General features: G+C 45.0%; 1 protein-coding gene across 8 annotated transcripts; it reads left to right on the forward strand.

Annotated features, from left to right (window-relative positions):
- The first annotated feature begins 17,022 nt into the window (after positions 1-17,022).
- Positions 17,023-225,585, forward strand: LOC145344245 (monocarboxylate transporter 2-like). 8 transcript variants are annotated; one of them, XM_080191268.1, is made up of 6 exons: positions 17,023-17,290; positions 112,280-112,368; positions 140,436-140,676; positions 186,500-186,643; positions 187,199-188,035; positions 211,843-225,585. In XM_080191268.1, exons 3-6 carry the CDS (start codon positions 140,463-140,465, stop codon positions 212,106-212,108), a joined length of 1,461 nt encoding a protein of 486 aa, XP_080047394.1. In that variant the 5' UTR covers positions 17,023-17,290; positions 112,280-112,368; positions 140,436-140,462; the 3' UTR covers positions 212,109-225,585. The 8 variants fall into 8 exon arrangements, with proteins under 8 accessions (XP_080047394.1, XP_080047399.1, XP_080047393.1 ...); XM_080191267.1 differs by lacking the exon at positions 17,023-17,290 and adding an exon at positions 85,223-85,337; XM_080191273.1 differs by lacking the exon at positions 112,280-112,368.
- Positions 225,586-288,358: the final 62,773 nt, after the last annotated feature.

Consider the following 288,358-nt stretch of genomic DNA (forward strand, 5'->3'; position numbering starts at 1 on the left):
TTTGCCATTAAACAAAGGATGAATGTCCCACGAACCCGTGTAACAGTGCTAGTATAATCAAGAGACTGATAGACAGGCACTTGGGGAACATTAAGCACCATTACGGCTAACAGTGTCAAATAGCTACAATATAAGTCAAGCACATGCTTTGCTAATTGCACAACTGGATACAAAGAGTTCTAGTCAATGTTTTAGGAGATATTTTTGGGGAGCTTTATGCAGATACAAGGGTGAATTTAGCAGTGAAGAGTCCACTTTATGCAATGAGTCATCAGGGTCCATATATGGCTGCGTTTTTGGCTGAGAACCTGAATTCAACTGTAACTTAAAACAAAAATTTGCAGCTTTCTAGGACAAGGCCTGTTGCTAAGTATATTAGCAGTGGCTCTCAATGTTACCACCGGCCAGAATTGTCCCATCCCACCCACCACTGGAATTCTAATGGGCAGGTTGCAGAGAATGTGAAATGCCATTGACGATGGGGCGGGAATTTCCGGCTTTTAGACCAGCATGGCTGGAGAATTCCGCCTTTTGTCCCTGGATCTTTCCAGGTGTCCGCCAGAGACTTTTAAAAAAATGTTTTAAAGTTTATTTATTAGTGTCACAAGCAGTCTTGCATTAACACTGCAATGAAGTTACTGTGGAAAAACCCATAGCCGCCACACTCGGGTCCCCGGAACTGCAAAGCAGCAATGCTAGCCACTGTAGGGAGTGTAGGGAGCCTGTTCCCTACACCCATGACCTAGCTGGTCTCCTTATGGGGATAGGCATTTCATACTCACACAAATTCCGTGGCTTTCGACCAGCTTTTTGGGGCGTCGTATTTAAGTTGAAAAGCTTTTATCCATTCAACATAAGCCTGTATAGAACATAATGCAATTGTTGTGTTGCAATGTTGCAAATTACATCTATAGAATACAATTGCTAAGTCAAGAGGGATACATTATCCTACAATGTTAGATTGACGCCTAAAATCTGTTATCAATTATTTTGATGCGAGTAGAATTCAGATTTTTCTTCTCGCTGAAGTTTTAAACTTTTAAAGTTTGTTCATTAGATTCACAAGTAAGCTTTCATTACACTCCAGTGAAGTTTCTGTGAAAATCCCTGTGGTACCACACTCTGGCGCCTGTTTGGTGACACTGAGGGAGAACTTAGCATGGCTGATTCACCTCACCAGCACATCTTTTGGACTATGGGAGGAAATCGAAGTAAACCCACACAGACAGGGGTAGAGAATGTGCCGGCTCTGCACAGACTGTACCCTAAGTCGGGAATCGAACCTGGGTCCCTGGTGCTGTGAGAGGCAGCAGTGCTAACCACTGTGCCACTGTGCTGCCCATGTTTGCATGACCCTGCATTTGGCTTTCCACAAAAGCATAAGGCAGGTGACTGATATTTACCCGGACGGGTAATTATTCCACCTTGTCAGTCAGGGTGAGTGAGCCCTCAGGTTTGTGACGCTGGCAACATAAACTGCATGCATGTGGCAAACAAAGGCGCACCCTCCCCAGGTGCTTTCATCGACAGAGTTTCTGTTCCATTAATGTGGAACTGAAGTGCCACCCACAGGTGAGATTCCTTTTCCGGATCCCTGGGCAGCTGTCTGTCTACCCTCCCTTCGCTCTACACGCCTCGAAGCAGGCTTGTGCAGCTGACTGTAAGGATCATGGGATATTCATTTTAAACAATGGCCAATGACACCCATGTGGAACACAACCAATAAATCCCAGGAGAGATACAGTGAATGTCACCTTACAGCAAACAGATGAGCCGTTAAGATGAGGTGCACAGTTTTGGAGGTCTCTTCCACACACATCAGCCAGAGTAGCAAGAGTGCATGCTGTTTGATGTGCCCTATTTAATTCTGCCAATTAGCCAGATCAGAACCTGTGGGAGATTAAAGACATGAACAATCAAAGGAGATTTTAACTGATCATGATGCACATGATCATATTTCACTCGCTGCTGACATCAGTCAAATGTGTGTGACATATGGCTGTCTGATATTTAGTTTTGTCACCAGTCATCCGGGAGACCCCTATCTCTTTCTCTTAAGGCCAGGCACATTGAAACATTACTGGTATTCCCGCCTGTAGTTGCCAACATGGAGATGGCTGTAGGGTAATGGCCATGAAAGTGCATTTCCTACTCACCTCTTCTACCCTGCCCTGATTTGGCACAGATATGGCACTACAATTCTGCTGCTCATCTCCTGAGCAATCTCCAATCACACCTTCCACAGTATTTACAGCCCCCAGCATCACCTCCAGGAAGGTGTCACTAAAGCAAGGCACAGCTCTTGAACATCTGGACTCCATTCTGTCCATTCATTCTGGTTCTGTTCACAACTCCAGAATCCATTGAGCTCCATGTTCAGAATGTCACTTTGAAGGATAGAATCATACAATCCTACAGGAGGCCATTTGGCTCATTGAGCCTGCACCAAAAACAAAGAACAAAGAACAACCCAGCACGGGAAACAGGCCCTTCGGCCCAACGAGCCCGCGCCGCCACATCCTCCCACACCTACCCAGGCTCTATCCCCATGAATTTGCCTTGTTAATCCCCCTAACACTGCCCTGACACGAAGGGAAAATTTAGCATGGTCCATCAACCTAACATGCACATCTTTGGACACTAAAGGACAACTTAACTAATGTATTTTTACAATGTAATGTAATTACCTAATGTAATTTTACAAGGATGTTGCCTGGATTGGGTGGCATGCCTTATGAGGGTAGGTTGAGGGAGCTAGGTCCCTGGAGAGACGAAGGTTGAGAGGTGACCTGATAGAGGTTTATAAGGTGTTGAGAGGTATAGATAGGGTGGATTCTCGGACGCTATTACCCAGGGCTGAAATGGTCACTACGAGAGGACACAGGTTTAAGGTGCTGGGGAGCAGATACAGAGGAGATGTCGGAGTAAGTTTTTCACTCAGAGGGTGATGAGTGAGTGGAATCGGCTGCCTTCGGTAGTGGTAGAGGTGAACTCGCTGGGGTCTTTTAAGAGACTTCTGGATGAATGCATGGGATTTAACGGGATTGAGAGTTACATATAGGCCTGGTAGGTAGGGATATGATCGGCACAACTTGTGGGCTGAAGGGTCTGTTTGTGCTGTAGTGTTCTATGTTCTACACATTTTGGGACACTAAGGAGAAATTTAACATGGCCAATCAACCTAACCTGCACGTCCTTGGCGTGTGGGAGGAAACTGGAGTGTCTAGAGGAAACCCATGCAGACACGGGGAGTACATGCAAACTACATGGGATTGTGGTCAGTGCAGACTCGATTGGGCTGAACAGCTTCCTTCTGCACTGTCGGATTCTATGATTCTGTGATACACACAGATAGTCACCCAGGGCTAGAATTGAACTTGGACCTCTGGCACTGTGAGGCAGCAGTGCTAACCGCTGTGCCATCGTGCCACTCTTAAATCCTGGGGTTGAAATTGACACATGTGGGCCATCACCACAGCCGCTTGAGCTGCAGGAATCCAAATATAATGCAGTGTTGCACTGGTTGAGTTGAAAGGACGCTGGCACACGAGTTGCAATTGCTTCTGCGTTTCCTGCACGCAACTGGACCTACCCTGCAGCTCTTAGAAATTTAAAATGCAAACCTGTATGTACAGCTGGACATTAAAACCCAAGCACGTGCCAGGACCTTTCCTGTGAATACCCTTATTCTTGTATTCATTCACATGGCAACAAAATATATTAAACGAGAATAATACTCTTATCGAAACATAGAGAACTTTTAATGAGAGTAAATGTAATCCAGCTTGAGGATGTAAAACAGCTGAAAACATGAATGGGGCCACATCAGAGTACGAATGCATTAAAGGAGCAAATTGAATTCAAACCTTTTTTTGATCCTTAACTTTAAATTTAGACGCACAGCTGGCGATAAGGGGATTAATACAGAAAGATTAGTATATTCCAAACAGCCTTTGTTGCCTTTGAGTTTTTTTTTCACGGGGCTCTGATATATCTCACCTCTAAAACAGAATGATAAAACCTTAATTACACCGAAAAAATGGATTTACATTGTAAGAACAGGATTTCCACATCAGTCAGACCAACAAACACTCTGCGATAACAATAAGCTGTCGCTAATACTTTTGCAGGAACGAATTCCTTTCTTCGAGCGGCTTTTTCATACCAACTGAAACAGGGCATAACTCGTAGAATTGATCAATCCTCTCCATCTGTCTTCCCCATTGGAGTTCTGGGGACAGTCCCGCTTTGAAAGAATGATGCCGTACGCCTTTGTTAAGACAAAAAAGTTTCTTTCCTGTAGAATTTACATTACGCATAGCAAAGTAAAGGCAATGCAGGTCTTCTGTCCATGGAGGATAGCCCTGGCATGATGGTACAGTGGTTAGCACTGCTGCCTCACAGAGCCAGTGACCTGGGTTCAATCTGCGGCTTGAGTCACTGTCTGTGTGGAGTCTGCACGTTCTCCCCGAGTCTGCATGAGTTTTCTCCGGTGCTCCAGTTTCCCCTCACGCTCCATAGATATGCAGGTTAGGTTGATTGGCCATGCTAAATTGACCCTAGTGTCAGGTGGCTAGCAGGGTAAATATGTAGGGTTACGGGAATAAGGCCTGAGTGGGATTGTGATCGGTGCAGACTCGATGGGCCGAATGGTCTCCTCCTGCACAGTAGGGATTCTATGATTCTATGAAAGTCGAATGTAACTGATTGGTGTACCAAATTGACCCTACACTATTCTCCCCTGAATCTGGTTACAATAGGGGCACCATTCGCGTACACACGGGGCAAGGTAGGTGTAGGAAAATGCTTTGTTAAGATGGCAGCACGGGCTCGTTGGGCCGAAGGGCCTGTTTTCCGTGCTGGGTTGTTCTTTGTCCTTTGTAATAAAGAAGATGGTAAACAAATCAGGAGATAGCTATTGATTGTGGCCAGTGGAGAGTCTAATTTCGTAGGTGAGATAACTCTCTGTTGGTGTGCATCTGTAACAATGCTATATAATCAGTTAATCATAGAATCCCTACACTGCAGAAAGAGGCCATTTGACCCATCGAATGCACCAGCAACAATCCTACCCATCCCTGTAAACCCATGTATTTACCCTGCTAGCCCCCCTGACACTAAGAGGCGATTGACCACACCCAATCAACCTAAACCGTGTATCTTTGGAGTGTGGGAGGAAACCGGAGCACCTGGAGGAAGCCCACACAGACACAGGAAGAATGTACAAATTTCACACAAACAGTGACCCAAGGATCGAACGGAACCCGGTCCCTAGTGCTGTGATGCAGCAGTGCTAACCACTGTGCCACTGTGCTGCCCCATGTTAAAGAGGTGTTAAAGATGAGAGTGATAGAAACTAGAGAAAAAATACAGCTCAGAAACAGGCCTTTTGGCCCTTCTTATCTGTGCAGAACCATTTTTTGCCTAGTCCCACTGACCTGAACTTGGACCATATCCCTCCACACCCCTCTCATCCATGGACCTGTCCAAGTTTTTCTTAAATGTTAAACCACATTTCCCACTTTATCCGGCAGCTCATTCCACACTCCCACCACTCTCTGCATGAAGAAGCTCCCCCCCGCCTTAATATTCCCTTTAAACTTTTCTCCTTTCACCCTTAACCCATGCCCTCTGTTTTTTTCCTCCCCTAGCCTCAGTGGAAAAAGCCTGCTTGCATTCACTCTAACTATACCCAGTGATGTAATACTCTCCACTTGACTGGACGAGTGCAGCTTCATTAACATTCAAGAAGCTCAAAACCATCCAAGACAAAGTGGCTCCCTTAATCGGCACCCATCCATCTGCTTACACATTTGTGCAAGTGTTTCTAATGTATCAGTGTGAACTTGATGGGCCAAGTGGCCTTTTCTGCACTGTATTATTCTATGATCCTAAGATTCTATGATCATCCTTGTAGCTACCTTATTTAAGGCTTGATTAAGCGCAGAGGACGCCTTTCGGCCCATTTCTTCACATCCCCCCTAAACTTCCTGCCACCTTGAACCTATGTCCCCTCGTCACTGACCCTCAACTAAGGGGAATAGCTGCTCCTTATCTACCGCTGAACAGTCTAGATCTTATTGAGCAGTGTGTTTTATTGTTTAATGCACTGCTAGATTAGGTTAGATGCATTGACTCCAACAGGCGCCAGAGTGTGGCGACTAGGGGAAATTTCACAGTAACTTCATTGCAGTGTTAATGTAAGCCTTACTTGTGACTAATAAATAAACTTTAACTTAGATTGTCAAGAACACAATCAATACTAAAATCCTTGCAACATTACAAGAGGAGTACTTCTTTGAAAAATCTCACAGTTCTTCAAATTACCTCCCATTTCCATATTGTACCACTGCGTAATTGCTTGTCAAATATTCTGTTTTACTAGTTTTTTTTATGCAAATGAAACCGTATGACAGTTGATTACAAGTCAAAGTCCCAAAGTATTACACTTTAAGGGATTGGCAATTTGCATTCAATCTTTAATTTCTAGGGACTTAAAATACAGTCGGTGCATTTTGGAATTAATTTTTGAATGCTGGAAGGTTAGAGTGAGCAGACTGATTAGTTGCTTTACATGGGGGAATCACAAAGCAGTTTATTAAAAGAATCATCACATTCAACCAATATGAGGCGGAACCAGCATTAATCCCTTAACCTACACCATCTAAACAAATTATCGGGTCAAGCTATTTCATTACACTTGTTACACACACTTGATAATTAATTCACTGGCAAGTGAGATGGCCCAAGTGCGTGAAAGATATTATATAAATACAAGCTTTTTCTTCTCGTTCCACCAAAATCTTTACTCCAACTATTCCAAGTGGAGGGCTCACGTATGTAACAATGAACCATCTCCGGTAGGAAATATTGATAAATAATTAATAATACTCCAAACAAAAGTGGAGAATATTATTGCATGCGGATTTCTTCAGGTTCTGGTAAGCCTGTGTTTTTAGTCTCGTTTTTTGCTAGGCAGTGGCCTAATTTCCAAATGCCATTACCATACATATCCCCATCATAGAATCCTCCAGTGCAGAAGGAGGCCATTCGGCCCATCGAGCCTGCAATCCCACCCAGGCCCCATCCCTGCAACCCTGTCCATAATCATACACATTTACCCTGCTTCCCCTGATATTAAGGGACAGCTAAGCACAGCCAATTAATCTAACTTGCACATTTTGGGATGCCAAGGAAAAATTTAGCATGGTCAATCCACCTGTGGAAGGAGACTGGAGCACCAGGAGGAAATTCTATCAATGTAAGACATTTATTCCTTAATTAAGGGCACAGGGTATTCCTTATGTTAATATCAGTGGGAGTTCACTCCACTTCATAGAACCCCTACAGTGCATGGCCCATCAAGTCTGCCCCTACTCACCGACAAAGCATCTTACCCAGGCCCACCCTCCCTGCCCCATTCCAGTAAGCCCACATATTTGCCCCACTAATCACCCCAACGTACACATCTTAGAACATAGAACATAGAACATTACAGCGCAGAACAGGCCCTTCGGCCCACGATGTTGCGCCGACCAAATAAAAAGCAATGACCCTCTAACCTAAACCAATCCCTTTCCATCCATAAACTTATCCACGGATCTCTTAAATGCCCCCAAACTAGGTGCATTTACAACTGCAGCAGGCAGGGCATTCCAATCCCTCACCACCCTCTGGGACACTAAGGGGTAATTTGGCATGGCCAATCCACCTAACCTGTAATTTTTCTATAGTTCTAACTTACACATCTTTGGACTGTGGGAGGAAACAGGTGCACCCAGAGGAAACCCACACAGACTTCGCAAAAACCCAGCTTGCAGGTGCAGCAGGTGGTCAGGAAGGCGAATGGGATGCTGGCCTTCATCGCGAGGGGGATTGAATATAAAAGTAGGGAGGTCTTGCTGCGGCTGTATAGGGCATTGGTGAGGCCGCAGCTGGAGTACTGTGTGCAGTTTTGGGCGCCGTACTTACGCAAGGATATTTTAGCCTTGGAGGGAGTGCAGAGGAGGTTTACTAGGCTGATGCTGGAGTTGAGGGGGTTGAGCTATGAGGAGTGGCTGAATAGATTAGGCTTGTACTCGTTAGAGTTTAGAAGAATGAGGGGAGATCTCATTGAGATGTATAAGATGATGAATGGGATGGATAGGATAGAGATGGAGAGACTCTTCCCGCTCAGAAAGGATAGTAGGACGAGGGGGCATAGCCTCAAGATAAAGGGGGGGGGTGGTTTAGAACAGAGTTGAGGAGGAACTTCTTCACTCAAAGGGTGGTGAATCCCTGGAATTCTCTGCCCGTTGAGGTGGTGGAGGCTGCCTCGCTAAATATTTTTAAGACGCGGGTTGATAGGTTTTTGATAAGCAAGGGGATTAAGGGTTATGGGGAGAGGGCCGGAATGTGGAACTGAGCCACGACAGATCAGCCATGATCTTATTGAATGGCGGGGCAGGCTCGAAGGGCTAGTTGACCTACTCCTGCTCCTATTTCTTATGTTCTTATGTTCTTATGAGAAGGTACAAACTGCACACAGATAGTCACCCAAGGTGGGAATTGAACATGTGTCCCTGGAGCTGTGAGGCAGCAGTGCTAACCAGTGTGCCACCATGCCACCCCTTATTGACTTCTATTCTGCTTCATATGTAAAGTCTGATCATGGAAGGGATTCAGCATCCAAGGAATCGTAGTCCAGCATGATTTAGCACCCACATGAGTGGTCAACCCTCAACTGCCCTCTGAAATGTCTGAGCAAGCCACTCAGTTCATGGACAATTCGAGATGGACAACAAATGCTGGCCATCTAGCGATGCCCATGTTCCATGGATGAGAAAGAAAGTATGAGATGCCATGAGATTTCAAAGATACAAGACTTTCAATAAGATAGATTGTTGGACGTGCAGTTTCCCAGTCTTTTGTACCATGTCACAAGCCGTGTTAGGAGAGCAGTACGATAGTGCATTCATTGTCCCTGTTTGAAGTTAGGCACCAAGACTTTCTGGAACTTTCACGGCCAAGTTTTCCCATGGTGGATATGGTGATCCATCTAAACCCCCATTGAATTTGGCAGGATCAGAAGTTTCTGACAGCATGAAGGACCGGAAATTCCTGCCCAGAGACTGGTATGTAATATGCAAGTTGAAAGCACCCATCACCCTCTGGCATAGACACTTCTTCAAATCCATTCACTCACATCACACTGTCAGGACTGAAACATGCTTACTTTCTCTCGCTCTTGATCTTTACAATTACCCACGTGTTGGGTGAGACTTGTGTTGAGAGCAGCCGGGTTGCACTTGTTGCGTGTTTAGAATGAACCTAACTGTCTTATTTATTTATTTGTGTCACAAGTAGGCTTGCATTAACACTGCAATGAAGTTACTGTGAAAATCCCCTAGTCGCCACACTCCAGTGCCTGTTTGGGTACACGGAGGTAGAGTTTATGGCTAATCCACCTAACCAGCTCTTTCGGATTGTGGGAGGAAACTGGAGCACCTGAAGGAAACCCACGCAGACATGGGGAGAACATGCAGACTTTGCACAGGCAGTGACCCAAGCTGGGAATCGAACTCGGGTCCCTGGCGCTGTGAGGCAGCGATGCAAACCACTGTGCCACTGTGCTACCCATGCAGTAGGGTTCAGTGTCGAAGAATACTTCTAATAATATTATGTCCCTTCTTCAAAATAAGCAGCGCACCATATCAATGTTTGTGATGGGATGTAAACAGGACAATTTATATGAATAAAAACAAGTGTCCAATTCATCGCAACCCGAGCATATTGCTTTGAGTGTATGTGTTACCAATCTGTCCCTATTTGGTCTCTGCGGAGAAATACAGCAGTGCCACAACATTCTATCAAGTTTCAATATTTTGAAATCCCAGTACCCAAATGTTTCTTCCATTATCAATAATTCATGGTTGTATTTGTGTCTGAATTGCTGTGATGGTACAATATCACAATCAAATCCACAAGCTCCTGTGTTGTACAGGAAGGCAGTATGTCTCGAGGTGTTATATTCTGCCATGTTACTGCGTGTTAAAAATAATTTACAATTGTAAAAATCATGCCACAAATTATGGAAGGGAATTCAAGAGTCATATTTTAAAAAGGAATACATTAATTTGGTTGAATGGTTGTGCTCTCAGTGTTTACTATTTAAAGCCTTCAGTTTCTGTTTTAATTGTGCGTAATACCACTGTTTCCAAGCTTATCTGTGAAGCGTAGGGTGGAATGCTTCCATCCTGCCCACGATGGGTTTGGTGGACGGCAGGAGCAGAGAAGCTGGAGGGAGTCAAAAAGTTGGAAATCCGCTGGTGTAAAATCATCTTGCTGTTCTTCCAATGGCAAGTCCACAGAATCCTCACAGTGCTAAAGGAGGCAATTAGGCCCATCAAGCCTGCACCAACAACAATCTCACCCGAGCCCTATCCCCATGTATTTATCCTGTTAACCTCCCTGACACTAATCTCAGTTCACTGGTAAATTTCTACTAAAGTTGGCTTATAGATTGCCTGCAGTGCAGAAGAGGCCATTCAGCCCATCGAGTCCGCAATGATTCTCTGACAGAGTCTTTTACGCAGGCCCTCTCCCCCTGTCCTATCCCTGTAACCCCATGCATTTACCATGGGTCACCAAGGGGCAATTTGTCATGACCAATTCACCTAACCTGCACATCTTTTTACTGTGGGAGGAAACAAGAGCACCTGGAGGAAACCCACATAGGCACAGGAGGAACATGCAGACTGGGCACAGACAGTGACCCAAGGCCGGAATTGAACCCGGGTCCCTGGGGCAGCAGTGCTAACCACTGTGCCACCGTGCCGCCCCTGCATAGCAGGTTGGTCTGGAATCTGTGTGGAGTTTGCACATTCTCCCCGTGTCTGCATGGGTTTCCTCTGGGTGCACAAGTTTCTTCCCACAATCTAAAGATGTGTGGGTTAGGTAGATGCTAAATTGGCCCTTAGTGCCTGGGGGACTAGCTAGTGTAAATGCATGGAGTTATGGGGATAAGGTCTTGATGGGTTTGTGGTCAGTGTAGAATCAATGGGCCAAATGGCCTCCTTCTGCACTGTCGAGTCCTATGATTCTAAAATAAAAACACAAAAAAATGTAAAGTTTCAGCTGGTCTGACAGCATCTGTGGAGAGAGAATAGAGCTGATGTTTTGAGACTGGATGACCCTTTGCCAGAGCACAAGAGTTTATCTTGAAGCTGCTATCCTTTCTCCTCTGGGTTGTTGACGTCATGCATGGTCTGGTGAAGACAGATGGACTGGAGAGAGTGACATGGGTGTGCTGACTGGTGTTTAAAGATGGTGACAGAACCTTTGAACCCACCCATGGGTGAATGTATCAGCCATTGGCCCACCAGGTGACACGGAGGGGAAAGGGAGGCGATGGCCTAGAGGTATTGATGGAAGATTATTAACCCAGAAATTCAGCTTATGTTCGGGGGACCCAGGTTCGCATCCCACCTTGGCAGATGGTGGAATTTGAATTCAATAAGAAAGAAAACCTGGAATTAATAATTTACTGATGACCATGAAACCATTGTCAATTGTTGAAAAAAACTCATCTGGTTCACTAATGTCCTTCAGGGAAGGAAATCTGCCAGCCTTAACTGGTCTGGCCTATATGTGACTCCAGACCCACAGCACTGTGATTGACTTTCAACTGCCCTTGGGTAACTAAGGATGGGCAATAAATGCTGGCCAACCAATGAAGACTAAGTCCCACAAATGAATAAATAAAATATAGGAAGGAGTCAAATGTTTGTTGAAGAAATGGACTTGATCAGACAATTAACTGATTACATCTGTTCTTATATTCCTAAATTCCTTCTACTGATAGATTGAGTCCAACAACATAGAGCTAGCTTCCATTCACTAAAACTCTTACCACGATGACCCTCATGGATTTGTTTCAATGTTACCTACACTTGCTCCAGAATCTGTGCTTGGAAGGCTTTTTTATGACCCTAGCTTGGCCTCAGGACATTCACACGTAACCATTCTGTTTTTTGCCAGGTCTTCATTCCTTTTAGAAACAACATTTTGTTACCTTACTTAAACATCTGTGGTTGGCTCGCTAAAGGTTGCATGTTTTGTCTCTGATAATGGAAAATACAACATTTTTGCTTCCAATTGAGACGCCCAATGCTTTAAGTTGAATTGTGGAACAACATTGATTGATGGCGGTATCCCTCTTATCATCTGTTTGATACAGATCCCTATAAATTCTAGTTTAGTTTAAATGATGACAAAATGCATCCAAAAATTCAGCAAGGTATACACCATTAAAGATACGATTGGTGTAGAAACAGATTTTGGACTTGATAGATATTGAAATTATATATGTGTTTCTGGTTGTATGGGGCAGAAAGTGAGATGAATGAGGAAAACAGCAAGTTCGCAAATCTCTCTGCTCCCTGTTGATTTGGAGCAGCACGGAAAATTATTGAGCTGTTTTCTGAAGCTGCCTCATCATGTTAGATTTTGCAAACGGTGGAGGGAATGACACAGAGAACTGTGCAGTGCCTACTTGCTTGGAACCATTGGCTGTGCCATCAGCTGCCTCTCGCAAGCTTATAACTGGAGAAGGGGAACCTTTGTGAGAAGGCTGGATCCAAATCAAACTTGCCTTGCTATACTCTGAGACGGTGGGTGGGATTTTAAGGCCTCGCTCGACCCAAGATTGGAAAATCCCACCCAAGGTTAACGGACATTTCCATTGTCCGACCCTTGCCTGCCCCGATTCCATGGCAAGTGGGGCACTACAATTCCGACGGGTGTGTTGGCTCTTGAGAAAGCAGCTAAGGGACATGCCAACAACAGGACAACACTATTTCTAAGGTAACCATCTGTCTTCATCTTTTCCCAGTTCGCATGTGTCTGAGGCAAAATTATCCAGGACACGTCCTCCGCTGGAATGTTTGTTATTTGTAGGCCTTTTGCCTTGTATTAATGTGTCACATAGTGCCTTGCAGGAAGTGAAGAAGGTACATACAAACCAACATACCAATTAAAAATAGAAGCAGGCCATTCAGGCATTGAGATTTGGTGGGCCCAGAAACTTGGGCCCAGGAGGGTGTTGGGAAGACATAAATCCAGCAGGGGACACAATATAAAGCACAGTTATCTCCTTCCACATAAGTGCATCTTTATTTAATAATGTCAGAACAAATACTTTCTGTGCCCCTCCTTACCACTGGCGTTGCTAAAAGAGGCAGGGTTGGTGGCACAGAATCATAGTCTGGAATTTTACCATTATGCCCACCAGGGGAATCGGAGCAAGCAAGGGGTGGACCATGGGACGGTCTGTTGGCCTCAGGTGGGGTTTTATGGCTTCACGATGAACGAGGCTGTAAATACCCGCCTCATAGAATCGGCACAGTGTTGAAGTGGGCCATTCGGCCCATTGAGTCTGCACCAAATCCTATGGAGCATCTTACCCAAGCCCATCCACTGCCCTGTTCTCATAATCCCGTGCATTTATCTCCCTAACCTACACATCTTGAAACACTAATGGGCAATTTAGCATTGTCAATTCACCTAGCCTGCACATCTTTGGACTGTGGGGGGAAACCAGAGCACCCAGAGGAAACCCATGCAGATTTATAAGAGCTTAAGACATAGGAGCAGAATTAGGCCACTCAGCCCTTCCAGCCTGCCCTACCATTCAATCATGGCTGACTTTTTTCTCATCCCCATTCTCCTGCCTTTTTCTCATAATCCCTCACCCCCTTATTAATCAAGAACCTATCTATCTCTGTCTCAAAGACACTCAATAGACTCGGAGAAAATATACAAACTCCAAACAGACAATGACCTGAGCCTGGAATTGAACCCAGGTCCCTCATATTGTGAGAAAGAACTGCCAACCACTGTGCCACCTCACCACCTGTGGTGTGTGTGGGACAGCAGTTAGGTTGCTAAAGTTTTAAGCCCATGATCCTCCTCCATTGGTTGGAATTTGTTTAGCGTAGCCAACAGCCAAAGTGATGGAGGTTAGGCATAACAGCTTCGTTCTAATGGCACAGAATGAGGCCATTTGACCCATCAACCCTGTTTTCCTGCCAGTGGGTCTTCCCCATCCAAACTTACAGATAACATGATGGCTTATTTCTGTTATTCATTGATACAGATATTAATCATAGAATCATAGAACCCTACAGTGCAGAAAGAGGCCATTTGGCCCATCAAGTCTGCACTGACCACAATCCTAACCAGGCCCTACCCCCATATCCATGCATATTTTACCTGCTAATCCCTCTAACCTACGCATCTCAGGACACTAGCGGGCAATGTTAGCATGGCCAATCAACCTATCCCGTGCATCTTTGGACTGTGGGAGGAAACCGGAGCACCCGGAGGAAACCCATGCAGATGTGGGGAGAATGTGCAGCCTCCACATTTACAGTGATCCAAAGTTGGAATTGAACCCGGGTCCCTGTCGCTGTGAGACATCAGTGCTAACCATTGTGCTACCATGCCGCCCATATTAATGTTTCAGTGACTGGGGGGGTCATCTGAATAATAATGAAATGGGAATCCTTTCTTCGCACAGACACCTCAGGGTTGGCTGGAGGGATTCCCATCTACAACACCTTGTGTACAAATGAATCATACCAGCATCTGAATTTTAGTTGATGCCTCCTTTGTGTAGAAGGAACAAGAAAAGGTGTCACCTTACACAGTGTATACCTTTCTTGATGCAAATGTAAATTGTCAACTACCTGATGTAATAGCATAGGCAAACCCAGTTTACTGACAGTGCCTATCTCAAATGAGCAGGTACCAATTGTTGGGATGTACGTCAGCTGCAACTGAGAGTTAAGATGAAGGACATAACTTAAACAAATACCTCATTTTAAATTGGGCACTATTGGCACAGCTTCATTTAACCTTTCAATTGCCTAATAGAAAATAAAACAAGGCTGATTATCCATGAAATCCCAAGAGAATCTGTGTCTCTCTGCCTAATATTTCTTTGCCTTTTTCATTAGGAAAGCTTATTTTAGAGATGCCACTAGTTATTTCTCAGTAATTGGGCAATTCCTGGAAGATTCATCTTTATGTTTTTTGTCCTGAAGAGAATACTTGTTTAATTGACCTGGAAACATGTAAGACCACAAAGGTGTAGAAGTAAGACATTTGGCCCAACAAGTCTGTTCTGTCATTCAGTCAGATCATGACTGATTTGATATAATTCTCAACTCCACTTTCCCACCTTATGACCCTTGATTCCCCAGCTGATTAAAAATCTGTCTATGTCAGCCTTTATATGAAGATGCCGGCATTGGACTGGGATAAACACAGCAAGGAGTCTCACAACACCAGGTTAAAGTCCAACATGTTTATTTGGTAACACCACTAGCTCTCGGAGCGCTGCTCCTTCGTCAGGTGAGTGGGGAGTTGTGATCACAAACAGTGTCTATAAGGGAACACACTCAGTTTACAGAATACTGATTAGAATGCAAGTCTTTACAGCTAGTCAAGTCTCCAAGAAGATCCTGCATATCGACACAGGCATTGTCTGCACCTTTACGACTTGACGAGCTGCAAAGGCTCACATTCTAATCAGTATTCTGTAAACTGAGTGTGTGCCTTTACATGTGATCAAAACTCCCCACTCACCTGATGAAAGAGGAGCGCTCTGAAAGTTAGTGAAGTTTATTACCAAATAAGCCTGTTGCACTTTAACCTGGTGTTGTGAGACTTCTTACTGTATCTCAGCCTTTGACATACTTATCTTTCTACAGCCCCCTGCAGTAAAGAATTCCATTATCCTCCCAAATGAGAAATACCTTCTTGCCTCTGTCTTAAATGGGTAACTCCTTACTTTGAGATTAGACCACAGACAAGGGGAAACAACCTCTCAGCATCTGCCCTGTCAAGTCCCTTGAGAATCCCAGGCGGCATGGTGGCACAGTGGTTAGCACTGCTGTGTCACAGCGCCAGGGATGCCAGGTTCAATTCCAGCCTATCAGTCGCTGTCTGTGTGGAGTTTGCATATTCTCTGTGTGGGCTTACTCCAATTCCCTCCCACAGTCCAAAGATGTGCGGATTAGGTGCATTGCCATGTTAAATTGACCCTTAGTGTCGGGGGGATTGATAGGATGAATACATAAGGATTCAGATGGGGATAGGGTGGGATTGTTGTCAGTGCAAGCTTGACGAGCCGAATGTCCCCTTTCTGCACTGTAGGGATTCTATTGCTCTAAAAGCAAATGACTGCGGATGCTGGAATCTGAAACCAAAAGAGAAAATGCTGGAAAATCTCAGCAGGTCTGGCAACATCTGTAAGAACGGAAAAGAGCTGACATTTCGAGTCCAGATGACCCTGTGTCAAAGCTTAGTCTAGTGACAATACCATTATGCCACTGTCTCCCCTAAGAAAGTGTTGTGTTAATCAGCAAGTTGACTGCCCACTTCACTTGCCAAACTTACGTCTGACTGCAAAGGCAGATCACACTGTTAATTGGTTTAGGTCCAACTTGGAAGCATTTTCTGTTGGATACCCTTACTCGCACTGAAATATGAGCCGATCGTCTTGGCTCCTTATACCCCAGACATATTTGGAAACTTCACAAAGATTGTGGGTATGGGGAATATTAAGTGAAAGGAAGAAAGTGTCCAAATGCCCACTGACATTTTTCACTGCGTGCTGGTTCCACTAAGAAGATTAAATAAGCATTTAGAGTTCACGAACCACTGATCTGCTGAAATAAATAGAAAGCACGGTGAAACTAGCCACGCATGAAGTCTAGAAATAGCACAAGCTCATGGTGTTTGATCTTCAGATGACACTTAAAGAGAAAACCATACAGCATTGCAAACAGCTCAGCATTTCCCTAACCTTTGAAAATGTAATCATTGCAGTGATATTTTTCCACCACAGATGGAGCTAATGAGGATAACTGCCTTCTTCTGTACTTCGGTGACTTTTATTGATAATTGCTTCAGCTGCCATGACACCATGGGATGGGAATCATGTCAAACCCTGGTACGATTTCCAACAACCCTTCACACGTTCTTGAATTAACAATGGGACTTGCGGCCAAGCAGGACAGTCCGAAACCCTGCCTTGCCTTTCACAGTGACTGCTGTTGAACATAGCCATGTGGAGTTTTTCCTCCATGCCCCACTTCCACTTGGAAAATGTGGTTTTCTCTGAAGCTTTACAGGCAGCCAGAGCCAGCTGAGAAACGGGAAAACTCGCCGCGAGCATTCTAGGACAGGAATTACTGCTTAATTCAAGCTAGGATTCTGCTGCACCCGGGGTGACTTAGAAGACAAGGTAAACTTTTTTAATGTTGTCTTTAGTCACACTTGATTTAACTATATCCATCTTTTTTATTTTTGCAAGCTTCAAGTGCAGTTTCTGGCGCTAAAATTGCATTCTTCATTCTTCACAGCCTCGCAGAGCTGTGATTACAGAGTAGATTTAGTCCTTGCAATGTGGTTGACATCAGCAGATACCATCTGAATGTCATTTTGAAGTGCTGTGAACACAGTGTTACGCTGAACAGCTTTTAGTTGGCTTGAGTGAAAGTAGATCACCCAAAACATTCGAAGAAGGGAAAAGGTACGTGAAGGTTCAGTTTGTCCCTTACTTGCAAATAGACAATGAAGATTGTTTTCACAATACTTTTCACAGCAGGGAGTGGGGGAAGTTTTTAAGCTTAAAACGTATTGATTAGTGTCGCAAGTAAGCTTATGTTAACACTGCAATGACGTTACTGTGAAAATCCCCTAGTTGCCACAATCCATCGCCTGTTCGGGTACACTGAAGGAGAATTTAGCATAGCCGGTGCACCTAACTAGCATGTCTTTTGGACCATGGGAAGTTTTCCCCGTGTCTGCTTGGGTTTTCTCCAGGTGCTCCGATTTCTTCCCACAGTCCAAAGATGTTCAGATTGGGTGGATCAGCAATGCTAAATTGCCGCTTACTGTCAGGGGGACTAGCTAAGATAAATGTATGGGGATAGGGCCTGGGTGAGATTGTGGTGGGTGCAGACTTGATGGGCCAAATGGCCTCCTTCTGCAGTTTAGGATTCTGGGGGATTCTATGAAACTGGGGTACGCAGAGCAAACCCACGGGGAGAACATGCAGACTCCACACAGATGGTTCCACAAGCCTGGAATCGAAACTGAGTCTCTGGCATTGTGAGGCAGCAATGCTAACCACTGTGCCACCCTTCTGGAATATTGTACAATAAAACTGGCATCTCAGTGATCTGCTGTAAAATAATTCTCATGGCAATACGAGCTAATGGTGCGGGGATCAGTGGGAAGACATAGCAAAATGTTGAGGAGGCTTTGGGAAAAGTAATGGAGAAAAAAAAGGAGCTTGTAGTTGTGTAGCGCTTTTTAGATCCTTATAATGATCTAAGCACTCCACAGGCTATTAAGTACTTCTGAAGTGTTGTCATTTGTTGTAAGGAAATGTGGCAACCAACGTATGTATAACAAAGGTCAGGAAAAGTAATGAGATAGCGGTGACATAATATGTTTATAAGGACAATGGGTTGTTATGACAACCATTTGATCTTCATTGGATAGCATCATGGGATCTTTTAAGTTCACCTGAGAGGAAAGGTGATGCCCTGATTTTAACCCAAATGATGCCCTCAAGTCTATAAGGTTGAGTTATCAACCCACAGCTATGTGACTTAGGAGCCAAGGCTAAAAGATGGGGAGGTGGTAGCACAGCGGAATTATCTCTGGACTAGCAATCCAAAGACCCAGGGTGATGCTCTGGGGACCCAAGTTCAAATCTCGCCAGGGCAGATGGTGAAATTTGTATTCAATTAAAAAATATCAGGAATTATAAGTCTAATGATGACTGTGAAACTATTGTTAATTATTGTAAAAACCCATCTGGTTTACCAATGCCCTTTAGGGAAGGAAATCTGCTGTCCTTATCCGGTCTGGCCTATACGTGACTGCAGATCCACAGCAATGCGGTTGACTCTCAAATGTCCTCTGAAATGGAGATCAGCTAAAATCATAGAATCTCTACAATGTAGAAGGAGGCCATTTGGCCCATCAAGCCTGCACCGACAATGATCCCACCCAGGCCCTATCCCTGTAACCCAATATATTTATCCTTCTGATCCCCCTGACACGAAAGAGCAATTGAACATGGCCAATCCACATAACTCGGACATTTTTGGACGGTGGGAGGAAACAGGAGCATCCGGAGGAAACCCACACAGGGAGAACGTGCAAACTCCACACAGTGAACCAAGCCAGGAATCAAACCTGGGCCCCTGGCGCTGTAAGGCAGCAGTGCTAACCACTGTGCCATCGTGCCACCCTTAGGAATGGGCAATAAATGTTAGCCCAGCCAGTGATGCCCGCGAATAAAAAAGTCAGACAGAATGGCGACCCAGTCAGACTGCATTGTAAGTGAGGAGGATAAGTATTAGGCTATCCTCTTATTTAGTAGTGATTTTGTGTTAAAACTTTTCATGGTTTTGGAAGCTACAAAAATATAGTTTTGGATCACTTGACAGGTTTACCTGAAGTTTTCTTAGTGAGTTTTTTTTTGCAATTCATAACTCTAACTGTGAATGTAGAGTGACAATACTTTTATCTGTATTTTATCTGTATTTCATTTGAAATTTTCTATTCATATATTCTGAGATTAATCTCCTATTATGCCAGCCTAAGGAGAAGTAGAACAATTAAAATTGGTTCCTGCACACGCCAATGTTGAAATTTCTTCTTAGTAATGCGCTAACACAGTTACATTAAATTACTTGGTGCACAATGCTAACAGAACCTAGAAAAAGAGTACAGGTTGCTGCTCTACTTCCATTGCTGCCATGTGGTCTTTTGCATTTATCCGAAGGTGCAGGAGGGTCATTGATTTAACATTTCACCCAAAAGACAGCGCCTCTGACAGTGCAGCACTCCCTCAATTCTGATTAGCTCGATTTTTTTTAACAGAAATGACAGCAAAACTGTCAGCATTGGTTTTAATTACATTCACGAAACTGACAGCCATGCTGCTAGCTGCAGTCGCACAAAATAACACAGAAGTTGTTGTCAATGATTCTATGCTTCCCTGTAGAGAAAGCTGTTGAAGTCACCTCAGGCTGCAGTCAAGTAGAAATCATTGAACCGTTGAAATTTTGCCTTTTCACATTATTAGTCTTGCTTTTAAAAAAAAATGAAAAAGTTATTACACATTGAATGAGCTTTAACTCATTTTTTTTATGGCTTGCCAACTTCATAATTACTGCTGGAAATCTCTCCAGCCCTATGAGGCAAATTTAATATTTGTGAAATATCTCCATCATGGTAAAAAAAAATCATGCAGCATTTTCATAATAATTTAAGCAGTTTTGTTTGAGACATTTGAGTTTTTTCCTCAATCCCATGTGTGTATGCACACTCTTTAATGTTGGTTAGGGTGTAAAATTAGCACTCATTCAATACCATGAATTTCTTGGGTACAGTTAGGTTAAAGAGTCACCCAGTCGAAGCATACATTTACTTTGTAATACAAACTTCCTGAACTTAGATATACAATACAATTATGAAATCAAGATATTGTAACTTACATTTGATCTTTTAAATTAATTTGAATTTAATAGGAGGCTTTGTTTTTAATTTCATTAAATTTAATTAAAAGTGCAAGATCCAGAGCATTTTACTTCCTGGTTTGCTGTCTGTGAGAATCCTGCAATGTGATTGTCTGGTCAGCTTGAAGACATTACAGTTTCAATGGGCAGGATTTCAGGACCTTGCTTGGGTGAGGCTTGTAAAATCCCGTCCAACGCTGATAGAGCATTCTGTTCCGCGAGCCTTGCCCACACTGATTCCAGGGCAAGTGAGGTGGTAAAATTCTGGCTTACGTGCCTGCAGAAGCACCCCCTACTCCATGTAACTTGGTGACAGATTTAAACTGTCATTGGAAAAGGGAAGATTTACTCCATGGAGATCTATAGAGCTTTGAGGGTGGACTTCAACAAAATCGGGGAAATTATATATTGAAGTGGAATAACTTCCTAACTCAAACTTTTAGCTTATCTCCTCATATCCTCTCTTTAAAAGACATTGCTCTTGATAATTGTCTTAATCATATGGGTAGACAGCCATTAAGATGTGGAGCAAATGACCAAGAAGCATGTTGGAAGCAGATTCCATAGCAACTTTGGAAAGGCATTTGGTCGGGTACTAGAAGAGGCCAAGTTTGCAGGTTTATTGAAAGGCAGAATATGGCATTAAAACGGACATCATGTTCAAAGTCTTGTCATAGACCCAGTAGGCTGAATGGCTTCCCATTGTACTGTAAATTTATGTGACTGTAAGCTGTGTAAGACTCTTAAGCAGGGGTCTCATTGCCCCCTAAAGTCTGCACCCCAAATAAGTATCAATGGCATGAAATAGCTTTAGATACAATTTCCATTTTACGTGGAAAACCTATATGAATGCACTATGCAATAGTTTACTTGCGCTCAGCAAGACCTGTGTACCCGAGCTTGTTATGCTTCCCTGCCTGAGCAGCAATGTCCTTGCGGCTTGTGAATTTATATCCCTTTCTGACCCTGGTTCCTTGACATATAACTTCATATCTTGAAACATGTCATCTGATTGGGTTTCAGTGTTATAATGATCCCACCATGGCTATGCAGAACCAAGTTGGAATTTCCTGCTGTCAGAGTGTGTGTGTGTTTGTGTGTGCATGTATGTGTGTGCATGTGTGTGTGTCTGTGTGCATGCATGTGTGTGTGTGTGCATGTGTTCGCATATGTGTGTGTATGTGTGTGTGTGTGTGTGTGCCTGTTTTTGCACAAGTGTGTGTATGCTTATGCGTGTGCATGCATGTATATGCAAGTGCATGCATGTATGTTTGTGCGTTCAGTTGAAATGTTATCATGACTAAGAAGTCCAATATGAACCCCAGTAATGACATCTTTGGTCAGAATTCTTCTCCCTCTATCCTGATATCCTCCTCACTCCATCTTCCTACCAGCCTCTGAACACAATGACACCCGTGAGTTTAATCCATTCTTCCATCCCTTTGGTAATATTCATCATATTATAAAATAAATAATATTATACTATGATAATATTTGATAACGCTTGTGTACCTAGCCTAACAAGTTGTGCAGGGATAAATAAAATCTGCTATCCAGGTGAAGAATGATCGAACCCTCAGTATTCTCTGTGCAAAATTATAATGCAATATTCCCCTTTCTATCATCTGCCACATGTGCCGGGAACCCTTGGACACTATGACTGTGCAAGGGACCTCCCAGATCTCCAGAGAACCTGCAGATTGGTGTTGCGGTTTCAGTTATATCGTATAAGCAAACAAACATATCCCCTTTCCAAGCACACTGAGATAAGTCCACAGCGACCCAGGTGATCTCATCCACCCGTGGTACAGAACTAGGGCATTGGATACATCGTGACACAGGTCCCTGATCCTTCTACAATGATGTTTTCAACTCTGAAAGGATGATTAGACTTCTTGGCTAGGATTCTCCAAAGTGGATCCTCAGTCCCCAACTTGCGTAGAAACAGGAGTAGCTCCCGTCGATTTTTTTTAGTCTGATTTTTAGATTGAATCTCTGACATTCTGTGCAGCGTGATTACCTCTGAAAATCAGTGGACAGGGTCTATTTCCATCCAAGAGGCTGGCAGCATTGCGGTTAGCGGGGCACTGCGCATACAGCAATCTGTCATTGCGGAGAACGGAGCATGCGCAGTGGCCCAAATTACCAACCTCTCGATCGCTGGCCACCCCTGGTTGCTTTCCGTTGCTGGCCTTCTGACTGCCCACCATTCCCGCCCCCCCCCCCCCCCCCCCCCCAACGCCCCCCACCCCCCCCACCACCACCCGTTGATTATTGGCCTCCCAGACCTCTCTAGGCCAGCCCCAATGTCCCCCAAACCCCACCCATCACCAGCCCCGAAGTCCCTGACCATTGGCCAGGCCTGATCTCCTTGATCCACTGCACGGACAGCCCCGATTTCCCCCAAAACCGCCCCAACGCCACCCCACCTCTTGGCAGCCCTAACACCAGCCGCCAACCCCACCCACCGCCCCTAACAGCCCCGTCCACAGCGCCAAGCCACCCCCCGCCATCTCCTCCTGGATGGCCAGCCCCAATCGCTGTCCTCCCTCCCCCTGCCAGCAATCCCAGTGCACAGTGGCAGTGAGACCCTCACCCCCCCAACTCCCATGCCACTGATCACCCTCAATAGGCCCGGCTTCAAGAGGCCCCACCCACTCTGTCCCTGCCCTTTGGCGCTGCCCGATGCCCAATGGGCAGTGCCAAGGTGTCCCTTGGGCACTGTGAGTTTGCCCCTTAGGCAGTGCCAGGCCCTTATCCCCAACCGTCTGTGGGGCCCTCAGTGGTCTCTCTTCCCTCCAGCGGGGTCGGGCTGCCCGTTCCCCGTTAGTGGGGAGCAGATGTAAACCCCACTGGAGTGAACCCTGGCGGGGCTGGCTGTTGGGCGAGTGAGGGGGTGGAAGGGAAGACTCCAATGGCCCCAGAGATTTCAGTCCCAGGCCCACTAATGACATGATTAAAATATTGAAATCAGCTCCATGCCGATTTCCTGATTACTCCAAAAATCTTGATCCTGGGATTACACGGAAGCCCGATAAATGTCCTCCGCTGATGTCTCCTGACAGCACAGCAGGCTGGGAGAATCATAACCAACCTCCCCACCTTCCCTTCCTTTAGGACAAGATAACGTGAAACAAATTCCAGCCTGCCCATGCTATTGTTCCCTAGATAGCGCACACATGATTCACTAAATAAATCTGAACAAGTCTTCTGCTTTTACAGACATCAGTGGTCATTTGGAAGTTGACATGACCCTAAGATGTTTATCAGGAACACAAGAGGTTAACCTCCCTTCCGCAGTCCTCTGCAGGTTCTCACTGGCCATCAGCCAAGAACCAGACCTTGTGCAAATATCATTCTCAAAAGTCTCCACAGAGGCATTTTTATCCTTGCTTATAATTTCATTCATACAGTGGTCGTAATTTGATCTTTCTCTTATTCATTCCGTTCCACACCATTTACTTCGTTTAATATTTTCCTTCAGCTTTTTCTCACAGTTTTTACTGATTCTTCCAAAATTGCCAAATGTGCTATTTAATCCTGATGTCCTGATGTTAAATATAGTTGCTGCATCATTAATCGAACTACATCGTACCCACCATGAGACTGAGATTTTACATTCCCTGAATGCCCCTACAGACCAGTACATTCATTCTCATCTATCGCAATGCTGTTTCAATCCCAAAATTGCCTCAAAACCTGATGCAATTTCCATTCCTCATGGGGAGGTGGTGACGATGTGATCCTGTCACCTGATTACTCATCCAGAAACTCCGAGTAACGCTCCGGGGAACCTGGGTTTCAATCCCACCATGACGGACCGTGAATTTTGAATCCCATAAAGTCTGGAATTAAGGCCGGAATTCTCCAGACTCGCATGCGGCACCGCCGCTGCCAGCGAGAACAGAAAATTTAGCGCCAAGCCATATCTGCGTTCACAACACCGGTCCAGAGAATCCCAGCCATGGCAAGGTCAGAGAATTGCGGCCCATAAAAGATGACCATGAGACCATTGTCGTAGAAACCCATCTGGTTTCTTTAAGGCAGAGATAGATAGATTCTTGGTTAATAAGGGGTTACGGAGAAAAGGCAGGAAAATGGGAGTGAGGAAAATATCAGCCACGATTGAATGGCGGAGCAGACCCGATGGGCCGAGTGGCCTAATTCTGCTCCCATGTCTTATAGTCTTATGGTTCACTAATGTCCTCAAGGGAAGGAAATCTGCCATCTTGATCTGGTCTGGCCTACATGTGACTCCAGACCACAGCAATGTGGTTGTCTTTGAAGAGGCCATGCCACTCAGTTCAAGGGCAATTAGGGATGGGCACTAAATGCAGGCCAGCCAGCGATGGCCACATCCCATGAATAAAAAGCATGCCAACATTTTTATGCTCATAGCATAGGGGTAGTTCCTCAAGCCTCGTAGACTGTCAATTAGGATTTCCCTTCCCCTTCTCCCTTCCCCTTTACCTCCCACATGAGACATAACCTTTGCTCAAATGACCAGGAGTTGGGAGTTTCAAATCTGACTTGCCTTCCTCACCACTGTCTTCAATGCTTGTTGCGTTGGCTTGTCCCTTCACTGGTTTTTCTCGTCTTCCCTTTGCTGGCTTAATCTGCAAGGCTCCATTTGCCAGCGGCTTAGGGACTGCCCCCTGAGGACTAGTGAGTCTCAGACTGGTGGAACCAGGGTCACCACATGGGGAGTCACTGCAGCCGAATATCCTACACCATAGAGCCATCAAACCCATACTGTGCAGGAGGAGGCCAGTGGGACCATCAAGTATGCACTGACTCTCTGAAAGAGCATGCCACCCACGTGCTTCCCTTCCACCCTATGCCTGTAACCCCAGGCATTTAGCTTGGCCAATCCATCTAACTTGACGCCATTGGACCATGGGAGGAAACTGGAGCACCCAGAGGAAACCCACGTGGACACGGAGAGAATGTGCAAACTCCACAGAGACAGTGACCCAAGCTGAGAATCGAACCCGGGTCTCTGGCACTGTGATGCCATGTGGCAGGATCGCCGGAGTTAATTATTCCAGGAGAGTGAGCAGAGTACAAATGTTCAAGCAGCAGCAAAGCTGGTGAACAAACTACCTTGTTGAAAGTCCTTATAAAAGTAAAGTAAAATTTGTTTTAGTCACAAGTAGGCTTACATTAACATTGCAATGAAGTTACTGTGAAAATTCCCCTCGTCGCCACACCCCAGTACCTGTTCGGGTCAATGCGCCTAACCAGCACGTCTTTCGGACTGTGGGCAGAAACAAGAGTACCCAGCGGGAACCCACTCAGACATGGGGAGAATGTGCAAACTCCACGTAGACAGTTACCAAACTGGGAATTGAACCTGGGACAGTTACCAAACTGGGAATCAAACCTGGGTCCCTGGCGCTGTGCGGCAGCAGCGCTAACCACTGTCACTGACTTGCTGTCAGTGATTCAGGGAACTCACAACATCTACAACTCAGTCACCCATGCACCATTCCTGCTGTGAAAAAGAACCCTTATATTAGCTAAAGATGTTGTCTCCCCCCCTCCCCTCCACCTTTTGTAAACAAAAGCAGAACGAAGACTATGCCACGTGCGGCAGTTGACGTTCGAACTGGGATTTGAACAAAGAAAATACCTGAATCTCTCCCTTTAGATTCTTTGTTGTTTTGAACTCTTGCGATGTTTTTTCCCACAACTTCCTCCAATTTCAGAACGATTTGCTCAGTGTTTAACATTCTGCTCTCAGTTGTTTCAAAGCTCTCGTTTCACCATCACCCTCCCCCACAGCCCACTCCCCTCCCCCACTGAGTCTCTTTTATTAAAATGAAGACAACCAACAAACCAGTTTAACCTGTTTTCTTCTGAATAAAGAAAGGCTTTTAAAACTTGTAGCAAACTCCAGCTATTTCGGATCTAGAACTCCAGTGGTTCTCCAAAAAAGTACCCTAAGTTTTGTTTAAAAACCTACTTCCAAGTCACACCCTCGAGCATCGAAACCATCTTGTCTCTCCTCTCAGAACTCGTGCCCAGATTATGTCTGGCATGCATATTTAAATACCCTTGAATCACGATCCTGGCTAAAAGCAAATTATTGCGGTTGCAGGAATCTGAAAAATGCTGGAAAATCTCAGCAGGTCTGGCAGCATCTGTCAGGAGAGAAAAGAGCTAAAGTTTCGAGTCTAGACGATATAGTATACAGCGAAAAGTATTGTTTCTTGGGCACCATACAGTCAAAGCATACCGTTCATAAAGAAGGAAAGGAGTGCAGAATGTAGTGTTACAGTCATTACTAGGGTGTAGGAAAAAATTCAACTTTATGCAAAGTAGGTCCATTCAAAAGTCTGACAGCAGCAGGGAAGAAACTGTTTTTGAATCGGTTGATACATGACCTCAGACTTTTGTATCTTTTCCAGAAGAAAATGGAAGAGAGAATCTCCAGGGAGTGCCGTGTCCTTAATTATGCTGGCTGCTTTGCCAAGGCAGTGGGAAGTGTAGGCAGAGTCAATGAAAGGGAGGCTGCTTTGTGTGATGGATTGGGCTATATTCGTGGACTTTTTGTAGTTTCTTGCTGTTTTGAACAGAGCAGGAGCCATTCCAAGCTGTGATACAACCAGAAAGAATGCTTTCTATGGCGCATCTGTAAAAGTTGGTGAGAGTCATAGCTGACATGCCAAATTTCCTTTGTCCTCTGAGAAAGTAGAGGTGCTGGTGGGCTTTGTTAACTATAATGTCAGCATGGGGGGACCAGGACAGATTGTTGGTGATCTGGACACCTAAAAACATGATGAACGAAGAACAAAGAACAGTACAGCACAGGAAACAGGCCCTTTGGCCCTCCAAGCCAGTGCTGCTCATTGGGCCGATTAGACCATTCATTTGTATCCCTCCATTCCCAGTCTGCTCATGTGACAATCCAGCTAAGTCTTAAATGATCCCAGCGTATCTGCCTCCATCACCTTACGTGGCAGTGCATTCCAGGCCCCCATCACCCTCTGTGTAGGAAACGTCCCTCTGATATCTGAGTTATACCTCGCCTCTCTCACCTTGAGCCTGTGACACCTTGTGATTGTCACCTCTGACCTGGGAAAGAGCTTCCCACTGTTCACCCTATCTATACCCTTCATAATTTTGTACGCCTCTATTAGGTCTCCCCTCATTCTCCGTCTTTCCAGGGAAAACAACCCTAGTTTACCCAATCTCTCCTCATAGCTAAGACCCTCCATACCAGGTAACATCCTGGTAAACCTCCTCTGCGCTCTTTCCAAAGCCTCCACGTCTATGATGCTCCCGACCATTTCTACTTCGCCCCCCATTGATGTAGACAGGGGCATGTTCTCACTTTGCTTCCAGAAGTTGATGACAATCTCCTTTGTTTTGTTGACATTAAGGGAGAGATTATTTTTGCCGTCCCAGTTCACCAGCTTCTATATTTCATTTCGATGCTTCGTCTCATCATTGTTTGAGATCCGACCCACTACGGTGGTGTTGTCAGCAAACTTGAAAATCGAATTGGAGGTGAAGTTGGCCACACAGTCACACGTGTATAGTAGGGAGCTGAGAACACAGCCTTGTGGAACACCGGTGTTGCAAATGATCGTGGAGGAGGTGTTGTTGCCTGTCCTTATTGATTGTGGCCTGTGAAGTTCAGGATCCAGTCACAGAGGGAGGAGTCGAGGCCCAGGCCACAGAGTTTGAAGATGTGTTTCATAGGAATAATGGTGTTGAAGGCTAAGCTGTAGTCAATAAATAGGAGTCTGACTTATGTATCTTTGTTACCTTGGTGTTCCAGGGTTAAGTGCAGGGGCAGGGAGATGGCGTCTGCTATGGACCTGCTATGGCACTAGGTGAACTGTAGTGGATCCAGGTAGTCCGGGAGGCTGGAAGTGATTTGTACCATGACTAGTCTTTCGAAGCATTTCATAATGATGGATGTCAGAGCCAACGGATGATAGTCATTAAGGCACAGACAAAAATATATATCCAAAAAAGTCGGCATTTTTAAGATGGAGATTACATCACTTCACAGCCACTTCTGATCCCTTTTATCAGCACACACACAAAGATCATACTGAGGAGCTGGAATAAGGGAATGCCAAGTGCCATGCCTGCAATAATCACAATGTTGTTTTGAAGTTTTTTTTTGTGCTGGAATGATGGTCAGCTTCTTGAAGCAGATAGGGACCTCAGATTGTTGTAAAAAGAGGTTGAAGATGTCTGCAAATACCCCCGCCAGCCAATCCACGCAGGATCTGAATGCTTGTCTGGGTACCCCATCCGGTAAGAAGTCTCACAGCACCAGGTTAAAGTCCAACATGTTTAATTTGGTAGTAAACACCACTAGTTACCCCATCCGGGCCAGTCACTTTCTGTGGGTTGACCATTTGCTATGGCCAATCCACTGAACCTACACATCTTTGGAGACTAAGGGGCAAATTCACATGGCTAATCACCTAACCTGCACACCTTCGGACTGCGGGAGGAAACCTGCGTAGATATGGGGAGAATGTGCAAACTCCACACAGACCTGAACCCAATGCCAGAATGGAACCTGGGTCCCTGGCACTGTGAGGCAGCAGTGCTAACCACTGTGCCACCCTAAACAAACTTTGCCCAAAATAAGAAAAAGAAGTTTTGTTTTAGTCATTGGACATGGGAGTCAGTTGCAAGGCCAGCATTTATTGCCCATCCCTACTTGCCCTTGATCTCTGTGGCTTGCTAGGCCATTTCAGAGGGCAATTAAGAGTCAACCACATTGAAGCCACACATAAATCCAGGTTAGGATGACAGATTTCCTTCTCTAAAAGACATCAGTGAACCAGATGGTTTGAGTTTGAAGATACTCATTAGACTATTAATTCCAGCGATTTTCTATCAAATTCAAATTTCACCATCTGCCACAGTGAGATTCGAACCCTAGTCCCCAGAGCATTACCTGGGTCTCTGGATTACTAGTCCTGTGACAATACCATTATGCTACCCTCTCCTCCCAAACAGAAGTGTGATTAGTGTTTTGCCTTTACAGCTCATAGAATCTCAGACAGCCATCTCTGAGCCATCTTCAAGATACAGGACATTAGTTCACATTTCTCCATGCCTCTTCTTTTATCTGGGAGAGACGTAATAGAACAATCAAACCCTGACACTAATTGTTCCCCAGGGATCCACAATGTCACTTTACATTACATTAAATTGACAAAGGCACACTCAGTAATCACATTTAGACATTCAAATTCACATGCACCCTACAAATGTGAACTAGATTGAGTTATGAACTCAGAGGGCCAAAGAACAGGTTAAAGCCTACACAGACATTGTTATCAGGAGGTTCCTTTGCATTCTCCTTTGCATGGAGAACTCAAAATAGAACCAAGATAAAGAAATAACATTGGAGCCTTTGATTCCCTTTTCCTTCAGCAGCTTTTAGTGTTTTATGCACAGCAATACTGATTCACCGCCCCCCCCAAATCCACCAACACCACATCCCTCCGCCCCCTCCCACCACCACACCCCTGCCCTCCCTCACCCACCCCCATCCCCACCCTACCACCCCCTCCACTTCCCTTCCTGGGCTTCCCTATCCTGTCTGACTGCCAAAGCTGTGTATCCTGCCTCATGGGCATCTCAGGCAGGCAGCGACACTCTTCATCCTTACCGTTGGGGTGTTCTGGGCATTTGTATTGCTCTGGGTATTTGCATTCAAGACAGCCCCAGTTAACAAAAGGACTCTCCGGAGACCGAGTTAATCACCTTCCCCTTTCCAGCTCAAGTCTTTTGCTGCCCCAACTTATTAACCCCTTCAGATATTTGGGGACACAGTGTCGTAGTGTTATTGTCACTGGATTAATAATCCAGAGACCCCAGGGTATTCCCATTATGGAAAATGGAATCTGAATTCAATAAAAATCAGGAATTAAGAACATAAGAACATAAGAAATAGGAGCAGGAGTAGGCCATCTAGCCCTTCGAGCCTGCCCCGCCATTCAATAAGATCATGGCTGATCTGTCGTGGCTCAGTTCCACATTCCCGCCCTCTCCCCATAACCCTTAATCCCCTCTCTTATCAAAAACCCATTAACCCGCTTCTTAAAAATATTTAGCGAGGCAGCCTCCACCACTTCAACGGGCAGAGAATTCCAGAGATTCACCACCCTTTGAGTGAAGCAATTCTTCCTCAACTCCGTTCTAAACCGCCCCCCCCCTTTATCTTGAGGCTGTGCCCCCTAGTCCTACTGTCCTTTCTGAGCGGGAAGAGTCTCTCCACCTCTATCCTATCCATCCCATTCATCATCTTATACGTCTCAATGAGATCTCCCCTCATTCTTCTAAACTCTAACGAGTACAAGCCTAGTTTATTCAGCCTCTCCTCATAGGTCAACCCCCTCAACTCCGGCATCAGCTTAGTAAACCTCCTCTGCACTCCCTCCAAGGCCAAAATATCCTTGCGTAAAAGTGTAAGAATGACCTTGAAGCCATTGTCCATTGTAGGGCGGCACAGTGGTTAGCACTGCTGCCTCACAGCGCCAGGGATCACTTCCGGCCTTGGGTCACTGTGTGGAGTTCGTATGTTCTCCCCATGTCTGGGTGCTTTGGTCTCCTCCCATAGACCAAAGACGTTAGGTGGGTAGGCCATGTTAAATTGCTCCTTAGTGTCCAAAGATATGTAGGTTAGAGGGATGTGTAAATGTGTGGGTAGGCCTGAGTGAGATGCTCGATAGAGAGTCAGTGCAGAGTCAATGGGCCGAATTACCTCTTTCTGCACTGTAGTGATTCTATGTTTCTGTACACATGCAAGACCAATTACTCACTAACACCCACATACAATAACTCATTCCTGGGTGAGCAAATTCTTCTGTATGTTGTCCTTACATTGACTAAGTCACATTTCACACTTCCCGGGGTGCAGCCTTGTGTTCTTGCGGGCTGTGGGTTTAGATCCTTTTTGGCACTGGTTCATTCACTTATAAGGTAATACCTTGAATCAGGGCACCCAATTGAGTGTGATATCAGTCCCACCATGGATATGCGGTGGCACAGTGGTTAGGATTGCTGCCTCACAGTGCCAGGGATCCGGGTTCAATTCCTGGCTTAGATCACCGTGTGGAGTTTGCACATTTTCCCTGTGTCTGTATGGTTTTCCTCTGTGTGTTCCGGTTTTGTCCCATAGTTCAAAGATGTGCATGTTAGGTGGATTGGCCATGCTAAATTGCACCTTGGTGTCAGGAGGACTAATTAGGGTAAATGCATGGGAATAGGGCCTGGGTGGGCCTGTGATCAGTGCAGACTGAATGGCCTCCTTCTACACTATAAGATTCTATGCAAGACTATGTGGTCATTTCCTACTCTCAGCAGGCAAGATGCCTCCAGAGATATATCAATAATGTAGTCTATATGGAGATTAGCAAGGCTTTTGCATGTCCCCCATGGTAGACTGGTCAAAAGAGTAAGGGCCTATGGATTGCAAGGCAAAGTGGCACATTGGATCCAAAATTGGCTGAGACGTGAAGCAGAGGGTGATGGCAAATGGATTTTCTGTGGCTAGAGTTCTGTTCCCAGTAGGGTTCTGCAGGGCTTAGTGCTAGAGCTCTTGCTACTTGTGATGTACATTAATGACTTTGTCTCAAATGTAGGGGTTATCATCAAGAAGTTCATAGAAAATTGGTAGGGTGATTAATCGTGAGAAGGATAGCCGTAGACTGCAGGGAGATGTCAATGGACTGGTCAGGTGGGTAGAGCAATGGCAAATGGAATTAAACCCGGAGAAGTGTGACGTGATGCACTTGGAGAGGGCTGACAAGGCAGAGGATTACACTCTTAATGGTAGGACCCTGGAAAATATTGAAGATCAGAGGTACCTTGGATTGCATATCCATAGATCGCTGAAGATGACGGGAGAGGTAGATAAGGTGATTAAGAAAGCATAGGGGATTCTTGCCTTTATTACCTGAGGCATAGCATACAAGAATAGAGAGCCCATGCTGGGACTGTGTAAGACGTTGGTTCAGCAACAACTGGAGTACTGTGTGCATTTCTGGTCACCACATTGTGGGAAGGATGTGATTGCACTGGAGAGGGTGTGAAGGAGATGTTGCCTGAGCAGGAGGAACCAAGCTATAAGGAAAGATTGTGGTGAGGGTGGGAGGGGGTGGAGAGCAGGCTTCTGATGCGACTGGCTCAGTCAGAGGTCCCACATCCCTGAAGCCTCAACAGTGCCACCAGGAATCATAGAAATCCTACAGTGCCAAAGGAGGCCTTTCAGCCCATCAAGTCTGCACTGACATCAATCCCATCCCAGGCCCTCTCTCCACAACTGCACACATGTGGCCCGCCAATCCCTCTAGCCTACACATCCCAGGAAACTATGGGCAATTTAGAATGACAAATCTACCTAATCTGCATACCTTCGGACAGTGGGAGGAAACCGGAGCACCCGGAGGAAACCCACGCTGACACGGGAATAGCGTGCAACCTCCATACAGTTACCCAAGCCAGGAATTGAACCCAGGTCTCTGGAGCTGTGAGGCAGCACTGCTAAAGACTGTGCCACCCTTGCCACCCATGGTCACTGCTTGGCAGGCAGGAGACTTTGACAGATGCAAGCCTTGTATATTTAATTCTTTTTTAAACTCAGTGGAGAGGGAGGTGGTTTGAAGTGTTTGTTTTACCAGCACAGAGCCCCTCCATGGGCCAATCTGCATTTGGCTCCAGCTTACGGCTCACCTCACCTGGCAGACTCTGCACACCATGGGGTGTATTCCTGCCATTGATGAAATACTGACAATGCCATAAAATGCCTCCCAAATTGCCCTTGAATTGCGGCTAATTAGTTATCTTTCCATTGGTGTGGGCAGTTTCTCCGTGTCCAGTCCCGGGTAACATACCCGACCCAACTCCATGCAACTTTACTGCCTTCCCTGCTTCCCGGTCTGCCTCACAGAGGCTGTTAAAATCCTGACCACGGTGTCAGCTGTGGCTCGGTGATCGAGCATTTTCTCTGAGGTCAGAAAGTTGTGGGTTCACGTCCCAACCCAGAGGCTTGGGTATAAAATATGGGCTAGTAATTGAGTGCAGTACTGAGGGAGTGCAGTGCCATCCTTCAGATGAGATATTAAAATGAGGCCTCATATTCCCGCTTAGGTAAACCACACCATGGTGGAAAATACCAGAGAAAAGCAGGAAAGGTATCTTGGCCAATATTTATTCCTCATTACGTGCCTCATGTCACTAAAAGTGGGTGATCTCAGTGTTGCCTCATTACTGTTTGAGCGACATGTTCATAGAATTCCTACAGTGCAGAAGGAGGCCATTTGGCCCATTGCGTCTGCACCAACCACAATCCCACCTAGGCCCTATTCCCCTAACCCCTCATATTTACCCTAATAATCCCCCTGACATTAGGTTTAATTTAGCAAAGCCAATCAATTTAACGCGCACATCGTTGGAAACCGGAGCATCTGGAGGAAACCCATGCAGACATGGGGAGAACATTCAAACTCCACATAGACAGTGACCCAAGGCCAGAATTCAACTCGATTCCCTAGCGCTGTGAGGCAGCAGCGCTAACCACTGGGCCACTGTGCCGCCCACAATTGCTGTGCACAATTTGAATGCTGCAATAACCACGTTACAACAATAAATACTCTTTAATGATACCTCACCAGCTGTATGGCCTGAAGCTGTGAAAATGCACTGTACAAATACAGGTCCTTCTTCCTTTTTGCTTGGGCCAATGTTCAAAAATGAACAGAAATGCCTTTTCTATATCTGACATTTAAAGGTTGAGGTTCCAAGTGCATGCGTGGAGGTTGTGGAGATTGTCATATTGAAACACAAACAACATACGCTCGTGAGTCACTTTGATATCACAGCAATATAATGAAGGCTGACATTGTGGGTGATGCATTCTAATATTACGGAAATGCTTCTGTTGTGACTGGCTCACTGGGCAACACAGTATAGACCGCACGTTCCCTTATTTGGCTTTCTGGAGTGGTGCGCTGGGTCTATTCCGATATTATATATAACTGTACACCACCATCAAGGTCAACATGCTCGAAACAATGACATACTTTGTGTAGAAGAGTGACAGATTGCAAATACTTTGAAATTAATTAAGCTGGGGGTTAAATGAGCTCCATGAGACCCGTAACTATATCTTTACAAAATGTATGAATAGAACTCCAATTTGAATAATGGTAATAATAACGTTTTCCTTTCAGGTTGGTTGTATTCAAAATGTTCTTTGTTTGCCATAGGCATATAAATCATAGAAACTCTACAGTGCAGAAGGAGGCCATTTGGCCCTTCGGATCTGCACCGACCACAATCCCACCCAGACCCTATCCCCATAGCCCCATTTATTTATCCTACTAGTCCCCCTGATGCTAAGGGTCAATTTAGTATGGCCAATCAACCTAACCCGCACATCTTTGGACTGTGGGAGGGAACCAGAGCGCCCGGAGGAAACCCACGCAGACACAGGGAGAATGTGCAAACAGGCAGTGATCCAAACCAGAAATCGCAGCCAGGTCGCTGGCGCTGTGAGGCAGCAGTGCTGACCATTGTGCCACCGTGACACCCTGACATGGCGTCAATCCTGCAAATATTAAAGGTTAATTGTCCCTGAGTGCCTCTTGTAGTACATGATTTTGCCCAATGAGACAGGGAAATGGAGCAGTCTGAGGATTGAAGGTAATTTGTCCTTAGATCCCATGGTAATAACTCAAAACTGCAGGGACTAATCCAAAGCCCTGAGTTTCAAAGGATGAGAGGGGACCTGATCAAGGTGTGAAAAATTCTAAAAGGGATTGATAGAGTAAAAGTAGACCAAATGTTTCACTTTATGGGGCAATCTCGAACAAGATGTCATAGCTATAGGTTGAGAGGCAATAGATTTTGAATTGAGATGGGGAGGAACTACTTCTCACAGAGGGTGGTGAATTTGTGAAACTTGCTGCCCCGTAGCACGGTGGAGTCTGAATCATTAAATGTTAACAAGGAGGAGATAGATATATTCCTGACTTAAAAAACGGATTAAAGGGATATAGGGAACAGGTGGGGATGTGGATCTGAGACCAGGGAGAGGTCAACTGAGATTTGATTGAATGGCAGAGCAGGCTCAAAGGGCTTCTAAATGAGAAAATGGTTAGGAAATCAGAAACACAAAAGGACTTGGGAGTCCTTGTTCAAGATTCTCTTAAGGTTAACGTGTAGGTTCGATCAGCAGTTAGGAAGGCAAATGCAATGTTAGCGTTCATGTTAATAGGTCTAGAATACAAGAGCAGGGATGTACTTCTGAGGCTGTATAAGTCTCTGGTCAGACCCCATTTGGAGCATTGTGAACAGTTTTCAGCCCCATATCTAAGAAAGGATGTGCTGGCCTTGGAAAGGTTCCAGAGGAGGTTCACCAGAATGATCCCTGGAATGAAGAGCTTGTTGTATAAGGAAGGGCTGATGACTCTGGGTCTGTACTCATTGGAGTTTAGAAGGATGAGGGGGGAACTTATTGAAACTTACAGGACACTGCGAGGCCTGGGTAGAGTAGAGATGGAGACGGTGTTTCCACCAGTAGGACAAACTAGAACCAGAGGGCACAGTCTCAGGCTAAAGGGACAATCCTTTAAAACAGAGATGAGGAGGAATTTCTTCAGCCAGAGAGTGGTGAATCTGTGGAACTCTTTGCGCAGAAGGCTGTGGAGGCCAGGCTACTGAGTGTCTTTAAGAAAGAGAAAGGTAGGTTCTTGATTAATAAGAGGATGAGGGGTTATGAGGAAACAGCAGGAAAATGGGGATGAGAAAAATATCAGCCATGATTGAATGGCGGAGCAGATTCGATGGGCTGAGTGGCCTAATTCTGCTCCAGTGTCTTATGATCTTGTGGTCTTACGGCTGATTTTGCCTATTTCCATTCCTAATTCCCATGTTCCTATGTTCCCAACACAGCACCCGGAGTTTAAATATTTCAGCTCACAATGGAAGCAAGGTCTAAAAGAGGGGGAAGAGGAGTGTGGGAAGACGGAGGGGAGAGAGTTCATTGTGGAGGAGGGAGAAGTATGAGGGTGGGCCAGTGGTGGGCCACAGTTGTTCTGTAAAGCTAAGAAGAGCATGCCTATACCCCCTAATTGCACACAAAAACCCAGCATTTTCTCATGACAGTGGTTAGGCTATTTTTTTTATTCATTCAGGGAATGTGGGCCTCGCTGGCTGGGCTGGCATTTATTCCCCATCCCCAATTATTCTTGAACTTATGGTTTGCCAGGCCATTTCAGAGGACGGTTAAGAGTCAACCACAATGCTGTGGATCTGGATTCACGTGTACGTCAGACCAGAACAGGCTGGCAGATTTCCTTTCCTGAAGGACATCAGTGAACCAGATGGGATTTTATGACAATGGTTTCATAATTGTCATTAGACTTTTAATTCCAGATTTTATATTGAATTCAGATTTCACTGACAGGCCATGATGGGATTTGAACCTGCACTCAAATAGTTAGATAGGTTCTTGATTAATAAGGGGTTTAGGCGTTATGGGGAAAAGGCAGGAGTATGGGAGTGAGAAAAGTATCAGCCATGATTGAGTGGTGAAGCAGACTCAGTGGGCCGAGTGGCCTAATTCTGCTCCTATGTCTTGTGGTTTTTTGGTCTTACAGGTCCCCAGAAAATTACCCTGAGTCTCTGGGTAACTAATTTAGTGATAATTCCACTATGCCACCACCTCCCACTTGCCCAGATATGCTAGTTGGAGCTTGTACAACATTAGACCTGACAACACAGCAATTCCTTTTTTATGGTGCCATTAACATAGTAAAATCAACACAGGTAAGCAAATTTAGGAGTTCAGATGCCAAATGAGTGCAGGTGCTGCGAGATCTGGCTGAAAAGAAAGATCCCAATCAATGCCGCATTTGCTTGAATTTCCATGCAGATTGGACTTGGCTCTCTATATTACTGAACTGACTATTGTTCCACCCATTTTAGGCCCATAATCCCATTGTGTTTGTGCAGAGATAACTTTCCATTACTATCTTCCCAATGTCATCCCAAAGGTTTCAGCTGATGTATCTGCCATGCTTCCGTAAGATGTCCACGGTGAGCAAACCACTGCCGAAATTTTACCACCTAGCCCACCCCAGAGTTGGGTCCAGTGAGGCTCACAGAACAGCATTCTCCATTAGCATTAGGCAGGATGCTATGAGCCTCAGGCAGGCGAGATTATAAAATACTGGCACACAAGTATGCAGAGGATTTTTCATACATTCCTCCTGACTGCTTAGGTATCTGTCAACCTCAGTCAACCAATTCATGATAAACCTCATCAAAGCACATTTAGAATCAAAGAATCTCTACAGAGCAGCAGGGGGACTTTCAGTCAATCAAACCCGCATCAACAACAATCCTACCCAGGCCCTATTCCCAGAAACCAGCATACATACCCTGCTAATCCCCCTGACACTAAGGGGCAATTCAGCATCACTAACCAAGCTAAGCTGCAAATCTTTGGACACTAAGGGGCAATTTAGCATGGCCAATCCACCTCACCTGCACATCTTTGGACAGTAGAAGGACCCAGAGGAAACCCATGCAGACACGAGGAGAACATGCAAACTCCGCACAGTCACCTGAGGCAGGAATCAAACCGGGTTCCTGGCGCTGCAAGGCAACAGTGCTAACCACTATGCTACACATTATCCACACATTCAAGTGACACATTCTCCCATTTTTGTAGATTGATTGTAAGTTCAATTTTATCAAGCTTTGACCTCCAGTGATGGAAGGTTTGTTATAAAGACATTGGTTAAAATACAGAATGGCTACATCATGAAAAGTTAGTACAATTTCACAATGAAATGATTCACAGTCTGATCTATACATAGATTTTTATGTAGGTTTTGCATTGACAGTTCATAGTTTATTATAGTGACTCGATGTGGAAGTTGTTGGAGTAAAATGATATGTACAAGTCTTTGTGGTTAAGGGTAATCATAGAGTTGTAACAAAAAATATGATTCATTGACTTTGTTGTTTCCAGGATGATTATAGAGTTGTAAGAGGCAAAAAATGATTCATTTGTTTTATTTGTTTCTCGTCCATCTAGTTCATCTTCTGTTTCCACACGATATTTTCCATCTCTCGCTCAAAATCATGAAAGTCTGGTTATAAGTTTCGCCAAGGGTTGCTTGTGATTTTCTGCAGGATGTTTGCAATAACGATTCTCACATAATCCCTGCAGTGCAGAGGGAGACCATTTGGCCCATTTTGTCTGTGTCCACTCGATGACAGAGAGTGGAATTCCCCAGCTGCGCTCCCAAAACCAAAAAATCCCGCTTGAGGTCAATGGATCTTTCCATAGTCAGCCCCTCGCCTGTTGCAATTCCCATGGCAGACAGGGCAGGAAAATTTGCCCCAGAGTGCCTTACCCAGGCTTCTCCCCCACCCTATCCCCATAACCCCACTCATTCATCATGGCTAACCCATCTAACCTACATTTACTGGGACAGCAAGGGGCAATTTAGCACGACCAATCTACCTAACCCACACATCTTTGGAGTGTGGGAGGAAACCAGAGCACCCAGAGAAAACCCTTGCAGTCACGGGGAGAACATGCAAACTCCACGCAGTCACACAAGGCTGGAATTGAACCCAGTTCTCTGGCACTGTGAGGCAGCAATGTTAACCACTGTGCCACCGTGCCACCCCTTTCTGCTTTTCCTTCCTTCACATTGCATAGAAAACACTGCTACTCAACAGCTTCCATTCATATAACAGCAGTTGCATGTTGGAAAACATCAAATGTTAAATTGCTATGCGTATGTTTGTAGTCACTTCACTTCCAGTGCAAAAGAGTGGTCGATGGGAATGCAAATTAAAGACCATCCAGGACAAAGCAATCTGCCTCATTGGCACCCCATCCAAAACCTGAAACATTTACACCCTGCATCACCGATGCACAGTGACTGCACTGTGCACCATCTACAAAATGGATCACAGCAAGGATCCTTAGATAACACTTTCCAAACTCATTACCTCCCACCTAGAGGAGCAAAGGCACAAGGCAAGTGGGAACACCACCACCTGCAAATTCCATTCCAAGCCAAACTCCATCCTAACTGGGACTATATTGGCATTCCTTCACTGTCACTGGGTCAAATGCTAGAAATCCCTAACAGCACTGAGGGTGTACCTACAGCAGGTAGTAAAGTTGACTTCTTTATTAAACACAAGTAGGCTTATATTAACACTGCAATGAAGTTACTTGGAAGAGTCAATTACTAGGGGGCACAGGTTTAAGGGGCAAGGTTTAAAAGAGATGTACGAGGCAAGTCTTTTTTACACAGAAGGTAGTCAGTGCCTGGAACTCATTGCCGGAGGAGGTAGTGGAAGCAGATATGATAGTGACATTTAAGGGGCGCCTTAACAATTACATGTATAGGATGAGAATAGAGGGAAACGGTACCCGGAAGAGTAGGGGGTTTTAGTTCAGACGGGCAGCCTGGTCAGTGCAGGCTTGGGGGGCTGAAGGGGTGTTCCTATGCTGTAATTTTCTTTGTTCTTTGTACTATGAAAATCCCCTACTCACCACCTTTCTGCACCTCTTCGGGTACACTGAGGGAGAATTTAGCATAGCCAATGCACCTAACCAGCACATCTTACAGACTGTGGGAGGCAACCGGAACAACCAGAGGAAACCCATGCAGACACCGCACAGACAGTGACCCAAGCTGGGAATCGAAGCCAGACTCCTGGCACTGTGAGGCAGTACTGCTAACCACTGTGCTACCGTAGACTGCAGCCATTCAAGAAGGCGGCTCACCATCACCTACTCAAGGGCATTTGGGGATGGGCAGCAAATATTGATCCAGCCGGTGACACCCACATCCCATTAGAGAATTAAAAAGATAATCGGACATGGAGACCAGCAGGCCCAGTTTGCTGGATTTTCTGGTCATCTAACTAAATCAGCTTTTCCCAAAAGTTTTCCACGGAATCCTGGGTTCCAAAGGGCACTCCCAGGGTTCAGCCGTGAATTTTTATAAAGCTGCCCTGCCGTCCTGTCCGAATGGAGGCAGTTTTCACATGGCATTGGCTACTGAAGGATACTCTAGTCAACCTATCAGCAGCCAATGCACTCAGAAGGTAATCTCTGATTGGATGAACTAGAAACAGTGGCAAAGTCAGTATACAAAGTCCCAGGCAAAGGGGAGAGTGAAGGCAACTGGACGGCACTGTGGGTGGCAGAGCAAGATGGGCTGCAGCGACAGAGGGCAGGAGGGAAATGTCCATGGAGGGCAGGAGGGGTAACAAGCATGGTGCAATGGAGAGAAAGGTGAATGTGTATGTGTGTGTGCAAGAGAGAGAGAGAGATGTGAGAGTGAATGTATGCACGTGTGTGAGAGAGAAAGAGAGGTGAGAGTGTGTGTGTGGTCTGTTTGTGTGTGTGTATGAGAGAGAGAGATGAGTGTGTGTGTGTGAGAGAGAGAGAGAGAGGTGGGAGTGTGAGAGAGAGAGATGGGAGTATGAGAGTTTGTGTGTGTGTGTGAGAGAGAGAGAGAGGTGGGAGTGTGAGAATGTGTGAGAGAGCGAGAGAGAGGTAGAAGTCTGAAAGTGTATTTGTGAGTGAGTGAGTGTGTGTGTGTGTGTGTGTGTGTATGTGTGTGAGAGAGAGAGATGGGATTGTGAGTGTATGTGTGGGGCCTGGTTAGAGTGGATAGTCAGAAGCTTTTTCCCAGGGTGGAAGAGTCAATTATTAGGGGCATGGTTTAAGGTGCGAGGGGCAAGGTTTAAAAAAGATGTACGAGGCAAGTTTTTTACACAGAGGGTGGTGGGTGCCTGGAACTCACTGCCGGGGGAGGTAGTGGAACGAGATATAACAATGACTTTTAAGAGGTGTCTGGACAAATACATGAATTGGATGGGAACAGAGGGATATGGTTCCTGGAAGGATAGTAGGTTTTAGTTCAGTTGGGCAGCATGGTTGGTGCAGGCTTGGCAGGCCGAAGGGCCTGTTCCTTGTAATTTTCTTTGATCTTGATTGTGAGCGTGCATATGAGAGAGAGGGGGAGTGTGTGTGTGTGTGAGTGAGAGAGAGAGAGAGCAGGATGATTGTGAGTGTGCGTGTGTGAGAAAGAACAGGACATTTGTGAACATATGCATGTGTGTGTGTGTGTGAGAGAGAGTGAGTGGGACGATTGTGAGTGTGTTTGTGTGAGAGAGTGGGTGACTGTGAGTGTATGTGAGACGGAGCAGGGTGATTGTGTGTGTGTGTGTGTGAGAGAGAGAGAGAGCGGAGCGATTGTGAGTGTGTGTGAGAGACAGCGAGGGGATTGTCAGTGTGTCTGTGTGTATGTGAGAGAGAGAGGCACAGTGGGGGAGGTGGTTTGTTGAGTGTGTTTGTGTGTGTTTGAGAGAGAGCAGAAGGACTATGAGTGTGTAAGTTTTTGTGTGAGGGAGAGAGATAAGAGTGTGTGTGTGTGTGAGAGAGAGAGAGAGTGGGGTGGGAGGGGTGGAATCGTGAATGTGTTTGTGTGTGAGAGAGTGAGCATGACTGAAATGTGAGTCCTGTTCTCCAGCAGTATTCCAAACATCGATCAAATTATTGAGCAAAAGGAACAGCATCACTCCTCCCAATAAAAATAACACAAGGGTAAGACTGGAGGGTATTTGTTGAATGAGATAAAATTTTATTCATAATCAATGTGTAATGAAAATATTTTTACAAATCTGAATGTTTTTTCCCTATATTTCAAAAACAATCCACTTTTTGTGGTTCAACTCTTCAATATAGTAAGTGTTTCTCAGTACCTTTCCATCAGTACCTTAGAGAGGTCAACAAGGTTCTGTGGCTGAAAAAGTTTGAGGAACCCTGAACTAAATGATAGCAACATTTTCGTACACTGTCCTCCACAGTTAAGTTCCTGTCCCATGCAAATCCGTGTTGAGAAAGCGTCTCTGAAAATGTAACTCAATTCCCCTTAGGCCATGGCCTGAAAGAATTACTCAATTGGTCGGGTGTTACCACATGGTGATGTCAGTCAGTCAGAAATTTCTCCACCCAGAGGGTGGTGAATGTGTGGCATTCACTACCACAGAAAGTAAGTGAGACCAAAATGTGTGATTTCAAGGGGAAATTAGATGTAGCTCTGGGGATTAAAGGAATCAAGGGATATGGGGGGAAATCAAGATTTTTTTTTTCTTTTTTATTCATTTGTGGCACATGGGCATTGCTGGCTGGCCAGCATTTATTGCCCATCCCTAGGTGCCCTTGAACTGGGTAGCTCGCTGAGCCATTTCAGGGGGCAGTTGAGAGTCAACCACATTGCTGTGGCTCTGGAGTCACTTGTCGGCCAGACCAGGTAAGGACAACAGACTTCCTTCCCTAAAGGACATTAATGAACCAGATGGGGTTTTTCCAACAATCAAAATTGTTTTATGATCATCAGCAGATTCTAAATTCCAGATGTTTTTCATTGAATTCAGATTCTACCATCTGCCAAAGCAGGATTTGAACTTGGGATCCCCAGCACATTCGCTGAGTTTCTGGATTAATAATCCAGTGATAATACCACTAGGCCATCGCCTCCTCTAAATTGAAATTAAATATTGAGTTGGATGATCAGCCATGATCATGATGAATGACGGAGCAGGCTCGAAGGGCCATATGGGTGACTTCTATTTCTATGTCATGATTTAGTTGATAGCATTCTTGTCTGAGTCAACATGTTATGTACAGCTCAAATCCCATTCCAGTGTCTGCAGCACAAAAGCTATCTGCCACTTCAGTGCAACACTGAGGGAGCGCTACACAGCTGCGATGCCATCTTTCACAGGAGGCTCTTTCTTCTCCCTTTGGTAAATGCAAAAGATGCTATGGCATTCTTTGAAGGAGTTCTGTCTGCTGCCCTGGACAAAACATGCCCCTCAACCAATATCACTAAAACAGGTTCTCTAATCATTATTGTGCTGCTCTTTTTGGGAGCTTGAACGTGCAAGTTGGATTTTGCAATATCTATATTGACCAGTGACCACATTTCATGAAGTGCCTCTTTGATAGTGAAGTGCCTTGGGATTTGATTTGATTTGATTTGACATATTATTGTCACATGTATTAGTATACAGTGAAAAGTATTGTTTCTTGCGCGCTTTACAGACTAAGCATAACGTTCATTGAGAAGGAAAGGAGAGAGTGCAGTCATAGCTAGGGTGTAGAGGAAGATCAACTTAATGTGAGGTAGGTCCATTCAAAAGTCTGATGGCAGCAGGGAAGAAGCTGTTCTTCAGTTGTTCGAGAGTCGGTTAGTACCTGTCCTTAAACTTCTGTATGCTTTTCCCGATGGAAGAAGGTGGAACTTCTGTATGCTTTTCCCGATGGAAGAAGGTGGAAGAGAATATGTCTGGGTTCCTTAACTATGCTGGCTGCTTTTCCGAGGCAGCGGGAAGTGTAATCGGAGTCAATGGGTGGGAGGTTGGTTTGAGTGATGGACTGGGTTTCGTTCACGATGTTTGAGATCATGAAAAGTACGGTGTTAATGCAAATCTTTCTAACCAGTATTTGTCAAAAGATTAAAGTCCTCAGAGGTGACCAGTTTGCCTCACAAATTACATGCAAATTAGTGAACGTGAACGTCACTGAAAAGAGAAACAGGTTGCTGAAGCTTTTCATCCTGCACTCATCAGGACAAACACAAGAATGCCAAATTTCGAATGATTGCAGCAATTGATATTACAGATGTTGATTGTTTGACAAGTACCTCACCAAGGGAATTGAATTGCTACCTGAAAATGAAGAATGTGCAGGGCTCGAGGGAGGAGGCAAGGGGTGGCACTAGGTGAATTGCTCATTCAGAGTGCAAGCATAGATATGATGGATCGAATAGCCTCCTAGATTATTCTGTGATCCCTGGACTTGGCAATGAATGTTAAAAGACTGATGACATTAAGCTCAACAAAGACGCAGATGATTTTAAAATCTGTTGAAGGGATATATTGTGAAAAAAGTATAGCTATTTATTAATTTATGGGATAGAGCTATCACTGGCTAGACTAGCATTTATTGCCCATCCCTTATTGCCCTTGAGATGGTGAGCTGCCATCTTGAATCATTAATAATAATATAGGCTGACAAAAGAAAATTAAATGTATTAAAACAAAAGGGTGTGAATTTGGGCAGCACAGTGGTTAGTACTGCTGCCTCACAGTGCCTGGGACCAGGGTTCGATTCTGGCCTCGGGTCACTGTCTGTGTGGAGTTTGCACTTTCTCCCTGTGTTTGCGTGTGTTTCCTCCAGGTGCTGCGGTTTCCTCCCACAGTCCAAAGGCGGGCCATGGTAAATTCTCCCTTAGTTCCAAAGGTGTGTAGGCAAGGTGGATTAGTCACGGTAAATGTATAGGGTTACAGGGATAGATTGGAGGAGAGGGGCTTGAAAAATGACAGTGCAGACTCGATGGGCCAAATAGCCTCTTTCTGCACTGCAGGGATTCTATGGTTCTATGGTATTAACAAAGGAATGAAAGGATGTGTCTGTGACTGTTCACTGAGAGTTCCCAGTTATGTGAAACTATTTTAACCCGAGCTCATCATCTCAAGGGCATTTGATTAGAAGCTAAACCAAATACTCCTCTTCCGTAGACTTTTGCCGTGAAACTAATTGGGATAAGAAGGCTGGTTCTAAACTTCCTTGCTCTCAGTATGGAAAGGTGCCTGGGGGCTCACTTATTATTAAGGTTGGCAGACCCTCTCCCCTTCCTCCCCTTCACCACAAAGCATAAGTTGCCACCTTTTTGTGTCAGTGACATCTTCCAATAAAGTTAATCCGGGAAATCAGGAGAACTCCAAGGGAATCCAAATTCACAAGGGAAAATCGTGCAATCCTTATCATAGAATTATAGAACCCTACAATGCAGAAAGAGGCCCTTTGGTCCATCAAGTCTGCACCGAACACAATCCCACCCAGGCCCTACCCCCATATATTATACCCACTAATCCCTCTAACCTACACATCCCTGGACACTAAGGGGCAATTTCTTAGCATGGCCAATCAACCTAACCCTCACATCTTTGGACTGTGGGAGGAAACTGGAGCACCCGGAGGAAACGCACGCAGACACAAGGAGAATGTGCAAACTCCACACAGACAGCAACCTAAGCCGGGAATCAAACCCAGGACCCTGGAGCTGTGAAGCAGCAGTGCTAACCACTGTGCTACTGTGCCGCCCTAATGGCACAGCCAGTGACCTCCCATCCATGAGTTTCAATGTGTGAGATCGTCAACTTACCTGGAAGTCTCCGGGGCAGCGAACCTCGTGGGGAACCAGCGCAGAGCGGGAGGATATAAATGAGCAACAAGGCTTGAGAGCTAGAAGATCTGCCGGGGTGGATGGCTGGAAAATTCGGGCTGAGGTAATTAGAGAGGGCACAGAGTTAAAAAGATGTTGCCAACAGGACTGGATAATTGCAGCTGTGAGGAGAGATTGGATAGGCTGGCATCATTGCCCTTGGAACAGAAGAGGCTGAGGGGAGATTTGATTGTGATGTACATAACTGTGAGAAGCCTGGATAGAGTGGATGGGACTGGTCTATTTACTTCGACAGAGAGAGGTCAGTGACAAGGTGGCATAGATTCAAAGTGATTGGTAGAAGGATTTGAAGGAGGTGGGGAAAATGTTTTTCACTGAGAGAGTTGTGCGTTTTTGAAACTCACTATCTGAGAGTCTAGCAGGGTCAGGAACACTCAAATTATTTCAGAACTGTCTACAGTAACTTGCAAATAATAGGGCAAGCAATTCTTTTTAAAATGACAAGTAGGATATTACCTTTGTACATTGTGATTTGTCACACTCATGTAACCTCAGGCGTCATTTCATATAAATCAAGGTTTGAGACCACGATAACACCCAAGACTTAAAGAGGGAATCCCTAATTGGCCTTGCAGTCAGACTTGTGGAATGCAAGTTCCCGTGGTGATAGCCGATTGCCTAACCAGGTGGAGTTCATATACCAAATCCCTGAGCAGGTCCATTATTCAAGCGTCCCAAACGGGACTCCTGTGCATGTACCACAGTGTTTATATAGAAACAGAGAAGGCAGGAGCAGAAGGAGGCCCCTTGAGACTGCTCCGCTTTTTTATTTGATTTGATTTATTGTTGTCAGATGTATTTATAAACAGGGGCAAGCATTGTTTCTTGTGCGCTATGTAGACAGAGCATACCGTTCATAGAGAAGGAAAGGAGAGAGTTCAGGATATAGTGTTACAGTCATAGCTAGGGTGTCGAGAAAGATCAACTTAATGGGAGGTAGGTCCATTCCAAAGTCTGACGGCAGCAGAGAAGAAGCTGTTCTTCAGTCAGTTGGTACGTGACCTCAGACTTTTGTATCTTTTTCCTGAAGGAAGAAGGTGGAAACGAGAATGTCCAGGGAGTGTGGGGTCCTTAATTACGTGGTTGCTTTGCTGAGGCAGTGGGAAGTGTAGACAGAGTCAATGGATGGGAAGCTGGTTTGAGTGTTGGATTGGGCCACATACGTGACCTTCTATAATTTCTTGTAGTCTTGGGCAGAGCAGGAGCCATACCAAGCTGTGATACAAACAGAAAGAATGCTTTCTATATGCATCTGTAGAAGTTGGTGAAAGTCATAGCTGACATGCCAAATTTCCTTAGTTTCTGAGAAAGTAGAGGCATTGGTGGGCTTTCTCAACTATAGTGTCGGCATGGGGAGACTAGGACAGGTTGTTGGTTATGTGGACACCTAAAAACTTGAAGCTCTCAACCCTTTCTATTTTGTCCCTAGTCAATCACTCTTCACACATCAGTCCTGCCATACCTAGAAGGTCAGCCTTTTAACTTTTAACCTTTTAACACCACATGAAACTCCAGCCATACTGGACACCAACTGTGTTGAAGTAGCTGTAAAATGGAAAACTAGTGCAAAATGCACCATTTGGAACCTAGTTGACATTCTGTTAGTGATGGGTGAAGATTGCATAGCTTCGATTTATCTTTCGGTTACTTCTCTTTTCCTGGCTCTGAAGCCACTTCTTGTTTTTGAAGTTTTGATGGTCCAGGAACATGTGATATAAAGAACAAAGAAAAGTACAGCACAGGAACAGGCCCTTCGCCCCTCCAAGCCTGCGCCAATCATGATGCCTGCCTAAACGAAAACCGTATGCACTTACGGAGTCCATATCCTTCCAGTCCCATCCTGTTCATGTATTTGTCTAGTTGCATCTTAAATGCCGCTATTGTATCTGCTCCCACCGCCTTCCCAGGCAGCACACTCCAGACATACAGTGTGTAAAAAACTTGCCTCGCACATCTCCTCTAAACTTTTCCCCACGCACCTTAAACCTATGTCCCTTAGTACTTGACTTTTCTACCCTAGGAGAGAGCATCTGATTATCCACTCTGTCCATTCATAATTTTGTTAACCTCCATCAGTTCACCCCCTGTCGTTCCAGAGAGAACAATCTATGTTTATCCAACCTCTCCTCATACCTAATACCCTCCAGATCAGGCAACATCCCGGTAAATCTCTTCTGTATCCCCTCCAAAGCATCCACATCCTTCTGGTAGTGAATCCTCATGTATATATCCTCATATGTGCATGTATTGTAGGTTGGAGTTTGGGATGTGGACTGCCCCTTTAGAAGTGTGTGTCAGGTGACCCCTGGGCAATTAACTCCTTAAGAAGTCTCACAAGACCAGGTTAAAGTCCAACAGGTTTATTTGGTAGCACAAGCTTTTGGAGTCTCGCTCCTTCTTCAGATGAGTGAGGAGCTGTGTTCACAAATGGGGTATATATAGTCACAAACTCAATTTACAAGATATTGGTTGGAATGTGAGTCTTTACAGGTAATCAAGTCTTAAAGGTACAGATAATGTGAGTGGAGAGAGAGTTAAGCACAAGTTAAAGGGATGTATATTGTTTTCAGCCAGGGCAGTTTGTGAGATTTTGCAAGTCCAGGCAAGTCATGGGGGTTACAAATAGTGTGACGTGAACCCAAGATCCCAGTTGAGGCTACCATCAATTAGCTCCCCCCCAGCGTGGGACCCTGTTGGGCAGTCTTGGACCTGACTGTGAATGAGTGCACACCTTCAATAAACAGCTCCCAGTGTTCAACTTGTCAAGCCTACCTTGTGATTCTTTAATCTATAGGGGTGTACATTATAAAAAAAACTTTTTGCATTAACACTTGCTATGGAAATACAAGATGCTGTCATTTAACAACATTGAGGAGGTGTCTCCTGTGGACAGGAAATGGCACTCGCGGTATAATCAGGAGTAATTGTAACATTCGTCACAGGGCAATCTCGCTGCAATGAAGAAAGTAAAAGTGGTGATTAGAACTAAAATAAAATCCAACCGTGGAGAAAAATGGAAAAAGTCCCATTATAGTTGCATTTCCTGAGGAACTGACATGCTCTGTACTGTGCGATTATGCTTGTGATTCATTGTGGCGTTTTGCATGCCTTGTGCAAATATCAATCATATGGTCCAACACAGCATATTATGTAAAATGTCTTTCAGTTTCCAAGGCTGCTGAGACTCGCCATCAGGATGTCTTGAGGCACAGTTTAGACCACAACGATGGTTTGCATTTGAACAGCCATTTAAAATTTAAAGTTTATTTATTGGTCACAAACATTAACGCTGCAATTAAGTTTCTCTGAAAATCCCCTAGTCGCCACACTCCGGCGCCGGTTCGTGCGCACTGAGGGAGAATTTAGCATGGCCAATGCACATAACCAGCTCATCTTCGGACTGTGGGAGGAAACCGGAGCACCTGGAGGAGACCCTGGCAGACATGGGGAGAATGTGCAGATTCTGGGAATCAAACCCAGGTCCCAGGCGCTGTGAGGCAGCAATGCTAACCACTGTGCTATGGTGCCAACCATTTGCTACACCACATGCAGCACAATGATTAGATTAGTCTTTCATCCCCACAATGTAGACACAGTTCCTATTTTCTACTCTCAATTTTTGTTTAGGATTTTTTTCTCACAGTGACCTAGAATAGGTTGAGTGTCTCAGATGAGAACTTGAAGGGCTTCGTGCGGTTCTGGAACTGGTGGGTCCAGGGCCACGGGCTTATCCCAATGTCTCCTTGATGGTCAGTGTTCACCTCCCTGCGCTGTTGGACAGTTCAATTCACCTAAAGTTTATGATTTGTGTCACGAGTAGGCTTACATTAACACTGCAATGAAGTTACTGTGAAAACCCTCTCGTCACCACACTCTGGCGCCTATTTGGATACACTGAGGGTGAATTTATCATAACCAATGCACTGAACCAGCACGTCTTACGGACTGTGGGAGGAAACCGGAGCACCCGGAGGAAACCCACGCAGACACAGGTAGAATGTGCAAGAAGACAGTGGCCCAAGTCGAGAATCGACCCCAGATCCCTGACGCCGTGAGGCAGTAGTGCTAATCACTGTGTGGTCCTCCCAGCCATTACTGTCACTCAGAGAGAGAGAGAGGGAGGAAAATGTCAACCCATCACGCTGGACTGAATGCAAATCCAGATCACGTAGGTGAAGGAATAGTTGTCCATGAAGTCTTTCCTTAAATTTACTTAGTAAAACACAATTTGCAAGTTGAGGATAGCATATGTACACTTTTTACACAAAGCACGTGCTGAATAGTTTGCCAAGTATGAAATGTACATTATATTGCAATGTTCCAAATAAACGTACAAACAAAATTGTTCAGTAGCAAATGGCTTTCTATGAATAACATTCCCAAATATAACAAATTTTGTGTTTGGAAATGCAGTTAGCAGCATTGAAACCAGTATCATTCGTTGCCAGGTTTGACTACAGTGACCATAGTTCAGATATAAACCATTGCTGGTGAAATCATAGAATCCTAACAGTGTAGGAGGAGGCCATTCAACCCATTGAATCTGCACTGACTTTCAGACAGAGAATCTTACGCAGGCCCTCTTCCCCCTTCCCTATCCTTGTAACCCCAAACATTTACCATGGCCGTTCCATCTAACCTGGGACACTAAGGGGCAATTTTGCATGACCAATCCACCAAAATCAAGTAATCCAAGCAATATTTTACCCAGTCAAAGAAAGAGCAAATTTATTAACCATTGAACCTGAGAGAAGAAATAATAAAAATGCAACACAAATGTCCAAAATAAGGGAGGTTGGAGTGCAATAAAAAATATTTAAAACGATATGCAACTCAGTGTCCTTTGATTGTCCTTGAAGTATAGATTTTTAAACAATGGACTGATTTTGATTTGTTGATTTTGTGACTGCGGTCAGATGTAGATTTTTCAATTATTATGAAATCTCCGTTCACTGGTAGATTTTTAGTAAAGTCGGCTTATAGAATCCCTACAGTGCAGAAGCGGCCATTCAGCCCATTGTGCCTGCACTGAGTCTCTGACAGAGTGTCTTACGCAGCCCTCTCCCCCTGCCCTATCCATGGAACTCCAAATATTTACCATGGCCAATCCATCTAACTTACACATCTTGGGACACCAAGGAGCAATTTGGCATGGCCAATCCACCTCATCTTTGGAGTATTGGAGAAAACCAGAGCACCCAGAGGAAACCCAAGCTGACACAAGGAGAACATGTAAACTCCACACAGACAATCACCCAAGACCGGAATTGAACCCAGCTCCCTGGAACTGTGAGGCAGCAGTGCTTCTGAACCAACTCTTGCTCCAAAGGACAGAGAACCTAGCTTTTAGCCTATACTCCTTGCTGAAAACTTTCTCGCAATCTCTCCGCTGTGCTTGCAAGCTGGCCCGTTATACTTCACCCATTGTGTATTTTCAAGAGGTTTTGGGTGGATCTGTCTCTGGCAGCCATTGTTTCAATATCCAGCATGTTTCCTCTTTTGACAGTGATAAATTTTGTTAGATCTCTCAAATATCTCCTTCTCTTTGCACTCCCTGAGGGTAACTTGTTTGTTACTCACCTTTACCTTGGAGGGTGGTCTTGCATTTTTAGATAATTTTCTCTGTCTCGTTTCAAATTGCTACAGTTCCAATCAGTTGAAAGATTGAAGTTTCTAAACTTACAGGGGCACAGCTGATATATTTTAGAGGATAGGCTTGCAGACCATGAAGGTATAAACAAACAAGAGCTTTATTGGATAGATGTTTACTCTACAGGCTGTTAGGATAGACTGCCTCTTTGTCTATGCAAACAGCCAATGATGTCATCAGGATGCAACATCATTGGTTCCTTAAAGTATTCTTGTTCCAATTCGGATCAATGTGGATGCACAACAACTTGCCTCCCTCTTTACATCAAAGATTCCTGCAATGAAACACAGGATAGTTTTCTCTCTATTTGGTTTTCCATACGATGCATTCAGTTCTTACTTTTTATAGTTCTTGCTTTGAACTTTCTTGGCTGTTTCTTTCTCCAACAAGCAGATTTGATGTGCTCCTTTATGCTACAATTTCTATACTTTACACCTACACTTATGTCAGTATGGGTTTCTTCTGGGTGTTCTGGTTTTCTCCAATATTCCAAAGATGAGGTGGATTGGCAATTTGCTGCTGCATGCCCTGTTTTTGCATATAGGTGACAAGTTTGATCCTATCTCTGTGTTCAGATGTTAGCCAGCATTTTATGGATTCTAATGTCCAAACTAAATTGCTAAGCTTCCTTGGTTGCCAATTTCATGGAGATTGCAACTAATAAAGCCCTCTTTAGATTAGCTTGCTTTCTATTACAATCATTTTTTGATAGCTTCGCTTTTTAACCCACACACCAGCCTGTCTCTCATGGTGTCATTCAAGGCATCCCTAAATTCATAGTATTCAGCTAATTTCTTCATCATGGCTATGAACTGTGTGTTTGATGTGACACTTATGGATCTCATGGGGATGACCAAACATTTAGGTGAGAAGTGGCCCTGCAATATTCCCACTATCTCATCATAGCATTATAGGTTTTCGAGCTCGGCTTTTCCAGCTGTACTAGACTTCTCAGGTGATTGAAAATCCCTTCCCCCACCCCTTCCCCAGTTAAGAACATAAGAAATAGGAGCAGGAGTAGGCCAACTAGCCCTTCGAGCCTGCCCCGCCATTCAATAAGATCATGGCTGATCTGTCATGGCTCAGTTCCTCCCACCCTCTCCCCATAACCCTTAATCCCCTCTCTTATCAAAAACCCATCAACCCGCGTCTTAAAAATATTTAGTGAGGTAGCCTCCACCACTTCAACGGGCAGAGAATTCCAGAGATTCACCACCCTTTGAGTGAAGAAGTTCCTCCTCAACTCCGTTCTAAACCGCCCCCCCTTTATCTTGAGGCTGTGCCCCCTAGTCCTACTCCGGAAAGCTAGAAACAATATCTTCTGCAAAATAGTAAAATCTTTTAGTATACGAGCACCACTGTTCTTATCATACCGTCCCACAGCATCAAAAATGCCTGCCATTTTTACTATGGAGAGAGCTTGCATAAGCATGAAGTGCCACAAAAGTTTTTAGCACTACCTCACTACTTTTTTTCAAACAAAGAGCACCTGAACTTAGCCAGTTTCCTCCCAAGCTTAATGTTGCAGGGTACTTGATATTACTCACAGTGCTGCCCTTACTGTTCTAGATCTTTCCAGATAGAACACATTGCAAGCTTCTTTTCCCACATTGCTTCTCTGAAATCCTCATTTAAATTTTGGTTCTTTTGATAGCTGCTCCCTTCATCTGGCACCTCTCCATCACTAGCATAGTTGCAGCGATTTTTAACAAAACTTTGTAAGTCTTTTTGGACACGTGCAGCGTGGACCAAGTTTTTTTCCTCGTTCCATCAGATTACTACAACTTTTTTTCCAGTGTTTGCAGTGTGGATCAACCACTTCATCGCCAGTTTTCTTTGTGGCGTTTTTAAAGGATAGGTCTACAGACCATGAAGGTACAATCTGGTAAGAGCTTTATTAGAAAGGTGTTTACAGTACTGGCTGTTTTGATAGACGGCCTGTTTGCCTGCCCAAAATGGCCGATGCATGATTAGTCCCTTAAAGTATCCTTGTTTCAACTAGATACAGCATGAATACACTACAAAAGTCTCATCTTACAAAATACAATGACCGTACGAATGCCAGTTCTTCCCATCTAAATCTATTTTATTATGTACCTAACTATTGCTGACAGGAAAGATAGAAACATAGAAAATAGCTGTAGGAGTGGGCCATTTGGCCCTTTGAGACTACTCCGCCATTCATTTTGATCATGGCCGATCATCGAGTTCAATATCCTGATCCTCCCCTTTCACCCCCATACCCCTTGATCCCTTTAGCACAAAGAGCTATATCTAATTCCTTCTTGAAATCCACAATGTTTTGGCCTCAACTACTTTCTGTGGTAGTAAATTATACACAGTTTCTCCTCACTTCAATTCTTAAATGGTTACTCCTTACCCTTAAACCATGACCCCTAGATCTGGACTCCTCCACCATTGGGAACAGAATCTACCCCGTCTAGCTGGTCCTTTAGTATTTTATAAGTTTCAGTGAGATCCCCTCTCACTTTTCTGAGCTCCAAGGAAGGTGGGTCATGATTAATACATTTTTCTAACACACAGTCAAGCTTTTGTGTTTGCTGGACTTGAATAGCAAACATACTTCCAAAAATGTTGTGTTACAAACCCTGCTGATTTGGGATCCTTGAGCTACTTTCATTTAATTATTCATGTGTTCACAGGTTTTAATGGACAAAAGATTAAGATTATGAGGGGCATGGACAGAATGAAGGCTCAAAAGCTTTTTCCCAGGGTGGAAGAGTCAATGCGAGGTGATGCATTTTGGAAGAACTAACGTGAGGTGATGCATTTTGGAAGAACTAATGTAGGGGGGAGCTATACAATAAATGGCAGGTCCACCAAGAGTATAGAAACACAGAGGGACCTAGGGGGTGCAAGTCCACAAATCCCTGAAGGTGGCAGCACAGGTGGAGAAAGTGGTGAAGAAGGCATATGGTATGCTTGCCTTTATAGGACGGGGTATAGAGTATAAAAGCTGGAGTCTGATGTTGCAGCTGTATAGAACGCTGGTTAGACCACATTTGGAATACTGCGTCCAGTTCTGGTCGCCGCACTACCAGAAGGACGTGGAGGCTTTAGAGAGAGTGCAGAGGAGGCTTACCAGGATGTTGCCTGGTATGGAGGGTCTTAACTATGAGGAGAGATTGGGTAGGCTGGGGTTGTTCTCCCTGGAAAGACGGAGAATGAGGGGAGACCAAATAGAGGTGTACAAAATTATGAAGGGTATAGATCGGGTTAACAGTGGGAAGCTTTTTTCCAGGTCGGAGGTTACGATCACGAGGGGTCACAGGTTCAAGGTGAGACGGGCGAGGTATAACTCCGATATCAGAGGGATGTTTTTTACGCAGAGGGTGGTGGGGGCCTAGAATGCGCTGCCAAGTAGGGTGGTGGAGGCAGACACGCTGGCATTGTTTAAGACTTACCTGGATAGTCACATGGGCATCCTGGGAATGGAGGGATACAAACGAATGGTCTAGTTGGACCAATGCACGGCACAGGCTTGGAGGGCCGAAGGGCCTGTTTCCTGTGCTGTACTGTTCTTTGTTCTTTGTTCTATTACTAGGGGGCATAGGTTTAAGGTGTGAGGGGCAAGGTTTAAAGGAGTTGCAGGAGACAAGATTTTTACACAGAGGGTGGTGGATGCCTGGATCTGGCTGCTGGGGAAGGTAGTGGAAGCAGATACGATAATGACTTTTAAGGGGCATCTTGACAAATATGTGAATAGGATGGGACTGGAGGGATATGGTCCCGGAAGGGTCGAGGGATTGGTGCAGCTTGGAGGGCCGAAGGGCCTGTTTCTGTGCTGTAATTTTCTTTGTTCTTTGTATAAACCAGTCACTGAAATTTAAATTGTTTTCCTCTTTCAAGTTCACACAATGGTTCTTTTTGTCTTTACCTTGCCTTGGGAATTGACTGGGGGAATAATCTGGGTCACAGATGTTTCTCGGGATGCCATTATTTGGGACAGGATTGAAGCACAGGACAGGATTGCCATTCTGGATTCATTGCTTCTCTCCCAGGTACATCAGTCTCACTGTGAGATACAAAGGTTCACATTCCCAAGTGCCAAACACTTAAACAGATCAAAATGTTTGGGTGGAATTTTACGACCTTGTATCCGTAAAATCCCCTCCCCCCGCCGAGGTTAATGGACCTTTGCATGGTCTGCCCCTCACCCACTCCGATTTTCGAACAGGCAGGCTGGTAAAATTCCAGTCTTTGTGTCTACTCCATCAATTCATGACCGCTACACTGTGAGTTAAGGCCCTTACAACCGTCATAGAAAGGATCATAGAAACCCTACAGTGCAGAAAGAGGCCCTTTGGCCCATCGAGTCTGCACCGAACACAATCCCACCCAGGCCCTATCCCAATATCCCTACACATTTACCCACTAATCCCTCTAACCTATCTCAGGAATCTAAGGGGCAGTTTTTTAGCATAGCCAATCAACTGAATCCGCACATCTTTGGACTGTGGGAGGAAACTGGAGCACCTGGAGGAAACCCACGCAGACACAACGAGAATGTGCAGGGTCTACATAGACAGTGACCCAAGCCAGGAATCGAACGCAGGTCCTTGGAGCTGTGAAGCAGCTGTGCTAACCACTGTGCTGTCGTGCCGCGCAAACATGGGGTCTGTTTGAATCTAGCGCTAAGTTGATGTGACTTACTGAGTTTGGGATTTCCTCTTGTGTAAATCACACCTCAACTCCTTCCTGCACATTAGATCTGCTGGAAATGGAGACAAGAAGTCTGGTCCCGAGTCTCATCCATTGTTTATAAAGGTCTATGGATTTGGCCCTTGCAGTTTACCCAGAGTCAATACAGATGCCCTGACAATTGCCCACAGTGGTATCTTGCACCTTCTTCCCAATAAATCGATCTGCTTCCCCCCACCACCTCCCCACTTGACCTTTAACAGCCAAGTCACTCAAGTTTGTTGTCAGGCAGAAATCAGAACAGGTCAGATGACCCCTTCATTTTCCCCCCCCGCCCCATTTTATCCTGCATTAAAATCCCAATGCATAACAATCTTCTCAACTTCATATTTGTAACACACACCCATAACTATACAATGAGCTATCACGTTTATGTATTTGTTTGACAGGGCCCCCAGCCACGTCCATCCCATTTGGTTTACTTATGCCCTGAATCTTTCACCTCTCTGTCAGAATTACGACTGGGCGTCACCTTTCACCCCTCATTTTAAGCCATGACTATAGCACTACATTCTGCACCCTCTCCTTTCCTCCTCTATGTACGATATGTTTTGTGAGCTATATCGTATTATGTTGATCTTCCTCTACACCCTAGCTATGACTGTAACATTACATTCTGCACCCTCTCCTTTCCTTCTCTATGTACAGTATGCTTTGTCTGTAAGGCGTGCAAGAAACAACACTTTGCACTGTGCACTAATACACCATAGAATCCCTACATTGCAGAAGGCGGCCATTGGGCCCATTGTGTTTGCACCGACTACAATCCCATCCAGGTCCTATTCCCGTAACCCCTTATTTACCCTGCTAATCCTTTTGAGTAAGAGGCAATTTAACATGGCCAATCAACCTAACCCACACATCTTTGGACTGTGGGAGGAAACCGGAGTACCCGGAGGAAACCCCTGTGGACACGGGGAGAACATGCAAACCCCACACAGACAGTGACTGAGGCTGGAATTGAATCCATGTCCCTCTCATCAAATCAAATCAAAGCCATTTCTACCATCTCCAGTACAATGCCGCAATCAAATCCATCTCCCTGTTCCCCCCCTTCCCCTTTCGGCATTCTTCTGAGGAATCTTTCTCTTCAAAACACCCTGGGTCAACTCTTGAATCTCTCCCTACACCTACCCTCTCCCCCCACCTCTTCCTAAACCATTCTTTTATGTAAGTGCAGTTGAATGTTTCAGTTCCTGTCTTCTTGCTGTCCAAGGTTCCGGATATTTCTTCAAGGTGAAATAGCGATTTCTTGGCTTGCCTTTCAACTTCAATATTTAACATATTGGGCAGGATTTTACAGCCAATGGGACCTTCTCATTCTTCGTTCCTCGCCCACTCCAATTCATAGAACATAGAACACTACAGCACAAACAGGCCCTTTGGCCCACAAGTTGCGCCGATCATATCCCTACCTACCAGGCCTATCTATAACCCTCAATCCCATTAAATCCCATGTACAAATTCCCTTGGCGGATAGGCCGGTAAAATCCTGGCCACTATGTTTGTTGCTCCTGTTGGATCTCCTCTACAGTGGGGAGCCCAAACACAGACCGAGTGACCACCCCAAGCGAAACCCTGACTTGGCTTGCCATTTTAATCCTCCATCCCACCCTGACTAGGATCCCTTTGTCTTTGACCCCTTGTGCTGTTCCAATGAAGGTCAACAGAATCGTGAGGAACAGCACGTCATGTTCCATCGGTCAACTTTCTGATCCCAACATTGAGGTCAACAATTTCAGATTATGACCTCTGTGGTATTTTCTGAGACAGTGAGTGTTGGTATTGATTCTAGTCTTGCTACTAACTGCATTTCTAAGCCCATTATTTGCTGCTATACTTGTCCCATTTCCACCTCCTTTTGTCTACCGTTGTCACTCCTCTCTTTCCATCCTCAATCACAGTCCCAGGGGAAGATTCCCCCCCCACCTTCTTCCCCAGCCTCCATTCTCACTTCGAACCTGTTTACATCTTCAACTTCTGATGAAAGGCCACCGAACTCAAAAGTTAACCCTGTTTCTCTCTTCCCAGAGGCTGCTAGACCTGCCGAGTATATTCAACCTCATTCCAGATTTTCAACATGCTTGATACTTTGCTTTCATTAGGCTATTCACTTTGGCCAGGATGGTGGGGTTACTCACCATCTGACACCGTAGAAAAGTTACAGAGCAGAAAGAGGCCATTCAGCCTGTCATGGATGTGCCGGTTAGAAAATAAAGGAACAAAGCAGCCCATTTTAATCCCATTTTCCAGCGCCTGGTAGATTTGCAGCACTTCAGATATAGATCCAGGCATCTTTTAAATGAGTTGAGTGTCTAGCCACCAATTTAGGCAGTGAATTCCAGATGCCCACCACCCTTTGGGTGAAAAAGTTTTCCCTCATGTCCCATCTAAACCTTCTACCAATCACTTTAAATCTCCTGTTAATTGACTCCTCCACAAGGGGGAAACAAGTTTTCCCTATCTATCCTCATTCGGCCCCTCATAATGCAGCAGGCGACGGTGCAGAGGGACCTGGGGGTCCTTGTGCATGAGTCGCAAAAACCCAGCCTGCAGGTGCAGCAGGTGGTCAGGAAGGCGAATGGGATGCTGGCCTTCATAGCGAGGGGGATTGAATATAAAAGTAGGGAGGTCTTGCTGCAGCTGTATAGGGCATTGGTGAGGCCGCAGCTGGAGTACTGTGTGCAGTTTTGGTCGCCGTACTTATGCAAGGATATTTTGGCCTTGGAGGGAGTGCAGAGGAGGTTTACTAGGCTGATGCCAGAGTTGAGGGGGTTGAGCTATGAGGAGAGGCTGAATAAACTGGGCTTGTACTCGTTAGAGTTTAGAAGAGTGAGGGGAGATCTCATTGAGACGTATAAGATGATGAATGGGATGGATAGGATAGAGGTGGAGAGGCTCTTCCCGCTCAGAAAGGACAGTAGGACTAGGGGGCACAGCCTCAAGATAAAGGGGGGGGCGGTTTAGAACGGAGTTGAGGAGGAACTTCTTCACTCAAAGGGTGGTGAATCTCTGGAATTCTCTGCCCGTTGAAGTGGTGGAGGCTGCCTCACTAAATATTTTTAAGACGCGGGTTGATGGGTTTTTGATAAGCGAGGGGATTAAGGGTTATGGGGAGAGGGCGGGAAAGTGGAACTGAGCCATGACAGATCAGCCATGATCTTATTGAATGGCGGGGCAAGCTCGAAGTGCTGGATGGCCTACTCCTGCTCCTATTTCCTATTTCTTATTTCTTATAATCTTATATACCCCAATTAGGTCACCCCCAAGCACCCATGTTCTCAGAAGAACAAACCCCAGCCTATTCAATCTCTCCTAGAGTAGAATCCTACAGTGCAGAAGAAGGCCATTCTGCCCATCGAGCCTGCACCAACCACAATCCCTATCCCCATGACCCCATTTACCCTAGCTAGACTCCCTGACACGACGGGGTAATTTAGCACGGCCAGTCCACCTAGCCCGCACATCTTTGGACTGTGGAGGAAACTGGATCACCCGGAGGAAACCCCATGCAGACATGGGGGTAGGGGGGAATTGCACACAGACAATGACCCAAGCCAGGAATGGAACCTGGGTCCTTGGCGCTGCGAGGCAGCAATGCTTAACCACAGTGCCACCACGCTGCCCTCATCGCTGTAATTTTCAAGCCCTGGCCACGTTCTTGTGAATCTCTTTTGCACTCTTGCCAAACTTCTTCCTGTCAGGTGATGACCAGAACTGTACACAAAATTCCCAATGTGGCCCAACCAATATTTTATACAGTTCCATCATTACATCTCTATTATTGTACTCAGTGCTATACCTAATAAAGAAAAGCAATCCACAAGCTTGCTTGATTGCCTTTTAAAACCTGCCCTGCCACCTTCAGTTCCCTGCTGTCTCGGCCTAATCGGTGGCCATTTTGTACTCGAATGAGCCTCAATTGGCTACAGGCCATCATTTCCACCCCTCACTCAGGAGAAGATCCCACCCAGGGTGAGAAGTAGGTCCAGCGGCCATTGGACCTTAAGTAGAGGGGGGGTAAGGTTGCCCAAATTGAGAAGGGGGCTTCTTGATGAAAGTGTCTCTCACTTCTGCTTCCCACCCAAAACGTAGGCCTGATCATTTTTAGGCTTCCCCTACACCTGGAATATTCTCCCTAAAGATTGAGGTTGGGTGGGAAATGCGTTTAAGTGGCCAATAATTGAGACAAGACAGGAACATAGGAATTAGGAATGGTAGTCGCCAATTCAGCCCTTCGAGCCTGCTCTGCCATTTAACATGATCATGGCTGACTTAATCATGGTCTGAACTCTACTTTCCTGCCTGCTCCCCATCACCCTTTATCCCGCTTTTCATCTGAAACATATCCATCTCTTTCTTGAACCTGTTGGTTGATTCTGTCCACACTGCACTCTGGAATAATGAGTTCCACAGATTCTGAGAGAAGTAGTTTCTCCTCATCTCAGTGTTGAACCAGGAATCATAGAATCCTATAGTGCAGCAGGAGGCCATTCAGCCCATTGAATCTGCACCAACTACCAAGTTATCCAGGCCCAATCCCCACAATCTCATGCAATTATCCTAGCTAGTCCCTCTGACACTAAGGGGCAATTTAGCGTGGCCAATCCACCTAACCCACACACCTTTGGGCTTTTACCCCCTCTCAATCTATATCTATGACTTCTTGTTCGAGACTGTCCCACAAGGGGGGCATCTGTTCAACCCTCCCGTTATCATTCCCCTTTAGCATTTTATATACCTCGATCAGGCCCTCCCCCTCTCATTTTTCTGAACTCCAGCGAGTACAGGCCCAAGCTATTCAACTGCTCCTCATACGCCAGTCCTTTCATTCCTGGACTCAGTCTGGAGAACCTCCTCTGAACTGACAAGGACAGGAAACCTGGCTGAGATTTATCCCACCCAGCATAAAGTCATTGAGAAACGGGGCAGCGCGGTGGCACAGCGGTTAGCACTGCTGCCTCACAGCACCAGGGACCTGAGTTCAATTCCGGCCTCTGGTCACCGGCTGCGTGGGGTTTGCATGTTCTCCGTGTCTGCGTGGGTTTCCTCCGGATGCTCCGGTTTCCTCCCACAGTCCGAAGATGTGCAGGTTAGATTGATTGGCCATGATATATTGCCCCTTATGTGAGGGCGACTAGCGAGGGTAAGTACCTGGGGTTACGGGGATAGGACCAGGAGGGGTTTTGTCGATGTAGTCTCGATGAGCCAAATGGCTTCCATCTGCGCTATAGCGATTCTATGAATGTAGAGCATGGAGCTTATTCTGCCCCCATCTGCCTACACCACCACTTGCCAGCGGGGAAAGCGGGGAGGAGAGACTATGAGATTAAAGCCAGTGTAACATTTATTCCACTACTGGGTTTACCGAGAGCTCCAAGAAGCAACAGTGACAACAAGAATGTGTAAACCACCCTGAGTTCTTGTTTGGAAGCAAAGGACAAAATAATTTGAGCGATGTGGAAATTGCATCATTGTATCATCTGCGACCCGCAGCAATTTTAAAAGCAACAAAAGAAGCTGAAAAAGCTGGGTTTGTTTTCATTCTAGAAGTAGCAGTATGAGGAATTTTTTTGCTTCCCATGTGAGCTCATTTACATAAAATCAAGAAGCGGTTTCATTGCACAGGGAATGACTTCTCAATTTGAGTCGAATCCCGGCTAATTATACAACATGAAGGAAGTCGTTCCAGTAAGTACCCCATTTCACTTTCTCTGGGAAAAGGTCGAAGGAGCGCGTTGTACAGGGAGAGTAAGAAAAGGCAATTAACGAGGAAGAGTCTTTCAGGCTCATCCCTCGAGGAACTATCATCTGGCTCCGTGCTCTCGTTGTCTTCCTCCCCTTGCACACAAAGGGCACGAAGAGGTGAAGAGAAGTGTCTCTCGATTTGCAATGCCCTGGGAGTGACAAAGCTTTTCTGCTGGAGCAGAGGTGGACCTGAGTCTGCCCATGGCCTGAAAACCCTGGGAACCTTTCCCAGGCTCTGTGCTTCATTTTCTTATTGTTATCAGCCACGGTTATCTGCCGTCACGGGCTGGGCCGGCAGGCAGGTGTTTGTTCTTTCACAGCTTTTAAATCGCTCCCCTGTACCTCACCTCCAGTCACCCCCAACTCCGAGCATCATAACAACCCATCCACTCACTCGCCATCAGCAGGCCCAAAGTGTAGCTACGTTGCTCACCTACTTTTACTGCATGAGCTAAATCCTATTGTGGGCCTAGGGATCCAGGAAGTACTGGGCAGGATTTTCCGGCTGCATTCTCCCCAAGGTCAGAAAATCCCGCCCAAGGTCAATGGACCTTTGCATGGTCTGTGTCCAGCCTGCTATGATTCCCAAGGCGGGCGGAACAGGAATATTCCGCCCACTGTACCCCAGGGTTTCGACAGAAGCAGTATAATTTGAGTGTACTCATACAATAGAATCCCTACAGTGCAGAAGGAGGCCATTCAGCCCATTGAGTCTGCACCAACCATAATTCCTATCCCCATAACCCATCCATTTACCCTAGCTAGTCCCCCTGATACTAAGGGGCAATTTAGCATAGCCAATCCACCTAACCCGCACGTCTTTGGACTATGGGAGGAAACCAGAGCACCTGAAGGAAACCCATACTGACACGGGTAGAATGTGCAAACTCCACACAGACAGCGACCCAAACCGAGAATCGAACCCGGCTCCCTGGCACTGTGAAGCAGCAGTGGTAACCACTGTGCCTCCATGCCATCCTGTTGTATTGTTCTTGTCCAGTGTTGGAAGAGAGAGAGGGATGGATGGACAGAGGGACAGACATGGCGCGGGAGATGTGGGGGTTGGTAGTGATAGTAAAACTGTCCTATTAATAACACCCTTAAGCCACAATCTGATGTATCATCAGATTCAAACACCCAGTCTATAAAACAGAGGTTCTTTATTCCATTGGTATCAAATCTTTATAAACATTAATGAAGAAGCTTAACATTAGAGGAACAAACTCTTTAAAATGGATATTCATGGCCAATAGTCTAAACCAATCAGGAGACCATTGAGATTGTAATTCCAGATCTTTAACTAGCCAAGTAGAAGAGTCCATTGATGAAGCTCCTACTTCGAACTTCCCACGGCCACATGACCCAGGTGACCTTGTCTCCCAGAAATGAAGGAGATCCCCCTCTCTTGTGGCCTCTCAGACTCAGAGGTGCTGTCCAGGCAGCCAGCTCAGATCTCCAGGAGCTGCCTGCCCACTCTATTGCCACGTTCCAGTCTACCAACCACCATCAGAGGCATCTGATCAGGATTGTGGTTAGTAGACTATGATGGGCCAAATGGCCTCCTTCTGCACTGTAGGGATTCTATGATCGGCCCTATTTGTGGCCTTAGTCCCTCAGTTCAGGAACTCACCAGACCCGAGCTCCAGCTCCTCACTGGAGTCGCACTCTTTCTCTCTTTGTCGCTCTTTCTCTCTCCAACGAGCCTTGTGATCCCTCCTTCTTCTCCAGCCCCTGCTCCCTGTAGAATGTTGTATATTCAGTAGGCCTTTCATGAAGAGGTTCCTGGCCTTGTAAGGTTGAACATTAATTCTTAATGATAACACGTAACTATGTCTACATATATATAATCCAAGCTATTAGCTAACTCCATGCTTGCTTCTACACAGGTCTCTGTCCAGCCCACAACTCTCCCTACTCCCAGATCATGTGGCTCTTTGCTTCACACTGTGGGCTAAAGCCCCGCCCCAGCTCTTTACAGTCCTCGGTCAGGCTCCGCCTCCCAGCTTGCCGTGAACTTTTAGTCTTGTCCCATGAGCCACCCAGCTCCCCTGATGTCCTTCCAGGTCAGCAGACTCTGTTGGCAGGGACCTAGTGTCCTACAATGAATGCCCCACAGTGAACGGGGAACCATTTCTGGGCCTGTTCCAAAGTCAGAAGCTGGGAAACCGAGGGCACGCCCACCTCCTCCACTACACGGGTAATAATATTTCCTACAGCTCCATTCACCTTGCCTGTGAGGATAGGACTGGCTTTTGGAATGCATGTTCCCACTAGTGAGCCTTGCCAGAAACATGTACCAAGACATGATGGCACTGCATGTAATGCGGGACTCGACTCATCAGGTGATTCAGGCTAATATCTCAACAGCTTTTCAAATTACTTCACCATATTGTCCCAGCATTCAAAATTACATCTATTCCATTACATCCAGTGATGGATGCTTAATTAATCATTTTAAATCAATAGATTATTGCTCGTGAAGGACATTAAGGGGTAATCAAGGGGAATGGATGGAGTTAGGATAGCGAACAGCCAGGATCTCATAGAACATAGAACATAGAACATTACAGCGCAGAACAGGCCCTTCGGCCCACGATGTTGCGCCGACCAGTTAAAAAACAATGACCCTCTAACCTAAACCAAACCCTTACCATCCATAAACCTATCCACGGATCTCTTAAACGACCCCAAACTAGGCGCATTTACAACTGCAGCAGGCAGGGCATTCCAATCCCTCACCACCCTCTGGGTAAAGAACCTACTCCTGACATCTGTCCTCATTGATGGTTGGAACTCACTTGAGGGGCTGAATGGCTCCTGTTATCCTATTTTCTGATTCCTCCTGTATAAATGTAGTTCAGTTAATTGTACAGATTTAGCCCCATACTTCTTCAATCTAATGATTTATACTTTTAAGTTTTCTCTGTTGAATTCATGTGTTTGTATTTGATAGCATTGTCTCGATGTTACTAATATGCTATCCCTATCATAGAATCTACAACAAGGAGACAGGCCCAAGCTGGTTTATGCTGACTAAAAAACCCATCTAAGCTAACCCAATTTGCCTGCATTTAGCCCATGTCCCTCTAAACTTTTCCTATCCGTGTATCTGTCCAAATGTTGTCATGCATTAATCAGCATGCATTTTTTGCTTCAGTTTAATTTTTCTTTTATTTTACACAAATGTCATTCTATCAACATGCTTGTGCTTTAATTCCACCTGTCTTTGTTTAAAAAATTTGATTTGTTTTATTATTATCTCAGTTATTTGCACTCATACAATACAAAAACAGATAAGAGAATGGAACGAGGTTCAGGACCACCGCAATATAATAATTTAGAGATATGGGTGAATCAGAATCTAATGAATGTGTCTTCCGAGGGGAGGTTGACTGCTGCAGCGTGATCCGTCTTACCAGAAACTAGACCACAACTGGGAAAAAGCATGTAGAGTTGAGTTAGACTTGAAGGCGGAAGTTCTAATGCAGTCATCTGCACTTCTAATGAGAAAGAACAAGGCAAGCAATCTACGCTGTCTGCCATCTCATCAGGAAGAAGTCTCACAACACCAGGTTAAAGTCCAACAGGTTTATTTGGTAGCAAAAGCCACTAGCTTTTGGGGACCTGACCCTTCGTCAGGTGAGTGGAGAGATCTGATCACAAACAGGGGATGTAAAGACACACACTCAGTTTACAGAATACTGATTAGAATGCGAGTTTTTACAGCTAATCAAGTCTTAAAGGTGCAAGATGTGAGTGGAGATAGCATTAAGCATAGGTTAAAGAGATGCATATTGTCTCCAGACAGGACACTAAGTGAGATTTTGCAAGCCCAGGCAAGTCATGGGAGTTACAAATAGTGTGACATGAACCCAAGATCCCGGCTGAGACCGTCCTCATGTGTGCGGAACTTGGCTATCAGTTTCTGCTCAGTGACCCTGCGCTGTCATGTGTCGTGAAGGCCGCCTTGGAGAATGCTTACCCGAAGGTCAGAGGCCGAATGCCCATGACCGCTGATGTGTTCGCCAACAGGAAGAGAACAGTCTTGTCTGGTGATTGTCGAGCGGTGTTCATTCATCCGTTGTCGTAGCGCCTGCATGGTCTCCCCAATGTACCATGCGTCGGGACATCCTTTCCTGCAGTGTATCAGGTAGAAATCATACATCTGTCTACCATCTCATCAAGCAGACGACAGTAGAAAGAACCCTAGTTCTTTCTCCTGTCATCTGTTTGATGAGATGGCAGACAGCACAGATTACTTGCCTAGGGCTACTGTTTCCTTCAGAGTTCAAAGTGGGACTAACAATAAGATCCAAAAGCTGTATAAGTACAAATTTTATTCTGATTTGGTTTATTATTGTCTCATGTATTAATATACAGTGAAAAGTATTGTTTCTTGCGCTCTATACAGACAGAGCATACCGTACATAGAGAAGGAAAGGAGAAGGCGTAGAACGTAGGGTTACAGTCATAGTGAGGGTGGAATATTTTCAGAGGGAACATTGTAAGAGAGTAGAATTTTAAAAGCATAGAACAAGAGCAAAAGATAGAATAAGAGGGTATGTTGGGGACAGCTCGCAAGAAGTCGCCACGCTCCTGTGCCAAAACATCAGTGATAAGTCCAAATCAGTCTGTGCCAGAGAGAGACGGCTAGAGTTAAAATTAGATCAGGTTCTATAATGAGGTTTGCTGGAATAAATCTTATAATTTTCATGAAACACTAATGGGAAATCTAAATTGTCTGCATGCCCTATCTAATTAAGTTTGTTCAACAGAGAAACCTTTTGGTCTCAAGGAATGTGAGGGTAAATTTGAACGCATGAGTTCACTTCACCTTCTGGGAGTGAGTAAGCGTCGGACCTTGTGTTTCTCTCCAATGATTAGTTTATTTAAATAGTTGTTCTGTGGGGATGCCCCGGCAGATTTTGAAGACTTGCTGCAGGATGTTTGAGGCAGTTGCAGAATCAAGCAGCATTAATTGACTGAGTTTTGAAATAGCGGCAATGAAGGACGTCTTGTTGAAGTTGTACAAGACACTGGTAAGGCCCCACTTGGAATGCTGTGTACAGTTCTGGTTACCCCTGTTATAGAAAGGATATTATTAAACTGGAAAGAGTGCAGAAGAGATTTACTAGGATGCTATCGGGACTTGATCGTTTGAGTTATAAGGATATACTGGATAGACTGGGACTTCTTTCTCTGGAGCAAAAGAGGCTGGAGGTGACCTTATAAAATAATGAAGGGCACAGACAAGGTTGGTCGTCAATATCTTTTCCCAAAGGTAGGAGAGTCTGAAATTAGAGGGCATAGGTTTAAGATGAGAGGGGAAGAGATACAAAAGGGTCCAGAGGGGCAAGTTTTTCACACAGAGGGTGGTAAGTGAGTGGAGATTTTCACAGTAACTTGATTGCAGTGTTGGTGTAAGCCTATATGTGACGCTAATAAATAAACTTTAAAAATAAACTTTAAAGGAGCGTCTGGAATGAGCTGCCAGTGGAAGGAGATTCAATTTTGTCTTTTAGACAGTTACACAGCTAAGATATGGGGGGATATGGGCCAAACACGGACAATTGGGAATAGCTTAGTGGTAAAAAATGGGTGGCATGGACAGGTTGGGCCAAAGAGCCTGTTTCCATGCTATAAACCTCTATGACTCTATGACTTTATGAAGGGGATCATTCAGTGAAATGTAAATTTCCATTTTCTGAAGAGAATCTCTGGCAGAACAAATGAGGGTGAGACAGTGGAGTTATCAAGCCTGGTTTTGAGGGGTACCACAATGCCAACTCCCTGCGCTGCAAGAGTATCTTAAGGCAAAGGATAGCACACGCTTGAGGCACTTGTGTGGCAAGAAGTCGGTCCGAATTGTTCAGTCCTATGCAGCATGCACGTATCTAAGGGAGGATATTATGGCCTTGCGGAGGGTCCTGAGGAGGTTCATGAGACTGATCCCAGGAATGAAAGAATATATGAGGAGCGTTTGAGGACTCTGGATCTGTACTTGATGAAGTTTAGATAAGGGGGAGGGGGGAACCTCACTGAAACTTACAAAATATTGAAAGGCCTGGATAGAGTGGACGTGGGGAAGTGGTTTCCATTAGTTGGAGAGGCTAGGATCCCAGGGCACAGCCTCAGAATAAAGGGACAACCCCTTTGAACAGAGATAAGGAGGAATTTCTTCAGCTAGAGGGTGATGAATCGAAGGAATTCATTGCCACAGAAGGCTGTGGAGGCTAGGTCATTGCGTATATTTAAGACAGATATGGATAGGTTCTTGATTGGTAAGGGGACCAAATATCACAGGGAAAAGGCAGGAGAATGGGGTTGAGAAACTTATCAGCCATGATTGAATGGCAGACCCAAATGGTTTAATTCTGCTCCTATATCTTATGGTCTTATCTCCCACATAATATGGAAGATCTCCCACATAATAATTTTTCTGTGCTCAGATGGAGTTAAGTCATTAGTCAGACCAGGGAACAAGTGTGAAGCAATAGAGGAGACAGTGATTTTGATTTATTTATCAGTCTCTTTTTTGGGGGAGAGGAGGTTGGGGGGGGAGGTGGGGGCTGAGGGAGGCGGGTCAGATGTATCTCTGGTGGGGGGTGAGGGGGAAGCCCTATCGCTCTCTGGTGGGGCGGAGAGAGGGTGAGGGAGGCCAGATGAATCTCTGGTTGGGTTGGGGGGGGAGGGGAGTGCAGGGGGCAGTGGGGACAAGGACGGGGGGACTGCTGGCCACTCTGTGGGCAATCGGTGGGGGGAAGAAGTCGCAATCTGTCTGGGTGGCAGGGAGGGTGGTTAAGAGGGACAGTTATGATGTGGGGAAATGTCTATGGGGGCCATTGCTCCTGTTTTTTGCCCCTGAGCTGATTTATCCACTTTGTCGGCCAGTGAGACAGTGATACAACCAGAAAGAATGCTTTCTATGGTGCATTTGTAAAAGTTGGAGAGAGTCGTAGCAGACATGCCAAATTTCCTTAGTCTTCTGAGAAAGTGAAGACATTGGTGGGCTTTCTTAACTATAGTGTAGGCATGGGACAACGAGGACAGGTTGTTGGTGATCTGGATATCTAGAAACTTGAAGCTCTCAATCACTTCCACTTCGTCCCCATTGATGTAAACAGGGGCATGTTCTCTACTACGCTTCCTGATGACTAGCTCCCTCATTTTGTTGACGCTGGAGAGAGAGATGATTGTTGCTGCACCAGTTCGCCAGATTCTCTATCTCTTTCCTGTACTTTTTCTCATCACCAGAAGAATCCGTACGCAGAAAAGGAGAATTAGAGATCAAAGACAAAAGAAACCCAATTGAAAAAACGTGTGCAGATTCAAAAGTCAAATCTACTTCACTTTTGCATTCATTTCCAAAACTTGCACTGTCAGCTGGAAGGCAATTGCAGAATGAAACATTTCATTATGAAAATCTTTAGCAAATTGCATTCCTGAATTAATGATGTGCAACATAGCTTGAAGTTTAAACTACTTGCTGCTGGGTACAGAATATCCTGAAGCGAAAGAGGCAGAAATTAAACTTGGTGAAAACAGTTTCTTATGGATTTTATTTTAGATTGGTAAATATGACCAAATTGAAGTCTAGATGTGAAAGTGCATTTTGGTGATCGAATGACTACAATTTGAATTTTATTTTTGAACGAAATCCAATTTTTCTCCACATTCCCAAAACTGGACTATTTTCCACTGGTAAAAGGTATCTGTCGTCACTGAGATCAGGTATCTCCATTTTAAATCGGAGACAGATATCAGATTTCCTCCCCCGCACCATTTTCACCTAGTGGTGTCATGTTTAGGGAGCCCATTAACAGTACAAAAGGTTTGAGAGCTTGTGAATAAAATGGAAAGCCTACTGAGGAAGCAGAAGCATGGGCGTCATGGTGGCACAGTGGTCGGCACTGCTGCTTCACAGCACCAGGGACCTTGATTCAATTCCAGGAGAGGTCACTGTCTGTGCGGAGTCTGCACATTGTTCCCGTGTTTACATGGGTTTCCTCCGGGTGCTCTGGTTTCCTCCCACAGTCTGAAAGAAGTGCTGGTTAGGTGCATTGGCCATGCTATATTCTCCCTCAGTGTACCTGAACAGGTGCCAGAATGTGGCAACTAGGGGATTTTCACAGTAACTTAATTGCAGTTTTAATGTAAGCCTATGTATGACACTAATAAATAAACTTCAGACATTCTGAAAGGTAAAATGTTTGTACACCTCCAAATGTCATTATTAGATATTGTATTTTAATGTAGATGTAGCTGCATTTTTAATGCAGTGATTCATCAAAGGGATCTGTCCCGGGAAAGTACGTTAACCCTTACATTGACCAGTGTTATGTAATTACAGACATGCATTACAGTCCTTTTCAAAGGGAGAAAGTCCCATAATATATTTAAAAGTGTAAGAGAAAATGTCCTCCCTTGTCATGTTTTTGTGCCCCAATTTAATTGCACTGACACACCTGGCTTTGTTTAAAAAAAACTGCTTCTAAATGTACAAAAGTAGTCTGCGCCTGTTGCCCCTACATTGATTACTTTGAACAGGAAATGGATAGATCTCTCAGTGGGGCTGGAAACATTTGTTATGATAGCTATACCACTATGACTGCTTGGCTGAGTTTCAAAAGTATCAAAAACTTCAGGTAGTTTTATTGATGCAAGAACCATTGAAACATTTACCAGGCAATATTAACATAATATGGCTTCATTTTGGTTTCTCATTTGTTTACAAACTTGATCAGCCCTTAAAGGATTACAACCTTTTTTTAACCCTTAAACATTTTGGGTCCAGGGTCAACAATAGTGAGTTTGAATTCAGAGTTTTTTTGGATTGTTATAGACTTAATGGTATTTCAATAATCTAAAACAATTCCACTTGCTATTGCAAGACTCCTGAGAACTCCACATGGTACATATTGGTTGAGTAGCTATGGTAGCTACCTGGGGGAGGGGCATTGAAGTGGCATGTGGAACGTGGGGGTAGCATGGGATGCCTCAGGATCATAGAGTGGCATGGGGACAAGGTGGCATGGGGTAATCTGGCGGTTGCAGGAGGGATGAAGGGTAGGTTTAGGAGGTCTTGAAATGATATTGTGACCTTGGTTCATGTGTTGGAGAATTATTAGTATCACAAGTATGCTTACCTTAACACTGCAATGAAATTACTGTGACAATCCCCTAGTCGCCACACTCCGGTGCCTGTTTAGGTACACTGAAGAATTTAGCATGGTCAATGCACCAAACCAACATGTCTTTCGGAGTGTGGGAGGAATCTGGAGCACCCGGAAGAAACTCACACAGGCACAAGGAGAACATGCAGACTCTGCACAGACAGTGACCCGAGCCGGGAATCGAACCCAGGTCCCTGGCGCTGTGAGGCAGCAGTGCTAATGACTGTGCTACCTTGTTGCTCGATACACAAATTTTCAAAATGCAGTCCTTCCAGGGAAGCCCCCTATTGAAAACATAAAGTTGAAAAGTGAGCACTGCACCACTGTCATCATGTGGAGAAGAGAGATTGAACAGTTCAGGCCTACACTCTCCGGAATTTAGAAGAATGAGGGGAGATCAAATTGAGGTAATCAAAGATAAAAGGTATGGATAAAGTAGATGTGGAGCAGATGCTTCCATTAGTGGGGCATTCTAGGACGAGAGGTCATAGTCTTAGGATAAGAGGTAGCAAATTTAAAACAGTTGAGGAGAAACTACTTCTCCCAAAGGGTTGTGAATTTGCGGAATTCACTACTCCAAAGCACGGTTGATGCTGGGACAGTGAATAAATTTAAGGAGGAGTTAGACAGATTTTTAATTGGTAATGTGTTGAAAGATGATGGGGAGAAGGCAGGAAAATGGGGATGAGGAGCAAATAAGCCATGAACGAATAACAGAGTGGATTCAATGGGCCAAATGGCCTAATTCTACTCCTATATCTTATGAACTTATGTCACAGGAACATTTTGAGTGTAAGTAACAGAGTTCATTGGGGAAATCAAATGCGATCCAAGGGTTCCAGCTTTTGCTTCAAGTATAGAACATTAGAGCATGTTTTTTGATGGGAGGCTATAATATCATTTTCATCCAGTACTTGTGACTGAAGGAGCATATTTGTGCATCATTTCACTATAGTTTCACCTCTATAATTACCAATTAGCATCATAGACTCAAATTATCATGTGACACATTCTCAGGAATTTTGCAATGTTCACACCTATGTCAGTTTGCAATGGGGAATGTGAGATGCAGCAAATGTGGGATAATGATGTCAATTATATTGAAAGTCTCACTTAATTATCACATTGTTGTGACGGTGAGAATAAACAGCTCTTCACCTTCTCCAGACAGCTATCTTTCTTTGAGGCCAGTGTTTCGTCAGACAGCGGGGCATTGCCGACAACCCGAGCACCTGATTTTCCAGGCGTTCAAATTAATCAGTTGGGAGGGATCAGTCAAATGGGATCTCTTTGGAATCAAAACCTGAACAGGACACGCCTATTGATGGATGCAGGCGGCCAAGCAAATTTTGTGTAAACGATGGTAATCAGAGAGTTCTGCAGGATTCCAGGCCACTGCTGCCAAACAACCAACTCACGAATGGACCCAGGAGGGATGAGTCTGTCACTGAGGCCTGAGGTTCTTCATGTCGGTAAGGGGAGGAAATCTGCTGTCTTTACCTGGTCTGGCCGACGAGTGACTCCAGACTCTGTTGAAGAGTCAGTGCAGATCCGATGGGCCGAACGGCCTCCTTCTGCACTGCAAGGATTTTTCTGCTGTGGAAAGACAAATGAAAAAGAAAAGTTCTGTTGCAAAGCTAAATTTTGATGGCTAGGGCAATTTCAAGTCGGATAAGTAACAGAAAGGTTATCAATGACTTGCACTGACAAAGTGAGTGGGTTTAGTTCATTAAACCCAACAAAACTTGTGCACAATGGGAATCCTTAGGTGACCAAGGCTTAGGTACTCCAAATTTGAGTAAATGTGTTCTCTGACCGGGAGGATAATCTGCAATTTATATTGGGAAAGCAGAAACTATAAGGTGGGTGTTGAATTCTTTATAACTTTCTTAATAGATTATCATGTAATTTATTTCACTGTCGGTGGCAGCTTGCTCTGCGCAAATTTGCTGCCATGTTTCCAAAATTACAACAATAAAGAAAGTGAATGGAATGTTGGCATTTATAGCTAAAGGAATAGAATATAAAAGTAAGGAAGTATTGTTGCAACTATACAAGGCATTGGGAGGCCATACCTGGAGTATTGTGCACAGTTTTGGTCCCCTCAATTGAGGAAAGATGTAGTGGTATTGGAGGCAGTTCAGAGGAGGTTCAGTGGATTGATTCTAGAGATGAGGAGTTCGTCGTATGAAGAGAGATTGAACAATTTAGGCGTGCACTCTCTGGAATTTAGAAGAACGAGGGGAGATCAAACTGAGGTATACAAGATGATAAAAGGTATGGATAAAGTAAACACAGAGTGGATGCTTCTGCTTGAGGGGAATTCTAGGATGAGAGGTCATAGTTTTAGGCTAAGGGGTAGCAAATTTAAAGCAGAGTTGAAGAGAAATGACTTTTCCCAAAGGGTTGTGAACCTGTGGAATTCGCTACCCCAAAGTGCGGTGGATGCTGGGACAGTGAGTAAATTTAAGGAGGAGTTAGACAGGTTTTTGATTGGTAATGGGTTGAAGGGTTATGGGGAGAAGGCAGGAAAATAGCGATCAGGAGCATATCGGCCATGATCGAATGGCAGAGCAGACTCAATGAGCCAAATGGCCGACTCTGCTCCTAAATCTTATGAACTTATGAACAGTGTTTGTGCTTCACAAGTACATGGACTGCAAAATGCCTCAATTCATGAACAATAGTATATGAACGCAAGTTTTTTATTTTCCTTTCTTTGTCGAGATGAAACATTTAGCTTTCTTTTCCAAACTTAAAAGATTTATACACATGTATAGGGGCAGCATGGTGGCACAATGGTTAGCACTGCTGCCTCACAGCGCCAGGCACCTGGGTTCAATTCCTGGCGTGGGTCACTGTCTGTGTGGAGTTTGCACATTCTCCCCATGTCTGCCTGGGTTTCCTCTGGGTGCTCAGGTTCCTACCATGGCCCAAATATATGCAGGTTAGCAATATTGACCATGTTAAACAGTCCCTTAGTGTCCCAAGATGCATAGGTTAGATGAACTAATGAGGTTAATATGTGGGGTTACGGGGATGGGGCCTTGGTGGGATACTCTGTCAGAGAGTTGGTGCAGACTTGATGGGCTGAGTGGATTCCTTCTGCACTGTAGTGAAGCTCTGATATGAGAGAAGATGATATTTGCAGCGTGACAGAGATGAGCTAGACTTAAGACTTTTATGCAGTTGGGTGGGGTGGATATTTGCGTAATGTAGCTTGCAAACAGCAACATGTACTTGGAGGGCATTTATAATAGGTTGAAGATAAAGAAGTTAAAAAATGAACGAGTTCTTTTGAAGTTCATAACCCACGTTGGATTGTTAACTGACCATGTAATGAAGTTTATTCTCAGAACTGCGTCTCAAAGTGAAACTATTTAACCAATTTATATTTTGACTTTGGACAAATTATGAAGCAAATGGACTTAAATTAAATAGAATTTCACTCCAAGATACACATTCTAATCCAGTCAGTGGGAGTCTGAGCAGAATATAATTGATTAATACGTTTTTCTATTTAATCTTGAGACACAATAATCAAGACGGAATTCGAAGTGCATAAGTCAAACCTATACCAAGAAATTAAGCACTGATCTGTAGACCCTGTACTCAAGCAGTGAAAATAGATTACTTCCACAGTTGATTGATTATCTTCAATTATTCATTATTTATTAATCCATATTTATATAGATTATACTGATTAAGGGTAGGTGACCCTTATTTGCTGAGTCATGCTGACAATTCATAAATTTAGCTGGACCCAATACTTAAATTGTTATGAAAATAGCCACAGACTTCTTTGCATTTATAAGAGGGTTGCTGGAAACGTGTAACAAACAATTTGCATTTAGCCTGGAGTAAGATTTTCTTAAGATAAACTCGTAACTTTGTTGTGTTTTAAATCCTGGATATAAAGCACCATAGATTGCAGTGTGGTGGCATAGTGGTTATCACTGCTCCCTCGCAATGTCAGGGACCCGAGTTCAATTCCAGCCTTGGCTCATTGTCTGTACAGATTTGCATGCTCTGCCCATGTCTGCACGGGTTTCCTCCAGGTGTCCTGGTTTCCTCCCACAGTCCAAAGATGTGCAGGTTAGGTTAAGGTAAGTTTATTTATTAGTCGCAAGTAGGCTTGCAATTAACACTGCAATTAATTCACTGTGAAAATCCCCTAGTCACCACTTCCAGGGCTTGTTCGGGTACATTGAGGGAGATTTTAGCATGGCCAATTCACCTAACCTGCATATCTTCGGACTGTGGGAGGAAACCGGTGTACCCGGAGGAGGCCCACGCAGACACGGAGAGAATGTGCAAACCATAAGATGATCAGAGGATTAGCTAGGGTGCATAGTGAGAGCCATTTTCTTCGGCTGGAGATGACCAGCATGAGGGGACATACATAGCTTTAAATTGAGCGGTGATAGATATAGGACAGATGTCGGAGGTAGGTTCTTTACTCAGAGGGTAGTAAGGGCGTGCACTCGCCAACATTAAGGACAATTAAATGGACATTAGATAAACATATGGATGATATTGGAATAATGCAGGTTAGATGGGCTTTAGATTGGTTTCACAGGTCGGCGCAACACTGGGGGTCAAAAGGCCAGTACTGCACTGTAATGCTCTATGTTCAATTGACTTTAATGTCAGGAAGGTCAGCAGGGTAAATATGTGGGGTTATGGGAATAGGGCCTGGATGGGATTGTAGTCAGAGCAGACTTGATGGGCCAAATGGCCTTCTTCTGCACTACAGGGATTCTATGATTCTAGACGAACAGCTGAAGTGGTGATTGAACATGTGCATGTTAAATATTTGTGAATTAAGACAATGTGAAGTTGCGTCAAAAACTCAACGGCCTGAATGTTATCATCCCACCCACCTCGGGAATCGGAGCAGGCGAGGGGCGGGCCCTGGAAAGGTCCAAAGAACCTCAAGCGGGATTTTACGGTTTTGGGATGAGCGAGGCTGTAGAATCCTACCCAAAACATCAAATTCTTTGTCCTAAATGAAGGCGACATAATAGCATTGAATAATGGAAATTTTGAGAGCAGAATAATGATTTTCAACTGTACAATCTCTTCTATGTGTTGGCCAGGGACTGGCACCTGAGTTGCTAATGCATTCCTGACTTGCTAAAATTTTAATCAACTCTTATGATTAATATTCCAGAAATAACTGGTCCATCTCAATCGGCAGGGATCAATGTCTGGTGTATTCATTGTGTGAAGTGTGTTTAGTGGAACAATCAATCATGCCAACATGGTGACAGCAGGACAATTTGTCCATAAAACTGGCTACAAAGGTGTATTTTGTAAGCAGATGTGTACAGAGGACAATAAGAAGTGAAGATATCTCTTTCAATGTATCTTGTTCATTTTTGTAGCAAAGACCAATCTGAGAAAAAGACAAGTCAACATAAGTAGTCTAATCCTTGCTGTCCTTACTTTGAACTTTCTAATTAGGGTCTTTATTATTACTTTTTCTCTGGAGCGTAGGAGGCTGAGGGGTGATCTTATAGCGGTCTATAAAATAATGAGGGGTGCAAATAGGCTAGATAGTCAATATCTTTTTCCAAGGGTAGGGGCATCTAAAACTAGAGGGCATAGGTTTAAGGTGAGAGGGGAGAGATACAAAAGTGTTCAGAGAGGCAATTTTTTTCACACAGAGGGCGGCGAATATCTGGAACAAGCTGCCAGAGGTAGTAGTAGAGGCGGGTACAATTTTATTTTTTAAAAACATTTAGTTATATGGGTACGATGGCTTAGAGGAATATGGGCCAAATGCGGACAATTGGGACTAGCTTAAGGGTTTTAAAAAATAAAGGGTGGCATGGACAAGTTGGGCTGAAGAGCCTGTTTCCGTGCTGTAAACCGCTACGACTCTATGACTTACATCCAGCTATATAAAAACATGATACTTTTTGCTTTTATTATATGAAACCAGATTTTACTCTTTTTGAAGGACTAACTATCTTCTCTTCACTTTCTTTTTTTAATATTTTTTGCTCTGAATTGCCTTGAATAGGGCAGTATGATAGCACTGCTGCCTCGCAATGCCCTGGGTTAAATTCCAGTCTTGAGTAACTATCTGTGTGGAGTTTGTACATTTTTCCTGTATCTGCATGGGTTTTCTCCAGGTGCTCCAGCTTCCTCCCACAGTCCAAAGGTGTGCATGTTAGGTAGTTTGGCCATGCTGAATTGCCCCTTAGTGTCCCAAGATTAGCCATGGTGAACGTGTGGGGTTATGAGGATAGTCATGATGTAGAGATGCCGGCATTGGACTGGGGTAAACGCAGTAAGAAGTCTCACAACACCAGGTTAAAGTCCAACCAATTTATTTGATAGTAAACCCACAAGCTTTCACAAGCTTGTGGGTTTATTACCAAATAAACTGGTTGGACTTTCAGCCGAAAGCTTGTGGGTTTACTATCAAATAAACTGGTTGGACTTTAACCTGGTGTTGTGAGACTTCTTACTGTGTTATGAGGATAGGGCAGAGGAGAAGATGTGGATAAAATAGTCTGTCAGGGAGTCAGTGCAGACTCAGAGGGCCGAATGGCCTCCTTCTGCACTGTAGGGATTGTATACTGCCTTATCTCATATTCATAGCTAAGTGACCAAAATGTAATAACGTTACTTCACATTTCTTTGATTTTCTCAGTGAACTCTTCATTTGAATATTTTCTCTGTTGTAATGTCGGGGTGTGAATTTTACCTAAGTGCACTCCCTAACTGAGAAAGTAGATTAATAATATGTGAGGTGCAAATGAAGGAAATGTACTTACATTAGAATGGGCAAAAGTCTTATTCCAGATGCACAAGTGGATTTAGTTTAGTTTTGACATTTTTATGGAATCACTTTTTCATTTGAGCCACTTGCAAAATGTACAATTTAATTCAGGCGGGAGGAAATGAACGGATAGAAGAGAATGGCAGATTGTAAAGATGGTGACAATTTGGCTTTTGAAGGATAGATTATAGACAGCAGTCCTTCGCAGTGTCAGGAGGCTATACTTCTTTATTTTTGAAAATATGACTTTTCAACTTTCAACTGACTAGAAATCTTGCAAGTGAAATGACTGAGAACAAACAGCTTAAAATGCAAGAACACCTTCCACAGCGAAGGTGAAAAAGCAACCAAGACAACCTCAGCAGAATATGAAGAGAGACATTTCCTATAATTTGGAGACCCATCGAAACTCGTCACCACCCCAGGAAGATATATTAAAATACGAAGTGCTTGATGAGTACGTCACAGGCATACTCACTCAAAACCCCTTAGAAATACACAATGGGTGAAATATAATGAGCCAAGCTGCAGTCACTGCAGAGAGATTGCAAGAAGGTTTTCAGCGGAGGAACCAGGGTGAAAGCTGAGCTCTCGAACTCTCTCTCTTTCTTTCTCGGATTAAGGGTTCAGATGCCAAGCTTATTAGAAATAAGTGAACTGAGATCTCATAATAATTGCAACATTGTCTACACATGCTTGCATTCATAAAGTCAGCTAATCCAAATTGGGCACAACATTTAAAAATCTACGCCTCAATCAAAGTCCTTACAATCAAAGCACACGTAAATGCATATTGTTTTAACATTTTTTTATGGACTTTAATTTCACTTACCTCTGATATCTATGTGTGTGTGTATGTGTGTGTGTTGGGGGGGAGGTGGAAAGGAGGGTTGTGGGTGGGGAGTTGGTGGATCAGAATGACTGCGGAAGGTCAAAGGCTTGGCACTGTACTTTTATTGAGCAGCATGGTGGCTCACTAGTTAACACTACTGCCTCACAGTGCCAGGGAACCGGGTTCAATTCTCAGCTTGGGTCACTGTCTGTGTGGAGTCTGCATGTTCTCCCTGTGTCTGCGTGGGTTTCCTCTGCGTGCTCTGGTCCCACAATCCAACTAATGTGCTGATTAGGTGCATTGGCCAAGCTAAATTCTCCCTCAGTGTTCCCGAACAGGCAACGGAGTGTGCAGCTCGGGGATTTTCACAGTAACTTCATTGCCATGTTAATGTAAGCCTACTTATGACACTAATAAATAAAACTAAATATTATTTTTCCACTGTGCTTAATACATTTGCCCTTTCTTTTACTCAAGAAAACTTTTATAGAATTCGACAGTGCAAAAAGAGGGCATTCGGCCCATCGAGTCTACACTAACCACAATCCCACCCAGGCCCTCTCCCCATATCCCTACATATTTTACCCACTAATCCCTCTAACCTATGCATCCCAGAACACTAAGGGGCAATTTAGAATAGCCAATCAACCTAGCCTGCACGTCTTTGTTTGATTGGCTCCGCTTATCAAGTCTGCACCCACCACAATCCCACCCAGGCCCCATTCCCGTAACCCTACATATTTCCCCTGCTAATTCCATGACACAGGGGTGATATTAGCATGGATATTAGAATTTAGCATGGCCAATCAACCTAACTTGTACATCTTTGGGCTTGTGAGAAAGACTTTGTTGTGATAAACCAAGTAGGTTCACTAGCTCTTATCTGGTCATAACACCGGAGAGAAAGTATAAGACCTTCTGCATGAAAAATGATCCAGGTGAATCGACATGGCTTTGTACTTTCCCGGATCATGCAATTATACTGGGGTTGTTGACGAATCATACCAGTTAATCTTTCTCAGTTAGTTTATGGAAAACCCAGACCTGATGTGAAGAAGGCCTGGTGATGGTGAACTTTGGGGATCATGCAGCTGAGATTGGTTGACCCCATGAGCGAAACAAAGAACAAAGAAAATTACAGCATAGGAGAAGGCCCTTCGGCCCTCCAAGCCTGCACCAACCATGCTGCCTGACTTAACTAAAACCCTCTATGCTTCTGGGGACCATACCCCTCTATTCCCATCTTATTCATATCCTTCTCAAGACATCCCTTAAAAGCCACTACTGTATCTGCTTCCACTACCTCCCCCAGCGACAAGCTCCAGGCACCCACCACTCTCTAAAAAATCTGCCTCGTATAGCTCTTTTGAAACTTGCCTCTCGCATCTTAAACCTGTGCCCCCTAGTAATTGACTCTTCCACCCTGGGAAAAAGCTTCTGACTATCCACTCTGTCCATGCCTCTCATAATCTTGTAGGTTTCTATCAAGTCTCCCCTCATCCTCCGTCACTCCAGTGAGAACAAACTAAGTTTCTCCAACCTCTCCTCATAGCTAATGCCCTCCATACCAGGCAACATCCTGGTAAATCTTTTCTGTATCCTCTCCAAAACCTTCACATCCTTCTGGTAGTGTGGTGAACGGAATTGAACACTAAGTTTGAAGTGCGGCCTCATTAAGGTTCTATAAAGCGTCAACATGATTTGCCAATTTTTTAACTTAATACCCCGGCCGATGAAAGCAGAGCATGCCTTATGCCTTCTTGACTATCTTCTCCACCTGCATTGCCACTTTCAGTGACCTGTATACCTGTACACCCAGATGCCTTTACCTATCAATACTGTATATTTCCTATCTGTATTAGACCTTCCAAAATGCATTACCTCACATTTATCTGGATTAAACTTCAACTGCCATCTCTCTGGCGAAGTCTCCGACTGACCTATATCCTGCTGTATCCTCTGATGGTCCTCGTCGCTATCTGCAAATCCACCAACCTTTATATCGTCCGCAAACTTACTAATCAATCCAGTTACATTTTCCTCCAAATCATTTATATTTATTACAAACAGCAAAGGTCCCAGCACTGGTCCCTGAGGAGCAGCACCACTTGTGACAGCCCTCCATTCAGAAATGCACCCTTCCACTGCTACCCTCTGTCTTCTTTGACTGAGCCAGTTTTGTACCCATCTTGCCAGCTCACCTCTGATACCATGCAACTTCACCTTCTGCACCAGTCTGCCATGAAGTCACCTTCTGCGCAGATGGGAAACATACAGTGCAGAAGGAGACCATTCAGCCCATCAAATCTGCACCGACCACAATCCCATCCAGGCCCTATCCTCATAACCCAATTTATCCACCCTGCTAGACCCCTGACACTACTATGGCCAATCAAACTAACCCGCACGTCTTTGAACTGTGTGAGGAATCCAGAGTGCCTGGAGGAAACCCACACAGACACGGGGAGAACATACAAACTCCAGACAGTCAGTGAGCCAAGGCCGGATTTGAATCCGAGTCCCTGGCATTGTGAGGCAACAGTGCTAACCAGTGTACCACCGTACTGCTCACAAAGCTGATTCTGGTTGGATTTGAACTGCCATGACGTGGAGGTGCCAGGAACACAGGTAGTGTCAGGAGGATTAGCAGGGTGGATAAATGGCGTTATAGGGATAGGGCCTGGTGGGATTGTGGTCGGTGCAGATTCGATGGGCCAAGTGGCCTCCTTCTGCACTGTTGGGTTTCTATGATTATATGAAACTCATGCAGACATGGGGAGAACATGCAAACTCCACACAGCCAGTGATTCAAGGGCAGAATTGGTGCTGTGAGGCAGCAGTGCCATCATTGTTCATACTTGATTTAAATGATGCCCTTTCTACCTGGTCAAGTAGATGTAAAATTTGGGACACAGGTAGATGTAAAACGTGGGACATGGTGGACAGAGTACCCTTCATCGTCCAGTACTTTCCCGGAGCGGAGAAGCTATGACATCTTCTCCGGAGCTTTCAACATATCATTGATGAAGAAGATCATCTCACCAGGGCCATCCCCAAACCCCCACTTCTTGACTTCAAACAATCATACAACCTCAAACAGACCATTGTCCGCAGCAAACTACCCAGCCTTCAGGAGAACAGTAACCACAACATCACACAACCCTGCCACAGCAACCTCTGCAAGACATGACAGATCATCGAGATGGATACTATCATTTCACGTGAGAACACCATCCACCAGGTACACGGTAAATACTCTTGCAACTCGGCCAACGTTGTCTACCTGATACGTTGCAGGAAAGGGTGTCCTGAGGCATGGTACGTTGAGACCATGCACATGCTACGACAATGGATGAATGAACACCGCTCGACAATCACCAGGCAAGACTGTTTTCTTCCTGTTGGGGAACATTTCAGTGGTCACGGGCATTCGGCCTCTGATCTTCGGGTAAGCGTTCTCCAAGGCAGCCTTCATGACACACGACAGCGCAGAGTCGCTGAGCAGAGACTGATAGCCAAGTTCCCCACACATGAGGACAGTCTCAACCGGGATCTTGGGTTCATGTCGCACTATCTGTAACCCTCATAACAACTTGCCTGGGCTTGCAAAATCTCACTAACTGTCCTGTCTGGAAACAATAAACATCTCTTTAGCCTGTGCTTAACGCTCTCTCCACTCACATTGTCTGTACCTTTAAGACTTGATTACCTGTAAAGACTCGCATTCCAATCATTATTTTGTAAATTGAGTTTGTGTCTTTATATTCCCCGTTTGTGAATAGAACTCCCATCATCTGATGAAGGGGCAGCACTTCAAAAGCTAGTGGATTTGCTACCAAATAAACCGGTTGGACTTTAACCTGGTGTTGTGAGACTTCTTACTGGATTTGAACCCACAGCCTTTGAATGTTTCCTCTGGGTGTTCTGGTTTCCTCCCAAAGATGTGCAGGTTAAGTGGATTGGCCATGCTAAATTGCCCAAAGATGTGTTGCTAAATTGCCCAAAGATGTGTTGTTTAGGTGGTTTAGTCATGGTAAATGTGTGACGTTATGGACATAGGGTGGAGTTTAGAGCCTCAGTGGAATGCTCTTTCAAGAGTCAGTGCAAACTTAATGGCCTCTTTCTGCACCATAGGGATTTTATGGAGCTGTGCCATTTCACTGCTCCTGCAGTGCTCAAAGTGACGGTGTTTTACATGCTTAAATCCTCTAGTGAGGTTTGAAACAATGACCATCAGGGTCAGAAACTTGCAGACTGAAGATATAACTATTAATTTGGCTTGGGTTTAGGATTGGAATGATAAGAAATAGGAATATGTGTCGGCAATTTGGCTCACCAAGCCTGTTCCACCAAACAGTAAGATCATGTCTGATCTAACTGTGGCCTCAACACCAATTTTCCACTTGTTCTCTGTAACCCTTAACTCCCCCATCGGTCAACAGTCTGTCTAACTCAGCCCTGAATTTATTCAATGACCCAGTCTCCACTTCTCGCTGTGAAAAAGAAGTCTAAAGAACAATAACCCTCTGAGAGAAGATTCTTCCTCACCAGTGTCTTAAATCATAGAACCATGGAATCTACAGTGCAGAAGAAGACCATTCAGCCCATTGAGTCTACACTGACCACAATTCCACCCAGGCCCTATCCCCATTTGCCCTAGCTAGTCCCTCTGACACTAAGAGGCAATTGAGAATGGTCAATCCACCTAACCCACACATCTTTGGACTGTGGGAAGAAATCGGAGCAACCGGAGGAAGCCCATGAAGGCATGGGGAAAATATGCAAACTCCGCACAGACACTGACCCAAGCCGAGAATTGAACCCGGGTCCCTGGCATTGTGAGGCAGCTGCGCTAACCACTGTGCCACCGTGTCACCCATGTGCCACCGTGCTGCCCAATGGGAGATCCCTTTCTCTATTTCTAAGTTCCCCCGCAAGAGACAACGTCCTCTCAGCATCCAGCCTTCAGAATCTTCACTTTCAGTAAGATTGCCATTCATTCTTCAGGGGGTGAAGGACCTCAGTTATGTCATTGGGGAGAAGTGGGGAGGGGGTTAGTGGGAGGTTGGAGAAAAGCAAAGATTGTTCTTGGAGCAGAGATATTTAAGGGGAGTTGTTCAACGTGATCTTGGCATTAGAATGAATAAATAAAGTTGGTAACCAGAGGACCCAAATTAAGATGGTTGGTAAAAGAACCAGTATGGAGCTGAATTTTGAAATCCATTGCCTGAAAGGCTGATAATGAAAAAAGATTCAATTGTTATTTTCAAAAGGGAATTGTATATATACCAGAAAATGAAAATTGTTGCAGAGTTAAGGGTAAGGTGCAAGGAAGGGGAGCTAATTGAATAGCTCTTTCCAAGATACTGTAGTTAAGAAAGCCCACCAACACCTCTACTTTCTTAGGAGACAGGGGAAATTTGACATGTCAGCCATGGCTTTCACCAATTTTTACAGATGCACCATAGAAAGCATTCTTTCTGGTTGTATCGCAGCTTGGTATGGCTCCTGCTCTGCCCAAGACCACAAGAAACTACAAAAGGTTGTGAATGCAGCCCAATCCATCATGCAAACCAGCCTCCCATCCATTGACTTCCTGCTGCCTCAGTAAAGCAGCGAGCATAATGAAGCACTCCAGGCACCCTTGAATTCTCTCTTCCACCTTTTTCCGAGATACAAAAGTTAGAGGTCACATACCAGCCAACTCAAGAACAGCTTCTTCTCTGCTGCTGTCAGACTTTTGAATGGACCTACCTCGCATTAAGTTGATCTTTCTCTACACTCCAGCTATGACTGTAACACTACATTCTGCACTCTCTCGTTTCCTTCTCTATAAATGGTATACTTTGTATAGTGCACAAGAAACAATACTTTTCACTGTATGTTAATACATGTGACAATAATAAATAAAACCAAAATCAAAAGATGTGTGTGTTAAGTTGATTGGCCATGCTCAATTGTCCCTTAGTGTCGGGGGACTAGTGGGGTAAATACGTAAGGTTATGGGGATAGGACTGGGGTGGGATTGTTGTTGTGCAGGCTCCATGGGCTGAATGGCCTCTTTCTGTACTGTAAGGACTCTATAATGAGGTATCTCAAGGAAATAACAAGACTCTAAGCAAAGACAACCTCATCTATTTAAGCACACACATGCACATACAAACGAATCTCTCTTGTATTGAGTGAATGTTTCTCACTGAGGCTTTTCTTTTTGCACAGAGCTGCTTTGTTTGAGCGGGGAGGATGATGTTTGCGTGCTCTGTGGCACTCTTACACTTAAAAAAAATTACATTGGATCCCAGAGAAGGGAGGAGTTGGGGGAATGATGAGGGAGGGAGACACCAGTGAGGGGAAAAAAAAGTGCCGGGTTGTGGAGACAGCCATCATCATCATCCCGGTGTTTCTCTCAGGGGATCTGATCAAATCAGTCAGGATAGAGGAGAGAGGGACGGCGGCGCAACACAACCCATCATCGACCTTACGCGGCGCAGGTAAGAGCTAGGAATACCGAGCAGGTTTGGATAGCACCTGGCCGGAGTGGGAGGAGGGGGCGGAGAGAAGGTGATAATATAGCTAAAGCTATATATCTCTGGATATTCTCTTGTAGGTCACACGGTGTGCTGGATGTAAGTTTCACACACACACCCCCATCCCCTCTCCTTGTAATATCAGTGAAAGTCAAAGGGACAGCGTGAATCCATAGAGATGGACGCTGTGTGTGTGGCTCTGTGATAGATCTATTTTAGATATCCGGGCGTTTAGGAATTAGGCATTAACCCCATTTGTCAGAAATACAGTTCGGTCCAGGTTTAAACAAAGGGATCCTTACTGGAAATTAGACGGATTCAGTTTTAAAGTCTGCTTGACATTTGTTTCATTGGTTGTGAAGGAGTTTATGCATTGAAAGGAGAGTGGAGAGGGGAAACCTCCTTTGTCGTGTAATAAATTGGAATATGCTACAATTCTGGGATACATTGGGACATGCCACTACTCGGATATAGCTCAACATACTACAATTCTGGCATATGTCTGAACATGCAGCAATACACTGTATTACATCTGAACACAGTACAATACTGTGATACATCAGAACATGGAACAATTCTGGGATACATCTGAACACAGTATAATACTGTGATACATCAGAACATGGAACAATTCTGGGATACATCTGAACACAGTACAATACTGTGATACATTTGAACGTGGCACAATTCTGTGATAGATTTCACCACGTTACACTTCCTCCCAGCCGGTGTGTGTGTATGTTTGAGAATGAATGGACGGGGGGTGGAGTCTCACTGTACACAAGTGTGTCTTGTTGTCGCTGGTTTCAACCAGCTCCAGCGTCAGAGTGGGAAGGGCTGGAGCTTAGAGATCTGGTTGGTGGGTTCTGGGTGAGATCATGTGGCTCTATCGCCCTGTGGGTTGCTGCTGTTTCCTTCTGCCAACTCCCAGTCACAAAGCTACTCAAGGATGCTTTGCTGTTTTCTCATGGAGGGGTGGGGTGGAGGTGGGGGTGCTTACATTGCTTTAGACAGTACACTTCAAACTGTTGTGCAATCCAATTCGAGCAGTTAGCAGTGTTTTAAAACCAAACACAGATCTCCAATAATTAGGATAACTTGCATGTATGTAAGTTTTAAAGTTTATTTATTAGTGTCACATTAACACTGCAGTGAAGTTTGGGCAGCACGGTGACACAGTGATTAGTACTGCTGCCTCACAGCTCCAGGGACCCGGGTTTGATTCCCAGCTTGGGTCACTATTTGTGTGGAGTTTGTATGTTCTCTGCGTGTCTGTGTGGGTTTCCTCCAGGTACTCCAGTTTACCCCCACAGTCTGAAAGATGTGCTGGTTAGGTGCATTGACCCGAACAGTCGTTGGAGTGTGGCGACTAGGGGAATTTCACAGTAACTTCATTGCAGTGTTAATATAAGACTTACTTGTGACTACTAAATAAACTCTAAAAAAAACTTTAAGTTACTATGAAAACCCATAGTCACTACACTCCAGTGCCTGTTCAGGTACACTGAGGGAGAATTTAGCAATGGCCAATGCACCTAACTGCATGTTTTTTGGATTGTGGGAGGAAACTGGAGCAGCTGGATGAAACCCACGGAAACACAGGGGGAATGTACAGACTCCGCACAGTTCCCCAAGCTGGGAATCAAATCGGTGTCTGTGGCACTGTGAGGCAGCAGTGCTAACCATTGTGCCTCCTATATTTTATTCATAATTGAATTGCGCGTGACTTTAATCCCACCTTTGAATGTGAATTCCACCCATTATATTCTCTCTCTCTCACCCAGCTGCATAATGTATGATGGCTTTGTTGTACTTTCCACATCTCTCTCTATTCCCCTTCCACCCTGGAGTAGGTATTTCAGTTTAACACCATTTTGGCATTTGTCGGATGCTGGAATCCCACATAGGAGTCGATTTTTGATTTGTTTACGGGTTTCAGAAAGTGTTTGCAAGCTTATTCTGTCAAAAAACAAAATCATTTCCCAAACAACTCTGGTCCACGTAAGTCACCTCAATTTATTATCAGTAGTGAACCAAAAACTTGCCTGTATTTGACTTTCTCCGATCTCATTGATCTGCACTTATCCAATGTAAACTTTTCAGTTCATTAAGTAAGAACATAAGAACATAAGAAATAGGAGCAGGAGTAGGCCATCTAGCCCTTCGAGCCTGCCCCGCCATTCAATAAGATCATGGCTGATCTGTCGTGGCTCAGTTCCACATTCCCGCCCTCTCCCCATAACCCTTAATCCCCTCTCTTATCAAAAACCCATCAACCCGCGTCTTAAAAATATTTAGCGAGGTAGCCTCCACCACTTCAACGGGCAGAGAATTCCAGAGATTCACCACCCTTTGAGTGAAGAAGTTCCTCCTCAACTCCGTTCTAAACCGCCCCCTCTTTATCTTGAGGCTGTGCCCCCTAGTCCTACTATCCTTTCTGAGCGGGAAGAGTCTCTCCACCTCTATCCTATCCCTTCCATTCATCATCTTATACGTCTCAATGAGATCTCCCCTCATTCTTCTAAACTCTAACGAGTACAAGCCTATAAAAGGGTTGTCTGTATTAAAACAGTTTTTAAAATCAGGGCAGTTGGAAAGATACATTGTGAAGATGTGGAGATGCTGGGATTGGACTGGGGTGAGCACAGTAAAAAGTCTCACAACACCAGGTTAAAGTCCAACAGATTTATTTGGTAGCACAAGCCACAAGCTTTTGGAGCACTGCCCCTTCATCAGGTGAGTGGAAGGTGTGTTCACAAACAGGGCATATGAGGACACAAATTCAATTTACAAGATAATGGATGAAATGCGAGTCTTTACAGGTAATCAAGGCTTAAAGGTACTGACAGTGTGAGTGGAGAGAGAGGGTTAAGCGCAGGCTGGGCTTGCAAAATCTCAGTGGCTGGAGACAATACACATCTCTTTAACCTGTGCTTGAACCTCTCTCCGCTCATATTGTCTGTACCTTGAAGACTTGATTACCTGTAAAGACTCGCATTCCAACCATTATCTTGTGAATTGAGTTTGTGTCTGTATATGCCTTGTTTGTGAATACATCTCCCACTCACCTGATGAAGGTGTGGTGTTCCGAAAGCTTGTGGCTTGTGCTACCAAATAAACCTGTTGGACTTCAACCTGGTGTTGTGAGACTCCTAACTCCATTGTAAACACAGCTCTGTAATCTGAGTTACATTTAGCAATGGTGTTGCAGAGCGATCTCAGAATTCTTTAATTTGGTTTAGGAATATTTGTCATCAGCAACTACACAACTAACAAAAGATACAGCTGTTTAGAACACTAACATTTATTTATTAGTGTCACAAGTAGGCTTACATTAACACTGGAATGAAATTACTGTGAAAATCCCCTACTCACCACACTCCGGCACCTGTTCGGGTACACTGAGGGACAATTTAGCATGGCCAGTGCACCTAATCAGACTGTGGGAGGAAACCAGAGCACCTGGGGAAAACACAGTCAGACAAATGGAGAACGTGCAAAATCTGCACAGACAGTCACCCAGTTACATCCAGTTCCCTGGTGCTGTGAGACAGCAGTGCTAACCATGTTAGAAGAATACAGTTCTCAGAGGTTTGTGGGGCTGAATGAGGTTACTGAGACAGGAAGGGGGTAGACAGATTTGAATAGGAGAATGAGAATATTATAATCAAAATGCCAGTGTTTATGCTGCAGCCAGGTCTCTTCCTTCCCCTGCCAGCTCACCCCATCAACATATCCATCTATTTATTTCTTCTTAATACATAATGGGATTGCCCTTGATTTCTTCCATGTTATTTGCCTCAACTACTCACTGTGCCAGTGACATCCTCATTCTAACCACTCTCTAAATAAAGAGGTTTTCCTGAATTCCTGATTCTATAAATTATTGACTTTTTTATTTGTACCCTCTCGCTCTTACCTCACCATCTTTTTCAAGACTAATCAACCATGCTCTTTCATATCCTTAAAGAGCTCTTTCCAGCCATCTCCCAACAATCTACTTGCAGGAGAACAGAGCCCCCTACTCATGATCATAAGATCATAAGACGTAGGAGCAGAAGAAGACAATTCAGCCCATTGATTCTGCCCTGTGATTCAATGAGATGATGACTAATCTGATATCACAATCCTCAACTTGGCTTTCCCACCTAATCCCCATTAACCCTTGATTCCCTTACTGATTAAAAATTATCTATCTCAGTCTTGAACATATTAATGACCCAGCCTCTACAGCCTTCTGCGGTAAAGAATTCCACAGATTCTGTCCCCTCAGAGAGAAGAAATTCCTCCTCATCTCTGTCTTAAATGGGCAACTCTGAGATTATATCCTCTGGTCCTAGACTCTCCACAAGAGGAAACATCCTCTCAGCATCTACCAATTCAAGTCCCATGAGAATCCAACATGTTTCATTAAGGTCACCTTTCATTTTCCTAAACGCCAATGAGTACAGATTCAACCTACTCAACCTCTCGTATCTGGGATCAACCCAGCGAATCTTTGCTGGACTCTCTCCAATGCCAGGATATTTTTCCTTAGATAAGGAGATTAAAATTGTTGACAGTATTCCAGGGTGTGGTCTATCTAGTGTCTTGTATAGTTTTAGCAAGACTTCCCTATTTTTATACTCCATTCCCTTTGAAATAAAGGCAAACATTCAATATTCCCTCCCAATGATCTGTGGAAGTTGCATGCTAGCTTTTTGTGATTTATACACAAGGATCCCCAAATCCCTTCTTGCTACAGCTTTCTGCAGTGTTTCTACATTTAAATGATATTCAGCTCCTTTATTCTTCCTGCCAAAGTGCATAATTTCACATTTGCGCACATTATTTTCCATCAGTCAAGTTTTTGCCAACTCACTTAACCTGACTATATCCCTCTGTCATCCTCACCACTTGCCTTTCCACCCATTTTTGTGTCATCTGTAGAGTTGGCAATAGTATATTCACTTTCCTTATCCAAAACATATATTGTAAATAATTGTGACCGCAGCACTGATTCCTGTGGGATTCCACTAATTACAGTTTGTCATCTTTAAAATGTCCCGCATATTCCGGTTCTGTCTTCCAGCAGTTAGTCAATCCTCTATCCATGCTAATCTCCAACACCATGGGCTCTCATCTTATTAAGTAGCCTTTTTGCAGTACCTTTTGAAATGTTTTGTGGAAATCCAAGCATATTACATTTGCTGGCTCCCCTTTATCTATCCTACTCATTACCACTTCAAACAATTCTAATAAATTTGACAGGCATGATTTCCCCTTTGGACTGTGCTTGATTACATTATGCATTTCTAAATGCTCTGCTATTACATCCTTTATGCTGTAACACTTTCCCAATGATAGACGTTAAGCTAACTGGCCTATTGTTTTGTCTCTCTCCCTTTTTGAATAAGGGTGTTACATTGGCGGTTTCTAATCCTCTGTGACTTATCCAGAATTTAAGGATTCTTGGAAGATTACTACCATTGCATTCACTACCTCTGTAACTACTTCCTTTAGCATCTTAGGATGCAACCCATCAGGCCCAGGACATTTATCTCCCAAGATTGATATAATCTCTCAGTTCTAGTATTATTCATGTAAATCTCTTTGGCACGTTCTACAGTGCTTCTGTATCCTGTTTATAATATGGTGACCAGAACTGTCCACAGTACCGTAAGAATGGTCTAACCAAGGCTTCCTCCAAACTTGATGTTGCTTATCATTTCTATCCATCCAGATAGGAAGTCATTGGCCTTATGAGACTACATTGTTACTTTTATTGACTTGTACATGTGTATCACCAAATTTAAACACTTATTTGCCAAGTAGTGTGCGGCTCTATATTTTTCCTGCCAAAATCTATTGTCCCACAATTATTTATATTGAAATTACACATCCATTCCATAATGTTATTAATATCTCCCTGTATTTTGTCGCAGTCCACCTTTGTATTAACAATATCCGAATGTTGATTTTTTTTATTCATTCACGGGAATGGACATCGCTGGCTGGGCCAGCATTTATTGCCCATCCCTAGTTGCCCGTGGGCAGTTGAGAAAACAACCACATTGCTGTGGCTCTGGAGTCACATGTAGGCCAGACCAGGTAAGGACGACAGATCTCCTTCCTTGAAGGACATTAGTAAACCACCACCAATCGACAATGGTTTCATGGTCATCAGTTGATTCTTAATTCCAGATATTTTTTATTGAATTCAAATTCTGTAGCAGGATTCGAACCCGGGTCCCCTGAACATGAGCTGAGTTTCTGAGTTAAAAGTCTAGCGTTGATATCACTAGGCCATTGTCTCTGAATCTGCAAATTTTGAAACTGCACTTCCGATTCCTGGGATCAAATCATTGATGTGAATTGAGAACAGCTATGGGTCCCAGCAGTGGTCTTTGTGGAGCATTACTCCCCACCAATTGTCAAACTGAATAACTACCTTTCACCCCAAATTACCGCTTTATGTTTTGGAGCCAACTTACTCTCCACTTACACTACTTGCCTCCTGACACCACATGTCTGTATTTGAATTATTCGTTGACAATGCTGTATCTTACCAAAGGCTTTTCAGAAAGCCAAATGTATTGTTTACTTCATCACTCTGAACAATTCTTTTTAGTACCACTTCAAAGAATTCAATCAGGCTAGATCTGGCATCTGTGTCGACTATTCGTTATTGTTTATTCATTCGCAGGATGTGGGCGTCACTGGCGAGGCCAGAAATAGTTATCCACCTCTAATTGCACTTGAGAGCAGTGAAGAGTCAACCACATTATTGTGGGTCTGGAGTCACATGTAGGCCAGTGTAAGGATGGCTGATTTCCTTGCCGAAAGGGCATTAGTGAATTAGGTGGGATTTTACAACAACCATTATTAAGATTAGCTAGCTTTCAATTCCAGATTTTTGTCAGGGCAATTGACAAGGGAACAAGGTCTGAATCGTGCTGGGACCAGAGTGCTGGCGAATTGAGTAAAGAGGACTGTAGACAGGGCTTTAAACTAATTAGGGGGGGGGAGGGTGTGAGGGTAGGTGACCTTACGAGGTCTAAAGTTAGGGAGAGGGTACATGTAAGGGAAGAGGCCGAGGATGTCCCAATAATAGAGGGAGTAGGGGGCGTGAGTATGGTTGGTGGCGTTGCGGCAAATAGGGTCCAGGTGAAGGCTGGGATGAAAGCACTTTATCTGAATGCACGAAGCATTCGGAATAAAGTGGATGAGCTGGTGGCGCAGATCGACACGAATGGATACGATCTGGTGGCCATTACAGAGACGTGGCTGCAGGGTGACAGGGACTGGGAGCTGAATGTACAGGGCTATCAAGTGTTTAGGAAGGATAGGCAGGAGGGAAAACGGGGGGGCGTAGCTCTACTGATTAAGGATAGCATCACGGTGGTAGCAAGGGATGATATTGGAGCCAAGGAGCAGAGGGTGGAATCGTTGTGGGTGGAGATTAGGAACAGCAAAGAGAGGAAGACGCTGGTGGGTGTCGTCTATAGGCCCCCGAATAATGATCTGGAGATGGGGCGGGCTGTTAACGCGCAAATAAGTGCGGCGTGCAGGAATGGGACGGCCGTAGTTATGGGGGATTTCAATCTGCATATTGATTGGTCGACCCATGTTGGACGTGGGGGGCTCGAGGAAGAGTTCTTGGAATGCTGCCGGGATAGTTTCCTCGAACAGTGTGTGTTGGAGCCGACGAGGGAGCGAGCTATCTTGGATCTGGTGCTATGTAATGAAGCGGGTAGAATTAGGGACCTTGTGGTGAAGGATCCTCTTGGGGAGAGTGATCATTGTATGGTGGAGTTTCTGGTGCAGATGGAGGAGGAGAAAGTAGGTTCCCGGACACGCGTCCTTTGTTTGAATAGAGGGAAATATGGTAGGATGAGAGAAGAATTGGCGAATGTGGACTGGGAGAGCGCGTTGGAGGGAGGGTCTGTTGAGGAGCAGTGGAGGATCTTTAAGGAGATCTTTCTTGGTGCTCAACGGAAATTTATTCCGATGGTCAAAAAGGATAGTAGGAGGAGAGGTAATAAGCCGTGGATAACAAAGGAGGTGAAGGAAAGTGTTAAACTAAAAGCGGAGGAATTTAGAGTAACTAAGAGTAGTGGGCGAGAAGAGGATTGGGAGAGGTTTAAATGTCAACAAAGATTGACAAAGAAGTTGATAAGGAAGGGTAGGAGAAACTATGAAGCTGGGCTAGCGCTTAATATAAAAAAGGATAGCAAGAGTTTTTATAAATATATAAAAAGGAAGAGGCTGGCTAGGGTGAATGTTGGTCCTTTAGAGGATGAGAAAGGGGACCTAGTGGTAGGGGATGGGGATATGGCTAAGGTATTGAATAACTTTTTTGTTTCTGTCTTCACGGAGGAGGACGTGAATAATTTGCCGGGTGTTAGCGATGGAAAGGTGGTAGGACTGGAGGGTCTTAATGACATTACTGTTACTAGAAAGGCGGTGCTCGACAGACTGGAGGGACTGATTGTGGACAAGTCCCCAGGACCGGATGGAATGCATCCGAGGGTTCTGAAAGAAATGGCGGAGGTGATAGTGGATGCCTTGGTGGTTATTTTCCAAACGTCGCTGGATTCCGGGGAAGTGCCGGATGATTGGAAAACGGCTAATGTTACGCCGTTGTTTAAGAAGGGTGCCAGGCAAAAGGCGGGGAATTATAGGCCGGTTAGTTTAACGTCTGTGGTAGGTAAAATGTTAGAATCTGTCATTAAGGAGGAAATTGCAAAGCATCTTGAAGGGAATTGCTTGATAGAGCAGACGCAGCACGGTTTCATTAAAGGGAAGTCGTGTCTGACAAATTTACTGGAGTTCTATGAGGATGTGTCTAGGGCGGTGGATAGAGGAGAGCCGGTGGATGTGGTCTTTCTAGATTTTCAGAAGGCGTTTGACAAAGTGCCTCACAAGAGGTTATTGCAGAAGGTCGAGGGACATGGAGTTGGGGGTAGGGTGTTAGGGTGGATAGAGGATTGGTTGTCAAATAGGAGGCAGAGAGTGGGGCTCAACGGGTGCTATTCGGATTGGCGGATGGTGACTAGTGGAGTGCCCCAGGGGTCGGTGCTGGGGCCTCAGCTTTTTACCATTTATATAGATGATCTGGAGGAGGGAACCGAGTGTAGAGTGTCGAAATTTGCTGATGACACCAAGATTGGGGGAACGGCAAATTGTGCGGAGGGTGTTGAGAGTCTGCAGAAGGATCTAGATAGGCTGGGCGAATGGGCCAGGAAATGGCAAATGGAATTTAATGTTGGCAAGTGTGAGGTGGTCCACTTTGGTAGGAAAAATGGTAGGAAGGACTATTACTTACAAGGCGAAAAACTGCAGCAGGCGACGGTGCAGAGGGACCTTGGGGTCCTTGTGCATGAGTCGCAAAAACCCAGCTTGCAGGTGCAGCAGGTGGTCAGGAAGGCGAATGGGATGCTGGCCTTCATAGCGAGGGGGATTGAATATAAAAGTAGGGAGGTCTTGCTGCAGCTGTATAGGGCATTGGTGAGGCCGCAACTGGAGTACTGTGTGCATTTTTGGGCGCCGCACCTGTGCAAAGATATTTTGGCCTTGGAGGGAGTGCAGAGGAGGTTTACTAGGCTGATACCGGAGTTGAGGGGGTTGAGCTATGAGGAGAGGCTGAATAAACTGGGCTTGTACTCGTTAGAGTTTAGAAGAATGAGAGGAGATCTCATTCAGACGTATAAGATGATGAATGGGATGGATAGGATAGAGGTGGAAAGACTCTTCCCGCTCAAAAAAGACAATAGGACTAGGGGGCACAGCCTCAAGATAAAAGGGGGGCGGTTTAGAACGGAGTTGAGGAGGAACTTCTTCACTCAAAGGGTGGTGAATCTCTGGAATTCTCTGCCCATTGAAGTGGTGGAGGCTGCCTCGCTAAATATTTTTAAGACGCGGGTTGATGGGTTTTTGATAGGAGAGGGGATTAAGGGTTATGGGGAGAGGGCGGGAAAGTGGAACTGAGCAGCGACAGATCCGCCATGATCTTATTGAATGGCGGGGCAGGCTCAAAGGGCTGGATGGCCTACTCCTGCTCCTATTTCTTATGTTCTTAACAAGTCTGTACCACAGTCCACTTGCAAACCACCCAGCAGTCTCTTCTCATGTAGTATGAATTGCTGTTCCCATGATATTTGGTAGTCTTGTGAATCTCCCTGATCAGTGCAAGACCAAAAGCTTTCACCTCATGTATCTTTTTCAGCAACCTCATTTTACATTCATCTAAAAGTTGTTTGAAGGTTTTCAGGGTAAGGATAAGGTGATCATACAGTTCCACCCCCATGTAAAATGTGCCCTAAAACAGCAATTGTTAGCTTAAAGAGTTACTTAGTAGAATGGGATATCTCAATATTTCAGACAGCACACTGTCTGTCATCTTGAGGGATTTGAACTGGAACAGATGAAAGAGGGAATTATACATAGCGGAGGATGGGAATGTGGGCAGGATCTTGCTGCTGATTGGTTAGGCTATTGTGTTCATGATAGGTTAGCCTATGTTAACATTCTTGCTGCTGATTGGCCAACTGTGCTCTCCTTCATTGGCCTCTCTCTAACGATTAAGGTTGCCCACTTGATAAATTCCATGTCACTGGTCATGGGGTCTGTGGGTTCTTGTGTGGCTGGATGAGTCCAATTCTCGGGATCACTAGGTTTTCTTGCTCAGGTTCCTTTTCCTGAATTCCTCCTGCCATCGGGAATCCTCGAAGAATTGTGTCATTTCGATCAGAAGATTCCTCCAAGCAGGTCTCTTCTGAGCAAGAGCCTCCCAGATGCTGGCTTCCACGTTGCATATCTTTGAAGCACTTCCTTTGTCCTCCTCCTGTTCAGGAGTCTTTTTGCTTTTGATTTGATTTGATTTATTATTGTCACGTATTAGTATGCAGTGAAAAGTATTGTTTCTTGCGTGCTATACAGACAAAGCATACTGTTTATAGAGAAGGAAATGAAAGAGTGCAGAATGTAGTGTTACAGTCATAGAAATCATAGGAACCTTATAGTGCAGAAGGAGGCCATTCGGCCCATCGAGTCTGCACCAACCACAATCCCACCCAGGCCCTACCCCCATATCTCTACGTATTTACCCACTAATCCCTCTAACCTACGCATCTCAGGACTAGCATGGCCAATTATCCTAACCCGCACATCTTTGGATTGTGGGAGGAAACTGGAGCACCTGGAGGAAATCCACGCAGACACGAAGAAAACATGCAAACTCCACACAGACGGTGACCCAAGCCGGGAATTGAACCCAGGTCTCTGGCGCCGCGAAGCAGCAGTGCGAACCACCGTGCTACCGTGCCACCCAACTTCTGTATCTTTTTCCCGACAGAAGAAGGTGAAGAGAGAATGTCTGGGGTGTTTTGGGTCAGGGAAAGCCTGTGTGTGCAGGCAGAGGACATTGGTATGGTTTTTAATACTGAACATCTGTTTTCACAGGAAAGGATGGCACAGACATTGCAATCAGGGAGGATGAGTGTACATTATTAGATGTAATTGACATTGTGAGAGAGTACCAAATAATTTGCCTTGAGCTGGGTGAAGAAGATTTGCTTTGACAGTTAGGACTCTGGCCAGCCCTGCGGGGCTGGTTGTGGATGATCATGGCCTTGATGCTAGTGCTCTTGACTCCCTCAAGGACACTGATGTATGCCTGTCCACCTGGATGCTGCATCATTTTACAGATGCATTCTTTCTGGTTGTATCACAGCTTGGTATGGCTCCTGCTCTGCCCAAGACCACAAGGAGTTATAATGAATTGTGAACAAAGCCCAGTCTATCACTCAAACCAGCCTCCTACCCATTGACACTGTCTACACTTCCCACTGCCTTGGAAATGCAACCAGCATAATCAAGGACCCCATGCACCCCAGACGTACTCTCTTTCACCTTTTTCTGTTGGGAAAAAGATACAAGAATCTGAGGACATGTACCAACCGACTCAAGAACAACTTCTTCCCTGCTGCTGTTAGACTTTTGAATGGATCTACCTTGCATTAAGTTGCTCTTTCTCCACACCCTAGCTATGAGTGTAATGCTGCATTCTGCATCTCTCCTTCCCTTCTGTATGTATGGTATGCTTTGTCTGGATAGCATACAAGAAACAATACTTTCACTGTATACTAATACATGTGACAATAATAAATCAAATCAAAAGAGAGCTGGAGACATATTTGAAAATGATGAATTATAGAGTAATGGAGATGGGGCTAGAGAATGGGACTAGCTGGGAGCCAGTGTAGACATGATGGGCTGAATGGCCTCCTTCTGGGCTGTAAAATTCTATGATCCCAATCATTGTGAAGAGCTAAGCCACTGTGCTCAGTCGTAGCTACAAACTCTATTTTCTAGCCAGGAACTCCGTCCCCATGGAAACGGCCTGAGGCTAAACCAAACTCTTTGCAGTCATGAGATGAGCAGCCAATCACATATTCGTTCCATCAGTAAGACTGCCTACGTTCACCTTGATAACCCCACACCACACCTGAATGGCTGCGTCAGCTGATCTGAAACTTTCATTCATGCCTTTAAGGTTCAGTCGGCAGTTATAAAGGCAAATGCAGTGTTCACATTCATGTCAACAGGGCTTGAATACAAGAGCATAGATGTACTCCTGAGGCTGTAAAAGGCTCTGGTCAGACCCCATTTGGAGCATTGGAGCAGTTTCAGGCCCCATATCTAAGGAAGGATGTACTGGCCTTGGAAAGGGTCCAAAGGAGGTTCACAAGAATGATCCCTGGAATGAAGAGCTTACCGTATGCAGAATGGTTGAAAACTCTGGGTCTGTACTTGTTCAAGTTTAGAAGAATGAGGGGATCTTATTGAAACTTACAGGATACTGCGAGCCCTGGATAGAGTGGACGTGGAGAGGATGTTTCCACTAGTAGGAAAAACTAGAACCAGAGGGCACAACCTCAGGCTAAAGGGACGATCCTTTTAAACAGAGATGGCGAGGAATTTCTTCAGCCAAAGAGTGATGAATCTGTGGAATTCTTTGCTGCAGAAGGTTGTGGAGGTCAGGTCATTGAGTATCTTTAAGACAGAGATAGATAGGTTCTTGATTAATAAGAGGATGAGGGGTTATGGGGAAAAGGCAGGAGAATGGGGATGAGAAAAGTATCAGCCATGATTGAATGGTGAAGCACACTCAACGGGCTGAGTGGCCTAATTCTGCTCTATGTCTTACGGTCTTTGTTACCTCTAGCCTTGACTACTCCAGCACGTTTCTGCCTCCCATGTTTTACCCTCTGTAAATCTGAGGTTACCCTAAACTCAGCTGCCTGAGTCCCCATCACTCCCATACTCACTCGCCTAATCCGGTTTCGGATTTAACGACACATTGGCTGGGATTTGCCGATTCCCCGTGGCAGAAGCAGTCAGGCCATTGGCTGGCGGCAGAACTTCCTGGTACCACTGATGTCTATTGGGTTTTGCATGCCCTGCCTTTGGGATCACGCTCCAGGTTGGTGGGGCGGGGGTGGGGTTGCGGTTTACCATCAACAAGACCAGAAGATCCCTCTGGCGGGATGGGCTGGACCGGAAAATTTCTGCCATTGATCTGAACATTTTCTGTCTTGCTTTCAAATGCACCCCACTGCCTCCCCCCATCCACCCACCCACCCACCCACCCCCGCCTTCCCTAGCTCTGTAATCTCATCCAGCGGTACAAACCTCAAAGACATGCATTCCTCCTTTTCCAGCCTGTTCGGCAACCCTGATTTCTAATCACGAGCTTTCAGAGCGCTACTCCTTCCTCCTTCCACACTTACTTGATAAAGGAGCAGCACTCTGAAAGCTCGTGACTCCAAACAACCCTGTTGGACTTTAACCTGGTGTTGTGAGACTTCTTATTCTGCCCACCCCAGCCCAATGCCGGCATCTCCACATCCTGATTTTAATCATTTCTCCGAATGTCGAAACCTCCTCCTCAATCCTCCCGTCAACCTCTCAAACTCTTTCCTTCTTTAAGAAACTCCTTAAGACAGACCCTTTCCTCCCCTCATGTCTAGTTTTGCTTTGTACCTCTCCAGTGAAACATTTTGTAACATTTTATTACATACTAGCTGTTTCTGTTATGGCCATGGTTAATGTTTGTCCAAACAGATACAGACTTCAGAACGCCATATTTGTCTGGCTAAGCATGTTCCTAGCAAAGGTTCTAATTGCATCATAGACATGTTTTACAGATGATGTGCTTTGTAAATATACAGCACAAGTGATTTGTGTTAAGTGGGACTAAATTGAATTATAAATGTCTTAAATATTTTGCATTGTTGAACAGTAAGTGATTCAATTTTTTTTATATAAGGCTGTTATCAACTGCTCCGCGCCTGATTAAACAGAAACATTTGTTTGCGACTAAGTAGAATTGGAATGTTATAACCACGCTGATATTAAACAAACAGAGTTGGTGGATTGGGAATTTCAGCCTGTTCCTTGGCTTTCTCCCTCTCTCGACTCTTTATTTTTCTTCCTTCTCTGCCACCTCCCACCAACGTCCGTGACTCTTTCGATGCCCTGCGTCATTTCAACAGTTTTCCTGGCCACAGCAGTTTGCCTTTTGCCATTGGTGTCCAATCTCTTTGCAGCTCCATCTTTGCTTTCAGTGTGTGCAGTAATCACCAAAGGCAGGCAGCAGCTTCCGCAGCGGCCACATGGAGTTCCCTGGGCCCTCCACTGAACTTTGTCAGTGGGCAGTCTTCAATGAGGTGAGTCATTGGGTGGGGTGACCCACAGCTGCAGTCTGGGTTCCCTGCAGGGCCCCACTTGTGTCAATTTACTACGCAAAGGCCTTGGCCAGTGCGGAGAGAGTTGAGGAACTTCCATCCTCCAGCAGGATGGTATCGAGGCTTTCCTGCATCTTTCTTGAGCAAAGGCTGGCACAGTGGTTACTGCCTCACAGCTCCAGGGACCTGGGTTCGATTCCCGGCTTGGGTGACTGTCTGTGTGGAGTTTGCATGTTCTCCCTGTGTCTGTGTGGGTTTCCTCTGGGTGCTCTAGTTTCCTCCCACAGTCCAAAAATGTGCGGGTTAGGTGGATTGGCCATGATAAATTGCCCTTCGTGTCAGGGAGATTAGCTAGATTAAATGCATGGGGTTATGGAGATAGGGCCTGGGTGGGTTTATAGTCGGTGCAGACTCGATGGGCTGAATGGCCTCCTTCTGCATTGTAAGATTCTATGATCTGAAACTTGAGCTGTCAGAATTTCTTTATTTATGCAGCTTTTGGATCTTGTAGTTAGTTCCTGTTTGAACTCTGAAGGAAACAGTCACCCTAGGCAAGCAATCTGTGCTGTCTGCCTTCTCACCATTGAGAGGTGACAGCAGAAAGCACCCTTGTCTCTCATTAGAAACGCAAATGGCTGCATTGGAACTTTGGCCTTCAAGACTAACTCTAGACTAATTCTACATGCCTTTTCCCCGGTTGTGGTCCAGTTTCTGGTAAGACGGATACGCTGCAGCAGTCAACCTCCCCTCTGAAGAAACATTCACTAGATTTTGATTCTGGACTCATCCATAACCCTAAATATAATATTGTGGTTGGACCCTGAACCTTCTTCCTTTCCCTTATCCGTCTTTGTGCTGCATAAGGACAAAAAGGGGTGAACATTGCGAAACGTGTGTGTAAAAATAAATCAACCCCTTTTATTTTATCTTACTTCGAGTTTGCTGTGTAATCTATTCACAGAGGCTTGAAACACTCTGAATTTATGGGTTGGGGAAAATATGCCACCATTTATGTCGGGGGAAATCAGAATCAAAACACCTTTCTGTTTACGGATTGATATGATGTGGAGATGCCAGCATTGGACTGGGGTGGGTACAATAAGAAGTCTGTCAACACCAGGTTAAAGTCCAACAAGTTTATTTGGAATCACTTACAAACAGACTGATAGTGAGAGGAGAAACCAGGAGTGTTTAACTTAACTTCCCTTTCCCGTCCCTCAGACAGGAATGGTATACAGTAATACTCTGGATTTTTTATGTTCACCTTACAGAGTAGATTGAGGTGGGCAGTGGCATAATGGACTCATAATCCGGAGTCCCAGGCTAATGATCTGGGGACTCGAGTTCAAATCCCACCATGGCAGATGGTGAAATTTGAATTCAATAAACATCTGGAATTTAAAAATAGAAACCCTACAGCACAGAAAGAGGCCATCTGGCCCATCGAGTCTGCACCAACCACAATCCCACCCAGGCCCAACTCCCATATCCCGACATATTTACCCATTAATCCCTCTAACCTGCGCATCTCAGGACATTAAGGGGCGATTTTTAAGCATGGCCAATCAACCTAACCCGCACGTCTTTTGGACTGTGGGAGGAAACTGGAATACTCGGAGGAATCCCATGCAGACATGAGGAGAATGTGCAAACTCCACACAGACAATGACCCAAGCTGGGAATTGAACCCAGGCCCCTGGAGCTGTGAAGCAGTAGTGCTAACCACTGTGCTACCGTGCCGCCCAATGATAAAGTCCACTGATAATCATGAAACCATTGTCGGAAAAAAAACATCTGGCTCACTAATGTCCTTCAGGAAAGGAAATCTGCTATCCTTACCCGCTCTGGTCTACATGTGACTCCAGATCCACAGCAATGCGGTTGACTCTCAAATGCCCTCTGAAACGGAGGGCAGTTAGGGATGGGCAATAAATGCTGGTCTAACCTATGATGCCCGCATCCCATAAATGAATAAAAAAGGATGAAAATCTGGGTTTAAGGTTTTGTCTTAGAGACTGCACTTCAGTACTGACACTGAAGAGTTAAACTAGACTGTGTGCCCAAATCTCTGGGCTTCGATGCATGACCTTCACCCTTAGAGACAAGAGTGTTATGATTGAGCCAAGGCTATAAATTCACTGATCTCACACTCGCTGTTGTGCGCTAGATGTGGAATGTAGTTTGGGTGATCAGTGCTTCTGAACAGTTCCCCCTTCAAATGTATCGACTGGCAGCGCAGTATTGGTGAAATTGCCCTTCTATATTTACAATAGTGCAAGCTTTGACATGTGAGTTTACCGAAAGATTGCGGGGAAGTTATTTGTTACTGGATGGGAAATACCAGAGTCAAGATAAGTCCTGTTCACACGTAGCAGAGACACAAGGTGATATTAACCTCCCTTAGTCTGAGGCCAGTTTTCATGCCAGAACTATGACCTAGCGTAGAAGGTCACTTGAGGTCAGAATCTTCTGGGTTGAGATGACACAGTATCACACTGAGTATAGTTACACATTGAACAATTAGGAGAGCTCTTTTCTCTGACACTGGACAGTGCATTTTTTGCATTGTGTGAACTCAGATCCTATCAACATCTCTCAGCCCCACTTTCAATTTACGAGTCGTGGTTTCTTTACCTGTAAATCCAAAAACTGGAAACAGCCATCAACTGCCCTTTTTATATTCATAGAATCTCCACAGTCCAGAAGGAGGCCGTTTGGCCCATCAGGTCTGCACTGACAACAATCCCAATCCAGGCTCTATCTCCGAAACCCCATCGCCCCATGAGGCATCAGCACTAACCACTGTGCCACTATGCTACCCACTCATTCACAAGATGTGGGCATTGTTGGCTGGGCCAGCGTTTGTTGCCCACCCCTAATTAGAACAGAATCATAGAATCCACGCAGTGCAGGAAGAGGCCATTTAGCCCATCGAACCTGCACCGACAACAATCCCACCCAAGCCCTTATTTACTGATCCCCGTAACACTAAGGGGCAATTAAGCATGGCCAATCAACCTAACCTAATTGTTCTTGAGAAGGTGAGCTGCCTTCAATTGCTGTAGTCCATGTGGTGTAGGTACACCCACAGTGCTGTTAGGGAGGGAGTTCCAGGATTTTGATTCAGCGACAGCGAAGGAATGGCGATATATTTCCAAAGCAGGATGATGAGTGTCTTGGAAGGGAACCTGTAGATGGTGTTGTTCCCAGATATCTGCTGTTCTTGTCCTTCTGCTGGTAGTTAGTGGTTGTGGGTTTGGAAGGTGCTACCTGAAGAATCTTGGTGAGTTCCTGCAGTGCATCTTGTAGATGGTACATTGTAGATGCCACTGTTTATTGGTGGTGGGAGTGAGTTCTTGTGGAAAGGGTGTGAACCAAATGGGCTGCTTTGTCCTGGATAGTATCAAACTGAATGTTGTTAGAGCTTCTGTTCAATTCTGTTGAATTGAACGCATGTCTATTGCAGATTATATTTTTTGCCAGAAGAAGGTATCTTCAAACATTTTTAGGATTATTTCAGAGTCCTTTTTTCCCTCCTCCATCTGGAAAATAAACAATTTAAAATTTTGACACCTCGGGGCCCGTGAGGTTTTAACAGGGTAAAAACCTGTATCTTATTTGACTTGTCAGATAGTGCAACACCAGAATCTTTCCTAACTGCCTCCAATACTTTCGTTAAAGATGAGTGGGTCAATATGGTCAAGTCTTTGTCCCACACACCCAACGTCTGACACCATGTAAAAATGCTGGATTCCCAATTCACTGACAAGGACTTTCAAATCCCCGAGTCGCCACACTCTGGCGCTTGTTTGGGTACACAGAGAGAATTTAGCATGGCCAGTGCACCTAACCAGCATGGTTTTCACATTGTGGGAGGAAACCAGTGCGTGCGGAGGAAACCCACACAGACACGGGAGAACGTGCAGACTCCTTACAGACAGTCAACCAAGCCAGGAATTGAACCTGGGTCCCTGGCGCTGAGGCAACAGTGCTAACCACTATGCCACCATACTGGCCATAGGTCAACCGACCTGTACTCTTAAAGAGGTAGTCCATACCCCAGACCCCAACATACAATATATACGTAGATCACAATGTCCCTTCTACTGGATTCCCCCATCAGAGGAAGTAATTTCTCTTCTTCCTGTAAAGATCTTTAATTACCTGAAACAAGTCTTTCGGAATATTGTTGCTGCATAGAAAGTATAAGCAACATTTCTGCGGCATATGCAGGACCACATTTGCACAGAGAAGATCTGCAAAGTTAAGGCAAAGGAAATGGGATTTATCATTAAAATCGCTTCTCAGCCTTTAGGCTAAGATGAGAGTGGTGAATCTGTGGAACTCATTGCTGCGGAAGGTTGTGGAGACCAGGTCGCTGAGTGTCTTTAAGACAGAGATAGATAGGTTATTGATCAATAAGGGGATCAGGGGTTATGGAGAGAAGGCAGGAAAATGGGGATAAGAAAAATACCAGTCATGATTGAATGGTGGAGCAGACTCGATGGGCTGAATGGCCTAATTCTGCTCCTAAATCTAATGAAACATCAGATCAAGCCCAAGGTGGGGGATGCAATGTCTCATCTTGTTAACTGGCTTGTCCCTCACGTGGGGACCTTGAATTGGATTCAATTTGAATTTGAATTTGTTGTTTTTGGAACAAGCAAGGAATGGATTAAGGTTTGCTCTCTTTGCATGGGATTTTTAACTTTAAGGATAGAGTAAAAATTTAATTAAAAGAAAACAACTGAAAGTTTCGCAATAAAAGCCACTAAGTGGAGGATGATTGCGTTGCACACAAGACAGATCAAATTAAGCCCACGCACTGACAGCAGTGTGGGTATGATTGAGTAATTCTCCTGATAGTCACCTCCATACTGGCTGGGACTTGTAGTGTTACCATGTGGAGCTGGTTCCACCAGCAACCCTTAACTGCCAGAACGAGGAATATTCGGAACTGGGTGACATAACTTTTTATCAGATAGAGTTGGTTTAAGGAACAAAGTGCTTGTGCTGTAATGTTCACGGCTTAAGTGAGATGCACATGGAATTGTAGGCTCATAGAATCATAGAATCCTTACTGTGCAGAAGGAGGCCATTCAGCCCATCTGACCTGCACCGACTTGCTGACAATGTCACTAGAATTCTACCACCTCGCCTGCCCTGGAATCGGATCAGTGAAAGGCGGACAACGGAAATGTCCATTGACCTCGGCCAGGAATTTTTGGTCTCACTCGAGAGAGGCCGTAAAATCCAGCCCGTTATCATGCCCAAGTCCTATCCCCATAACCCCACGCATTTATCTCACTAACCCCCTTGGCATACATAATCTCAGGTCACCAAGGGGCAATTAAGCATAGCCAATCCACCTAACCAGCACATCTTTTGGGCTGTGGCAGGAACCCGGAGGAAACCCATGCCGACATGGGGAGAAGGTGCAGACTCTGCACAGACAGTGACCCAAGGCCAGGAATCGAACCCCCGTCCCTGGTGCTGTGAGGTGCAGTGGGGCAGCAGTGCTATCTGTGTGGGCGGCATGGTGGCACAGTGGTTAGCACTGCTGCCTCAGAGGGCCAGGGACCTGGGTTCGATTCCAGCCTCGGGTGACTATCTGTGTCGAGTCTGCGCATTCTCCCCATGTCTGCATGGGTTTCCTCCGGGTGCTCCGGTTTCCTCCCACAGTCCGAAAGACGTGCTGGTTAGGTGCATTGGCCATGCTAAATTCTCCCTCAGTGTACCCAAACAGACATTGAAGTGTTGTGACTCAGGGATTTTCACAGTAATTTCCTTACAGTGTTAATGTAGGAGCATTTATGACACTCATAAATAAACTTTGAAAAAGAACCACCGTGCCACCGTGCCACCTCTGCAAGCTGTACTAGTTTAGTGAGATTCTGGGCTGGGAGTGTACAATTGACAGCTACACACAGCAACATATCCTGAGGCAAAAGCTATCATGAGATAAGAAATATTACAGGCTGCAATATTTAATTACAAGATCACAAGATATTTTGTGTAAAGAAGGGAGGACCTCTGGCACAGCTGATCTCACCCTTTCTCACATTACTGACTCTATCATCTCCTTGTTACAGCTTCAAGCTGTTTTCCAAAAGGGCCTCATATGCTGGTTTCCACTGTAGTCAATCAAGCACTTCCTACAAAGCAACTCATTGTGTTTGCCTCAAACTTAATCTTCACAGCACTGAAGTTCTTCTCCTGCTGCCATTTGCCAGGTCGCTAAATCACAAGAAATAGGAGCTGGAGTAGGCCATTCGGTCCATCAAGCCTTCTCCACTATGTGTAAGAATAAGGCTGATCTGATGGTGGGCCTCAACTCCACTTTCCTGTCAGCTCCCCATAATCTTTGACCCCCTTGACCAAAAATCTGTCCAACTCAGCTTAGCCCTGAACAAGTTCAATGACCCACTTCGAATACCAAAGAATAATGCCCCTCTGAGAAAAGAAATTTCCCCCTCATGCTCCCCCCCAACCCCAATAAGAGATCCATGTGTCCAGATTCCCCACAACGGGAAACATCCTCTCAGCATTTACCCTGGCAAGAACCCTCAGAATCTCATATTTCAATCAGATCACCTCTTATCCTTCTTAATTCCAGTGAGTCTAGGTCAACCATTCCTCACAGGAAAACCTCTTCATTCCAGGAATCGGCCTAATGAACCTTCTTTTCATAGCTTCTAATGTTTTTTATTAATTCGTGGGACATGGGTGTCGCTGGCTGGTTAGCATTTATGGTTCATCCCCAGTTGTCCTTGAGAAGGTGGTGGTGAGCTGCCTTCTTGAATCGCTGCAGTCCATGTGCTGTGTGTTGACCCACAGTGCCATTAGGGAGGGGATTCCAGGATTCTGACCCAATATCAGCGAAGGAATGGTGATATATTCCCAAGTCAGGATGGTGAGTGGCTTGGAGGGGAACTTGCAGGTGGTGGTGTATCCATTTATCTGCTGCCCTTGTCCTTCTAGATGGAAGTGCTCATGCATTTGGAAGGTGCTGTATAAGGATCTTTGGTGAATTGCTGTAGTGCATCTTGTACATAGTACACACTGCTGCTACTGAGCATTGGTGGAGGGAGTAAATGCTTGTTGATGTGGTGCCACTCAAGCGGGCTGCTTTATCCTGGGTGATGTCTAGCTTCTTGAGTGCTTTTGGAGCTGCACCCATCCAGGCAACTGGGGAGTATTCCATCACACTCCTGACTTGTGCCTTGTAGATGGTTCATAGGCTTTGGGGAGCCAGGAGGTGTGTTACTCGCTGCAGTATTCCTAGCCTCTGACCTGCACTTGTAGCCACTGTCTATGTGGTGAATCCAGTTGAGGTTCCGGTCAATGGTAACCCCACGGCTGTTGACAATGGGGGATTCAGTGATGGTAATAGCATTGAGTGTCAAAGGGTAGTGGTTAGAGCGCCACTTATTGGGGATGGTCATTGGCTGGCATTTGTGGGGCGCAAATGTTACTAGTCACTTGTCAGCCCAAGCCTGGATGTTGCATTTGAATATGGACTGCTTCAGTGTCTGGGGAGTCGCAAATAGTACAAGTAAATTTCTCCCTAATGAGTCTAAAATGACAAATGGTAATCAAGATGCAGTCTCACCAATGCCCCGTGCAGCTGGAGCAAGACACCCTCACTTTCTATACTATTTGTCTTCACAAATACTTGTTGTACAGCTACATGCTAACTTTTTGTGAGTGATGGGCAGCACAGTGGCACAATGGTTGGCACTGCTGCTTCACAGCTTCAGGGACCCGGGTTCAATTCCACCCTTGGGTGACTGTGTGGTGTCTGCATGTTCTCCCCATGCCTACGTGTATTTTCTCTGGGTTCTCTGGATTCTTCCCAGAGTCCAAAGTTGTGCAGATTAGGTGGGCTGGGCATCCAAATTGCCCTTAGTGGTCCTTCCTAGTTGCTTACTTCTCTATGAATGGTATGTTTTGCCTGTATAGCACACGAGAAACATACTTTTCACTGTATGTCAATACATGTGACAATAACAAATCCAATCAAACCAAAATGTGTAGGTTAGATGGATTAGCCATGGAAGATGTATGGGGTTATGGGGATGGAGTAGGGGAGAGAGCCTGGGTAAGATACTCTATTAGTTTCTGCAATCGGTGCAGACTTGATGGGCAATTGGCCTCTTATGCACTGTAGGGATTCTAGGATTCTATGATTCAATGGGTATCTAGGTCTCTCTATATCACAACATTCTGCAGTCTTCCTCCCTTTCAATAATCTCTTTTGCATTCTCCTGAACAGTACACAACCTCTCATTCGCCCATAATATGTTCCATCTACCAAATTTTTGCTCACTCAGTTAAGCTATTTTTGCAGACTCTTTGTATCCTCCAGTTTGCCCCAGCTTAATGCCTTCAGAATGTCAGACAGTATGTTGTAAATCTTGTTTGGCTGCTTCCAAAAGCCTGGGGTAGAGTCAACCCACCCTCGGGAATTATTCGAACATCAGTCATGTGAATTTAACTTGCACTTAAGCCTGGTGTAAGCACTGGATCATAGAAACGCAGAAACTAGAAGCAGGAGTAGGCCATTTGGCCCGTCGAGCCTGCTCCACCATTCATTTTGATCATGGCTGATCATCGAATTCAATATCCTGATCCCTCCCTTCCTCCCATGTCCCTTGATTCCTTTAGTCCCAAGAGCTATATCTAATTTCTTCCTGGAATCGGAAAACATTTTGGCCTCAATCTACTTTCCACACATTCACCACTCTCTGAGTGAAGAAATTTCTCCTCAGCTCAGTTGTAAAAGGTTGACCCCTTATTCTCAAACTATGAACCCCTAGTTCTCCCACCACTGGGAACATTCTTTCTGAATCTACTCTGTCTAACCTATTAGAATTTATTAAAGATGGCAGATTTCCTTCCCTGGGTGAATCTGTTGGGTTTTTACGACAGTCAATGATGGTTTCACTGTTGCCATTGTTGGACTAGCTTTAGATTTCAGATTATCAATTGAATTTAAATTCACCAGCTGCTGTGGTGGGATTTGAGCCCATGTCCCCAGAGGATTAGTCCAATCTGCTGGATTACTAGTCCACTGACATTACCATTACGCCACCATCCTCCTGATTCAATAGATTCCAAATGGTCTTTTGGAACAGAACAGCAACATATAACAGATGATGAATTCATAAACTGATAGATGTTTGTCCTGCTGAGATTTTCCTTCATTTTCTGTTTCAGATTCCAGTATCCGCAGCAATTTGCTTTTATCCAGATGTTAGGATTACCTGGCGCAGGGTCACCAGAGTCACTGCAGGGGCAGCACGGTGGTTAGCACTGCTGCCTCACAACGCCAGGGACCCAGGTTCGATTTCCGGCTTCAGTCACTATCTGTGCGGAGTCTGCACGCTCTCCCCATGTCTGCGTGGGTTTCCTCTGGGCACTCTAGTTTCCTCCCACAGTCCAAAGATGTGCAGGTTAGGCTGATTGGCCATAGTAAATTGCCCCTTAGTGTCAGGGGGACTAGCAGGGTAAATTCGTGGGGCTACGGGGATAGGAGCTGGGTGGAATTATGGTTGGTGCACACTGGATGGACCAAGTGGCCTCCTTCTGCACTGTAGTGATTCTATGGATTTCAGTGTCTGTAGTGTCATTTATTGGCAAAGAGATGTGTGGTGAATTTAAATTCCTTAAAATGGGATGATTGGGTCAGGTTTGAGAGTTGAGGATTGCATACAGAAGGAGTACCAGCTTCTAACCAGAAGTTCAGTCCTGCATTTTTTTACACAGAATAAACACAGTAAGGGGTTAACAAACACGCCAAATACCTGTAAATCATTTTTTAAAATGTAGTCACAGGAGGACAGTGGCATAGTGGTAACATCTCTACCTCTGGACTAGAAACCCTGGGTTCAAGCCCCACTTCAGAGCTTGATGGCCCATGGCAAGTGTGAGCATAGCGTGGCCAATGGTGTGTACGCCCTTCCAATGTGCCTGATAGCAGGTGCTAAAGAGTGGAAGAGTTTCATTGTGGAAAGAAGTGGCACTGCAGTACTTTGCCAAGGTGGTTAGCACTGCGGCCTCACAGTGCCAGGGACCTGGGTTCAATTCCGGCCTCGGGTAACCGTCTGTGTGGAGTTTGCACGTTCTCCCCATGTCTGTGTGGGGTTTCCTCTCAAACTCCAAAGACGTGCGGGTTAGGTGGATTGGCCGTGCTAAATTGTCCCTTAGTGTCAGGGGATTAGTAAGGTAAATATATGGGACTAAGGGGATAGGGCAGAGGGTGGGATTGTTAGTGCAGACGCGATGGCCTCCTTCTGCACTGTCAGGATTCTATGATATAATCATGGGCCAATCCAATGGAGCTTCATGGCTGCTAAGGGGAAGAGGGAGGATTGACTAAAGCCCTGACAGGATTGTTAATATGAATATTTGACTGCGTCAAATGTGTAAGTGATATTGCGTCAGTGATATTGAAATGTGCAGCACCACATATTTCTTGGAAAGCCAAAGTCACATTTATAATCCTGCTGCTTCCCTGAATGTAAGCAGAAAAGAAAAGTTACTTTTTCCTTTGGGAATTATTCCCGATGCATACTTTAACGCAAAGGTACAAATTTTTATTGGTGTTGTTTTGTTATGAAATGTAACAAGTAGACCTGAACCAGCTGACAGCAATTCAATTGTATATCACCACCTCTGTGTAAAGGGCTACTGAAGGTTAGGAATGAATGATTGTGTTAGTGCATGTGATTGTACGTGGGTTGCCAAGTACAAGAAAATAATGCCGCTTAGAATAGAAGGCAACAGCGGCCAGGAAATCCCCACCCCCCCTCACCTTTCCGCAAATGTCAGGTGGTACAGGTTTTGTTTAAACGCTTCCTCTGGGGAATTGCAGTGACATTTCGGAGACTCCTCCGAGTTACAAAATAGAGAATTAAGTCATGTTGAATGGTGAGGCAGAAACTTGGTGCATTAATTAGCAGATCTGGAAAAGGCCGGAGGAGCACAGCGAATTCATCATCTGAAAATAATGAGACAGATCAATGTTTCGGATGTAGGCCTTGCAGCACCTGACAACTTAAAAACTGTTTTGTTTTCCTTTTCCCAGATGCTGACAGCCCTGTTGCACAGGCGCCAAATTCTCTGACTTCGTTCTCAGCTTTAGCGGCCTATCTTAGAACTTTTAACTGTGTCCATAGAATCATACTGCGCAGAAGAGGCCATTCGGCCCATCAAGTTTTCACCGACACATTCGAAACACCTGAACTCCCACCTAATCCCATCTGCCAGCACTTGGCCCGTAGCCCTGAATGTTATGATGTGCCAAGTGCTCATCCGGATACTTTTTAAAGGATGTGAGGCAACCCGCCTCCACCTCCCTACCAGGCAGTGCATTCCAGACCGTCAACACCCTCTGGGTAAAAAGATTTTTCCTCTCATTTTACCCCCCCAAACCTCCGGTCCCTCACCTTGAACCTATGTACCCTCGTGACTGACTCTTCAACTGAGATGTACGAGGCCAGTTTTTTGCACAGAGGGTGGTGGGTGCCTGGAACTTGCTGCCAGGGGGAGGTAGTGGAAGCAAGTACGACAGCGGCTTTTAAGGGGTGTCTTGACAAATACAGGAATAGGATGGGAATAGAGGGATATGGTCCCCGGAAGGGTAGGGGGTTTTAATTCTGTCGAACAGCATGGATGATGCAGGCTTTGGAGGGCTGAAGGACCTGTCCCTGTGCTGTAATTTTCTTTGTTCTTTTTCTCTTTATTCTAAGGGGAACAGCTGCTCCTTATCCAGTCTGTCCACGTTCCTCATAATCTTATACGTGTTCAATGGAAATTGCTCAATTAGGTCATCAGATCTCTGTGAAATATGCTACTGTACAACTAAATTAAAATGGTTTTCATGCCTGTTGCTTAAATGTAACTATATATATTTACAACGTATAAATAAGTATATTCTATAAACCTTTAATGAGTAGTGATTACTACAATTAGTGTTTCCCTGAAGGCATCTCCAAATACTGGAAGATGCTCCGATATCTGACGTTCTGATTAACATTGTGGTTGTGGCTGTCCACAAGGCAATCTGCCTCTGTTTTGTCCCTGTTCTGTGGGCCGTTGAAGGCACACTTTGTTTTGGCAGCATGCAAAAGACAGTGAGAACCTGACAGTCATAAGAATTAATTATCTACCCAGGTGCACAGTGGTGACATTGAGAGAACTATGAAGTGAACCTTTTAGAAAACGGCAGAAAGATACATTTACTTGTGGATTCTCTGCTCTTGGTAAGTCATTCCGACTTAAAAGCAGTTCAAATGCATATTTAATGGGTCTGTCTTCCTTTTTAATCTCTGTTGTTCTGATAGTAATGCACATTCCATTGGGTATACTAACCCCTTATGAATGTTTTTGCATTGTTAGATTAAATACTGATAATGCACCAAGCCGCAGTGGGTCCATTCTCAGGCTGGTACCTATGATTTGTTCTGTAGGGCACATTTCCAATCTCCACCTGGAAATCAATTGGCAAGGATGAGAAAAACAGTCTCCTTTTCAAACCAAAGCCTGCATCTGGTTTGAAAAGGAGAGAAGATTGGCGAGCAAGCCAAACTTTCCTGGTTAACTCCTCCTGGTTAACTGGTGGTCACCAATGGTCAAATGCCTAACCGCTTACCCAGGATACCATTAGAAAGATGGGTCCCTGGGAGGACAGGGTTTTTTTTATTCATTCATGCTGGCTGGCCAGCATTTATTGCCCATCCCTAATTGTCCAAGGGCATTTGAGAGTCATTCCACATTTAGAGACATTGAGGGTCAACCCACATTGCTGTGGCTCTGGAGTCACAAGTAATCCAAACCAGGTAAGGATGACAGACTTCCTGCCCTAAAGGACATCAGTAGACCAGATTGTCAATTGTTAAAAAAACAATGATTTCATGGTCATCAGTAGTGTCTTAATTCCAAATATTTTTTATTGAACTCAAATTCCACCATCTGCTGTAGTGGGATTCAAACCCCGGTCCCCTGAATATTAGCCGAGTTTCTGGATTCATAATCTAGCGATAATACAACTAGGCCATCACCTCCCCACAGAAGTTGTCCTGCGATGAGAGGCTGAGGTAATTGAGTTGATTCTCTGGAGTTCAAAAGAATGAGAGGTGATTTCATTGAAACACACAAGATTCTGAAGGAGACTGATCAAGTAGATACTGAGAGATTGGCCAGAATTTTTCTGCCGTTCATGCGAGCAGGATATTCTGGTCCTGTCGCCGAAGCACCCTGGCCTGGGTCTCCTGGCGGGAGTTGGGGCAGGGAGGGTGCATTCAGTAGGAAACCCCGTTTGTTGGAGCGGGACCAGAAGATCCCGTTACTGGCCAGTTTGGGGCCATCACTGCTGCTGCCTGGAAGATCCTACCCAATGTTTTGGCTGTCTGAGGAAAAACTGGGATCACAATCTCAGGCTAAGAGGCTGATCATGTGGGATTCAAATGAGGAGATGTTTACTCGCGCAAAAGGTTATGAATCTTTGAAATATTCTACCTCAAGAAGCTTGTGGGCACTCCATTATGGAATATATTTAAGGCTGAGACGATCAAATGTTTGATCTATTAGGGAATTGGAGAATATTGTGTGAGTGCAGACAGATGGAGTTGAAGCCAACAATCAGCCTTGATTGTACTACAAGATGAAGTAGGCTTATGGGGCTATGTAGTCTATTCTTGCTCCTGTTTCTTAGTTCTGTAGATTGTTTGTGATGCAGTACAGCACCAACAGTGTGGGTTCAATTCTTGGAACCGCTGAGGCTACTCACAAAGGCTCCACCTTTCTCAACCTCACCTCACAACCTGAGGTGCAGTGATCTCAGGATAAATCACCACCAGTCAGCTCTCCCCCTCAAAGGTCATCTGGGACTGTGGCGACATTTACGTTTTATTCATAGGAGGAGGCTCTTCGCACCATCATGGCTATGCTGATATCGTACAAGAGACAACTGAAGAATGGAGAATTAACCATGAAAACGCAAGGAGAGTATGATGACTCAGAAACCCCATTTGGAAAGGAACATAGTTTATTACAGAATGTAAAGTAAAGCCACTACTGTGTTGTACGCACACTAGTCCCTGCCTGGTGCTACAGTGCAGCTGGCCCGGCCCAGTCCTGGGCCTATCTTATATAAGGCTACAGGTAATGAGTTCCAGTTGGCTGGGGAGCTTATACTCAATGAGCCTCACAAGGAGCACTTTGCAGGGTTGCAGATAAGGAGCGGCACAGTGGCCCAGTGGTTAGCACTGCTGCCTCACAGCTCCAGGCACTTAGGTTCAATTCCAGCCTTGGGTGACTGTATGTGTTGGGTTTGTACGTTCTCCCTGTATATTCCTCCAAGAATCCAGTGATGTACAGGTTAGTTTGAGTGGCCATACTATATAGCCCCTCAGTATCTCTAAATGTGTAGGTTAGATGGATTTGCCATTGTAAATGTGCATAGAGTTATGAGGAGAGGATCTAGGTAAGATACTCTGTCAGAGAGTCAGTACAGACTCAATGGCCTCTTTTGAATTACAATAATTACATTTGACAAATACTCATCTGAAATAACTAAATATTATTCTTGTTGAGTTATGGTATCATTATATTACATCTCTGTGGACAAGTAAAACTAAAAATAATACTAATGTTACTGATCTAAAGGGCCTCTGTCCATTTGAAAATATCTTTTATAAATGTGCATGACTTGATGACATAGAATGTTGAAATTGATAAACCTGTTCATATTGCTGCCATGACGTAAAATACTCTCCCCTCAAATGCTCTTTCCCTCCCAGACAGTGTTTATTTATTTATTTTTCATGTTACAATTATTCATGTTAGGCTTACATTAACACTGCAATGAAGTTACCATGAAAATCCCCTGGTCGCCATACTCGGCACCTGTTCAGGTACACTGAGGGAGAATTTAGCTCATGAACGAGGCTCATGTCCATCTGCAAAATTCCCTAACCTAATAACCAATAAATATCGACCAGATGAAACCCACACAGACAGAGGGAGAATGTGCAAACTCCGCATAGACAATAACCCAAGCCAGGAATTAAACCTGGGCCCTTGATTGTGATCATGTTGGAATGCCGGCCTTGATTGTGAGGCAGCAGTGCTAACCACTGTGCCATCTTTTCATCGACACAGCGCTCTTTATCACTGGCGAGGTTTAGTTTCAGTCTCACATGCCTGGAAGATTGGAATGTGTTCACTGAGCTGTCACACTCACACCTTGCTTAATTTTATGCTCCATTGAACTCAATGTAATCATGAGCTTGAGTGGGATATAAATCAGCGTTCTGTTTGAAAGGTGTCCATTCCCATTGGATGTGTCTTGTTAAAATCGGGACTTTATTCGATTCCTCAGAGACAAAACAGAGAGAGGCTTTATTATTAGTGGTTATGAGACGCTCAGCAAAGCTGTCTCCTTGTGACCCAAATTGAGCAGCACGCACCCACATGAGTCATTCTGAAACACACCCATGGCGATTACTGTCATATTTCACTGATTTATGAAGCATTTGATTTATGCATCCGTATAACTTAATTAAAATGTCTTTTATTCTGCTGCTAACGTGGAATTGTATTCCTTTCAAGACTTGCGTCCAATTTGTCTTCCATAAACAGGGGCTTTGTTTAAAGCGAAGTTATTGGTTGTTAGGTTAGGGAACTTTGCAGATAGACACCAGCCTGGTTTATAAGCTGGAGTGGCATAGTGGTTAGCGTGAACTGGGACTTGGGTTCGATTCCTGGCCTGGGTCACTATGCGGAGTTTGCACATTCCCCCTGTGTCTACATGGGTTTCCTCCGAGTGCTCTGGTTTGTTCCCACAGCCCAAAAGACATGTTGGTTAGGTGCGTTGGCTGTGCTAAATTCTTCCTCAGTGTACCCGAACAGGGGCGGAGTGTGGTGACTAGGGGATTTTCACAGTAACTTCATTGCATTAAGCCGACTTGTGACACTAATAAATAAATATGATTTTAGGCTGTAGCTCCCAGCATTTTTAAATTGCAGTGTAAATTTATTAAATTTACTAAAAATACTATTTTTTTTCATAAAGACACAGGCTGGAACTTCACGCCATTCATGCTGGTGGGATCTTCCAGACCTGCTGGTGTTGGCACATTCCCATCCTCGGTTTCCCGGTGGTGTGGGGTGGATTCAATGGGAAATCCCATTGACAATGGCGGGACTGGAAGATCCCACAGCTGGCCACCTCCAGTCATGGCAAACACACGGAGGGGAGGCCAGAAAAGCTTGGCCACGATTCTCTTTTTTTTACAAAGAAGAGATATATATTAAACTTATTGGTGAAGTTGTCATTCTCCTAGTACGATTCTGCGTCGCATACAGGTTTGGTTGCGACAATTCTTTGACAACAAACATTTTAAAACCATGCTAACCTAACTGTTTGTTAACCTGAAGATCAATTAGTCTCCAGTCGACCAAAGAAAACCATGTGCCCTACGGTCATTAATACATCTATTTACACACAGTTGCAATTTAGCATTATGGAATAGAGTCTAATGCACCTTATAATCCCTGTGCCTTCCGCATTGCTGCCTCTGGGTCAGATGTTTTGGCTTCCAGTCCGACAACAGGACTGAAGAGCAAAAATCAAAGTTAGCTCCCCACCCCAGTGCAGATGCGATTTGATTTGGTTTATTATCGTCACATAGAATCTTAGAATCCTGACAGTGCAGAAGGCGGCCATCCAGCACATCGAGTCCGCACTGATCACAATCCCACCCAGGCCCTATGCCCGTAACCCCACATATAACCTGCTAATCCCCCTGACACTAGGGTTAATGTAGCGTGGCCAATCAACCTAACCCGCACATCTTTGGACTGTGGGAGGAAACCATGTACGGGGTAATAACCGTGTAGATGTGCGAGGCCAGTTTTTTACACAGAGGGTGGTGGGTGTCTGGAACTCGCTGCCAGAGGAGGTGGTGGAAGCAGATATGATAGTAACATTTAAGGGGCGTCTTGACAAATGCATGAATAGGATGGGAATGGAGAGATAAAGTCCCTGGAAGGGGAGGGGGTTTTAGTTCAGTCGGGCAGCATGGTCGATACAGTCTTAGAGGGCCAAAGAACCTGTCCCTGTGCTGTAATTTTATTTGTTCTTTGTTCCCGTATTAATATACAGTGAGAAGTATTGTTTCTTGCGTTATACAGACAAAGCATACCGTTCATAGAGAAGGAAAGGAGAGAGTGCAGAATGTAGTGTTATAGTCATAGCTAGGGTGTAGAGAAAGATTAACTTAATGTGGGGTCCATTCAAAAGTCTGATGGCAGCAGGGAAGAAGCTGTCCTTGAGTCGGTTGGTATGTGACCTCAGACTTTTGTATCACCATTGAAGGTGTCGTCCTTTAGTTGAAGTGTTAAACCGAGACAGCATCTGCACCCTTTCATGTCATTGCAAACATCCTCTCACATTAGTTTGATGAATAATGGAAGGGTTATTCCTGGTGTCCTAGCTAGTAGATTTATCCCTCAACCAACATGGGCAATAGAGATTATCTGGTTGTTATCACGTTGCTGTGAGTGGGAGTACCCAGTGCACAAATTGGTTGCTGCAGTTTTCTACATTACAACAGTGACGGTACTTCAAAAGTACATCATTGTCTGCTTTGGGAAAAACTCTGGTTGTGAAAGGTACGATATAAATGCAAAGTTTTTCCTTAAACCCTGAACTGCATCATTGGAGACCATAGAATCCAACAGTGCAGGAGGCCATTCAGCCCACCATTTCTGTGCTGAGTGTCTGACAAAGCATCTTGCCCAGGTCCTATCCCTGTAACCTCACATATTTACCCCACTAACTTATACATTTTCTGACACTAAGGGACAATTTAGCATGATCAACCCACCCAACATGCACATCTCTGAACTGTGGGAGGATACCGGGGCACCCGCAGGAAACAAACGCAGACACGGGGAGGAAGTGCAAACTGCACACAGGCAGTCACTCCAAGACCGGATTTGAACCTGGTTCCTTGGTTCTAAGAGGCAGCAGAGCTAACCACAGCGCCACTATGCCACTCTGCTAGACCAGCCTAGCATTATAAAGAAGTAATCTTCAAGAAACATTTGTTGTCTGGGATCTGTTGAACTTCATATTATTTTTAATTTGCTCAGTAAATAACCAGTCCTTTTCAGGAACTATTCAAATATCTTTTTGTCCATCGCCCTTGCTTAATGTTGGCCTTGGGCACTCAAACTGATGTCTGTGTTTTTTAATGCTTTTGGGCTTTGTGTGCTTTGAAACATGTGACAGTGAATACACGTTACATAAGCAATCTTACAGCAAGAGCTTGATTTGTTTTTGCTATTAAATGATTCTTTCCCCCTTCACATGTTACCAGAATGACAAATGGAACCAGTCATCTGTAAATGGCTAGCTAGTGCAGAAAATGAAAATGGAATTGCAGGTGGAAGGCTAGATGAGAAATGGGAATGAAAATGGGTCAAAGTACAAGGTTTGCGTGCTCACGTGTGTGTGTGTGTGTATATTCATCCGTGTGCGTGCGTGTGTGTGCATGTGTGTATTCATCCATGTGCGTGTGTGTGTGTGCATGTGTGTATTCACCCGTGTGTGTGCATGTGTGTGTGAGTGTGTGTGCATGCGTGCATACATATGTATGTGTGTGTGTGTATGTGTGTGTGAGTGTGTGTGTTAGTGTGTGAAGACCATGCTGTCTCCTGATAGTCCATGGGGTTTGAAATGGTTTCTCTGCGGCGATTCCCTGAGGAACTGTGAGCTCATCTGATTTTTGTTCTTGTGGGGCCAAGCATTTTTCAGCATTAGTTAATGTAATAACTTTGAATGCAAGTAGTTGTGGCTACAAGTTATGAAGGGTTCATATTCAACAATATATACGTGCAAGCGATGGTCTGACAGAAGTGCAATATGCGTCTACTCCTTTCTCCTCCATGGCTCCAACTGAGGTCCCTCCCCGACCCAGGACGCGGCTCTTGCAGTCGATTGTCTTTGCTTCTCGTGTGGCCTGCCCATAGGGTCCTGCCCGATCACGTGGCCCTCAGGGAGCACCCCAATAAAGGGGACATTCTACCATTGTTAATTTCTGAGAGCTTTCTGCCTGCTGTAGACTAATATACATTGAAATTACTGTTTTCTTGTGGAACACCGATGTCACCTTTGAGAAGTTAGGACAGGGAAACTGGGGGATGTGTCAATATTTGCCAGCTCTGCTCTCCCAGCACAATAATCAGGCAACAAAATAAAATGGCCTGTCCTTTTTTTTGGTAATCAAGTGTTGACAATTGCTTGAGTTTAGGTCCCGATTCTAAATCCTTTAGTGAGGATGTCATGACGTTAGTTACAGCCGTTAGTAAAGGGAAAGTGACCTTATATTGATTAGTACATCTAATGGGGTTCAAAATCATATAGGACCTGTCACCTTTTTAAAACTATCATGTTGATAGTTATTCAGGACAATCGTTAAAGATACTTATAGTAATTTCTTGGACATCTATATAGATCATAGATCATAGAACACTACAGTAGAGAAAAAGGCCCTTCAGCCCATCAAGTCTGCAGCGACCACAATCCCACCCAGGCTCTACCCCCATATCCCTACACATTTACCCACTAATCCCTCTAACCTATGCCTCCCAGGACACTAAGGGGCAATTTTAATATGGCCAATCAACCTAACCTAAACATAGGTATCTATGATTTTCTAAGTAGCACACATTATTCCACGACACGATGTAAAAATATCCCAGCAGAACATTTTGACTCTGTACTTTGTATCACCTTCAGTTTGCCAGCATTCTGAGTGGATTTAGCACCTCTCCAGGCACTCATTATACCCAAGCATTCCTGTATGCTGTTTCATTGTAATGCAATGATAAATAATTTGTGGCCAAATAAACTGTGAATTGGTCTTCATGGCGACCGTAACAATAACTTTTGAAATAAATTAAATTTCTAATTTAAGGATTGAGGCAAACTAAGTGTAGAACATGGCAGATTGACTATAATGTGGAAAAATATGAAGTTATCCATTTTGGTTGGAAAGGAACGCAGAGTATTTGTTAACTGGGGAGAGATTGGGAAGTGTTGATGTCCAAATAGATCTGGGAGTTATTGTTCGTAACACTAAAAGCTAATATGCAGGTGCAACAAGCAATTAGGAAGTCGAATGGTATTATTAGTCTATATTGCAAAGGGATTTGAGCACATGGGTGAGGAAGTCTTGCTACAGTTATATCGAGTCTTGTTGAGACCACAAATAGACTATGGTGCACAGTTTTACTCTCCTTACCTAAGGAAGGATACACTGGCTATAAAGTGAATGCTGTAAAAGGCTAATCCCTGGGATGGCAGGATTGTCCTATGAGGAATAAGGAAGGACTGAGGGAACTGGACCTCCGTTCTCTGAGGTGACCACATTGAAGTGTACAAACCCCACCCCCCCCCCGCCGAGTGCTGCCATGGGCAGGTTCCAAATGGGGAGGGAGTGTAAAATAGCAGTAGATTCCTGCCAACTGTCAGGATGATGGGTGGCAGATAGATGATGGGGAGGTGATGGCCTAGTGGTATTATCGCTAGACTATTAAGCCAGAAACTCAGCTAACGTTCTGGAGACTAGAGTTCGAATCCCACCATGACAGATAGTGGAATTTGAATTCAATAAAAAATATCTGGAATTAAGAATCTGATCATTGTTGATTGTCGGAAAAAATACCCGTCAGGTTCACTAATGTCCTTTAGGGAAGGAAATCAACCGTCCTTACCTGGTCTGTGTCTCCAGAGCCACAGCAATGCGATTGACTCTCAACTGTCCTCCAAGGGCAACTAGAGGTGGGCAATAAGTGCTCACACAGCCAGCGATGCCCATGTCCAATGAATGAATTTTAAAAACGCGCTCAGTGTCCTGAAAGTTCAGGCCATGGAGGTGGTTCCTAGCCTGGACATGCATGAATGGTTCTGCTTGTTAATAAAAACTTACATTAGTCTACCCAAGATTACAAAGACTTTTTAAGAGATACCACCCTATTATCAATACCCTCCCAATACTTGGTGGCTTTCAGATCTGTTGAAAGTTGCCATAGTCTGCATGGAGTGGTATGGCATGTCCTGACAATAAGGATGCTGGTCAAACCATTGGCTCCCAGGCATGGATGCAATAGATTGCATTGTATTCGGCTGCCAGCCTGGTGGAGAATGAACAGAGGTGAGGCGGAGGAATAAAAGGTGCTGGAAAAGGAAGCAAGGGTAGAAGGTCTTCCAGCAGGAGGCTATATCCATCTCAGATGTTCACTTGCCTCCCTGCACCTCAATGAAGGATAGTGTGTCAGGCATGTCCATGTCTGTTCAGGTGTTCCCAATGAAACTGGGTGCAGTCAAAGCCACAGGCTCAGACAGTAGCAAAGATGGAGATTCACTAGGTTGATTCCGGAGTCGAGAGGTTTGGCTTATAAGGAGAAACTGAGTAGACTGGGACTATACTCATTGAAAGAATGAGGGGAAATCTTATAGAAGCATAAGATTTATGAAGGGAATAGATAAGATAGAAGTAGGGAGGTTGTTTCCTCTGGAAGGTGAAACCAGAGCTAGAGGGCATGGCCTCGAAATAAGGGGGAGCAGACTTACAACTGAGTTGAGGAGGAACTTCTTCACCCAAAGGGTTGCGAAGGTGTGGACTTCCCTGCCTAGTGAAGCAGTTGTGGCTACCTCATTGAATATTTTTATGGCAAGGATAAATACATTTTTGAGCAGTAAAGGAATTACGGGTTATGGTGAGCGGGCGGGTAAGTAGAGCTGAGTCCTTGAAAAGGTTAGCCATGATCTTATTGAATGGCAGAACAGGCTTGAGAGGCCAGATGGCCTACTCCTGCCCCTAGTTTTAAGTTCTTATAGCCATGAACCTTTATGCTTCTTGTTCCTTCCAGCTGCAGTAGACACTTATTGCAACATCCTCCCATTTGTTGACACTTGTTAAAGGGGGTATTTATTGAGACACTGCACTCCAAGAACATACTTAACTCTCTCTTGCCAGAGAGAAGCAGGTGAAATGAGCACGTGACTTTGAGGCTTCCCCAGGGTGCCACTGACTGCACACAAACCGTGTTGCAGGCGCCACCTGTCAGCTCTGTAACTTAGCACAGCCGAAATGATCTGCTCTTCCTAAATGTCCATCTTGTGTGCAACCACGGCCCAATGACCAGTGCCTGGCAGCAGTCATAATACCTTTGTTCGGCGGATGTTCCCTGTGCCATCGACACTTGAGACGCCATGACAAAACAGAGGCTACTGAACAACAGTAGCTAATCGCTGGCAGCGTGGCTGATGATTACAGGACGCATCACATGCACACGTGTACCGTATGCATTTAATGAAAACCATACTGTTACCCCAAATGCAATAGGAGTTCATTGGCTTAAATAAGGCTTCTGCTGCATGGAACATTCGGGAGGATTCCTTGGAGGTCTTGTGGTGCAGTGGATTAGTGTTTCTGCCTCTGAGCCAGAAGCTCCAGATTTGAGTCCCACCCCGGTGGGATCTTCTCTATGAATGGTATGCTTTGTCTGAATAATATGCAAGAAACAGTACTTTTCAATGGACACTAATACATGTCACTAATAGTAAAGGCAAGTTCTGCTTTCTATATGGGAACATCGAGGAATCAGCCCAGCAACAAAACTGAAGGTCTACAGCGCTACGGCACTCACTACCCTCCTGTATGCCTGTGAAACATGGACTGTGTATCGAAGGCATGCACGACAGCTCGATCATTTCCACATGACTTGTCTTTGCAGAATATTACGCATCCGTTGGCAAGACAAAGTACCAGACACTGAAGTTCTCTCGAGAGCAAGTCTACCATCAGTCCACACACTGCTGATGAGAGTGCAGACCTGGTGGGCAGGTCATGTCATCCGTATGTTAGATGAGTGCATACCCAAGCAGCTCCTTTTTGGGGAACTCTCTGCTGGAAAATGCTCGCATGGAGGGCAGAAGAAACATTTCAAAGACACACTCAAGGCCTCCCTGAAGCAGCTTGACATTGACACGACCACCTGGGAAACGCTGGCACAAAACTGCCCTACCTGGTGCTGCCTCATCCACAAAGGCTGTCAAGCTCACGAAGCAAGGTGTGTTGCTGAAGCACAACTTAAGCGCGAGCTGTGCAAGTCCAGAGCCACCAGTGCAACAACTACAGTGTCGACACAAGTCTGTCCAATATGTGCCAGGACATTCCGTGCCCGAATTGGCCTGATCAGTCATCTTCAGACACACCACAACCAGCCTCAAAATGACTAATGGTGTCGATGACGATGGACAAACAACAATACATGTGACAATAATAAATCAAATCAAAATCAAATCAGGACTTGATGGCCAAGGAAGGTGTGTTCATAATGTGGCCATAAGATTGAGTATTGCAATGATGTAGTCCACCACAGTTGGATTTTCCAGACCCAGAACTTGCAACTTAATGTTGAGGAGCTTGTGGAGTCGGCAAAGATGGAAGTGGTTGACTTTCCACCAGCCTCCAAAACTATAATGACTGTTTGAGCTTGAAACTCGACATGTCCTCTCCGACTCTCACCAGCAGAATCACAAGAAATTGATTTGCGGGTGCAGCACGTAATTAAGAGGGCAAATGGAATTTTGTCCTTCATTGCTAGAGGGATGGAGTTTAAAAACAGCGAGATGATGTTGCAGCTGTATAAGGTGCTGGTGAGGCCACACCTGGAGTACTGTGTATAGTTTTGGTCTCCTTACTTGAGAAAGGATATACTGGCACTGGAGGGGGTGCAGAGGAGATTCACTAGGTTGATTGCAGAGTTCAGACGATTGCCTTATGAGGAGAGACTGAGTAGACTGGGGCTACACAGCGTTGGAATTCAAATGAATGAGGGAGATCTTATGGAAACATATAAGATTATGAAGGGAATAGATAAGATAGAAGCAGGGAGGCAGGTGAAACTAGAACTAGGGGGCATGTCCTCAAAATAAGGGGAAGCAGATTTAGGATTGAATTGAGTTTTTCACAAAGAGTTGTGAATCTGTGGAATTCCCTGCCAAGTGAAGCAGTTGAGGCTACCTCATTGAATGTTTTTAAGGCAAGAATAGAAAAGTTTTTGAACAGTAAAGGAATTAAGGGTTATGGTGAACAAGTGGGTAAGTGGAGCTGAGTCCGCAAAAAGATCAGCCATGATCTTATTGAGGAATTAAGGGTTATGGTGAGCGGGCAGATAAGTGGAGCTGAGTCCATGAAAAGATCAGCCATGATCTTACTGAATGGCGGAGCAGGCTCGAGGAGCCAGATGGCCTACTCCTGCTCCTAGTCCTTAGGTTCTAAGGTGAAAGCAACAATTGCATATTAGCACTATCAGTGCGTAAATATGACTTCAGAGCTTTCTCAGGCAAGTTAGAGGACATGTGCTGGCCAACTATAAAATCTACGAAAGTTAAGTGCCTGACTATTTAAGAACTTGGGCAGATGATCTTTAGAACACAGCTGTCTTTACCTGTCATTTGTAATCTTCGCCACACTTACAGTGATGAATATTTACGCTGGCAGGAACGTAAGGAATGGGTGCAGCAAATTAACATTTCACTCTCTCAAACTTCCACACAGAATTCTAGTTCAGCAATAACAGAGAGCTTTGCTACGCATTGAAGTGAAATACGCCGTAAAATCCCAGACTTAGCGGATCAAATCAGGACTCGCTACACTTGTCATGACACGCGCCGGAATGTTCCGCCTGTTCACGCCCCGCTGCCGCTGCGAGTGAGGATGGAGAGTTTGGCGCTCAGTCAAATCCCCAGTCACTGCAGCGGGACCAAGCAATCATGCAGCTGTGAAACAGCTGGAAAACTCCGGCTATGAAGCTGGAATTGATATGTCGCAAACTTTTTTGCTCTTTGTAAACATTGGTCGGGCCTGGTAGGATATGATGGTCCCATTGAAATAAACAACAGTCTAAGTGGCTGCTGTATCCACTGGGAAAGACGCTCCATAGCGAGTCTGTGCAACAGTTAGCACTGCTGCCTCACAGCACCGGGGACCTGAGTTCGATTCCCGGCTTGGGCCACTGTCTGTGCGGAGTCTGCACATTCTCCCCATGTCTGTGTGGGTTTCCTCCAGGTGCTCCGGTTTCCTCCCACGGTCCAAAGATGTGCGGGTTAGGTTGATTGGCCATGCAAAGAAATTGCCCCTTAGTGTCCGGGGATGTGTAGGTTGGAGGGATCAGTGGGTATAATATGTAGGGGTATGGGCCTGGGTGGGATTGTGTTCGGTGCAGACTCAATGGGCCGAAGGGCCTCTTTCTGCACTGCGGGTTCTATAGTTCTATGGTTGGGTCACTGTCTGTGTGGAGTCTGCACGTTCTCCCCGTGTCTGCGTGGATTTCCTCCCAATGCCCAAAGATATGCTGGTTAGGTTGACTGGCTGTGCTAAATTGCCCCTAAGTGTCAGGGGGATTAGTAGGGTGAATACGTGAAGTTATGCGGATGGGTGGGATGTTTGTCAGCGCGGGCTCGATGAGCTGAATGGTCTCCCTCTGCATTGTAGGGACTCTATGATCTAAGATTGCTGGTCTTGAATATTTAAAACAGAACACCAATAGAAGGGGGAGATAATACTGGTCCGAACTGGTTTTTCCTCTGGGAGACCAGTATTTGTTTTATGGTCCTTCCATTGAATATGGAGGATGTGGTGGGGGCATTGCTGATGAAATTTCAGTGGCTCTATTGTGTTGTTCCTATACAGTCCAAGCCTCACTGCACTGTAGGGGTGTGGTGACGACAACTACGCTTAGACTCAGACCTCTTTTTCCTTCCGGAGTTCCTTATCATCAAACACTCACTGTTATAATTAATAGAGAGCGGAGCTGGCACAGCTGATCCCAGTGTTGGATCTCCTCCTCATTGATGGCCTTTAGAGGGAGGTGGCTATCAAGTTGTGGGAAGTGCTCAATACATTCCAGAGTCTCTCCTTAAAAAGTTCATGATGTGGAGATGCCGGCATTGGACTGGGGTAAATACAGTAAGAAGTCTCGCTTTGGGCTTAGTTATTGCAACATCAAGAAAGGCCCTTTGTTGTGAGACTACTTACTGTGCCTACCCCAGCCCGAGGCCAGCATCTCCACATCTTCAAAGTTGTGGGGAGGCGATGCCGAGTGGCTTTATCACTAGACTATTAATCCAGAAACTAATGTTCTGGGGACCCGGGTTCGAATCCCACCTCAGCAGCTGGTGGAATTTGAATTCAATAAAAAAAAATCTGGAGTTAAGAATCCACTGATTACCATGAAACCATTGTCAATTGTTGGAAAAATCCATTAGGCTCACTAATGTCCTTTAGGGAAGGAAATCTGCCTATCTTACCTGGTCTGCTCTCCAGAGCCACGGCAATGTGGTTGACTGTCAACTGCCCTTGGGCAACTAGGGATGGGCAATAGATGCTGGCCCAGCCAGCAATGCCCATGTCCCACGATTGAATAAAAATAAGATATAGGAAGTGGATTATCTGATTGACTAGATGTGGGTTGATATGAGTTTTGTGTTGATAACATTCAAGACCAGCTGAGTCTCATGTATGTGGATTTGAAGAGAGTAGCTTGCAAGTCTGGTGTACATGTGCAAATGTTTGCAGGAGGTCAGTTTGCTCAGCTGGCTGGACGGCTGGTTTGTGATGCGGAGCGATGCCAACAGCGCAAGTTCAATTCCCATTCTGGCTGACGTTATCCATGAAGGCACCGACTTCTCAACCTTGTCCCTCGCCTGAGGTGTGGTGATCCTGAGGTTAAATCACCACCAGTCAGCTCTCCCCTCAAAGGGGGAGAGCAGCCAATGGTCATCTGGGATATTGGCAACATTATTTGACATAAACACATTCACACGCTTACGTACGAAGTACATGCCAGTACACTACTACAACATACAATACTGGGGCAGCACGATGGCACAGTGGTTAGCACTGCTACCTCAGCACCGGGTATCTGGGTTTGATTCCCGGCTTTGGTCACTGTCTGTGTGGAGTCTGCACGTTCTCCCCGCATCTGCGTGGGTTTCCCCCGGGTGCTCCGGTTTCCTCCCACAGTTCGAAAGACATGCATTGGCCGTGTTAAATTCTCCCACCGTGTACCCGAACAGGCGCCAGAGTGTGGCAACTAGGGGATTTTCACAGTAATGTCATTGCAATGTTAATGCAAGCCGACTTGTGACACTAATAAATAAACTTGAAACTTTTAAAACAAACTGCAAGTGATAATGCAAAACTGCCAGTGCACAGAGAAATGACGCCAGGCTCCCAAAGGTGCGGCAGTGATATTTATGACCTTGAAGCAACTTTATGCCACATCTCCGCATTACATTGGAGGTCAGGCTTATTGGTAAACGTTATCTTGGTTGCTTACAATGGAAGCTGTTTGCTATCCCTTAATCTAATTTCTCGTAATTAAATTTGGGCTTAGTTATTACAGCATCAAGCAAGGCCCTTTGTGTCAGCCAATCAAAAAAATGCTTACCTGCCAGGTAGATTTGATTGGCTAATGAATATACACCCCTTCCAGTTTGGTTTCTCCAGCCTTGAACACAAATGACTAATCCAGTGATGGCTTTCAAGATAGAATTATTGTAAGCTTACAAAACCGACTGGCGTGTATTGGGACAATTAAATCTAACACCCCTCAGGTGCTCAGAGACAGATCTGAACAGATTTATGGATAAAATAACAGCCTTTTTAGATTCTCAGCGATTGCGGCATTCTTTCTCACTCCGTTTATCTTTGCTGTGCGTGTAAAGATAAGACCATCCTTGTGTAATAAACCATTATCTAATCTTCGATCGCTTTATACCGCGCTTACAGACGGCCTTGATTAATAAAGGAATTACCTCTCTGCTGTACATCTGTCCCCAAATCTCCCGTCAAAAGCTACCACTGTGCATCCACCTTTGATCCCCTCCTGCTGTTACTTCTCCTGCTACTGTTTGATGCCTGTACGTCTTTATGGATTGTATTGAGACATTTGCTACATTGAGGCTCTGCATGACTGCGGGATAGTGGAGTGCAGCAAGCCAGAGTTCAGATGGGGTGGGATCAGTTGGTTCTCGTAGAAAAAAGTCAGACTTTTCCGATGATCAGACTTTCTTTACGCTGCATTATATCGAAACATAGAAGATAGGAGCAGGAGGAGGCCATTTGGCCCTTCGAGCCTGCCCTGCCATTCACCACGATCATGACTGATCATCCAACTCAGTAGCCTAATCCTGCTTTCTCCCCATAACCTATATTCCCATTCGTCCCAAGTGCTCGAGTAGAAACATATGATGTTTCGAGTTGCACTTTCATTTGTAAATTATCTTTTCATATTAGGCAGATTATGCACAGAGTAAAAAGCATAGGGAATGATAACCAGATATATTTAGTGTTACATTTAGGTGTTTGATAGTGTAATAATCTTACCAAGACCAGTCTTCCGTCACCAATCACTCTTTATTTACAAGTGTGTTTGGAATTCCATTCAATGGCTACAGAGTATGGCCCAGTCCCGACTCTGTCGCCTCCCGGCCTGAGTGGAGCCCGCTGACTTTGAACTGCCCACTCTTCGTTCCCTACTGGGTGAGCTTCCACTTCTTTCTGAATGTATCACAGCTTGGTATGGCTCTTGCTCTGACCAAGACTGCAAGGAACTATAAAGGGCTATGAACGAAGCCCAGTCCATCACGCAAACTAGCCACCCATCCATCAACTCCGTCTACACTTCCCGCTGCCTCGACAAAGCAGCCAGCATAATCAAGGATCCCACGCATCCCGGACATTCTCTCTTCCACCTTCTTTTATTGGGAAAAGTCTGAGGACACATACCAATCGACTCATAGCTTCTTCCCTATTGCCATCAGACTTTTGAATGGGCCTACCATGTGTTAAACAGGTCTTTCTCTATACTCTAGCCATGACTGTAACACTATATCCATGAGACTCATAAAGGTTTCCAACACGGAAACAGGCCCTTCGGCCCAACATGTCCATGCCACCCAGTTTTTAACCACTAAGCTAGTCCCAATTGCTACATTTGGCCATATCTCTCTATGCCCATCTTACCCATGTAACTGTCTAAGAGCTTTTTAAAACACACAATTATACCCGCCTCTACTACTGCCTCTGACAACTCATTTCAGACACTCACCACCCTCTGAAAATATTGCCCCTCTGGATCCTTTTGTATCTCTCCCCTCTCACCTTACACCTATGCCCTCCAGTTTTAGACTCCCCTACCTTTGGGAAAAAAATGTTGACTATCAAGCCTATCTATGTCCCTCGTTTTAGAGCTAGAATTTTACAATGCAACAGTTAAATTATTTAATTCAAAACTATTAAAAATCTGAATTACAGAAACATTGACTTATTCTGACTGGGGGATAGTGTGTAGAAGGACAACTGCTTTCCTTGATTTACATTGATAACCTGGAGCTGGATGTGCAAGGTCTTATTTCCAAATTTGGAGATGACGCAAGGCTTGGAAGTATTATGAACTGTGAGGAGGGTAATGATAGATTTCGAGATGTAGACAGGCTGTGGAATGGGCAGACACCTGGCAGATGATATTTAATGTGGAGAAGTGTGAAGTCATACTTTAAAGTTTATTTATTAGTCACAAGTAAGGTTTATATTAACACTGCAATGAAGTTACTGTTAAATTCCCCTAGTTATCACACTCCGGAACCTGTTCAGTTCAATGCACCTAGCCAGCCACGCCTTTCAGACTGTGGGAGAGAACCAGAACACCCAGAGGAAACCCACACGGACACAGGGAGAACGTGCAAACCCCACACAAACAGTGACCCAAGCCAGAAATTGAACCCAGGTCCCTGGTGCTGTGAGGCAGCAGTGCTAACCACTATGCCAACGTGCCACCCACATACATATTGGTTAGAAGAATAATGAAGTATAAGGGTAGGGAAATCATGTTGAAGCTATCTAAAACCTTTGTTAGGCTGCATTTGAAGTATTGCATGCAGTTCTGGTCACCACACTACCAGAAGGAGATGGGAGCTTTGGAGAGAGTGCAAAGAAGGTTCACCAGAATGTTGCTTGGTCTCAAGGGTGTTGACTCTGAGGAGAGGTTGAATAAACTATGATTGTTTTCACTGGAAAGACAGAGGCTGAGGGGAGACCTGATAGAGATCTCCAAAATTATAAGAGGCACAGACAGGGTAGATAGTTAGAGGCTTTTTCCAAGAGTGGAAATGTCAATTACAAGGGGGCAGTTGTTCAAGGTGAAAGGGGTAAAGTTTAAGGGAGATGTGCAGGGGAAGTTTTTAACGCAGAGAGTGGTGGGTACCTGGAATGCGCTGCCCGAGGAGATGGTGGATGCAGGCACATTAGCAACATTTAAGAGGCATCTGGATGGGTACATGAATAGGGAGGGAATAGAGGGATACGGACTGAGTAAGGGCAGAAGGTTTCTTTGTAATTTAGTTAGGGCATCATGATTGGCATGGGTTTGGAGGGCCGAAGGGCCTCTTCCTGTGCTGTTCTTTTCTTTGCTCTTTAAGAATGAGGTGAGGTGATGTAAATGGTACAATTCTAAAGGAATGCTGGAACAGAGGGACGTGGGAGGCATGTGCAAAAATTATTGAAGGCGGCAGGGCAGGTTTGCAAAAACAATTAATAAATTATGCTGAATCCTGCATTTTATAAACAGGGGCACAGAGTGCAACAGTAAAGTTATGACCCTTCATAAAACACCGGTTCAGTCTCAACAGGAAGGACGCAAAGGTTTTCGAAAGGGTACGGAAAAGATTTATGAGAATGATTCCGAGGGTGAGAGACTTCAGCTGTGTGGACGGATTGACGAAGCTGGAGCTGTTATTCTTGGAGAGGAGAGGATCGAAAGGAAATTTGTTGAATGTGTTCGAAATCATGATGGATCTGGGTCACGTAAATGGGGAGAATCGGTGGATGGGTACAAGTCTTAATGAGCTTAACGAAAGAACCAGAGGTGGTGTAAGGTAAAACTTCTGTATACGGCACGGTGGCACAGTGGTTAGCGCTGCTGTCTCACAGTGCTAGGGACCTGGGTTCAATTCCCAGCTTGAGTCACTGTCTCTGTGGTGTTTGCACGTTCTCCCTATGTCTGCGTAGATTTCCTCTCAGTACTCTGGTTTCCCCCCACAGTCCGAAAGACAGGCTGGTTAGGCGCATTGGCCATGCTAGACTCTCCCTCAGTGCACCCGAACAGTTGGCAGAATTTGGCGACTAGAGGATTTTCACAGTAACTTCAGTTAATGTAAGCCTACTTGTGACACAAATAAATAAACTTAAATGGTTGAATCTGGTATGCACTGCTTGAGCGTGTGGTTGAGGCAGATTCAGTTGTGATTTCCAAAGGAAACCAGCTAATTATCCGGGGACACCGTGGCATAGTGGCATTGTCATTGAACTCAGTAATCCAGGGACCCAGGGTAATGCTCTGGGGACCCAGGTTCAGATCCCACCATAGCAGATGGTGAAATCTGAATGCAATAATAAACCTAAAGTTAAATGTCGAATGACGACCATGACAATTGTCAATAGTGATTATTTCAGCAAAGCCTTTGACAAAGTCCCACATGGGAGATTTATTAAGAAGGCACATGGGATATAGGGTGATCTGACAAGGTGGATTTATAACTGGCTTAGCGGCAGGAGACAGAGGGTGGTGACAGAGGGCTGCTTTAGTGACTGGAGGCCAGTGACCAGGGTGTACCACAAGGATCTGTGCTGGAGTCTCTTATTGTTCACCATTAATATAAATGACATAGATGACTATTTGGGGGGGTAGGATTAGTAAGTTTGCCGATGACACAAAGATTAACAGTGAGGTTGAGTGTCTTGGGTTACAGGAAGATATAGATGAGATGATCAAATGGGCGGATCAATGGCAGATGGAGTTTAACCCTGAAAAATGTGAGTGATGCACTTTGGAAGGAGTAATTTGACAAAGAACTATCCTATGGAAGGCCTGACACTGGGAAGTTCCGAAGAACAAATGGTCCTTGACATGTCTGTCCATAGATCTCTGGAAGCGGAAGGGCAGGTTAATAGAATGGTGAAAAAAACATTTGGCACACTGGCCTTCATCAGTTGGGGTATAGATTACAGAAGCAGAGAGGTCATGATGTTCCCATGGGTGGAGGGGTACAAACCTTAATGTGCTTAACAAAAGAATCAGAGGTGATGTAAGGTAAAACTTCTCTATGCAGCATGACAGCAGAACTTGTGTGAGGCCACAGCTGGAGTACTGTGTACAGTTCTGGTCACCACATTAATGGAAGGATGTGAACGCACTGGAGGGGATGCAGAGGAGATTTACCTGGGATGGAACATTTAAGTAATGAAGAGAGGTTGGATAGGCTTGAGTTGTTGAAGACTGAGGGGGTGACCTGATTGAGGTGTTCAAAGTTATGAGGGGCATGGACAGGGTGGATAGGTAGCAGCTGATGGTCAGGTACAAGTGAGGGGTGGGTGGTTTAGAGGGGATTTGAGGGAAGACTTTTTTACCCAGAGGGTGGTGACGGTCTGGAATGCACTGCCTGAGAGGGTGGTGGAGGGAGGATGCCTCACATCCTTTAAAACGCACTTGGATGAGTATTTGGCACGCCATAACGTTCATGGCTATGGGCCAAGTGCTGGCATGTGAGATTAGGTGGACAGATCAGGGCATTTCATGCATCGGTGCAGACTCGATGGGCTGAAGGGCCTCTTCTGCGCTGTAGTATTTCTGATAAAAATTCATCTGATTCACTAATGTCCTTTAGGAAATTTGTTTGTCCTTACCTGGTCTGACTCCAGAGCCACAGCAATCTGGTTTACTCTTAACAACCCAGCAAGCCACTCATTTGTATCAAGCTGCTGTGAAGTCGACGAAACCAGATGGATCATCTGGCATTGCTCGAAGTACTGGAAATGGTGATGGCAAACCCAGTGCTGTTGACTTTGTCACGTTCTTCTTTCTAACAACTGGGGACTTGTCCCAAAATTGGGGAAGCTGTCTCACATGCTAGTCAAAGCAACCTGAAATCACGACCGTGTCTAGAAACGACCATTACCATTCCTGGATATGTCTGTCTCACTGGCAGGACAGTCACAGCAAAGGTGGATGCATTTGTCCATGACAGTATTGGTAGGTGTGACCATCGCACAGTCCAGTTCAGCTTCTGGTCAGTGGTAACTCCCAGAATGTTGATAGTAGAGGATTGAGTGATGGTATTGCCATTGAATATCATGGGACGATGGTTAGGTTCTCTCTTGTCGGAGGCGGTCATTGCCTGACACTTGTGTGGCGTGTATGTTACTTGTCAGCAGCAGGGACTCCCAATAACCACCACCATCTTCCTTTGTGCCAGGTATGACTCCAATCAGCGGAGAGCTTTCCCCCCAATTCCCATTGATTCCAGTTTTGCCAGGACTCCTTAATGCCCCAGTCGGTCAAATGCTGCCTTGATGTCAAGGGCAGTCACTCTCACCTCACCTCTGACATTCAGCCCTTTTGCCCATGTTTGAAACAAGGCTGTAATGCGGGCAGGAGCTGAGCGAGCCTGACAGAACCCAAACTGAGCGTGCATGAGCAGGTTATTGGTAAGCAAGTGCCGCTTGATTGCATTGTTGATGACCTCTTCCGTCACTTTACTGGTGATTAAGAGTAGACAGATGGGGCAGTAATTGACTGGGTTGGATTTGTTCTGCTTTTTGTGTACTGGACACTCCTGGGCAATTTTCTACATTGCTGAGTGAGTGCCAGCGTTTTAGCTGTACTGAAGCAGCTTGGCCAGGAACGCAGCAAGTTCCGGAGAACAAGTCTTCAGCATTATTGTGGGAATACTGTCAAGGCCCAGAGCTTTGGCTGAAGACTGGCATCTGTGAATCCAGAGACATACGGATGAGGATTGTCCACTTGGCACTTCTGACTGAAGATTGGAGCAAATGCCTCACATTGACTTTTGCAGTGATGTGCTGGGCTCCTCCATCAATGAGGGTGGGGATATTTATGGAGCTTCCTCCTCCAGTGAATTGTTTAATTGTGCATTGCCATTCACAGCTGGATGTGGCAGGACTGCAGATTTGACCAGTTGCTATGGAATCGCTTAGCTCTGTCTATCACTTATACCACCCGCATTTAGCAGGGTGGGAGTGCCACACAACATGATGGAGCGTTTCCTCAATGTAAAGATGGGACTTGTCTTCACGGGACTGTGTGGTGCCCACACAGTTACGGACAAATACATCCCCCCTGACGATGTATCCTGTGCCACCACATAGAACCATAGAATTCCCACAGTGCAGAAAGAGGCCATTCGGCCCATTAAGCCTGCACCGACAACACTCCCACTCAGACCCTATCTCTGTAACCCCACATATTTATCCTGCTAATCTCTCTGACACTAAGGGGCAATTTAGCATGGCCAATCCACCTAACCCGCACATCTTTGGACTGTGGGAGGAAACCGAAACCCAGGTAGACACGGGGAGAATGTGCAGACTGCACAGTCACCCAAGCCGGGAATCGTCCCTGGGGCTGTCAGGCAGCAGTGCTCACCCCTGTGCCACTGTGGCACCACATCTTCATCTGCCCTGGTGGTGGGAGAGGACATATCCAAGGATGGTGATGGTGGACTCTGGGATGTTATCTGTTAGATATGATTCCGTGGGCATGACTGTGTCAGGCTGTTGCTTGACCAGTCTGCGAGACAGCTCTCCCAACTTGGCAGCAGCATGTTAGTAAGGAGGATTTTGCAGGGTCAACAGGGCTGGGTTTGCCATTCTCTAGTTGAGGCCAGGTGGTTGATCTGGTTCAATTCCTCCTTATTGATTCTGTAGCGGTTTAATACAAGTGAGTGGCTTGCTAGGCCACTTCAGAGAGAAGTTAAGGATCAACCACATTGCTGTGGGTCTGGAGTCACATGTAGGCCAGAACAAGCAAGAATGGCAGCTTTCCTTCCCTGAAGAACAAAATTAAACTAGATAAGTTTTGATGACAATGGTTTCATGGCCGTCATTAGACTCTTAATTCCAGATTTTTTATTGAATTCAAATTCCCCTATCTTCCCTGATGGGATTTGAACATGGGTCCCCAGAGCTTTACACTGGATTACTAGTTCAGGGAGTTGTAAATTCTGTATTTTCTTACTGTTAGAGAGCTGTACAAAAGGGTTACCACTACTGTTCATGGAATAATAGAATCTATGGCATAGAGACAGGCACTTCAGCCCAAATTAACCCACGCTGACCAAAAAGCCCGTCTAAGCTAACCCCATTTGCCTGCATTTGGCCCATATCCCTCTAAACCTTTCCTATCCATGTATCTGTCTAAATGCCTTTTAAATGTTGTCAATGTCCCTGCCTCAACCACTTCCTCCAGCAGCTCATTCCACATTCATACCTCCCTCTGTGTAAACAAAAAAGTCGCTCCTCAGGTTCCCATTAATTCTTTCCCCTCTTAACTTAAGCCTATGCCCTCTCGTTCTCGCTTCCCCCGTTGCTGCTGCACATTAGCTCAGACATTCAGCAGCATGAGGTCTGGGACCCTGGGCTCAGTCTTCCCTCCACCACCTCGTCACCTCCCCAGGTTCTAGATTCACAGCCACACTGCCAGCTCTGGACATTGTAGTCCATTCTTACCAGCTGGCCTGAACTCGAACTCCAGGACCTTGTGGCCAGACTTGCTCTTGTGACCCGTATAATAACGTAGGTAAAAATGATTCAACACAGTCCCTGCACTGGTCGCCACTGAGTCACAAGCAACTCAGAAGCCCGTGGTTGCAAGAGGATTTCTCTCTAATTGTTGCCCTCAATGAGCCAAATCCGCTGGAATGTGAGAAATAAGTAGATTCAACGCAGGGACTAACTGAGGTCGGTCCCTCAGCACAGTGTCCTAGGCCCAACAATCTTCAGCTGCTTCGTCAATGACCTTCCCTCCGTCGTAAGATCAGAAGTGGGGATGTTCGCTGATGATTGCATGATGTTCAGCACCATTTACAACTCCTCAGATAATGAAACAGTCCATGTTCAAATGCAACAAGATCTGGACAATATCCAGGCTTGGGCTGACAAGTGGGAAGTAACATTCGTGTATCACAAGTGCCAGGCAATGACCATCCCCAATAAAAGACACTTCAACTACCAGTCCTTGACATTCAAGGATATAACCATCACCGAATCCCCTACTGTTAATATCCTTGGGGGTCACCATTGACCAGAAACTCAACTGGACTCACCACATAAACAGAATGGCTACAAGAGCAGGTCAGAGGCTAGGAATACTGCCGCGACTAACTCATCTCCTGACTCCCCAAAGCTTATTCACCATCTACAAGGCACAAGTCAGGAGTATGATAGAATATTCTCCATTTGCCTGGATGGATGTAGCTCCAACAACACTCAAGAAGCTTGACACCATCCAGGGCAAAGCAGCCAACTTGAGTGGCATCACATTTACAAACATTCAATCCCTCCACCACTGACGCTCAGCAGCAGCAGTGTGTACTATCTACAAGATGCACTGTAGCAACTCACCACAGATCCTTAGACAGCTCCTTCCAAACCCACGGTCACTTCCAGCTAGAAGGACAAGGGCAGCAGATAAATGGGAACACCACCACCTGCAAGTTCCCCTCCATAGCCAGTCACCATCCTGACTTGGAAATATATCTCCATTCCTTCGTGGTCGCTGGGTCAAAATCCTGGAATTCCCTCCCTAACGGCGTAGTGGGGTCAACCCACAGCACGTGAACTACAAGAAGGCAGCTTACCACCACTTTCTCAAGGGCAACCAGGGATGGACAATAAATGCTGGCTAGTCGGCTGAGCCTGTGTCCCACGAATGAATGAAAAAAACTTCAAGTGAGGCTCTGATGAATGGCCAATCAGTCGAGAAGAATTTACCATTCAGCTTTTGAATAGGAAGTGCTGGGGGTGAAATAGGAAGCATTTGAAGTGAGCTTTGTCTGGAGCCAGAGTTACATAGAACATAGAACATAGAACATTACAGCGCAGAACAGGCCCTTCGGCCCACGATGTTGCGCCGACCAGTTACAAAACAATGACCCACTAACCTAAACCAATCCCTTCTCGTCCATAAACCTATCCACGGATCTCTTAAACGCCCCCAAACTAGGCGCATTTACAACTGCAGCAGGCAGGGCATTCCAATCCCTCACCACCCTCTGGGTAAAGAACCTACCCCTGACATCCGTCCTATAACTACCACCCCTTAATTTAATTTACAGTTACAGAAAAGCCAATCAAATTTTCCAAGTCACAAATCTTTGGGACTGTTGTCATGTTAATTTCAGAATTCACAGCTGACCTTCAGAGGTTTATGTCAATAATTTTGAGTTAATTAATATCACAGTGCTTACATTAACACTGCAATGAAGTTACTGTGAAAATCCCTGAGTCGCCACACTCCGTGCCTGTTTGGGTACACCAAGGGAGAATTTTGCATGGCCAATACATCTACCCAGCATGTCTTTTGGACCGTGGGAAGAAACCAGAGCACCCGGAGGAAATCCACACAGAGACGGGGAGAACATGCAGATGATGCACAGGCAGTGACCCAAGCTGGGAATCGTACCTAGGCCCCTGGCGCTGTGAGGCAGCAGTAGTAACCATTGTGTCACCATGCCACCCCTGCAATACATCTTTTGTGAGTGATTTCACTTCCATAGCAACATATTTTACTGTTGTCAGCAGAGAGAGAGGATGGATTTGGTGCGGGGAGCATTATGGTCCCTGTGAATCATGTGGGTGACAGGAGTAGCCAGCAATGTCTTTAATAGGAGGTGTCGGAGTGGCCCTGCAGTCTACCTGGTCAACATGAAACCTCTGAGTAAGATGACACAAGGGGCTAGAGGTTTTGCTACCGTTTCAACCTTAGCTGGAGCTTATCAGGAATACTTTATGTGGTGTTCCTCAGGGATCAGTGCTGGGACCTTTGCTACTTGCAATATATATAAATGATTTGGAGGAAAATGTAACTGGATTGATTAGTAAGTTTCCAGACAACACAAAGGTTGGTGGATTTGCGGATAGCGATGAGGACCATCAGAGGATACAGCAGGATATAGATCAGTTGGCGAGTTAGGCGGAGAGCTGGCAGATGGAAGTTAATCCGGACAAATATGAGGTAATGCATTTTGGAAGGTCTAATACAAATAGGAAATATACAGTAGATGGCAGAACCCTTAGGAGTATTGATAGGCAAAGGGTGTACAGGTACACAGGTCACTGAAAATGGCAATGCAGGTGGAGAAGATAGTCAAGAAGGCATACAGCATGCTTGCCTTCATCAGCTGGGGTACTGAGTTTAAAAATTGGCAAGTCATGTTGCAGCTTTATAGAACCTTAGTTAGGCTGCACTTGGGATATGGTGTTCAATTCTGAATGCCACACTACCAGAAGAATGTGGAGGCTTTGGAGAGGATACAGAAATGACTTACCAGGATGTTGCCTAGTATGGAGGGCATTAGCTATGAGGAGAGGTTGGAGAAACTTGGTTTGTTCTCACTGGAGCGACGGAAGTTGAGGGGAGACCGGATAGAAGTCTACAAGATTATGAGGGGCATGGGCAGAGTGGATAGCCAGAAGCTTTTTCCCAGGGTGGAAGAGTCAATTACGAGGGGGTACAGGTTTAAGGTGTGAGGGGCGAGGTTTAAAGGAGATGTACGAGGCAGATTTTTTTACACAGAGAGTAGTGGGTGCCTGAAACTCGTTGCCGGGGGAAGTAGTGGAAGCGGATACGGTGATGACTTTTAAGAGGCGTCTTGACAAGTACATGAATAGGATGGGAATAGAGGGATATGGTCCCCGGAAGGGTAGGAGGTTTTAGTTAAGTCAGGCATCATGGCTGGTGCAGGCTTGGAGGGCCGAAGGGCCTGTTCCTGTGCTGTAATTTTCTTTGTTCTTTGTACTGTGACTAGTTCTGGAATGCACATCCAGCAATGTATATATTGGTCTTACCAGAATGATACCTGAAGTTTATTTATTAGTGTCACAAGTAGGCTTACATCAACACTCAATGAAGTTATGGTGAAAATTCCCTAGTCGCCACACTCTGGTGCCTGTCCATGTACACTGAGGGAAAATTTAGCACAATCAATGCATCTAACCAGCACATCTTTCGGACTGTGGGAGGAAACCGGAGCACCCAGAGGAAACCCACGTGGACGTGCAGACTCCACACAGAAAATAACCCAAGCTGGAAACTGAACCAGGTCCCTGGCGCTGTGAGACAGCAGTGCTAACCACTGTGCTGCCCCCACTGAGTCAAGCAATGTCAGTTTGTCAGGTCTGCAAGTCCCAAGGTGAATCCTAACTCCTGTAGGACTGGCGGTGAAACAAGTCACAGCGAGACCTTGAAACATTACTGAGAAAGGTGACCTCTAGCAGGGCTGGAGACCATTTGGCAAGATGTAGGCTTGTTAATGAGCGTGGGCAGACAGCTGGTGACTGTGGAATATTCATAAGTTGCGTATGTGTGTGTGTATGTGCGGGCTAATGAGTTCAACCAGAGCGATATTGATTGGAGCCTTTGGAAATGAATGCGGTATTGCATTAAAACAATGTGTTTTCTTTCCTCTTTACCTCTCCAGCTGACCTTGCTGCCTGAGTTACGGTCCTGTTCTACTGGATATTTGGTCATGATTTATATTGAAACTCCAGTGCTTCTCACTTGGCTACATTCCCTCATTTAACTTTGAAGCGAAAATCGCACACGTCTATAGACCTCATCTCCAGCTTTGCTGTTCTAATTTACCTGGAATTAAAAGGGAGAGATTAAATTGTTTGCCCAAAGCTCTGATTAATACAGGGGCTGGTTTAAATTGGCTGGCACTGCAGGTTTGCGCCCTGTCTCTGTTCCATCTCCTAAAGTTGTGGCCATATTTTCATTTGCAGCCACGATTTCCTGAATGGGCCAAGTTGTTGCGAATGTAATTACTTCAGTGATTTAAGCCATGGCATGTGCAGCGAGATAATCTCTTTGACTGACGTTATATATCTCCTCCTACTCTGTGTGTTTATATTAACCTATGCCAAGCAGCAAATACCAGTCTGCTTTTCCTGGTGTTATTCTTACAGTCCCTGCATTTAAACAGCTTCAGATCAGGTATACTGTCTGCAACACTTCAGTAGCAAGTTACTTGTGAAAAGGCAACCTACAGGAAGCCTCTTGGATATTAGAAGTCCACATACAGGTTGGACTTGCAGACAAGTTAAATGTGATTTAGTCTGGCATTTTCTTTGAGTTACAACTCTGTAAAGTGACTTTTCTTTGCTCCTTCCAGCTAGCTGAGAACGAGAAAAGCTCCAAGATGCCACCACCACCGCCAACCCAGGAACATGTCCCCCCAGATGGAGGCTGGGGATGGGCAGTGGTCGTTGGCGCGTTTATTTCGATCGGATTTTCTTATGCATTTCCCAAAGCCATCACCGTGTTCTTTAAGGAGATTCAGGAAGTCTTTGACACCTCTTACAGCCAGATTGCATGGATCTCTTCAACGACACTGGCTGTTATGTATGCTGGAGGTAGGTTGAGAAACCCTCTACTGCCCTGAATGTTGCAACCAGCGTAAACCAGTTGATTGTAGCGTGAAGGAGAAAATGACTGATATAAATTTGCTGAAACAAAATACACACACCATGCTCTGAACTTGGAGGGAAGGAAGGACACTCAAAAACAACAACTTGCATTTATTTAGTGCCTTTGATATTCAGAGACAGAAAAAATACTGTGTGTTTGAGCAAAAATATGTCAGTTCTAATGTTCACATTTGATGTGTATACAATACACAAATGTTTTACTGCTCCCGTGAGTGGGAAGCAAGGAGGGCAGGGGAACATAATTGAGAGGAAGGCCAGCTTCCCGCTGGCAAGAGGTTTGAAGGTGGGTCAGGAAGCACGTCTGTATGCACCTGTACGTCATGTACCTTCATCAAAGGCCTGTTTGTAGAATTAGGTTCCCTTTCTCAGTTGTTATTGGCAAGTGAGCAGCATGTACTTTCAGATTTTAGACTGTGTATACATGGTTTGATTTGATTTATTATTGTCACATGTATTGGGATACAGAGAAAAGTATTGTTTCTTGCGCTCGGCACAGACAAAACATACCGTTCATAGAGTACATAGGAAAAGAGAGGGTTCATAACATAGTGTTACAGTCATGACTAAGTTGTAGAGAAAGATCGGCTTAATGCGAGGTAGGTCCATTCGAAAACCTGATGGCAGCAGGGAAGAAGCTGGTCTTTAGTCAGTTGGTACGTGACCTCAGACTTCTGTATCTTTTTCCTGATGGAAGAAGGTGAAGAGAGAATGACCCTGTTGCGTGGGGTTTTTTTTTATCTTTTGTGGGACACGGGCATCGTTGGCTGGCCAGCATTTATTGCCCATCCCTAGTTGCCCTTGGAGGGGCAGTTGAGAGTCAACCACATTGCTGTTGGTCTGGAGTCACGTGTAGGCCAGACCAAGTAAGGACGACAGATTTCCTTCCCTAAAGGACATTAGTGAACCAGTTGGGTTTTTCCCACAATTGATAATGGTCCCATGGTCATCAGTCGATTCATAATTCCAGATTTTTTACATTCAATTCAAATTCCATCTTCTATTGTGGCGGGATTAGAACCTGGGCTTCCAGAACATGAGCTGAGATTCTAGATTAATAGACTAGCGATAATACCACGAGGCCATCGCCTCCCCTTAAATTGACTATGTTGGCTGTATTTCTGAGGCAGCGGGAAATCAGTGCTGATGAATGGGAGGCTGGTTTGCATTGTGGGCTGGGCTTCATTCACAACCCTTTGTAGTTTCTTGTGGGGTCTCGGTCAGAACAGGAGACTTACCACACTGTGATACGCCTAAAAAGGATGCTCTCTATGGTGCATCTGTAAAAATTGGTGAGAGTTGTAGTGGATGTGCTGAATTTAATGTGCCACAGTTAAGGTAGTCAACTTGCTGGAGGTGGAGTTGAGAAGCCAGTGTTTTGTTTTCCACTTTGGGTAGCATTGTTCAATGAGGCAGAGATTGGGTGATTGGCAGTTCTAAGAGATACAGAGTGCAGGGAGTTTGGCTGAGAGAGGGAGGATGTCTGGGGGATTACTGCGGGTTGAAATGAGGGCATTGCGCAATGGACAAGAAGATGGGCACAACCTCAGGCTAAAGGAACGATCCTTTAAAACAGAGATGAGAAGCCAGAGGTTGGTGAATCTGTGTAAATCCTTTCCGCAGAAGGCAAAGCTCATTGAGTGTCTTTAAGACAAAGATGAATAGGTTCTAGATTAATAATGGGATCAGGGATTATGGGGATGAGAAAAATACCAACCATGATTGAATGATGGAGCAGACTCGATGGGCCGATGGCCTAATTCTGCTTCTATGTCTTATGGTCTCACAGGGGTTATGGGATGCGGTAGGGTGGCTGGTCCAGGGTCATGATTGGGCAGCAGATGGTCTCGCTGGGCATGTCACGGAAACAGGCAAAAAGGGAAATAGATAATGTGAGGGGTCAGGGTTGGCATGGGGATGGTTTGGACTCAGAGGGGAGAGATGGCATGTGGAGGGTGAAGCTTAGAAGCTCGAGGGTAACATAACAGCGGTGAGAGGAATGGTTATGTTGGGTGGATCAAGGGTGACGGAGGAGTGGATGTTGGGTAACAGGGAGGTTTGAAGGTAAAAGTTGGGAAGTTATGCATGTCTTTTTCTCAAGACTCTTCTTCATAACTCATTGCTCTGTATGTGCGAATCTTCAAAGTAGGAGGAGGCTCTTTTCAGATGGGTAGAGTTAAAGGTGAGCACATTTCACCAACGAAAAGGAAACTCTAACAATCGTGAGTGCACTGTGAGAGGACAGTGTTCAGGCGTGTCCTCTACTCTCTGGTGAAGCTCACACAGCAGCAGGTTGGTTCCTGATTCATGGCAGTGATAACACTGAGATCCCAGTAAGATTGGCAGTGGCAGTGCTGAAGGACAATCAGCTCAAATTGACCAAGGCTCGAGATGACGGATGGATGGAGGAAGGGAGGTAGTGGCTAGCTTCCGTGGGCCCAGGGGGTGAGGAAAGTGCTGGGGTGAAAATGTAGTGGTTTGGGATCTTGAAGGGCTTGGGTGGGTGGTCTGGGCTGATAATGGGCTGGGTGGTATGTCTGGGCAGGGGTCCCTTAAATGTGTATCCAGGGTAACAAGGGAAAATCCAATAACATTTGAGGGTCATGGTTTTCCTTTCCCAGGTCAATGCTGCAGAGTCCATGCACATAATGCATGAATGCAAAGAGAACTCATCGAAACTAGAAGCAGGAGTAGGCCACTCGGTCGTTTGAGCCTGTTCCACCATTCTTTTTGAACATGGCTAATTATCAAATTCAGTATCCTGATCCCATTTACCCCCCATATCCCTTTCCATTTTGATCATGGCTGATCATCAAATTCAATATCCTGATCCCCCCTTCCCCTCATATCCCTTGATCCCTTTAGCCTCAAGAGCTATATCTAATTTCTTCTTGAACTCTCCTGTGGTTCTCCTGAATGGGCTTCACCATGGTGACGTGGGGGAGAGGAGGAGACCGATGCTCGCAGAAGTGTTTCCTATTGGCCGAAAAGCTCAAGGCATGAGGAACAACTTCAAAGAATATGTGACCATATGGGTCGTTGCAATTTATCCATAGATCACCTGCGGCATATTTGACAATGGCATAAAGCAACCCTGCCCTCTACTGATTGTTGGTTCAGCTGAGGAGGCACTTGCAGGGGAGTCGACATTCTGCCAGATCCTTGTTTTTTTATTAATTTGTGGGACATAGGCGTTGCTGACTGGCCAGCATTTATTGCCCGTCCCTAATTGCCCTTGAGAAGGTGGTGGTGAGCTGCCTTCTTGAATCGCTGCAGTTCTTATATGCTGTGGGTTAGGGAGGAAATTCTAGGATTTTGACCCAGCAACTGTGAAGGAATGGTGATATATTTCCAAGGTAGGATGGTGAGTGGCTTGGAGGGGAATTTGCAGGCGGTGGTGTTGCCATGTATCTGCTGACCTTGTCCTTCTAGATGGAAGTAGCCATGGGTTTGGAAGGTGCTGTCTAAGGATCTTTGGTGAATTGCTGCAGTGCATCTTGTAGATGGTACACAGTGTTTCTACCGAATGTTGGTGGTGGAGGGATTGAATGTTTGTAGATGTGATGCCAATCAAGTGGGTTGCTTTGTCCTGGATGCAGTGAGATTTGCCATGCTCTTTGCATCGGCATATCTAATGAGCTGACCAGAGTGGGATGGTAAGTAGCCAACCATCCTGCCCCCAAGTGGAAATCATGCTCACTTGTGTTCCCACTCTCTCCCAACTTATGCTCCGGATCATGAAGATTCAATAAGATATAGGAGCAGAATTAGGCCATTCGGCCCATTGAGTCTGCAAAAACATTCAGTCATAGCTGATAAGTTTTTCAACCCCATTAGAACCAGAGAACCATAGAAAATTACAGCTCAGAAACAGGCCTTTTGGCCCTTTTTGTCTGTGCCGAACCATTTTTTGCCTAGTCCCACTGACCTGCACCTGGACCATATCCCTCCACACCCCTCTCATCCATGAACCCGTCCAAGTTTTTCTTAAATGTTACAAGTGACCCCGCATTTACCACTTTATCTGGCAGCTCATTCCACACTCCCACCACTCTCTGTGTGAAGAAGCCCCCCCAGTATTCCCTTTAAACTTTTCTCCTTTCACCCTTAACCCACGCCCTCTGGTTTTTTTTCTCCCCTAGCCTCAGTGGAAAAAGCCTACTTGCATTCACTCTATCTATACCCATCAAAATCTTATACACCTGTATCAAAACTCCCCTCATTCTTCTACGCTCTAGGGAATAAAGTCCTAATCTATTCAATCTCTCTCTGTAACTCAGCTCATTCTCCCACCTTTTCCCTGTAACCTTTGATCCCCTTACCAATCGAGAACCTATCTATCTCTGCCCATCACGCAGGTAGTTTCAAAGTAATTTCACATTTTGAGAACATTTGGCATTAATGATTGCGGAACGCTGCTCCTATGAACTCTGCTTCGATCACTCTTCGTACACGATTGGAATCCCTTTGAAGTTGAAGCTTGTAAGATGAGAATGATGGTAGATATGGCCTTCTCTCTCATTTCTGAAGAGTTTCATTGGTTGTATGGTTCACGTTGATGCTTACTGAATCGCGGACTGTGTGGTCAAATTGAACCGTGCAGATGTTTTTGTGTTTGTCGTTCCAGTAATGAATAATAATGATAACCTGGCTCTCATTGAGTTTGATCTGATTCACTTGGCCTTAATTCTGCTTTGGCTTGTACCACATTCTCAATTGCGGTGGGAGCAACGTTCAATGAATAAAGCAGCATGGAGAATTAGCTCAGGAGTTGACACTTACCCTGGCCCTAGAACTTGTCCCAACCATTGGCTGTCCTCGGCAGTGTTCCCAATGGCCATCCGCACTGGCTTGCCACACTGGGCATCATTTTTACCAGCCCTAACCAGGATGGGTCTAAAATATATTTTAGAAATTTTCACATTTCTGGCCAAACAACGGGATGTTTGAAGACGTTGGTAGAATTGAAAGTTACCACTTAGCCATGCACGCTGCCATTTGCACAATTTAAACAGTTGCAGGGCACATACTTCATACACATTGGCCAAAATTCTCCCATCTCACCCGCTGCAGGAGTTGTCGAGGGTGAGATGGAGAATAAAGGTCCATTGAACTTGGGAGGGAATTCCCGATTTTGGGGTGCATGCGGCCAAAGAATCCCGCCCAATATCCATCAAACTATATCTCAGACATTGAGTTCATTTAATGAAGAACTATCTTGATAGTAAATCTAGGGTATCTTCCACAAGCCTTTTTCCTAAGGCTTATTTATTGTCCCACCATTATGTTCAGCTGCTCGCTGCAAAGATATTCTTACTATTCAGACAAGGATGCACTTTAAGTTTATTTCTTGGTGTCACAAGTAGGCTTACATTAACGCTGCAATGAAGTTACTGTGAAAATCCCCTAGTCGCTATGCTGTGCGCCTGTTTGGGTACACTGAGGGAGAATTTAGCATGGCCAATGCATCTAACCAGCACGTCTTCTAGACTATGGGAAGAAACTAGAGCCTGAGGAAACCCATACAGACACGGGGAGAATGTGCAAACTCCACACAGACAGTGACCCAAGCCAGGAATCGAAGCTGGGTCTCTGGTGCTATGAGGCAGCAGTGCTAACCACTGTGCCACCGTGACAGCCATTGTCCATCTTAAGGGGAAGCTAGATAAACGCAAGGGGGAAAAAGAAATGGAAGGTTATGCTGATAGGGCTAGAAAAAGGGAGAGGGGGGAGACTCGTAAAGAGTTTGAACACTAGCATGGACCAGATGGACTGAGGGGTTATTTCTGCTCAGGGTAATCAATGTAATTCTCTAATTGCTAATTAATTAATTGTTAATTGCATTTCACATAATTAATTGCCTTCTGTAACATGGGCAGGAATTTCTAGAGACTATCAGTTACACATAACCAGTGTCACCAGTCTTTTGGTTTACAAGAGTGTTACAATTTAGAGCTGAACCTATAAATTGATAGTAAGTGAAAAGAATTATGTGATCTGTACCGGAGTCTGCTTGACAGTAAGGCAGGGCAGTTTAATTGTTCGAGATCAAAAGAGTCTCTGTTTGTTTCATCGAGAGGGCCGTGCAAGACATTTCTGCTTTGAGACAATGGCAGATCTATCTCCATCCACATTGAGGAGGCCCTGAGGATGCAACTTCCCCATCCCACTCACCACAGGAATCATCGCGGGCGGGTCGGACCGTGCAAAGGTGCATTGACATCAGACAGGGAATTTCTGGCGAGCAAGGCCAGAAAATCCTATTTCGAATCTCCAAAGGGCCCAGAAATGTTGTGCTGTAAACTCTACCGTAGAATCCCTATAATGCAGAAGGAGGCCATTCAGCCCATCAAGTCTACACTGATTTTCTGAAAGAGCATCTTATCCAGACCCTCCCCTCCACCTATCCCAATAACCCCATGCATTTACCATGGCTTATTCAGCTAACCTGCACATCTTTGGATACTAAGGGGCAAGTTACCGTGGCTAATCCATCTATCCTACACATCCTTGGATACTAAGGGACCATTCCACCTAAATTTATCCTTTGCCTAAAAGATGAAACGATGTTGGCAACAAAATTAAAATATTCCCAATTTTACTTAGACATAAAGCCAGTGAGTTTCCTTTGCTACAGAGAAGAGGATAGAGATCAGGTTACGAGCTGCCCTATTATCTCAGAAATATCGCATACAGAAAGCAGTTTTGGAGTTGAAGTTTTATCTTATGGGGCCTGCAGCCTAGTAGGAGGTGGAAAGAGAAACAAATAGTCAGCCAGGCCTGTGCCTCAAGCAGGAGAAACGCTGACCTTAGTGTTGACCATGCAGAATGAAGGCAGGAACTCATGCTTAATTTGAAGACCAGGTTTGTCAGGAGTTAGAACAAGGCTGGAAGATTCACCTAGCTGGAGCTAGAAGAAGAATCTCCAGGAAAACGCTCTATGAAAGATAATATCGGGGAAGGAAAAGAACAGAAGTAGAAGCCATGGGAGTTGCGGGTCACTTTGGATTGGTTTCAGGAGAATTAGATGTGTACTTAAGAGACTAAGTACTGTAACAAAATTGGTGTTTTGCGTTGTTATTCAAAGTAGAAAGGGAAAAATTCTGTTTGACATTTGTAAGTAGAAATCAGCTACAATTTGAAGTCATTTGACACAATTAAAGTTTTATAAAATGTGTAGTTTAGTCATGTGTCTTCCTTTCAGCCAATAACTGGATGTTTGCATTTCTGTGTAAAAGTTGTCTGCCTCTGCAGAGATCATGAGAAAGGATTTAATTAGTCAATGATTATCCAGTTTTATGTGATATATGTTGGCAGCTTAATTGGTGTGTGAGTTACATTTTAACTTGGATGAAGTGTTTAGCAATTTCATTCTTAAATTATCTATTGTGTCCAATGTTACCTGGCCAGCTTCAAGCTTGTATAGATGCCAACTACTACTTGTTCACTTCTGGGCAGGGAGTCCTTCTCTATTCCATTAACACTGGCAAATGGGTGGCACAGAGGCACAGTGGTTAGCACTGCTACCTCACAGCGCCAGGGTCCCAGGTTCAATTCCATCCTGGGGTCACTGTCTGTGTAGAGTTTGCACGTTCTCCCCGTGTCTGCGTGGGTTTCCTCCGGGTGCTCCGGTTTTCTCCCACAGTCCAAAGATATGCAGGTTAGGTGGATTGGCCATGCTAAATTGCCCCTAGCATCAGGGGGATTAGCAGGGTAAATATGTAGGATTGCAGGAATAGGGCCTGGATGTGATTGTGGTCAGTGCAGGCTCGATGGGCTGAATGGTCTCCTTCTGCACTGTAGGGATTCTATTATTAAATTTGGAGAAAAAATATTATAAATGCACAGTTTGAGAGGACAGGTTGGATATGGAGCACTAAGATTTTTTCTGCATATAACACAGGCAGGAAAAGGACCTTCTTTTAATGGCTGATGTATTTCCCACATGTTAAATCCATTGCTATTCATTCTTCATTACAAGATCTCTATAAAATGAGAACCAGCTAGTTGATGAAATTAAGACCAGAGGACTCTCAGTTTCGGCAGGGTTTGTTCAACCTCCTGCGTCACCGTCAGTGTAAGACTGGTGAAGCTCCTGTAAAACTGACCTAAGCGACCCTTCAAATCATTCGGCCAGCATCTGTGTCAGTCTTCCAACAAACTTAAGGTGAAATCCGCAGAGAGCCATGTGGAATGTCCGGTCCAAGGACCGTGGAATGTGCGTGAGACTGGCGAATCGTGGGTTATCCAGAGAAAATGTTGTCAGAAAAGGTTGGAGTTTTAAGAGGAAGACTTGTTCCCGGGATATGTGTGGCACTGGCTAGACCTGCATTTGTTGCCCATCCTTAATTGCAGTTGAGAAGGTCATGGGAGTCATAGGCCGGAATTTTACCGTCCCACCCACCACGGGATTCCAAGCGGGCAAGGGGCAGGCTGTGGAAAGGGCCATTGACCTCGAGTGGGACTTTACGGTTTTGGGCCGAGCGAGGCCGTAGCATCCCTCTGATAGAGCTGTACAGTATACAAAAGGCCCTTTGGCCCAGCGAGCCTGCATCGACAATAACTGCCACAAAAGTGGCGTGGTAACACATGGTTAGCACTGATGCTTCACAGCTCCAGGGACGTGGGTTCGATTCCCGGCTCGGGTCACTGTCTGTGTGGAGTTTGCGCATTCTCCTCGTGTCTGCGTGGGTTTCCTCTGGGTGCTCCGGTTTCCTCCCACAGTCCAAACATGTGCGGGTTAGGTTGATTGGCCATGCTAAAATTGCCCCTTAGTGTCCTGAGATGCATAGGTTAGAGGGATTAATGGAAAAATGTATAGGGATATGGGGGTAGAGCCTTGGTGGGATTGTGCTTGGTGCGGGCCCGATGGGCCTCTTTCTGTACTGTGGGATTTCAATGATTTTATGATTTCTATGAAATGCTGTTAATCCCATTTTCAAGCATTTGTCCCATATCTTCAATGTTATGATATTCCGAGTGCTCATCCAAATACTTTTTACAGGTTGTAGGGTTTCCGCTTCGGTCAGTGTATTCCAGATTCTCACCACCCTCTGAGAGAAGAATTCTTCTTCTCAAGTCCCCTCTGAATCCCCTGCCCCTCGCCCTAAAACTACGCCACCTGATGATTGATTCCTCAACCAAGGGGAATAGCTGCTTCCTATCCATGCCCCTCAAAATCTTATACACCTCAGCCATGTCCCCCCTCAGCCTCCTCTGCTCTAGAGTAAACAACACTCTAGCAGATGGGCACCACGACAGCTCAGTGACTATCACTGTTTGCTGTGCAGATACATGGATTTGGGCCTGTGTCTGTGGGAGTTCTCCCTGTGGTTGCATGGGTTTCCTCCGAGTGCTCCGGTTTCCTCCCACATCCCAAAGATGTGCTCTTAGGCTGATTGGTGTAACAAATTGTCCCTAAATTATTCTCCCCTTAATCTGGTTTCCAATGGGGGTACCATAAGCATAGACATGGGTCAAGGGTGGAGGAGGAAAAACACATTGTTAAGATGGCGGCGCGGGCTCGTTGGGCCGAAGGGCCTGTTTCCCGTGCTGTGTTGTTCTTTGTTCAATCTAAGCCTATCCAGTCTCTCCTTAAAGCTCAAATGTTCCATCCCAGGCAGCAGCGAGGTGATGGTAAGCAGCTTCCCAGTACCATTACAGTCAATGTGGTGTACACACTCCCATTGCGCTGTTAGGAAGCGAGTTCCAGGATTTTGACCCAGTGGCAGTGAAGGAACATTATTACAAGTCAGGTTGATGTGTGCCTTTGTGGGGAACTTATTCCCATGCATTTGCTGCCTTTGTTCTTCTCAGTCGTAGAGTTTGTGTTTTTGAAAGATTATGACCATCTCCAAGAAGAGAGAATTGAACCATTTCCCCATGATGCTCACTGACATTCCTATCACTGAATCTCCCAACATCACCATCCCTGGGGTTACCATTGGCCAGAAACTGAACTGAACCAGCCATATAATACTGTAACCAAAAAGGAGCAGATAAAGGCTTACAGTTTTACTTATCTTCTGACTCACCCAAGCCTGTCCATTATCTACAACACATACGTCTGGAGTATGAAATACTCCCCACTTATACTCCCCACTTGCCTGGATGTGTGCAGCTCCAACAACACTCAAGAAGCTTGACACCATCCAGGACAAAGCAGCCCACTTGATTGGTCCCACAACTACAAACTTTCAATCTTTCCTCCAGTAGCAGCCGTGTGTACCATCTACAAGATGCACTGCAAAAATTCACCAAAGATCCTGAGACAGCACCTTCCAAATCCATGATCACTTCCATCTAGAAAAACAGGGAACACAATGGGATACATGAGAACAGCACCCACATGCAAGTTCCTCTCCAAGCCATTCACCATCCTGACTTGAAATATATCGGCCATTCCTTCACAATCGCTGGGTCACAAACCTGGAATTCCCTCCCTAAATTGTGGGTCAACCCACAGCACATGGACTTCAGCAAATCAAGAAGGCAGCTCACCTTCACCTTCTCAAGAGCAACTAGCGCTGGGCAATAAATGCTGGCCAGCCAGCGGCACCACGTCCCATGAATGAATTTTTAACAAGTATAAATGGGATACTCTCCCCTTGCCTGGATGAGTGTAATGTCAACCGGAACCAAGAAGATCAAAACCATCCAGGGCAAAGGAGCCCACTTGATTGGCACCCCATCCATTAGCTCAAACATTCCCTCCCTCCACCACTGACACATAGTGGCAGCAGTGTTTACAATCTACAAGATGCGCTGCAGCAACTCGCCAAGGCTCCTTCGACAGCACCTTCCAAATGAAGAATCAAGTCAGCAGATGCCTGGGAACACCACCTGCATACTTCCCTTCAAGCCACTCATCACCCTGACTTGGAAATATATCGCCGTTCCATCGCAGTAGCTGGGTCAAAAACCACAAACTCTTTCATGGTGGATGTACCTACACCGTACGGACTGCAGCGGTTCAGGAAGGCAACTGACCATCACCTCAAAGGCCATTGAGGGTGGGCAGTAAATATTGGTCCAGCCAGCGATGCTGAATTTAAAAAAAAACAAAAGGTGCAACAGGAAAACAGTTAATGAAAGAATGAAACTTATATTATCGCTCTTTATAGCATTTCAGTTCTTCCCTGTATTTTACAGTGCCCACAGAAATTGATATACACATTTAAAACCTTTCTGCAGGAGATATGCAGGGGTGCCATTGTGGCACAGTGATTAGCACTGCTGCCTCACAGGGATGATGCGTTGGACTAGGGTAAACACAGTAAGAAGTCTCACAACACCAGGTTTAAGTCCAACCAGTTTATTTGATAGTAATCAATCAAATAAACTGGTTGGACTTAAACCTGGTGTTGTGAGACTTCTTGCTGTGTTGGTCTCACAGGGACCCAGGTTCAATTCCAGCCTCGAATCACTGCCTGTGTGGAGTCTGCATGTTCTCCCCAGGTCTGCGTGGATTTCCTCCGGGTGCTCTGGTTTCCTCTCACAGATGTGCAGGTTAGGTTGATTAGTCATGCTAAATTGTCCCTCGATGTCAGGAGGATTAGTAGGGTAAACACGTGGGGTTACAGGGACAGGGCCTGGGTGGGATTGTTGTCAGTGCAGGCTCGATGGCCCAAATGGCCCTCTTCTGCACTGTAGGAATTCTATGATTCTGTATTCAGCTTGTCACTTAGGGATGGAAACGGAAAGGGGGTGGCAAATCTGCTAGGGTAGTCTTATAGCTGGGGGCTGGGGGTAGAGGACAGTTGGGGTAACAGTTGAAAATCAACTCCAGGGTACAATTCCCCTGCTATGTCCTGAAGATGTACTATGTATGATTTTGAAGGTGTGGTTTCTCTTCAGTCGATCTATAAGTGCTAGAACAGGCCATATCAGTGTTGCTTTTAGGATTTGACTTTGAACCTTTTCAAGCTGCACACAATTGACATCGTAAGGAATTCAGGAGGAGATTTCAGTGCAGACTTTCTGCCGTGATTGCAGAACTATAAAAACAGAAGACCATTTCCAATAAGTGCTGGAGAATATAAATGCTGCAGACTGTTTCAACTGAGCTTCATAGATTGCTTTCCTTTGGTTAATTTTCCAGAGAGCAACTGCACAAGCAATAATGATGTGAAGTTTTGCTTGAAGCAAATGTGCAGTGAGTAGTAAGTAATGGCATTCAATCTGTCAAGCATGGATTAATCTGCAGATGTTTGCCATCTTAAAAACATAGGCTGTTGACCAGGTGCTGGGAGACGTACCCAGCCTGGCAGTTCTTAGAATCCCAACAGTACAGAAGGAGACCATTCCTCCAATCAAGCCTGCACCATCAGCCCAGACCCTATTCCTATAACCCCATGCATTTTACCCTGCTAATCTACTTGACACTAAGGTCAACTTTAGCATGGCCAATCAACCTAACCCACACATCTTTGGAGCATGGGAGAAAACTGGAGTAAACCCGCACAGACACAGGGGGAACGTGCAAGCTCCCCACAGTGACCCAAATCAGGCATTGAACCCAGGTTCCTAACGCTGTGAGGCAGCAGTGCTAACCACTGTGCCACCGTGCCGCTGATTTTCCAATGTGTTAAATTAACGGACCATTCCTGAAAAAGAAAATGTCGACATATATTTGCGCAGCACCTTTCATGAGTTCTGGGTGTCGTAAAGTGCTTTATAAGCAAAGAAGTATTATTGCAGTGTCGTTAGTATTGTGACATAGGAAATGCAGCAATCCAAGCAGTGCTTCCAAAAAGAGTAGCACTCTGATAATAACCACACTTTAGTGGTGTTTGTTGAGGGATAATTGTTGACCAGGACATGAAGAGAATGCCTCAGTTGTTTTTCAAAATCGCACCATGGCAACTTGCGCATCCATCTCAGGAGGGCACATAATCCCACATACTTACCCTGCAAGTCCCCCTGACAGTCAGGAGCAATTTAACACGGCCTATCCATCCAACTCACACTTTCTTTGGAGTGTAGGAGGAAACCGGGGCACTGGGAGGAAACCCACACAGAAGAACATGCAGACTCCGTACAGACAGAGATGCCAGGCTGGAATTGAACCTGAGCCCCTGGCGCTGTGAGGCTGTGTGGAGTTTGCACGCTTTCCCAGTGCCTGCGTAGGTTTCCTCCGGGTGCTCCGGAGGTTAGACGGATTGGCCATGCTAAATTCTCCCTCAGTGACCCCGAACAGGTGCCAGAGTGTGGCGACTAGGGGATTTTCATCGTAACTTCATTGCAGTGTTAATGAAAGCCTACTTGTGACACTAACAAATAAACTTAAAAAAAAATCTGTTTCATGATCTCATGTAGCCGTGTTCACTGAAGCAGTGAGGTTTTGTGCCAGAAATCACTGAAATTTATTGAGGTTATACTATCCAGGTTCACTTAGTGTGGTTTGACGATCACTAATCGAAAGGCCCTTTTTGTTATCTACTTCTGAAGCTGGCATTAAAATCAGAATTTGTATTTTCCTCCCCTTCGGCTTAAATGCATTTAGGTGACTGCTGCACTGAGTCGCATTTTCTAGGTCACACAATCTCTGTAGATGTGCCCACTTGCAATAATTTACACTTTATAAGCAATCTTGATTTCTCTCTCTCTCTCGCTGTGTCAAGATCCTGGTTTAAATTATTACACTCTTCACGTGGAAGTACTCCATGTCTGTATAAGGAACCTGATTTCTATCTCTCGCATACTCACAGGATGGATTGTGTTTTCAGCAAACGTAGGCTTTGTATTTTTTTTCATCGAGCGGAGCGTGCATTGTAAGCTGATATTTTAACAGGGAGAAATGTCTTGGTGCAGAAAAGAAAATGTCCTCTTTAATCGTTCGGTGAGTGGGGAGTCAGATGAGTGGAGCCACATTTAAGCCATTGCATCACTGTCTATGTGGAGACTGCACGTTCTCCCCGTGTCTGCGTGGGTTTCCTCTGGGTGCTCCCACAGTCTGAAAGATGTACAGATTAGGTGCACTGGCCATGCTAAACCACCCTTTAGGCTGGAATTTTACTGTTCCGCCGCCCGCCACGGGAATCGGAGCAGGATGATGAGCAGATCCTGGAAAGGTCCATTGACCTCGGGTGGAATTTTACAGTTTCCCGATGAGTAAAATCCCACTATTGGTGTCCCAAGATTTGTGGGTTGGATGGGATTAGCCAGAGTAAACGTGTGGCGTTACGGGGACGGGGTGCAGGAAAGAGCCTTGGGTAAGGTACTCAGTCAGAAAGCCAATGTAGACTCGATGGGCTGAATGGCCTCTTCTGTACTGTGGGGATTCTATGATTTTCATGCATTTTTAAATTCTAAAGTACGGAAAGCAATCAGACCACCGGTGTTGGGAGAGGGCTAGGGGTTGGGGGGTCGGGGGGTTGGGGGGGGGGGGAGGTGGGGTGGGTGTTTTGGGGGGGGTGCGCTGGGATGCTGGGGGGGTGGTAGTGGAAGCCCTTTCTACAAAGTGGCCTTTGACTGTACCCCCACCCGGTCAGGCAGGATGGGCACAGAGGCTGGCCCGGACATCTGGAAACCTGGCTTGCCACTAGGTGCCTTCCTGCAGGCCATTAATCAATCTCCCGTCACACTAAGAAATTGGAGACTGTCTGAAAAACATGAGTCAGCCTTCTTAATCCCTGCTTAACAAGGAAAGGGGTCAGGAAAACCAGCACTCCAGTTGGCTTTGTAACTTTTGGATCCCATCCACCTCGGTTTCCAACCTTGGCAAGACCCAGAAATTCACCTCTCGATGTTAAAGCAAATTTTGTTCCAAATACCTTTTGCCTGGCTTCCTCTAGTCAGCAGATTCTCAAGGGCAATGAGACACAGGCAATAAATTTGGGCCAAGCCAGCAACACCCATGTCCCATAGGATGAATAATAAAAGACTTAAATCATAGAACACCAGAATGAGGGAGGCTCCTTTTAAACTTCAGGATTGTGCGTCAATTCATACTGTTGCAATTCCTTTAGAATTACTGAGGAAGGAACAAAGTCTGACTTTTAGAAGTATTTACTTACCAATAACTCCACAACTGCACTGTCAGCATCAGGCCAATGAGTATCAGATCTCACCTCTGCGTTCGATGGTCATGGGCTTAAGTCATGTTGCAACTATTTAAATTTTTCATGTCAGCTACGACTCTCGCTAACTTTTACAGATGCGCCATAGAAAGCATTCTTTCTGGACGTATCACAGCTTGGTGTGGGCTCCTGCTCTCCCCAAAACTGCAAGGAACTACGAAAGGTCATGAATGTAGCCCAATCCATCATGCAAACTATTCCCATCCATTGACTCTATCTACACTTCCTGCTGCCTTGGCAAAGCAGCCAGCATAATCAAGGAACCCATGCACCCCAGACATTCCCTTTTCCACTTTCTTCCGTCGGGAAGAAGTCTGAGGTCACGTACCAACTGACTCAAGAACAGCTTCTTCCCTGCTGCCATCAGACTTTTGAATGGACCTACCTCATATTAACTTGATCTTTCTCTACACCCTAGCAATGACCGTAACACAGATTCTGCACTCTCTCCCTTCCTTCCCTATGCACAGCATGCTTTGTCTGTATAGTGTGCAAAAAACAATACTTTTTACTAATACATGGGACATAAGTAAGTCAAAAATCAATCACAAAAATTGAGGCAGGTGCTCTCTCACAGCACTGAGGGGTGAGTTACATTGTTGCTATTGACTTTTAAATGCAACATTAAAAAATCATCTGTGCTAAAACTGGCTAAAAAAGATCCCATGGAACTAAGTCCTTAAGCAAATTATCACAGAATCTCTAGTGTGCAGAAGGAATCCATTCGAGTTTGCATCAACTCTCCAGTAGAGCATCTTACTCAGGCCCTATGCCCGCAACCCCCTTATAGTTACCCTACTAATCGTAAAATCATAGAAACCCTACAGAGAAGGAATTTGGCCCATCGAGTCTGCACCAACCACAATCCCAACCAGGCCCTACCCCCATGTCCCTACATATTTACCCACTAATCCCTCTAACCTTTGCAGCTCAGGACTCTAAGGGGCAATTTTAGCATGGACAACAACCTAACCCGCATATCATTGGAGTGTGGGCGGAAACCAGGCCAAGTTTCTCCAAACGGTCCTCGTAGCTAATCCCCTTACACTTCTTTGGGATACTTAGGGGCAATTTTGCGTGGTCAGTCAACGTAACCTGCACACCTTTGGTGTGTAGGGTGGAAACCGGGGCACTTGGAGGAAACCCACTCAGAAATGGGGAGAACGTGCAAACTCCACACAGACAGCTATCTGAGGCCGGAAATGAACCCGTGTCCCTGGTGCTATGAGCCATTCCCATTATTATTTGGTGACTATTTCATTGCTGTTTATGGGAGCTTGCTGTGCACTTGGCTGCCATGTCACAATAGTGACTGCACTGCAGAATTAATTGATCGGCTGTAAAGTGCTTTGGTGCATCCTGAGGTTACAAAATAAACTCATAAAAATGCCAGTTCTTTTTTAACGACATTGCTTTGAAAACCCATTACATTCAGTCGCCTCAGCGACTGGTGTATTTGCACCTTCAGATATATTAAGAAGTATCTCATGTGCCTAAATTCTAATTCCAAATTTCCATAAATGCAATGCCTCACAGAACAAAGAACAAAGAAAATGACAGCACAGAAACAGGCCCTTCGGCCCTCCAAGCCTGCACCAACCGTGCTGCCCAATTGAGCGAAAACCCCCTACCTTTTAGGGACCATATCCCTCCATTCCCATCTTATTCATGTATTTGTCAAGACGCCCTCAAAAGTCACTATCATATCCGCTTCTGCTACCTCTCCCAGGCATCCACCATCCTCTGTGTAAAAACCTTGCCTCCTACATCTCATTTAAACCTTGCGCCTCACACGTTAAACCTATGTTCCCTAGTAATTGACTCTTCTACCCTGGGAAAAAGCTTCTGACTATCCACTCTGTCCATGCCCCTCATAATCCTGTAGACATCCATCAGGTCACCCCTTAACCTCTGTTGTTCCAGTGAGAAAAAACCAAGTTTCTCCAAACTGTCCTTATAGCTAGTGACCTCCATACCATGCAACATCCTGCTAAATCTTTTCTGTACCCCCTCCAAAGCCTCCACATCCTTCTGGTAGTGTGGCAACCGGAATTGAACACTATATTCCAAGTACAACTTAATTAAGGTTCTATAAAGCTGCAACATGACTTGCCAATTTTTAAACTCAGTACCTCAGCCAATGAAGGCAAGCATGCTGTATGCCTTCTTGACTACCTTCTCCACCTGCATTACCACTTTCAGTGATCTGCGTACCTGTACACCCAGATCCCTCTGCCTATCAATACTCTGAAGGATTTTGCCATTTACTGTATATTTCCTATATGCATTTGATCTTCCAAAATGCATTACCTTTCATTTGTCCAGATTAAACGTCATCTGCCAACCCTCCATCCAGATCTCCAACCAATCTATATCCTGCTGTATTCTCTGCTGGTCCTCATCACTATCCGCAAATCCACAAATCTTTGTGTCGTTTTCAAACTTACTAATCAAACCAGTTACATTTTGCTCTGAATCATTTGTACATATTATAAACAGTAAAGGTCCCAGCACTGATCTCTGTGGAACGTCAAAGCCCTCCATTCAGAAATGCATTCTTCCACTGCTACACTCAGTCTTCTTTGACTCGTTTTTGGAGTTTGTCACACTATCTGTAACCCCCACGATTTGCCTGGGCTTGCAAAATCTCACTAACTATCCTGTCTGGAGACAATACACATCTCTTTAACCTGTGCTTAAAGCTCCCTCCACTCACATTGTCTGTACCTTTAAGACTTGATTACCTGTAAAGACTCGCATTCCAGCCATTATTTTGTAAATGGAGTTTGTGTCTTTATATGTCCTGTTCGTGAACAGAACTCCCACTTACTTGACGAAGGAGCAGCACTCCGAAAGCTAGTAGCTTTTGCTACCAAATAAACCTATTGGACTTTAACCTGGTGTTGTGAGACTCCTTAGTGTGTTCTTTGACCGAGCCAGTTCTGTATCCATCTTGCCATCTCACTTTTGATCCCAAGCAACTTCACTTTTGCACCAGTCTGCCATGAGGGACCTTGTCAAAGGCCTTACTGAAGTCCATGTAGACAACATCCACTGCCCTACCCGCATCAATCATCTTCGTCATTTCCTCAAAAACTCGATCAAGTTAGTCAGACACGACCTTCCCTTCACAAAATCATGTTGCCTCTCACTAATGCACCCACTTATTTCCAAGTGGGAGTAGATCCTGTCTCGAAGGTTCCTCTTCAATAATTTCCCTACCACTGATATAAGGTTCGCCAGCCTGTAATTACCTGGATTATTCTTGCTGTCCTTCTTAAACAAAGGAACAACATTGGCTATTTTTCATTAGCTATTCTCCATTGGCCTTGATCCTGTAGGTACCAAAATGAACTGAAATTGACCTCAAATAATATTGTTTGGAATTGCTTGTACAAATTAGGGACAGCCTTTTTATTTTTACAATGAGTAAACTTCACTTTTGAAACTGTGATTGTTTAATATCCTATAGCTAAATGGATAAAACTACATTAATACTTACTACCTTTCGGATTCTGATGTTTAGAGTGCACAGGGCAATGATTGCTTCTGATGTGGTCGTTGCAATTTATTTTTAATTGTGCGGCACTTAATTTGATTCATTCCATTTGCAACAAAATTCCAAATGAGTAGCCATGCAGTTCTGCAAGTCCTTCATGCTTCCAGTCACTCTTATTTGGGAATGGAAAGTTAAGAGTACCTTTCAAGAGGGAGCTGGACATGGCCCTTGCAGCTAAAGGGGTCAAGGGCTATGTAGAAAGAGAGTGGGAGTGGGATACTGAGAACGCATAGTCAGCTATGACCATATTGAATGATAGTGCAGGCTCAAAGGGCTGAATAGCCTCCTCCTCCACCTATTTTCTATATTTCCATGTACTGAAGTATGGGAGGCACGCGCGCGCGCACACACACACACACACACACACACACACACACACACACACACACACACACACACACACACACACACACACCCTACACTGCCCAATGCATCATGCAAACCAACGCCCCATCCATTGATTCTGTCTACACTTCTCGCTGCCTCAGAAAAGCAGCCAATGTAATCAAGAGCCCCACACAACCCGGATATACAGGGGGGAATTTTCCCGTCCTGCCCACCACTGGAATTGTAATGGTGGGGGGGGAAGGTGTTCCATTGACCTCGGGCAGGATTCTCTGGTTTTTGGGCAAGTGTGGTTGGAAAATCACATCCACTCTCTTCCAACTTCTTCCATCAGGAAATTGTACAAATATCTGAAAACACGCTCCAAAGGACTCAAGAACACTTCTTCCCTGCTGCCATTAGACTTTGAATGGACTGATCATATGTTAAGCTAGTCTTTCTCTACACCCTAGCTATGACTGTAACATTACATTCTGTACCCTCTCCTTTCTTTCTCTCCTATATACTCTAGGAATGGAACATTTTGCCTGTGTAGTGCGCAAGAAGCAATACTTTTCACTGCATCCTACCAATACATTAACTTTTAAGCTTATTTATTAGTCAAAAGTAGGTTTACATTTACGCTGCAATGAAGTTACTGTGAAAATCCCCTAGTCATTACCCTCCGGCACCTAGTTGGGTGTACTGAGGGAGAATTTAGCATGGCCATTGAACCTAACTAGCACGTCTTTTGGACTGTGGAGGAAACCATGATTGAATGGTGGAGCAGACTCGATGGGCCGAGTGGCCTAATTCTGCTCCTATTTCTTCTGGTCTTATAGTCTAACTGGAGAACCCAGAGGAAACTCACGCAGACACAGGGAGAATAATGCAATCTTTATCCAGGCAATGACCCAAGATGGGAATCGAACCTGGGTCCCTGGCGCTGTGAGGCAGCAGCGCTAACCACTGTGCTGCCCACGTGATTATAATAAATCAAATCAAATCAAAAACTTTTTATTGAAAAGTGTCTGTGTCTAATCAGCCAGCTTTCTTCCTCAAATTGGTGTTTGTTAATAAATAGAAAATATTGATAATAGCAGACCTCTGTCCAGCCCACTGACCTGGTCACTTCCCAGAACTCTGCTACATCAAAGCTTTGTCAGATAATGCATTCTCCGGACTCATATCTATTTCAAAAACTTGGCTGGGAGGGGAAGTGGAAAAAGCAGCAGGTGTCAACCCTAAGTATAAAACTGGCAATACCTGTTGTGCTTTATTGTTATTAGGTCATTCTGTCAGGGCACCCAATGAAACTCTGATAAATCAATCTCAGGCATGGGCAATTGAATTGATTTTTATCAGTTATCGGTATCAAGTCTGTCACAAATATATACAGCTTTATTAAAACAGCAATCTGTATGTTTCAGAACTTGGGCTCTGCAAATAAAGCCTCCTAAATGGTGGTCGATGTGGTGGCGCAGAGCCTCACAGTGTCAGGGAACTGGTTCAATTCTGGCCGCACATCACTGTCTGCGTAGAGTTTGCACATTCTCCCTGTTTCTGCATGGGTTTCCTCTGGATGCTCCGGTTTCCTCCCACACTCCAGAGATGTGCAGCTTAGGTTGATTGGCCATACTAAATTGACCCTTAATGTCAGGGGCATTAACAGTGTAAATCCGTGGCGTTACGGGGCTAGGAACTGGGTGGGATTGTTGTCGGTGTAGACTCGATGGGCTGAATGGCCTATTTCTGCTCTGTAGGGATTCTACGATGATTTAAATTCTAAAGAGTGATTTTGGCACCAGAAGGAGCTCCGAGACTTCAATGCTGGACCCCAAAAGGGTGTCTTGTGGCACAACTGAGTTGCAGTGTCAAGACATGATCAGTTGGTAAAAGTTGCTGGGACTTTAGTGTTAGGAGTGGGCTGGCATGCATTTTCCTGACTAAAAGCAGGTAATGCTGCAAATACTCAGCAGGTTGGGCAGACCTGTACAGACAGAAACAAGAGTTCGCTGCTGGAATTTTCCAGCCCCTCATGCCAGCGCGATCGTCCAGCGGTGCTTTGAGTGGAGTTTCCGGGAAAGTTCCGGCCAGAATTCACTGACTTTTCCTCAGGTCTCAACCTCTGTTTCCCTCTCCACTGATGCTATGTTGATTATGTTGTGGATTTCCCGCATTTTTATTTCAGATTTCAGGGTTAGACGGGGTAGATTCAGAAGGAATGTTCCCAATGGCGGGGGAGCCCAGATCTAGGGGTCATAGCTTGAGGATTATGGGTAAACCTTTTAGAACTGAGGTAAGGAGAAATGTCTTCACCCAGAGGGTGGTGAATGTGTGGAATTCACTACCACAGAAAGCAGTTGAGGCAAAAAGATTGTGTGATTGCAATAAGAAATTAGATAATAGTTCTTGGTGCTCAAGGGATGTGGAAGGAAGGGGGGGAAATCAGAATATTGATTAGCCATGATCAAAATGAATGGTGGATCAGGTTTGAAGGGCCGACTCCTGCTTCTACTTTCTATGTTTCTATGCATCTTGTAAATGGTACACATGGCTGCTACTGTTCATCGATGGTGAAAGGATTGAATGTTTGTGGAAGGGGTTAGCAAACTTGAAGGGCCAAACGGCCTACTCCTGCTTCTAGTTTCTACGTTCCTATCTCCAGCGTCCGCATTGTACTTTTTGACTGGGTCCCAACACTGTAATCATTGACGTTACGATGAAGGCCTTATGACCCAACTTCATGTCATGTGGCTGAAGCACTGAGGCCAACTTTATGTCTACGCTTATCTGGGTCTATGTCCGCTGCACTATCAAAGTATTTTCAGTCCCTTTGCAAAAAAATGAAGCAATATAATTATTTTAAGAGGCACAGAACTTTGCACTGGCACCAATAAATAGCTAGATTAACGGTGAAATAAGATGTATCTTCCCCATGGCTGCAGTAACATTAGGGATTTGGCAAAGCTTGTGTGAGGCTGTCATTGCTTTATGGACTTGTTGGAGGGACAATTATTTTGATATAGGCGTTGGTTCAGCATTAAAACTAACTAAAACCCAAAATGCCTATGCATGATATGGCCTGAGGATAGTTCTTCATGCATTGATTGCCTTTCATTCTGATCCTGTCTCTGGGACGTTGCATGTATTAGTTCATATTTTAACATGTCTGAAGCATTATTGCAGGCAACTGTAAAGTATCACTAAAGTGATTTGATTTGAGTTGATTCATTGTTATCACATGTATTGGGAGGCAGTGAAAAGTATTGTTTCTTGCGCATTATACAGACGAAGCATACCCTTCATAGAGTATGTAGGAGAGAAGGAAAAAGAAGGGTGTACGATATAGTATAAAGGCAAAATACTGCAGAGACTGAAACAGAAAATGCTGGAAAATCTCAGCAGGTCTGACAGCATCTGTGGAGAGAGAATAGAGCCAATGTTCTGAGTCTGGATGACCCTTTATCTTTGATTTTGGTTTGATTTGATTTATTATTTTCACATGTATTAGCATGCAGTGAAAAGTATTGCTTCTTGTATGTTATACAGATAAAGCATACCATTCATAAAGAAGGAAAAGAGAGAGTGCACAACGTAGTGTTACAGTCATAGCTAGGGTGTAGCGAAAGATCAACTCAGTGCAAGGTAGGTCCATTCAAAAATCGGATGGCAAAAGGGAAGGAGCTATTCTTGTATCGGTTGGTACGTGACCTCAGACTTTTAAATCTTTTTCCCGCCGGAAGAAGGTGGAAGAGAGAATATCCAGGGTGCATGGGGTCCTTAAGTATGCTGGCTGCTTTTCCGAGGCAACGGGAAGTGTAGACAGAGTCAGTAGATGGGAGGCTGATTTGTGTTATAGGCTGGGCTAAATTCACGATTCCGGGCTGTTGGTGTAGAATATAGTGTCACAGTCATAGCTAGGGCTTAGAGAAAGGTCAGCTTAATATATGGTAGGTCCATGCTTTATAGTATGTGACCACTGAGTTCTAGTGGTTAAGGCAAAATGCAAAGATGTGCAAGATTGAGCAGAGCTCTGGCAACGATCTACTAAAGCTCTAAACATTAGCGTGGTGACATGTCGTGCCCTTGTTCAACTCTTATTTATGGAAACAAGCTCATGCTCACACATACAGTTCTAACACTGGCACCACGATGAGTTGAAGCGAGGTTGCCAACTATTCAAAACTAGGACAGGCTGCCACATATCGTCAACTGACTATCACAAGACTAGTTTTTCCTACTTTGTGTTGCAGCAAATGCTGACTCTCGTTAACCTAAATTAGAATGTCCTTGAAACAAAGTTCAAGTTGGTGTAACCATGCCTAAAAACAAATCAACAATAGGCCAGTGATACTGTATTGTTCTGAACTCTTTAGGACTTACCTTATTTGCAATTATATGTGTATTGAAAATTAATGTAGCTGTTCCAATGAAACTGTATATATTTCTTATACACTTGAATTTTAAAATGATGCAGATATCTAAGAGGATTTGCTATATATATGTGTGTGTCTGTGTGTGTGCGCGCTATATTTGGCCCAGTGTAGCAGTGGCTAATGGAGACATTCTGTTGTCTTTAACTCCTCCGAAGCAAAGCTCCTATGTAAACTGAAGGCATACAAAATTGGAATCAAAGAGAATGGAATTATTTGCATATGTCAGTGTTAAAAATTATAGTTCCTTCTATCAGTGCTCAAAGACTGAGTTATTGTGGTAATAAAATCAGAAGAAAGGCAGGATACAAAATCACAGGCTGGAAACACGCGGTTGGGAGGTTGGAGAATCCCACCCACAGAATGTGGTTGGGCAGAAGAAAGACTTGTATTTATACAGCATCATTTATAAAGCTCAAGGCTTCCCAAGGGGTAACCAAGGAAGTCCTTTATAAGTGTACTCACTGTTGTCTTGTAGGAAACATGACAGCCAATTTGTGCATAACAAGGCCCTGTTTTCGGACATCTCTGTTAAGTTGGATGGCACTTTGGGAGATGATGGCCCAGTGGCATTATTGCTAGACTATTAATCCAGAAACTCAGGTTCTGGGGACCTGGGTTCGAATCCCACCATGGCAGATGGTGGAATTTGAATTCAATAAAAAAATCTAGGATTAAGAACCTACTGATGACCATGAAACCATTGTTGGAAAAACCCATCTGGTTCACTAATGTCTCCTTTTGGGGAAGGAAATCTGTTGTCCTTACCTGGCCTAGTCTACATGTGATTCCAGAGCCACAGCAATGTGGTTGACCTTCAACTGCCCTTGGGTCACTGTCTGTGTGGAATTTGCACATTCTCCTTATGTCTGACTTGGATAGGCTGAGTGAGTAGGTGAGGATCTGGCAGATGGAGTATAACGTTGGCAAGTGTGAGGTTATCCACTTTGGAAGGAATAATAGTAAAATGGACTATTATTTAAATGGTGAAAAATTACAACATGCAGAGGGACCTGGGGGTCCTCGTGCATGAATCGCAATAACTCAGTCTGCAGGTGCAGCAGGTGATCAAGAAGGCAAATGGAATGTTGGCCTTTATAGCGAGGGGGATGGAATATAAAAGCAGGGAGGTCTTGCTGCAACTGTACAGGGCACTGGTGAGGCTGCAACTAGAGTACTGTGTGCAATTTTGGTCCCCTTATTTGAGAAAGGATATATTGGCCTTGGAGGAAGTACAGAGAAGGTTCACTAAGTTGATACTGGAGATGAGGGGGTTAGCTTATGAGGTGAGATTGAGTAGATTGGGCCTGTACTCGTTTGAGTTTAGAAGGCTGAGGGGTGATCTCATAGAGATATATAAGATAATGAAGGGGCTAGATAGGGTAGAGGTAGAGAGATTCTTTCCGTTTAGAAAGGAAACAGGACTCAGCCTCAAAGTAAAGGTGGGGGGGGGAGGGGGCAGTTTAGAACAGAATTGAGGAGAAACTTCTTCTCTCAGAGGTTAGTGAACCTCTGGAATTCTCTGCCCATTGAAGCGGTGGAGGCTACCTCATTGAATACGTTTAAGTCACAGGTGGATAGATTTCTGATCAATAAGGGAATTAAGAGTTATGGGGAGCAGGCGGGTAAGTGGAACTGAACCACTTTCGGATCAGCCATGATCTTATTGAATGGCGGGGCAGACTCGAAGGGCTAGATGGCCTACTCCTGCTCCTATTTCTTATGTTCTTATGTCTGCATGGGTTTCCTCCGGGTGCTTTGGTTTCCTCCCACAGTTCAAAGATGTACGGGTTAGGTTGATTGGCCATGCTAAATTGCCCCTTAGTGTCCTGAGATGTGTAGTTTAGAGGGATTAGCGGGTGAATGTGTAGGGATATGGGGATAGGGCCTGGATGGGATTGTGGTCGATGCAGACTTGATGGACCAAATGGCCTGTTTCTGCCCTGTAGGGTTTCTATGATTGCTATAACTAGGGATGGGGCAATAAATGCTGGCCAGCCAGCGATACCCATGTCCCATGAATGAATTAAACAAAAACTCAATGGATTGCATTCCAGACCTGCTTGTCTTAAGATTCTTCACTGGTCAGTGTAGTTTGGCAGCAAAAAAGGAAAGTATTTTTTTTTAAATGTTTGATTTGGAGGCATGAAACATGCGACTGCTCCTCTTCCCTTCGTAGCCCCCCCAGATTGTCATCACCAGCTCATTCCCAGCCCATTTTGTCCCAGTGTAACAGGGCTGACGCCAAACCTCTTGACATGCCGTTTCTTGAGGCATAACAGGCTCCATCATCTCACCCTAGTCCCTGAACTGTGGTCCAGTTCGGACAGAGTCTCAGGCCTCTCCATTCAGATCATGTAGTTTGCCATTCGAGCCGCAAACAGTTTCTATCCCAGCATATAGAGTAAGCTATCTGTATTTCTCAGTAGCTTGTAGCAATGAGTTTCATAGAATCCCTACAGTACAGAAGAAGGCCATTCGGCCCATCGAGTCTGCACTGACCACAATTCCACTCAGGCCCTATCTCCATAACCCTCATTTACCCTGCTAATCCCCCTGACTCTAGGGTCAATTTAGCATGGCCAGTCAACCTAACCTGCACATCTTTGGGAGTGTGGGAGGAAACCGGACCACCCAGAGGAAACCCACTCAGACACAGGGAGAATGTGCAAACTCCACACAGACAGTGACCCGAGGCCGGAATTGAACCTGGGTCCCTGCTTCTGTGAGGCAGCAGTGCTGACCACTGTGCCACCGTGGCTCAGTGCACAGTCTTGATTTTCCAAAGGCAGGTGAAAATGAAATTTGAGAAGAAAGCGAAACAGTCACAAGAGGAAGGGAGATGGGTGAAGGACCAAGAGGATAATGGAGCAAATGAAAATTAATAAATCGGAACAGTGATGATCTGTGAAATGAGAACTGGTGAGGAATCTTAGGCAGTAACTGCACAATGGATTCAACAGCACACGTGAGCAGGTTGGACAGTCATGGGGTGTAAATCAGGGAGCCAGATTTGGCTACTGAGCTCTGAATTCTTGTTAGGTGCCGTTTATGATGTGATGCCATCTCGGTGGGACCAGGTGGGATTGTTGGAATGGGTGCAGAAGGTGGCGAACTTGAAGCTCATCCCATTGGACATGTATGGCATCACCACCAGTGGTCCCTTGAAATCGAGGATGATGTCTGTTAGGCTTGCTGAATCTCCAGAAGACTGAGGAGCCCAATTCTAGATCCACAAGTTCTTCAGCAGTTGAATTCACAGCCCTGGGTTACATCCCCTCTCCTATCTCTGTTGCCGCCATTCTGCCTTGCTGTCAGATTGCTCAAAGTGAGTCTCCTTGATGGATCGAGTGGTCCATAGCGATCAGTCCGCAGCCTTCTCCTCCCAGTCAGTGATGTTAATGCTGCCACCTTTAGGAAGGCCTTGAGTGTATCCTTGTATAGAATCATGGAATACCTACAGTGCAGAAGGAGGCCATTCGGCCCATCGAGACTGCATCAGCAACAATCCCACCCAGTCCCTATCCCCATAACCCCATGTACTTACCCTGCTAATACCTCTGACACTAGCATAGACAATCCACCTAAATTGCATGCCTTTAGACCGTGGGAGGAAACTGGGGCGCCTGGAGGAAACCATCACACCAACCACCCTCATTGACTTTGTCTACACTTCTCACTGCCTCAGAAAAGCAGCCAGCATAATTAAGGACCCCACGCACCCCGGACATTCTCTCTTCCACCTTCTTCCATTGGGAGAAGGATACATAAGTCTGAGGTCACTTACCAACCGACTCAAGAACAGCAAATTTCCTGTTGCTGTCAGACCTTTGAATGGACCTACCTCCCATTAAGTTGATCTTTCTCTGCACCCTAGCTATGACTGTAATATTACATTCTGTACTCCCTCCTTTCCCTCTCTATGTATGGTATGCTTTGTCTGTATCGCACGCAAGGAACAATACTTTTCACTGTATAGTAATACATGTGACAATAATAAATCAAATCAAATTAATCTAAAAACAACAAGATTTGCAAACAGCACATGGCAGTGCACACCCTAGTCCAATTAAGTTACTTCAAGGTCACGTAAAAAAATCAAAAGGGGCCATGCACTTGATGAAAAGTATGAACATGTACATTGTTTAGTATCTGATTGTGATGTTGGTAACAGTCATTTGAGACTGCCAGCATTCGCTATCTGAATATGTGTACTCACGGTGGATAAGGTTTGGGAAGTTAACTGGCACTCATGGAACCGTGACGAATCACTGCTTCCAGGACAGGAAGTGAGAGTGTTGGAAACAAATACAAGTTGGGGGGGGCAGAGAAACACAACATAATGAGTCGGCCAAGCAGCCACAGGTTCTCTTGAATGTTCCCTCTCCCACTGTCAGATACATTCAGCTCGAAATGTGTGTGCCTGGTTTGGATAGGAGGCAACTCACAAGTGGCTAAAACAGTGCCCTAGCTGACTGGCTTCGTATCTCTCAGTACATTAGGGCCTATCTGTAGAAGCCCACATTCCCTTTGTGTGCCAGAAGCTGAGTTTTTTTTTAAATTCACTCGAAGGACATGGGCATCACTGACTGGCCACCATTTATTGCCGCTTCCTAGTTACCAGTTGAGAGCCTACTACATTGCTGTGGCTCTGGAGTCACATTTAGGCCAGACCAGCTAAGGACAGCAGATTTCCTTCCCTAAAGGACATTAGTGAGCCTGATGGGATTTTCACACACTGGTTTCATGTTCGTCAGTGGATTCTTAATTCCAGATTTTTTAAAATTAAAATGGTTAAGACATTCATTCCTATGGTGTGCAACATGCTTCCAAGTCATTGATTAGCACAGTGCAATATCAATCGCTGCATTAATTAAACTTGATGGGCCCAAAATCCTTAATCTGTTCATTTGTCCGTTCCAACATTGCTGGCACGTTGCGATTTTTTTGAGTAATCTTGCATCTCCTTTTCCCTTTCCTCACTGCCAGTCGCCGTTTTCCACTCAGTTCAGATTTTCCATAACTCATCATGATCCAAGCTGATTTACTGTACAGCGAATGAACAAAAGCACAGTAAGGGATTTGCCCATATCTGCTCAGCTCTCCCCGAGAATACCGAGAGCCTCTTGGCAATCATACAACTTGGTTAGTATGCGACCCACATGCTGACGCTTAATCACAATGCCACCCAATCAAACTCTTGCCCAAAATAACGTAAGCCTTTTTCCCAGGCAAGGTGCTGTACGAATACGAATCCTTCTCTCTTTTCATCACTCCAAGACACTCCAGCCCCACAATCCCCCTGCCCTTAAACTCTATTCCTTTGACACCTGAATTTCCTTCACCCCAACACGGGCAGACGTGCTTATCATCACCCAATCCCTGCCCCCTGGAGTTCGCTTCCTACTTCCTCTACTCTCCTTTAATAAATACCTTTAAGGTCCGTTTCTTTGACTGTAGATTTAGCCACCATTTGTGATCGCTTTTGCTTCAACTTAGTCTGTGTGAATTGCTTTTTCTGTGTCAAACATGGGGGTATGTGGCTCAGAAGTTATCACTTAATTTACAGTGGAGAAGAAAGCCAGGTGCTGTTTAAAACATTGAATCATAGAATCCCTACAGTGCAGAAGGAGGCCATTCAGCCCATCAAGTCTGCACCAACTCTCCGACAGAGCATCTTGCCCAGGCCCAGATCTCTATTTGTCCCTACATATTTACCCTGCTAATCTCCCTAACCTACACATTTTGGGACACAAAGGGACAATTTATTGTTTCCAATCCACCTAACCCACACATCTTTGGACATTAAGGGGCAATTTGCCATGGCCAATCCACCTAACCTACACATCTTTGGACACTAAGGGGCAATTTACTACGGCCAATCCTCCTGCTCTGCACATCTTTGAACACTAAAAAGCAATTTACCATGGCCAATCTACCTAACCTACACAGCTTTGGACAGTTGCTAATTCACAATGAATCCATTGTTCACTATTGGTCAAGGCCCTGGCTCTGGGCCTTTGTGTGGGCCTCAGAAAAACCCGTCATGCACAACTTCACTCTTTCTGAAATGCACACCCAACCTGTGCGTGACCTTGCCTGGGATGTTTGTCAGGTTTAGTGTCACAGTGCATTTTGAGAATGACGTTGGAGCAACAGCCCGGTTATAAGGTCTGCCGTCTCCTCTCCAAGCTCGAGTGTCAAGATGGAAACGAGTGAGGCACTGCCCCTTGTTTCACACCAATATGTGAAGGAGGTATCTCATTGTAGTTGCCGCTATCTGGCCAGAACTCACCACATGGACCGTGATCGTACCACTTTCTTAAAGGCAACTAAGGATGGGCAATAAGTGCTGGCATGGCTAGCAATGCCTAAATCCAAGAATTAATACATCAAAAAAATTAAATGATGGTGTAAGTTGAAATGTCTTCCTTCCAGACATTCCCCTGCCCCAGCTCACACTGAATAGCCACCTGTTTCGTTGCTTCAACACCACCAACGTTTGAATTCATGTAGCACCTTTCATAGAGTAAATCATTCCAAGGTGCTTCAACACCAGTGTTAGCAAAGAAAATTTGATGCTGAGCTATATAAAGAGATATTAGGACAGGTGACCAAATTCTTGGGCGAAGGAAACAAGTTACAATGGGGAAGAGAGATGGAGAAGGGAATTCCAGAGCTTAGGGGCCTTGGCAGCTGAAAGTGGTCATCAGCAGTGGAGCAGAATGGAGGAGGCAGTGGTATTGTCACTGGACGAGTGATCCAGGGTAATGCTCTGTGAACCCGCGTTTGAATCCCACCAAGGCAGATGGCAAAATTTAAACTCAATAAAAATCAGAGAATCTCTGCAGTGCAGAAGGAGGCCATTCAGCCCTTTGAGTCTGCACCGATAACAAACCAAATCAGGCTCTATCCCCGTAACCCCACATATTTACCCTGTTGGTGCCCCTGACACTAACAGGCAATACAGCATGGCCAATCAACCTAACCCGCACATCTTTAGACTCTGGGAGGAAACCAGAAGACCCGCAGGAAATCCATGCAGACACAGAGCAAATGCGCAAACTCCGCACAGACAGTGACCTGAGGCCGGAATTGAACCCAGGTCCCTGTCTCAGTGAGGCAGCAGTCCCATCTATTGTGCCACCGTGCTGAAAAAAATTAGAAGTCCGATGGTGACCGTGAAACCATAGTCGATTGTTGTAAAAATTAATCTGGTTCACTAATGTCCTTTAGGGAAGGAAATCTGCCATCCTTACTGGTCTGGCCTACGTGTGACTCTAGAACCACAGCAATGTGGTCGACTCTCAAATGCCTTGTGAAATGGAGGACAGTTAGGGACGGACAATAAATGTTGGCCCAGCGAGCAATGCCCACATCCTCTAAATGAATAAAAATAATAAATAAAATTGGCACCGCTCAGAGGTCAGAAGGAGCACTGATGTTTTGGAAGAACTTGGGGCTAGAGAGGATTACAGAGATAGGGAGGGGTACAGTTATGAGGGATCTAAAAGCAGGAATGAGAAATTATTAAATCAAGGTATTATTTAAGTGAGGTCAGTGAGCACAGGGGTGTTGAGTGAATGGGCCTTGGTGCAGGTTATGGCTGGGGCAGCACAGTTTTTAAATCAGGGAAGGCTTGCCAGGAGTCCTTGTTTGTTGGCACTTGCTTGGTGTTAATGAGTTCAAATTCTTTCCACAGGCGCGCACGCAGGCTGCTGAAATGCCATGAGCTCACAACTTGCAGATACCTGCTGCTGAAAGCACTCAATCACAGGCTTGCTGGAAACAATTTGTTTTCCTGGAATCACCCAGTTTTAAATTGGATTTAAAACTTGCGCTGCTGCCGGCTGTTAAGTCCGGAGAGGGTATATAGTGTGAAAGCTCTTCACCGTTAACCTTTCAGGGCTTTGCTAAGTGCTTCCATTTTACCTTTGAAGTGGCTGCGTGGATTAATGGATGAAATATCTGACTGGGGTGCTGATAGTGAGGTTATCAGAAGATTGCAGGTTCAAGTCCCATCCTGGTCATTGGGAGGGTGCTCACAGCCATCTCATTTCTCATGTTCAGCGAGAAATTGATCGCAAAATAGAACTCTGTGTCTATTCTTCTCCACGATCCACCGTACATATATGGTAAATCTCAGTATTAATACTAATAGAAATAATTGTCTGCTGATTTGAAAACATCTGCAGCTGCAAAATGGAATCAACGATGGCACACAGTGGTTGGCATTGCTGCCTCACTGTGCCAGGGACCCGGGTTTGACTCTAGCCACGGGTCGCTCTCTGTGTGAGGTTAGCATGTTCTCCCCATGTCTGCATGGGTTTCCTCCCGGTGCTCTTGTTTCATCCCACACCGAGAAAGGTTTGCAGATTAGGTGCATTGGCCATGCTAAATTCTCCCTCAGTGTACCCGAACAGGCGCCAGAGTGTGGCGACTCGGGGATTTTCACAGTAACTTTGGTGCAGTGTTAATGTAAGCCTGCTTAAGGCACTAATAAATAAACTTAAAAAAGAAACATTTCTGTTTCATCATCTTGGGTGAGATCCTCTGTCGGACAGTATGTGCAGACTCGATGGGCTGAATGGCCTCCTTCTGCCCTGTCAGGATTCTACAGTTCTAGTTGCAGGAGCCTCAACACCCCAGTACCATGATGTAGCTCACACTGATGTACTATCATTAACATTGTAAAATGTCCCAAACTGCTTCTCCCCCACGCCCCCCCCTTGACTGTTATCAGACATAACATAAGAACATAAGAACATAAGAAATAGGAGCAGGAGTAGGCCAACTTGCCCTTCGAGCCTGCCCCGCCATTCAATAAGATCATGGCTGATCTGTCTTGGCTCAGTTCCACATTCCCGCCCTCTCCCCATAACCCTTAATCCCCTCTCTTATCAAAAACCCATCAACCCGCGTCTTAAAAATATTTAGCGAGGTAGCCTCCACCACTTCAACGGGCACTGAGCCACATAAAGAGACATTGGAGCAGGTGATGAAAAGTTTGGTCAAAGTGGTGGGTTTTAAATGAAGTCCAAAGGGTAGAAAGTGGGGGAGAAAAGTAGAGAGACTCGAGAAGAAGTGTGGGTGGCACGGTAGCACAGTGGTTAGCACTGCTGCCTCAGAGCGCCAGGGACCCAGGTTCGATTCCCAGCTTGGGTCACTGTCTGTGTGGAGTTTGCACATTCTCCTTCTGTCTGAGTGCGTGTGTGCTTGCGGCAGGTACTCCGGTTTCCTCCCACATTCTAAAGATGTGCAGATTAGTTGGAGTGGCCATGTTAAATTGACCCTTACTGTAAGGGGGACTGGCTAGGGTAAATGCTTGCTGGGGGGGGGGGAGGGGGGCAGGTCCTGGGCGAGATTGTGGTCGGTGTAGACTCGATGGGCCGAATGGCCTCCTTCTGCACTGTTGGATTCTTTGACTCTAACAAATGCCAGAACTTTGAACCTAGACAGCTGGAGACACAGGGGTCAGCAATGGAGTGATTAAAATTGGTAGATGAGTAAGTGGCAACATAGAAATCCTCAGCGTGGTAGGGCTGGAGGGAGAGAGGGATTGTGAGACTTTGGAGGGGTTGTAATACGAGCCTGAAAGTGTTACATTTAAGGCATTGCAAGATAAGGAAGCAATGTGTGTCAGTAAGCACAGGACTTGTGAATTAGTGTGGAGACAGTGTTGTGTTTTCTGGCCTAAAGTGCTGTAATTCCTTAGGCTGCAAAAGTCACCTGAGTGCTCAGCATCTTTGAACAATGTCTGCTGCTGATCTTCGATATTGTAGAAGAGGAAACAAATCAATTACTTTTCCTTTCGACCATTTCACTTTGAAAGAATGCGATGCAGCATTTAATTTCTGTATATTGAACATGGCCTGTGGAAATGGTTCTCACTGTTCTCTGCTCTTTAAGAGAAAAGCGTCCATTTTCCTGTTTTGTAGCATTTACAGGCTGAAATTGTATCCCATCCATTCCTTTTAATTCTGAACCCGAAGGTCCTAGATTCAAAATAAAGGCAAAATGGTGCGGATGCTGGAGTAAAAACAGAAACAGAAATTGCTGAAAAATCTCAGCAGGTCTGACAGCGTCTGTGGAGAGAGAGGCTGGCTCTGTTCTCCCTCCTCAGATGCTGTCAGACCTGCTGGTTGGAATTTTACCATCCTGCCTGTCAGGGGAATCAGAGTGGGCGAGGGACGGACCACGGGACGGTCCGTTGACCTCGGGCAGGATTTTACAGCTTTGGGACGAGCGAGGCTGTAGAACCTCGACCGCTGAGATTTTCCAGCATTTCCTGTTTCCGTTCCAGACTCAAGCCACTTTGCGAGAGCACTCCTCTCATAACCTGTGTATAATTTAATTTATCTGTACTTAAAGTTTAAATTTAAACTTTACGTCTTGTAAAAGTACACTTAGCACGTCAGAAGTACAAGGTTCAAGTATCATTTCAGAACATTATACAAGTTCAAAGGTATCTAAATGCAATCTGATTTTTTTATAACTTTTTTTTGCAAGCGCTCATCACAGCAGATGATTTAATCCACTGTTTCCGTTTATTACTTGGACACAAACTCCATCAAATACTTAATTTCAAGTATCCATTTTAAAGAAACAGATATGTGATAACTGCTGAAGATGGAGTATCAGATCCTATCTGTGCATTTATTCCCCTGTGTTAGACACAGTGAGTTGTGTTCCACCAACAGAAATCTGCTTTGTGCTGTCATTTATCTGGGCACTGAAAGCAGTCCATTTTCACCAGCGGTATCCGGATTTTTACAAATTACCGGTGATTCCGGTACTTACCTGACCTTATCTGAATAATTCACTGGACAAAAGTTGCACTTTGTTTTATCCGCGCACATCGATTACATTCCTCAGCCTGGCTATTCACCATGATGGAGAATCGCTCTACCATGGCGATATATGTGGGACAGGCCTGGAAATGACAAGTATCACAAGGCAACTACTTCATGGAGGCAGGTGGCTATTTATATCAGCGGCCACCTCCTGTCAAATCTGATTTTGGTAGCCTCGGACTCTGAGACCCAAAGCGTCTGGAGTAGATCTGGTAAGGCCAAATCTGAACTTTTCTTTGGATAGCGAGGGTGTCCCTTTAGAAGGGTAAGGTCTCCTTTTGGATATGGTCCCGGGGGGTACATTTGGGGAATGTTGGGTGCCCTTAGACTGAGGTAAGGCGCCTTTTGCTAAATGTGGGCATGAATGTGCATACAAATTGCATAGACTCATTAACTGTCAAGCTCCTTGGAACTTTCAACAGAGCTGTCAAAAATCATCTGTCAAAAGTGTCAAGAAACCTGTCAAGAGGACTTACCTAAAGTGCCAAGAGGACCTGTCCAGAGGAACTGTCAAAAGCCACTGTCAATGGAACTGTCAAGCTGGTACAGCATTTACAATGTCCTGCCCTTTACATCTTTGAAAACAAATGTCTGGAGTGTTTTAAAAAAAATCATTGCTTGCTATTTCACTCTGTCGACATAAGCTTGAGGGTTTCCATTACGTGATTAGCGCTGCATGGTCAATTTCACAGCCATCCATTATCACAGAAAGGTGCCTGCCTTTTCACAGTTTCATTGACAGCTACAAGTGTTTATAGACTTTCCAAAATGGGACTGCAAATTCCTATGCTTGTTGTTGTAAGGGATTGTGCAGTCGAATGAAATGCTTGTTGTTATAAGGTTTTATGTAGTTGAAGGAATGTAAATGTAGTAAATGTTTTTTTTTATAAATGAGTTTTGTTTCGATATAGTGAATTCTGCAAGGGACAGAACTTTATATAGAAATATACTTTATCTTATCTCTGCATGGCTCCTGGGGTCTGCCCAAGGTAAAACCAGGATGAGTTGATATGGCAGCTATAAGAGCAATGAGTGGTGGGCAAGAGTCAGCACTAAGTTAACTAGGGAGCTACAAAGAGCCATGAAGGTGGGTACAGAGACATGTTGTAGATATGTGTATATAATATATGAGTGTGAACGCATAATATATAATCATTGATAGGGCATAGAAGGAGGCCATTTGACTTATTGTATCTGTGCCAGCTCTTTTGACAGAACTTTTATTTAACCCCAGTCCCCTATTCTATTCTGATTACTTGACTAGTTTTGTTTTTTGCGGGTTCTAACCAGTAGGGTTGGTTCCATGCCACTGGGACAGTGATGTTGCTGGGAGAGTTCCAATGCTCCCTTGTGAAAATGATCAAATTTAGCATCAGAAACTCAGAGATGCCAGGGGATAATCTGCAACCATTTACTGGTAAAATCCTCCACACCTCAGTGAATATTAAATATGCAGTTTTTTGTGGTGGCCTCTGAATGAACTGCCAACTTTTATTGCACGAGGAAGTATTTGAGAGTTTTATTTGTTTGCAAACCCACATTAACTCCGTGCACCAGGATAGCACGGTGGCACAGTGGTTAGCATTGCTGCTTCACAGTGCCAGGGACCTGGGTTCGATTCCCAGCTTGGGTTGCTGTCTGTGTGGAGTCTGTACATTCCCCTCTCCGTGTCAGTGTCTCCCCATTTACTCCGGATGCTCTGGTTTTTCCCACAATCGGTAAGACGCGCTGCCTACTTCAGCCAGGCTAAATCTCCCCTCAGTCTACCCAAACTGGCACCGGAGTGTGGCATTTTCACTGTAACTTCATTGCAGTTTTAATGTAAGACTACTTGTGACACTAATGAATAAACTTTGAAAAAAAATGAAGCCATCACTTAAATGTCGTGAGAATAATTATTGTTCTTGTTAATTATGTCCCTTAGCTCCTTGTCCAAACATGAAGAGAAACATTCCAATATTCAAATCATACAGAGATTTAAACCACTCATAACTTTTGGTCAATTTTTAAAGAATTTTTTTTTATCTATCAATATTATGGTGCTCTTACATTGCACATACAGAGTTCAGACTAATAACTACTTTTATTTTAACCTAATTTTTATGTTATTTTAGTTTAACCTTAGCTACGAGCTGGCAAGATTTGATTTGATTTGATTCATTATTGTCACGTGTTGGAATACAGCGAAAACTATTGTTTCTTGCGTGCTGTATAGACAAAGCATACCATACATAGAGTACAGAGGAGAGAAGGAAAGGAGAGGGTGCAGGATGCAGTGTTACTGTCGCAGCTAGGGTGCACGTGTCAGTATTAAAGAGGCTGAAAATGAAGTTTGAGAAGTGTTCTGGTTTACTTTTGAGCTATTGAAAGTAGATTTTGTACCACTTACAATTACATCTAGAGACCTGTACAAGAAATGATCAGAAAAGTGCGATTGCAACTGAGCCACCAAATGGAACTTTATTCAACAGAAAACAAAGAACTTCTGCCTCTGTGAGGTTAGGATTCTTTCATGGCAGTGACTGGAGCAGGATTTTTTTTTTCTCCCAAGAGTGCGCACAAACATGAATGTGCCAGACCTTGTGCCTGTCACTTTACGCAGGTTTCTGAGGTCAGTCGGGCTAATTTACGAGGCTGTGCTTGTAGACAATATTGGGCCTGGCAATGAACTTGCTGGGTCCGGATGGAGAGGTCGATTCATATTGTGCGGGGAAAATTAAACGGCTTAACATCAAGTGGCTGTACATTTGTAACATAAGTTGTACAAGTTTAAAAATGTCTAACACCATTGGGTTTAGAACAAATCCTTCAAACATCTGCGTGAGGAAAAGTATGGTGAACAACATGTGTGTGGAAAGAAAGAACTTACATTTATCTAGCAACCTACATAAGCTCAATGCACCCAAGCTTGCCATTGAAATAATTTTTGAAGTGTCGTTACCATTGTGCTGCAGAAAATTTGGCTACCGATTTGCCCTTTGCAAAGATCCATTTTGCTTTTTTTTCTTAAAATGACATTGGTTGATGTGACTTGACTTGGTGATGTTTACCATGTTTACCGTGCTTGAGATAAAGTATGATGGAGTAAGTGCAGGATTAGCAATTCTAATCTTCCCATTCCATCTAGAACTGCTGATCCATTGCAAAATATTGAGTCAAATCTGACATAGCACGCGGTGCATCACAAATAATGAGGCTCTAGTTTAGCACAGGAGCATCAATTCTACTTCAGTTTGCCAACTTAGCAGTGTAATTAAACCTGACAGCCGCGCAAATGAGATCCAGTTTCAGCACAAGTCGAAAACAATGGAGTGGTTCTTACTTGGGTGGCGGGCGTCATGGTGGCACAGTGGATAGTGCTGCTGCCTCACAGCGCCAGGGACCTGGGTTTGATTCCTGGCTTGGGTCACTGTCTGTGTGGAGCATGTATGTTCTCCCTGGGTGCCACAGTCCAAAAGATGTGCTGGTTCGGTGCATTGGCCACGCTAAATTCTCCCTCAGTGTACCCGAACTTACACTGGAGTGTAGCTTCTAGGGGGATTTCACAGTAACTTTGTTGCAGTGTTAATGGAAGCTGATTCACGGAGGAGGACATGAATAATTTGCTGGGTGTTAGCGATGGAAAGGTGGTAGGACTGGAGGGTCTTAATGACATTACTGTTACTAGAGAGGCGGTGCTCGACAGACTGGAGGGGCTGATTGTGGACAAGTCCCCAGGACCGGATGGAATGCATCCGAGGGTTCTGAAAGAAATGGCGGAGGTGATAGTGGATGCCTTGGTGGTTATTTTCCAGACGTCGCTGGATTCCGGGGAAGTGCCGGAAGATTGGAAAACGGCTAATGTTACGCCGTTGTTTAAGAAGGGTGCCAGGCAAAAGGTGGGGAATTATAGGCCGGTTAGTTTAACGTCTGTGGTAGGTAAAATGTTAGAATCCGTCATTAAGGAGGAAATTGCGAGGCATCTTGAAGGGAATTGCTTGATAGAGCAGACACAGCACGGTTTCATTAAAGGGAAGTCGTATCTGACAAATTTACTGGAGTTCTATGAGGATGTGTCTAGGGCGGTGGATAGAGGAGAGCCGGTGGATGTGGTCTTTCTGGATTTTCAGAAGGCGTTTGACAAAGTACCTCACAAGAGATTATTGCAGAAGGTCGAGGGACATGGAGTTGGGGGTAGGGTGTTAGCGTGGATAGAGGATTGGTTGTCAAATAGGAGGCAGAGAGTGGGGGTCAACGGGTGCTATTTGGATTGGCGGATGGTGACTAGTGGAGTGCCCCAGGGGTCGGTGCTGGGGCCTCAGCTTTTTACCATTTATATAGATGATCTGGAGGAGGGAACCAAGTGTACGGTGTCGAAATTTGCGGGGGAACGGCAAATTGTGCGGAGGGTGTGGAGAGTCTACAGAAGGATCTAGATAGGCTGGGCGAATGGGCCAGGAAATGGCAAATGGAATTTAATGTTGGCAAGTGTGAGGTGGTCCACTTTGGTAGGAATAATGGTAGGAAGGACTATTACTTACGTGGCGAAAAACTGCAGCAGGCGACGGTGTAGAGGGACCTCGGGGTCCTTGTGCATGAGTCGCAAAAACCCAGCTTGCAGGTGCAGCAGATGGTCAGGAAGGCGAATGGGATGCTGGCCTTCATAGCAAGGGGGATTGAATATAAAAGTAGGGAGGTCTTGCTGCAGCTGTATAGGGCATTGGTGAGGCCGCAGCTGGAGTACTGTGTGCAGTTTTGGGTGCCGCACCTGCGCAAAGATATTTTGACCTTGGAGGGAGTGCAGAGGAGTTTTACTAGGCTGATACCGGAGTTGAGGGGGTTGAGCTATGAGACGAGGCTGAATAAACTAGGCTTGTACTCGTTAGAGTTTAGAAGAATGAGGGGAGATCTCATTGAGACGTATAAGATGATGAATGGGATGGATAGGATAGAGGTGGAGAGACTCTTCCCGCTCAAAAAAGACAGTAGGACTAGGGGGCACAGCCTCAAGATAAAGGGGGGGCGTTTTAGAACGGAGTTGAGGAGGAACTTCTTCACTCAAAGGGTGGTGAATCTCTGGAATTCTCTGCCCGTTGAAGTGGTGGAGGCTACCTCGCTAAATATTTTTAAGATGCGGGTTGATGGGTTTTTGATAAGAGAGGGGATTAAAGGTTATGGGGAGAGGGTGGGAAAGTGGAACTGAGCTATGACAGATCAGCCATGATCTTATTGAATGGCGGGGCAGGCTCGAAGGGCTAGATGGCCTACTCCTGCTCCTATTTCTTATGTTCTTATGTTCTTATGTTCATGTCACTGATAAATTAACTGAACTATAGGGGCAGGGTGAGTGACTTGGAGAGAAGATATCACTTATCAAACATGATGAACACCACCTCTGTGATAACAGCTCGGAGTCCCAAGCTGACGGTCGACTTCTACCCCCTTACTGGAAGGAAGTCCCACCCTGGAGAGCTGCCAGCTGATTTAATTCATTAGCAGCCCCACAAAGAAGTGTCATGGAGGCCAGTGATAGGCAAGTCCTTGTCTTACTGGGTGGAGAGGGATCAGTCATTCTAAGGAGGGTGGTTGGCGTTGGAGTGGAGGGTAGGCTTCGGAGGCCACCTGAGGAGGCACAAAGGAGAGGTCAGGAAGGCGTTTGTCATGATGTAAAATACAATGTACATGATGTAAAACAAAATACAAATCCTAGTGGCCTGCACTATGTAAATTGCACAAATAATTGGCTGGTGCTTGCTGCACCAGGGTTGATATATCCGGAATCCAGACAGTTTGGTAGATGTGCGACTCGCATACCCTTTTTAAAAGGGGTGGCACGGTGGCACAGTGGTTAGCACTGCTGCCTCACAGCGCCAGGGACCCGGGTTCAATTCCTGGCTTGGGTCACTGTCTGAGCAGAGTCTGCACATTCCTCCTGTGTCTGCATGGGTTTCCTTCGGGTATTCCGATTTCCTCCCACAGTCCAAAAGATGTGCTAGCTAGGTGCATTGGTCGTGCTAACTTCTCTCTCAGTGTACCAAACAGGCACTGGAGTGTGGCGACTAGGGGATTTTCACAGTAACTTCATTGCAGTGTTAATGTACACCCACTTGTGACACTAATAAGTAAACATTGAAACTGGTGATTGCAGTCTGTCATTCTGCGCAATTTAGCCCCTTCTTTGTTCGTTTGGAATTGATCTCAAGGCATTTGTAATTGGGCAATAGTGCTATGATTATATCAATGGATTAGTTATCAAGAACATGAATTGCAAATTCCACACAACGATGGTTCAAATTCCACTATAGCAGAGTGAAAAATCATTTAATTTTTTAAAGTCTGGAAATAAGAATCTCTAACTATGATAGACTGTTGTAAAAACACAATGGTTCCCTAATTTCCTTTAAACTGTTGGTACCCCATTGGGCCAACACAATGGCCTAATGGTATATCCAGTAAAAAGTCTGACAACACCAGGTTTTAGTCCAACTGATTTATTTGATAGTAAGCTATCAAATAAATCGGTTGGACTAAAACCTGGTGTTGTCAGACTTTTTACTGTGTTTACCCCAGTCCAACGCCAGCACATCCACATCATGACTAATGGTATATTGCCAGACTATTAATCCAGAAACTCAGCTAATGTTCTGGGGACCAAGGTTTGAATCCCACCATGGCAGATGGTGAAATTTGTACTCAATAAAAAAAGTCTGGAATTAAGAATCTACTGATGACCATGAAACCATTGTCATGGAATATTAGAATCCCTACCGTGCAGAAGGAGGCCAGTTGTCCCATCAAGCCTGCACCAACAACAATCCCATCCAGGCCCTATCCCCATTACCCCACATGTATACCCTGCTAATCCCCCTGGCATTAAGGGTCAGTTTAGCATGGCCAGGCAACTTAACCCGCACATCTTTGGACTATGGGAGGAAACTGGAGCACCCGGAGGAAACCCATGCAGACATGGGGAGAACATGCAGACTCCACACACAGGCCAGAATTGAACCCTGCCACTGTGAGGCAGTAGTCCCAGCCACTATGTCACCGTACTGCCTCATTGCCACAAAAACCCACCTGGTACACTAATGTCCTTTAGGGAAGGAAATCTGCCGTCCATACCCGGTCTGGCCTACATATGACTCCAGAACCGCAGCAATGCGGTTGACTCTCAACTGCTCTCTGAACAAGAGCAACTAGAGATGGGCAATAAATACTGGCCAGCCAGGGTTGCCCATGTCCCACAAGTGAATTAAAAAAATACCAAAATACCAAATACCAAAAATACCATGCCTCTCAGTACCTGGCGGTACACGGAGGTCCACTGCTACATGGACAGTAACTCTGACTTCATCACATTTTTAAAATCTGGCATGATTATTTCATCATGCATCAGTCATACTGTTTCATTTAACTAGGTGTAGCATAGTACAGAATATCTCCTGGTAAAATGAACATAAGAACATAAGAACATAAGATGCAGCAGTATGGTAGATTTGTTTTTGATTTGTTCACAGGATGTGGGCATCGCTGGCTGGGCCAGCATTTATTGTCCATCCCCTAATTGCCCTTTAACTGGATAGCTTGTTATGTCATTTCAGAGGGCATTTAAGAGTCAACCACATTGCTGTGGCTCTGGAGTCACATGTAGGCCAGACTAGGTAAGGACGGCAGATTTCTTTCCCTAAAGGAAACAGATGTGTTTTTACGACAGTTGTCAATGGTTTCATGGTCGTCAATAGACTTTTAATTCCATTTTTCTTTCAACCTGAATTCAAAATTCGCCATCTGCCGTGGTGGGATTTGAACCTGGGTCCTCAGGGTGGCATGGTTAGGGCGACACGGTGGCAAAGTGGTTCGTACTGCTGCCTTACAGCGCCAGGGTTCCAACTTCAATTCTGGCCTTGGGTGACTGTCTGTGTGGAGCTTGCACATTCTCTTCATATCTGTGTAGATTTCCTCCGGACGCTCCGGTTTCCTCCCACACTCCAAAGATGTGCAGGTTAGCTGGATTGGCCATGCTAAATTGACGCTAGTGTCAGGGGGATTAGCAGGGTAAATTTGTGGGGTTACAGGAATAGGGCCTGGGTAGGATTGTAGTCAGTGCAAATTTGATGGGCCAGATGGCTTCTCTCTGTATTGTAGGGATTTGATGATGTAACCTGGGTCTCTGGATTACTAGTCCAGTGAAAGTACCACTATGACACTGCCTCCCCTATGTAAAGGCTTATTTAGACCCTTGACTCTTTCAAGGAACTATCATGCACTAATAAATACTCCAAATATTCTTTTGTATTTGAGAAACAGTTTGGGAACATAGAAAGGCTTGGGTGGAATGGTTTTATTTTTTTCCTATTTTAAATTCAATTAAGAGAAGAACCATCCAAGACAAAGTCCAAGGGGAAAGCTATTTTAATCTGGATTCTAGCAGTTACACAACTGATGAATGATTATAGTCTAGTCATCAAAAATATGTTTTCTTTTGTGAGTAGTTCCACACATCACGAAAATAACACTTTTATGCTTATTAGTATTCGAATTTGCCTGAGCAGAAGTCATTAGTTTTGAATGTAGTGACAGAATTGAACACTCCTGAGACAGTGATGGTACGCAGGTCACCACCCTGCCACATTTCACTTTTAAGTAATGCAATTGACTTTCATTCATAATATTAGAGAGGAGGAGTGCGAACTCCCTCCCTCCTGAACAGCCACAGAATGTGCAGAGTTGTGGATTTTTGCAATCTAAGGATAGAACAAAGAAGAAAGAAAACAGGAACAGGCCCTTCAGCCCTCTAAGCTGTGCTGACCATGCTGCCCTAACCAAACTAAAAAACAACTCTGCCCTCACTTGGTGCATATCCCTCGATTCCCTTCCTATTTATGTAGCCACCCAGATTCCTCTTAAATGTTGCTAATATGCCTGCTTCCACCACCTCCTCCGGCAGTACGTTCCAGGCACCCATCACTCTCTGCACATCTCCCTTAAACTTTCCCCCTCTCACCTTGAATCTGTGACCCTTTGTCATTAACACTTCCACTCTATGAGATAAAAGCCTCTGACTATCCACCCTGTCTATGCCTCGCATAGTTTTGCAGACCTCTATCAGGTCTCCCCTCAGCCTCCGTCTTTCCAGTGTAAATAACCTTAGTTGATTCAACCTCTCCTCATAGCCAATGAGTAGGGGGTGGTGGTGCTGTTGACATGGTGCACAGTGGTTGGTTAGGCGCTGACAGGGTGGAGCTGATGGCGCTGGAAATCTGGCGTTAGGAGACACACTGGGGGCTGAACGCCCAGCGCACATCACGCTAATCCAGCCCTGCTTAAATCTCCTGCGCTAAAAAAATCAGTGCAGCAGGATGGGAGAATCGCCCCAGTGATTTCATTAACTACTGAAAAGGTAAGAAGAAGTAGTAAAACACATGCATCTACACTCACACAGATTAGAAGGGAGAGTCATGATAATAGAGCTTCACAGTACCAAGAGGCCCTTTGGCCTATCATCTCTGTGCTGACCATCAAGCACCTATCTATTCGAATCCCATTTCCCAGCACTCAGTCTGAAGCCTTGTATGCTACGGGTGTTTCAAGTACTCATCTCATTGCTTCTTAAATGTTGTGAGGGCTCTTGTCTCTACCACCGTTTCAGGCAGTGAGTTCCAGATTCCCACCAACCGCTGGGCAAAGAAGCTTTATCTTAAACCCCCTTCTGAATCTCCTGCCCCTTACCTTCAGTCTGTGCCCCTCGGTTATTGACCGCTCTTCTATTCCTTCTATCTATCCAATCAATGTCCCTCATAATTTTGAGCACCTCAATCAGGTCGCCCCTCAGTCTCCTCTCCTCTAAGGAAAATAACTCCAGTCTAACCAGCCTCTCTTCATACCTGAAACACTCCAGCCCAGGGAACATCCTGGAGAATCTCCTCTGCACTCTTTCTAGTGCAATCACAAACTTCCCATAGTGTGGTGACCAGAATTGCACACAGTACCCTCGCTGTGTTCATCATAAACCCCCGCTCTTGTATATTCCGTGCCCCGGCTAATAAAAGCAAGCATTTCATATGTATTCTTATTCACCTGTCCTGCTGCTGTCAGACATCTATGTACACGCACCCCAAGGTCTCTCTGGTTCTCGATACTTTCTTGCATCCTACCATTCATTATCATGGGAATCACAGAATCCCTACAGTGCAGAAGGTGGCCACTCAGCCCATCGAGTCTGCACTGATGCTTCGACAGAGGATCCTACCCAAGCACTTTTCCCGCAACCCCACATATTTAACCTGCTAACTACCCCCTCCTCCCCCAATCTAAACATTGTGGGATACTAAGGGGCAATTTAGCATTGCCAATCCATCTAACCTGCACATCTTTGGTCTATGTATTGTTCATCCTCACAAAATTTGTCGCCTTACGCTTTTCAGGGTTAAATTCCATTTGCCACTGTTCTGCCCATCTGATTCTATCAGACCTTTGCCAATGTGACGGTGAACCTCCAAATCTTTTGTGCACAGTGTGCCATAATATCTCGAGAGAAAACTCGGCTGTGCTGCTGGAGAGCTGCAATGCCAGTTTCCTCACATCAGCCAGCATTCTGTGCCTAGAGAACAAAATTCCACCCTTTGGGGTGAATTTTCTTATTCTGTCCATCACTGGAATCGTAGGGGATGAGAGGCGGATCTCGGAAAGGTCCATTTACCTGAGGCGGGATTTGCCGATTTTGAGATGAGCGTGGCTGGAAAATCCCAGCCATAGAATACAACTGAGACCCAAAAGTAGATGTTCATCTCTCTGACCACCTCCATCAGGGGTGTGTGTGTGTGTGTGTGTGTGTGTGTGTGTGTGTGTGTGTGTGTGTGTGTGTGTGTGTGTGTGTGTGTGTGTGTGTGTGTGCGCCTGTGTGTGTGTTTGCATGCGCACACCTCCATCTCTCTGACCACCTCCACCAGGAATGTGTGTGTGTGTATGTGAGTGTGCATGTGCGTTTGCATGCGTGTGTGTGAGTGCATGAGTGTATGTGTGTGTGTGCGTGCGTGTGTGCGTGCATGTGTGTGTGCATGTGTGGGGGGGACAGTTGGAGGTCCCTTTCTCTGCCTATGGAAAAATGCTCAATAATCCAGCAGGTGAGCTGTAATGGATTTGAATACAAAAATACACCAAAAGAATGTGATAAAATGCTGTACGGGCTAAGGGGTTGAATTGATTCTAGTGATGTCGTTAACTAGTTGATGCAATCGTGCAATTGATTCTTTTTGAAAATAGCACTGAAGACACCCTGTGTTGACATAAAATAGGGAAATCTCTTTGGAAGCCACTTAACCATGCCACTTACTGTGAAGGAAAGCTAATTAAAGGCACTAAAGGCCTCTTTCTGAACTGTAGGGATTCTATGGGTTTGTTTTGCTTCCGTTTGTACGTTTTCTTCAAGGACATGACTCCATTGCACAAGCTTTGCAAAGCAATATATGCCATATGGTAATGAAATATGACAACCTTTCCCTTTCGTTTTGTTCCTCTTAGGTCCTGTAAGTAGCATCTTGGTAAACAAGTACGGATGCCGACCAGTGATGATGTGTGGAGGCCTGCTATGCGCAATCGGAATGATCGCTGCTTCATTTTGCAGCAGCATCATCGGGCTTTTTCTGTGCGTGGGCTGCATTGGAGGTAAGTATTGGATAGAAGATGTGCCTTGTGCATTGCTGCCTCCGCAACCTGCTTGCGTTGATAATAGATTGGGACTTGCAACCTGCACCAGGAGCTTTGAGTATGAATTGTGGTCTTGATTCATAATTACACTTGACAGCCTTCAGGTCATGTCTAGAGTGGAGGGCAAGGAACTCTACTGAGATATTTCTCTCTGACCGTACCAAAGCTTAACACTTCGCAAGTTAGTGACATGTAAGGTGTACAGTAAGAAGTCTCACAACACCCGGTTAAAGTCCAACAGGTTTATTTGGAATCTATATAATTAATTGTTAGACAATTTAGTTACAAAAGTAAGCCAAAATTATTTTAGAAGCACATATGTGAAATAAATGATCCCAAATAAACTGGTGTGTGGTATATATGACTTATGGAATAAACACAACAATTCCAGATGCCTTGAGTGCATTTTCAAAATCAACCTATTTCCTTTCTTCTTATTGCATTTATATTTTATTAATCCTTATTGCTAATACACATATTAATCAATATAATGTTCTCCTTACTTTTTTCCAGGCATGGGATTGGCTTTCAACCTGCAACCAGCCTTAACGATGATTGGCAAATACTTTTACAAGAAGCGCCCCATTGCCAACGGGCTGGCGATGGCTGGTAGTCCGGTGTTCTTGAGTACTCTGGCACCTCTGAATCAGTACTTAGTTAATATATTTGGTTGGAGAGGCAGCTTCTTTATCCTAGGGGCAATACTGTTGAACTGCTGCGTGGCAGGATCCTTGATGAGGCCAATACAACCCATCAAACCCGCTCCCGTAAAGAACGCACAGTTGTCCACTCCAAAGAAGGAGGAGAGTAAAGACACGGGGGATGGCCCGTTGCAGAAAAAGAAGAAGAACAGTGTCTGTGAAGTCCTTAATAACTATCTAGACCTGAGCCTCTTCAAACACCGGGGATTTCTAATCTACTTGTCTGGAAATGTCATTATGTTCTTTGGCTTCTTTGCCCCGATTGTGTTTTTGGCTCCCTATGCCAAGCACATGGGCATAGATGAATATTCCGCAGCATTCCTGCTTTCCATTCTAGCTTTTATAGATATGTTTGCAAGGCCCAGCATGGGGCTTCTTGCAAACTCCAGATGGGTAAGACCAAAGATCCAGTATTTCTTTAGCTTTGCTGTCTTCTACAATGGTTTCTGCCACGTCATGTGCCCACTGGCAACCGGCTTCAAAGGCCTGGTGGTCTACACTGTCTTCTTTGGCTTTGCCTTCGGAATGGTGAGTGCTGTTCTCTTCGAAACGCTGATGGACCTAGTTGGCGCCAAGCGGTTCTCCAGCGCAGTGGGACTCGTCACCATCGTGGAGTGCTGCCCGGTACTTGTGGGACCACCATTGGCGGGTAAGAGTCACGTATTCTAATGTCTCCTGGAATTAAACCATGTGTATTGCTGTGCTTGCAACCCGCATCTGCTGAACTTGTCCCATATTTTCAGTGCGGTGAAATATTTATTCTTAGCACTGGAGTTTTACCGAGTATCAAACTGAAGAGGAAATCCAAAGCTGGACAAAATGGATAGAATAAGGCGAATCGGGGAGGTGATGGCCCAGTGGTGTTATCACTTGGCTACTGAACGCGAAACTCAATTAATGTTCTGGGAACCTGGGTTTGAATCCCGCCAAGGAATTTGAATTCAATAAAAAATATCTGGAGTTGAGAACTTACTGATGACGATGAAAGATGGAATGGTTAAATGGACAGATAAGTGGCAGATGGAATTTAACCCTGAAAAATGTGAGGTGATACACTTTGGAAGGCGACATTTGACAAGTGCTCAATGCATGGTAGGACACTAGAACATTCTGTGGAACAAAGGGACATAAGAAATAGGAGCAGGAGTAGGCCATCTAGCCCTTCGAGCCTGCCCCGCCATTCAATAAGATCATGGCTGATCTGAAGTGGATCAGTTCCACTTTCCCGCTTTCTCCCTGTAACCCTTAATTCCCTTATCGATCAGAAATCTATCTACCTATGACTTAAACATAGGTAGCCTCCACGTGTTTGTCCTGGGACCTGGGAGTGTTTGTCCAGAGATCTCAGAAAGCAGAAGGGCATGTTACTAGGGTGGTGAAAAAGGCATATGTGTCACTTGCCTTTATCAATAGATTGCAAAAACAAGGAAATCATGTTGGAGTTGCATAGAACTCTGGTGAGACCACAGCTAGAATACGGGGGGAGCGATTCTCCCAAAAGTGCTGAATGGTCAAGAAAACTGATCCAGATCATGACAGTCTTTTTTCAGTGCAACTTCAGACCCGAGTCTCCCCACTCTGTGTAATGCAGAGGTCACAGTCATGAATGTTATTAAAAACCCAGGGGGGCAGGTCCTTTTCATGCTGGAATTTAACAGTTCTGGAACTCTGCGCATGCACAGTGGCCCCGGTCTGTCACTCTCCCCGTTTGTTGGTCAGCTCAATGACTGGTCAGTCCAGGACCCCACAGTGCTGTCCCTCCAGCGCCCCCTCATGGCCCTATCGCGGCCCCCATGACAATTCCCAGGCCAACCTTGACCCTCTCAGCCTCGGAGCACCCCGATATCCAGCACCCCCGCAAACAGCAGTGGCGATCCCCCCCCCCTCTCACCCCAGCAGATACCCTTCCCCCGCTGACCCCATCCTGGGAGGCAGGCTTCCCCTCGGCAGAACACCCACACACCCCTCAGCTCACCCGAATTGCTGGCCTCTTTCCAGCCCAAACTGATCCCCATGCAGAGTGGCAGTGGGACTCCCCCCCCCCATCTCCACTGATTGCCCCAGCCCCACCTTGGCCCTGCCTGATGTCCAGTGGGCAGTGTCAAGGTGCCCCCTGGGCATGGACACTTTGTCCCTTGGGCAGTGCTGGGGGCACAGTCCAACACTACCAGGATGCCCATGCCCAGGGGGCAGCAACCCTCTACTGTCCAACCCCCGGGGAGGGGGGGCCCCCCGATTACCCCCCTTCACTCTGGTGGGGTCTCCCGCTAGTCCCCCGAACGTGGGGAGCTACTGCAAACCCTGCTGGAGTGAAATACTCCTGGAGAGGTGGGGAGATGCTCTCAGGTCCGGCAAGTTCTGTGCCGGGCCTGATAATCAGATGTAAAGTTCATTTAAAATACATTAAAAGAAGATTTAAATCACCCAACCAACTCTTCCCGTTGGTTTCCAGCGCAGTCCCGACTATGACTGTTCTCCGGCTCTGAGAGACGCACACGCGCCGGGAACGCACGCGCGAATCCCACAAAATGGCTGGCGTTCACATCTCCCGACCCGACCCAACCCATCGGAAAAAAATGCGGGTCGCGATGGGAGAATCGCCCCCACTGTGTGCAGTTCTGGTCGCCACATTATCGGAAGGATGTGATTGCACTGGAGGGAGTGCCGAGGAGATTCACCAGGATGTTGCCTGGGATGGAACGTTAGATTTGGGTTGTTTTTGTTGGAGCAGAGAGGCGACCTGATCGAGGTGTACAAGATGATGAGAGACATGGACAGAGTGGATAAAGAGCAGCTGTTTCCCCTTAGTTGAAGGGTCAATCACAAAGGGGACGCAGGTTCAAGGTGAAGGGTAGTAGGTTTAGGGGGGAGGTGAGTAAAACCTTTTTACCCAGCACTTGGTGACGGTCTGGAATGCTCTGCCTGGGAAGGTGGTAGAGCCAAGTTGCCTCATATACTTCTAGAAGTATCTGGACGAGCACTTGGCACACCGTAACATTCAGGGCTATGGGCCAAGTGCAGACAGATGGAATTAGGTGGGAGTTCAGGTGTTTCTAATGTGTGGGTGCGGACTCAATGGGCCGAAGGGCCTTTGCTGCACTGCCTGATTGTATTATTGTCAATTGTAGGAAAAACCCATTCAGTTCACCAATGTCCTTTAGGAGAGGAAATCTGCTGTCCTTACCTGGTCTGGCCTATGTGTGACTCCAGATTCACAGCAATGTGCTTGACCCTCGACTGCCCTCTGAAATAGAGGGCAGTTGAGCCACTCAGTTCAAGGGCAATTGGGCAATAAATGCTGGCCCAGTCAGCGGTGCCCACATCCCGCGAATGAATAAAAGAAGAGAAAATAAATGCTTGGAAATGGTTGGCAGAAATATCGAGAATAAACAGAAAGTAGGTCTCAAGAACGAAAGAAGACAGAGGAAGGAAGCTGGAATGTGGCAAAAAATGGATATAATAACCCTTTTCTGCTCAATTACATCAGTTATATTTTTCTCCAAGGCTGCCAGGGTGACGACTGCAGCCACACAATTGGGTAAAGTAGGAAGAAAAAGATCTGAGGAGGCAAGCCTGTCCATTTACTTGCAATTGCCTCACTCGTTCTGATGTTTGTCACTGAAATGTGTAACGGAGCTTTGAGTCATTCACACAGTGACGTGGTTCCAAATGGAAAAAATGTATCTCCCCAATACAGGAGTGCGGTAAAGTTTGACTGTACTCCTTCCCATTTTGCAAGCTGATTATAGCTTAAAATTCAGCTCCTTTGGAAGGGGATTTTCACAGTAACATCATTGCAGCATTGATGAAATGTGACTTGTGACAATCGTAAATGAACTTTAAACTTAAAACTTTAAACTCTGCTGCAACAAGATCCGAGGTTTCTCTCTCCCAGCACAGCACACTTAAGCAGCAATAATAGACATATGATGGTGCAGATTCGATGGGCTGAATGGCCTCCTCCTGCATTGTTAAATTCTATGATTCTATTTTTCCTGTCTCTTGATTAAGCATTTACTGCTAGGACTGGTCACGTTGATCATACATTAGTGGCACAGCAGGTAACACTGCTGCCTCACAACACCAGGGACCCAGGCTCAATTCCAACCTCGGGTGACTGTCTGTGCAAAGTTTACATGGTCTCCCCATGTCTGCGTGGGTTTCCTCCAGGTGGTCCGGTTTCCTCCCACGCTCCATAGATGTGTAGGTTAGGTGGATCTGCACTGGTAAATGCACGGGGTTACAGGGATAGAGCGGAGGGGAGGATCTGGGTGGAATGTTCTTTTGAAGAGTGGGTGCAAAGGGCCGAATGGCCACTTTCTGCACTTCTATGGTTCTATTCTGTGATTACGTGAAACCAAGAAGTGTACAGAAACATTCAACAACTCGCCCAAATGACAGCACCACCGGCAATGCAGCACCCTCTTGGTAATCCATGGATGAGCGTCATGGGAATTTTATGTTTGAAAGGTATTATCATTCTTCGTGAAGTATAATTGTCTGAATTTATCGATGATTGGTCATGATATCATTCTGAAATCAGGTGAGAAGACATAGAAACTAAGAGCAGGACTAGGCCTTTCACCCCCAGAGCCTGCTCCACCATTCACTATGGTCATACCTCACTCTCTATCTCAATGTCACGTTCCTGCTTTCTCCCCATGCCGCTTGATGCCATTAAAATGTAAAAATAAAATCTGTTTATCAAAAGGTGGTCCCCAAAAACTAGCTCAGCTGTTATGAGGATTGATTCTATCCTGCCAGTGTTACTCTACATCACCTTCTAGCTATCTTACCAACGGAGATAACACATCCCCTAAGGTCACTCTATCAGTGCGCTTTGGTCTTCCTCACATCATTGTCATCATTTTTGGTTGTCACCACTCCCAACAGCAAAATCCTGGCCTACTTCTCCGACATAAGAACATAAGAACATAAGAAATAGGAGCAGGAGTAGGCCATCTGGCCCTTCGAGCCTGCCCCGCCATTCAATAAGATCATGGCTGATCTGTCGTGGCTCAGTTCCACTTTCCCGCCCTCTCCCCATAACCCTTAATCCCCTCTCTTATCAAAAACCCATCAACCCGCTTCTTAAAAATATTTAGCGATGCAGCCTCCACCACTTCAACGGGCAGAGAATTCCAGAGATTCACCACCCTTTGAGTGAAAAAGTTCCTCCTCAACTCCGTTCTAAACCGCCCCCCCTTTATCTTGAGGCTGTGCCCCCTAGTCCTACTGTCTTTTTTGAGCGGGAAGAGTCTCTCCACCTCTATCCTATCCATCCCATTCATCATCTTATATGTCTCAATGAGATCTCCCCTCATTCTTCTAAACTCTAACGAGTACAAGCCTAGTTTATTCAGCCTCTCCTCATAGCTCAACCCCCTCAACTCCGGTATCAGCCTAGTAAACCTCCTCTGCACTCCCTCCAAGGCCAAAATATCCTTGCGCAGGTGCGGCGCCCAAAACTGCACACAGTACTCCAGCTGCGGCCTCACCAATGCCCTATACAGCTGCAGCAAGACCTCCCTACTTTTATATTCAATCCCCCTCGCTATGAAGGCCAGCATCCCATTCGCCTTCCTGACCACCTGCTGCACCTGCAAGCTGGGTTTTTGCGACTCATGCACAAGGACCCCGAGGTCCCTCTGCACCGTCGCCTGCTGCAGTTTTTCACCACGTAAGTAATAGTCCTTCCTACCATTCTTCCTACCAAAGTGGACCACCTCACACTTGCCAACATTAAATTCCATTTGCCATTTCCTGGCCCATTCGCCCAGCCTATCTAGATCCTTCTGCAGACTCTCCACACCCTCCGCACAATTTGCCTTTCCCCCAATCTTGGTGTCATCAGCAAATTTCGACACCCTACACTCGGTTCCCTCCTCCAGATCATCTATATAAATGGTAAATAGCTGAGGCCCCAGCACCGACCCCTGGGGCACCCCACTAGTCACCAACCGCCAATCCGAATAGCACCCATTGACCCCCACTCTCTGCCTCCTATTTGACAACCAATCCTCTATCCACGCTAACACCCTACCCCCAACTCCATGTCCTCTGACCTTCTGCAGTAACCTCTTGTGAGGTACCTTATCAAACACCTTCTGAAAATCTAGAAAGACCACATCCACCGGCTCTCCTCTATCCACCGCCCTAGACACATCCTCATAGAACTCCAGTAAATTTGTCAGACACGACTTCCCTTTAATGAAACCGTGCTGCGTCTGCCCTATCAAGCAATTCCCTTCAAGATGCCTCGCAATTTCCTCCTTAATGACGGATTCTAACATTTTACCTACCACAGACGTTAAACTAACCGGCCTATAATTCCCCGCCTTTTGCCTGGCACCCTTCTTAAACAACGGCGTACTGTGTGCAGTTTTGGGCGCCGCACCTGCGCAAGGATATTTTGGCCTTGGAGGGAGTGCAGAGGAGGTTTACTAGGCTGATACCGGAGTTGAGGGGGTTGAGCTATGAGGAGAGGCTGAATAAACTAGGCTTGTACTCGTTAGAGTTTAGAAGAATGAGGGGAGATCTCATTGAGACGTATAAGATGATGAATGGGATGGATAGGATAGAGGTGGAAAGACTCTTCCCGCTCAAAAAAGACAGTAGGACTAGGGGGCACAGCCTCAAGATAAAGGGGGGGCGGTTCAGAACGGAGTTGAGGAGGAACTTCTTCACTCAAAGGGTGGTGAATCTCTAGAATTCTCTGCCCGTTGAAGTGGTGGAGGCTGCCTCGCTAAATATTTTTAAGAAGCGGGTTGATGGGTTTTTGATAAGAGAGGGGATTAAGGGTTATGGGGAGAGGGCGGGAAAGTGGAACTGAGCCACGACAGATCAGCCATGATCTTATTGAATGGCGGGGCAGGCTCGAAGGGCCAGATGGCCTACTCCTGCTCCTATTTCTTATGTTCTTATGTTCTTATGTTCTTATGTTTTCCAATCTTCCGGCACTTCCCCGGAATCCAGCGACGTCTGGAAAATAACCACCAAGGCATCCACTATAACCTCCGCCATTTCTTTCAGAACCCTCGGATGCATTTCATCCGGTCCTGGGGACTTGTCCACAATCAGCCCCTCCAGTCTGTCGCGCACCACCTCTCTAGTAACAGTAATGTCATTAAGACCCTCCAGTCCTACCACCTTTCCATCGCTAACACCCGGCAAATTATTCACGTCCTCCTCCGTGAAGACAGAAACAAAAAAGTTATTCAAGACCTTAGCCATATCCCCATCCCCTACCACTAGGTCCCCTTTCTCATCCTCTAAGGGACCAACGTTCACCCTAGCCAGCCTCTTCCTTTTTATATATTTATAAAAACTCTTGCTATCCTTTTTTATATTAAGCGTTAGCCCAGCTTCATAGCTTCTTCTACCCTCCTTTATCAACTTTTTTGTCAATCTTTGTTGACATTTAAACCTTTCCCAATCCTCTTCTCGCCCACTGCTCTTAGCTACTCTAAATTCCTCCGCTTTTAATTTAACACTTTCCTTCACCTCCTTCGTTATCCACGGCTTATTACCTCTCTTCCTACGGTCCTTTTTAACCATCGGAATAAATTTCTGCTGAGCACCAAGAAAGATCTCCTTAAAGATCCTCCACTGCTCCTCAGCAGACCTACCTTCCAACGCGCTCCCCCAGTCCACATTCGCCAATTCTTCTCTCATCCTACCATACTCCCCTCTATTCAAACAAAGGACGCGTGTCCGGGAACCCACTTTCTCCTCCTCCATCTGCAACAGAAACCCCACCATACAATGATCACTCTCTCCAAGAGGATCCTTCACCGCAAGGTCCCTAATTCTACCCGCCTCATTACATAGCACCAGATCCAAGATAGCTCGCTCCCTCGTCGGCTCCAACGCACACTGTTCCAGGAAACTATCCCGGCAGCATTCCAAGAACTCCTCCTCGAGCCCACCTCGTCCAACATGGGTCGACCAATCAATATGCAGATTGAAATCCCCCATAACTACTGCCGTCCCATTCCTGCACGCCGCACTTATTTGCGCGTTAACAGCCCGCCCCACCTCCAGATCATTATTCGGGGGCCTATAGATGACACCCACCAGCGTCTTCCTCCCTTTGCTGTTCCTAATCTCCACCCACAACGATTCCACTTTCTGCTCTTTGGCTCCGATATCATCCCTTGCTACCACCTTGATGCTGTCCTTAATCAGCAGAGCTACGCCACCCCCTCTTTCCTCCTGCCTATCCTTCCTAAATGGTTGTCACCAATGGTACTTTTGATGGTGGAGACATCAAACGAACCAAGAAGTTAAAAATTTATTCATTGGAGTTCAGAAGAATGAGGTGGGGGTTCGGTGGTGGAATCTCACAGAAATCTATAAAATTCTAACAGGAGTAGACAGGGTGGGTGCAAGGGAGGGTATTCCCCATAGCCGGGGTGCCCAGAACCAAGGGTCACAGTCTGAGAATACAGGGTACACTGAGGAAGAATTTGGCACGGTCAATGCATCTAACCAGCATGTCTTTCGGACTTTGGTAGGAAAGTGGAGCACGCAGATAAAACCCATGCAGACACAGGGAAGGCATGCAGACTCCACACAGACAGTGACCCAAGCCGGGAATTGAACTGGGGTCCCTGGCGTTGTGAGGCATCAGTGCCAACCACTGTACCAAAATGTCACTATGAGTCAATTTAATCCATAGCCTGCAGCCCTGGTGTTAATGTAAGCCTACTAATGACATAAATAAATAAATTTTAAAACTTTAAACTTTAAATAATATATAGCCCTATAATTAGAACTATATATTTATAAATAGTCATTTGGTATTAAAGAATACCACAATAATGATGAAAAGACACCTCCTATCAAAGTTTTTTGTCTTACACTCATGAGGACATTTTGCAAGAATACCAAATGTAAAGAGGGTAATGTTGTTGCAAATTGTCCAACTGAGTGCAAGATGAAAGCTTTGATAACATGTGTTTGTTTTTAGCAATATAATTTTAATTTAACTAACATTGTGGATTAGAACTTTACAATTCTACTTAAAGAACTATTTAATTGATGTTCCACCAATATTGAGATGTCACTTCAGCTGCAATCGATACGCTTTCTCCAACACAATGCATCATCTCAGGAACACTGTTATAATAGTACATGTTGCCCAAAGAACAAATCCTACTCTGGCTTAGGTATTTGTTATTCTATAAAATAACCAACAAATCCCCATCCTCTGGCAGGGACTGGGAGTGGAGGAGGGTGGAATGAATCAAATCTCTCATAAGTAGAAAAAAACTTCTGTTTCTGGTGCACCTTATTAATTACATGTCAATTTTAAAATTCTCCCCTTTGTTTCCAAATTCCTCCATGGCTTCACTGCCTCTGTAATCATCTCCATCCTCACAATACTCCTGGGTATCTGTATTCCTCCAATTCTGCTCTCTTGCCCATTGCTAATTTGCATTGTTCTATGAATGGTAGCCTTGTCTTCAGCTGCTGAGGCCCTAAGCTCTGGAATTCTTTCTCTAAGCATCTCCACATCTCTCTCTTTTGCCTCATTTAAAATAACAGAGCGTAATTATATGAATTTGCATAACACTGTTCATGACTATCAGGTATCTCAAGCGCTTTACAACCAAGGAAGTACTTTTTGAAGTGTAACTGCTGTGTAAATGTTGTAATGCAGATGTTTCTAAAAAGCTACCTACACCTGTTCCAATATCTCCTACCTATGTAGCTTGCTGTCACATTGTGATTAATAGTTCTCCCACAAAGTGCCTTGGGATGTTTTACCATGTTAAAGGCATTGTCTAAATGCATGTTGTTGGTGTTCTTGTTGAGACCTCTTCTTGCTAATACCTTGTCACAAGCATCTCTGTCACCGTTCCAGACAACTTATTAAGAATTCACAATCCCCACTAATCACAATGGTGCACACCCATTGGAGGAGGGGAGACAGGTAGAAATATGGTGATCAAATTTCTACCTGTCTCTCCTCTTCCTATGGATGGCACAGTGGGTGGCACAGTGATTAGCACTACTACCTCACAGCATTAGGGCCCCGGGTTCAGTTCCGCCTCGGGTCATTGTCTGTGTGGAGTCTGCACATTCTCCCCGTGTCTGCGTGGGTTTCCTTTGGGTGCTCCGGTTTCCTCCCACAGTCCTAAAGACGTGCTGGTTAGGTGCATTGGCCATGCTAAATTCCCCCTTAGTGTACCCGAACAGGCGCCGGAGTGTGGCGACTAGGGGATTTTCACAGTAACTTTATTGCAGTGTTAATGTAAGCCTACTTGTGACACTAATAAATCAACTTTAGAGTGTGATAGTGGGCAGAAAAAGTGGCATGAAGCTGCCAGCACCAGTGGAGAGCCCACCCTGCCAGGCCCTTATAAAATTGGGTGTCACTTTCAAGGACTGCTCCAGTGTACAAAAGTTCCTGTGGAACCATCCCGCACCAACAGAGCTGCTGGTCACAGCTGTCTGGGGCAATGCCCAAGCAGCAGTCCTCCAAAAGCTCGTGATTCCAAATAAACCTGTTGAACTTTAACCTGGTGTTGTGAGACTTCTTACAATGGTTGGAGAAGATTAAGCTAGATCCCATCCTTTCTGAATCTATGACATCTTATAGAAGGAGGATAAAAATCTTCCATTTGACTCACTTCCAGCCTCATTCTTAGAGAAAGAGCTAAGATCTCACTCTCCCCTGGAAGGATGGAACAAGCAACTCAATCCATGTAACCTTCAAGTATGTTATTCAAGAACAAAACAATTATATTGCTGAACTACAACTCTCCATTGCTTGGGAGAATCTGGTGCTGGTTAAACTACCTCATTTACATTCCAGTGTAGTTCTGACAGCATCAGATTAACATTTAAGTTGAAAGTGATTTCCTTTTTGTGTCAGCAAGTAGCAAAGCCATCATCTTGCTTTAGTCTCTGAATTAAGCTCCTGAGAGATTTATATCTGTTGGAATTTCTTTGCCTAAAAGAGAGGCAAAACTCTCTACTAATAGGGGCAGGAAACTACAAAAGGTTGTGATGTAGCCCAGTCTATTACGCAAACCAGCCTCCCATCAATTGACTCTGTCAACATTTCCTGCTGCCTTGGAAAAGCAGCCAGTGTAATCAAGGATGCCAGGCACCCCGGACATACCATTTTCCACCTTTTTCTGTTGGGAAAATGTCTGAGAATGCGTACCAACTGACTCAAGAACAGCTTCTTCTCTGCTGCCATCAGACTTTTGAATGGACCTGGCATATATTAAGCTGATCTTTCTCTACACACCAGCTATGACTGCAACACTATATTCTGCACTCTCTCATTTCCTTCTCCGCTATGTACTCTATGAAAAGTAGGTTTTGTCCATATAGCACTACAGCCTCACAGCACCAGGGACCTGAGTTTGATTCCCAGCTTGGATCACTGTTGGTGCAAATTCTGCTTGTTCTTCCTGTATCTGCATGGGTTTCCTCCAGGCGCTCCAGTTTCCTCCCACAGTCCAAAAGACATGCTGGTTAGATGCATAGGCCATGCTAAACTCTCCCTCAGCATACCCAAATAGGTGCTGGAGTGTGGTGACTAGGGGATTTTCACAGTGACTTCATTGCAGTGTCAATGTAAACCTACTTGTGACACTAATCAATAAACTTAAACTGAAACAATGTTTTTCACTGTATACCAATAAATGTGACAATAATTGAAATCAAATGCTCTGCTTACCTAAGTCCACGGAACTTAATCATTGTCTAGAGTAGGAACAACTGGGAATGTTTATTCCCTCAATCACTTGCCTCGCAAACCAACCTCCCATCCATTAACTCTGTCTACATGTCCCGCTGCCTCAGAAAAACGAGAACTCAAGAATAGCTTCCACGCTGCTGCCATCGAACTTTTGAATGGACCAATCTTATGTTAAGTTGTTCTTTCTCTACATCCTAGCTATGACTGTAACACTACATTCTGCACCCTCTCCTTTCCTTCCCCCCTTTGTACCCTATGAACGGCATGCTTTGTATTGCGGAAATTGAACACATGTGCATATGGGTTAAGTGATGCATTAAGGGTTTGATATTTCGCTGTACATTCTATATTGCTGAAGACTGGCTGTGTCTAATTAAAAGCAGATCCACCAATGTTTTTAGCTGCAAAATGTAGCTCATGAAACAAGAACAAAGCTTACTCCAACTTATAAATCAAAGAAAGGGTTTAATAAAGAAACACTGTTACTCCAAACTTGGGGCCTCGCCCTGGGCCATTCCAGGCGGCCCACAATTCTACATAGTTCTTTATTTATAGCGAATCAAATGGTCAGCTGTCTATTACATCACTCTGTAGTTGGTTTGATGTTCTACTGAGTCAGCTGACCCTTACATCTTGTTCCGATTGGTCACATTACATCTAATACCAATTTGTCATTTTAACATGTATCGCGCACAAAAAAACTATACCTATCTCTGTATCCCAACACAGGTGACAATAATAAATCAAATAGGATAGAAGCCTTTGACAGATGATTAGACACATTTGTCAATACCTACATTGGATGACCTAAAAAAGAACACAGTTTTCAAATAGCGTGGAAGTTCGAATGATTGAACTTCCTAATTCCTGAATAAGCTAATTTCCCTAATATATAACTGTCCTAGTCATTGATATTACAGCTGCTGCTGCACTTTCCTCTATGTCTGATGCAGGTAATAGGATTCACACTGTAACACTAAGAAATCCTTTCCGATACATTGACTTCAGCATGGTGTTACACACCCAGACACAATACCGTATTACACCTTTTCTTTTGCTCTGAGTGTTTAGTGTCATTTCAGTATGCGAGAGGGCACTTCTCAATCTCTTTGTACTCAGCCGAAGCACTCAAGTGTCAGGCAATAACCTTGGGATGACTAAGCACTCGTGTTGTCACGAGAGGGGAGTTTATAATTTCACAGAGTGTCAGCAGTTCTCATTGCCTGCCAGGCTTATTAGGTTGTCGACCTTTGTCTCCAGAGACAGCCATGCTGCCAGTTGGCGCTACCCATATCCTCGATGTTAGGCATTTTATGTATGCCCATTGAAAAAGGCATATCTAATTTTTAGCAAGAATTTTGTGTTCAACAAGGTATGGGATACTGGTGCTAGGTAATGGAATTTTAGGCATTGAGTTTCAGTGTCAAGTACCCCTAACGTACAAAATATCCCGTTTCACAGAATAGAATCTCTAGAGTAGAAAGCAGAAGGACACCATTCAGCCCATTGAGTCTGCACCAACAACAAACCACCCAGGCTGTATCCCCATAACCCCACGCATTTACCCTGCTAATCTGCCTGATACTAAGGGAGATTGGCACGGACAATCCACCTAACCCACACACCTTTGGAGCAAACCAGAGCACCCAGAGGAAACCCATGCAAACACTGGGAGGATGTGCCACAGACATTGAACCTGGCTCCCCAGCGCTGAGAGGCATCAGTGCTAAATTTCACAGCAAAGTTCCATCTACAATGCCCAAAGTATTTATCGATTCAGTGGCAGTTTTGCTCTCTGTGCTCATAGCTACAGAGAAGTGGGTTTGAGAGCAACTAAGCTCACCTCATACAGGAATTTTATCACCAGCAGGGGTCAGCCAGACCTTAATGGTAGCACTCCTGCCTCTGAATCAAAGGGTTCAAGTCCCACCACAGAGACTCGAACACAAAAAGATAGACAGGAGTGACATGGTGGTGGCACCAGGGACCCAGGTTCGATTCCTGGCTTGGGTCACTGTCTATGCTGAGTCTGCACATTCTCCCTGTGTCTCTGTGGGTTTTGTCTGGGTGCTCTGGTTTTCTCCCACAATCGGAAAGGCGTGCTGGTTAGATGCATTGGTCATGCTAACTTCTCCCTCAGTGTACCTGAACAGGTGCCAAGTGTGGCGATTGGGGGATTTTTGCAGTAACTTCATTGTAGTGTTAATGTAAGCCTACTTGTGACACTAGTTTAGTTTATTTATTAGTCACAAGTAGGCTTACATTCATATTGCAATCTCCTAGTCACCAACTCCAGCATCTGTTTGGGTACACTGAGGGAGAATTTAACATGGCTAATGCACCTAACCAGCACATCTTTGGATTGTGGAAGGAAACCGGAGCATCCAGAGGAAACCCATGCAAACACAGGGGAGAATGTGCAATCTCCACACAGACAGTGACCCAAACTGGGAATCGAACCCAGGTCCCTGGTGATGTGAGGCGGCAAGTGCTAAGCACTGTGCCACCATGCCACCCCTAATAAATAAACTTTTAAAAAATTTTAAATTAGTGTAGTATTGAAGGGGAGCCACACTGTCAGGGGTGCCGTCTTTTGCATGAGTCCCCCCTCTGCCCTTAGGTGGATGTAAAAGATCACAGGTGACATTCTCTGCCTCCCAGCCAGAGGGAAGGTGGTGCATTGTTTGCTCGCGGTGGGATTCTCTGGTCCCACTGCTGTCAATGGGAATTCCCAATGATGTCACCCCATGCTAGCGGGAACCAAGCCTATATTGTCAGTGGAACCGGAGAATCCTGCCGGCGTGAGAATTCCAGCCCACATGGCATTATTGTGAAGGTGATCAGGGGACTTCTGTTTATCTCTTAACCGTGTGACATTCGGCCCATCAAGTCTGCACGAGCTCTCTGACAGAGTATCTTACCCAGGCCGTCTGCCCCTCCCTATCCTTATATCCCCACACATTTCCCATGGCTAATCCATCTAACCTACATATCTGGGGACACTGAGGGAGAATTTAGCATGGCTAATCCATCTAACCAGCACATCTTTGGAGTGTGGGAGGAAACCAGAGCACCCGAAGGAAACCCACGCTGACACGGGGAGAACATCCTCACAGACAGACACCCGACACCAGAATTGAACCTGGGTCCCTGGCGCTGTGAGGCAGCAGTGCTTAAGCATTATAATAGATTGGCCATTATTATATCTCTGTTTGTGGAATCTTCCTGTGTAACCTGGCTGCCACATTTGCTGCATTACAATAGCAGTTGCAATTATAAAATAATATATTATTGGCTGTATAATGTGTGGTGATCAGGTGAGGAGGAGGTTAATAGCTCCCGAGTTGCCATCTCCTCTCTTGACCTCAACGGGTTATTTCTGAAAAGGACATGCTTGCCAGTTCAGTGAATTATTAACTATTTGCACACCATGGCCATAAGAACATAAGAAATAGGAGCAGGAGTAGGCCATCTAGCCCTTCGAGCCTGCCCCGCCATTCAATAAGATCATGGCTGATCTGTCATGGCTCAGTTCCACATTCCCGCCCTCTCCCCATAACCCTTAATCCCCTCGCTTATCAAAAACCCATCAACCCGCATCTTAAAAATATTTAGCGAGGTAGCCTCCACCACTTCAACGGGCAGAGAATTCCAGAGATTCACCACCCTTTGAGTGAAGAAGTTCCTCCTCAACTCCGTTCTAAACCGCTCCCCCTTTATCTTGAGGCTGTGCCCCCTAGTCCTACTGTCCTTTCTGAGCGGGAAGAGTCTGTCCACCTCTATCCTATCCATCCCATTCATCATCTTATACGTCTCAATGAGATCTCCCCTCATTCTTCTAAACTCTAACGAGTACAAGCCTAGTTTATTCAGCCTCTCCTCATAGCTCAACCCCCTCAACTCCGGTATCAGCCTAGTAAACCTCCTCTGCACTCCCTCCAAGGCCAAAATATCCTTGCGTAAGTGCGGCGACCAAAACTGCACACAGTACTCCATAAAAGCCCCAATAGGACAGGTTTTGTTGAGTTTAACAAAGAAAGAGGTTAACTTTACTTTCCTTAAACCGGTCTAAGCAAAATATTAAAAAGTGCATCAACATTCGCACATATACAAGTACAGATGACAGGGTGGGGAAGAATAGATTGGACAAATTAGAGTCCTTAAATCAAAGTAAAAATGTACTTTGGAGATTCAGCTGGCTTCTGACTGAACTCGTTTGTCTTATTACATTCGATTTGAAGATTTAGACAATTGAGTGGCTGTTTTTCAGAAGATGGTTGTGCTAGTTTGGATTTTTTTTAAGAAGTCTCAGCTTGAAACGTACTCTTGGGTGATCACTGTCAGCCCAGGGAGTCTGAAACTTACAGCTGGGTTGGAGGATTCCCTCTTTGGTCTTCTCCCTCGGCTTCTTGTCCTCAGTTCTGCTGAAAAAACACATGCTTAAAACATACAAAGGGTTGGCTTGTCATATGAGCTTCTCCAACCACCAAGGGAACTTGAAAAAGTAGGACATTTTGCCCGTGCATTTCAAAAGTGACTTGATTATCTCTTGTCAAGAAGCTAAACCTAGCCAGGTCCCATTGTCCAAGTGAATAGCCTTCATAGCCCATCTCCAATAGCTGAATGCCCCATGTGATTGCCACAGATGCTTTGCTAATAAGGCAGTAGATCTGAGTCCCTCACACTCCCCTGGAGTCAATGCCCTTGATGGCTTTTGCAAACCAACTGGCTCTACCTCAATGAATTGGAATGTGGAATGTACAGTCATGCAAATTGGGGTTAGCCATCTTGGAAAGTGAGTTCAAGCCACTCGAGTCTTTGTGTTTTATCAAAAAGTTTTGTTTTTTTTATATTTCAATTCAGGTTTCCAGTTGCTGGACTAAAAATCATTATTTAGCTTGAAGCACATCTTTATGACAAGTGCTTCGAGATCAGGGACTCAATCATAGTCAGGAGTGGCCATTCAGCCCATTGAGTCTGCACCAACTCTCTGACAGAGTATCTTACCCAGGCCGTATCCCCCCGCTATTCTGTATCCCCACACATTTTCCATGGCTAATCCATCTAACCTACATATTTTGGGACAGTGAGGGAGAATGAAGCATGGAAATCCACCTAACCGGCACATCTTTGGAGTGTGGGAGGAAACTAGAGCATCTGAAGGAAACCCATGCCAACACAGGGAGAACGTGCAAACTCCACACAGACAGCGACCTGAGGTCGGAATCGAACCCGGGTCCCTGGCGGTGCCGCCCCAAAATATCCTGGCAATGAAGCAAGGTTTCATTGCTTCTTCCTTCCTTCTCTCCTTCCCAAATGTTCCCAATTTCTCTGCTACTAAGGAAAGACATTGGCTGGGATTTTATGGCCCCACTTGAACCGAGACTGGAAAATCCCGCCCTAGGTCGACGGACATTTCCATTGTCTGCCTCTTGCCTGCTCTGATTCCGTGGTGGGGGCAGGATGGTAAAATTCCAGCGATTTTGCAGTTTCACTGCATGAAGCACAGAGAGGAAATCTCCGAACAAGTGACGCTTTATTTAGTGGAGTATGCAGTTGGGGGGGGCGGGGGGGTTATTTGGAAATAATGAGGGAAAGTTGTGTTGAGATGCTTTCCTGCAGCATTACAAAACTGCAGTGTCTGCTTTCCACTGCTCTGATGTGGAGCTCTAAGCCAGCTATTACTGTTTCAAAGAGTGTGTCAGACGGCAGCTTTTGGGGTTGATTGGCAGCTTTGAGATGATGAGAGATATTGGTTCGCAGTGAAACATTCCAGGAATATGGACGAGATCAATGTGAATCTAAGGGTCTAACCCAGCATAGGGAGTTAGCTGGAAAATAGAACCACGCACCCTGTGAATAGGAGCATCTAGCTGGAGTGTTCGCAACACATTCATGAGGTGGACATGCTGGCATTGGACTGGAGTGTGCACAGTGAGAAGTGTTAAAACACCAGATTAAAGTCCAACAGGTTTATTTGGAAACATGACCTTTCGGAGAGCTGTTCCTTCATCAGGTGAATGAAGGAAATGTGCTCTGAAAGCTCGTGACTCCAAATAAACCTTCTGGATTATAAGCTGATGTTGTGAAACTTCTTACTGTGCACAATATATTTGATGAGACAATGATCATTTTCTTTATTTTTACGCTTGAAATTTGGTGCAGAATCTTCCTGCTCCACCTGCCCTAGGAATCATAGCGGGCAGGATACGGATCATGCAAAGATCCATCAACCTCAGGTGGGATTTTCCGGCTTTGGGGCGAGCGTGGTTGGAAAATCCCACCCTTAGTTTTTAAGAAGTCAATAGACCAGTGTGAGTCTTTGTATTTATTAAGTGAGTTGCACTGTTCGTTTTTTCAATCATTCTTTTGGATTGGGAACGACATATGAAGGAGTTTATGCACTCATTAGTGTAATGTCACAGAAAAAAATAATTTATATGATACCTTTCACCATGGAATGAACCAAGGTTCTTTGCAACCAATGAAGTGCTTTGCAATGTGGATCCTGTTAAAATTTAGACAAACACAGCAGGTTATTTTCACGTACAAGAGTAAACAATGTTGATGAAGCATAAATATCGCCTCTACTCCTCTTTAAAATGGTGCTGGAACATCTTCAATCTCCACACAAGCTTCGACTGTCTCATCTGAAAAGTGAAACCTCATCAGTACTGCACGGTGGCACAGTGGCTAGCACTGCTGCCTCACAGCACCAGGGACCCAGGTTCGATTCTGGCCTTGGGTCACTGTTTATGTGGAATTTGCACGTTCTCCCCATGTCTGTGTCGGTTTTCTCCAGGAGCTCCATTTTCCTCCCACTGTCCAAAAGGTGTGCAGGTTAGGTGGATTGGTCATGGGAAATGTGTGGGGTAGTGGGATAGGGCAGGGGAAAGGACCTGGTTAAGACACTCTGCCAGAGAGTCGGGGCAGACTTAGAATCCCTACAGTGCCAAAGGAGGCCATTCAGCCCATCGAGCCTGTGCTGACAACAATTCCACCCAGGCCCTATCCCTGTAACACCATGTATTTACCCTGCTTATCTGCCTGGCACTAAGGGACAATTTGACAAAGTCAATCCACCTAACCTGCACATCTTTGGAGTGTGGGAGGAAACCAGAGCACCCAGAGGAAGCCCATGCAGACATGGGGAGAATGTGCAAACTCCAACCAACAGTGAGCTGAGGCTTGATGGGTCAAATGGCCTCTTGTGAACTGTAGGGATTCTGTAAAGTGTATTGAAAGACTCGCATTTACACGTTCCCTTACGTGCCCCAACAGGCCAAAATTCTTCACATCTTTAAATGGTAGGAACTCTTGTTTTGTTGCCAAATGTAGCTGACAATTTACACACAGCAAGCTTCCATCCGTAAAGAGCACAGGTCCAGTTCATCAGTTTTACGAGTGTCAGTTGGGGGATTGAGTCTTTGGTCTCCACCTGAACAGATAGAAGAGGACTCAGTTTAATTTTGCTTTTAAAGATGGTGTCTCCTGGGTGGAACACTGGCACAGTGGTTAACTCTGCAGTCACACAGCACCAGGGGCCTGGGTTCAATTCCCAGCTTGTCTGTGTGGACTATACACATTCTCCCTGTGTCTGCATGGGTTTTCTCCAGCTTCTTCCTGCATTCCAAAATTGTGCCAATGAGAGGGCTGGCAATGGTCCAAAGGTATTATCATTAAACTATTAATCCAGAAACTCAGCTAATGTTCTGGGGACCCAGGTTTGAAACCTGCCACAACAAATGGTGAAATTTGAATTCAGTAAAAAGTATCTGGAATTAAGAATCTACTGATGACCATGAATCCATTCTCGATTATCAGAAAAACTCATTTGGTTCACTAATGTCCATTAGGGAAGGAAATCTGCCGTCCTTATTTGGTCTAGCCTACATGGACGGCATGGTGGCACAGTGACTAGCACTGCTGCCTCAAGGGACAAGGGACCCGAGTTCGACTTCTGGCTTGGGTCACAGTCTGTGCGGATTTTGCATGTTCTCCCTGTGTCTCCTTGGGTTTCCTTCAGGTGCTCCAGTTTCCTCCCACAGTCCAAAAGATGTGTTGGTTAGATGTATTGGCCATGCTAAATTTTCCCTCAATGTACGCAAACAGACCCCAGAGTGTGGCAACTGGGGTATTTTCACCATAACCTCATTGCAGTGTTAATGTAAGCCTACTTGTGACACTAATAAATAAACTTAAACTTAAAATGCAACTTCAGAGCCATAGCAATGTGGTTGACTGTAGTCCAAAGATGTGCAGGTTAGGTTGATTGGCCATGCTAAAAAAATTGCCCCTTAGTGTCCTGAGATGCGTAGGTTAGAGGGATTAGCGGGTAAAATACGTAGGGATATGGGGGTAGGGCCTGGGTTGAATTGTGGTCGGTACAGACTCGATAGGCTGAATGGCCTCCTTCTGCACTGTAGGATTTTATGATTCTATGATTCTATAACTCTCAGCTGCCCTGGGGCATCTAAGGATGGGCAATGAGTGCTGGCCAGTCAGCGACACCCATGTATCACGAATGACTAAAAAGAAGGGTTAGGTAGATTGGCCATGTTAAATCACTGGTTAAGATGCTCTTTTGGTCTCAGTGCAGAGTGGATGGGTTGAATGTTCTCCTTCTGCACTGTTGGGATGCTAAGATCCCACACTCCCTTCATATTAGACTGACGTCACAGGTTAGACTTTGTGCTAAGATTCTGGAATGAGCTTGAACCCAGAATCCCCTGAACAAAGCTAATACAAAGTGACAGTTTTGGAAAAGCACTATGCTTGGCAACAGTTTATGTTGCTAAATTATGATTTCCTCTCACTAATATTTCCACTTTTCTCCAGTTTGAGTCAATGGCGTATTCCAATAAATGAACAACTAATGATCGTACTCCATGAATTTCCAATCAAAATGTAATGATGGCATGTAGATCCTCTCAATGATACAGAGTCAGAGCAACACAGCATGGAAACAGGCCCTTCAGCCCACCAGTCCATGCCAACCATGGTGTCCTCCCAGCTAGTCCCAATTGCCTGTATTTGGCCCATATCTCTCTGATCTTTTCCCATCCATGTACTTATCCAAATACTTTTTAAGTATTGCTGGTGTAATTGCCTCAACCACATTCTCTGGCAGCTCATTGATTATACTATAGGGGAGGCAAAAGCCTAGTGGTCTTACCACTAGATTATTAATCCAGAAACTCAGCTAATGTTCTGGGGACCGGGATTCGAATCCCACCATGGCAGATGGTGGAATTGGAATTCAGTAAAGAAAATCTGGAATTAAGAATCTACCACTGACCATGAAACCATTGTTGATCGTCAGAAAAACATGTCTGGTTCACTCATGTCCTTTAGGGAAAGAAACCTACCGTCCATTCCTTGGTCTGGCCTACATGTGACTCCAGAGCCACAGCAATGCAGTTGACTCTCAACTGCCCTCTAAGGGCAACTAAGGATGGGCAATAAATACTGGCCATCCAGTGCCGCCTATGTTCCATGAATGAATAAAAAACAAAAGGCCACCCTCTGTGTGAAACAGTTGCCTCTCAGGTCAATTTCAAATCTTTCCCCCTTACCGTCCTTAAACCTATGCCCTCTAGTTTTCAATTCCTTTCCCTGCAAAAAATATTATGTGCGTTCATCCTATCTACGCCCCTCATGATTTTATACCCCTCAATAAGTTTACCCCTCATTCTCCCACATTGCAAGGAGCAAAGTCCTAGCCTGGCCAACCCCTCCCTATAACTCAGACCCACTAGTCCTGGCAACATCCTCGTAAATCTTCTTTGCACTCTTTCCAGTGTATCAATGTCTTTCCTGTAACAGGGTGACCAAAACTTTACACAACCCCCCCAGCCTCACCAATGGCTTATAAAACTGTTACACTCTTACTACTTTTTATATTCACTGAAGAGAGAGGTCTGTCAAAGAGTTACTTGCAAAAAAATCAAGGAATTTTAGGCACCTTATTTTTAATATATTTTAATTCACCAAATGTGTGCATTGCTTGACCAGCATTTATTACTCATCCTGATTGCCATTGTTGGACCTGGAGCCTAGGCCAGACAATGACAGCAGATTTCTTTCCCGAAAGATAATTAGTGAACCAGATGGGGTTTTTTTTACAACATTGGTTTCATGGTCATCATTAGACTTTTAGTTCCAGAGCTTCATTGAATTCAAAATTCACCATCTGCCATGGTGGGATTCGAACCGGGGTCCCCCGAGACCCATTGTCCTGGGTCTCTAGATTACTCGTCTAGTGACAATACCAGTACACCATCATTTCCCCTTTGTGTCTAGGTTAAACTGAGCATCTGCAATCTTTTGTGCCAGTTTTAAAAAATATTGCACAGAAAGCAAGTCCCCCTCTATTCCTCACCTCTCCCACCCCCCCCCCCCCAACTGAAATAATCACCCTGATGAGGTTTAAGGGTGGCACAGTGGTCAGCACTGCTGCCTCACAATGCCAGAGACCCTGGTTTGATTCCAGTCTCGGGTGACTGCCTGCGAGGAGTTTTCACATTCTGCCTGCGTGGGTTTCCTCCCACAGTCCAATGATGTCCAGGGTAGGTGGATTGCCTACGCTAGATTGCCTCTTAGTGTCTAAAGATGTGCAAATTAGGTGGATTGGCCATGATAAATTGCCGCTTAGTGTCCAAAGATGTTCGGAAGATTAGCAGGGTAAATATGTGGAGTTTTCGGGGATAAGGTGAGAGTGGACCTGGATGAGATGCTCTGCCAGGGAGCTGACGCAGATTAGATGGGCTGAATTGCATGTTTCTGCACTGTAGGGATGCTTTGTTCTTTATACAGATGGAGGTTCTTTTTAGTTTAGTTAGGGCATCATGATTGGCACAGGCTTGGAGGGCTGAATGGCCTGTTCCTGTGCTGTACTGTTATTTCTTCTTTATTTTTGCATAATTGCACTCAGTTGATGGCCAATGAGGAGACTATTGAATTTGAGCTTTTTTTAAGTGCAGGGATTTGAAAAAGCACATTTTAAATATTAAAAAGCTTTCCACACATTACAAACTGATTACCATAGAGCAAAGAGGCCATTAAGCGTTTCTCTCAAGTTTTTAAAGGCCGTTTTCAATACACAATCAGGCTCCTGACATGCATTGGACTAAACACAGTGATTAAAGATTATTATATTTTGCAATAAACCTATTTTCAGCTGCGATAATAAAAGACCACCAATTACCACTCAGGAGATGTTCAGGTATTTCTTATGTATATCTCACTGACTTTTCAATTTAGGTTCTCAAAGCCCGCAAGGCTTTGAGGTGAGAACAGTTGGATGCAACGTGTAAAGGCCCTTGCTGGCTTGCTTGTCAACCAGTCCTCCCCCCAATCTCGCTCTAGCCCAGATTTACCAATAAAAGCCCCTATAATCCAACCCCTCCAGTCCAATCCATCTAATAGCGACCCCTCCCCCCCCCCGATCCATTATCAAAGGAGGGGAGGCGATGGCCTAGTGGTGTTATAGCTGGACTATTAAACCAGAAACTCAGCTAATGTTCTTAGGACTTGGGTTCGAATCCTGCCACAGCAGATGGTGGAATTAGAGTTCGATTAAAAAAAAATCTGGAATTAAGAATCTACTGGTGACCATGAAACCATTGTCGATTGTCAGGAAAACCCATCTAGTCCACTAATATCCTTTTGGAAAGGAAATGTGGTGTCTTCACCTGGTCTGACCTTCATGTGAGTCCAGAGCCACAGCAATGTGGTTGACTCTCAACTGCTCACTGAAATGGCCTAGCAAGCCACTCAGTTCAAGAGCAGCTAGGGATGGGCAATAAATGCTGGCCAGCCAGTGACACCCATGCCCCTCAAATGAATTAAAAAAAGCCATTGATGAGCGTCCCCTCTGTGAAATCTGATTTCTCACTCAACTCCTCATCTTGGGTGGCACAGTGGTTAGCGCTGCTACCTCACACTCCAGGGACCTGGGTTCGATTCCCGGCGTGGGTCACTGTCTGTGTGGTGTTTACACATTCTCCCCATGTCTGCATGGGTTTCCTCCACATGCTCTGGTTCTCCCCCACAGTCCGAAAGACGTACTGGTTCGGTGGATTGGCCGTGTTAAATTCTCCCTCAGTGTACCCGAACAGGTGCCGGAGTGTGGCGACTAGGGGATTTTCACATGAACTGCATTGCAGTGTTAATTGTAAGTAAGCCTACTTGTGACACTAATAAATAAAGTTAAACACCTTGCTCTCACGTGTGACTCATCTCCTGAGTCACAGGGCGGGCTTTACGGCCTTGCTCGAGCGAGACCAGAAATTCCCACCCAAAGTCAACGGAAATTTCCGTTGTCATACTCTTGCCTGCTCTGATTCTGGGGTGGGCGAGGTGGTAAAATTGTGGCAGCAACGTCCAACTCCTAGCCCAGCTTCTGGTGCCCAACTCACTCTTTGCCCGACTTCCAATGCCCAATCCCTCTCCTAACCTGGCCTGCGTAAGATACTCTGTCGGAGAGTCAGTGTAGACTCACTGGGCCAGAATACCTTCTCCTGCACTGTAGGGATTCTATGATTAAGTCAACAGACCAGTGAGTTAGCGCCAATGTGAAATGTTAAGCGCCAATCGCAAAATCCGGGCCTGGCTTTGTAAACCAGTTTTCTAATCAGTTTCCTTGCTGAAGCCCCTTTTTATCTGTTCGTTTTGGATGCTTTGCTACAGCGACAATTCATTTATTAAATACACAGGACGTCATTATTGTCTTTCAGGGTTGCTGGTGGACGTAACTCAGGATTACAGGTACATGTACATAGTGTGCGGAAGCATCGTGATATTAGCCAGTATCTATCTGTTCATCGCAAATGCCATCAACTACCGACTCCTGGCGAAGGAGAAGAAGCTGGAAGAAGAGAACATGAAGGTGCCACCGAACGATGCAGAACTGAACGACGTTTGTGATAACGGCACTGATGATATTGAAGTTAATCCTCAGATGCTTTTGGGAATTTCTTCGGAGAAGGAAACTGATATTTAAACGCCGGGCGCTGACCTGGTTTTGTTCCTAGTATGCACTTGGAATAGAATGTCAGGATTCTCATTTCACTCCAGAAGATAGATATGTCAAACCTCAAGACAAATATCCAGGGATAAATCAGTATTTGCAGCGGCAGAACACAGTGTCATACATTACCCCCTTTTACGTCCTAAAGGGGCGACCCTTTCAGTATCGCATCTTCCCCCAGCTTAAAGTTCTTCGGGGATGGGGGGACGTCACAGACTCTCTTTTTTACCCTCTGAATCAAATATACTATAATTTAGCAAGGTGCGGATGAATTCGCGAGGATTAAAATGAAGGCAATACTCCTTCAACTTTTTCTGCCCCCACCTCTGTAACCTGGTATTCTGCAGATATTTCAAATCCACATCGTAATTGGTGCGCTAAACAATTTTAATAGCGTGCCTGCAAGATAAATGAAGCCACTCCCCCCTCCCATTGACCTCAATTTGATGTTATAATGCACAAGTTTTCTTAAAAAAAAGAAATATAATCAGCAGTTGAAGATATCTGCACTAAGAACCACCTAGATCAAAACATTAAAGGCACTACAATAGCAGCTCAATGCTTTAAAGAATCCGTAATAAATACTTCATTCAGAAGAGGGCACTAGACCAAGAATAATTGAAGATAAGCGCCTGTTCTTCCTCACGAGGAGATAACCCTTCCTAATAAAGTCTCTAAAGACTTGAAGCCAATCTTTCATTAAGTTTGACTTTCAAGGAACCTAATGAAGAGTGAAAAGGCCCTTGCCTTTACCATTCTTTTGTTTTGCGATTAAATAGATTAAAGTCTGGTAAATGAACTAAATTAAGCTCTGCCACTCAAAACAAAAAAAAGATTTTAACTAGATATCACAGAGAGCTTGAGGGACAGGGGCCCTTAAGCCTAGATTTTCTAATCAATGTCTTTTTAACACTGGCGGTAACCTCTTTAATTTTAAAATAATGCCAATCAGGAGATCTAAGCTCGGGTATTCATCTGAAAAAATGAAATCAATGTTGAAATACTCTGGAGTCTAACACTCCAGAATGAAATGAGGTTCGGCCAATTTTTAGTGACAGTCAGTCCACAACAGTGCGCTGCCTTACCAACTAACACCATCAGACCTAGTTTGATGATTGCCCCTGTGAAGCAGATGTTGTTCCACTTTAAAAGGGGCTATGCAAATGCCAGTTGTTGGCATTTTAAGTTGGCACTACAAGCTGGCTGATGTCAGATGGACAAATGGCACTGGCACACTTTTCCCCGTGGTGCTGGGTTCATTTTTACTGGGGCAGAGTAGAAAGAAGCTTTGAACTCCCAATTACCAACAACATTTCTGGTCAGGAGGTACTAATTGAAGACTCTGGGGTATCTGAGCTAAAATATTCCATTACCTTCCACCAAAGCCTCTCACTACCTTCTGCGTATATGCCCCACAAGAAAAGCCTTGTTTTCTTAAAGACATTTGTACGATAATTCTATTAAACCAGGCCGGTGCCATGAGTTCTGATTTTAACTAGGGTTTTTAAGTTTGTATTTAAATGGTCCGATTGTGATATTTTTAAGACACAGGACAGAGTTTTATGATGCAATAGTTTTTACTTTTCTAACAGAAATCTATCATAGAACGAAGTCCACGCTCTCTCTCTAAGCAAGTCAACCAATTAAGTGTAAAACCTCAGTGTCGAATAAACTCAACTCCTTATTATCATGAATAATTATCATGAATAATTGCAAAAGAGTAAGTTTATGCAACTCTCGGTTGGTTTTCACACGGGGAGGTGTCTACCTTTCTCAGCCTCTCCTTACAGCAAGGCAATTGGGACTGAAAACTTGCAGATAACTGGGCATTGTCACACCCTACGGACTCATGCTTACTTTCAATGGACAGCTATTAGCAGTCTTTTCTCCTTGTTTCTATGGCTATGAATCATCTTTCATTCCCTTGCCCTGCAGTATAAATATCTCCCACTTTCTACGCCTTTTAGCTTTAACAAAGGGTCACCTGGACTTGAAACGTCAGCTCTTTTCCCTCCTTACAGATGCTGCCGGACCTGCTGAGATTTTCCAGCCTTTTCTCTTTTGCTCATACTTACTTCAGTCCTTATACCTTAAGCACTGACCCATGAGATGGGGTGATTTTCAGGTCCTTTGTAAGGTCAGCATTGCCTCTGAGCAACAGTACAACTTGTGACCAGGAAAAGTACCTTCTAGTATTTGGCACTCCGCCTAAATGCAGGCATTCTGTGCTACCGCAATATCACAACACACTATAGGAGGCAATTTAAAGCTAAATTACTGGGCAGGAAACCCAAGGGATTGGCTGCAATTTCATAGCACTATCACTCCCCATTGAATTCCAAAGTCAACGAACTATAAAACGCACTGTGAAGGGCCATCCAAACTCGAAACGTTGGCTCTATTCTCTCTCCAAAGATGTTGTCAGACCTGCTGGGATTTTCCAGCATTTTTGGTTTTTTGTTTCAGATTCCAGCATTCGCAGTATTTTGGGTTTCCCTTGCTGTAAAACCTGGATCCTATCAGTTTTCCATTGGGTTCCAGCTGCCTCCCCCACCCCCCAAAGGTTTATCATGGATTTATTTTTCCACTCTATTCAAATACTACGCTATTCAATGGGCAACACAGTGGCACAATGGTTAGCACTGCTGCCTCACAGTTCCAGAGACCCGGGTTCGATTCCTAGTTTGGGACACTGTCTGTGTGGAGTCTGCACGTTCTTCCCGTGTCTGCGTGGATTTCCTCCAGGTGCTCCGGTTTCCTCCCACAGTCTGAAAAACATGTGGTTAGGTGCGTTGGCCATGCTAAATTCTTCCTCAGTGTACCCGAACAGGCGCTGGAGTGTGGCGACCAGGGGATTTTCACAGTAACTTCACTGCAGTGTTAATGTAAGCCAACTTGTGATGAATAAGTAAATTAAATAAATACAAGCGCAACTTTAATAATTGGAGATACAGTGAAATTAGAGAAACAATGATAACCTCTTCATCACCTAGTCAATGATACTGCAACCATCACTGATATATTGTGGCTAACTGTGACTCTTCCTGTCCCACTTGGGCAATTGATCATTATCATTTGGTTAAAGAGAAAGAGATCCTTCATGGAGGGAAGTCTAACAATTAGTCAACCTTTTGCCCAAAGAAACATTCCTACATGTGCAACTGCTCATCAGAGTCCAGGATGCCCTCTATTTTTCAGTAACTGAAAGCAATGGGCATGCCTAAATGAGTGGGAGCCAACGCGAGCCTCCGAGGAGAAGGTCCACTTCCTGTTGGCAGGTGAGTGTGACTTATTTTTAGCTTCGCTCTCCCACAAATAGAGAAACCGTTTTAATTCCCCACAATCTCTGGTAAATTTTTCCCTAACGCATAATAAAAACACATTGAAGACTGAGGAATGAAAACTATTGACCAATATCAATGGACCAGTTCCTTAGTGCATGTGCCTTGAAAGAAGCAACTGGTGTTGAGCACTAGTTCTCTGGGTTTTCAATGTCAGAGACTTCTTTGTTGTGTGAAAACAGCCATTTGTGGCATACGAAATTAATCCTTTCTTTCAAGATACTTGTTCTTAGGTCCATCGCTCTTCATACAGGATTTCCCTGTGTGTTAAATCTTGCAATAATGTGCAGTCAACAAAAGGCTGAAACACTTGAGTTTTGTAGGAACGGGGTGCATTAAATTGCATTAGTGTGTCATTACACAGAGACACTCCTGATTGCAGAACTGAAAGACAAGTAGCGGGCATACATTTTAGGATTATATTCACTGGAGTTTAGAAGAGTGAGAGGGGATCTCATAGAAATTGATAAAATTCTAACAGGGTTAGACAGGGTAGATTCAGAAAGAATGTTCCCAATGGTGGGGGAGTCCAGAACTAGGGGTCATAGTTTGAGGATGAGAGGGGAAACCTTTTAGAACTGAGGTGAGGAGAAATGTCTTCACCCAGAGAGTGATAAATGTGTGGAATTCACTATCACAGAATGTAGTTGAGACCAAAACCTGTGATTTTAAGAAGAAATTAGATATAGCTCTTGGGGGCTAAAGGGGTCAAAGGATATGGGGGGAAAGGGGGGATCAGGATAAAAGCAAATTACTGCGGATGCGGGAATCTGAAACCAAAAGAGAAAATGCTGAAGCTTTGACAAAGGGTCGTCTGGACTCAAAACGTCAGCTCTTTTCTCTCCTTACAGATGCTGCCAGACCTGCTGAGATTTTCCAGCATTTTGGGGTGATCAGGATATTGAATCTGATGAACAGCCATGATCAAAATGAATGGTGGAGCAGGCTCAAAGGGGCAAATAGCCTCCCTCTGCTTCTAGTTTCCATGTTTCTATGTCAAAAGATCTCCAAGACAACAGATGTGTTATGTGGCAATCTTTTGAACCCAGAAAACACAGTTCAAGAGTAACAGAGCTGAATGTATGAAAAATGTTGAATACTGGTGGACCAATATGCCCGTTGTAAGCCCATCCCTAGACCTATGAACAAATAGGCTACTCCCTGATGGTATTAAATTCTGTTTCTGCTTGAATAGTTAGATTCATTTGACTTTGGGGCAACACTAACTATGGCTTTACTCCATTTTTGGAATGAATTAAGTGTGGCTGATTCACAGGAGTAATCCCCCCCAACACCTTTATCAATAAATATGAGACAAATATTGAGTTACTTTAAACAGGGATGAATGTGATTGGTTGGCTAGAATGGTTGGGACATCATTCAACAATGGAACTTGAGGAAAGGCAGGTACATTGGCATCAAAGAGTTGAGAAATAGGTCACAAGCCTTCAAGTTTGCATGGAGATAATGGAGAATAGCTATGTTGCTTTGGTAATATGTTCAGTAGCTGTTGGTAGCACAGTGGTTAGGGGTGGCACAGTGGTGCGGTGGTTAGCACTGCTACTTCACAGTGCCAGGGACCCAGGTTCACTTCCCAGCTTGGATCACTGCATGTGTGGAGTTTGCGCATTCTCCCCGTGTCTGCATGGGTTTCTTCCAGGTGTCCAATTTCCTCCCACGTTCTGAAAGATGTGCATTGGTGCATTGACCCGAACAGGTGCCAGAGTGTAGCGACTAGGGGAATTTCACAGTACTTTCATTGCGGTGTTAATGTAAGCCTTACTAGTGATTAATAAATAATTAATTAATAATTAGTTTACAAAAGCTCAACTTAAAATACAAATACTCCTTTAGTATTAACATGAATTATTGGATGGGATCGTATGGCCTTTCTCATCCTGAAACAGTAAAATCCTGTCCGAGATCAACGGACCTTTCCATGCTCCAACTCTCGCCTGCTCAGATTCCCGTGATGGGTGGGACAGTAAAATTCTGGTCATTCTGTCTGATTTTAATAGTTGAAATGTGCAATATGTTCATTTGCTGCTCATTTGCCACAAACGGGCACAAGGGCATAAATAGGGAATGATTTCAGATAGAGGGTGTGAATGTGCAATTTATTGTCAACTGCGTGATGAACAGTATGTTGTGATTATCTAATTCAATATTGGATTTGGAAAGGTCTTCTGTCACTTTACTCACATAGAAAGGCAAAAGCAGATCAGAGAGCCCCACATAAAATCAGAGCTGGTAAAATGAACATTTTCCCCATACAACAGATTTCCGAAAAAGAGAAAAAAAGCCATCTTAAAATCAAATTAAGCTTAACTCCATGATGACATTGTCCACCATAATAGCTAATCAAGGCCTGCTCCCACATTGTGCCTTCCAGTTGCCAGTACGGGCCAACAGTGAGAGAACTCAAGGTCCCATCGCCAGGGACATTAGCATGAAGGTAGGCACCTACAATTCTAACAATAATGATGCCCACCTTGGAAAGAGAGCAAAGAAAAGGGTGGCACTTGGCACAATGGTTAGCACTGCTGTCTCACGTCGCCAGGGACCTGGGTTCAATTCTGGCCTCAGGTCACAGTCTGTTTGCACGTTCTCCCCATGTCTGCGTGGGTTTCCTCTGAGTTCTCTGGTTTCCTCCTACAGTCTAAAGATGTTCAGCTTAGGTGATTGGCCATGCTCAATTGCTCCTTAGTGTCAGGCGGATTAGCAAGGTAAATATGTGGGGTTACAGGGATAGGGCCTGGGTGGGATTGTGGTCAGTGCAGATGCCACATGGCCTCCTTCTGAGATTCTATACTGGAGCAGATCCTTAAAGCAATGAAAACAATGGCTTTCAAATACCTGTTGGTGAGAAGTATATCAGTCAGAATTCTCCGGCCGTTTATGCCAGCGGGATTCTCCGGTCTCACCGGCAGCACATCTTCTCCGGCAAGTTTCCCGCTGGTGTAGGTGACATCAGCGGGAATTCCCACTGACAGCGGGAGGACCAGAGAATCCCGCCGCTAGCAAACAATACGCCATCTCCCACCCACAGCAAACACGTGCTGGGAGGCCAGAGAATCTCACCCATCACTTCCTTAGCAATGAGGTATTCCTCGGGGATTGATTTGTTGTTAGAGAAACAGGATGGCAGCAATGTATACTAACATGGGGGTTTAAGAGGAGGCTCGATGAGACCTCTTGCTTTCACGTTACAGCCTGAAGACAGTTGATCCCCACTCAACTATGCAACATTCAACTCCAATGGGGAGAACAGATAGTGGATCCACTACACTCTATCCCACCACCCCCTCCTCCACTCCACCTCCACCACGGCTGAAAGTTCCAATACAAACCTCCGCAAGATCAAATATTGCTTAGGATGAGGCTCAGAAAAATGATCTGCTGGTGCTCTTGTGTGGAAAGTTCTCCTCTGTTAGTCTTCCTGCAACGAATCCCCAACTGCTACTGGGTCAACTCATTATTCTAAGTCGAGGTGAACTGCTTCCCCTAAGTGAAAGTGGAAGGCATCCTGAATGAGGGGATAGGGATATGTGATTAAAGAGAATAGATTTGGGACTTAGAGCAGGAGAAACCTCTTTTTGCCCAGAGGCTGTGAACATACTATTGGAGTCACTGACTGAAGCAGAGAAAATGTCAGAATAATTTGTTCCATGGTTGAAGGAAAAGTGAATTAAGGGATCTGGAGACAGGGTAGGCACATGAGATTAGGACTACTGTTCATGTGCAGGAGAAACACCACTATGAACTGGGTTGGCTTGTTTCATTATTATGATTTCTGTGTAATTCTGAAGGTAATTCAAAGTGATTTGTCTTCCAATCTTTTAACAGTCATTTCAGGGGGGCATTGATCTCAAAGGAGAGCTTCAGGCTGTCCAAATAACTAAAAGAAAGGTGATTTTTTTTTAACGTCCTCACACCATATCAAGAAATTGAAGGTCTATCACCAACTTCTCAGGGTATTTAGGAATAAGCAATAAATCCAGGCCAGCTGACAACTCCCACTTCTCATGAACAATTCTTCGTTGATTATTCCTGCTCCAACATTGGCACCTCTTTGGAAATGGAATCTTAACCAGGGCTAGGCATGCGAGGTGGATCATAGTACCCGAAACCCCACTGAAAGCTGCCATGCTGCACTGTTGAAGGGTAGGTCCAATTTATTCAATAACCATCCATCCATTTATCAAAATGAGCTGCTTTTTTTTAATGAAGACGCTGACATTTTGGATTCTTTTGTAAAAAATGACAAGCTGCTAAAAAGCAACCTTTGTAAATATCACTGTAGCAGTTTGGAGAAATGATTGTAGTGTATGTAACGCTTCCTTCCAAAGACATTGCAAACATACCTGGCTGTGTGTTCAAACTATACAATTATCTGTACAATTTCAAAATGGAGCGTGTTTTCTTATGAAGCTAGTTTCCATTCTTGCAACCTATTCTGTCAAATTCTTCCTACTAATCTCTTTGAATGTCTTTCGAAGTGTTTATAATTTCTTGTTTAGTGTAAGGAAGGTGGCGCAGTGGTTAGCACAGCTGCCTCACAGTGTCAGGGACTTGGGTTCGACTCCCGGCTTGGGTCACTGTCTGTGCGGAACCTGCATGTTCCCTCCGTGGCTGCGTGGGTTTCCTCCGGGTACCCTGGTTTCCTCCCACAATTCGGAAGATGTGTTGGTTAGGTGCATCGGCCATGCTAAATTCTCCCACAGTGTACCCGAATAGGTGCCGGAGAATGGCGACTGGGGGTTTTCACAGCTACTTCATTGCAGTGTTAATGTCAGCCCACTTGTGTGTTTTTAGAAAGCTAGTTTCCATTCCCGCAACCAAGTATGTCAAGTTCTTCCGACTAATGTCTCTGAATGTGACTCCCCAGGGTAACTCTTTCAAAGTGTTTATAATTCCTTGTTCAGTGTAAGGACATCTGTAAGTTTAGTGTATGAATTTATGATTTCACTGTTGCACTCTTAAGATTAAACACCTTTTGGGAAAGGAAACATCAACAATTGTCACGAGAATAACCTAACATTAATGAGTTCTTTTGGCCATAGCTGACAAGGACAATTTTCCTTTTTACTTGCTCGTAACTCAAGTGCTCAACTCTGTTTGGAGTCAGTCTCAGTCCACAGGTCAGTTGACATAATAATTGGACTTAAATTGATTACCAGGCCAAGCTATAGGAATCCCCGTAAGAAAAGAAGCTGGGAATCCCTTTGGGATAATGGAGTGTAAATTCTTGTTGTTAATCTGCACTGTAAATCCAGTCGGGATAAAACACACAGGAAATGGAGGTGCTAGGCTATTGTTAGGTTGGGGTTTATTTTCAGGGTTGTCAGAGTAACACATAATAAGAAAATCAGATTTGCTGCTTTTGCTACACTTGAAATTGTTGGCATTGGACCCAAAGTAGGGGAAACCAATCAGTTCCCAGTATTATTGTCTCTCGGGTAATGATCAAATGAACAAGGATTGACATTACTCCATTAACTTTGAGGAGGTAGCACCATCGTAGTATCGTCAGTGGACGTGTAATCCAGAGGCTCAGGGCATTGCTCTGGGGACCCGGGTTCAAATCCTGCCACAGGAAATGGTGAAATTTGAATTTGATTAAAAGGAAACCTGGTAGTAAAACTCTACTGATGATCATGAAACCATTGTTGATTGTCATAAAAAAAACCCATCTGGTTCGCTAATGTCCTTTAGGGAAGGAAATCTGCCATTGTTACCTTGTCTGGCCTACATGTGACTCTGGAGACATAGCAATGTGGTTGACTCTCAACTGCCCTCTGAAGTGACCTAGCATTCCACCCAGTTCAAGGGGCAGTTAGGGATGGGCAACACAAAAGAATAAAGTAAATCTTAATCTGTATATTTCTTTCATTCTGTGTATTAAAAACCAGTATAAACATTTATCAAAGATGGAGTTGGGTGTAAGGTACAGAAGATTTGTGCACTTTTCAAGGAAGGAAAGGTATACCCAGTATCAGTAGGGTGATTGTTATTTATTAAAAAGTATTGATATTAATGTTCAGTTTAAGTTTTCTAAACAAATTTCAATCATTCTTGTAACAAATTGAGTCCTGATATTGTAATTGCTGTTTTGCATGGGCACATTTCTCAATCCATTAGGTAAGAACGCAAATATCTTTTACCTTTTTTTGTTGTGGTAACAATAAATATAAGAATACAAAGCTTTCATTTCTTTAAAGTTTATTTATCAGTGTCACGAGTAGGCTTACATTAACACCGCAATGAAGTTACTGTGAAAATCCCCTAGTCGCCACACTCTGACAACTGTTCGGGTACACTGAGGGAGAATTTAGCATGGCCAATGCACTTAACCAGCATGTCTTTTGAACTGTGCGAGGAAACTGGAGCACCCGGAGGAAACCCACACAGACACAGGGAGAAACTGCAGACTCTGCACAGGTAGTGACCCAAGCCAGGAATCGAACCCAGGTCCCTGGCGCTGTGAGGCAGCAGCGCTGAACACTTGGCTGTACTGGGAAGGTATGTGTCGCAAAATGTGTCAATAGATCCAGAGACTTTTCCTGTTGCTAGTATTTTTATAAACATAGCTATTTGTAATTTATAAAGATATAGTTAATATTAAAAATTCTTCCATTTCTTTTTATTCTAAATGCAATAATTTGGTGGTGCAGCACTGTGAAAGGGTTGTGACAAAGCGTTTTGATGCTAAATGTGGCAAAACAGGTCTGAATTGACATCCATGTATCTCTGGTTAGAACTGCACTCAATTAATAGTCGGTCTTTACATAACAAAAGCCATTTCTGTGGGACCAATCTTGCATGTTTTTATATAGTGTAGAGTCTTCAAAAAAAAAGGAAGGATCTGATCAACTGAGATCTTTTTGAGCCAAATGAACACAACTGATGGTCATTTTCATGTGTGTTGCCCCATTGCCCGCTATGTGTTCAGAAGCTTGGTAGAAACCCAAGCTGGGATCTGGGCCACCCTCCTGCAAAACTGGGTGGAAGAAATTCGGAGAACCCCCATGGAAGTTCTATCCCGAGGTGGATTGCTTGTAGGAGCAGGAGAAAGAAACTGCAAAACCTGTCCGTGACCTCAGAGCAAGCCAGATCAGAGAGCAGATTGGCACCAATCATGTAGTCTGAAACCCAGCTTCCCATCTGATGCCAATCTATATGCTGGGACTAGGAATATTGTGACATGTCTTTAAGAAGGCTAGTTGTGGACCCTTATTTGTTTTATTTATTAATCTAGAATAGGTAAACTAGTTCTGAAAGGAACCTTTAGTAATTGGACACTCATGTGTGTTACAAAGATCCAAATTCAATTCTGTTCCTACATCTAGCGGTGCACCAAGGCAGACTATTGCCTGTATCCATGGATAGTTATTCCCTAGTCTGCCACCAGGGACTTATATCTTGAGGGACGCCACTCCGTATCAAGCATGGCAGACCAGGAGTCTCTCCCACTCTTACTGCCAGCCATTGGTGTGTTTGGAAGAATTTGCAGGTTGACACTCAACCCTGTCAGACCGCATTACGAACGCATCTTCCTTGCTCATCACAGTGGAACAGTGGTTAGCACTGTTGCCTCACAGTGCCAGGGACCCTGGTTCAATTCTGGCCTCGAGTCACTGTCAGTGTGGAGTTTTATACATTCTCCCCATGGCTGCGTGGGTCTCCTTTGGGTTCTCCCTCAGTTCAAAGATGTGCAGGTTAGGTGGATTGACCGTGCTAATTTGACCATTAATGTCAGAGGGATTAGTAGGGTAAATGCATGGGGTCACAGGAATAGGATCTAGGTGGGATTGCTGTCAGTGCAGGCTCGATGGGCCGAATGGTGTCTTTCTGCACTGTTGGGATTCTATGGATTCTGTGAAGTCCTGGGGTGGGACTCGAACCCGGAGCTTCTGGCTCAGAGGCAGGGATGCTAACCCACTGCACCATGAGACTATTACCTAAGCTGCAATGACAATATCTAAAGAAAATCCTGGTAACTTTTTTGATATTGGAGGGATAATTTCCTGACTTCCAGTCACCAGCAGCAGGGATTGGAAACTGATGTAAATTTTCAGACAGAGAATGGTGTGCATCGCATTTTCAAAATGGATTCCCATTGGGCATTTATTGAGAGAGCAAGAACGAGGGGCCACGAGCACAAAATTAAATGGAAATGGTTTAGCATTAAGGACAGTGGAAATCACTTCACCAAAGTGAGGTGTAAGGCTGTGGAATTCACGTCCAACGTTAGCAGTCAAGACAGAAACTATGGCAACCATTCCAGATCAGATTGGCTTTAGGAAATGAGGTTGATAGAGTATGATAAGAGGATGCATAAATGGTAGCCACGTAGTAGATGTCTTGTTTCCATGTTGTAACCTTGTAGTTCTACGGTTCCCCCTCTAGGAATATGACCATGTTAAATTAGCCCCAAGATGTACATATAAATAGGTTAAGAAGATTTCTAGGCATTCAGGATAGTTCTAGATATTAAAAATATCAAGAGATATTTGCAGGAAAATGGTGATAGATCAGCCATGATCTGGTTGAACACCAGTGCAGGCTCAAGGGGCTGAATGGCCTATACCTGCTCCTATTTCCTAGTCTCCAATGTAAAAAGAGGTAATGGTAGATGTGCAGTAAAATTATTGTTCAAACATATCTTTTGTGCACTTAGTTTCAGTAGATAGTGAACATATCTCAATGAAATCATTCATAGATGATGCTGAAATAAAGCACATTACCTTTACATGTATTTATATATGTATGCTGTATAATAAAAAGGTGTGATAATAAAAATGTTCCTTGCCACGTCTTGCAGTCTGTAAATGGAATATTAGAGAGCTTTCTTGCCTCTAGAACTGGCACTTGACATGGACAACCTCGATTCAGGGCCCATTTTCACAGTAACTTCACTGCAGCGTTAATGTAAGTCTACTTGTGACAATCACAAAAAAACAAAGCTAATCATCTGTGGGCCATCTTTGTGGGAAGGCAAAGCCCAGTGAGTGCTCTGCATGGCATGGTGGCACAATGGTTGGCAATGCTGCCTCACAGTGCCAGGAACCCAGGTTCAATTCCAACCTCGGGTCACTGTCTATGTGGAGTTTGCATGTGCCCCCCGTGTCCGCGTGAGTTTCCTCTAAGTTCTCAGGTTTCCTCCCACAGTCCAAAGATGTACGGGTTAGGTTAATTGGCCATGCTAAATTGCTCCTTCGTGTCAGGGGGATTAGCAGGGTAAATAAGGGTTATGGGAATAGAGCCTGGGTGGAATTGTGGTCCATGCAGACTCAATGGGCTGAATGGCCTCCTTCTGTACTGTAGGGATTCTATGATTCTATCAACGTGTTCATGTTGCGAGTCTGGGAGCGGCAATTCAGGAGAAACCTATGGCCCTGGTTTGCGTAGCGGTAAATGGGCAGAAATGGCTGGCAAGGAAGGAAATTTTAAAAAGCCATAATATGCATTTTATTTGTGAAACTATTCTGTATTTTTTTTTTGTTGTTTGTTGTATTATTAATGCAGCGCCTCTGGCTCAAAGCAATCGGTCTGTGCTCGGTTCCCAGATAAAATAGATATATTACAAGGCCGGGCAGACCATTTTGTGCTTGTTGATTTGACTTTAAAATGACTTTTGTCTGCAAATGTACAAAACCCAGTCACGAAGCCATATCTGGCTCAATCGCTCTGTTTCCTAGTTTGATTCCCCACTTGGTGTTATACCGTTTTGTAAAAAAAAATTGTGTTGCCTCTCAACTGTTTTGCATTTAGCAATATTCTTATGTACAAATTATACACCAGAACTTGAGAAAAACTCATAATGTATTTTAATAAGTAGGCAACTATACACTCACAAAATGTACTGATCTGTATTGCTTTATGATTTTCAATGTTTTATGTATCATTTATATTACTGTAAGCTTTTATCATTATATTTAGTTTTTGTGCATTGTGTGAAACATAATTTGGTTTTCTATATTAAAACAATATCATCCATTGTCTTTCAGTTATGAATCATTTTAGCTCAGGGGTGTCTAGAACAACATGTAAGAATATTCTTGTTATTTGCAAAATCCAATATTTTAATAAATATTTTGATTTTCTGATTATCTTGTGCTGTGAATTTGTTTCCAATCATAAGTGGGAGGCCTGGTATTCACATAGTTCCTTCCCTAACCAAAGGACGTATAAAAGTGCTTCACAGTGTCTCAACAAGGACAGCACGGTGGCACAGTGATTAGCACTGCTGCCTCACGGCGCCAGGGACCTGGTTTTGATTTCCGGCTTGGCTCATTGACTATACGGAGTCTGCATGTCCTCCCCGTGTCTATATGGGTTTCCTCCGAGTGCTCTGGTTTCTTTCCAAACTCCTTCGATCATAGAATCCCTGCAGTGCACCAGGAGGTCATTTGGCCCATCAGGTCTGCACCAACACCAATCCCACCCATTCTCTATCCTTGTAGCCCCATGTAATTCCCCTGACACTAAAGGGCAATCCAGACCTGATCCCCCTGAACCCAAAGTATTTACCCCCCCTCATGCCCTCATATGCACATTTTAGGACACTAAGGGGCAATTTAGCATGGTCAATCCGCTTAACCTGCATGTCTTTGGACTGTAGGAGGGAATCCATGTAGACACGGGAGAATGTGCAAACTCCACACAGTCAGGTTAGGACAAATCTGCAGGTTAGGTTTATTGGCCATGCTATCGGGTCACTGTCTGTGTGGAGTTTGCACATTCTCCTCATGTCTGTGTGGGTTTCCGCCAGGTATTCCAGTTTCCTCCCTCAGTCCAAAGATGTGCAGGTTAGGTTGATTGGCCATGCTAAGAAATTGCCCCTTAGTGTCCAGGGATGTGTAGGTTAGAGGGACTGGTGCGTATAACATGTAGGGATATGGAGGTAGGGCCTGGGTGAGATTGTGTTCAGTGCAGACTCAATGGGCCAAAGGGCCTCTTTCTGCACTGTAGGGTTCTATGATTCTAAATTACCCCTTAGTGTCCCAAGGTGTGTAGGTTAGGGGAATTAGCAGGGACATCACATAGATTTATGGGGATAGGGCCTGGATGGGATGCTCTGGTGGAGAGTCAGTACACACTCAATGGGACAAATGGCCTCCTTCGGCACTGCAGGGGTTCAATGACTGCTCCTGAAGTGCAGCCACTTACTGCTGGCTTGGCCAAGAATGCCAAGGCTTTTGTGGTGGAAGAATTGATCCTCCTATTTCACTATATCTTTCCTTAGATAACAGGACCAAAACTGTTCACAGTATCCTAGGCCAAAGACAAACTATTAAATTATGTTGTCAAGGAACATCATAGAAACTTGAAATAAAGACAGGAAACATCAAATAAACAAATATTAAATAAGCAAATGGGTGACCCAGTGGCACAGAGGTTAGCACTGCTGCTTTACAGCGTCAGGCACGGTTATGGGATAGAGTCTGGATGGGATTGTGTTTGTGCAACTTCAATGGGCCAAATGGCCTCCTTCAGCACCATAGGGATTCCATAGGCGGGATGTTCCGGCTGCATTCGCCCCAAAATCGGAAAATCCTGCCTGAGATTGATGGATCTTTCCATGGTTCACCTTTCACCTGCTACGGTTCCCTTGGCAGGTGGAACGGAAAAATCCAGCCCTATGATTCTATTCTAAATAAGTTCAAAAAAGCTAAAATCTGTGTTCAAACAGACTGCACTGAGGCATTTTAAAATAATCTAGAAAAATCTAACCCCCGAGGCATATTGCGCTGTTTAATAACTCATTGGTAAAAGGTGAAGTGGCTGTTTTCTTGCAAATAACTATGTCTTTTGAAGAATGGAGACAGAACACATCCAGAAGCTGGTGACAAGACAAATACAGAGAGTAGGAGTGAATGATTGTTAATCAGAATGCCAGGCGCTAGATAGTGCGGGTCCCACATTGTTTATTGACTTGATATTAACACCTGGTTCACTGATGTCCTTTTGAGAAGAAATCTGCTGTCCCTACCCGATCTGGCCTATGTGTGACTCCAGAGCCACAGCAATGTGGTTGACTCTCAACTGCCCTCTGTATTGGCCGAGCAAACCATTCAGTTTCAAGGGCAACCAGGAATGGGTAATAAATGCTGGCCAGCTAGCGACACCCAGGTCCCATGAATGAATAAATTAAAAAAAGTTAGAAATTTTGAATGAAAAGCGCGATTTCTAAATTTGCATGTGGCATCATATTGGGGGAGATAGTTCAAACTGGAGAGGGCTACAGCACTCACAGAAAGACGGTAATAAACTTGCAGAGCGGCTGTGCAAGTGGCAAATGAATTTCAACAAGGATAAGTGTGGGGTGTTACACTTTGATAAGAAAAATAAGGTCACACATTATTTGGAGAATAAGAATCTAATTGGAGTGGAAGAGCAAAAGGATCTGGGAGTAAAAATACAAAAATCACTAAAAGAATCAATGCAGGTTAATAAGGCCATTTGTTAAAAAAAGCAAGCAAAGCACGAAGGTTTATTTCTCAAGTGATAGAATTGGAAAGTCAAGAAGTTATGTTTATTTATTAGCATCACAACTAGGCTTACATTAACACTGCAATGAAGTTGCTGTGAATATCTCCTAGTCGCCACACTTTGGTACCTGTGCGGGTACACTGAGAGAGAATTTAGCACAGCCAATGCGCCTAACCTGCACATCCTTCAGACTGTGGAAGGAAATCTGAGCACCCGGAGGAAACCCACACAGACACAGGGAGAATGTGCAGAATCCACACAGGCAGTGACCCAAGCCGGGAATTGAACCTGGCCCCTGGCACTGTGAGGTAGCAGTGCTACCCACTGTGCCACACAGGGCTCATGCCAGTGATCAATGTTTGGTGGCGAGGGGTGGAGGTTTGGGGGCTGGATGCCAGTGATCTATGTTCAGGTAAGGGGACGGTTCATGTTGCCAATCTCTGCCACCTTCTTCCATCGGGAAAAAGGTACAAAAGTCAGAGGACACATACCAACCGACTCAATTTTGAATGGACCCACCTCGTATTAAATTGATTTTTCTCTACACCCTAGCTAATACTGTAACACTATATTCTGCACCCTCTCCTTTCCTTCTCCCCTATGCACTCTCTGAATGGTATGCTTTGTCTGTATAGCACACAAGAAACATTACTTTTCAGTGTATCCCAATACACGTGACAACAATAAATCAAATCAAGTCAAAATTGGTGGAGGGGGGGTGGTGTTCGTGCTGATGGTTTATGTTTGGGGAGGCAGTGTCATGCCACTATTCTATGATCTATGTTTGGGGTCGATGGGGGAAATCACATCATTAATAATGGGAGGAGTCCCAATGTCCATTGGAATGGGGAAGTGGGATCTTTAAGTTGCGAAGTTTGGAGCGTCCTTTAAAGATTGAGAAGAAACACGCCAGTTTTCTGACTGAATCCGATACTTTGCCAAATTTCGAGAAAGTTCCACTCTGTGAGTATCACTTGATATATATCAAGAGCCTTCAGAATCAGGACTTCCCACAGTGCAATACATTTCCATGAGTTCCCTCTCAAATGTAATCATCGCTGTAATTTAGCGAGTATTGGCCACCCATTTGGACACAGCAAGATCGACAAACAGTAGGGTGAGCAGGATAAGGCAATCGGTTCCAGTGATGTGGGCTGAGGGGTAAAGGTTGGTGAGGATTACAGGGGGAAACGCTTTGTTTTAACAATGAGGCCTAAGCTATTGATAAGCTTCAGTGAAATTGCCATGTGCCTAAAATCTGTTCAGGCTGGATTGGAGAAAGTAGCTTTCAGCCAAGTACAAAAACGTTAAAAAAAAACAAAGGTGATAAATAACCAAAGGGAACTAACAAGGCAAAATACTAGCACAAAGCAGTTTTTGAATAGCAAACCTCAACAGATTAAAAATGTACTGGGCCACCTTACAAGGTGTAGGTGATAAATAAAAATGAAAAATAGCAGGCAAAGTTTCAAACAAATAAAATAATTGAACAGCATAAGTTATATTAAATAATTGTAGAAATTAATCACTTAACTGTTTGTAGACAAGGTGAATTCCAGGGTCAAACAGGAACAGCAATGAACAGCTGGTGAGTGAACATATGTGCACTGGTAGGCAGTGGTTAGTGCTGCTGCCTCATAGCGCCAGGGACCTGGGTTCAATTCCCACTTGGGTTTGCATGGATTTCCTTCCACGGTCCAAAAGACACGCTGGTCAGATGCATTGGCCCATGCTAAATTCTCCCTTGGTGCACCCAACCAAGTGCTAGAGTGTGGCGCCTTGGGGATTTTCAAAGCAACTTCACTGCAGTGTTAATGTGAGCCTACTCGTGACTAATAAAGAAATAAATTGGTTCAGAGGAGCTGGTTCGGTTTAACTAAAAGAAATGTCAGACAAAAAGGCATCTCATTTTCAGGAATTTGGACAGGTATCCGCTGAGCAGTGCCCTCCAGAACTCATTCGAAACAATTCCCGTGTATTTCCCTTGCACAATCATAAATCAAAATGTCCTGAGAGTTGTATTTCTATTTTGCTGAATATTAAAAAGCATTATTGCACCTGGGTTTTAGATTTAGCCTCCTTGTTTTCAAATCCCTCCATTCCAGTCCGAAAGTCCTTTGAGATCCACCTCCCCCCCTCCCCCACCCGCTGCCTCAACCGCCAATTCCAGCCTCTCGTACACCCACCATTTTCATTACTCCAGCACTGACAACACTGCCTCCAACTGCCTCAGCCCCAAATTTTGGAAATCCCTCCCCAGATCATTCGGTCTTCTATCTCCTTTGGGATGTATCTTAATATTAACTGCTTTGCTTTGGGTCTGGAAAAAGTAGGAGCAGAGGTAGGCCATTTGGCCCATTGAGTATGTACCGTCAATCAATAAGTTCAAGATTAATCTGATGTGAAAATCCTCAGCTCCACTTAGCCCATAACCCTCCACTCCCTTACTGATTAAAATCCTGTCTATCTCAGCCTTGAACATACTTAACGACCCAGCCTCTACTGCTCTCTGCGTAAAGAATTCCACAAATTCACTCCCTTCTGAGAGAATGAATTTCTCCTTGTCTCTGTCTTAACTGTGGCGGCAAATTGGCACAGTGGTTAGCACTGCTGCCTCACAACGCCGGAGACCCAGATTCAATTCCAGCCTTGGATCACTGTTTGTGTGGAGTTTGCACATTACCCCCCGTGTCTGCATGGGTTTCCTCCAAATGCTCCTGTTTCCTCCCACACTCCAAAGATGTGCAGGTTAGGTGGATTGGCTATGCTAAATTGCCCTTAGCGTCCCAGGATGTGTAGATTCGGGGGAAATGCATGGGGCTATGGGGACGGAATGGGTCTGGGTATGATAATCTGTCAGAGAGTCGGTACAAAGCCAATGGACCGAACGGCCTCCTTCTCCACTGTGGGAATTCTATGACCCCTTACTCTTGAGATATGCCCTCTAGTTCTTGACTCTCCAAAAGGGGAAACAATCTCTCCGCATCTACCTCCTGTCAAGCCCCCTGATAATCCAATATGTCTCAATAAGCTTGCCCCTCATTCTTCTAATCTCCAATGAGTACAGGCCCAACCTAATTAACTTCTCCTCATACCAAAATCCCTCCATACCCAGAATCAGCCCTCAGGAACCTCCTCTGGTCACCTGGTCTTTCTGGTGTCAAATCTTACTTGATAATGTTTGTGTGCAGCACTTTAGGATGTTTTATAGCATTAAGGATACTGGAATGCTCGAATACTCCAATGAAAACTCTTTGAGCTGAAATATTGGGATGAGTTATTGGCAGTGGGAGGAGCATTTAATTGAATGACAGGTATGGCAGGCGGAAATTAACCATCTCCCCACCTCCAAACCATGGAGGAAAGGCCCATGGAGGGCATAGGTGCCCTGTAGCCAATTGAAGCCCTTAAATGGGGTAATTAATGACACACATCACATTAAAAAAAATCTACAAATAGGGGAGGCAATGGCCTCATAGCATTATCACCAGACTATTAATCCAGAAACTCAGATGATGTTCTGAGAACCCGGGTTCGAATCCCACCTCGGCAAGTGGTGGAATTTGAACTCAATAAAAAGTTCTGGAATTAAAGAATCTACTGATGACCATGAAACCATTGTCAATTGTCGGAAAAACTCACGTGGTTTACCAATATCCATTAGGGAAGGAAATCTGCCGTTCTTACCTGGTCTGGCCTACATGTGACTCCAGAGCCACTGCTCTGGGGCAACTAGAGATGGGCAATAAATGTTGGCCAGTCAGCAATGCCCATGTCCCACAAATGAACAAAAATTTGCCAGATTTGCTACTTGACTCAATTCAAGAGCCCAGTCAGAACTCTAACCTAAAGCCAAGCTAATAGAGTAAAGTTTATTTATTAAGCTTATATAAAACTGCAATGAAGTTCCTGTGAAAATCCCCTAGTTGCCAAACTCCAGTACCTGTTTAGGTACACTGAGGGAGAATTTAGCATGACCAATGTGGCTAATATGTCTTTCGGACTGTGGGAACAAAGCTGACCGCCACACAGACACAGGGAGAACATGCAAACTCTACACAGTGCTCCAAGCTGGGAATTGAACCCAGGTCCCTGGCGCTGTGAGGCAGTGCTAACACTATATGGCTGGAAATCTCTGGCCATTCACGCCAGTGGGATCTTTCCAATCCCATTGACAGTGAGCGGTGTGCCGCTGCCGAGAAACACATAGCTGGGAGATCAGAGAATCCTGCCCTCTAACTGCAGCCAAAAGAGAAATCAATGGAAAATCTCAGCAGGTCTGGCAGCATCTGTAAGGAGAGAAAAGAGCTGATGTTTTGAGTCCAGACGACCCTGAAGGCGGCACAGTAGCATAGTGGTTAGCACTGCTGCTTTACAGCTCCAGGGACCTGGGTTTGATTCCCGGCTTGGGTCACTGTCTGTGTGGAGTTTGCACATTCTCCTCGTGTCTGCATGGATTTCCTCCTGGTCCTCCGGTTTCCTCCCACAGTCCAAAGATTTGTGGATTAGTTTGATTGGCTATGCTTAAATTGCCCCTTAGTATCCTGAAATGTGTAGGTTAGAGGGATTAGTGGGTAAAACATGTAGGGATATGGGTGTGGGGTTGTGCTTGGTGAAGACTCGATGGGCTGAATGGCCTCTCTCTGTACTGTAGGGTTTCTATGATCTAATAACTCAATAACCTATAACTACAGGTTTGTTCTTTTTAGCAAAATAACACTTTTTAAAAAAAACGCATCTGTGAACTCAGGAAGGGAATGAACCCAAGTTCCGGAACTGGTAATTAACTTAATCAAGACATCAGCACTACAGACAGGAGGAAGTGAATTCTATTGTCCCATGATTAGCTGTAAATAAGCTGACACAGGATCAATCAGCCCCCTGCTCGATGCTATCAATGCGGCACGTTTGCAAGTAATTAAAGAGTTACAGTTTCACACGCTCATTTATTATTTTCACTCGACTGCAGATGGCCAGCACCAACCATATCATTCATTCAGTCTCATTTTGAGGGGGATACACCTGCTTTTAAACTGAGAACTTTGTTTAGAGCACAGTAAGTCCAACGCCGGCATCTCCACATCATTTGTTTAGAGCAATGATGCAAACGTATAGTCCCACTGCTGTCAGAGTGCTAATTACTGAAAGAGAGTCTTATTGGAGTTGAACATTGACTCTGTTTCTCTTTTTAGAGATACAAGCAGGCCTGCTGGATGGGTAGGCAGGGGATGGGGGGATGTGGGGAGAGGTGAGCATTAAGTTCCTTTGATGGGGTGGGTGAGGCTTTGGACAGTCCACCCACCCCTCTTGACCCAATTGAGGCCATTAAGTGGCCAATTACTGAACCCATCGGGTCTTTTTCACCCTGCCTCAGTTTTGAAATTGGGGTTCCTGGAGTATGTGGCATTTTAAAAATAGATATGGTTCAGGTCTTGGATGATGTTAGGATATGGGTGGGTGGGGGGCAGGAATGATGGGGGTGTTAGAAACTACCTTGATCACAGCCCCCTCTAAACATTGGGTGCTCCCCTCCCCCACCACAAAAGTTCATCCTCATTCCCCACTCCCCCACATTGCCCACTCCATGACCAACAATTCCATGACCTCTCCACCAATATCTCAGTACCCACTGTCCACCCCTCCAGGCCTTCCCTATCCACCCCTTCCTGAGGCCTCCAGAAACTTACTACAAGCCAAATGGACCCCCATGCTGACTACAGTTAAGAAAGCCCACCAATGTCTCTACTTTCTCAGGAGCTAAGAAAATTTGGCAGTTCCGCTATGAATCCCAACAATTTTTTGATGCATCATAGAAAGCATCCTTTCCAGACGTATCACAGCAGGGTATGGCTCCTGTTCTGACCAAGACCGCAAGAAACTACAGAGGGTTGTGAACGTAGCCCAGTCCGTCACGCAAACCAGCCTCCCATCCACTGACTCTGTCCACACTTCCCACTGCCTTGGAAAAGCAGCCAGCATAATGCACCCTAGACAAGCTCACTTCCACCTTCTTCCATTGGGAAAACAATACAAAAGTCTGAGGTCACGGACCAACCAACTCAAGAACAGCTTCTTCCCTGCTGCCGTCAGACCTTTGAATGGGCCTACCTTATACTAAGTTGATCTTTCTCTCACCTTAGCAATGACTGTAACACTACATTCTGCAATCTCTCCTTTCCTTCTCCCCTATGTACTCTATGAATGGTATGTCTGAGTTGGGATCACCTCCCACGTAGAATCATAGAATCCCTACAATGCAAAAAGAGGCCACTTGGCCCATCACGTCTGTACCAATCTGGATCCAACCCTGGCCTTATCCCCATAACCTCAGTTATTTACCCTGCTCACCGTCTGACATTAAGGGGCAATTTAGCATGGCCAATCAACCTAACCTGCACATCTTTGGACTGTGGGAGGAAACTTGAGCACCCGGAGGAAACCCACACAGACACGGAGAGAAGGTGCAAACTCCACACCTCAGCCGGGAAGGGTCAGAAGTCCAGTCTGAAGTCAACTGTGGCTCAGTGGGGGTGTGAAATGGTTGCGGGGCAGACAGTATCCCAACTCCTCAGCAAGAGAAAACCCACTATCCCAAAAGTCCTGGCCACTGAGTATTTGCTGCACTTTCCATCTTCATTCCTGTCAAGTACCGACTCATTTAAAGGTCATTTTCTAAACCACTGGAAGCTTGTGTAATCTTTCAACACCTGCAGTCACACACGTGGTGGCCTGAAGCTCCCTCCTTGGGAACAACTCAAATACCCGAAAATATTGTCTCCCCCTCCAGGGAACGGAACAACAACATCAAGCTGCCTCAAGGCATTCATTAATCCAGAATCACTCAGCACCTAATCATCACTGATTTTAAGAGTTCAGCATTTCCAAAATAGAAATGAACAGATTATTGTTGAACAGGGATATTAATGGTTACAGAGGCTGGTGGGCCAAGTTAAGATGTAACCTGCCAAGTTAACTTTTTTTTAAATCAATTTATGGGATGTCTAGGCCAGCAATTTATTGCCCATCCTTAATTCCCTTTGACAAGTGGTGGTGAGCTGCCTTCTTGAACCGTTGCAGTCCACGTGGTGTAGGTATACCCACAGCGCTGTTAGGGAGGGAGCTGTAGGATATAATCACAGTGACAGTGAAGGAACAGCAATATATTTTGATTTGATTTGATTTGATTTATTATTTACAGTGAAAAGTATTGTTTCTTGCGTGCTATACAGACAAAGCATACCATTCATTGAGAAGGAAAGGAGAGAGTGCAGAATGTAGTGTTACAGTCATAGCTAGTGTGTAGAGAAAGACCAACTTAGTGCGAGGTAGGCCCATTCAAAAATCTGATGGCAGCAGGGAAGAAACTGTTCTTGTGTCGGTTGGTACGTGACCTCAGATTATGTATCTTTTTCCCTACAAAAGAAGGTGGAAGAGAGTTTGTCGAGGATGTGTGGGGTCCTTAATTATGCTTAATTATTTTTAATATTTCCAAGTCAGAATGGTGAGTGACTTAGAATAATAGAATCAAAGAACCCTACAGTGCACTTAGAGGGCAACATTCCCAGGTATCCCAGGTATCTGCTGCTGTTATCCCTCTAGATGGTGATGGTTGTGGGTTTGGAAGGTGGTGCAGGATTGTACGGCTGACTGGTCTACCCTCATTGCTGTACCCTCTTACACTGTCCTGTTTGGCATCCTATGTTACTCCTTGATGTAAGTCTTCCTCTGTAGAGTAGCAGCATCTCAAGCTTTCATTTTCAAACACTAAAAACACGAAGACTCGTGGAAGCAAATAGAGTGTGATAGTGAGAATATGGCAGGGAATATAGAATCTCTCCAATGCAGAAAGAGCCATTCAGCCATCGAGTCTGCATCCTCTCTCTTCCCTAGGACTGATCCCTCCCGCCCTATTCCATAACCCCACCCAATTACCCCGCTAATTCCTGTAACCTACACATCTTGGGACACTAAGGGGCAATTTACCATGGCCAATACATCTAACCTGTACGTCTTGGGGATAGGGATTGGGTGGGATTGTTGTTGGTGCATGCTTGACGGGCCGAATGGCCTCATTCTGCACTGTAATGAATCTATGAATCTATCTAATCTCTGATTCTTTGAACGTGGACCTTTGAAGTTTGGCCAAAAGCTTGAAATCTGGTTCCTTCAGAGGATAAGAAGTCTCATAACAACAGGTTACTTTAACCTGGTGTTGTAAGACTTCTCACTGTGTTTAGTCCAACGCCGGCATCTCCACATCCTTCAGAAGGTGACAGGATAGCTTCCAGCTAGCGGGAGGCAAAAACACGTCCAACACAAGGTATTTCAATGATTATAAAAGCAGGAAATACCAGAAAATAAGGTCACTTTGGTAATTAAACTGTTGCTACATTTAATTAAACTAGCTTGAAGTAAATGATTAATTAAACTGTTGGGTTCAATGCTAATCCAGATCAGCTCTGTTTGATGATATTATCAGCATACATTCGTTAAGTAAAAACATTCAACATGCTAAGAGAGTCTGTTAAATGGAAGATGCGCCATGATGGCAATGTACATAGGAGAGAAATAAAAACTTATATTTATTCAGTTCTTTTCACACTCAGTTTGTCACAGTTTGGCTTAACAGCCAATGAAGTATTTTTGAAATGTAGTCACTGTTGCAATGTCAGAAGTATGGCAGCCAATTTGCATGCAGCAAGGTTTGAAAGGCGACAATGTGATAATGGCTGGATAATCTGTTATTCCAATGCTGTTTGAGACATTTAACACAACAACTGAGACAGAGTACAGGAATGAGATAGAGAATCTGGTGAACTGATGAGGCAATAATAATCTCTCCCTCAATGTCAGCAAAACGAAGGAGATAGCCATCAACTTCAGGGACCATAGAGGAGAAAATGCCCCTGTCTACACCGGTCGAAAGGTCCAAGAACTTCAAGTTTTTAGATGCCCAGATCACCAACAACCTGTCCTGGCTCCCCCCCATGCTGACACTATAGTTAAGAATGCTCACCAATGCCTCTACTTTCTCAGAAGACTAAGGAAATTTGGCATGTCAGGTACAACTCTCACCAACTTTTACAGATGCACCATAGAAAGCATTCTTTCTGGTTGTATCACAGCTTGGTATGGGCTCCGGCTCTGCCCAAGACCGCAAGAAATTACAAAAGGTCGTGAATGTAGCCCAATCCATCAAACAAACCAGCCTCCCATCCATTGACTCTATCTACACTTCTCGCTGCCTCAGCAAAGCAACCAGCATAATTCAGGACCCAATGCACTCCAGACATATTCTTTCCCATCTTCTTCCTTCGGGGAAAAGATACAAAAGTCTGAGGTCACATACCAACCAACTCAAGAACAGCTTCTTCCCTGCTGCTGTCAGACTTTTGAATGGACCTACCTTGCATTAAGTTGATCTTTCTCGACACCCTAGCTATGAATGTAACAGTATTTTCTGCACTCTCTCATTTCCTTTTCTATGAATGGTATGCTTTGTCTGTATAGTATGCAAGAAACAATACTTTTCACTGTATGTTAATATATGTAACAATAATAAATCAAATCAGGGAGAAGTCTCCACCTTTTGAAATAGTGCTTTATTCAAGAAGCATTGTGTGGAGATGCCGGCGTTGGACTGGGGTGGGCACAGCAAGAAGTCTCACAACACCAGGTTAAAGTCCAACAAGTTTAATTAGAATCACGAGCTTTTGGAGCGCTGCCCCTTCACCAGGTGACTCACCTGATGCAGGAGTGGTGCTCTGAAAGCTCATGTTTCTAAATAAACCAGTTGGACGTTAATCTAGCACTGTGAGACTTCTTACTGTTATTCAAGAAGGGAAATAGGGAAAAACCAGGCAATTACAGAATAGTGAGTCGCACATCAGTGGGAAGGGAACATTTGGACTGAATTCTGAGGGATAATCTCTACTTGGGGAGGCAAGGATTAAGCAAGGATAGTCAGCATGATTTAGTCAAAGGGAGATCATGGGGGCGATCTTACAGGCACATTACACTGGTCGATTGGCACAAAGCTGATTTTAATATCTACATCAAAATTTAAATATTATTAGTGAGCCATGGACAACTTGCCTTAACGGCCTCACTGGTAGAGGTTCTCACCGGTGAGGATCATGTGTGGTGCCCAACAATGGGGACCGGGTGTGATGATCCCTCTGGTGGGACTGGAGGCCACTGAGGCCCTCTGGGGCAGGAGTGGGCAGTGCCCCTAGGACAGTGTCAGTCTGACACCCTGGCAGTGCCTACCGGGCACCTGGCAGTGCCGAGGAATGGGGCCTTAGGGGAGGGGTGGGACTTGAAGGGGAGGCAGCTCGTGGGGAGCTGCGCATTCTGCAATTGGGCATCGCTGTGGCAATCGACCAGAAGGGAGTGAACAGAGGTGGCAATTGATTGGAGGGGACATGAATGAGGGTGGCGGTCGGCCAGCGAGGTGTGAACAGGGGAGGCGATCGGGCCGGGGGGGTTTGGGTAAACGGGGGCGGCTGTGGGGTGGGGGGACATGTGTGTGCCGATCAGCCACATGGGGGATTTGAGGAGGGTCTTGATCGGCTGGAGGGCTGCTATTGGCCGGAGTGTCTGTGATCGATGAGGTGATCAGGGGAGTGGGGGAGGTGATGCCCAGGAGAGATGGCGAGTGACGATTTTCCAATGCACTATGCGCTATTGTACATGGTGCATTAGGAGATCAGGCGCATGTGCAATGGTGCCCTCTGGCAGTCATCAGCCAGCTTCCCAGCGAGAATAGACTTTGTCCACTCCCTCCACTGGCGAGAATCGCACTTTGCCTCATTATATTTCTCTAAGTGGCACAAGGTAGTGTCTGAGAGCTCACCCAAAAAATGGATGTGATTCTTTCCCATTTCCATGCTTGTTCAGCACTTAGAATATTTTTGATAAGATTGCCCCCCCACCGCCCTATGTTGAGGAGGTGACTAGGTGTGTACATGATTGATCTGCTCCCTCTTGGACCTTTGTGCTTCATGTGGATGTACATCGCCTCGCGAACAAGTGGATGATCTGCCCGGCAGACATCAGTGCACCCCCGCATGGATAGAGATATCACTTAGATCCTTTACTTGAACAGTAATATAATCCTGCACAGTGATCAGCCCTCTCTCTCCCCACTCTCTTCTCACTCTTGCAAACAAAATCACCAAAGGGCAAAACTTGCTGCCTCCGAGATTCACGCCTGAGGGATGATCTTCCGCAGCAGAAAGGGGGAAATTAATGGGAGCGAAGGCAATGTGTTTTTTGGTCGACTTTGCTTAAAGAGTTCTATCAGTGTTGGTGACACTTTGAATTGCGGTGAACAAGCCTGTCACCGTGGTGTTAGCTATATTTTTGAAGATCACCTCCGAGGATGTTGCATTACTGTTTCTGAAGGAAGCTGAGCGGTGCAGCTGTCAGTTGCAATGCTCTTCAATCCATCTTAAAATTGAACACAGTAAAGCGAATTACAGTAAATGACTGCTCACTGGGACAATAAGCAGAGTGTGGCAGCCCTTTCTCGCTCAGAAATTGAGACAATTTAACGGAGCTGTTTGGCTTTGTGTGGATGTTGTTGCCCTGCAGTCGGTGCTGAGGTTAGAACAATGCATCCTGATTAACTCGACGGCAAACCACTTTGCAAGGAGACCCCAGTTCTTCCTTGCTGCTTTCTTTTTTCCCCCTCCAAAGCCGTCTCTTGCGCACATTGGGAAGAGTGAGCCCTTCCTCGCTGGCGTCTCATTTTCCTTGCTGTTACTGCACACCTTTTTAGATCAGACTTTCATGCTGCATCGGGACAGTCCGATCACGCAAGCAAATGCTGCAATCAATGATGTCCAGATTTCCAGGGTTAAATTGGCCTGGGTGGGATTGTTGTCAGTGCAGACTGAATGGGTCAAATGGCCTCCTTCTGCACTGTAGGGACTCTATGATTCAAGGAAGGACCATTTAGCAGACAGCGTTGGTGTTAAAACCAAATGGATCAGTGATTGGTGAGCTCTGAGAGTATGCTGACAGAGAGTACCTGGGCCTGTTCCAGCAGTGACATATCGAATGTGTGAAATTAACAAAGTCTCTAGCTGCTTCCTTTTGGAAACGTATCTCTGCAGTAGGACTGAGTGCAAATACCAGCAATTAACATGGGCAGGCCTTGTACTGCACACGTCCGCTTCTCCATTTCTGGTATCATTGAGTGTGGAGATATATTTAGGCAGGGTATAGATATTAGATCGAATTGAGATATAATTTGGATCTTATACTTGGTGGAATCAAAGGTTACAATTTGTTAGCAGACAAAAACCTTTTACCTATTTTGCATCTGCACAGGAACACATCGAAATTGAGTTACAGACAGCTGACTTTGGAGCGGAATTGGAGTGAGCAGGGGAGTGGGGGGGTGAGAGGGGTGGGATTTTCCAGTTTTGGGATGAGCACAGCTGGAAAATCCCGCCCTGCGTTTCTTCTATTCATTGAAAGCACGTGGACATCGCTGGCTAGACCAGCATTCCTAATTGTCCTTAAGAAGAGCTGTGGTGAGCTGCCTTCTTGAACCGCTGTGTTGAGAATTAAACCAGAATTTTAATGGGTTGGTACCAGATACAGGCTCGTCTCCAGACGAGTGGGGCACCACAACATCCCATGGATGAATTTTTTTGTCAAGGCCGTGCGCAGGCTTCATTCAACGATGGTCAATTTTGCAGGGATTTCTATGAGGCCCCTCTGTAGCATGTACAAGCGCGCGAACGCCTGTTTAAGGCAGTGAGCTGGCATCCCTGACCAGTCTCCAGTGCCAACATGGGGAATTAGCAGTGTAAAATTACTAATATTTAACTGAATTTTAACCCACAAAATGGGAGCCAATTTCCAGATCTCGTCCATGCCCTCGAGACTAACGACATTTCATGCAATCAGTTCAGAGTAAATCATTTCTAACGTGAAATGTGCAAACCTATCTTGAAAGGTGCTAAGTAAATTCCTCGGCTGATCTTTCACACGCTGCAAGATTTCTACAGTGTTGATTTATTTAGAAATGAGTAGCTTGCAAGAGAATACTTTGTAGGTTATGATAAGACTTCAGTTCTAATTTGTGACCAATAAGCAAACAGATTATTTATTGATCTGGAGCTGACTCGGTCAATACAAGTGTCACCCACTAATCATAGTTTTAACGGGAAAACATGTTAATTATATGTATTATGTTGATAAATAGGGAATGAATTCCTGGTGTCTGTTTGTGTGGCCACTTTTGCAAGCTGCAGTAATGGATGCTATTGAGTGCTCACACCAGGCAGGTGTTGCCGAATTCTGCAGCTTAGAGCAAAGCGCAGCAGTTTGTCTTTAATCTTGTTTTTCATTATTTTGTTTCACTCCTGCTCAGCGGGTCTTTAATCAACACGCTGTGAGCTGCAATAAATTAGTCAGGCAAACAGGCAGAAGTAAAGCCAAACTTGAGCATGGAGTCATGGAGATATCCAGCATGGAAACGAGCCCAACTGGCCCGTGCCGAGCAGGTCGACTAAACTGAACCAGTCCCATTTGCCTGCGTTTGGCCCATATCCCTCCAAACCTTTCCCAGCGATGTACCTGTCCAAATGTCTTTTAAATGTTGTAATTGTACCCCTCTGTCTACCACCTCCTCTGGCAGCCCATTCCATACACGCACCGCCCTCTGCGTGAAAAAGTTGCCCCTCAGGCCCCTGTTAAATCTTTCCCCTCTCACCTTTAACCTATGCCCTCTAGGTTTGGACTCCCCTAGGGAAAAGGCCTTGGCTATTCACCTTATCTGTGGCCCTCATGATTTTATAAACCTCCCTAAGGTCACCCCTCACCCTTCTACGCTCCAGGGGGAGAAACGTCCAATCTTATCCATCCATCTCCATATAATTCAAACCTTCCAGTCCCGGTAACATCCTTGCAAATCATTTTTGCACTCTTTCCTGTTTAATAACATTCATCCTGTAGCAGGGTGACCAGAATTCTACACAGCACTCCAAATGTGCCCTTGCCAATGTCTTGTACAGTTGTAAAACAGGCCGGAATTTTACCAGCGCATCTGCTACGGGCATCGAAATGGGTGAGGGGTGGGCCATGGAAAGGTCTGTTGACCCCGGGCAAGATTTTATGGTTTTGGGACGAACGAGGGCAAAAGTTTGGAGGCAGCCTGGTGGCGAGGTGGGGTGTTGAAAAGGCCTGTCCTCTGTGCTGCATGATTCTAGTTAAAGTGAAAAGAGAAAGGCCCTTCAGCCTGTGCTGTCCACACCCCTCATCAGCTGCACAATCCACATGCCCCATCCATGGCACCTTATGCTCCCCCTCCTACTCCCTATGGTCCCTCAATAGCTGAAACTGCAAGCACTTGCGTTCTCATGGCCTTGTGTAACTAAACATTGTGAAATTGACAGAAGAGATCAGAGAGCCAGAGCTGTGAATCAAGCAATGATTTCTCTGGGGATTTGGTGTTCCAACAGCCTAAGGGATTTCTCGGCTCTCAGCCAAGCTTCTTTGTGTATTATTGCTATCAATGTGGTAACCCCTGAGCCCTAGGGAAAACATTACTTGATAGAAATCTCTAGATCTCTGATTAATGCTTTCAATATCATAGAGATAGAGAAGTTTCGAGTGCTTGCAGTTTCAGCTATTAAAACTTTAAAGGGTCTGGAAGGTTGACACTTTTATTGGGAGCTGTCTTATGAAAGTGAAAAGTTATCAACAAATTATTTTTTTAAGAAGCTTTTTTTAAACACATTATACTCTTCCTATGGGATCCATTGCAACTAAACAGTATGTAGTGGGTGAATGGATATGAATGTTTGGCATCTGGCCATGAGGAAGCCACTGGGGTTGTTTGGGGTCCCTACTTTGTCTTGGGCACATGAGGAACTTACCTTAAAAAAAGGTTCCCTCATGCAGACAACATTCCAAAGTAGAATTATAGAATCCCTATAGTGCAGAAGGGGACCATTCAGCCCATTGAGTCGAGTATCCCACCCAGACTCTATGTTATAAACGCATGCATTTGCCCCACTAATTCCCCTAAGCTATACATCCTGGGACAACAGGCTTCTGAGGGATCTTCAAAATCTGGCCCAACTCCATGAAAGCTACATATCCCCGTAATGGAGCTGGCCAGGTCAGGAGTTCAGGGAACGAGCCCATTACCTGAATCAGCTCACAACCTTAAAAGGCACTCCCAAAAATTGGAAACCCCGGGAATCCTGGAATCAGACCGAGCCACATTTCCAAAGTGTTCCTGACTCAAGAAGCATAGAATCCCTACAGTGCACAAGGAGGCCATTCGGTTATTCAATGATCATCATCTATATGAAAACTGAAAATCTTGTATCACCGGATGATTAACTGGTTATAAAATTTGACAAGATCAGTAAAGGGGAGCTTCTGAGATCTGTAATGTAAAATAAAAGATAGCTCTCTGTGCACGCTATCGTAGGAAGGCAGCAAGAACACAAATGTGCAACTTGTTGTTGAGGAGGAAAATGGAAGGGAAGTGAGTGAGAGGCAGGCTGATTGCATCTGCTTTGATGATGTCAAGCAATGGTTCAAATCATCAAATCAGCCAACGACAAAGAGATGAATTAAGCACAAAGTAACAAGTCAAATATTTGCTAACAGGAGCAGCTGTGTGTACCATCCACAAGATGTACTTCAGGAACCCACCAAGGCTCCTTAAACAGCAATTTCCAAACCCATGACCCGTGCCATCTAGAAGGACAAGGGCGGTAGATACCTGGGAACACCACCACCTGGAGGTTCCCCTCCAAGCCACTCATGTGCCCAGCACACCGTCTAATGCTACCTTTTATTCTTGTTCTGTGCTTCTAAAACTTTACTCTAACTCTCTTAAATTCTCTAACAATGCTTTCATTCTTTCTCTACACGCTAGCTATGACTGTAACACTACATTCTGCACTCTTTCTTTTCCTTCTCTATGTACGGAATGCTTTGTCTGGATAGTGCGCAAGAAACCATACTTTTCACTGTGTACTAATACATGTGACAATAATAACTCAAATCATCCTGACTGAGAAACATATTGTCATTCCTTTACTGTCACTGGGTCAAAATAGGAACATAGGTATTAGGAGCAGAGAAAGGCCAATTCAATCTTTCGAGCCTGCTCTGCCATTCAATCAGATCTCTTTCTCGTCTCAAATCCACTTCCCTCCCAGAGTCCCATATCCCATTATCCCTTTTTTATTAGAAATATATCTATCCCCTTCTTGAAACCATTCAATGATTCAGACTCCACCGCACAATGGGGCAGCGAGTTCCACAGATTCATCACCCTCTGCAAGAAGTAATTCCTCCTCATCTCAAGTTTAAATCTCCCGCCTCTCAACCCATACCTGTGACCTCTTGTCCTAGATTGCCCCACAAGAGGGAACATTTGGGCCGGAATTCTACCACCTTGCCAGCCACAGAACCGGAGCGAGCGAGGGTCCGACACGGAAATCTCTGTTGACTTTGGGTGGGAATTTCCGATTTTGCCCGAGCGAGGCCATAAATTCCCGTCCAAGGTCTACATTTAGTCTATCAATCCCTTTGAAAATTTTATATACCTCTATCAGCATTCCCTGTGTGTACCTACAGCACATAGACTGCAGCGGTTTAAGAAGGGAGCTCACCACTACCTTCTCAATTCGGAATGGATAATAAATTCTAGTCTAGCCAGCGAAACCCAAACCCCCTGTAAATGAATTAAAGAAACTGCATTAAATATCTCTGTAACAAAGAAGCTAACATCAATAGCAAGGCAAATTGTGGTGGAGCTTTGGTACTTTATCAAATGTGTTATTTGCTTTTCACAGCTCTCTTCTGTGTTACATTAAAGTCTGCAACAAAGCCACGTACTGAGGTAAAAGACACCAATCATTCTGATTAACTGAATAATAACATTCTTTTACAAACATGTCACAGAATTTTTCATTTACTTATTTGTTTTCAATGAAAGGAAATGTTACTTTGGATTTTTTTATCGACATAATTTAATTTTTGACATGATCCAATTTGGATGCCAGCCAAGAGAAAACACTATGAACCTTGAATTTAATTGAGAGATGGGCTAATGCACAAGAATGTTAATGCGGTGGCTTCTGTGAATCAACACCAGATATTCTGAGAAGCCAACTCAAAGTTTCAGACACCCGGCCTTGGAGGAACTGGGAATTTCCTCCAGTCGGATAATGACAAAATGAAAGTCATTGACTGCTGTCCCTGTCAAGAAGCCCGATTCCGAGCCACCCCTCCCTGGGAACAGAGCTCGTTCGCTTCAGATCAGCCATGATCTTATTGAATGGCGGGGCAGGCTCGAAGGGCTAGATGGCCTACTCCTGCTCCTATTTCTTATGTTCTTATGAATGGGGTTATGGGGATGAGGCACGATTGGGATTGTGGTCAGTGCAGACTCGATGGGCCAAATGGCCTCTTTCTACACTGTAGGGTTCTATGATTCTATGAAGAGCCGAACGCACTAACCGATTACACCACAGAGACTACATCATGATATTATTGCTAGACTATTAATCCAGAAACTGAGCTAATGTTCTGGGGACCTGGATTCGAATCCCACCACAGCAGATGGTGGAATTTGAATTCAATAAAAAAAACTGGAATTGTGAACCTACTGACGATCATGAAACCATTGTCGATTATTGGAAAAAAGCTATCTGATTCGCTAATGTCCTTTAGGGAAGGAAATCTGCTGTCCTTACCTGATCTGGCCTACAAGTGACTCTAGAGCCACAGCAGTGTGGTTGACTCTCAACTGCCGTCCGAAATGGCCTAACAAACCACGCAGTTGTACAAGGCCAACTAGACATGGATAATAAATGACGGTGAGCCAGCGATGCCCATGTCCCAGCAAATGAATAAAGAAAAACACATTTGACAAGAAAGGATCTTAAAAAAAGGTGGCATACTGTCAGCCACATAGCAGTCTTGTTCAATGTTGGCATTGATATTATTTCATTTCTAATACTCATTTTTAATATCAAATCATAGACTCACGCTTTGAATTCAAGCAATGTTCCCTCAGGTCATGATTGAAAGTGGAGCTACAGTAAAATGGCCAAGTAAATGTATTGTATTCGCGGTGGCTGTGATTCACTTAACTCTCTGGAGAGGCCCAGTAGCATACTCCCTTATGTCTACTTTATTCCACATAAATAATTAAAGAATATAAATTCGCTAAAGCTCTAAAGGTTGAGATTCAACAACTTGGCAAACTACAGGCACTGTTTAAAACGTGTTACTTATTCATAAGGAGTGATGGTTTCAAAATATCTCCTCGGTTCTGTCCCACTTTGGTGAGTTCAACCCTTTTGCTAAATCATACTGTTGCATTTATCATTAGGGTGACACGTAGGAGCAATTGGTCCATTTAGCCAACTCTTTCAAACTGGAAGTGAACTTTTGCAATGCTTCAGGGATGTAAAAAGTGTATACTTAGTAAAGTATTGTCATTAGCTGACTTTGCCAGTACAACGATTTGTGACAAAACACATGAATTATTTATAATATTACTGTAACAATGCTACATTTATTTCCCCTGGATGCATTTTCAGCTGCAGTGGCAGGACACAAAGCATACTCTGTGCAAAGGGCTAAGAGGAAAATGGAGTGAATTGTTTTCAGATTTCCTGCCATTAATTTGAACGGAAGGAAAATCAAGCAGGCACCACAATAGGTGCCGGGCTAGTAGGGATGATTATTATAAGATCATAGACTCCCTACAGTGCAGAAGGAGGCCATTCGGCCCATCAAACCTGCACTAACAACAATCCCACCCAATAATAAAACACTCCAGTCCCCATGGTGCCCACTGGGCATGGAAGGCCCTGACAGTGCCCATGGATACTGCATACTCCCCTCTCCAAGAACCCGTTATCAATTCCAGCCTAGGGTCGCTGTCTGTGTGGAGTTTGCATGTTCTCCCCATGTCTGAGTGGGTTTTCTCCGGGTGCTCCAGTTTCCCCCCCACACTCCAAAGAGAGGTTGATTGGCCATGCTAAATTGCCCCTTAGTGTAAGGGGGACTAGCTAGGGTAAATAGCCTGTGTTATGGTTCCTGGGTGAGATTGTTATCGATGAAATCTCAGTGGGTCAAATGGCCTCCTTCTGCAATGTAGGGATTCTAGGATTCTATGACAAATAGCTGCAAATGTAGCCATGATAGAGGGGTAGACAATAGGGCCAAACGGCCTTGTTCATCACCTGCTGCCTGGACTTGTTCATGGCAAGTTTGCCCTGGCCCAGGAGCAGATTCACAAAGAAGTCTTCCTCCATCCATTGCCTCTCTTTGTGGAGAATATTGGAGGTTTTGGAATCCTCTTCCTCAAACAGCGGTGGATGCTGATTCAACTGTTCAATTTAAGCCTGAGATGGGCACATTTTTATTGAGTGGGGGATATCAAGCCATATGGGCCTCGGGCAGATACATGGAGTTAGGCCAAGGATCAGCCATGATCTTATTGAATGGTGGAATGGGCTTGAGGGGCTGAATGGCCTACTGCTGTTCCTGTGTTCTTCGTACCGTCACAGTTTCTCTTGTGTCTCACAGTCCTGAACAAGCAAATAGTGATGGATAAATTTTGTTAGCACATTTTAGTGAAAAAAATCATTTGTTTATTACTTTCTACCTACTCACATTCATGACACACAGAGATATGATGATGAAGATTATTGCATTGCTTTGTGCTATGATGCCCTCCATTACTCTCAGCTAACTGGTAGAAAATTAGTAACCACCTTTTAAAGAGATATGAGATGTTCACTACTTAGATTGCTGTTTTAGACACAGCACTTTGAATTTAGTCTGGGTGTATGGAGACTCACTATCAGAGCTCAGGTTATAGAATCATAAAAACTCTACAGTGCAGATGGAGGCCTTTCAGCCCATTGAGTCTGCACTGAATACTGACCTGATTCCATAACCCCCTCATATTTACCCTGCTAATCCCCCAGACACTTAGGTCAATTTAGCATGGCCAATCAACCTAACCCGCACATCTTTGGAGCGTGGGAGGAAATGGAGCACCCGAAGGAAACTCACGCAGACACGGGGAGAACCACACAGACAGTGACGCAAGGAAGGAGTTGAACCCCAGTCCCTGGCACTGTGAGGCAGTAGTGCTAACCACTGTGCCACTCCAATAGTGCAATGGTGTCTGAGTATTTACAGTAAAAAGTCTGACAACACCAGGTTTTAGTCCAACCTGTTTATTTGATAATATACTCACTAGCTTTCGGGGTTACCCCCTTCGTCAGGTGAATCATGTCTGAGTATTTTAACAGGGAAGGTACTGTGACTTGTTGTACTGGTTTAGATTAGAATAGGCCATAACTGTGAATTAACTAAAGTGAATTCTGCACCAGCCATAACCATGCAAAGTCCCTGGGATGCCCTGTGGATGTCAATCCAGTGCTTTCTATCCATGCTCCCATAGTTTGCTACTACAGATGAATCTGTTTATAATGACCACCCCTGGGACTGCATTCAGGGCCCTCAAGGAGGCCAGCCAGAATAATTGTGGCACATTGAATATTTATATCACACTTAGGCGATTTGCTTCAATAATTGAACTGAGATTCCAACGGCAACAAACAATTTATCTGTGCCACGTTTCACATGAGGCAGACATCCCAAGATGCTTTACAAACTCAGACTGAGTGATGCCCAGCCAGGGAACGAAACAGATTTGTGAGATCTTCTCAAAAAAAGAGGGGAAAAGAAGTGGAGAGATTTAAAGAGGGGGTGGTGCGCGGGGGAGGTGGGGTATGTGGGTGGGGGGTGTTCTAGAAAGTAGATCTGAAAGTAGTTCTGCTGGTGGTGGAACCTTGTGAAGAGACAAGTGCTTGACTGTGCTTGGGGTGGCACGGTGGCACAGCGGTTAGCACTGTTGCCTCACTGCTCCAGGGACCTGGGTTCAATTCCCAGCTCGGGTCACTGCCTGTGCGGAGTCTCCATGTTCTCCCCGTGTCTGTGTGGGTTTCTTCAGGGTGCTCCGATTTCCTCCAAAGCATGTGTTGGCTAGGTGCACTGGCCATGCTAAATTCTCCCTCAGTGTACCTGAACAGGCGCCGGAGTGTGGCGACTAGGGGATTTTCACAGTAACTTCTTTGCAGTGTCAATGTAAACTCGCTTGTGACACTAACAAATAAACTTTAAAACTGAGCAAATACAAATACTGGATAAACTCAAGCAGGTCTGGCAGCATCTGTGGAGAGAGAAACAGAGTTAATATCTTGAGTCTTTGTGGTTACCAACCAAAAGAACTGAATGTAATGTAATTGTCAAACGGTCCTGCGACTCACCTGATGAAGGAGCAGCGCTCCGAAAGCTGGTGATTCCAAATAAACCTGTTGGACTTTTACTTGGTGTTGTGAGACTCCTTGCTGTGCCCACCCCAGTCCAACTCCACATCTCCACCTCACTGTCGAAAGAAGCAGGGGGCTGATGAGGCGAAATTTTTCTCATGCGTTAAGTTGTTGTTATGTGAAATATATTGCCTCATGATGGAAACAGATTCAATAATTACTTTCAAAACGGGAATTGGATAGATACTTGAAATAGTTTCCACTGCTAAGGAGAAAGAGCAGGAGAATGAGATGTGATCAGTCTATCGATGGGCTAGCACTGGCATGATGGGCCGAACGGCCGCTTTCTGTGCCGTACCATTCCATCATTCTGCTTCGTGGACCTCTGTGTCAGGTGCTTGAAGTAAGTTGATTTTCCAGCAATCCAGTAAATTACAGAGATTGGCAATCGCGATTAAGGACAGTGACCGGAATTTTCTGGCTGTCAACATTGGTGGGATCTCCGGTGAACCGGTTTCCCGGCAGAGGTGGTGGATAGAGCGGGAAAGCCCTTTGACAGTTGTGGGATCTGAATGCCCCACAATCCAGCCAATGGCAGGCCACCTCAGCCACCGCAAAACAGGCCGGAAATAGAAAACCCCACTCATTATTCTGGAACGTTCTTTTTCTATTCCGGCATTCTTGGGAATTCTTGCCATTTCTGATGAGATTTGTGCTTTCCACCTGCTTTTTTCAATATGACCAGCACTGACGTTGAAAAGACCTTTAGCAGACTGAGTCCTCTACAATCGAAAACCCTACACCTATCTTGTGTGGGATAGTACATGATACACTTAACTATCATCCCCCAGTTTTACATAGTAAACCACAGATTGTATGCTATTGTTATTTTACAGTATCCATTGAAAAACAGTAAAGACCAAAGTTCAGACTAAAATTAATAATCAGTTTTTTTAAACTAATATGCAAAATCACCATCTAGCAATAGAAAAATGTATTTCAAGGCATTTAGAACCAGATTCACATGGACTGAGGCCCACACTGCTGATGACCAAATGTATGTGTCTAGTATCCAGGACATCCGCCTGAATCAGTTGACTGTAATATGGAAGAGAAGGTGCTAATAGCTGCTTAGAAGCCCCTCAATATTTCATAGAATCTCTGCAGTGCAGAATGAGGCCATTCAGCCCATCAAGCCTGCGCTGACTCTTGAACAGAGCATCTTATCCAGGCCCTAGCCATGATTCCAGACATATGTACCCCACTAATCTCCCTAACCTACACATCTTTGGGACACCAAGGGACAATTTAGCATGGCCAATGCACTTAACCTGCACATCTTTGGAGTGTGGGAGGAAACCGGAGCACACGGAGGAAACCCACACAGACACGGGGAGAATGTTCAAACTCCACACAGACAGTGACCCAAGACCAGAATTGAACCCAGGCCCTTGGTGCTGTGAGGCAGTTATGCTAACCACTGTGCCCCTCCTTTCACTACAATTTTCTAAGTGATCTGTTACCATTCTCTCAATAATAGATTCTCAATTCTGCCTGCCATTGATGTTAGAGTAATTGGCCCAAAAAGTCCCCAGTTTTTCTTTATCTCTCAAAGAATTCCTCAACATCAGTTGGCTGAAGCATAAACCTCAGTCTTTTCAGACCCGCAGCTATCTATGTTCATGGAGCCACTGGAAGTTGGAGTAAGTCGGCCATTCAGTCCTTCTAACTTGTTCCACCATGAAATAATATCATTGTTAATTTGCATCTTAACTCTACCCACCTGCCTTTGCTCCTTTTTCCAGGCTTGTCTGGCAAAACAGCAATGTACCTCAAATTTAAAATCATTATCCCAATTAGTATCTACTGTTTTCCAATGGTAGTGAGTTGCATACCTCTCACCATCCTTTACCTTGCACTTAAGGTTTAAGGTTATCTCCCCTTGCCTGGTCAGTCTGCGCAGCATTGTGGTTGTATGCAACTGGAGCCTGAGGCCCAATCTCCAGCAGGTCTTAGCCCCACGCCTTCAGGTTTGGTTTGATTTATTATTGTCACATGTATTAACATACAGTGAGAAGTATTGTTTCTTGCGCGCTATACAGACAAAACGCAGCACTTATGGAGAAGGAAGCGACAGAGTGCAGAATGTAGTGTTACAGTCATAGCTAGGGTGTAGAGAAAGATCAACTTAAAGCAAGGTAAGTCCATTCAAAGTCTCACAGCAGCAGGAAAGAAGCTGTTCTTGAGTCGGTTGGTACGTGACCTCAGACTTTTGTATTTTTTTCCTGAAGGAAGAAGGTGGAAGAGAGAATGTCCAAGGTGCGTGGGGTCCTCAATTATGCTGGCTGCTTTTCTGAGGCAGTGGGAAGTGTAGACAGAGTCAATGGATGGGAGTCTGGTTTATATGATGAACTGAGCTACCTTCACAACCTTTTGTAGTTCCAATGCACATTCCAATGGTCACTTATTTCATGTGTCTGCCATAACCCAGTAAGAAATCTCACAACACCAGGTTAAAGTCAAACAGGTTTATTTGGTAGCAAATGGCACTCGCTTATGGGGCTTCGTCAGGTGATTCACTTTGTCACTCACCTGACGAAGGGACAAAGCCCCGAAAGCTAGTGGTGTTTACTACCAAATAAACCTGTTGGACTTTAACCTGGTGTTGTGAGACTTCTTACTGTGTTTACCCCAGTCCAACGCCGGCATCTCCACATCATATCTACCATAACCCTCAGCTAAAGTCTTCAATCTACTTCTTTGCAAGATGCTGCGGAAAACTCAGAGCTCACTTACACAAAATTGTCATCCTTCCTCAGAGAGGCCATGAGCTGGAGACAGTAGAAAGGATGTAATAGCTGATGTAATTAGTGTCCTTTTAAGCCAGGGGTCAAATGTATTCATGGGCACGGACACCTTTTCCCTGCATGTTTTCCATTCTGGATCTGACTTGATCAATACTGACATAAGGTGCTGAAAAATTGAAGATGCTCCATGCCTAACACTGATAAATCTTCCTCTGAGGAGGAACAGTGGGAAAAAAAATCCATCAATAAATAATTTGAATGAAAGAACGCACCATCTGGCCCGTTAAGAAAATGGATGAAAATAAACTCAATGTGATAACACTATTACAGAGCTTTTATATCATGTTGTTTGCCACATGTATGACTTGCCTTCCTCATTATCCAAAAAAGCAACCCTCATTATCATAGAGTCATAAGATCCTTACAGTGCAGATGGAGGCCAGTCAGCCCATCAAACCTAAACCGACCACAAGCCCATCCAGGCCCTAATCCCATAATGTACTGATAGAATCATAGAGTCCCTGCAGCGCAGAAGGAGGTCCAATCGGCCCATCAAGTCTGTACCGACCACAATCCCATCCAGGTCCTATTCCCATGATCATAGAATCCCTACAGTGTAGAAGGAGGCCATTGAGTCTGTACTGACCACAATCCCACCCATGCCCCTCTTCCCATAATCCTCATTTATCCTGCTAGTCCCCCTGACACTGAGGGGCAACTTAGCATGGCCAATCAACCTGGAATTATCGGAGGATGCCTTTGCTGTTTCGGATTCCTTTCTGTTAGTTTATTCACAGACTGTGAGCACTGCTGTTAAGGCCAGTGTTGCTCGTCCATTGCTCTTCAGAGGACAGTGATGAGCCACCTTCTTGAATAAAACTGAACTTGCCAGGCTACTGAAGTGTCAAATACATTGCAGTGAAATTACACATTGGTCAATTTGGGTGTAAACAGAAGGGCGTGAATTTTCTGGATGGTGAGGCGTTGGCTCTCTCTATCAGGCGAGTTGGAGGGGATCCAACAGCTCTGATGCCAATTCTGCTCGAGATGGCAACTGGTGGCACTCCCGTCAGTCACGGGGAGGAGCTGCTGGCCAATCTACCCTCCGGGCAGAGCACTGTAGTGGCCGGAAGAAGTACTGCAATGACCGGCCTGGAATTAAGGATGAAATTTTCCCATCCCGTCTGTCACAGGAATATAGCAGGCGGCACGTAGATCGTGCAAGGTCCGTCGACCTCGGGCTGGATTTTCCGGTCTCAGGGCAGCATGGCTGTAAAATCCTGCACCCCCCCACACCCTCCCCCCACCAAGTCAGGTTGTGAAGGCGGCACCAAGGCGGTTGTGAAACAGGAGGTTTCTGGCCCTTCACAAGAGGGCATGTACTATCCCACCCAAGATTGCAGGTTTTAAATTTATTTTCTATTCCCTGCCAGCCTAAAGACTGAGGTTGGGCGATAAAACGTGTCAAAATCCAATTAAGGGCTTTAACTGGGGTAAGGGCAATTCATGGTCACCATCATTAATACAAACATTTTAAACCTAGATTTTTAAATTTAATTAATTAACTTCAAATTTCCTGATGTCGCAAGGAGAGGATTTGAACTCACATCTACAGATCAGCATAACCACTATGCTACTGTACTCCACTACAATGGAGTCATCCTGAAATCCTAGGTCACTCAACTCAAAAGCAATGATGTCCAATGATTTGGGGTAGACCATTTAGGATGGAGATGAAGAGACTGTTCTTCACGCAAAGGATGGTGAGCCTGTGGAGTTCATTACCACGGGAAGTAGTTGATGCCAAAACATTGAATATATTCAAGAGATGGCTGGATGTGGCACTTGGGGCAAAGGCTATGGGGAGAAAGCAGGACTAGGCTATTGAGTTGGATGATCAGCCAGTGATCATGATGAATGGTGGAGCAGGTTCGAAGGGCCGAATAGCCTCCTCCTGCTCCTATCTTCTTTGTTTCTACGTGACCTGACTTCACTCCATTTATGGGTTCTTTATAGGTTCTATTTACAGTGATTAGCACTGCTGCCTTCCACTTCCAGCGACCCAAGATCAAATCCGGCCTCAGGAGACTGTCTGTGTGGACTTTCCCCCGTGTCTGTGTGGCTTTCCCCTAGTTGCTCTGATTTCCTCCCACACGGCAAAAAATGTGCAGGTTAGGTGAATTGGCCATGATAAATTGTCCCTTAGTGTCCCAAGATGTGTAGGTCAAGTGGATTGGCCAGGATAAATTGTCCCTTAGTGTCTTAAAATGTGTAGGTTAGGGGGATAAATGGGGTTGTAGGGATAGGGCCTGGGTGGGATGTTCTGTTGGAGAGTTGGTATGGCTTGATGGGCCAAATGGTCTCCTTCTGCACTCGAAGGAATGATATTTTGCTCTGAACGTTTCTTTCGTCCTTTCCAAAAGAACATTTCTCTGTATATTTAAAACGAGTTTCAATCTATCTCATTTGTTATTCCTATAACAGTTCTCTCCTGATAACGCTGCTCCCTTGAGTCTCTGTGAGACACTCGTGCTGCTTAACCAGCCCATCATGGGTAGTTTATCACCTTCAAACAGGTGTTTGCAGCCAGACAACTTTATGCCTGAAAGCCAATCTCTCTGTTGTCCCATTTCCTCTTTTATGACTTGGTGACAGTTTATGGTTTTGCGTCTGCCTGTTGCAGCAGCTGCTAACTTGTTAGTGAATTATTTATTTAGATGCTTTTCTGGATGGAATATTTCTTTAGGCCTGATAGTTTTTAACTCAGTAAACACTAGCGAGAACTCTGTAAGGGAAGAGCTTTGAGAGTAACGTTTTGGCGGATTAGAAATTGTGGATGGGATTTGCCAGCCATGCTTCCCCAAGACTAGAAAATCCTGCCCGATGTCAACGGACCTTTGCCCCCCCCACTCCGCCTCCCTACAATCTTTTTTGTGTACTGGGTGGGGTAGATTTAGTTTGTCCAATGTTCCTCAGATATTAGACTTTGGTCCTTATTTCAGTATTGATTGTAAAGGATGAAGATCCCACCAAACAAGTGTAAAGGAGAACATGCCCCTGCCTACATCAACAGGGACAAAGTAGAAAGGGTCGAGAACTTCAAGTTTTTTAGGTGTCCAGATCGTCAACAACGTGTCCTGGTCCCCCCAGGCCAACACTATCGTTACAAAAGCTCACCAATGCCTCTACTTTCTCAGAAGATTAAGTAATTTTGGCGTGTCAGTTACGATTCTCACCAACTTTTACAGATGCACCATAGAAAGCGTTCATTCTGGTTGTATCACAGTTTGGTATGGCTCCTGCTCTGCCCAAGACCGTAAGGAACTACAAAAGGTCATGAATGTAGCCCAGTCCTTCATGCAAACCAGCCTCCCATCCATTGACACTGTCTACACTTCCCACTACCGTGGTAAAGCAGCCAGCATAATTTAGGACTCCACGCACCCTGGACATTCTATCTTCCACCTTCTTCCTTTGGGGGAAAGATACAAAAATCTGAGGTCATGTACTGGCTGAGTCAATAACAGCTTCTTCCCTGCTGCTGTCAGACTTTTGAATGGATTTAACTTGCATTAAATTAATCTTTGTCTACACCCTAGCTATGACTGTACCACTACATTCTGCACTCTCTTATTTCCTTCTGTATGAATGGCATGTCTTGTCTGCATAGCGTGCAAGGAACAATACTTTTCACAGTATGTTAATACATGTAACAATAATAAATCAAATCAAATCAAATCAAATCAAATCAAATCAAATCAAATCAAATCAAACCAAACCAAACCAAACCAAACAAAACAAAACAAAACAAAACAAAACAAAACAAAACAAAACAAGCAACCCTCACATGTTGGCACAGTGGTTAGCACTGCTGCCTCACAGCACCAGGGTCGTGGGGTCGATTCCAGCCCTGGCTCACTGTCTGTGTGGTGTTTGCATGCTTTCCCCGTGTCTGCGTGGGTTTCCTCCGGGTGCTCCTTTTCCTCTCACACTCCTAAGCTGTGCTGGTTAGGTGGATTGGCCATGCTGAGTTGCCCCTTCATCTCCCAGAGTGTGTAAGTTAGAGGGAGATTAATAGGGGAATTTGTGGGGTTACAGGATTAGGATCTGATTAGGATGTTGTCCCTAACTTTACCGGCACGCCTGTCCTGAAATTGGGGTATTGGCCTTGGGCGCAATCTTATAACGCTTAGGCGCAGGTGCCAGTAAAATTCTGGCCACTGTCTCAGAGAGAGTTGGTGCAGATTTGTTGGACCTAATGGCCTGCTTCTGTACTGTAGGGATTCTGTGATTCTTTTATGGGCAGCATGGTGGCACAGTGGTTAGCACTGCTGCCTCACAATGCCAGGGACCTGGGTTCGATTCCAGCCTTGGGTGACTGTGCGGAGTCTGCACATTCTCCCTGTGTCTGCGTGTGTTTCCTCCAGGCGCTCTGATTTCCTGCCACATTCCAAAGATACGTAGGTTAGGTAGATCGGCCAAGTTAAATTGCCCCTTAATGTCCCAAGATGTGTAGGTTAGGGAGATTATCGGGGTAAATATGTGGGGTTCTGAGAAATGGTGGCCTGAAATAAAAACAGAAAATCTGGAGAAAAGTCAGCAGGTCTGGCAGCATCTGTGGAGATCGGAACAGAGTTAATGATTGGACTGTGTGACTCCTTCTCTTCAGGGGAGACTGGTGTGGCTCTTTGAAGGGCTGAAGAAGAAAAGGTAAAGTTTATTTACCAGTCACAAGTAAGGCATACATTAACAGTGCAATGAAGTTACTGTGAAATTCCTCCAGTCGCCACACTCCTGTTTGGGTCAATGCACCGAACCAGCAGGTCTTTCAGAAACAGATCCCTCTGTTCCCTTACATCTTCGCCAGAGTATCTCATCCTTACTTAGAATGGCTGGGCAATATTTCCATTGCAAGGCACAGGTTTTGCTAAAGAAGGGAAAGATAAGAAATCATCCTGCTATCACATGCATCAAATCAGTTCCTTACTGAATGTTTCACAGATAAAAACCCACAAGGAAGCATATAATTTCGCATTTTAAAAGTCACAACGTATTGCCTGTAACATGAAGAAAACGAGAAGAGGATTATGGAGGATAGCAAAGAATTTAATTCTTCCATTTCATCCTTCTGAGAAACATGATAATACTCCAGCTTTACTGTGATACTATTCCAGTCTTTAATAAAGAGCATTCATGTCAATTTCTTTATCTGCTTAAAATATCCAAAGCCCTCAAATGTTACGTATTTGATGAAAATTGAAACCAGAATTATGGAAACAGTGAGTGAATTTTGCTGCCTTGGTTTTTTTTTCAGACCATTTCCAGTTACTCGGTGGAGTACAAGGCCTTCTGGTTGCTTACTCTGGAAATTAAGAGGGAGGCCATTTTGTCAGAGAATTTACAAGGACTACACTGTTTTTTGTAGAATCATAGAATCCCTACAGTGCAGAAGGAGGCCATTCAGCCCATTGAGTCTGCACCAACCACAATTCTACCACATCTCTGTCACCCCATGTATTTACCCCGCTACCCTCCCAACATTAAGGGTCAATTTAGCTTAGCCAATCAACCGAATCCGCACATCTTTGGACAGTGGGAAGAAACCAGAGCACCAAGAGGAAACCCATGCTGGCATGGGGAGAATGTGCAAACTCCACACAGACAGTGACCCGAGGCCCGGATTGAACCCGGGTCCCTGGACCTGTGAGGCAACAGTGCTAACCACAGTGCCACTCTATAAGATAGATTGTACTTTTACCATGATGTCCAACAGTTGCGTAAAGACAGGTATGGAATGAATATAGCAGGCTGCAGAGATCTTTGTACATGTGCTGTCTGTTTAAAGGTGCTACTCAGCTGAATGAAGTCTGAATATGGCACTCGAAGAGCCTGCACACCTCCCAGTCTGGAACTGTTCTGCCTCCCACATTAGAGAATGAGAAACAAGAGGTGCTTCATACCTGTAGGTGTTGGGACTTTTGATCAGCAAACAATTCAAATGACCCTCGATTTGCCTACTGAGGATTGGCACAGATATATGCTGCACCATCAGATTATGTTATAGTCAGCGTATCAATGCCAAACCATGTTGGGTAGGCCAGATGCTTTGGGAGGTCATGCTCCCCGCCACTCCCCATTGTGCATATTTGGCCTAGTTGCAAAACCATTTTCACTCAAGCACAAATTAAAACTTGTGAATCTGATTACATGGGATACAAGCCTTACTCACAAAGCTAATTAATTCTCCAGATTAATGAATATCAGGGCATGTGAAATTTTCTCATCCCAGTCTGAACAAGTGAGAATCAAGACTTTAATTTGTGCCAAACTCGAGATTTGACTCAAGCACGGTTCAGGAATCCTCAGCGAGTGTTTTGGATGGAGCTGTGCAGGATTACTGTTGACTACCTTCGATTCACAAATCGAGCTAAAGGTTTGTGGCCTGGTCACCTCTGTGCCTCCCAGGGAACCACGGCTCAATAACAAGCCGTGACAAACATTGGCCAGAAGTTCAAGGTTTTGGAACAGACACAATAGGCAGAACCTAATGCTACGCAAGGGCCTCAATCCAGAGTAAAACAAACATTCTAGCAATTAGGAGCAATTCTGCTGCTGCAGTAACAATACAGGACTGCCAGATACAGACCCAGCAGCACCAGTGTTAGAACAGGCTGTTAAATAAAAAATCCTGCACAAAAACATGACTCAAAAACATCTCTTAAAGGCACAGTATCATCGCAAATGTTTGATCAGGATAACCTCAACAGTGGTCGATATTATCTTTAAGACAGATTTAGATAGGCTCTTGATTAATAAAGGGTTCAGGATTACAGGGCAAAAACAGGAGAATGGGGATAAAAAAAATGATTGAATGGCAGAACAGACTCGATGGGCCAAGTGGCCTAATTCTGCTCCTACATCTTATGGTCTTATGGTTTTATGGTGGGTCCTTCTTATAAAAATCATCACCATTTAATACGGAAGACCAGAAAATTGAAGTCATGGTCAGGCAGGCCTCAGTGAGGCCTCATTAATCCTCCTAACCCACACATTGTGAAACACTAAGGGGGAAGTTAGCGTGGCCTATCAAACTAACCTGCACATCTTTGGAGTGTGGGAGAAAACCGGAGCACCCGGAGGAAACCCATGCAGACATGGAGAGAAACTCCGCACAGTCACCCAAGGCTGGAATTGAACCCGGGTCCCTGGTGCTGTGAAGCGGCAGTGCCACCCACTGTGTCACTGTGCCGCCATACTGATTATGTTACATCAATTAGATACTGATCAACATTTTTAAAGAAATGGGTGAATATTTGGTTCAAAGCATGACTGGTGGTCATGGGGAGCTTTACAGGGAGACTTTATTGCATACTGTCACTTGACACTGTCACCTCTGAATCCTAATGACCTGGTGTCAACCCCACAACATCAGCGTGAATACATGGATCTCTGTCAAGAGGTGTTAAAAGGTAGGAAATCTCGGCTGACAACTCCTATCACGATGAGGGAGTGCGGCACTGTTGTAGATGCTGTCTTTTGAATGAGACATAAAACTGTGGCCCAGTCTATGCTCCCAAATGGATGTAAAATGTCCAACGCACCATTTTGAAGAGCAGGTGAGTTCTCCCCATTGTCCAATATTTACCCTTCGGCTAGACATAAACACAATTATTTTGGTCATTGTCCCTTTGGCATCTGCTGTGCTCAAACTGGCTGCAATTCTCCTACATTACAACAGGAATTACAACTCATCGTTGGCTGAAAACTAATTTGGGACAGCCTTTGGACATATGGGGCGAAATTCTCCGGCCGCACTGTTCTAAAAGCCGGAAATCCCCACCCGACTATCAATGGGGTCTCACATTGTCCGCAACCCGCCCGCTAAAATTCCAGTGGCCGGGAGAATTCCGGCCATTAATGCAAATTTTTATTTTACATTTTGTGGAAAGTGACAGATCATAAACTGCAACGTCCCTGGAAATGTCACATTAAGGAATGCACGGCTAAGTCAAAATGACATTTCATGTAAGATCAGACAGCTAGTCTGGAACGTGTTAAATTGCATTTGCAGAGATAACAAGGAATCGGAGAACCTTTCCTTCTGTTTCAATGGGTGCAGTTGGAGCTGAGTGAACATGGTTTAATGTTTGATTGGGAGGAATATTCTTTTCTCAAGATAGCTTCTTATATTCATAAAATAAATTGGGCCATGATTAATACTGAGGCTGTGGAATGGTTTTTTTGACAATGTTGATCGGCTTCTGAAACTACAGTTATATGCGAGCTGGATTGATGCTGCAATTATAATCGAAATGAAACCTCAATGAAGGGATAAAGTGGTGCGTAACTCGCTGCAGGAGGGAGAGACACCTCGGGCTGAATTTTCCCATTGTGGTTGGAGTCTCATTGCCGGGTCTGTAAGTCGGGAAGTGAGCCCACCCCCTCCCCGCTTCAGTTGGCAGCGGGACTGGAAGGGGAATTTTCCAGCAGTGGCTGCCCCCAGAGATGGCAGCCTTGCTGCCATCCCAATCAGAGGACTGGTAGCTCAGAAGCCCCCCCCACCTCACAGTAGTCAAGTCAGATACTTTTTATCATTCATTCGTGGGGCATGGGAGTCACTGGCTGGACCAGCATTTATTGCCCATCCCTAGTTGCCCTTGAATTGAATGGCTTGCTGGGCTATTTCAGAGGACAGTTCAGAGTCAACCACTTTGCTGTGACTTTGGAGTCACAAGTAGGCCAGAGCAGAAAAGGACAACAGATTTCCTTCCATAAAGGACACTGGATGGGTTTTTCGATAATCAACAATTGTTTCATAGTCATCAGTAGATTCTTAATTCCAGATATTTTTTATTAAATTCAAATTGCACCATCTGCTGTGGCTGGATTCGAACCCGGGTCCCCAGAGCATGAGTTGAGTTTCTGGATTAATAGTCTAGCAATAATACCACCAGGCCATTGCAGGGAGAGGACACCAACATGGCTGAGGCGCCATCGTGGAGACATTGGGTTGGAAGGTAGAGGGGACAGGCAGACAGGTGCTGGAGACTGGCGACAAGGGTGGGGTTATTGGAGGGTTGGTTCACAGTGCACAATTGATGCTGTCTCCGCGAGGGTGACCACTGCCACTAGGGAAGATGAGGGTAGGACTTGCGGGGGGGATGCTATGTGGACCACAGAGTGCCCAGAAAGGAAGGGTCTACCCCCTCCCCCCCTCCCCCATCCCCCCACCTCCACCACCACCATGGCACTTTCTCCCAACATGGTGGCAGATCCCATCCCCACCCGATGTGGTTAGTAAAATGCCCACGGAGGGACAAAATGGCCCTTAATGGTCACTTAGTTGGTTTAACTGGGCTCTGGGCGTTCCACAGATATGCTGTCTCTCCCCTCTGCCGCCATGGCAGCAGGAAGACATTGGTCATGCCTCCTGCGCCAACACCCCACTGTTCCCTTTCCCCCCACCCCCAATCTCCTCCAACAACCTCCTGTGCTATTTAGAATCCGACAGAACAGAAGGCGGCCATTCGGCCCATCGAGTCTGCACTGACCACAATCCCATCCAGGCTCTATTCCCATAATCCCATGCATTTACCCTGACACGAAGAGGGCAATTTAGCATGGCCAATCCACCTCACTTTTGGAATCTTGCCAACAAAACTCAATCTCATCTCATCGCCAGATGCCCGGGAAAGTTCTATCCTCTTAACGATGAGACAGAGCGGCGGCAGAGAATGAAAGAAAAAGAAGCAAAGATGTGCAGGTTAGGTTGATTGGCCATGCTAAATTGCCCCTTAGTGTCCTGGGATGCATTAGTTTGAGGGGTTAATGGGGTAAGTGTGTGGGCTTACGGTAATAGGGCTTGTGTGGGATTGGTGTCAGTGCAGTTTTGATGGGCCGAATGGCCTCCTTCTGCACTGTAGGGATTCTAGCATTTCTATGAAAACCTACATTCTTGTTCACTTCACATCAAGATGTGTGTGTGTGTGTGTTGACCTGTTCAGCCGCATGAGGTTTTGTGACAGAAAGGTGCCACCCTGAGCAGCTGTCGCTGTCAAATTAAGGGGCGGTCAACATTGAGAATTGTACTTTTGAGTTTATTATCACTTTGACCTGATGGTGTGTTTCTGCAGTTGAACACTGAAGACACTTTGACAGAGGATTCTCACACAATTACCCATTCCATTAGTTGCTTGGGTCCCTGGCGTTGTGAGGGAGCAGTGAGGCAGCAGTGTCAGGAATAGTATGACAGAAAGGAAATAAACGTGAAATTGCTGGTGATGGACCTTCTAATATAGTTTTGATTGCAAGATGCTGCTTGCATTGGAGAGTGAGAGAGAGAGAGGTGCGGAACATTAGAGCAGATCTATACTTGAAGGACCAGTGCGCACTTGCCCTGAGGCCTGGAAGCTCACAACAGCAGAGAGTCTCTCCATCACTGCGAACGCGACAGAAAAACAAATCCAGAAGCCCTACCCCTGAACGTGACCCCTGCCATTTCCATGGGATGGGAAGGGCCCTGGGTCAAGAGTCGCAGATGCATATTTCACAGAGACAGCTGTCCGGCGGCACAGTGGCACGGTGTTTAGCACTGCTGTCTCACAGCACCAGGGACCTGGGTTCAATTCCCGGCTTGGGTCACTGTGTGGAGTCTGCATGTTCTCCCCGTGTCTGCATGGGTTGCCTCCCACAGTCCGAAAGACGTGCTGGTTAGGTGTGCTGGCCACGCTAAATTCCCCCTCAGTCTACCCAAACAGGCGCCGGAGTGTGGCGACCAGGGGATTTTCACAGTAACTTCATTGCAGTGTTAATGTAAGCCTACTCGTGACACTAATAAATAAACTTTAAGACAACAGTAGTTGCCTCGACTCACGTGTGATTTGGTGTGAGAAGTGTCTGACCCTGGAGTATGCCGATTATGTCTCGCAGGAACTGGTCTGAACTTTGTGGTTTTGTTTGAATTGCCAGGGTCTCCCTTCGGGAGGGTGGACAGGGTGGGTGGGGGTAAAGTATGCCCTTGGAAATGTTCTGTGGCATCTTAGGGGGAGATCAGGTCCCCTTTTGGAGAGATAAGGTGCCCTGTGTGAGAGGTAAACATTATTGGGTATTGGATACTATTCGCTGGATTGTAAATGGTCTTATTTAGATTAACTGTATGTAATTATGAACTACAAGGACTATGTACACATATAGAGCAAAATGTTCAAGCTAAGAGTTGTCTCCATGCTTGCTTATACACACAGCTCTGACTGACTCCTGGATGCGGGGTCATGTGTTCCCTTACATCACTGTGTGGATTGGTCCCATGTCATCTTGATATTTTTGCTGGACCCAAATGATTAAAATTAGGCATGAATGTGCGTAAACAGCACATAAACTCGTTGGAATTATGAAGTTCATTGAAACTATCAAAACAACTGTCGGAAGTGTCAAGATGAAGTGTTAAGAGGAGCTGACCGTCTTACAAGGCAGTTTCTCTTATCACTTAGCTCTTAGAAGAAAACTGTCGGGAATGTGACCAAAATGACTGCTTGCTAATTCACTGTGTCAGTTGAAAGAATACCGAAAGATGTGTTACTTAGGTGCATTGGCCATGCTAAATTTTCCCTAAGTGTGCCTGAATAGGCGCTGGAGTGTGGCGACTAGGGGATTTTCACAGTAACTTCATTGCAACGTTAATGTAAGCCTACTTGTGACATGAACAAATAAACTTTAAACTTTAAAACTTTGACTAAAGCCTTTGGGCTACCATAGTTGTGTTAATGCTGCATGATTGATTTCATAACCATCTACATCACCACAGGGTGTCTGTTGTTTCCCAGTTTGAATATGAGCTCTAAGTAATGATGAACTTTTTGAAGTGGGACTATGAATTCCAATGTTTGTTTTATAAGGAGTTATGCAATTGAATGACATTTTTGTTGTTATAAGGGATGATGTAATTGAAGGAATAGTCAATGCGGTTTTATGAATGAGAGTACTTTCTTTCAAGTGAAGTCCTATAACTGAATGTGAATGGGATTAGGTGGGAGTTCAGTTGTTTCTTGCGTGTTGGAGCAAACTCGATGGGCCGAAGGGCCTCTCCTGCACTGTATGACTCTATCATTCTAAAATCTGCAATAGACACTTGGAACTTTATTTAAACTCAGCATGCATCCTGAGGTCTATCCTAGATGGATACTGGGTCAGTTGGCATGGAGTGCTGAAGGTAAAAGGGTGAAATTTGGAGGCATGGGTTGGCATCAAGGCTGTAAAGGACCCCCAGGAATGGACAGAGGTGCAGGTTGCATGGAGGCATGAGTGACCATCAGAGATAAGCAGAGTGACTTGGTTGGCATGTAGGGTCTGAGGGGCCATGGTAGGGTGGGTATTTTGGCCTAGGTGGACATGGAGGATATGAGAGCTATGGGAGTTCGATGGGGCGGGGGCATGAGATGGCATGGGTTGGGACGTGAGGCGGTGTGAGGGTGAGGGCTGGTTTTGTTTTTCTATTTCTTTTCTTAATTTTCCAAATAGCGCTGGCTCACCGAGGCAAGTCTTACACCTGACCCTCCTCGGCAGCTGACATTCTCCGCACCTGTTCCAGGCTACCCAGCGTAACTCCCGGGGAACCCTGCCATTCCAGAATGAAAGTTTGACCTTCTGAGCCACTTTCTCACTGGTCAGGTTTGGGAAGCTGGGGAAATGTCTTGACTCAGTCCTCCCTGGCTAAGGAGCAGAAATCCAGGCCTTCGGGCGTGATCTTACCACCCATTCTCTGCCACATTCCCGTTGCAATGAGGTTGGAGAATTTGACGGCTGGCCAAATCCCCGTTCACAGGATTTGAAAATCCCACCAGCGTGAACAGTGGTAAGATTCCGCCCCTTAGTATTTAACACTGGTGAACACTTCCTGTCAAACTTTCTGGGAATCGCTTTCAAATTTGGTGCGATTTGCTGTCTTGTGCCTTAACTTGTCCTTTATCTTGAAAATTTTATTGACTGACAACCTTTCGATTGGAAAAAAATAATTATTTCAGGCATTGAGATTTTTCTGACCATCTCTCCTTTTGATTTCTTCCATGGCTTTATGAGCAGCATGATGGCAACAGTGGTTAGCGCTGCTGCCTCACAGATCCAGGGATCCTGGGTTCAGTTCCCGGCTTGGGTCTCTGTCTGTGTGGAGTTCGCACATTCTCGCCTTGTCTGTATGGGTTTCCTTCCACATTCCAAAGACGTGCAGGCTAGGTGCATTGGCCATGCTTGATTGTTCTTTAGTGTCCCAGGATATGTAGGTTAGAGGGACTAGTGGGGTAAATCTGTGGGGTTACAGGGATAGGGCCTAGGTGGGATTGTTGACGGTGCAGGCTCGATGGGCTGAATGGCCTCCTTCTGCACTGTTGGGGTTCTTTGATAGGTTATGAGGCAGAATGAAACACTTCTCTTAGCCTCAGTAAACTAGTCCTTTCTCATTAAGAAAGTACTTGAAGAAGCTCTCAAGTACTGTTTGCATTGATAAGCATTCCACCTGCGAGGGAAAATAACAATATTTGTCCCAGAGGGTAATTAATTATGGATTCCACAATAATTTATATTCATCAACGGTAAGGAGAAACCTCAACCTTTGCATTGTGTTTGGCAATAAGGACTTCTGGATGGCAGGGGCTGAAGCTGTGAGAATAATTGACAATTTCCTAGCTTTGGCACCCAGTGCACTGGGCTTTACTGAGTCAGTTAAACTGATGGAAGCTAAGCCACCAAAGTATTTGAGTTCATGACGCAGTGTCTCAGAGACGGAACAGAACATTCAACGCAGAGAACTAAAGGTTGCAGCACATTACCACGAATAATTAAAAAGGCTTTTCGCAGTTAATCTCTGCGTCCGTAGAAAATCGTACTTTATAAATTAATAAATGAGGTTTGGGGGAAGCACGCTTCGATTTAACTGTAAAATGTTCAACACAAGGATTACTGCATTATTAGTGGTAATTAAGCATTTATAGAATCCCCCATGGAATTACGGAGGCTGTGAAATCCTTAACAGCAACAAAGAGATCCCAATATTGGCTTAAGAGCAAGAATGCCCTGCATTTGTATAGCGCCTTTAACAACAATAAAACGCCGTAAAGTGCTTCTAAAGCGCAATATCAAACAAAACGTGACACCAAACTAGAGAAGGAGATGATAGGACAGGCGATCAAAAATTTGTGAAAGAGGCAGGTTTTAAGGATTATCTTAATGTAAGAAGGTAAGGTTTCTGGTGGGAGTCCCAGAGCTTAGAGCTGGACACAAATAAACGGTAGTAATAGGTTGAGGAAAGTGGGGAAAGAACAAAACAATGTGTGGAAACACAAATTTTCTGACACTGAAGGACATTGCAGAGATGGCAAATGGTAAGATTATTGAGAATTCTAAAATGGAAGTATTATTTGAACTGGAGCCAATGGTCAAGAGAAATACTCGAGAGCTTTAGGTTTCTAGGTGACCAGATCACCAACAACCTGTTCTGGTCCCACCATGCCAACATTATTGTAAGGAAGTCTACCAATGCCCCAGGAGGCTAAGGAATTTCAGCATGTCAGCCACAGCTGTCACCAACTTTCACAGAAGAACCATAGAAAGCATCCTTTCCGGTTGTATCACAGCTTGGCGTGGTTCCTGCTCTAACCAAGACCGCAAGAAACTATAAAGGGTCGTGAACGTAGCCCAATCCATCACGCAAACCAGCCGCCCATCCATTGCCCATCTGTACTTCCCTCTGCCTCGGAAAAATAGCCAATGAGCCTACGCACCCTGGACATTCTCCCTTGCACCTTCTTCCATCGGGAAAAAGATACAGAAGTCTGAGGTTATGTACCAACTGAAGAACAGCTTCTTCCCTGCTGCCACCAGACCTTTGAATGGACTTACCTTGCATTAAGTTGATTTTTCTCTACACACTAGCTATGACTGTAACACTACATTCTGCACGGTCTCCTTTCCTTCTCTGTGAATGGTATGCTTTGTCTGTATAACATGCAAGAATCAATACTTTTCACTGTAAAATTATTTGACAATCGTAAATCAAATCAAATCGAATCAAATCAATGCACTCAAAGGGGATAGAACTCAGTGTGAGTTAGCACACAGGCAGCAGAGCTATTGATGAGCTTAAATACAATTTGTGAAGTCCGTCCTTTTACATGTTTAGCTTCTAATTGCTGACCAAGCCATCTTACTTTTGTCAAATCCATGCTATTTCCTACAGCAGTCTGGCTCACAAACAAGATTATGATACAGAAGTAAAGCCAAAAAGCCACTCATAATTTATTGCATATTTCTGATTGAGTTAATCACACACTTAGTCAGAAAATGCAAAGTCACGCCAAGGACAAACAGAATTAATGAGAACAGTAACTGATTTATACCTAAATAAATGGCAGAAGAGGAGGCATTATGCGCACAGAGAAAAGATAATCTTTGGCTATTTCTATTAATAGTAAAATGAGTAAAATCACTTAATGTGTGATCATTAAAAGTCATCCCCAGTTGTAATCTGTAAAATCAAGTCTGCAGTGCGTCTGCGGTACTTGGAGTAATGAGATTCGTTTCAAATTGGTGCTCATAAAGTTGGAGGAATGAGTCTTGAATCTATTTTGCCGCAATTACATGTGTCATTTTACTCTGTGATGGGGCGGAGTGCATTATTATGATTAAAAAAAGGGGGAAATATTTATTATTATGTATAATTGCTCACTGGAAGAACATCTCCTATTCCTCTTTTGTCCAAAAGTTGTGAATGTAGCCCAGTCCATCAGTCAAACCAGCCACCCAAACATTGGCTCTATCTACACTTCCCACTCCCTCGGCAAAGCAGCCAGCATAATTAAGGACCCCACACAGCCCGGGCAGTCTCTCTTCCACCTTCTTCTGTCAGGAAAAAAGATACAAAAGTCTGAGGTCACGTACCAACCAACACAAGAACAGCTTCTTCCCTGCTGCCATCAGACTTTTGAATGGACCTACCTCGCATTAAGTTGATCTTTCTCTACACCCTAGCTATGACTGTAACACTACATTCTGCACTCTCTCCTTTCCTTGTCTATGTAACGATATGCTTTGTCCGTATAACATGCAAGAAACAATACTTTTCACTATAATCTAACACACGTGACAATAATAAATCACATCAAATCAAAGGTTTCTCCCTATGCGTGTACGTTCTCTGCGAAAAATGTCATGATCCTGACTTGTAGGATGCAGGAAGACGGGGGTTTACGCAGCTCTATGTAAGATTGGTTTATTGGATTGTCTGAATATTCGGATCCCTGGCCCAGATAGAATTGGAGGCAATAGGGCCCCAAAGTACCACTGCCAGCCTGTGTGCTGTTACCCACCCTTGTTTCCGGTGTCACCACTAAGCCTAATTAAGCCCATTTAAGAGGAGGCAGTGGCATAGTGGTATAGCCACTGGAGTAGTAATTCGAGGCCCAAGGGTAATGTTCTGGGGACCCAGGTTTGAAATGGTGGTGAAATGTGAATGCAATACAATTATTAAAATATAATAAATAGATATAAATATATTAAATTGTAAGATAAAATCTGGAATTAAAAGTTCTAATGATGATCATGAAACCATTGTCGCAAAAACTGATCTGATTCACCAGTGTCCTTTAGGGAGAGAAATTGGCACAGTAGCACTGTGCTGCAGCATGGTAGCATAGTGGTGTGACACAGTAGCACAGTGCTGCGGCATGGTACCACAGTGGTGTGACACAGTAGCACAGTGGTGTGATATGGTAGCACAGTGGTGCGGCACAGTAGCACAGTGCTGCGGCATGGTACCACAGTGGTGTGACACGGTAGCACAGTGGTTAGCACTGCTGCTTCACAGTGCCAGGGACCCGGGTTTGATTCCCGGCTTGGGTCACTGTCTGTGTGGTGTTTACACATTCTCCCTGTGACTGCGTGGGTTTCCTCCCACATTTTGAAAGATGTGCATTGACCCGAACAGGCACCAGAGTGTGGTAACTAGGGGACTTTCACAGTAACTTCATTGCAGTGTTAATGTAAGTCTTACTTGTGACTAATAAATAAGCTTTATTTCCTTTATCTTATCTGTTGTCCTTACCTGGATTGGCCTACAAGCAGTACGGTGGCACAATGGTCAGCACTGCTGCCTCACAGTGCCAATGACTCGGGTTCAAATTCCGGCTTGAGCCACTGTCTATGTGGAGTTTACACGTTCTTCCCATGTTTGCGTGGATTTTCTCCTGGTGCTCCGGTTTCCTCTCACACTCCAAGCATGTACTAGGCTTGTACTCGTTAGAGTTTAGAAGAATGAGGGGAGATCTCATTGAGACGTATAAGATGATGAATGGGATGGACAGGATAGAGGTGGAGAGACTCTTCCCGCTCAAAAAAGACAGTAGGACTAGGGGGCACAGCCTCAAGATAAAAGGGGGACGGTTTAGAACGGAATTGAGGAGGAACTTCTTCACTCAAAGGGTGGTGAATCTCTGGAATTCTCTTCCCGAAGTGGTGGAGGCTGCCTCGCTAAATATTTTTAAGACGCGGGTTGATGGGTTTTTGATAAGAGAGGGGATTAAGGGTTATGGGGAGAAAGCAGGAAAGTGGAACTGAGCAGCGACAGATCAGCCATGATCTTATTGAATGGCGGGGCAGGCTCGAAGGGCTAGATGGCCTACTCCTGCTCCTATTTCTTATGTTCTTATGTTCTTATGTATGGGTTAGGTACATTGGCCAAGCTAAATTGCCCCTCGGTGTCAGGGGGACAAGCTAGAGTAATTGCATGGCATTATAGGACTAGGGTCTAGGTGGGATTGTGGTAGTGCAGTTTCGATAGGCCAAATGGCCTCCTTCTGCACTGTAGGATTCTATGACTCCACAATCACAACAATGTGGTTGACTCTTAAGTGCCCTCTGAATCCCTTAACAAGCCACTAAGTTCAAGGACAATTAGGGATGGCCCAACCTGCAATGCCCACATCCCCTGAATGAATAAAGAAGAAAGGATCCCGATAGGAAGCCTCCTTGCCAGTCTTGGTATGGATGGATATTCTCCGATATTCTCCTCACCCACTGTCTCGCCACTCTCCCCTCCACATCCGCACCCTCCCCCCCCTCACACCCCGCCCGCCCCCACCCTCAACTCCAACTCCCATTGCGCTTCCACAACTGATTGCCTGGATGCTGTATCACTTTTTGATTTCAGCCCAGTGTAAAATTGCCCTCTCAGTTACTTATCCTCCAATGTCATTGCCGCTCCGTCTTTGAGAGTTAACCCATCTCCCTTAACTGGGCGGGAAACCTATCAGTTAAAGGGTTGATTAACTGATTATCTCTATGCCATCTCAACTTCTTTGTTTTCATTTAATTTTTAACTGTTCGTTATCTTTTATTTCTTTATCATCTTCCTTTATTTTTCTTCCCCCTCCCACTCTTTCCCCCTATTTTATCCCCTCTTTCCTTACTTCTTCTTCTCTTTGCTTCCCTTTTCCCCTTTTTCTCAATTTTACCTCTCTCCCACCCATCTCCCCTCTTCCCCGCGTCTTCGTCTGTCACAGCTTACCCTCTAATTTCAGCTTCTCTGCCATTTGGCCAGTCGCACCTTCCATTCGCTCGATGAGTTGCCATTAGCAGCCTTTCCCCTTAGTTTTGTGGCTGTGACTCATCTTTCATTCCCTCAGACTAGAGTATAAATACCTTGATTTGACCAATTTGATTGATTTGATTTATTATTGTCACATATAATAACATACAGTGAGAAGTATTGTTCCTTGTGCACTATACATACAAAACATACCAATCATAGAGAAGGAAACGGCAAAGTGCAGGATGTAGTGTTACATCTCCCACTTTCTATGCCTTTTAGTTTTGACAAAGAGTCAACTGGACTCGAAACATCAGCTCTTTTCTCTCCTTACAGATGCTGCCAGATCTGCTGAGATTTTTCACCATTTTCTATTTTGGTATCAGTTAAAGGATCACTTCAATCATAATCCCTGATTAGCAATCTTCCCACCAGGGGGAGAGAAGGTCCAGAAACTGTTCCAACTCCTGTTTCCAAGAATTCACCACATACAGCCTGATAAACACAAGAGCCATTGGTGTAATTTTGACTTTATTAATTAGAAAAAGATGTACAGCAGACAACTGAATCAACACTGCCCCCTTTGCGCTGTTCCTATTTTCCATTTGCAGCCCCCGCGCCAAAGCTATTCTCTTCCTCTTCCTCCGCTTTCTAACTTCACAAAGACTGCGGCAAATTAATTTGACCCGACACAGTTTTAGATCCAATCTAAGATCCAATTAACTGAATAAATGCCTTTTATTTTGATATGATCACTTACGCTCAGAAATTCAAAGCCTACCATAGCAACCATATTTGCTCCAAAGAGCAAGAAAGGTCAGAGGTCAAATGGAAGATTTTCGTGCATTAGACTCAATTGCACGCTGTAAATGAAGTGAATTATGAATGCTTTTCATTGGAGGAATTATGGTTACTAACCAATAATAGCAATGTAATACTCTATTCTATCCACCGCAGCACTTCCAAAATGGAATGCAATTCTCCCTATTCCAGGTATTTATTCTTCAATAATTCAATGTTAAATCAAACTCAACAGCCAGGGTTCTACTGCCTCGCCCACCACGGAATCGGAGTGGGTGAGGGGTGGACAATATAAAAGTCCGTTGACCTTGGGTGGGAGTTTTCAGTCTTGTTCGAGCGATGCCATCAACTCCCGCCCAACAGGTTTAAGGTTATAATTTGTTAACTGGATATGCACTTTTGCTGATAAAATCTGATTTTTGTTTTATTCTCAGAGTCTTTGAAATCGAGGGTGATACACATGGGGCGACACTGTGGCACAGTGGTTAGTGTTGCTGCCTCACAGTGCCAGGGAACCGGGTTCAATTCCTGGACTGGGTCACTATAAGTGCGGAGTCTGCATGTTCCGTCCGTGTCTGCACACAGTATACTGGGTGTTGTCTTACCAAAAGACCTGTGTAATCCCAGCAAACCTTCCTTATTGGTGGTTAGTACTACCTCATGGTGCCAGCGATCCAGGTTCAATTCCCAATTGGGTCACTCTCTGTGTGTGCAGTTTGCACGTTCTACTCGTGTCTGTGTGGGTTTCCTCCGGGCGCTCTGGATTCTTCCCACAGTCCAAAAAAACGTGCTGGTTGGGTGCTAAATTCTTCTTCAGTGTACCCGAACAGGTGCCGGACTGTGGCGAATGGGGGATTTTCACAGTAACTTCACTGCAGTGTTAATGTAAGCCTACTTGTGACACTGATAAATAAACTTTGAACTTTAACTTTAAACTTTACAATTCCCGGATTGGGTGACTGTCTGTGTGGAGTCTGCACGTTCTCCCTGTGTCTGTGTGGATTTCCTCCAGGTGCTCCGGTTTTCTCCCACAGTCTGTAGGATGCGCTGGTTAGGCACTAAATTCTCCTTTAGTGTATCAAACAGGTGCTGGAATGTGGCGACTGGGGGATTTTCAGTGACTTGATTGCAGCGATCATAGAACCCTACAGTGCAGAAACGGGCCCTTCGGCCCATCGAGTCTGCACTGACCACAATCCTACCCAGGCCCTTTCCCCACACATTTACCTGCTAATCCCTCTAACCTACACATCCCAGGACACTAAGGGGCAATTTTAGCACGGCCAATCAACCTAACCCACACATCTTTGGACTGTGGGAGGAAACCGGAGCACCTGGAGGAAACCCACGCAGACACGAGGAGAATGTGCAAACTCCACACAGACAGTGACCCAAGCCGGGAATCGAACCCAGGTCCCTGGAGCTGTAAAGCAGCAGTGCTAACCACTGTGCTACCATGCCGCCCAATGTAATATAAGCCGACTTGTGACACCAACAAATAAAATTGAAACTTATTTTCAAGCCTGAATATACTTATTAAAATAAATGATTATCATGACATCCACAGACCATCTTTTCAAACTCCTAGCCCAAACTCCTGTTCCACTGCTCATCATTTTGAAGCTCTGTCGATACTTGTTGAATTACGCCGATCTCGCAGAGCCGAGGTTTACTTTCCCCAAAGAATAGCAACTCTGTCAAGTTTCATGAAAACAAAACCACGTTGCTCATTTAAAAGAGCGACATGAAATAATAAAATCTACAACAACTGCCTACTCTGATGGCCAAGCAGTTTCTTTCACTCAGAATGGTTTATTTTCAAAAGCATAAAATCTATTTTATTGATCCAACCTGTCTGGAGCATCCTTTGTGGAACCAGGCATCCAAAGAGTGAGGCTATCTCAGCATGGTTTTCATCTGATTAACCCCAACAGGAAACAAAGGAAAGACTTTGGGGCAGCACGATGGCACAGTGGTTGGCATTGCTACCTCACAGCGCTCGGCACCTGGGTTTGATTCCTGGCGAAGGTCACTGCCTGTGTGGAAGCCATGAAATAGCAGCATTGGACTGGGATGGGCACAGTAAGAAGTCTCATAACACCAGGTTAAAGTCCAACAGGTTTATTTGGTAGCATGAGCTTTCGGAGCGCTGCCCCTTCAGCAGATAAGTCTGCTTCATCCACCTGATGAAGGAGTAACACTCCAAAAGCTCATGTTACCAAATAAACCTGTTAGACTTTAACCTGGTGTTGTGAGACTTCTTACTGTGTCTATGTGGAGTTTGCACATTCTCCCCATGTCTGTGACGGTTTCCTCCAAAGATGTGCAGGTTAGGTGGATTGGCCGTACTAAAAAATTGCCCCTTAGTGTAAGGAGGACTAGCAGAGTAAGTATATGCAGTTACAGGGATAGGTCTTGATGGGCCAAATGGTCTTCTTCTGTACTATAGGATTTCTATGATTCTATGGATCACATTTCTGTAATGCCTTTCATGATTTTGAGACACCCCAAGATTTTTACAACCCATTTAATCAAGTTTTTGAAATGTCATTGCTCTTGTAATGTAAGAGACGTGTTAACCAATTTGTTGACAGCAAGGTCCTACAAATAAGCAGGCTGAAATACAGAGGAACCTCTTCACTCAAAGGGTTATGAATCTTTGGAATTCTCCACCCTGGTGGGTTGTGGATGGTCCACCATTGACAATATTTAAGGCTGAGACAGGCAGATGTTTGGTCCCTCAGGGAATCAAGAGTAACGGGGAAGGGAGTGGGAAAGTATACGATCTCATTGCATAGTGGAGGAGAGAAACACAAGCGATAAGGGCCACATGGGCCATTGAGTCTTAGATTTCAAAGATTCACAGCACTCTCAGTAAATACATTTCTCCTCAGCTCAGTCCTAAATAGTCGATTTATCCTGAGACTGTGCCCCAGACTGTGTTCTGGATTCTTCTCAATGTCTTCCCTGTCAATCCCCTTCAGGTTTTATATATTGCAGTGAGATTACCCAGTTTCTAAGCTCTGGCAGCCCAGCTTACTCACCCTCTCATGATAGGACAACCTTTTCACCCAAGAGACAAGTTTAATGAGCCTTCTCTGTACTCCGTACTATGCAAGTATATCCTTTCTGAAAAATGGAGATCAAGCCTGCACACAGTGCACTGGATGTTGTTTAACAAAGCCCTATACGATCTTAGCAAGACTTCCTTATTAGTGGTTAGCATTGCTGCCTCACAGTGCCAGGGATCTGGGTTCAACTCCAGCTTCGGGTCACCATCTGCATTGAGTTTGCGCATTGTCTCTGTATCTGCATGGCTTTCCTCTGGTTTCTTCCCACACTCCCACAAAAGATTTAGGAGTTAGGTTGATTGGCCATGCTAAATTGCCCCTTAGTGTCAGGGGGATTAGTGGGATTATGGGGATAGGACCTAGATGGATTGTTGTCGGTACAGGCCTAATGGGCTCAATGGCCTCCTTCTGCACTGGAAGGATTCCTTAATACGATTCTACAGTTTGTCTCCCTTGCAATAAAAACCCATGTCATTCACCTTCCCAATTCCTACCTTTATCTGCATGCTTCAGTGATCATGTGGTCTTCTCTGCTCTATTTCTTATGTTTTTACATTCTTACAATGACCGGATAACCTGATATTGGTTGGCTCTATATTATTAACCAATATCTTAACCCTGCCCTTCTGCAAAATAGTGCTGGGGAATCTTTAACATCCACTCAGGAGGGAAGGCAGGACCTCAATCTAACGTCTCATGCAAAACATTTCACATCACCCCCAGCAATCTGTTCGTACTACACTAAGGTGTCAGCACTGGAGTGGGACTTGAACCACCATCTCCTGATACATAGGTAAGATTCACAGAATCACAATTTCACAGAATACTGCAGTGCAGCAGAGGCCCTTCAGCCCATCGAGTCTGCACGTGAAATGCCCTGACCTGCCCACCTAATCCCACTTGCCAGCACTTGACCCATAGCTTTGAATGCTATGGCATGCCAAGTACTCATCCAGGTATTTTTTAGAGGATGTGAGGCATCCCACCCTCCCAGGTAATGCATTCCAGAGCGTCACCACCCTCTGAGTAAGAAGATTTTTCCTCAAACCTGCCGTAAACCTCCCACCCCTCAATTTTAACTTGTGTCTCCTCGTAACTGACCCTCAACTAAAGGGAGCAGCTGCTCCCTATCCACGCCCCTCATTACTTTGAACACTTCAATCAGATCACCCCTCAGTCTTCTCGGCTCCAACGAAAAAACCCAAGCCTATCCAACCTCTCTTCATAACTTAAATGTTCCATCCCAGGCAGCATCCGAGTGAATCTCCTCTGCATCCGTTTCCAGCGTGATCACATCCTTCCAATAATATGGGGACCAGAACTGCGCACAGTACTCCAGCTGTGGCCTCATCAAAGTTCTATACAACTCCATCATGACCTCTCTGCTTTGGTAATCTATACCCTAATTGATTAAGGCGAGTGTGCCATATGCCTTTTCCACCGCCCTATTTACCTACATTTCCACCTTCAGAAATCTATGGACAAACACGCCAAGGTCCCTTTGTTCTTTGGAACTTCCCAGTTCATTTCATAAATACCTTTACATATCATATACGCTCCTATACCTTTTACAGTGAAGAATGCTATCAACTGAACAACACACCAAGGGCACGGCCAATGAGTTAATTTGTTTTCCCAGCGCCTGGTCTGATATATCACTGATGTACCACCTTGTCGAGAACCTAGGACAGCTGACATTGCTGCCAAAATAAACACAATTTCCACCCTGTGCACAGGATGCGTGTAACTCTTCCGACAACTTGGAGTTGACGGTCAGGATAATCTCAGCAGAGCTTCACCCATTTTATAAAAGGAATCCATTCGCAAGACAGATGTGTCCCACTCATCATCTCATTGAATAACCGAGGGGCAAAATTTTCACTTAAACCCTTTTAAGGTGAAACACTAGATGGTGCTCAAATATCTAATTAAAACCAGACATCTGGAGACTGAGGATCAGACATTTAAGAATTCTTGTCATTTCCGTTTTAGACACTGGGGACTAAAATCACTAGTCCTTGAAATGCGTGTGGGGATTGCGATGCGTGACGAGCCCATCTGAATGACCTCTGAGTCCAGCCAGCCCCAACTGCGCTGTTAATTCGACAAACATTGTGAGTGGATATCGCCACTTCATACATATGCATGGCTGAATGCTAACCCAATCCTTTCAAAGTGGAGATGTATTATGGCTGGTTCGGGTGCTGGGGGGGATCACGGTCAAAGAGAATTTGACCGAGGGAAGAGTGACAAATGGCACAATAAGAGTGAGCTCCAAGGTTTCTGTACACTGCAGGGGGCACTGTTGGTGGGGGAGGTGCAAACGAGGTGAAATATTCCAAATCCGCAGCAGGAATGTAGGCCCTTCAGACATATTGGGTGGGATTCTCCCAAAAAAATACAGATGTCAAATTCGCGTAAAAACTGGAGTAAATCCCATTGGTTCTTCCAGCGGGATTTTCAAAATTAATCTCCCAAACTCGAGACTGCCCGAGTGTGAATTGTGTTAAAAGTCAGTGGACTAATCCCGCAGGAGAGGCCGGCAGCATAGCGCTGAGCAGGACACTGTGCGTGCGCTGATCTGTCGTAGCGGAGATGATGGGTGCACAGTAGCCCCACACTGCTGGCCTCCCGCATCGCTGGCCACGCGAAACCACTGCTTCCCTTCCCACCACGATTAGATCGCTGGCCCTGCCCTCCACAGCAGTCCCAATACCCTCCCCACCAACAAGGCCAACCCCCTCCTCCCTCCCACCCTCCCCACCCCGATGGCCAGCCCCAATCACTGGCATCCGTCCCTCTGTAACTGCCCAGTGCATTACCGCAGCAGGACAGCTCCACGCCCACTGATCTCCCCAAGAGAGTGCCCCTTATTCCCAGGAGGAGCAAGGGGGCACTGCCCCCTTACTCTGACCTTCTGGCTGGCCCCCCTTTCCTCCAGTGGGGTCGGGCTGCCAGCTCTGCACTAGTGGGGAGGTATTATAAACCATGCTGGAGAGAAACACCACTGGTGGGAGGTGGGGGGGGGAGCTTCTAGTGAGCCCGGAAATTTCAGTCTCGGGTCTACTAATTATATTTAACCCAGCAATTAAATAACTTATGCAGCTCCGCATCGATGTCTGGAGCTCATGGCGCTGGATATCCAGCGACCGGAGAGGCTCAGGGGCTATGGATCCCAAAGGGAAGCCTACTACGTGGGCATCGCATGAGTCTCGTGGCCCACTGCGCTGCTTTAGCAATGCAGTGGGCTGGGAGAATCGTCCCCATGGTTAAAATATTAAGAAAGGAGATAGCCATGGAGGTTAATGCCAAGATTCAATGTCTGATGACTTGGATGTCATGCCATAAGAAGTTCAATGACCTCACCAAAGTGGCCATGGTTAGTGAGTCTTCAAATGCCACATTCGACAGAACGCTCTAATCACTCAAACACTCCTTCATTCACCACACCTCCATCACTCACCGACCAACAAACTCCATCAATCGAGCCTCAAGATTCACATACTTCGCCTCACCCTCACACACTTATCACCACTGAAAACCCCACACTCGCATCTCACAACTTCATCACACTTCCAACATACCTGGTGAACTGGTGTGGCAACAACAATCTCTCCCTCAATGTCAACAAAACGAAGGAGATTGTTGCCGACTTCAGGAAGCGTAAAGGAGAACATGCCCCTGTCTACATCAACAGGGACAAAGTCGAAAGGATTGAGAGCTTCAGGTTTTTTAGGTGTCCAGATCACCAATAACCTGTCCTGGTCCCCTCATGCGACGCTATAGATAAGTGAAGATAGCCCACCAATGTCTCTACTTTCTGAGAAGACTAAGGAAATTTGGCTACAACTCTCACAGCTTGGTATGGCTCCTGCTCTGCCCATCTGGCTGATGTTTTCTCAATTTGTATCAAGAGTGCCATTAAAATGTTTTCCTCGCAAAGAATTATGAGTAGGCGATGGCCTAGTGGTATTATCACTGGACTACGAAACTCAGCGAATGTTCCAGGGACCTGGGTTTCGAATCCTGTCACAGGAATTTGAATTCAACAAAAAATGGTCTGGGATTAAAAATCTACTGATGACCATGAAACCATTGTCGGAAAAACCCATCTGGTTCACTTTAGAGAAGGAAATCTGTTGCCCCTACTTGGTCTTGCCTCCATGTGATTCCAGAGCCACAGCAATGTGGTTGAATCTCAAATGCCCTCGGGCAATTAGGGATGGACAATAAATGTTGTCCGGCCAGCCAAGCACATGCCCCACGGATGAATAAAACAAAAACAACTAACTACTCAACATGCTGAGTTGACCTATGTTTTGAAAAGAATGCTTCACATGTTCATCTATCAACATACTACCAATGATAAATTCAACCTTGCTGTTCCTTCAGTTCTACATCTATACATAAGAACATAAGAAATAGGGGCAGGAGTAGGCCATCTAGCCCTTCGAGCCTGCCCCGCCATTCAATAAGATCATTGCTGATCTGAAGTGGATCAGTTCCACTTTCCCGCTTTCTCCCCATAACCCTTAATTCCCTTGTCTGTCAAAAACCCATCTACCCGTGACTTAAATATATTTAGCGAGGTAGCCTCCACCACTTCAACAGGCAGAGAATTCCAGAGATTCACCACCCTTTGAGTGAAGAAGTTCCTCCTCAACTCTGATCTAAACTGCTCCCCCCCCTTATCTTGAGGCTGTGCCCTCTAATCCTGCTATCCTTCTAAGAGGGAAGAATCTCTCTACCTCTACCCTATCCATCCCTTTCATTATCTTATGTGTCTCTATAAGATCCCCCCCATCCTTCTAAACTCCAATGAGTACAGACCCAGTCTATTTAGTCTCTCTTCATAGTCCAACCCCCTCATCTCTGGTATCAGCCTAGTGAACCTCCTCTGCACTCCCTCCAAAGCCAAAATATCCTTGCGCAAGTGCGGCGCCCAAAATTGCACACAGTATTCCAGCTGCAGCCTCACCAGTACCCTGTACAGTTGCAGCAAGATCTCCCTGCTTTTATATTCTATCCCCCTCGCTATAAAGGCCAGCATACCATTTGCCTTCTTGATCACCTGCTGCACCTGCAGACTGGGTTTTTGTGACTCACGCACAAGGACCCCCAGGTCCCTCTGCACCATAGCATGCTGCAGCTTTTTGCCCTTTAAATAGTAATCCCTCCGACTATTATTTCTGCCAAAGTGGATAACCTCACACTTGCTAACATTATACTCCGTCTGCCAGGTCCTCGCCCACTCACTCAGCCTATCCAGATCCCTCTGCAGACTTTCCACACCCTCCACGCAATTTGCTTTACCACTCATCTTCGTGTCATTAGCAAATTTCGTCACCCTACACTCAGGCCCCTCCTCCAGATAATCTATATAAATGGTAAATAGCTGAGGCCCCAGCACCGATCCCTGGGGCACTCCACTAGTCACCAACCGCCAATCAGAATAGCACCCATTGATACCAACTCTCTGCTTCCTATTAGACAATCATAGAACATAGAACATAGAACATAGAACATTACAGCGCAGAACAGGCCCTTCGGCCCACGATGTTGTGCCGACCAGTTAAAAAAAACAATGACCCTCTAACCTAAACCAATCCCTTTTCATCCATAAACCTATCCACGGATCTCTTAAACGCCCCCAAACTAGGCGCATTTACAACTGCAGCAGGCAGGGCATTCCAATCCCTCACCACCCTCTGGGTAAAGAACCTACCCCTGACATCCGTCCTATAACTACCCCCCCTTAATTTAAAGCCATGCCCCCTCGTGCTAGCTTTCTCCATCCGAGGAAAAAGGCTATCACTGTCCACCCTATCTAAACCTCTAATCATCTTATATGTTTCAATAAGATCCCCTCTTAGCCGCCTTCTTTCCAGCGAAAACAACCCCAAATCCCTCAGTCTCTCCTCATAGGACCTCCCCTCCATACCAGGCAACATCCTGGTAAACCTCCTCTGCACCCTCTCCAAAGCCTCCACATCCTTCCTGTAACGTGGCGACCAGAACTGCACACAGTACTCCAAGTGCGGCCGCACCAGAGTTGTGTACAGTTGCAACATGACGCTGCGACTCCTAAATTCAATCCCCCTACCAATAAACGCCAAGACACCGTATGCCTTCTTAACAACCCTATCTACTTGATTCCCAACTTTCAGGGATCTATGTACACATATACCTAGATCCCTCTGTTCATCCACACTATTCAAAGTCCTCCCGTTAATCAATCCTCTATCCACGCTAACACCTTACCCCCAACTCTGGGCACCCTAACCTTCTGTAGCAACATTTTATGAGGAACCTTATCAAATGCCTTTTGAAAATCTAGAAGCACCACATCCACCAGTTCCCCTCTGTCTACCGCACTAGTCTCATCCTCATAAAAATCCAATAAATTCGTCAAACACGACTTCCTCTTAACGAATCCGTGCTGCGTCTGCTCTATCAAACCATTCCTTTCTAGGTGCCTCGCTATTTCTTCTTTGATGACGGATTCAAGCATTTTTCCAACTACAGACATTAAACTAACCGGCCTATAATTCCCTGCCTTTTGTCTGCTACCTTCTTTAAACAGCGGTGTAACATTAGCCGTTTTCCAATCTTCTGGCACTTCCCCGGAATCCAGTGAATTTTGGTAAATAATCACTAAGGCATCCACTATCACCTCTGCCATTTCCTTCAGAACCCTGGGATGCATTCCATCAGGTCCTGGGGACTTGTCCACCTTCAGCCCCATTAGTCTATCAAGCACTACCTCTCTAGCGACAATAATCGCATTCAGGCCCTCAACTCCGACCATTCTTCTACCTTTAATATCCGGCAAACTATTCATGTCCTCCTCCGTGAAGACCGAGGCAAAAAACTTATTTAAGGCCTCAGCCATTTCCTCAACTCCCACTACTAATTTGCCTCTCTAATCCTCTAAGGGTCCAACATTCACTGTAGCCAGCCTCCTCTTCTTTATATATTTGTAAAAACTCTTACTGTCCTTTCTTATATTTAGTGCTCGTTTAACATTCATGTATCTTATTTCTTATCTTTTTCCTTGTTGTCTTATCTGCTGCTTGAAATGACTATACTTCAAAAGTGCCTCACTGGTTGTGAAGAGCTTTGGGCCCTCCTGTCATCATGAATGGAAACCTTTACATTTTCCCACACAGATGAGTTACTGATTACATACACGCTGCATGAATAATATCTTCAATCACGTTTAGGGAAGACTCTTTCATCTTTTTGGCTGAAATTAGGGAGTGCTTTTGGGAAAACATCATTTCCCGCGTACGCTGTTTTTTACACAGCTGTTAAAATGAAGGGCTCAACCCCTCTGAGACTCCCACAGGACCTAGCATGTGTGAACTTGTTAGATATGGGGCATCTCAAAGAACTCTTGAAAAGTTCTTTGAGATGCCCCGAGCCTTCAATGCAATGCATTGTCTGTAAAAGCCCCCAGAGGCACCTACCTCCATGATGAAGTCTCAGATATCTCATGCAAATACAAAGACAGAAAAACTGCCAGCCTACATCTCCTCTTCAATCCCTTGGAGAGAATCTCTTAGGAGTCCCATGCCACTGATATATGTTATAGGTCATAGAATCATAGATTCCTTACAGTCCATTCGGCCCATCGATCATGATCATAGAATCCATAGAATCCCTGTAGTGCAGAAGGAGGCCAGTCAGTCCATTGTGTCTGCACTGACCATCCTATTCCCATAACCCCACACATTTACTCTACTAATCCCCTGAGAGTGAATTTAGTATGGCCAATCAACCTAACCCGCACATCTTTGAACTGTGTCCATAAATCATCTTAACCAGACCCAAACTCTGTCTTCCTGCCCTAACCCCATAACCATGTTCATTTGCCCTGTTAGTCCCCCTAGCCTGCAAATCTTGAGACATAAAGAGGCAAGTTAGCATGGCAAATCCACCTTACCTGCACATCTTTGGAGGTAACCAGATCACTCTGATAAAACCCATGCAGACACAGGGAGAACATGCAGATTCTGCACAGGCAGTTACCTAAAGCTGGAATCGAACCTGGATCTCTGACATTGTGAGGCAGCAGTGCTAACCTCTGGGCCGCCCTCGTCACCTGGGTGGATGCTTTGTCAGTTTGTTTGTTCACTGACTTTTCATGCTTATGCTCTCAAGGAGACTGGTGTGTTTTCATCACTTGATGTTGAAAGGGAGTTGAGTGGAGGCGACAGAAGGGCCTTCCAACATGGTACCCCATTTGGGAGAACCTGCCTGAGTAAGGTCTACCAGCTACCATACTCTAGGTCAAGAAATGGGAAAGAGAGAAGGTCACTGACAAGTTCCTTTAAAGCCATTGTTGGAATGACGAGCTTGTATCTGCCACAGTGAGAATGCTCCTTGCTAAATAGGTTCAGGACAGGCTAGCACCCCTGTGCAGCCAATCTTCACGGCTTGTATACCATTTGCACCACTCAATACAGATCATTGGTGCACTTGCAGAAAGACATGAGGAATGATACACATTAACGCGGGTTGATGGGTTTTTGATAAGAGAGGGGATTAAGGGTTATGGGGAGAGGGCGGGAAGGTGGAACTGAGCCACGACAGATCAGCCATGGTCTTATTGAATGGCGGGGCAGGCTCGAAGGGCTAGATGGCCTACTCCTGCTCCTATTTCTTACTGAGGAACATCTTCTCTACATTAGTCTACAGACTAATCAGCAAACGAGGAGGTATGGCTTGCCTTTGGAGATTAGCATTTTGGTAAATAAAATAATCAGTTGGGGGTGAGGCTAAGTTTGCTGCAATGCCATGGTCTGTGATATAGGAGAATGCTGGCAGTGGAGACATCCTGGTGAATGTCTTCGACACCCTCGTTCGTGCAAACACATCCTTCTTATAGTGTGGCTACCAGAACTGCACGCGATACCCTAGCTGCGGCGGGTCGAGCGCTTTATACAACTCCATCGTAACCTCCCATTTTCTATGCCTCAATTAATAAAGGTAAGTATTCTCACAGAGTTGTTCACAACAACTTCCTCTGCCAACATCTCCTCGCCAAGTTAAGCCAGCAGCCTTGGGTTCCCCTCAGTAGCCCGACCCCTCACTAAATACAAGCCTTTCAGCACCAGTGATGGCCACATTGTGCCACTGGTTGAGCGGCTAAGCTTTATTCTTGGCTTTTTAAATACGTTGACCAGTTCACCCATTTGCTCCAGGTTGTGATTGTGACAACTGCACCCAGACACTGCCTTCTCCCCATGTCTCCACACTGGAGGTAAAAAGTTGCTGCTCTGAATGAGCCCAACAGTGAGCTCCACAGCCATTGGAGTTTTCAAGTTCTTCACACTCCCACCCTTTGTTTGAAAGCCCTTATGGTGACTAGTGGAGTGCCCCAGGGGTCGGTGCTGGGGCCTCAGCTTTTTACCATTTATATAGATGATCTGGAGGAGGGAACCGAGTGTAGGGTGTCGAAATTTGCTGATGACACCAAGATTGGGGGAACGGCAAATTGTGCGGAGGGTGTGGAGAGTCTGCAGAAGGATCTAGATAGGCTGGGCGAATGGGCCAGGAAATGGTAAATGGAATTTAATGTTGGCAAGTGTGAGGTGGTCCACTTTGGTAGGAAGAATGGTAGGAAGGACTATTACTTACGGGGCGAAAAACTGCAGCAGGCGACGGTGCAGAGGGACCTCGGGGTCCTTGTGCATGAGTCGCAAAAACCCAGCCTGCAGGTGCAGCAGGTGGTCAGGAAGGCGAATGGGATGCTGGCCTTCATAGCGAGGGGGATTGAATATAAAAGTAGGGAGGTCTTGCTGCAGCTGTATAGGGCATTGGTGAGGCCGCAGCTGGAGTACTGTGTGCAGTTTTGGGCGCCGCACCTGCGCAAAGGTATTTTGGCCTTGGAGGGAGTGCAGAGGAGGTTTACTAGGCTGATACTGGAGTTGAGGGGGTTGAGCTATGAGGAGAGGCTGAATAAACTGGGCTTGTACTCATTAGAGTTTAGAAGAATGAGGGGAGATCTCATTGAGACGTATAAGATGATGAATGGGATGGATAGAATAGAGGTGGAGAGACTCTTCCCGCTCAAAAAAGACAGTAGGACGAGGGGGCACAGCCTCAAGATAAAAGGGGGGCGGTTTAGAACAGAGTTGAGGAGGAACTTCTTCACTCAGAGGGTGGTGAATCTCTGGAATTCTCTGCCCGTTGAAGTGGTGGAGGCTGCCTCGCTAAATATTTTTAAGACGCGGGTTGATGGGTTTTTGATAAGAGAGGGGATTAAGGGTTATGGGGAGAGGGCGGGAAAGTGGAACTGAGCCACGACAGATCAGCCATGATCTTATTGAATGGCGGGGCAGGCTCGAAGGTCTAGATGGCCTACTCCTGCTCCTATTTCTTATGTTCTTATGTTCTTATGTTTATGTCCTCCATGTTCCTAAGGTGTCATGGACAAGTGGCGCCTTTCCCGGCACCCAATTTTCAATACACACCTGGAACTGTACTCGCCCTAAAAGAGAAAATGCTGGAAAATCTCAGCGGGTCTGGCAGCATCTGTAAGAAGAGAAAAGAACTGATGTTTCGAGTCCAGATGGCCCGTTGTCAAAGCTGTACACATCCCATTGACTATTGGCTCTGAGGAGGTGGTGACATAGTGGCATTGTAGGGTAATTCTCAGGGGACCCGGTTCAAATCCCACCATGGCAGATGGTGAAATTTGAATTCAATAAAAATATGGAATTAAAAGTCCAATAGTGACCACAAAACCATTGTTGATTGATGTAAGACTAATGTCCTTTAGGGAAGGAAATCTCCTGCCCTTACCCGGTCTGGCCTACATGTGACTCCAGATCCACAACATTGTGGCTAACTCTTAAAATGCCCTCAGAAATAGGCAATAAATGCTAGCCCAGCCAGTGACACCCACGTCCCATGAATGAATAAACAATAACTTGAAATATCAGTCCCTTTATGTGCTCCTGTTTCACTTTATATAACCAATAAATTGGGCCCAATTTTCTTTACTTAAGTCACCTCTGCCATGAGGTCTCAACTAAATCTCACCTTGTGAGGCATGTTTTGTAAATTCTCTGTGTGATTTAATCCATTGTGGAAACAAATTAAAGTCACAATCTGGAGTCGGAATGGATTGAGCATTGAGCGTACCCTCACAGGGAAGATGCCGGAGGGAATTCTCCCGTCCTACCCGCTACTGGAATCATAGTGGATGAGTGGTGGTGGGTGGCGGGGAACCATACAAATGTCCATTGGCCTCGGGCAGGATTCCCTAGTTTCTACAGAATAATAGAACCCCTACAGTGCAGAAGGAGGCTATTTGGTACATCGAGTCTGCACTGACAATAATCCCACGCACACCCTGTCCTCATAACCCCGCTTATTTACTTGGCTAATCCCTCTAACATGCACACCCCAGCACACGAAGGAGTAATTTAGCATGGCCAATCAACCTAACCTGCACATCTTTGGAGCGTGGTGGGAACCCACGCAGGCATGGATAGAATGCGCAAACTCCACACAGACAGTGACCCAAGCCTGGAATCGAACCCAGGTCCCTGGAGCTGTGAGGCAGCAGTGCTAACTACTGTGTCACCAGGGCAGGTAGTTCAAAATGCCCGACATCAGTTATACATCCCATATTTTACTTCAGAAACTCTTGCTGAGCTGTACAATGTGAGATGTGAGACGCAGCATGTCAGTGGACTGTTGGCTCATGCACCACCTCACAGGGGGTATGTTTCAACAGAGAAAATCTTTAACATTAGTGTGAATAAAGCTGGCTGTTTTCTTTTCCATTCCTTCAGTACAAGTGGACCAGTCAGTGCACTGATACAATGAACCAGTCATGAAAGGACTCAGAACATCTTCACATCAGCAGCTGTGTGTTGAGGCCTGTATATATTGCTGCACTTGTGGATTGGAGAGATGGTGGCAAAGTGGCAATATCACTGGCCTTGTAATCCAGAAACCCAGGCTCATGTTGTAGGAGCAAGGGTTCAAATCCCATTACGGCAGCTGGTGGAATTTAAATTCAATTCGGAATTATAGCATCACAAAATCTCTACAGTGCAGAAAAAGGCCATTCAGCCCATCGAGTCAATTTAGCATGACATAGCAACCTAACCCACTCATCTTTGGAGTGTGGAAGGAAACCAGAAATCGTAGAATTCCTACTGTGCAGAAGGAGGCCATTTAGCCCATCAGGCCTGCATCCACAACTATCCCACTCAGACCGTAACCCCACTAATCCTCCTGACATTAAGGGGCAATTTAGTATGGCCAATCAACCTAACCCGCACATCTTTGAATATGGTAGGAAACCAGAGCACCCGGCGAAAACCCAAGACAGGAAAAATGGACAAACTCCACCCGAGGCTAGAATTGAACCCACATCCCTGGCACTGTGCGGCAGCAATGTTAACCACAGTACCACCATGCTGTCCCATTAATGAAGTATCGGGTTGGAAAGCTAGGGCAGGATTTTATGGCTTCACCAGTCCTGGATCGATAAAATCCCTCCCAAAGTCTATGGACGCCCTCTCCATTGTCTACCCCTCACCTGCTCTGATTCCTGTGGTGGGTTGGGTGGTCAAATCCTGGCCCTAGTCTCAGTGATGGTGACCATGAAACTATTACCATAAAAACCCATCTGGGTTTAGGGATAAGAGAGTGTCCGGCTCACAGGATGTAGAGGAGGTGATGGCCCAGTTGTATTATCACTAGACAATTAATACAGAAACTCAGCTCATGTTCCAGGGACCCGGGTTCAAATCCCAACACAGGCAGATGGTGGAATTTAAAATCAATTAAACAAATCTGGAATTAAGAATTTAATGATGAGCATGACACCGGAGATTCCTTCCCTCTAACCCAAGAGAGGCAAATCTTCCAGTTTCCTCATGAAATCAGTTTCTTTAATCTGAATGTGAACTCCCACCAGTCATCAGAAAACCCATCTGGTTCACTAATGTCCTTCAAGGAAGGAAGTCTATCATCCTTATCTGGTCTGGCCTACATGTGACTCCAGACTTACAGCAATGCAATTGACTCTCAACTGCCCTCTAACATGGATGCAAGCCACTCAGTTCAAGGGCAACTGGAAACGGGTAACAACTATACCCCTTTCCTATTAAGGGATTATTTGCTTTGTGAACTTTGAAGGAACTAAATTATGTCACTAAAAATGGCAGTGTGTAAAGTACACAAAAATGGATTTTAAGCTCACAAACTGTATTTAGGAGTACATATTACAAATATATTTCTTTAACAAAAATGCATTTTATATCACGTTCCATGCTTACTAAGCTTTTCTACTGTGAACATTGCACTGTGCTGGTTCAATTTAATCTGTGGAACATGACAAAATAGTTGATGTGTGTCTTTCCTCTCAAAAGATTTGATCTGGTTTTGAATCGGTTGCTGTGTCACGCAGAGGTATTTAATTGATTGTGTTGATTCCTTAAAACTGGCCAATGCAAGTAACATACAGTCTAGCCTATCCAGAAGAGTCTCATTCTAATATTGTCCTTTTAGTGACATTATTCATGTTGTTCCTTCACAAAGAGGTTTCAGTGATTCACAATAAAAAAAATAGAAAAATTATGCCAGGGTCCTGATTTCAGCCATCCCATCTCATAACCCAAAAATCACCACTTTTATTGGGTCTGGGGTAGTGGCAAATAGAGGTAGCCAGTTTAGCATCAGAAGTAAAGAAAATGCTAATCCTATGATTCACCACGCAGGATGCTGGTGGGAGTTCACATTCAGGTTAAAGAGACTGAGTTCATAAGGAC

The sequence above is a fragment of the Carcharhinus amblyrhynchos genome, chromosome 6, assembly GCF_965287045.1.
Source record: "Carcharhinus amblyrhynchos chromosome 6, sCarAmb.v2.hapA, whole genome shotgun sequence".
NCBI lineage: Eukaryota > Metazoa > Chordata > Chondrichthyes > Carcharhiniformes > Carcharhinidae > Carcharhinus > Carcharhinus amblyrhynchos.

Coding starts and splice junctions, on each gene's coding strand:
- LOC145344245 (XM_080191268.1), top strand. CDS start 140,463: ATGCCACCACCACCGCCAACCCAGGAACATGTCCCCCCAGATGGAGGC. Junction 140,677..186,499: donor GGCTGTTATGTATGCTGGAG/GTAGGTTGAGAA, acceptor TGTTCCTCTTAG/GTCCTGTAAGTAGCATCTTG. Junction 188,036..211,842: donor TGTGGGACCACCATTGGCGG/GTAAGAGTCACG, acceptor ATTGTCTTTCAG/GGTTGCTGGTGGACGTAACT.